We start from the raw sequence: 237,661 nt of genomic DNA, 5'->3' as shown, positions 1-237,661 counted from the left end.
TGCAGATAAAGAAGAGGAGAGGACACACAACAACCCTGGATAAGAGCTTTAAGAGATAAAGTGATGAATCTGCTTGTAGATGCGCTGCTCTGCGTGGATGGGGGTTGCAGCCGCAGATAAAGTGTTGGTGCCTTCAGAGATTCACTATATGCAACTTGTTGTCTTATCTAGGGAGCGATTGCAGAGATTTTACAGGCATTCTTTTCCCCCGTGGACACTTTTATGGCATTCCCTAAATCTAAACCCAGCTTTACCCCCCTGAGCACAGAATGTGTGTGTGTGTGGGACAGAGAAGCATTGTCGTGACCATTGTGCAGCTAATGGATCATCAGAGGGGTGTGTGTGTGTTAATTTGAATGAAAGTCCCTTTAATTAGGCCACTGTGCCTGCTTATTGTCACTTGTTGTGTTGGGAAAGATTAGGCTTGTCAAATAAAGGGGGCTTGTAAAGCCCTGTGTGCTTCTGTGTGTGTGTGTGTGTGTGTGTGTGTGTGTGTGTGTGTGTGTGTGTGTGTGTGTGTGTGTGTGTGTGTGTGTGTGTGTGTGTGTGTGTGTGTGTGTGTGTGTGTGTGTGTGTAAGAAGATGAGATATCCAACTGTTGTGTACCCGAAAATCAGTAGATTTGTGTTAATTGATTCTATTTGTTGTTGCTCTAGAGTAAATATCAGAAAAGTGGCATGTTCTAATTAGAGCGCCGGAGGCCATTTTTGTCTGGTTGATTATCTGTAAGCTTAATTTCAGTGTTTATTCTAACATTTAGATTATCTTCTGTAATGTAAATTGATTTTAGCACAGTCACTGGTGTCTGGAAGCTGCAGCCGCTCTTCCACAGCCTACTCAAGTTGATAATCGGTGCGCTCGACTTAATGCGGCGCTGTGCAGCGCTGACTTAAAGTGATGCATGCTGGTCCTAACACAATGCATGCTGGTTAGAATTTTTGTTCGACTTTATTCAGGGTTGCAAAACATCCCCAGGTCGCGAGGCCTTAAAACATCACGGGAGCGAGCCGGCTGCAGTCAGTGCTATACTAATAAAGTTATTATTATAAAATACCAGAGAAGAACAATGAGAGCAGCTCATCTGAGTGTGGACAGCACATACAGTGTGTAAAGCTAGATACACTGAATTGGGGAGCATTGTTCCTGCAATAAGCCATCAACAGAGGTCGTCACACACTGGAGGAGCATTATGTCTGCTTGTATTTAGTTCAGTGTAAACAAGTAAAGCCAGTATTACCGGGGATCTTCTTAATGACAACACAGCAGGGTCTCTGTTTGAAAAGGACCTCTGTGTCAAAAAACGATCACTATCAGAGGGTTACAGTCGCCCTCTCACACAATCACGTCTGACTTTATCTCGCTTCCTGTGCTTCTGTCAACGTCATTTAGCTTGGGCTCAACAAACCGCAGCAGTTTGACAACAGGTTATCATCCTGACAGTGACACATTCATTTTGCAGATGTAAAATGGAAAGTTTGTTCGTTATTGGGGACGAAAATTATACTTTTTAAAAAAGATTTGTAAATGCAAAAGTAGAACAAACTACAACAATATTGGCAATTAGTCAATCAGATTTCTTAAATAGTATTTGACAGACGGAATGTCAGTGAGGGAAAAGTGTGGTACACTTTGGATTGGATAGAGAGAGAGAGAGATGAAAGGGATGTCTGTGAATGTCTTGTAATTTCTGTGTGTGTGTGTGTGTGTGTGTGTGTGTGTGTGTGTGTGTGTGTGTGTGTGTGTGTGTGTGTGTGTGTGTGTGTGTGTGTGTGTGTGTGTGTGTGTGTGTGTGTGTGTGTGTGTGTTTGAGAGATACCACTGGGGGCACGAGTGATGTGACCTTTGAACCGACAGTCAGGAATCTGGTTGCCCGGAGTGAGGAATCCAGCAAAGACAGCAAAAGATGTCTGCCAAGCTGCCAACCTGACAAATACATCTGATCTCACTGACGTAGATACAGAGGAGAGAGTGAACAGAGGAAACACTTCAGCTCAACAGTCTCATCGAAACATGTTTGGGTAAATGTTTGTTTTCACATTTGCTGCAGTACCACAGTTGTCCACTAGAAAAAATATACATGAATTGTCAGATTCATTATTCATATACTCATTGCTATGCATCCTGCAAACAGCTGTGTGTGTTATGGTGTGGTTTAATATTCCAGCCAACTTTAAGCCCCCCCCCCCATACATTGAGTGACTTGGTATTGTCTAAGGTGGAATCATAGACTGTATATAAACAGGGTGGGATGTTCCATGTGCCCACAATAAGAGGGGGGGGATTTCTCCTATACCTGTATAAATGTATGTAATACTTAATGGTTATGTTAAATCAGTTCTTATATTGTTAGAAGATTGTCTTTACTGACAGATGGGTTCATATTTTATGAATCATTATTTTTACATGAATTTGTTGAGTATTTTTAAACCAATCAGCAATTTGTTTAAAGAAAAAGAAGATCTCGAACCACTTAAATGTGTTTAACTTGAGCTATTTTGATGACCAATCAAAAGCCTGTAAAGAGGATGTATGTAAGAACGCAGATCAGTCAGTTGCTCCCGACATTTTCTCGAACATTTCCATTCAGCCTCCTAGTAGAATGTCGCGAAAAGGTCGGAGTGAGCCCATATGACAAAACAGCAGGAGGCTAGAAAATTCACAGCGAGCGAGTGGGCGTGTTAATGGCGTTTCTAACATGAGGTGGACGCTAAACTGAAAAAAATCCAAAAGCATAAAAAGAGGTGATGAAGATGAGGGCCGACGCTGGTGTGGATGAGCTGTAAACAAAAACGCACTTCACATTTTACTGTTATTGTGAACTTGTCTGACTCAGGCAATCAGCTGCTGCATTCTACATATGCGGAAGGCAAACCCCAGAAAATGCCCGGACCCAATTTTCCTGAAAACACAGTATGTTTGTGGTTTCCAAGGGTTACACACACTTTCATGAGCCACCGGTAGTCTGCGTAGCAGCAGGTAGACACATTTCTGGGCTCTGCCATGTTTGTCTTGTACAGAAGGTTACCACTGCTGTTTCCTTATGTTTCTTTTGCCAATGTATTCTAATCACACAAAAGATACAGCTTGGTCCATTGTCCAAACTGTCTTTGTTCAGGTTTTCGGGTCGTGCTTTACTGGGGTGAAAGGTCCCTGAGTGTGTTGTGTAACCGGAGGAACATAATTAACTAGTCATGGCTGTAATTTGAAACCGTTCTTTGAGGTTGAGCTGATTGGGATCCTAGCATGTGAGCTACTGTTCTGTCGCAGTGTGTGAAAGTTCAGTGGCCTTTTGTTAACATCTAACCCTGAAGATGTCACAACTAAGCCTTCATGCAAGTTTTATTTATAACATCCTTTGTTACATAGATTTTTTTTTTTTTTTTAAATGCTTGCAAGGTGCTATATTAATACATTTTCAATGATTTCTAGCTTTCATTGCTCACATTTTTCATACTGTTATATGCATGAAAGTGTTTGCTCTAAGCTGAGCAGAGACAACACATTTGGCATAGATTTCTCATGTTTAATTCAAAGTTTCCTCCCAATCAATACTTTGTTTCACCATATAAGAATATTTTTGCATCAGCCATCTTCCAGATTAAAGGGGGCTCAGGGTTTTATGGTAATCCAGATAACTGAGTAAATCAGTTTATTGGAGCACGTCCCAGTTTTCCTCAAATGTAAATCACACCTTTAATGATCACAAATCTTGAGTGCCTGTGTTTTGTCATGTTGTGTAGAATCAACCTTTTGTTGAACTTATCAGTTGCCCGATAACTCAAATTTAAATTGATCCTAAATTTCCTTTGGCTTTAAATTGTAAGACGTTCTTTCAAAGTTGTGATTATAAGGTGGGTCGTCAAGCCCCACCCTTTGGCATTTTCGGGCAGGCCCAAACACGAGCCACCCGGCCATTGATTCAGTTAACATTTCAACCACTGACGTTAACCTTTCAGGTCCGTTACAGAGGATCATCCCATAACAAATACCATTGCCCCTTTCTCCCATACACACCCCCACCACCCACACGTCTGCATGTCTTAAGCTAGTCCAGCCCCCTCCCTGAGGCATCCCCAGCAACCACTGTAATTCAATATCAGGGTGTTAGCAGCGTGCTCTCAAGCGCATCAGCATATGGAAAGTAGGTCTTTACTTAAAGTAATCATGAGGCGTTAGTGCAGCCTTCTTGCGGGCGACGGCGTTTTCATCACGCTCCGATGGCCGTCAAATGTTTAGACTTGCGGTGACAGCTTCACCCTGAGACCAGGGTGACCTGTGACCTCTGAGGAATGGACGAGGCTGCAAACAAAAACAGAAGCCTTTTGTGCGGGTCAAAGGAAAAACATCTGCTGGGCTGAGGACACCGAGAGAAGAGGGGGATTAACTCTCGGGCATTCAACGTTTGGTCTTTTAGCCACCTCTGATGAGAGGTGGCTGATGGGAACACGCCGGAAGCCACTGTACATCACATGATTACGACGCAAATCCTCCTTATTTCACCCATTAATGCCCCAGCTGCCTCCTTGGCTCAGCGGCAGAAATTGATTAAAAAGAAAATGCAGATAAATGCAGTGTGAGGGGGAATTTCTCCGCTGCTGCGCCTCTTATCACATCACCACAGGAGCCACTGGTCACAGCCAGTCTTTCAATTTTAAATTAAATTTGCGCCTGAATAAATGATCTGAGACGATTGCACGTCACAGGGGCTGTTGAGAAAATTCATGTGAACAATTCTGGCTTTGATATCATCATGCATTGTCACGATAAATGAGTGTCTGATTATTTATTTTTTAAACCCCCTCTGAAGCAGTACAGTATCATTTAAATTCGGCTGATGGGATGCTGCCCACTCAGTAGCTGGAGCGAAGATAACAAAGAAAGCGTTCCCCCTCCTTTCTCCACTTAACACACGTGCAGTTATTTAGCACTGTGTTGTTTATTTGTGTCTGTCCAGTCTGGTGGTCAGCTCAGGTATTTACCACTTCCCCTCTGCCCCCCCTCTCACTAACAGAGAGCTCTTTCTTCTGGTCGGGCCTCTGATATCGTACACGGATGTGATATGAGTAACCAGATCTTTCAGAGCTATAAGCATCTCTGGAGTGTGTCGTTCAGGCTTCACCACGAAGAAGAAGAAGACGAATTGTCGTTTTTACATCTTATAGAAAAAATAAATGTGGTAATTGGGGAGAGCCAAATGTTGGATGAGAAGAGCAATGAGCTTATTTGTCACCAGATGCTTATGTGATGCTGTAGCCAGGCTTAGCATAAAAACAGGAAACAAAAAGGTAGTTATGACCAAATGAAGAAAAAAACAGTGGCACATAATTCACCATATATTTGAAATAAAAACAGTTTTTTGATTGGTTTGAAAAAATTACATATACCATGTTAATTTCTCAGCTTTACAGGAGGTAACATTTGCAGCGCTACTTGTCTGTCTGTTAGCAGAATTATGCAACAACTACTGAACCGATTTTCTTAAAACAGAAAAAAAAAAAAACGTTTGAAGCATGAAGTGGTGAAATTTAGTGCAGATCTGGACAACAATACTGATTTTACTTGATCAAAATAAGTATTTTCGTGAGAGTGATCTTTATTCAGTTAAGCCGTTGGGTCTGGACATTTTCAGAAGTTTGACTTTCACATATGAAGAATGCAGCAGGAGATTGTCTGGGGGACAATCTCAGGACACGATGTACAAAAGCTCTTGAATCATTTTCTTTCCAATTTGACATCGGTATCCATCAACATTTTACTAGGAGGCAGCAGGAAAATGTCCTGAGCAACTGACATTCGTGTTCTCACGTACAGCCCCTCCAGAAAATGTCTGGAGTTCAGTCCATGTCTGAAATCAGCTTTATATTAGGGTAACAAGTAATTATTTCAACTATATCAGAGAATGGATATTTTGCCTGTGTTTAATCTAAGATCTTTGAAGGATTTCTGTGTACAAATACGTATATAATTTCAGTACATGTATATGTACAATATAAAAAAAGTGGCCTGTGGTGTGGTTAATGTAATTTACTAAGTGTTACATTTTGAGAATATATTTTAATTTAAGCATTCTTCAACCTTAGCCTGCAACTTGAAATACTCCTACAATTAATATGAAAAAAACAAACAAATCCAATATCAGGTTATATGCTTTAGTGAGAAACATCTGCAGCGCTAAATGCATGTTTGAGACAGATGTCTATGTCAGATGTATTTACTTGTAGTACAGTTGTAAGTTTAACAATTCAGGAGCGTAGACTGTGTGAGAGAGGCTCAGTCCATCAAATATTAAAAACAAATATCAGATCAAAAAAGTAAAGGCCATGAATATGTAAAATACATCGTCCCCCGTCTTCCACCATATTTACATATTCTCTCTGTTTTACTTGGTTCATTTACTTCTGAAATTATGAAGATTATTTACATATCTTCATCAGTCAGTGTTCAGCTGCTGAAGCAACATTTGCCCACTAGGTGGCAGCATGTTCCATGACAATTACTGTTATTTGTGCGTGCGTGTTGAATATTGCATTAAGGCTGTTGTCTAACTATACCATCAGTACAAGTGAAAACAGGAAAAAAAAAGGTGTGTGTGTGTGTGTGTGTGTGTGTGTGTGTGTGTGTGTGTGTGTGTGTGTGTGTGTGTGTGTGTGTGTGTGTGTGTGTGTGTGTGTGTGTGTGTGTGTGTGTGTGTGTGTGTGTGTGTGTGTGTGTGTGTGTGTTGTACATTACCTAATGTGTTTGTCTCTCTCAACAGTGTCTTCCAATTCACAGAATTTGTAATAATGGAGTTCTGAGTAAACTTCTTATGAATTAAGAACAGAGTTGTTTATAGGAAGGCTGAGTTCAGTGTGCCACTATTGTTTCTTTGTGTTAATGAGTTTTAGAACAGAAGTTTTAGGCTTGCCATTTAAAGCAGTAGTATTTTACATTTTCAGCCAACACAGGCTGATCTCACTGGAACCTCAGTGTGTGTTGTGTGGGTGTTTGTTTTGTTCACATACCAGGAACATAGCCTGAGCAGAATGGAGTGTAATGTTCACTGACTTTGCAGTCAGGTGTTTTCTTCCAAGTTTCAATATAACAAAACTGAACGACCTGATTACATTTTATGGTCATGTAAATACACTTAAATTGTGATTATTTGTATTTTAGATTCTCCTTAAGCACTGTAATGTTCTCCAGCCGTACAATGAGACAGGCCTTAGTGAAATAGTAATATCAGGGACACAGTTCCTGCTCAAAACAGAGTGCCCAAGCCAGGGCAAGCAAATCGGACAGGAAACCATCCCTGTAAACACTCTTCAGTTTGTTTTGTGTCTACCAGAACATTTCAGATCTAAACACCACAGACACAATAGGGCTCTGTTCCAGCAATACTTGACCCATGAAGGGTGACGCCCAGAGCCCCCTCCAAAACCTCTTAAAAGGGTTAGGGTAAGGTTTTTAAAGAAGCAGCGGCCGGTGGTGTGTGGGAGTGGCTGGTTCACCTGTGAGATGCTCAAATGAGGCCATCTCAAAGCCACATGGACACTTTCTACAGTTTCTGAGTTGAGAAATAAACCGTATCCAGCTAAAATCCAGCTTCAAAAAACAGTTTCTATAATTATCAACCCTCTTATGTCCTAATGAACATAGTTGAAAATGGTATCTGTGATTATCCATATTGTTATGCCTCCGTGCCGGCGACAGCCAGAGGCAGACATGTTTTGGGGTTGTCCGTCAATCCCATCCCTATGAAGTGATTATGTTTCGGTAGTCAAAGGTAAAAGTATGTATGGTTGGGGGAGGCATACAACTGCAGTCCAGTAATTCTCGTAGTTAATTAGAGCATTGTCACTGGGAAGGCATTTCCCTGTTGAGTTTTCCACATGTCGTTTTTCAGTGGTTTGAGCAACACAAACACAATGAACCTTCATTTTAACTTGAAGAACTATCACTAAACCTCAGCGCACCTAGAAATCGAATATCAAGTCAGATAACTGATGGTAACTGGGATTAGCTCCAGCCCGACTGTGACCTTTACAGAATAAGAGGTAAAGATTGTGAATCGATAAATCGTCTGTTTCAGTATTTGTGTTTTCAGTAAAATCTATATCTCATATATATGTGTGTGTGTGTGTTTTCCAAATCTGTTTGAAGATTCTGTTGCGTGTTTTATATATATTAAATGCAACACTCAGGGAAACACGCTAAATTTCTTTGTACAGCAATAATATTTGTATTGCTTCAAAACATAAATTGATAAAATAAGAGCATTATAATTTTTCAACAAGCCTTCCTTACTGATTTCAGTTTGCTGTGTTTGCTATGTTGGCAACATCCCACGAGTAGATCCAAAATACAAATATAGCTAATGAACAAAAAATCTTCCCTTACCCTTTTTATAGATATGAAGATATAAACAACCCACTTCAATCTCAATTAAATCAACACGGTGGCTGTTTATGTCTCCTATTTGTCTCTGATATCCGGCGTTTGTTGGCGCCTTTTATCTGGAATCTCATCCTAAAAGTTGCTGCGTGTTTGGCCGTCAACAGTTCCTCTATGAATTACTGCTTCCTGTCAAGATGAGGGCTGGCACGTCAACGACGCCTGGCAGGAAAAAGTTGCGACTGTAACTGTCAAACTCTTGAATTTCACTTTATATTGTGTGTGTGTATGTGTGTGTCCTCTGAGACAGAGGGCAACTTACCCACGTCATCATGTTGGACTGAGACTTGCCGCATCAAAGGGCCACTGGATGAGAACGTCAGGAGAACAAAATGAGCCATTGTCCTCCTGGCCCGCTGTGCACCGGAAAACACTGTCCATGATCCCATAAAAAATGTTTTTGGCACGTTAATGGAGATGTTCCGCACAGCTCTTCTAGTTGGCTCTTCGTGGAACTGTGGGCACAAAGGAAAAGGAAGGTGTTCCAATATGCACCTGTGTTTTAAAGCTTGATAACAGTTTTTGAAATGAAAATGAAATTAGACTTTATGGTAGGGAAATAATAAAAATCTAAATGGCTGTTTTTTTTTTTGCTTTTACAAGGCGCATGACTTTTCTAATACCAACAGTGAAATGTCTTAATGTTTCAAGCACAAACCCGGCCTGAAATATTGTTCTGGGGACTGATTGGGACAAAGAGCAAGTCCCCATACATCTTAAGGTGAAGAACTGTTTAATGTTTGGGTTAGTGTGAGTTAAAGTATTGGTTATAGTTACAGTTTTTAATAAAAGTAATGTATGTTAATTTAATGTAATGGAAACCCAACTGAGCATGTGATGTGAGAGACAAAAAGGAGAGAGAAAACGTGTGTGTGTGTGTGTGGGGAGGGGGGGGACAGACGATGAAGGGAGGAGACTGAGGCTCGGTCAACTGGTGTGAGGCATGGAGAGTTTATAAATCCTCACCCATGTTTACACCTTGGTCACAATCTGATCGATTCTCATGCTGTCAACACTGCAGAGAGGAAAGGTGTAGCCCCCATCGTGTTGGGTTTTATGTAGAGGAAGGAGCACAAGCTTCTGTTCATTTGGAGTGCTGAGCAGGAACGTGTCCATCCTCTGATATAGTGATGGACCTCATTTAAACTTGCAGCTGCTCATTGTAATCCTCAAGCCTCGGACTGTACGAGACTATTTCTTCATCACCCTGCTTGGCCTTCAGCAACCATGTACAGCAGCGGCTACTCCCAGGTGTCCAAGCGCAGTCCAGGAGCCCAAAAGAGGATGCAGTACCGCTCGAAGGGCAAGAGCTGTGGCTACTACATGCGCATTGTCTTCTTCTTCTCTTCGCTCATTCAGTCCCTGATCATAGTCAGCCTGGTGCTCTTTCTGGTCTACGGTAAGACGCAGGACTCGGCGTCCACCGAGCGCATTCATGACCTGGAGGAGAGCTTCAGCCGACTCTCCATAGAGAACGTCGCCCTCAGGCAACAGAGGAAGAACCTGACCAACCTACTCAACACAACCCTGACTCTCAAGGCTCGTAACGACTGGGACCTGGAAAAGTTCCGCCACTACACCAACATCTCATCATTCATGATCGTAGACTTTGACAGGAAACTGGTGAGAAACTAAATCAAGCTTTTTTCTTTTCATTGTATATCTAATATGCAAGTTCCTGTCTTGTGTAATTTTATTCCCTTTATCATTATCCAACCACTATAGAAATTCAGATGTGATTATATCCGAGTCAGCCAGGTTTACTAATTGTTATTTGCTTTCAAATACATCTTTGATTATATTTGACATGAGTTAAAGAGCCACTCAAAACATATTTGTAAGACAAGACAGTGTTAAACTTTGAAAAAAGTTCAATGTTTGTTCACATTTCCCAACTTATCTAGAACAAATTACTCAAACACTAATGACTTTTCTTTTATTAATATGAACAGCAACAGTGCAAACACGAGTTGTTCATGTGCAGCGCCTCTCCCCGTTTTCCTTGTGACTGCTCAGCAAGAAGTAAGTGTGATATTCCAAACCCCAAAATATTAAAGCAACAAATAAATGATTTCACTTTGTCTCACTTGTTTTGTCTTTCCTGTAAAAAATTTGAATACACCTTTTTTTTTTTAAATCAGCTTCAGATAACTGTAACTGTGGCTTGCTGGCTGAGCGGCTGAAAGCTCGGCTTGAGCTAGTGGAGTCCAACTTCACCCAAGCGACAAAGAGGATGAGGATAGAAATGGACCAGACCGCCAAAGAGAGGGACTACATTAACCTGGAGGCCATCCGTCTGAGGAGGGAAAAATCCATACAGGAAAAAGAGTTGCTGTTCAACAAAGAAAGATGTAAAGATGACTTCTTCCAGTCCTTGAGTGGCGTCTCCAACGTCTCCAAGGCTTTCCTCATGAAGATTGAATCCCTCTTCCCCACACACCTTGCCTTCCAGCTCACCTGCTCGAAACAGAGGGAATACCTGGAGCAGATCCACACCAACTGCTCCAGCCTGTCCAGAGAAGTGGAGGACAAGTTCCAGCATTACTTGAACAGTGTGGGAGACCAGGTGTCGGACATCCATGCCGAGAACAGCCGCCTGAAGGCAGAGAACTGGCGCCTGTCCAGTGACTACCGCTCGTGCACCCAGAACCGCACGGGCCTGATCAAGGAGCACAGAGAGAAGTTAGACAGGCTTCAGCAGAAACACGATCAGGATAAGGAGAGACTCCTGATGGATAAGATGAGGTTAAATGGAGATATAGAAGTCCTGGTAAACAATGTCAAATTCAAAATTAAGGAAGTGGATCACCTCACACAGCAAATCAGACATCTCAACATGTCCTGCATGTCTAAGGTAAGAAAAAACCCAGCCATGACTAATGACATGAACATGTTTAAGCTCTTCAGGGAGTAAGGAGCATCATGACCTTTAGGGACCCTACAGCTGGGCTTTCTGAGCTCTTTAACATTCTTTAGTCATATCTTTAAGTAATATTCACATTTTCACTAACAACAAGCTTTAGGCTGCTGCAGCAGATATTGCATGCTGGTGGAAATTCTCTAATAACCCACCCTGTTATGTGTAATTATCTTCTTACATTTGGGTTGAAATATTGTCATTTTGTGTGCAATGTTTAGCTTGCAGGGTCAAAATGTGAATGTTTAACACCTATAGAAATACGTAAATACAAACAAAGCCCATATCAAACTTATGCTCTCAAGATCACACATAACAGATCAAAACAGCCTGACAGATTATTGGAAATGATCCAGATCCAAGTGCAGAGGAGGGGGCGGAGGAGGGAGCATGTCTGCCTGTAGAGAACAAGAGGAGAGCAGGGTCTGTTGTTATGTTTAGTGTCAGTTGCTGTGTTAAAGGAATTATTAAGAGTCTAGATTTGAAGCCCTATGATGTTTCTTTTAGGAATCGGGTTTACATGATAAAACTGACTCAATATACTAATTTATGTGTCAATTCAAAACATGTTGCCTAGTGAGATGTTATGTCCATGGATTTGTTTGTTTTTCCTATATTAACATTGCTCTCATTTAATTTCAGCCAGGGTTTGCCGCTGGGTCGAACTCTCGGCCAAGCACATCAAGTCAGTCTGTGTGGAGCACGTTGGGTGGTGGTGGATCCAGCTCTGCTAGTGGGGCTCAGCTTAGTAGGACAGGGTCAGGGGGGTTGGGTTCAAGCCATGGCTCTTTTGGATCATCGTTCAACAAGCCAGGATCAACTGGTACTGGCTCTTCAAGCTTATCACACTCATCATCTGGGTCAAGTTCAAGCCTTGGCTCCACCGGGTCAGGCCTCAGTAAGTATGGATCAGCTGGGAGGAGCTCTTCAAGCTCATCACTGTTTTCATCTGGGTCTAGTTCAAGCCTTGGCTCCTCTGGATCCTTGTTAAATAAGCCAGTATCAACTGGCACTGGCTCTTCAAGCTCGTCACACTCATTATTTGGGTCGAGTTCAAGCCTTGGCTCCTCTGGATCCTTGTTAAATAAGCCAGTATCAACTGGCACTGGCTCTTCAAGCTCATCACACTCATTATTTGGGTCGAGTTCAAGCCTTGGCTCCTCTGGATCCTTGTTAAATAAGCCAGTATCAACTGGCACTGGCTCTTCAAGCTCATCACACTCATTATTTGGGTCGAGTTCAAGCCTTGGCTCCTCTGGATCCTTGTTAAATAAGCTAGGATCAACTGGCACTGGCTCTTCAAGCTCATCACATTCATCATCTGGGTCTAGTTCAAGCCTTGGCTCCACAGGACTCAATAAGCCAGGATCAACTGGGGGAGCTTCATCAACCTTAGGATCATCAGGCTCAAGTTCAAGTCTTAGCTTAAGTGGGATCGGCTCAAATAAGCAAACTTCAAGTGTGAGGAGCTCCTCAGGCATTGGGTCGTCCTCTGGGTCAACTGGGTCAAGTTCAAGTCTTAGCTCAAGTGGGATCGGCTCAAATAAGCCAACATCAAGTGTGAAGAGCCCCTCAGGCGTTGGGTCATCCTCTGGGTCAACTGGATCAACAAGCAAAACTGCGCCAAATTCATTTTCCTGGTTTGGGTTTGGGAATAATAACGGAGGACAAAGTAAAACCGGAAGTGCAACAGGGAAAGGAACGACAAGTGGGAACAGTAATGGTGGAACTGGCTCCGCTCTTGGTGCAGGACGGTCAAGTGGACTGGGAGGTGGCTCAGGTAAGAATTAAAAAATGTAGTAGCTGGAGTGGGATTATCTATAGTTTTTAGTTTCAGTTAAGTCCCATTCAATCACATTCTTTTAATTATAGGTTTGGTTTACCCAGATTAAAAAACTAGTTGCTCACATACCTCAGGTGGAATCCAGTGAATCCATTTCAGTATTTTGGCTCACAAATAAAACATTCACGATAAATGTATTAGTTATTAATAATAATTTAATTAATCAAACTGTGAATCAATAGCTCTGATGTGTGATGTCTGTAGATCTACGGAAGTATGTATGAACTAATCCCTGTCCTTACTTACTTATTTTACAGTTAATGTCGCTCAGCACCTTCAAGATCTGCAGCGCCTCATCAACCCCTCTGGTCAAGAGTGAGTATGAAGTATTCTTAGCTCTTTTATTTCAGTCAGAGCATGCTCAGTGCTGATATTTTATATTTTGTTTGTCTAAAAACGCCCTCTTTATGGCTCTCATCCCACACAATGGACATATGGAGCGTCACACTAATTTGTATAATAAGTCATATCAAGCTTTGTCTGCACTGACAACACTTTTTTTCCTTGAAGAGTCTGGTCATTTCATGGGATTTGTTACAAACGACAAGAAACACATAGAGAATCACCAAATCCTTAGAGCTGACCCTAACCAAAGAGCTGTGATGCTTTCACGTTTTACAGCATTACAGGAAGAATAAAATGTAATAATTGTCCATTTTCTTTCTTTGTTTCTATCTTTTTTTCTGTCTCCAGGGAGAAACAGGATCTCTCCAGGATGTTGGGTTAAAACATCTTCTCTTGATGAGCCAAACAAAACCAAATCAAGAGGTGTATACTCCATTCTATTACACACAGCATATCATGTTCATACATTGGATATTAAGTAAATGTACCATATAATATACAGTTTATGACTGTTTATACTTCAATATTCATTTATTAAAGTAAAACGTTTTAAATAACTTTTCCACTTTTGAATGTAAAATGTGAACGTTGTGTCTTAATGATTTGTATCTACACAGTAAGCAACTTTATCAAGAATGATTAGTATTTTTACAATGTAAATATATGAAAATAAAATCTTTGTTTTGATGTAAGCACATCAGCTGAGCCTGTCTCTTCTTTGAAAAACAAAGCTATTCAAGATATTACCCTATTCAGATCCGGAAATGACTGTTTGTCCCTATGTGCGTCACCTATTGTGTGGCTAATTGTCCACAAATGACTTTACCGACCCCTCCTGTAATGTCTCCACCGAGATTTGCTGGCACCGCCATTTAATCCATCCACCATGTTTATGTTTACCTGCCAACCTGTCAACAGGCCGGCAGAGGCAGATGGGCGGAACCTTTGGAAATGCTCCTGTATACATGCTGCTAGAACAATGTTGCATCACTTAACCATGGAGAACACGGATATCCATTGCCTAAATTAAAACTTCATACATCTTAGGAAAAACACATGAAGGGGGGGGGGGGGGGGTGGGGGGGGGGTATGGATCTTGTATTGTATCTGATGACAGCTCTGACCTTGAATCAGACTAAATATAAACGGGGCTGTTTGTCTGTGTAGAAATAAATACCATTTGTGAGATATGAATTGAACATATTTTCCATATAATACTTGAATTGAGTTTTACAGTATGTATTTACATGTTGGATAATAGAATCCCTCAATGTGAATTTAAAGGTTCAGTGCAACATTTGGGTGAAAGGGATCTTTGGCAGGAATTGAATATAAAATAATCCTAGTGATGTTTTCACTAGTGTGTTTCATCTAAATTGTACGAATTGTTGTTTTCTTTACCCTAAAATGGGCCATTTATATTTAAATACTTTATATTTACAACGAGAGAAGGTCCTCTCTCTGGAGGCCACCATGTTTATGACAGCCGTCCAAACTGGACAAACTAAACACCTTTTGAGTTTTTATTACAACTGAGTTTCTGAGGTTCTCTTTCATATTTGGAAGGGGAGGGTGAGATGAGGGGTATTGAGCTGTTACATAAAATGTCACCTCTAGACGTCACTAAATTCTACACACTTAACCTTTAATGTGATTTAGAGCAGGACAATATTACTATGCAGCCACAATGGAGCAGGGAAACAAACCATCATGAGAGCAGACAAACATCCTGTTCATGGTCCTGAGAAAGGACAGGAACATGCGGTTAATTCATGACCCAAAAGTGACTTGTGTCGGTGCCAATCAATAAATACAGCACTTAAACCTGAGCGAGGGGAGAGGTCTTTCCCGCCTAAAGGATATCCTTTGTTTAACATCAAATGTTTTTCCACATTTGGGATTTGCAGCTACTGCAGGAGTAGTGGTGAGGATATTGAGGGTCAGTTGCCTGGGTATCTTTGGGAATCACTTTATCAGACTAACAGAGACACAGGATGTGTTGAATCACTGGAAAATCATCATGATGCTGTTCCTCTGTGCAAGTATGTTTCCTGTAATATCGCAACAAGTTTTCCTGTCAACTCATGTCATTTGTATTTTACCCGTACCGAAAGTGACACAGTTGACCAATGTTCCAACTGACACAGCGGAAAATAAGTATTATTAGTAGGTATTATTTGATTTGTACTTTTTACTGCTGTACACAGCAGATAGGAAAACATTAAAACATCTACAATAGAAGAATAAAAGCTACACAGAGGTCAAGCAAAAACAATGGAACCATAAGAACTGGACCGAGAGTTTTTAACAATCTCTTAATACTGTTGATGGACTCTGCATTTTTTATAACAAAGGGAAGACGGTTCCAGAGGGTGGGAGCCATGACAGAAAATGCCCGGTCACCTTTAGTTTTTAATCTAGAATTTGGGATGACTAGAAGGCTTTGGTCAGTAGACCATAAATATCTTACCGTGTGCAGGGGACACAATAATTCACAAATATAATGAGCCTGCGTATTGTGTTGTGGAAATCTGGAAATGAGGTTCTGAGACAAGTTGTCTTTGTAAGTTTTATTGCAAAGCTTTCTCGAGAAAGGATCGAAGCACAACCAGCCGCCACAGGCTTGAGAGGCATGTGATGAAGAAACAGTGATACACAGTGTGTTTTGTCATGGAGAACAGAGCCTACGCCCCTGTGTTGTCCAAAAGGTGTCAAACTGAAACTAACTGGGTTCCTCAAAATCAAGGACAGTTTAACTACTTCTGCAAAATATGTTTATGAATATATGTATAAAGTTCATATCAAGCTGCACACAAGATGGAACCTTCTGCTGTAGGCATAAGCAGAGTGGTTACTAGGTAAATTCCCATTACAAGTCAATTAAAATCAATTCTACATTGTATGGAAATGAGCATTCAGTGGTAAGTGATACATGTCGAATGGTTTTGAAGCAGTTGGTCGATGTGTATCAGCCGATCCTGCTGCTGCTGCCGCCCTCCTCCTTCTCCCAATGCAGGAAAGGGAACTGTAATTAATGATTACGACCTCCTTCCTCACCTGGGGTTTCAGGACTGTGACCTCTTTTGTCCGTTGCTGCTAATGTCCCCTTTTTACTGTGACTTCTGATTGCGTATCCGATCTGCTTGGCCTCCCTCGCGGTCCCATGGCTGCCCAGGCTGGTAAAGACATCATGGGGTAAAACCCCTTCCCTTTTGCAGACACCACAGTGTAGAAGCAGGGGACTGAGTAAATCCTGGAAACAGCTGGGAGGCCAAATATCCCCCAGCTCTGGGCGTCCTTTTGTTTTCAAAGTCCTTCAGCGCGACCCTGACCTTCACCTTGACCTCTTTGAGTTATGGAAAGGAAAACGATTGTTTTCAAGAGGATGGGTTTGACTTTGTAACCTTAAGCTACAGCATATCCTCAGATTTGTAGACAAATCTGTAGTCCTTACTGATAGTGATAATAACAAAGCTTTTCCTGTGGTTACTGTAATACCACAAACAGCTTGGCATCAATCAAAGTCAAGCTCTAATGTTTGCAAGCATTATGTTGCATGTGAAGAAAAGTTTTAACCAAACTCAACAGTTACAATTTCTTTACTGAATATAATAACCTTAAACAAATTACAATAAAAACCTTAATTGGAACAGTCAAATATGCATGTGACTCTAAAGCTGAGTTCACAGCAGCTTCGTCGCAGCTTTTAGCTAAATGCTAGCAACAGCTTGTCCTCAGCTGCACACTTGGGACTAATGCTGCGTTCCAGACAACTCGGATGTTGGAATTTTCCAACCTGCCACCTGAAATTGTGAAATGGTAAACTACTGAAAGTCGGAGTTTCGACTTGTGAGCTCGTGAAAAAACGATCTACCCCGACTTCACGGAGACGCAGTTGTCTGTGATCACACAACAATGGCGACACTCATAGAGACATAGATACTGTAGCGCTGAGGCCCGTCTACCCTCTGTTGGACTCTTTGTTTCCTTGTTTGTGAGATTGAGTGACAGTGCATGTGTGCGTGTTCTCTCGATCTTATGTATTGTAATGTGTTTCCAAGTGTATAAGTTCCGTAAAGTAAAATGTACAATGGCGTCTGTTCCCTAATGTGTCGTTTTCCCTCCTCTGCTTTGTTTAAGTATGAACGGAGGCTTCACTGCCAGATAAACATCAGCTTCTCACGGTCAGCCATGTTTGTTTACGTCTGACGGCATGCCATCATCGTGCATTGGAATGCTTGGAAGTCGGAATATCAAACATTCGAGTTGTCTGGGACACAGCATTAAACACACGACATATACACCAGATTCAACAGACTCTCTAGTTCTTCAATTTCTAAACCAGCATGTTTGGAAATAACATTAAATCAATGCTATGTTGTTATTTAGTTTGCACCCACAAGTCTACAGCCATCCTGTCGGCTCTAAGGCATCACATGCTGCACTTTATGAGCCACATATAGGCATAGCAATATTTCACACTACATGAAAACATCAGCTTGCTAACATGCTCACAGTATTATTTTGTGCCCAGACCAGCATTGTTTATCTATGTCATTGATTATCCATCGCACTCTGTCAACCTTAACTGGGGCTACACCACAGGCAATCGAGAGAAGATTCCTGGTCGTCTATTGTGCTAAGCAAGAGTAACTGAGCCAAAGCCACTGCAGTCATTGGGGTTTGAGCCCTTGAATCCACTGAGAGACATCAGTCATTGAACAAAGCTCTTGAAGAAGTGTGCTACATTTTGTCAACATTAAGGGAAGAGAAGTGACTCAGTAGGAGGACTCTGTCCTGCTCAGTAAGCATAAACACCATTTTGCGTAAGCGCCAAAGTTATTCTGTTTCCTGTTTCCGAACAAATTGCCTTAGGTTAACACTTCTCTTATGAGCTATTGAAGTGAGTGTTGTGGAACATTCTTATTTAAAAAATCAACCGGCTAGAAGTATTCAATCAATAACAGTCCATGTAGAGGGTCGTCTGACTTCTGCAGTTTAAAGGTTCAGTGTGTAGAATTTAGTGACATCTCGTGATGAAGTTGCATGTTGCAGCTGAATACTGTTAGGATTTTAATAATATAATTAGACACTATAGCCCCGAAAAGGATCGATTTTACGCGCACCATGTTTGTACCTTAACAGAAAGAATTAATGTGTGTGTGTCTGTGAAGATGGCAATGAAACTGAACTCTAAACAAATGCAGTGTGTTAGACAGGGGTGGGGGCAGGGGCAGTTTGGGCTGAATATGTGTGAAAATGTGCGGCCTTCACATAGTGACTGATAGTAGCCGTTGCTGGCTGGTTTTAATCTTGAAGTTGGTTGTTGTGTGTGTGTGCGTCACATCGCAGTTCAGTCTTGCACCTGTCTGATAAGGCCTGTTTTGAGAAGACTGTACATCTGTGGCATACAATACACTGTACTTGTTCTCATACCTAACTTGCTATATTACAGCCTAAACTCCATTAGCTTTATTCAAACATCACACATACATGAATGCACTGTTTTCTCAAAAAACTGTGACATACCCTTAGAAAGAATTCAAGCAGCTGCCACTAGGGTCTGAAGGACAGATAGGAAAGGCGTTGTTTTGTCTAGAAAATGCGCATGCCATACTGAAAACTCACAAGCTGTCAGCCGATTCAAGGCTTGTTTTAAAACACCCATAGCCCATAGCTATGTAGTAGCTTTTCATTGCTTCTAAATAAATACTTTTTTGAACCAAGACCGACTCTACTCTCTCTACCTAAGGATAAAAGAACACGACAATACCCCTCACCTCACCTTCCCCTTCCAAACATGAAAGAGAACTGTGGTAGCCTTCATTTGTCATAAAAAATCTAAAACTGTTTATTTTGTCCAGTTTGGACGACTGTAAAAAACATGGCAGCCTCCGTAGAGAGGACCCGCTACTAATGTAAATATAAAATATTTAAATATAAAGGGTCCAATCTAGGGTAAAGAAAACAACAATTTGTACAATTTGGATCAAACACACTTATTTTATATTCAATTTCTGCAAATAGATCCCTTTCACCTAAATCTTACGCACTGAACCTTTTAAGGTATAAATTATTAAAAAAAAATTTGACATGTAATGCAAAGGCGTAGAAGTTTCCCAGAAGGTTCCACAGATGGCCTGCCTTTGATTTCTCCATTTCCAATAATTTTTCAATAATACATATTGAGACTCTAATTGACTGGAAGCCTGGAGAGTCAGGAGTAAGCAAACCTTAGGATCCACTTCAGCCTTTGAAAAAATACAAAATAAAAATAAACCCTGCTAGTGTTTTAATTTAAGCGTCAGTGTTATAATTGAGTGATTTCAGGTACACTTTTCATTTATGTAGCAGCAGCCAGGATGTTCCCTGGTGGCTTCACGCCTTAAACTGTCGACTGCCTCCATCTAGTGGCCATAGCAGTGTATTGCTCTACTGGAATTGGAGGGAAATTGATGTGAAAACCTTATTTTGGTTCTGCTTCTTTTTTCAGGTGTGAAGGGTTCAGAGAGTTACAAGTTAATCACTCTATATATTGTATAAAGAAACTAGTCTGCGATATTTCTCAAAGCTGTTTCAAAGATGCGGTTATGGAAAATCTGACGAGTCAGGTTCATCGGGTTTGTTGGCTGAATTTGTTTTCATTATCGTTCAAGTGCCGACTGATGTATGCAAAATATCTATAACTCTTTGTTTTGAGTAAATCTGAAAGTGCATGTGAGCAATACTATCTAGGGCCTATGACAATAGCCCTAAAATACTCTTCAACCAGTCATCAACCAAGACAGGTTTACTTTTGAAATCATCTTTGTTGCAGCAAGTCAGTACAGACCACCTATGTCTGTATGTGACATTAAAAAGAAGGCAGGTTAGCTTGGCTTAGGGCTAAGAGCATAAATGTGGCTCAGTCAGAATGAAATGTGCCAACCAGCACTTCTAAATCTTAGGCAACTAATTGACATATCTTGTTTATTTAATCTAAACAAGTGTGAAAGCAGTTTGTGGTTTCATGAGGGGTTTGAGATGAACTATTTCATAGCTAGTTGGAGTGACCTGCAATTAACTACTTCTCTGGCATCCTCACTTGACATTTGCATGTAAGTGAGCTCAATGGGCGTTGGGAGACAGATAATGTTACTTTTAAACAAAGCCAGGCTAGCTGTTAGCCTTGGTGCTAAGCTAACTGGTTGCTGACTGTCTCATTTACCTTAGAGAGTGTTGTAATTTTCCCATTTTACTTTCATGTAAAAAGCACATTACCCAAAATGTCCAACTGATTCTGTTAACACTGTGGCCCTATTTTGAAGAGGGCCCCGTGTCTTGCTTCAACTCCTTAATTTGGTAAATTTATATTGTGCTAATATGGGCAGATTTATAAACTATAAGTTGCATTAATTGTAATTGTATTAAACTGACTTAGTACCTGGTAACTTGCTTATTCCAGCAAATACTGTCTAACCTTGTCTGTTCTGTTAACAGGAACTTGGAGGCAATCCATGAACACAAAGGGTGGAAGTGGGTGCTCAACAAATTTTTGCCCAGTAGCCAGATCCTATCTGGAGAATGCAGCCATCAAGTCTGACACATTCAATCACTTTACATGAAAGGCATTATGAACTTTATAATTATGCGAGACATCTATTTTGTGCATTTAAATTCAGGCTGTTCTAGCGTTGATTTCCTCCACAAGAACAAAACATATTTCAAAACAAATGTTTCTAGCAGAAAAAGGTAGTTCAATTCAATTCAGTTTTATTTGTTTTGTGCTAATTCACAAAATACATTATCTCAAGGCACTTAACAATATCATAGAGAAACCCAACCGTTGAAAAAACTCTCTTAAGCATGGGAAGAAACCTCTAGAAGCAGACTCCATTCGCCTCGACCGGTTGGGCGAGCATGAGTGAAGAAGGGGGAGAGAAGCGAGGGAGGTGAGTATCTCTCTAAATATCTGTTATGAGACATGATAGATGCTCCTTCAGCTCAGCATGTAAACAGATCTGCAGCCTGTAGCTCGGTGTTTCCCCCTAAACTCTGTCGTCACTACTCAGTCACGACTGGTGCGCGTAGCGTGAAGATGCCATGATCATGTTCCATCCCCTCCTCCTCCTCCTCCTCTTCCTCCGTCACACACGCTACAGGCTTTTCCCTCTCACATGCACTAAGTGTTGTTGTTTTTTCCGTAGCCCTTTCGCCAGCTGGAGTGTTTGCACAGCACCATGCAGGCTGCGGGCTCGGGAGCAGCTGATTCCGACGCTGCTGTGATCAGTAGCAGCAGCAGCAGCAGCAGCAGCAGCAGCAGCACAGACGTCGACGACAGACACGGGGCAGAGGAGAGGATGGAGAGGACGGTGCCAAGCGAGCAGCAGCAGCAGCAGCAGCACAGGACCAACAACACCCAGCAGCAGCAGATGTCCTTAAGCCCGTCCGGTGTGCTCGGTGTGTATCTCAGACAAAAACGGTGCAAACAGTCCGTGTCCTGCGTGTGGAATCCGAGTGTGTTTGTGTGAGCGTGTGTGTGTGTGTGTGTGCGTGTTCATGTGCACGCTGCCTGTGCTCCTGTGCAGAAGCAACATGGTGCATTCGCTGATAATTAACCCACTCCACTGGCCGGAGACAGGGAGGACCAGCGGGGCTCGGTGGTGTCGGTGCGTCTTTCCTTGACCCGCTTCTTATTGTGCGCAGTCGGGCTGAGGCAGGCCCGGGAACAGTCGGTCAGTCCGGTCGGTCTCTGTGGTCCACAGGTGCATGCAGCGGGTGTTTTTACGCAGCGGACGTGCGCGTCCCGACGGGCTGTGGCACACTGTAGTTTGAGGAGGGTCGAGACTGTGCTGCAGGCTCCGATGTCAGCTGTTGTCGAAGGTTGGTGGAGACTTGAGGGTTTTAGAGGAGACACGTCTGGTTGGTGAGTAAGCAAAATACATGTTGTGGTTAATTCTGGAATTACAATATGAGGGATATAAGGCATCACTTGGCATGTCATCCTCTTTATTGGCTTCATCATGCCATGGTCCTGGGCCTGTGTCCCTCTGGGCCAGGGGCGGATCCAGGTTTTTCTTAAGTCAGGGGCCATACTTTACACAGAGGGGCCATTTATATGACCAACATCCATGCACAACTCCTGATTCAGTACAGTGCACATTAGTATCATTCCTTATTTTTACTGTTAGCTCTCGAGCTTTGAGCAAAGCCCACACATCCTTGGATATATTTTGAAATTAATTTATTGTTCAAGGACAATGTGCTCTTCAAAAAAGCTTAGAAAATAAAAAATACCTATCATATTGTCATTAGTAAGTGACTTATCTACACTTCAGGGGCCAATCAGATTTCAGCTGGGGCCAGTGCCCCCCTGGTGCCCCCCCTGGAGACAGGGAGGCCCAATGGTTTTAGCGGTTTTCCCCGATTTTACTTTACCCGCTGTATAGTGTGCGATACAGGGATCCCAGAGTGTGGGTTGTTCTGGTTGAGAGAAGACACTCAGGTATTAGTGTGGCCTTCTGCATGTGACCATATAACCGTTATAGTCTTAAGCATGAACAGTGTCATGTGCTGTTGCTTTGTTTTGCATCTAAACTTCAAGTCAACGAAAACCTATTGAAAATGCATCTCAAAATCAACACAGTTGAGTTACAAAGCATAGAAATGAATTTATAGTAAAAGATTGAAATAACACATCTACATCTACATCTGTTGACGCAATAATAATGATTCTATTTGTCGTTCTTGCTGGAGAACGACAAATACAAATATAATTATTTGTTTCTATAGAATACAAATACAATCTTACTAGAACAACTAGAGCTGTTTAGCTGAGCTTTGACTTATGAATTGCAATTTTGCTGATGGCCACATCCGTTTGGTCTATGAGGGTAACAGATTTTAACTACGCGTATATTCTCAAGATGTAAGTGTGTGTGTGCGTGTGCGTGTGTGTGTGTGTGTGAGTGTGTGTGCGCGTGTGTGTGTACAAATGGATGAATTTACATCAAGAACATGGTGGGATATCAAGATATTGGAGCTGATTTGTCAAAGGCCAGAGGTCAAGGTCAACAAAATATGGTTTTCCTACATATCAAATAATAGCTGTGACAGAGAGACAATGTAAAGCTACATTGATCAGTCAATGATGTCATGTAGAAGTCACAAAAAAGTCAGGGTCTTTGTGCATAGTTCTTGTATATTTTGAGTTATCTCTCCATCCTACAGGACTATAGACAAAACATAAGGCTTATACTGTATATCAAAAATATATAATGATCATATGTTAAGAGTGACGTCATCCTGGTGTCCTCATGACATCACTAAGAAGTCAGAAAATGACATCATAAAGTGTTGATTAACCATTAACCTTTGCAACATATCATCCAGCAGATGATATGTTGCAAAACTATTCGTTGGTTCATTCGTTGAAAGTTATGATTTGAACAAAATCAGGTCTGCAAGAGATTCACAAGGTTTTAGAAATTCGATTCATTTATGTTTAGCAAACTCAACTGGGTGTTAGTGAAAATACATATAATGAAGAAAAAAACCTGTCTGAATATCTATATGTAAGCCTATGCCAATAATGTTATCGTTATGTTTATTTATGAGAAAAGTTTTTTTTTTTGCATGGCTTCCCTCTCAACTGTTAAAACAAAAGTAAAATAAAGAGAAGATACAGTGTATTTAGATATATACAGTTCTGAAACATCAACCGGCACCCAGGCATCAAATGTTCTCATCATACATGATAATGTGGCTCTAAGTAGATACAGAGCTGCAGCCTGGCAGAGAGATTTACATGTCAGATGGAGCTACATGTCCTGAAGATCCAGCCTCAATGAGCTATTATGTCAGTAACAGTCAGAGGGTCCATCAGTCTGAGGTCCATCAGTCTGAAGAGCCTGCAAGTCGAAGAAAAAAGGCCCCTCAGTGTCAGTAATTTGGCTTGAATTGCATCATTGTGTCATACACACATGCACACAGTTCAATCAGCAGAACCACTCAGTGATTTCCATTTCCAATAATATCTCTGGATAAACACACTCCTTCATCAGTAGTGCAGCTCTCCTCCATGATAACAAGATCACACCCTGTTTTCATCGGTTTCTTTCCTGTATTACAGTTCATCAAGTGTTCCTTACAGTCAATGTGTTGGTGTGCACGTGTTAAACGTATTTCTGTAGAACATGGAGATGACAGCAGCAGTGATGGCTCTCAGTTGGAGGGAGGAGAGGTGGTGGTGAAAGCAGTTGTTGTGATAATACAGTCACTGTACGCTGCAGAATAAGAACCAACGTGTGAAAGGAGAAGAAGAACAATGATGATTTCACATTTTAAACTGCTACTTCTTGAGTTTTTTCATCAATAAGGGGTTTTGGTGACAGACTTGAAAAGCTGGTTTGTCTGTGGCTATGAACACAAGTGCCAGTTTCGAGATCATCTATTTGTTTGCTGCTCGTAGCGTTTGTTTGCTCAGAGTCATATGACCCAGTGCTGCACAGTCAACCTTCACGCTGGTTGGACAATTGTTCTGGACATTTCTGTCTTCTTGTCTCCGCGACCGGAGCAGAAAACAAGGGCAGAAAATATGGTGATGAAGTAACAATGATGCAAACAATAACCTGTCATCTGATGAGATATTAACACCTTCTGCCTGTCCCCCTTTCTCTCTCACACACACTCAGTCGGGCCCTCCTCTTCATTTGTTCTCTGTAATCACTTTCAACATTATTAATCCCAGTTTTTTCCTCCTTTCAGACAAACTGTTTGGTAAGCGCCTCCTCCAGGCCAGGCACTACATAATGTCTCGGAGGTCCTGGCTGAAGATGGTGCCAACCGAAAACTGTGACATCCTGATGGCTTTCCCAGGTTCGGTCAGCTCCGCTCATCCTTCCTGTTCGCCCTGTTTGCCCTGTTCGCCCGGGGATGACTCAATCACCACCAAGAGGATGCTGCATCCTTATTAAATGTATTTAGAGGGCATCCATTTACAGTACTTGTGTCTATCTCTTAGGGATCTTGTAAGGAAGCTGCCATTGTGGGTATGGGATGTGAACAGGAAGCATTTAGCTGCAGTTTGGCTCCGACAAACTTCATTCACAGTTGGAATAGTCCTGGCCAGAAGGTCGGTGGTTTGATACCCCCTCCTCCAGTCTGCATGGCCGATAAAACTAGAAAAACACTATACAGTCAAATTAAAAATACTAAATGTATAGAATACATACTGGAAATGATGTTGCAACGCTAAAATGGGATTAATCAGATATGAAGTGAGTTATGTGACTGCTTATCGGTAAACCCTCGAACGCTATCCCACACAGTGTATGTCACATTTCTGCTCAACATGTGACTGCTGTCCCTGTTTGGAGACTCACATTCTCTCTTTATCACGCAGTATGTTATCAGGATTTTTGAGACATGTACTTTTTCCAAGGTAGTTTAATGCTGTTTTTTTTCGATGTCATGCACTGATTTTAATTGAAACTAATGAATGACAGATAATGGTGCGAACTTAGAGTAGTTCAAGTATCAGCACTTAATCGATTTGAACCACATTCAAATGCAAAATCACACCAAATCAAACCATGATACCAAATGGAGACGTGTTTAGATAGGTTTGTAGTGGACACAATGAGGACGTAATTCACCAAAGCTTGTTGGGTGTGGGTTTGGCACCTTGTGAGGTCACAGGACTCTCTTTGTGTCCTGTTGTCACTCGCTCCTTTTAAAGAGCTGTGGCAGAACCATGGTGAAGGCAGCAGTTAGAACACAGGTTGTGATGATGCCATTTTGTCTGTATTTGAGTGGATTGACCTTTTACTGTCCCCCCCCCCCCCCTGCTGCTGCTGCTTGGCCTTTTGGTGGTGAACAGTGGTTTGGTTCAGCCTCTTTATGCAGTAAACCCATCCGTTACTGCCTTTGACAAACATGGGAGGACAAAAAGCAAATGTTGGAGTGTGAGTTTGTCTTAGGTGTGCCATCAAACTTAGCATAAATTAAAAGAAAATCTCCCCCCAGATACGATCGATGACCACACTCTGCTGTGGCTCCTGAACCAGATCCGTGTTGGAATCCCTCAAATCAGCATTCAGATTCGACAACATAAACACACCCAGGCACACGCCTTCTTCATCACCACAACGTTTGAGAAGTAAGACTCTGAATGTGCGTGCGTGTTTGTCCGTCTGTTTGCATGCACACGTGGGCCCGTTTCTGTCTGAGCTGTTTTAAATGAGAACCTTTTTGCCTGATTCGTACTTTTCCAATCAGCTGATGAGTGCTTGGTTTAGTAACATTTCTCCATTATCTAACTGCATACACACAGGATCCTGCAACATGTTAAGGCAACACTAGTAGCAACAATTATCTTTCCTTCTCATATTCCTGTATGGTTTAAGTGAGTTTATAAAACCGTTTAAAATCCCATACTAAAAAAAGATTCTTAAAAACATTTTGTCTAATTTTAGCAGCAACTGGCGACTATAACCTTGTTGTCCAATTGTCTAAAGCACTAATTCTCCCCGCCCTTTGTTAGTTTGTTAGCAGGGTTACGAAAAAGACACAAACTTTGTGGAAGGATGAGGTATGCGTCAAGGAAGAACCTATGAATTTTCGGTTTGGATCCCAAATAGGGGTCAGATCCAGGAGTTATTGAGACAGGGCGTTTATCATCATTTTCCATGATTTCATAGATCTTGATTTGTGAAAAAAAACAGACATTTTTATGAATTGATATTCATGAGTTTGTGCAAATTGGTGCAGATCCAAATAAAAATCCAGATCTAGTGTATTCAAATGTGGCTTCATTAGGGGACTGAGGTTTTCTCTCTACTGAGTGACATTCGGTCAAGTTATCATCTGAGCACTTGTGTTGTCTTCATCACGTCTAGTCCGGATGTAACTGGATCTGCAGAGGTTTCCGAGTGAGACATTATCATAACTCACTGGGATGGTGAACTAAACTGTGAAACTATTAAGATTAAAACTGAACAGCAAAAATAGGCAACAGTGGGAGTGAGTACACTTAGTGTCTCTAATTTTGTGCATTTCGGATGAAGTACTTATTTGCCTTCTTGCTGAGAGAAATCACACAAAGTCCTTTCTGTTTCACTGTCGTACTTATTGCAGTATATTGTGTGTGTGTGTGTTGTATGTTGTACAACAGTATGTTGTTTATATGCCCTTAATGCTCTTAATTTATCCAACATGTGTGGCCCGGCCTCTGCACGGAGTTAGTGCTCCATCAGCTTTAATCCTGCTGTTCATTTACCCTCAGCTTACTGCGCGGCGCCGAGCAGATGGGCATGTACAAGGCGGTCAAACCTCAGTTTGGCGGCGGGATGCGGCGCTTCTCCTGTGAGGAGGACAACATCTACGAGAGCATCGAGAGCGAGCTGTGCTTCTTCACCTCACAGGTTAGAGGTCAAAACTCTGGCCCGTGTGAGTCAGTATAGCTGTGAATATTCATGATATTATATAACAGGGGTTACTCATTTTGATATAAAAAAAATATGAATAGTCTCTTTATCAATTTTAACACATCATTCATGATCTTTTTCCTCCCTCTATATGTAACTGTGCTCAGGAGCGTCAGAGCATCATTAAGTATTGGCTGGACAACCTGCGAGCCAAACAGGGGGAGGTCCTTCACAACATTCACTTCCTGGAGGGACAGCCAATCAGTATGCTCGTATTTATTATTAGGGACCTTTTTCTTGCTGTTCTATGTCTCTTTTTCTTCTTGCTCTAATTTCTAAAACCTTTCAACTTAAACGTGGCCTTTGAAATAGCATCATTACCATGTGCAGTGGATTCCTCTTGCAGTGTTTGAAACAGTGATTACAGTGTTTTTACCATAGACTGGAAATAAAGATGGGCAGTAGTGATCGGGGGATGGAGCCGTGGTGTCGAGGTCCCAACGATAAAATGCGCTCAATCAATCATGACTCATCCAATCACATTTCAGCCCATTTTTACATCATTAAATAAAATAATGCAAAAATGATTGGATGGATGTGTACTTTGACCTTTTGGGTCCACGTCTCATCCACTAACATGGAGGTTTATGACCTGTACTGCAGCCAGCCTCCAGGTGGTGATCTAAATGCTTTGGCTTCACTTTTTATATTTAGTCTAGGGTTTTGACCAAGAATCACTTTACCAAGACGTGGTGATGATCGGCCTTTGTTTAAAATATGGTCTTTTTAAGTAAACCCTTCATTTCCAGTTCCAGAGCTCGTGGCTCGGGGGGTGATCCATCAAATGTTTCCGCTCCACGAACAGAGGATCCTCAACCAGCTGATGACGTCTTGGGTCCAGGCCGTATGTGAAAGACAGCCGCTGGGTAGGAAGTATCAGTTTTGAAGATCAGAGTTATACGATCACATTAACTGACACTTATCTGTAATTATCCTATTCTCACCAGAGCCCCAGTATTATCTGATTACAATTTCCTCTGCTCTGTAGATGATATCTGTGACTACTTTGGAGTGAAGATCGGGATGTATTTTGCTTGGCTGGGTTTCTACACCAACTCCATGCTTTACCCTGCTGTCATCGGCTTCCTGCTCTGGATACTAGCAGAGGCCGACCAGGTACCTGAAAGCTCTAAAGCCTTTTTCAGACATGTCCTTCAGAGGATCTCTGGAGAATTGGGTCCGGACTTTTCTCCTCGCAGTTTGCCTTTCACACATGCACAATGCAGCGGGGTTTCTCTGCTCAGACAGATTCACAACAGCATCTTTGTCTGTGTCTTCTATGTGTGTGGCAATGCTTTTTAATCCTGAGATATTAGTTTTTTCATTTATGCGTCTTTCGTGTTTTAGAAGCGTCATCAGCCCTGCCTGTTTTCACATTTAATTTTGCATTTATAACTGAAAACCTTGACATGGAATTAATCGTTGATTCTCTCATGTTCCTGCACAGACCAGTCAGGATATCTGCTGCGTGGTATTTGCCCTCTTCAACGTTGTGTGGGCCACGTTGTTTCTGGAGCGCTGGAAGAGGCGGGAGGCCGAGCTGTCCTACAGGTGGGGCACTCTGGACACCCCCACCGAGTCCTTGGAGGAGCCCAGGCCACAGTTCAGGGTGAGGATTGTTGCCTGAGCGGAAAGTGCTGAGTTACCAGTGCTGTATAGTTGTGTGAAAACAGTGAAAACCTGAATCTCCATGAGTCAGTCACACTCACGTCATATCACGCTGTAGTTTTACGGCCGTTTCTGAGAACTTGCGCAACTCTGCAGCTACCATATAAGGGAACAATACCAGGAAATGTGATCACAGGAAGAGTGTGTCTTTCATGCTCCACGTGGCCTCGGAGGAGGGAGCGGGGGTGGGGCCTGTGGGGTGTGTGACGGCACCCCATGTTGAGTGGAATGAATGGAAAGGGGGGTGACGTAGTGAGGGGGGTGGACTCTGGGTGGGCCTGTCGTTTTAGAGAGGAATGCGGGGTGTAAGAAACAAGCCCGGCTAGCTCAGTCGGTAGAGCATGAGACTCTTAATCTCAGGGTCGTGGGTTCGAGCCCCACGTTGGGCTATCAATCTTTTTCCTGAGGGTGAAGGAACTCCCAGTATTGGCTGAACAGTTTCAGAGATAGTTCACCCAGAAATAAAAAATGCACTTATTATATACTCACCACTGTTCCAATGCAGGGGGGGGGTGTGAAAGTGTTTTAGTCCACAAAACACTTCACCCACCCCTGGAATTTCAGGGGTAAACAACTGTTGCAGCAGAATCCAATACAATTCAAGTGATTACTATTACTATTATTCAGATGTAGTAACAGAAAAAAACCTAACATGCCTCCATACTGCTCGTGTGGTGTCATCACAGTGTCCGCAAGCCCCGACATTCATATTCGACTCGAAACGAGGTCATTTCCACCAAGTTATAAGTCTAAAAGTGCACCAGAAGTGTCAAAGATAGTAGATGTTAGCATTTCCGACGGTCCCTGAATGCACCTCATTGGAAGCTATCAGTGGACATTTAGGCTTAAAACTTGGTGTAAATGACCTCGTTTCGAGTCGAATATGAATGTCGGGGCTTGCGGACACTGTGATGACACCACACGAGCAGTATGGAGGCATGTTATTTTTTTATTCTGTTGTTTCTTATGTCTGAATCTTTGTTCACCATCCACTTCAATTGTATTGGATTGTGCTGCAACGCTGTTTACCCCTGAAACTCCAAAAGTGTTTTTTGGACTCAAACAATTTACCCACGGCTTTATCGGCATAGTGGTGAGTAGATAATTAGTGAAATTTCATTTCTGGGTGAATTAGCCCTTTAAGAAGATTTAACACTATGTGGCATTTACCAGAGCCTGATCACAGATGTTTGAGAGTTGTAGAGCAACTTTGATCTAGTTATACTGTAAATTAGTGCTTTATTGTACTGTGTCTGTTTTATTTGTTTTCTACAATAAACTAGCTCTATAGTAGTAAATCAAAGAAATGCATTTATGATTTTTGTAAGGAATATAAGGTAATTATAATGCAAAAATATAATGTAAGCGGTAAACATCCATTAAACAACTAGAATGGCAGCGGGTAAAGTGTATACCTCCAGCAAGGCCCAACAGTCCCCCTATGAAACCACATTTAAAATTAACTAAATCCACATTTTTATTTGGATCTGCAACAAATTTCACACACTCATATATATCAGTCCCATAATCATGCCTCTTTTCTTTCATCAAGATCCATGCAGATATGTTGTAAAACGTTAAAAAGTTAAGGACATTGAAGGGGAAAAAAAGCCATAAAGCATCTTTCCACCAAGTTTTTGGGAAATCCGTTCAGTTGTTTTTGTGTAATCTTACAAACAAACCAACCAAAGCGATTATCAACCAAACAAAAAACATTCATTATGGCGCATTCTTATGCACAAACATTTCCAGTCCATGTTCTACTGAACATGATTGCAATGATCAAAACAAAGGTCTCTAACACTCTCTTTTTCTCTTTGTCCTCTTCTGCTGCCGTCTCTGCAGGGTGTAAAGCGCTGCAGTCCCATAACCGGCTGTGAGGAGTTCTACTACCCGCCCTGGAAGAGAGCCCTGTTCAGGTGGCTGGTCAGCCTGCCCATCTGCCTCCTCTGCCTCTGTTTCGTCTTCGTCGCCATGCTCCTCTGCCTGGAACTGCAGGTCGGAACAGATAACACAGGCAGAAATCACTCGATACAAATAAATGTAGTTGATGTATCCTATAGATGATAAATGAGGATAATACTGCATAATACTGTCTCAATTTTGTTATTAGGAGCATTCCATTAAAATGGTACATCATACCATAGTTTCATTTTAGTCTGAAGATTTGTGTGAATTGTGTCATTTTCCAACACATATATGAGATTGGAGAGTAGAAACAAATGAATGAGACTCTATTAAATACGTATTATGCTAATTGATCATGTTGATTTACCTTGCAGGAAGTGGTGATGGAGATTCAGGAGCTACCTGGTATTACAAGATTCCTTCCTAAGATACTTCTGGCCATCACTGTAACCATATGTGATGAGGTGTATAAGAAGATCGCCTACTGGCTCAATGACATGGGTGAGAAGCACAAAATTTACTCGGTGGGCATATTATTTTCTCTGTGATAGACAATGTAAGAGAGGAATTACTCTATAATAAATTTAATTAAAATGTAATGTAGACATGATTGTAATTTAAACAGAAAGGAAACAGCATTTCTATTAGAGCCTGGATGATTTACAAATACAAATTTGGCCGATATGAGCCTTTCACATGCATTTTGGTATCGGCATTTATATTTATCGATATGAAAACTTTTATTTTTCAGAATAAACAATGCACAAAATATGTGCTTTTATTTTGACATTTTATGTAAAAAGATACGTTTATTTAGTTATTCTCCTGGTTATTCTTCTTCAAGTTATGTAGGTTTGGTTGCATTTGATCTTTTATTTATAGAATTAATAATAAAGTTAATGGTTTAATTGTAAAATATCAAGCCTCAATTACATTTCTTTGTCATAACGGTTTTGATAACGGCTTCTTAGGAATCATTGCCATTTTTTATAAATATATATATCGGGCAGAATATTGGTATCAGAAATAATTTTTCTCCCCAATATCACTATCAGCGCCCCAAAATCTGTATCGGTCAGGCTCTACTTTCTGCTGTCATTCATTTGGACGTTGAGTGATGTGTCTCTTCTTTCTCCACCCAGAGAACTACAGACTTCAGAGTGCCTACGAGAGTAATCTCATCATCAAGATGGTTTTTGTGAGTCCTGCTTTAGTTTGACGCTGGAATAGAGATGAGTCATCCTGATTGGCCGATAAGCATTTGACTTCCCGGAATATTTTCTGTTTGTTTTACAGTTTGAATTCATCAATTCTTACCTTAGCCTTTTCTATATCGCATTCTACCTCAAGGACATGGAGCGACTGAAAGAGGTACCAACAATTGTACAAGGTTCAGTGTGTAAGATTTAGGTGAAAGGGATCTATTGGCAGGAATTTAATATAAAATAATCCTAGTGTGTGTTTCATCTAAATTGTACAAATTGTGGTTTTCTTTCCCCTAGAATGGGCCCTTTATATCTAAATACTTTATATTAACATCAGGAGCGGGACCTCTCTACGGAGGCCGCCATGTTTTTTACAGTCGTCCAAACTGGACAAACTAAACACCTTTTGAGTTTTTATGACAATTGAAGGATACCACAGGTTCTTCTTCATGTTTGGAGGGGGGGTAATTCAGCTGCAACCTGAAACTTCACCACTAGATGTCACTAAATTGTACACACTGAACCTTTAACACATTCTCAGGCAATAAGATATAACATGGAAAGGTCATATGTAGTTTTTTTTTTAAAGTGATAATGCTCAAATGATGATAATACATTTTTATTTACTGGCCATTATAAACAAAATTATTTAATGTCTGTTGTGTAGGATGTTGTCCATGAGTTGACAAGGGGGTGAACTTCATGTTGAATTGCTTTTGTAATACAGAGAGATAAGACATTCAAATATACATACAAAAAAGAACCAAAAATAAAGAAAACACGGAAGGATTTGGATCAACCACTTTCCTGAACATTGTCCATTTCTCCCATTTCTCTCATGTCCTCTGCTAAACACTTTCGAAAATGAGCATGTGTTTTACCTTTTGCATTTCTCACAGATGCTCGCCACCCTGCTGATCTTTCGCCAGTTCCTGCAGAACATCAAAGAGGTCCTCCAGCCATATCTCTATGAGCAGAACAAGCTGGGTGTCTTCACCCCGAAGGTGCTCTGGGAGCTGCTCAAAGCCATCATGCTCAAATACGGCCGACTGGCTCTGGGGAAGGCCCAAGCCTCAATGACAGCATACTCCTTCCTGGGTCCCAAAGGGCTGTCCGTCAGTCACAGCGCTAACGGTAACCCAGAGCCGAAGAGAAGAGGGGACCTGAAAGCCGGATTCAGGCTGACAGAAGAAGAGTGGGACCTGAACGACAGTGCTCTGAAGCAACGTAAAGTCAGTTTCACAGAGAAGGTTGACTACCAGGACGTCACAGCGGAGGTGCAGGTGGGGGACCGCAGCTCCCTTGAGGACAGTCCTACAATGGTAGAGGAAGGGATGGATCCATCGAGTATTTTTGACAGTTGTGACGAGGACAGTGATTGTGAGCTGCTGTCCCAGGTATGTTGTCTGCTTAGTGTTATTCTAATTTATCATCCCACACTTCAGCTTTATGCTCTTCAGTCTAAAATTGTTCAACAATCATTGCCTCCCTCATTATGTTTGAATAATCTCAACACAGATTAATGTGTTTCATGTAGTTTTATGTATTAAAGGAAGGGTGGGGAATTAGTTTCTGAAAAACCTTTTGTGTATTAAGTGTAGCCTGCTCTTGTTGGCTTTTCCAGGCTTGCTAACCCTCGCTTTAAGTGACATTCTCTGTGAAAACACACCTCAACTTCTCACCAATAGATGAGAGACTATCCACTGCAAAGCTGCGGAATATCTGGTGTCTCACTGTCTCACCAGAGAAAGTATTTTTTAGACTAATTTTAACATTTAAATGTTGGTTTACTTTTGCAGGATACGAAGGAGAACGCCACTGTGTCCTCTCCGAATGACACCCATTGCCATAGAAGAAAGAATGTAGCTGAGGGGAAAGAGGACAAGAAGTCGTGGATCGATCCGCCAGAGGAAACCAAAACTGTGACTCTGACCCAGGCTGAGATGGAGAGCTGTATGCAGACGTATGAGGTGGGACTATGATCCAGTCAGAGTAATGACCATTTGACTTTTTACCAGCAAATAATGCCAAGGTTCATCAAAATTCACGATGTTTGTACCCGGCAGGACACGCTTCAGGACTACCAGGAGATGTTCATTCAGTTTGGTTATGTGGTGCTCTTCTCCTCTGCGTTTCCCCTGGCAGCCATGTGCGCTCTCATCAATAACATCATCGAGATCCGCAGTGACGCCCTAAAACTCTGTACCGGCCTTCAGAGGCCGTTTGGCCAGAGAGTGGAGAACATTGGACAGTGGCAGGTCAGTGTGTCTTGTTTCGGAGGATGTGAGATAAACCGTCTGATGGCAGAGCCTGTGAATGTTTCTATGTCTCTTTCTCTCAACACCAGACTGCTATGGAGGCTATGGGCTTGATAGCCATCATAGTTAACTGTTACCTGATTGGTCAGTGTGGGCAGCTGCAGCGTCTGTTCCCCTGGTTGAGTCCTGAGATGACCATCATCTCCATTGTCTTACTGGAGGTACTGTATGCTCTGTAGTTTCCTAGTTTTAAGGAAAGGCAGTTTTATTCCCAATATGATGATTTCAAAAATACAAATGTGCATGGCCTGCTAATTTTTGTTGTTTTGATTTAATAAAAATATTTTTTTTTTCCAGTCAGATTCATTAATGAACAACAAACCTTGTAAGAGTTTGTGGTGTGTGTATGAGATTAGATGTTTTTTCTGTAGAGGAAAAATACAGAATGGGAAACGTGATTGTGTCTTTATGTAACCGTGTGTTGAGTCTGTCCCTCTGTGGTCTTGGTGGTTTACAGCACTTTGCAATCCTCCTAAAGTACGTCATCCATGTTGCCATCCCTGATATCCCTGGCTGGGTAGCAGAAGAGATGGCCAAGCTAGAGTACCGACGAAGGGAAGCTTTCAAGGTATAGTCGTGTCATAGCTTGAAAGACCTTCGGTCAACTTTACGCCTGCTGTATATATGTATTATATGTACCCCTTTGTGTCCTCTGGTCTGCTTGTGTGCATCGTCCAAAGATGTACACTAGAGCAATTCTTTTTTTGACTCTCCATGAGAAAAAAGTGAATGTGTTTGTCTGCATAGTGTTGTATCACATCAGTGGCCCTCTGGTCAATTTTAAAGTCCTCTTCTGAAGAAAATCATCTTTTTTTAAATGTGAGCATGTCCCCCTTGTAAATGAAAAAGGCAGAACCTAAGAAACCAATACTGTAGACATGTGGGTTGGGCTCAGTAGCTGGAAAAAGCTCCTCGGCTGCAGGTGGCGCTGTGAGGGTGGGGAGCAGGGGCGAGGCCATATTAGCATATTCATCGATCCCAGTCGGGAAATGTGTAGCGTTACATTTAAGTAATTTTAAGGCCAGTAGGGGAAGTTTTTTAATTTTTTTGAATGTGTAACTCAAAGAAGAGTTTTAGGTGGCGTAATAAGCTACTGGAGTGGGACTTTAAAAATCTAAGTGTGTTAAGCATGTGTTCAAATCTAACTTTGCTAAATTAATTAAAGGGGTTGTATTTATTTGCTTAGATATAGGGTTAGTAATTAGTTTCTGTAACACTTTTTATCTTATTTGCTGAAATCCTCTTTACGTCCCGATAGCCATAGCTTTGATGAGGGGCAAGTCCACCGGGGGATCCCCTGCTGTGTTCTCACATCCAATTCTCCAGGTGGAGAAAGTCTGAAGATAATCCAGAGGCTCCCACTCTGACATTTGTGTTCACACATGCACCTCCTCCGGAGTTAAGTGATGTCTGAAAGCAGCTTCACAGTCCCTTTAAGGTGCAGATTACTATAATAACACCAGGTATGAAACGAGAGACCTTTTCTGCAGAGAACAGAAGACGATCATATGTGTAACAGGCCGAGTGCATGTGGGTTGTGCACCAACCTTTGTAGGTACACTTTACTTTTTTGGAAATGTGCCCTGAATAAAAACCGTAACTCACTGCACCACTGACGTCAAAATGATGGTATAAAACGATGTAAGACTCTAGTGTTGCACTTGTTGACGTGTAAAAGACAGAGCCCTTTGTCTGCAGTTAACAGTTAGGACCAAATGTCAGCATATTTAGTGTGAACAACAACCAAACAGCTTTCTGGTGTGAACTCTGACTTCTGAAATGAGGGGGTGGATTTCTACTCTAGCTGTGTGCTCTGTTCACCACACGTGTTCATGCTTTTCTTTATCTCCCTCATCTTCCTCTATTTCAAGGTGTCTTTCTTACTATAACCCCTTTCTATCTCCTCTTCCGTATCTTCTGTTTAACATGCCCTCCCCCCTTTCAGAAACATGAGCTGCAGGCCCAGCAACACTTCCAACAGCAGCTCAGACGCCGGCGTGAGGAGGAGGAGCTTCAGCGTCAGGCCGAGCTGCAGGCAGAGGCCCGTCAGGAGAGCGAGTACCACAAGGCCGACAGCCAGCACCAGCATCACCACGACAAATCGTCGGGGGGCAAGTCGGGGGACAAGCCCAAGAGACCCAGCTCTCTGCTGGGAAACAACAACGTGATGAAGCTGAAACAGATCATCCCTCTGCAGGGGAAGTTCTCCTCTGGCACCTCACGCTCACCGGCCCAGTCCCCGACAGGAGGTGAGGCCAAGCTGCCTGGATTTTTGAAGTTCCTGAAGTCTCCCGACATGAAAAAAGAGCCAGCGGCGGCAGCAGGAGCACCAGGCTCAATAGTCACCTCTTCAGTTCTCCCTAGTGGCCAGGAGAGGTCACAGTCCCCCAACAGGACATTCAGTCCTGGGAAGCTGTTCAGTTTCAGCAAATCGGAGGGTACCATTGTGTGTGCCAACGGGACACAACCAGCGACCCAGGCTGCAGCCACCCAGCCCAACAAGTATGACTTAAACACGTCGCTGGAGGAATTAGCCTCTAGCGAGTCCGATAAAGGAGAATCAATCAGACAACTGACTGATTTAGAAAACTCTGGCTCGAAAAGCTAATTAACTTTTTTAGCCGTGCCAATGTAACATTACTAATGGAGAGCAATGTACAAATGTTCAGGCGACATTCACGGTACTGTAGGAGAACATGTCACTCACACGGACCACATGTAAAGTCGGCGAGTGTTAGATTTCCACTCTGGATGCAACTTACTCCGCACAAAGTATGACACTAACACTTGATTATCTAGCTTCCACATAAACTATGTACAGTAAGTGTTTGAATGGAGGATTGAGAAACCTCTTGACGTACAGTTTAAATACTGCATGACTGCCTGGTTTCCAACAGCACCAGAACAGATGATGTTGCTGTCGAGGATCTTTTTAAAAATCTAAATCCAAACATATAAAGAACTTTATCGTCGATGAGCCCGTTTTGTCAGAAGGACACGAACAGCAGCTTCCCATTCCACGTCCGTCTCCTTCCGATGCCTGTATTTGAATGCATGTTACGTCATGTGCATGCACTGCGTGTCCACCGTGTGTTTTTCAGTTGTGCACTTTCAAAGCCATTCTATTCCTCCGCAATAGGTCCGATTATATTCACTGTGACCATGAAAAAAATATTCTATTTTTCTTAACTTTGATTTTCTATGAATTATTTTACTACATAAATTAGTGAATGTACTTCTCAGATGCAAACAAATCTCACTTGAATAAACGTCCATCAAATGATGATGCATCAGCTGATTTTGTTAAAAGTTCATAAATACCACTGGATGATGGAGCGTGTTACTGGGTTGATTTGTTGCAGGGTTCTTGTATGTGAATTTCCCTGGAGAATTGTAACCTATGAAATCAAACTCCTCTTGTTTAAAACCAACTCCTATGGAGATAATTATGGCTCTGTGCCAGCGACATCCAGTGGCGAGAGGAATTATGTTTTTGGATTGTCTGACTGCCCCATTCTTGTGAACACAATTTTTTCACTTTGAAGGAATTTCTTCAAATTGGTTCAACTGTTCCCACTCGACTCACGGATGAACTGATTAGATATTTGAGCTCAAAGGTCAAGGTGACATTCTTGCAATTGTGACAATCTGGAACACCCAAAGGGAATTAATTACATTAGGTACAAACATTTACTTAGACTATAGCAGGAAATGTTGAGGTCAAAGGTCACTCTGACCTCACAAAACCCCTTTGCCTCATGAACATGTTTCACGCCTCAGATACTTTTGAGTTGGCACACATGTTCACTGAAGACACAGATGAACTAATGACATTTTGGTGGTCAAAGGTAACGTTGACCTCACATGTTTCAAGTCTGCCTGCATGGATTTTCTTCATATTTTGACCAATTGCCACATGGATTTACAGATTAGATTTTCGTGGTTTAAGGTCAAAGGACACGATGACCTCATAAAAGTCTAGAAAAAAATACGTGGACTGAAACTGCACAGGTTGGTGGAGGGTGTGCGACCAAAGTTCAGTAATTGTAGTTTCAAATTACATTTCATTCGATTTGATAAAACACCGACAATCATTTTATAGGAAGGATGAGATTTTCTTCGGTTCCCCTGAAAAAATGTGGATTTACTGAGTTTTAGACTTTACTGTATTTTACAGAGTACACATGCGAGAACAAGATCTGAAATCGACAACACATTTATACAATAAACTGAAAGCAAAGCGTTTAACAATTAACACATTCAGAACTTTATCAGGTGATGTGATACAAATCTCATCACAAAAGTAAAATAAACGCACTTTTCTATGAAGAGACGGGGGGGGGAAATAAATCACTGCATGTCTCTAGTTTTATGTCTTACTCGAGAAAATGAAAGAGTGTGCGTTCTACTTGGATTGACTTTCAGAAGCAGCGAAGTTAAACACATGCTATGTAAACCTTGGAACAGCCGAACAACTGTAACATGTAAAAATGTACATGAATAGATGGTAAGATGTGCCAGACATTGACAATGTGGTTAATACAACTAGCAACAGATTGCTTGTATACATTTGCGAAAAAGGTGCAAAGCTAATTAGGTCAAATGCTTCCGTTTGTTCTTTGGCTAAACAAAGTGAAAATACAACATGGCTGACCTGGGGAAGATAAGGAATTAAGTTGTCTTATTACCTGATAAAAGGGTCAGAACAATCACGATATTCACACATTGCAAATGTACAAAACGTGTGGAGCGTAATGCAACATCTTTACGAGCAGCTGGCCGACTGTTAACGTAGCCCTGCTATCCAACCTATTCCCTCAACAAATGACCCATTTCATTAAATATTGTGCCGATCGTGCTATTAAACAAATATTGAGCATCGAACTTAGAAAGTGGCTACAGAATATAAAGGAAAATTTGTTTACGTCATCTGGTATGACTGTGTTGGCTTTAATGTGTCCTCACTGATACTAATAATATCCACTGTGTTCGGCAGTGGTTAATTTCTTCCTGAAACAACGTTGACAAAAGGGACAATTACAAAAAACCAGTGAAAACACACTTATTTCCAATTAAGGCAACAAACGATTATTTATCCGAAAAAAATAGACGTATCTCTTTAAACACTTTTCTTCTTCAATAACAAAACCCTGAATAATCAATCTAAGCAAGGAACACAGTGCAGTTTTAATTTCACCGTGCTGACAGTGATCACATAAAGGATGAGCTAAAATAAGATTTTAAATTTAAAACTGAGAAAAATAAACTATTGGAGTAAGAGCTAAAAAAGATGGCATGCCACTAATCCCATATACACTTAACTTAAGATATGCATATCTCAGCCTTACATGGCAGCAGAGGAGCGATGACTTCCCTCCCTGCATATTTAGAAGAAAACTGTGAGCGCAAGTGACTGAAAACAAGAAGAGTTGAGGTATAAGGAGGTAGATGTATGTTATTTTCTAAACTACAAAGAGTAAAGTCTGAGGCATAGCTTCTTGGAAGTAAAGGAAGTAGCAAGGAAATCTGTCTGATTTTTAATTTGAACATTGGGGTGACTGTTGTCTGAAATGTATTGATCCTTCTGTGCATCAGTGTCCAGGCCTGGGTTGAGAAACACACATCCTGAATCTGTGCATTTCAGTGGGTCAGTCTCTGCTGGGTGTACACGGGCGGCACGTTGCTTTATGAATCCTCGCTCAGCTCTCGACTGTCAGTTCTGGCGATTTTTCTCGGCGGTGCCGTGTTGTCTCCCTCTGCGGGTTCCTGCTCTCGCTTTTTCGCTGCAATCTGATAACGCACGGGAAGAAAGAAGATAATTAACAAACGAGTAGCACTAATAAACATGATATCTACTGACACAGATAATTAGCATCTTTACCTTTTTGTCCCACTGTTGATGAAGATATCGCAACAAGATGTTTGTCTTCTCTGTGACGATGACTGGCGACAAACAACACAGAAACTTATTAGATTATGAAAGACACAGTTACAAGGTTCACAAGTGAGTCGAAATCAGCTGTTCTCACAGAGAGTAAGAAGCTTGAATAGACTGAGTGATTACTAAACGTCAACTGAGAAGTAAAGATGATTTCCTCGAATTGAAAACTGCAATTGATGACATAAATATTCTCCAAACACATTGTTGTGTGTTTGGAGAATCTTGCTTAACTCAGAAATAACTTCACATATAACCAATAATAGACATTTCATTTGATAGACATGTATAGTTCCTCCTGCTCAGGGAACATCCTCTCACTCAATGTACTTACTCTGCTCCGATGGATATTCTCGTGTTGGTAGATACACAGATGGTCGACGGTTCTGAAAGAGTATGAAGATCCAAGTTAGTGTGTAAATGGACTCGACACATACAAAAGGCTTAGTACCACAGGACCAGACATTGTTGAATTTGAGACCAAGGCCAAATTAAAGTTCTGTTATTCTAAAGATCTAGAATAGGTAATGCATTATTTTGCCACCTCTCAGCTAGACTGAGAGGTGGCAAAACTGGTATAAGTTTTGCCACAATATAAACTCCCTTTATATTGGGCTGCCTAACTCCTTCCTCTCCCAAATACATTTGGTTCAAAACGCAGCTGCTTGACTTTAAACAGGCAACATATCACTCCTACTCTGGCAGAACTACACTGGTTACCAGTTAAATATAGAATGTTATTTTGTTTACAAAGCCCTGAATGGTCTAACTGCTAGTGAGATCACCAATCTCTGGGTTCCATATTCTACCCCCGTGTTACCTTTGTCATCCTCACACCAACTCCTCTCTGTCCCCCTTTCCCATCTCAAAACTAAAGGAGAACTTTCTCTGTTGCTGCCCACAAGCTCTGGAACATTCTCCCATTTGATATCAGGTCTGCCCCACTATCAATAGTTATTACCTCTGCCAAGGGTTCTGTTTTCACCCCTGTCTGTTTGTGTAATGATTGGTTTGAAAGCCAAAAACTACATGACAGATTACAACAAAACTTAGTAGAAGGATGTGGTATGGGTCAGGGAAGAGCCCATTAAATGTGGTGCTGATCTGGATTCGGGGGCAGATCAGGGACTTCTTCATCACTTTCCTAAACATTGCTGGATAGTTTATTTCTTTATCTCAGGGAGTTATTCATAGATCTTGATGAAGAACATAAAATATATTTAAGGAACTTATATCTATGAGTATGTGCAATGTGGTGCAGCTTGTTTAAATTCTATTGGCAGAGGTATGCGCTCTACTTTTAAATCTAATTTAAAGTTTTTTACCTTTTTTATCTTGCTTTAAATTCAGCTCAAGTCCGGCTGATGAATCTCTGGACGTTTATCATTATTTGACTTTGTCTTTTCCACTATTTCCTAGATTGTACATCTCATCTGTTTATCGATGCTTGTGTTGCCTCCCTTTGCCATGATGGCAAATAACTTTGGGTCAAGACATCCTATATGTTATGGGCTATATAAACTAATCTGCCTCGACTAAGTTCCACCTTGAACTGACCTGACTTTAATCTTGATGTAATCATGGTGGACAACAGACGGGATCACTTACCGATGCTTTGCATACCGAGTCCGCATGGAACCTGCTGAAGTTGCTCTTGTTGTAGACCGGCAGTCCCTTCAGAAAATCTCCCTGTGGACACAACACAGCAGAGAAATATCAACACAAACACTTCATCAACTCGAGAGAAGTCCCTGTGTGAAGCGTGGTGCTGGCAGCTAGCACAGCCATTTAATACGAGCTCCCATAAAACAAGCCATACTCCTCACAGTTAGCAAGATAGCTTATTGGTAATGACTTACAGTACGTCCTGTCTGTCGCCCCATAAGCAACACGTCTTTTACACAACTATTAAAGCTGATACGATGTATCCACCCACCTTCTCCATTTCGTTTGTTAACCAGCTCAGTCACAGTGAAACCGACCAGATGCTAGTCTGTTAGCCGTTAGCTGCTAGCTGCTGGAGCGTGATGTTGTTGTCGCGGCCAGTTTGTTTAACCCGCTCGACAGCTTCTACCGACGGCGACAGGATATAAGCTACGTGTGAACTGGTTGCATCGTGTTGCTTCAGTAAGTCAGAAAGTTCCCGTCGTGTAAAGCTGATGATACAAAGGCTGAAACTGGACGTTCCTCGGTGGTTTAACGCAAGTAACTCACGACTCCATCTTTGTTGTTCGGATCTTCAGGGGCGGGTAAACTCCTGGCTTCGACATTTCTGATTGGATGGGCTATGGCGGATGTGTGCCGACAGAGGAGAGGGCGATCCGCTGATTGGCTGGAATTTGATTATGTAACAGACCAATCCTCGGGCACAGGGGGGTTGTGACGTCAGATTCAGTGAACACAACTCAAGTCCTTGGTGCTGCGTTCACGTGCTCCTTTGTTTCTTCGGTGTATTGATGTCGGTCTGAATCAGGGAAGAACAAGGAACCTAATAAACAAAATGTGTTATATTTATCTGTTTAAATCTTTCAAACAACATTTGACAACTCTTAAAATTATTTACATTATAGCAAAGAGCAAAGAAAAATGACCCAGGTGTGACAGAAGTCAAAATAATATTTATAAAAGCGTTTTTATCAGCCAAACAGTCTGACGTAAGTTACTTGTGAGAGATGGTAACACTCATCCAGTGTTCAAAAAAACAAAAAGTAACATTTGACATTTGTTTCCACTTAACTTGAATTTTGCCAGTCCAGAACTCGTTTTTCCGATTATTCCAACACCACCTGAATGCTCTGTTATGTCCGCCTCCATGTACTGTATTTACATTTATGATGAACAGGATGAAAATACTGAATTTATGAAAAAAGTTGAATAAGAGCAATTGAATCTCTACTCTGAAACTATATATGTCCCAACTCATGATTCCTAATAAAGTTGCCTATTATTTTTTTCAACCTGAATTAACCATGTGTACAAATGCTAAATTTAAAAACTGAAAAATAAAAGTTTTTATAGACAAATTAGAGCAAACCATGTCCATTCCAAACTAAACTAGCTACTGCTAAATGTATCTCTTAAATGTAGTTTAATTGTGTATTATTCATTTACTACCAGGCCCCTTTAGAGATACTGCAATATATTTCTGTTACTTCTATGGGCCATTTGCTGGCATGTATATAGTTTTAAGGAAATGCCAGTTTTCTCTTTGCGTCAAATTTTTAGTTGTCACAACTTCTCATTTCCTACTCTTTCTGAGTCTATAATTGAACCTCTACTGATGACATTCTGAATTAGAATACCTGATGTAACACAGGACCACAAGGACCTGGCTCACTGAAAGTAGTCCTCTCCTCCTGCTCCTCAAATACCTAGTTAAAACTCTACTATATAACACTATACTACTATACTTCCTTTAGCTGAATAAAACTATCTTTGCCACAAATATAGATGGCAGTCAAATTTGAAGGTCAAGACTATGACTGCAACACACTTGTTTAAGAGCACATACATGTACAATAAATTCTGCAGACTTGATTTTTATTTTAACCAGAATGTGGTGTTTACATGTAAAACTAACAACGACAGTGATTTTACAAGATCATTTTATTAAAGATGCTTTTTTGTCTTCCAAATCACATCACAAGCCAAATTGATAAATCTGCTTACATTAAAGATTATCACCATAACTTTACAGAGCTGTTGAGTAATATTTGATATGGGTGGAATCAGGTCCATCAACACAATTTGGGGGAAACTACCGGACTTCTTTCTTGTTTATCGAGGGCCAGTTTCAACTCTCCCACCTATTATCAATGTAGTGGGAAGGCCAAACCTAAACCCCACCTAGTATCACCAGGTCACCCATTACAGACGTTCTTCCCCATTTGCTGAGCAGCTCCAGCATTTCAGAACAAATGTCTTTTATTTCTTGAAAGTCTCATCAGGTTTTCCAACAGGAACCTTTAGTGCGAGAGTGATTTCCGTCCTTTCAGCATGCGCCGCAGAATCACTTCTATGCCCCCTCGAGAGCTGACCCTCTTGATCCATCCGTGGGTTCTCTTGCGCTTGATGTTCTTGGGTTGATACTCGGTGCCTCTTTTCTTTGTCCGAATCTGCTGGTACTGGCAGGGAAGCTGCTGGAACACTCCCGAACCCTCAGCTTGTGAAGAAAGTGGACCGCATCTAGAAATCAGAGGTGCTGTAGTTGCTCGGGCCGTAATCCAGCTGCTAAATAATCTGAGATGGGGGATGCCCGTTGTTGCAAGGCTCCCTGCAGGGATGCTGCTGAAAGAACACAGATTACAATGTTACTCTTTAATATCATGCCTCTGCTGCGATTACACTCGCATTGTAGTGAGTTAATGGTGCTACACATCAAATGTCATGCTTTTCACCATCAACATAATTAGATTCATTCATGTACAAACTGTGAGCATATTTAACTGTTACTTTGATTTACAACATGCTAACACGTAATACCTATAATCATAGTTGTGTTAAATCAGATTAAACACATTGTTGTCGTTTGGACCATCATGCATGTGAGAAAGACAGTAGAGCACGAACACGTAAGGTCAATATAAACACAACACATGTAGAGGTGCCAGAAAGGTTTGACTAGCCACGCTGCTAACGTACTGCTAAGGCTAGTTAGCCAGTGTTAGCTTTGCCGTTTGTTTCTCCCACACACACACACGTGGAAATCCTGTTACCTGCCGAGACGAGTTATTCCACTCAGTCTGGAGAAAGACGACAGTAAAGTGTTCATTTTGAGATTTTTAGACAGTTGCCACTGACATGAGATCAGTGAATGTCACAGGTCTGCCAGACACCCTGCGAATATGAAGCACAGCGATTGGCTTAGACGTTTTAGCCAATTGAAACGCTTCTTACTGCAGTAGTTTCTCCCTGAGTGTTGTCTTTCAGGCAGTGAACCGACCACCAGCACCTTCATTCACTGACAACACGTTTTTTTAAAGAAGCATCACTGGTTTAATTTCAGAGTCGTGGTTTGAGGTTAGTGTTTGATGGACAGAAGGTAGTAAAGGTCTGGAGCTGCACCAGTATAAAGCCTGAGAGGAAGCTCTGTCTGACAGATTTTACCCGAGGAATAAAATCGTAACAAATACAGTATATATGAATATATATTATATATATATATATATATATATATATATATATATATATATATATATATATATATATAACAACAATGTAACAAATAATATATACAACTGAGTCTCACTGGACTGTCTTTCTCTTTTCCTGTATTTTTTAGTCAGCCGGACGACCTGCGGGGAGTAGTCGTGGGACACATCTTTGCATGCAGTGTGGTAGGCCTGAAGGGTGATGGTCACTTAAACAGGGTGTTGTTGTTTGTCCTTGCAGTGAAAATTGCAGTGGTAGTGATCACCATGTGCTCACCGGGCTGTGTCTATTGGGGTTTGCGATACAATCTCCCCATGGTAAATATGCTAGCTACATAATTGTGTCCGCTATTTATGTTAAAGTGTGTTGTTTCTCTGTGGTCTCAGGCATTCAGTTATTTTAGCTTTTATAATTATCAGGAAATAAAAGTTATTGACTTTTACTTATAATCGTCTTATCTTTTTTCTTTCTTAGGTCCTCCATTCCAGTCCTCCAATTTTCAAATAAAGATTTACTTGTGAACGGAATGCACATCTCCCGCTCTTCTTGAACCCCCAAAATGTTATTGTGTCCATGCACACTGAGGTCTTTCGTGTCTTGAACGACCCATATAATGTTTTAAAGACAAATTTGTCCGACTAGACTCTGTATTGGTCACACTGATATTCTGTAGTATTGCGTGAGTCTGCTGAGGAGTATCCACCACTACCATTCTTGGGTTTCTACATATATGGAAAAGTATATTATAAAGTATTTAGAGTTAAAGAAACATATTTTCACATCAACATTGATTTAAACCAGAATCAAATAAAGCTTTAGTTGCTTTAAGGATTCCAGCAAATGTTCAAACACTGTATGTTAAAGAAGTATATATTAAAATACAGAGGTTGTAGGTTTGTATGAGAAAATGTGATGTTTTTGTCATATAAGGATGTGAAATCAAAGGGTCTATTTAGTTACAGTGCAGTACAAGATTCACATCCTGTATGAGTGTTTGTATGGAAGTTGTTTCTTGCTCTCTGATAATCAAGAATTTGCTGTTTTGTACAAACTAATTTGTTTTCATGGAGAATTTGAGAGCGGTATTTCCCACATAAGCCAAGCTATATGCTGTTATGGTAATTGGCCTAACTGGCTTTTGAGTCATTTACTTAAAACACCAGTGCGATAACCAGTAGCATAAAGACACTTGTTATTTACAGTGGCTGCAAGACAATAACAGTAAGTACACAACTGTTGGCTCACAGGCCCCCCCCCCCCCCATCACTGTCCTAGCTGTGCGGTGACAGGCACTGCCTTGATGTGAGCTCAAGGGTAACAGAGAAAAAACAGCACAGCTTCATCCAACAAAGGCCATTTCTGCTGACAGGGATGTTTCCAGGTGTCAGATCATGTTGTTGAAAGACATATTGCACATATTACACGATTCCTCTCCTTGTGCTTTTGGTATTTTTTATATTTAGGGCCCGAGCACCGACCGTGCGGAGGCCCTATTGAAATTGTAATGATTATTATTATTTTATTATTTTTTGCCTTTTTGAGGGCTTTAACATACTCGAAAACTCACCAAAGTTCGCAGAAAATTCAAAAGTGGTGAAAATATACGTATTCTGGAGTAATTTATAATAAGCATGGCAAAATGGCTCAACAGGCGACCAGGCCTATCGCCGGCCTCAGTCTGGCACGTCTACGTTACTCCACACTGAGCACAGCGACACGGCACGTCAGAAGAAATGAAGCGTAGCCGCTGGTCTCGAACAGTAAAGTTCTTAGGAGAAATGTGCACGGACACATTCTCTTCCTTGCATCCCTCCACGCTGCAGTGTTTCTTCAGTGTTGTTTGTTGTGGTTAGCCTGTGGTAGCTAACGAGCTGGTAGCTCAGCAACATGTCTGCTTGGTGTGGAGGGTTGATGGTGGAGGTGACGGGGAGCGGGTGAGGTGGGTATGGAGGCTGTACTGGTACCGGCTGGGTGGGGCTGAGAGATGAGTGCGATTCCGAATGACATCATACGGACAGGAAGTACGAAACGAGACGTTTCGCTAACATATTTCTTAGAATGGACTGAGTGAACAAGTCCGCGAAGTGACTGTTTTCATACTTTGAGGGTCCCTACTGACCCCCTTCAAGTCATCACGGATAGTAAAAGCCCAGAAAATGTATTTTACACAATATGGGCCCTTTAAATTAGATTGACATTAAAATGTCCCCGTGTGGTCTGCACTTGATTGTGTGGACCGTAATGCGAGATTAGTGGACGTGGTTCAGCGTTGCGTGACGGACACAGGAAGTGAAGCGTTTATCGTTCCCGCGGTGCACAGAACACACGCAACGCGGAGCTGTTTTACCCGGTCCCCGAGCGCTCTCTCCCAGGATCAGGTCCCGAGTTCGCAAGTGCTCAGGCCCACACAGTGCTGCTCGCAGCCCTAGATTGTATATTACATGTTAGTTTCCTATTTTCTTTCTTATATTTATACTTGCACAAATACACCACAACAATTTCGTTGTACGTGTAAACCTGCTTGGCAATAGAGCCCGATTCTGATTATGTATAAAAAACAAAATCTGAATTTGAAATGGGACCACACATTGATGTGTCAGCTCATTTAGACAAATAGCTGGAGCATCAGTTCATCTTCTCCATCACTCTCTCCCTGACTGCACGCACACGCACGCGCACCGTTTGCTATTCTGTCAGCCTTAGCAACAGGGAAACGAGCCCCTGCCATTGGCCTCCTCTCTGCACACGCTGCTCCTCTATTCGCCCTCCGCGCTGTCACTCCGAGAGAGACCGCTGTGTGTGCTGCGGATACAAGGGCAGCAGGGTAGGGCTCGGCCTGGATGCGCAGTGGATGCTTGGGGAGAACAACATAACAGTGTGTGTGTTGTTGTTGTTTTTTTCCTTGAAACGTAATGGGTGTCTCATTGAAATGCATGTGGCACATTTTTAAGGGAGCATGCGCCATTGCCAGCAATGCAAACCCCTGTGATCGCAGTGCGATGAGGCCAATAAGAAACGTTGACTGTTTTGCAGCAGCATCTCCAGCGTAGACAAATTGTTGCACCAACTGCAACGATTCTCTCATGTCACCGTCGTCGGTCCTGGACTTGATTCGTTTGCTGCAGATTTCTAATCACCTGAATCACCAATAATTCTGCAGGTAAGGGATGGATTTTAATTGCATTATGTTGTCTAAGTAGCCGATGTTTATTGTGCAACCAGCATCAATGCAACCGCTGCACCATCGCTTCATGCATTTGTCCTGTGACAGCGCACAGACAATCCATCGGTCAGCTATCTATCTATCAATAATATACATTTTGCAGGTATGGCATGCTGCAAAAGACTGCTATACTTTTAATCTTTAAAATATATCCTGCATAAACCTATATGAGAATTGCAAAACAATTTTTTGCTACGCATGAAACATGATACTTATGGATTTATGTCAAATATTTGACCCCTGCAGCCTATTATTGCAGTGTATGGCTTTCATGTTTTGGGGTCACAGGCTCATACAACCAGGCACACCATAGGACATCTGTGCATTAGGCCTTTTAGCAAAAAGTGGGCTATAATGGTCTTTTTTTTTTGCAAATTTTGAATGTGCACATATTATGTCACAGTTCGCTCTACTGTACTGTGCGTAAAGTCACGCTTTTGGAAATGGAGCAGCACACGGTGTTCCAAATGTTAGTGTAAAGACTTGACAGACACATCAACCCAGATATTCTGCAGTGCAGACCAACATTTGAACATGGCTGAGTAACCTTCAGCCTGTTTGATGTCAGGGTTTGTTGATCTCTGATGCCGAATTTAAATCGTTGTTGGAGGTAGAGTGTGGGAGAGTAGGTCAGGAGGAGAGTCCATGATTTAATAAACTAAACAGAGCTGCTTGATACAGCTCTAGTTTGTTTTCTATTAATGACCTGCAGCTTTATGTCAGGGACATTCTATCTAAGTGACGATGTCTCATCATGTACCACTTGTAGCTATACAGAGCAAAGGATACTGGAGGAATCCGCTGATATTCTTATGCTATAAAGATTGGTATAGGTTGATGGTGCATTTGTAGTGGAGATCATATTTTTGGGATTTGAGTTGAACTGTTCACCTGCAAAATACTATCATTCTTCTCGTGGACAGATAATGATGACATTTCTAAATACGCTAAAGCATGTTTATCCCCCTCATATAAAAAAATCATATCGGTGCATATATACAGATACTGATTTATGTGTGATAGGGAAAGGCCACTGTAACAACAGATATTGGTCGGGCTCTGCTTGCAGCTGAGCTGACATTTAAAAACCTTCACAAATAGTCAGATACCTTTAGGCTTGTAGCAGTTTCAATCAGACTGACAGCTGAAGCTGGCTGCAGCTCGTGTGTCTCTTGTGCCAGCGCTCCATGTTGATGTTTGTGGAAAAGGGACAGTCGGCTGACATTCACCCAGCTCCACCAGGATGTAACTGGAGAGCCCTTGATGCACTGACCTTCAGACAATCCTGCACAGAACACAGACACATGCACACATGAACCCTCCCCTGTGTGGTTAGTGGTTATAAATTGGATTTTTGTCACAACACAAACATGGAATCCTTGTATTTTTGATAAAGTGAATGAATCTCCTCTAGTTGCAGTTATGTGTGTGTTCAACCTGTTAATGTATTACATTTTGTCTTTCAACATGTCCATATGTAGTTGGAACACAGGCATGATCTACACAACATGTAACATGGAATATTTTGAGCATTGATGTGACTATCAGCCCTGCAGGCGGTGAGGTGCACACTGAGCTCAGCTCAAGAGGAAACAGTAAAGCGTTACTGTGTGACTCTTACCACTCTGTTTCCTGGAGATAACCAGCCTGTGTATGTAATAAAACTGAGGACTAACGGTGCTTCACTTACACAACATGACATGCTGTAGCTGTGACTGGAGCATTTCGGAGAGTTTTTTTAGTCTCCTCTCCACTGGAAATGGTGATATCCTGGAAAACTGCCATCACACTGCCAGGAGACATGTTGTATGCAGGCATGTTTACGGTCATGACTGGTTGTTTTCTATTTATATATATCCTGACTCTGACCATGTGAAAATGGACAGGCTATTAATAGAAAACATGGAGGCCGGCTTGACATAGGGAACAAGTGTTGCTTTCACGCTGTTCTGTTTGTCGATGTGGAATCCCTGAATGCTTAATGCTTCGTCTCGCAGGTGAGTGTGTCAGTGGAGCTTTAGCTGGACTTGCACTGACTGTGGTATTTTGCATTTGCATAGTGGTTCCCAGCCGGTTCAACTGAAAGCATCTCGGTGTGTTGCATTTCACTCATCACCGTGTGTGGTCTGATGAGAGGATAAAGGAGACTGTTTCATTGTAACTGTTGCTAGGAAACAGCTTGGGCCCAATCTTATAGGAATCCAGCTGGGACCCAATTTCATCCTGGTGAGCTGTTGACATTTTGCAAACACTGCAAACCTGGACTCTATATACTGTATAATGCTCATGCTTGAATCCTAGTGAAAAAAATTATGCTGGTAGGAGTAGAGAAAAAAGCTTCACAGAGCCACACATATGTTCATACATCTTGTACATTCCATATTCTGCTTTCGTGCTATGTTTCAAATCAAGCATCTGACTCATGATCTGCTTTGCTGTATCTGTGTTGTTGTTTCTGCAGGGGAGCGCCATGCTGACCAGCATCACTGAGGGGATCCTCTGCTGCCTGACTGGGAAGGCTGCCAGTCTGGTCTTGCCCCTGGAGTCGTCAGAACCCTCCGATGGGTTTGAGTTTGTGGAGGTGAAACCTGGAAGAGTCCTGCGAGTGCGGCACATCGTCCCTGAGCGTCAGCCCATAGTTACGGAAGACCAAGTTGCAGACAAAGAGAAAACGGACGGTAACCGCGATGATATTCGCTCTCCTCACTGTAATGAGAGCAACACTGGCAGCAGTGTCCACTGCAAGAGGAAGATCACTGTCTACCGCAACGGCCAGTTGGTGATTGAGAATCTCGGTGACGTTTTGCACTCTGAGATCCTGCAGTGTCAGGATGGGGATCTGGAGCCATGCAGCACTGTGGAGGTGGAGCTGGCAGACTACAAAGAAATAGCCTCCTCTCCAGACCCCAAACCTGTTCCTCCTCAAGTTCCTCCGCCTCCCGGGGAACAGAAGCCTGCTCCACCTCCTCGCCGCCGCCGTCGCAAGCCAAAGCGCACAGTGGTTATAGACTCAAATAGGGTGATCGCGAGCTGCAAAGGGACGCACTCAGACGTAGCGTTGTTCTTTGTGCATGGCGTGGGAGGCTCTCTGGACATTTGGGGCAGCCAGCTGGACTTCTTCTCTCGGCTGGGCTATGAGGTCATTGCGCCCGATCTGGCGGGGCACGGAGCCAGCACTGCCCCACAGATTGCAGCAGCTTATACTTTTTATGCCCTGGCTGAGGATCTACGTGCCATCTTTAAGAGATACGCTCGGAAACGCAACATTCTCATCGGCCACTCATATGGGTGAGTCTTTGCAAGATGCTTTATTTAAAATCTTTCACCACCAGTAACTTTTGTAGTCGTTTTTTTACAACATGCTGGTAACATGCTGTCTCCATCTTTTCCAGGGTGTCATTTTGCACCTTCCTGGCCCATGAATATCCCGATTTAGTCCATAAGGTGGTGATGATCAATGGAGGAGGTCCCACAGCTCTGGAGCCCAGCCTCTGCTCCATATTCCAGCTGCCATCCTGCGTCCTTCACTGTCTGTCACCCTGTCTGGCCTGGAGCTTCCTCAAGTAAGAGCTGCACTGGTGTGGTGCAGAAAATTGTCACCAACTTCTCTCATTGCAGGCTAAACATTATGTGTATTTAAATGTCATATCATTTGACACAAAAAAATTGATCTCTCTCTTACACCTTTTAGAGCGGGATTTGCTCGTCAGGGCACAAAAGAAAAGCAGCTGCTGAAGCAGGGCAATGCCTTCAACGTGTCACCGTTCGTCCTGAGAGCCATGATGAGCGGCCAGTACTGGCCAGAGGGGGATGAGGTCTACCATGCTGAACTCACTGTTCCCATCCTTCTGGTTCATGGCATGTGTGACAAGTTTGTGCCCATGGATGAGGATCAGCGCATGGCAGAGGTATAGCACAACTTCCTTATGCTGATGTATCATAATTTTTGATACAAAATGTCCTGTTTCTGCTGCAGTGTTGTCTAATGTAATGATCTGCATTCATTTTCTTAGATCCTCCTATTTGCCTTCTTAAAAATCATTGAGGAAGGCAGTCACATGGTCATGATGGAGTGTCCCGACACTGTCAACACTCTCCTCCATGAGTTCTTCCTGTGGGAACCCGACATGTCCAAGAAAGACAGCAGCAAGACAGACACGGAGAAGACAGTTGCTGCCAGTGACACTCTCCACACGCTGAAAATCAACAAGTCGATGGATAAATAACCAACATGGACGTCTAGTTTAATCAAGCAGAAGGCCTTTTTTGGCATGTTGGCGAGTGTTCTTAAGGCTGCTGCCAGGCTGAGAGCTGTTATATACAGGGCCACATCTTAAGGATGTGGGCGGCCACTGGTGCTTCAAGATAAAGCAGGACTTAGGGCGTGGTGCCAACAAGAGTACAATGGGACAAACATTAAGACGAGAGGAACAGATGCAAATACAAAGTCGGTGTCTGCTTTGCTTTTTGATACAAGTCTGTGCTCCATGACGTTACGTTTGCAAAATGACACAATATCTGGAAAACAAAAGGACTTTGTCCACTTGTGATGTGTGTTTGAAATGTTTCTTGTGAAGAACTGACTATGGCAAGATGCATAAGGCATACAATCCATGAAATGGTGTCTGAAGTTCCTCACCTTTATCTTAAATACTCTGTAAAGTACTGTAGAGCTTCTGTTCTGCCCTTGTTGAACGGATTTTATCTTATCATTGGGCCCATCTTACATCTGATTTGAGTGAGAACCTGGCAAATGTATTGAATTGAGGAATTACAGATGCCAGGATGATGGCTCACAATAAGATTAAACTGTTGACAATAGTAATTTATTATGAAATACTAACTGGAGGGTAAAAGAAAATAGATGATAACATTAATATGCTGATATACGTGCAAAATGCAATTAACAATTGCACCACATTCATACATAAATTACATTATTCCTGGAGGAGAAACAAAAACTCAATGTTCACCTGCAAACCTTTTAACCAGCCCCTTTCACTGTCTGCACCATCGTCAACATGAAGACTCACAACTACAGCAAGTGTAAGGGAAATTGACTCATCTGATCCAAACAACAGCACTTTACTTTCCATATATTGAATTTATATCAAAACTAAATCCAGAAAGGAATATGTGTGGCTAAGCACAATGTAATCAATTCATACATTCATAGTTGCATGGAAATTAAATAATATTCAACAGGAGATGTGGACAGATGTAAACAAACATGGATGCCTAATAATGGTTCTCCTCCTTAATTCTAGCAGCCATTTCTACAGAACTATATAATATCCTAAGGATACAAAGTACTGAGGCCCTGCATGATTTCAGAGTATGAAAAGGTACGAGGACGGACAGCTGCAGTATATTCTGATATTGGAAAAAAAAATCCCAGTGCACTCCTCTCTAATCAAATGAGTGTTATTCTAAGTGTGTAAGTATTATTTTTGCCTTTATTCTGAAATAACAGCAACTGCCATAACAAACTGTGGTTGTATTGACCGCTTTATGCTGTTGTGTCTCGAAGCTGATAAATGCAAACCAAGTGTGTGTTCTCCTATTACTCTGCAGTCCACCCTATTTATCTAATAGTGTCAGACTGAACGAATTATGCTCACTGAAAGACATTCATTCATGGGTGCTGCTTTGTCTCATAGTGGGACAGTAAGGTGCGAGTAAAAGCACAGTGTATTACGCTCCCCTGTTGCTCTTTATCTGCTGACTGGATAGTTTACACTGTTTGGAATTGCAGATGGTGCAAAGTGGTGGATTTGAAACTGGGTCATATGATGCTAAAAAATCTAATATGAATCATGCAAAGGAGAAAGTCCCCTTCTGAAGAGGGACATTTGCTCTGACCATGCTGGTTGTAATATATGCATTTTGACAGAATGCGGATGCAACATGATTGCTCCTATGCAAATGGCACAAGGGGAAATAGAATGGAAATAAACTGACCCGGCGCTGACACTTCTAAAACATTATATATTCTCTACAGAAACCAAATGCTGCTGATGCAAAGTACTGTACGTTTTCTTTGGTGTGATTGATCAGTAAAACTGTATGGACTACAGGGTGCACATCTACTTCCTCTTATGCTAAAAGTGTGCATATACAAATTGTCAGTGCTCATATGTGCTATATCTTTTTGTCGTTAAAGTGTGCTAATGTTGTTGTTGCATTTATTCATGGGGATCATATTATATGCACTACCTGCGTATAGATGCATATAACATTATATATCCTGTGAAAACAGAGTCAGTGTATGAATGTGCCATTCGAAATAAAACAGATGTTCACAGTCTACAGGTGGTTTTGCTTGCTTGTTTATTTGCACGAGTATGGTCTGTTTTTCTTCAGTGAGTAAAAGCATTACAATAATTTCGTTCCAAATAAAAAAATAATACACTTTTGCGTTTACATTAAACACACAAAAACACGTTTGCACTGCTATACTTGTTAGGATACAGCATTGGCTTCTATTCATTGTAGTCATGACCAATTCATGCCTAACCTTTACCTAACCATAATTCATATCTGACCTGTGTCCTTCACCAGGACCTCAGAAATTATGGTTTGCCTCATTGGGGCTGACCTTTAGTCCCCATGAGGTCCACTGGTCCTGACAAGATCAGTGTGTGTACTGGAATAAGTCCTAAAACATTAACAAAAGCAAGCACACACACACACAATACAGGCACCTTTGGAGATAAAAGTAGTTAGACAAGATTATTTGTTGTTATTATTACAGAGGGACCGCTGGGGAAAGCACAACATCCAGGGGCAGATCCAGGTTACATTAACATTAGTCTTATCACATTATCTTTCCTAATGGCTTTTAAAGCGTAAACACATTTCTTTGCCTATCATTATAGAATCTACTGTAACCTAACCAAATCTCAAATAAATCCATGTGAACATTGTTTGTACTTTAATCCAATATTTATTATTCAACAAAAATAAAACGGATAACCTAGTGCTGATTGAGAACAGTTACATAGTGATCTACAGTGTATGAAACAACAGAATATCTATTCTGGAATATATATATATATAAAGATGTGTCACACCCTCTGTTTAGTTCATTTGAAAAATGTTGTACTGACAGACACAGATACAGAGAATCCGTGGCAAAGAGAAGCATCTTTTCTCCATCTTCTGTCAGCCTCATATTGCTCTTGTTTGTATGTGATGTTACTACTCGAGCATTTTTACCTCAAATGGTCACAACTTCAGGCTCACTTTACTGTATTTATTGTATTTCTCTTTCTTTAAGGTTTTCTATTCTAAATGTTTATAGAAAAGAGTTGACTATTTATTATTTTGGTTAATTAATTCGACAATTTTCATTCATTACAAATAACTTTGATTTGAACTGTGGAGCCATGAGAGGCGCGCTGTGATTGGCTGAGCGTGTCCCATGCGTGTTGTGGTAAACAAGATCCGAGGAGCGTGTGGTTGCGTAGACGTGCTAATGGAGGATCCTCTCAGGGGGCTGAGTTAGCAAGCTGTCTTCTGTCCCCTCTGCTCACTTCTGCTCTTTCCACTGACCGCGAGGCGTCTGCGCCGCCAGGGACAACTTCGGAATCAACCCGAGAGCAGGTGGTGAGTATCCGCCTGTCGAGTTATGTCACGGCCGCCGCGCACTGTTAGCTTCTTAACTCACAATGCTAACCCAGTGGCTAAACTAGCCGGAACTGCTCTACAGCTAATGTCGGTGCAAGGGGTCGGGCGGAGTCTATTTCCTGGGACAGTCTCGCTTGACTTGGCGAATGGTGGTTTCACTGTTTGTATCTTCTGTCAAACCCAACAACTGTCGAACTGAGCGTTTACTAATACATCAGCGGACATTGTGTAACTGATAGTGTCTTGACGAGGACGTGGTTGCGGGTTCTGTCCAAGTTTGCGAACAGCTCACTGAGCGAATGAGTTGGATAGCAAGCTACGGTGGAATATGTAACGCAGGAAATAGTCCCATCCCGTCCTGATTCTAACCTGAACTAGCGAGCTAACGCTAGCCGTGGCTGCTGTTCTTCTTTGAGGCGACGTGAATACACGTTGACAGACACACGGTGGTAATTTACACGTTTATTTGAGATGTCATGTACGCGGCTACAACTAAATGGGATTTGGACACCGCTGCTATGCTAACAGGAGAGCTAACGATGGGCTATGTGTCAGTTGATATTCGCTACCCGAAGTAGCTCATGTTTCTGTAGCAGGTGAGCAGAGGAGCTAATGTTAGCTTCTGCGCTTCAGGCCGAATTAAAGAGCCGCAGGTTGAACCAATCAGGGCCGGTTGAAGCTGCTCCCTGCCCCGTGCAGGCCAGCCCGTCCCCCGCTAAACCGAGGGGACCCCCACGAACATGTTACTCACTACAGACGCACAGAATTAGTTTGTATTATTTAATCAAGCCACAGAGATGCAGGTCAAACTCTGAGGTAAAGTTATTTAAGTTGTTTGGCTTTGACGTTTACATTTCAATTCACTAGATGTGGGTTTTTATTTGAAGCAGCACCAAATTGCACACACTCGTAAAATATCAGTTCTACAAACATGGTTGATTTGTTTTAATCGATAATCAATTATTCTCTGATAAATCAAGGAAAATGTTGAAAATGCCATATCTTTGCAATGTCAAACAGTTAAAGTAAAGTGAAAAGAAAAAAAAAACCTGGATCCGCCCCCTAATCCGGATCTGCAATACAATTGGGTTCTTCCCTGACCCATGCCCCATCTATCCACTAAATTTGGTGCTAATGTGTCCAGTAGTTTTTGGTCAATCCTGCTAAAGAACAGACGAAAACATAGCCTCCCTGGCTGAGGTTATGATGGACGGGTTTATTCAAAACATAAATAAATCTGAATGGCATATCATGAAATCACAGTTTCTCCATTTACAATGTACAGGCTTGGCCACTGAAGTTTGGGATGGCGTCTGACGTGGTTTCCCAAAACCATGGTTCCAAGGGGATCATGACTTTCTACCCGACTGCTGAGCAATTCAAGAACTTCAGCCGCTACATTGCTTATATTGAGTCCCAGGGAGCACATAAAGCAGGCCTGGCTAAAGTGAGTACTGAAGTGCATGTGTATGGTCACATTCACAACCATCGCGGGGTTAATTATGTGTTTAGTACAATAAGTGGTGAGCAAATTTTAAACTAAAAACTTAGAATATGATAAATATCAGTATCATCTGTTTGACGTTTTGTTACATTATATTTCATGAACATGTCAACACTTGCTTGTCATATACCAGTACCTGTCGTAGAAATGTATTCCTCCAACGTATGCTGGTAGATGATCTTCAAATAGTGTTAAGAAAACAGAGTGATTCACTGTTAACTTTCCTCCCGAAAGATTGTCCCACCAAAGGAATGGAAACCTCGACAATCTTATGATAACATAGATGATCTGGTGATACCTGCACCCATCCAGCAGGTGGTGACAGGCCAGTCGGGCCTTTTCACTCAGTACAACATTCAGAAGAAGTCAATGACCGTCAGAGAGTTCCGCAAGATTGCCAACAGTGACAAGTAAGAAGTGCACATTTGTTATAATTTTAATGATAGTTTTTTAATATTAATATATATTTTTTAATTTTCAGTTACAGTAGCGTGAAATGTTTGCTGTAGAAGATTAAAATGATAAAAATATTCAAGAAATATATAGTTTTCACATTTATGCTTTTTGGAAATCAGGTCATCATTTACTCACTTAGCTGTCTGTTCCCAGTAAAATCAATTTTAGCCTGGAGTCATCAAATGTTTTTTTTATGCCACTGTACTAGATAATCTGTAGTTGAATACTCTCAACTGTTTAACATCTTCTGATACTGAAAGTGCATTTATGGTGTTGTGACTAATTAACTGTTGCTAATTCCTTGTCTAGGTTCTGTAGTCCACATTATGATGACTTTGAGGAGCTGGAAAGGAAGTACTGGAAGAATGTGACATTTAATCCTCCAATCTATGGAGCAGATGTTAATGGAAGCCTGTATGACCCTGTGAGTTGCCATCCTTTGAGAGTTCTTGATGTATTGAATATTTATCAGTAGTGATGGGTTCTCTGTGTTGACCTGATAAACCTAGGGCGCTGATTATGTTACCCATCAAATTTATCACTTTATCTGTATTTCTCATGTGTTGATCAGGTGTTATTGTTGTCTTTCTGTAGGACGTCAAAGACTGGAACATTTGCCATCTGGACACCATCTTGGATACCGTTGAACATGAAAGTGGCATCACTATCGAGGGAGTTAATACACCCTACTTGTATTTTGGCATGTGGAAGACCACCTTTGCATGGCACACTGAGGACATGGACCTCTACAGTATTAACTACTTGCACTTTGGACAGCCCAAATCATGGTAAAAATACAAACTTTTTACTTGATAAGATGCAGAATGAAAGATTTTTTATTTTTACACATGCTTATAGAATTCTCACATTCCTCAAAAATGTTATGCAGTTGTTTTCCTACCGCTGCTGGAAACCTGTGGCAGGTTGTCTGCTTTTAGCTCTAAACTAAACCTTCTCTTCCACATGGAAATCTGTTATTTACATAAGTAAAGACCCTTTCACAACCAGAAGACAGGCTTCCTGTTTCATATCAATGGCAGTACATCATTAAAGCAGCAGGGTGTCCTATCCCAGAATGCTTTGGTTTTAAAAATAAATTTAAAATTTGGCTCCTACTCCTTTTCTACTGGTTATTAGAACATCAATACACCACACTAACCAATCAAATCCAAACATTGAGTTGAACTGTTTGCTGATGTTAAGTTTGAAGTTATCTAAACCAAACGTGCAACTGCCCCAGCTACATTGAAAGAGCTCAAATCTTGCACACTTAAAGGAAACGTACTTAATTTAATGGCCTGACATAACATGTAATAAGTAGACAAAGCAGTTAGCCAATCAGCTACTATAGGGGCACCACCAACTTACCGCTGTCATGTAAACAGTGTTGTAGTGGATGATATCTTTGTTGTATTTTATCTATGATCTGTCAGTTTATTGTGAATGAGAACTCCATTTGACTGTCTTCAGGTACTGTGTGCCTCCAGAGCATGGGAAAAGATTGGAGCGTCTGGCTCAAGGTAGGAGAGCAATGAAATATTTTCTGTTTGTGTTTACAGTATAAATCTTTTAACTGTACGAACCCCCTGAACCTCAAAGTGAACTAATGTCAGTTTAACATCCATCTGCTCATTTTTCTTTAAGGCTTCTTTCCTGGTAGTGCCCAAAATTGTGAGGCCTTTCTGCGGCACAAGATGACTCTCCTCTCACCCTCTATCCTGAAGAAATATGGCATTCCGTTTGAAAAGGTAGGTGAAGACTAACTGTTTGTTTGCATTTCCAACTGGGATCTGACCCTATGACTAAAAGCCAAATGTTTAAACCATAGTAAGTGTTTTGTTACTTAATCCTCAGATGACTCAGGAGGCTGGCGAGTTCATGGTTACTTTCCCCTATGCCTATCATGCTGGTTTCAACCACGGCTTCAACTGTGCTGAGTCCACCAACTTTGCCACCGAGAGATGGATTGAATATGGCAAACAAGCAGTTTTGGTGAGAACTGCCAAATGGAAGCATAAGAGACTTACACTCGTTATCTTTCAAGTAAAAATGGAATATGTATTTTTAAGATTGAATTTACATCATTTGAATCTTTAGTGCTCCTGCCGTAAGGACATGGTGAAGATTTCCATGGATGTATTTGTGAAGAAGTTCCAGCCGGATCGTTATGAACAGTGGCGGGCAGGACGAAATGTACCCATCGACCACTCACGACCCACCCCGGAGGCTAAGGAGTTCCTGGGGGACTCTTTAAGTGACAGTTGCTCAGTGGAGAACTGTGGAGAGGACGGAGAGCGGAAAAGGTGAGTCACTTGCAGCTAAAAAAAGCGTATCCTTGTGTATAAATGTTTTCTTTTTGATGGGTTATACAGTGAGATTTAGTACTCCTAGTTGTTTTGCACTTCCTGTTGGGTATACTTGTGGGTGCGTCAGTCTTAAGCAACCCAAGCAGTTTTGATAATTCAATTATTTCGAAAAAAAATTCTTCTGTTTTTGACATAATCAAATTTTTTTATATTTTAGGACGCAACCTCAAATATTATGTGCGTGTGCAAGAGCTTTATCTGAGGCACACATAGCTGAAGTCCAGTTTCACTTTCCTTGGTTTCCAGCAGATGGCAGTAACAACTCTTCAAGTAGTCTTTAAGCCCTCACAACCTCACATGACACCAAGATCCTTTCTTTATGTTATGAATTTCCATTCTCAATTTTATTGTTTCAGTGAGGTGCATGTTCATCTTATTCTCTATTCTGTAAAGGGAATACATGTTGGTGTTTTAGTGTTGCATTTTTGTTTTAATTGTACTATGCCAGTGTTTGATTTTATATGCTGTTAAAAAATAAAGGCAAACATCTCAACAGACCAGGTGATAGTAAAAGATCATTTAACAATAACAATTCTATAAACAAGTTTTGGGGTTGGAACGTTTGGAGCTTAGGGTATCTCACCACATTCAGTGTCAGCAGTCCTTTGACAACTGTATGTATTGTGCTTTCATTGTTGATATACCCAGAGGTATTTTCTACTAATGAACAAAACATAATGGTTACATCCTGTATGTCCCCTACTGATTCATTTGTAAGTGAGCGTGTACTGTTTTTTGCTAATGAAAAGCTTTTCTGTTCTCTACCCCATGTCTGCATCTGGTCTGTCCTCAGCATGACACAGAGGATAGAGACCAAGAGACACAGGGTGTGCCTGGAGGTTCCTAAGGAGGTTGCTCCCAAGGATGAAGATGAGGAAGAAGAGGAGCAGTATGGGAAACGTCCAAGGCTAAGCCTCATACCTCCACGTACTACGCCACAAGATGGCAGGAGAAATAAAGGTATTATTATCTGTTCTTCATTTTACTAGTTTCCTATAGGGTATTAACATTATATTAAGGATTTGTCCAATATTCCCTCCTATTTAATAAACATAAATCTCTAGATTAAAGAGTGTCTACATTTTTCGTGTGTCTCATAACAAGTTTCAGACACCGCTTTGCTTTTGGGAGAAAGAAATGCGAGTTTATCTTTTATCCTGACTTCATGAACAGACTTCTCTCTTTAATTTACAGGTCCACCAAAATTGGTTGTCACGCCGACCAAGCTCACTTTAATGGATCCGTTTCACAGATGCTTGACCCAAAGTAACAGTGATGCAGGCCGTACGCCTCATTACACCAAGACTCGAGCACCTGCCATCTCCTCTCAGTCCCACACCAGAAACGGACATCTATCAGCAGCTCCTGCATGGAGAGAAGCTTCAGCACAGCCTTCTCGCAAAATGGGGGTCGCCAGCCTGCTCTTCCACAGGACTTTGAGTCCAAAAGACACTCTCCAGGTGCACAGCTACACTCTAGAAAAGCAGCGGCAAACTCACACACAGCTCCAGGTGCACAGCTATGCCAGAGAGCATCAGCCCCGTCATCTCCAGCACAAATCCTACACACAGGCTCAAACACAGGTACAGTCTTCATTACAGTCCCCGAGCTCTGAAGCAGCAGAGCAACAGCAGGAATCTAAATTCATTATTATCAAAATGGCACCAACTAAATCAGAGGCGCAGAGTCCTGAGAAGCAGGACCAGGAGGAGGACAAACCCGAAATATCAACGTCCGTTGAGGCTCAGCCTAAAGTGGAGGAGCCTGAAGTTGAGCCTGAGCCTGAAGTTGAGCCTGAGTCTGCTTCCCCTCAGATTCAACCACAACCACAAGAGTTGAGCAACATGGGGAAAGAATCTCCCAAAAACAAGAGAAAGGTCCGTGTTCATATATTTCTTACAAACACATCGAAGGTGTGACATAATCTATGTGCATGAGTGGCATATACATGTTTTAACACAGATCATGGTGTATAGTGCATTCACTGTCTGCGGTTCGCCCTCTTCTTGCTTTGTAATACAGATGTATATGTCTGCATTAAGGGGAAATACAGCTACACCTTTTGGAGGCTCTGTACTGATGCAATTTCCTTGCATGGTGTTTGCATACTAATCTCTTCCAGCTCAGTGTGACCACTAACAAAATAATTTTTGATGATTTCTCTGGTGGTGGCAGAAAACTGTTTATCAGGCATTATTCTGCAATATACCACAAAGTTTGGATGTTAATAATGCTGTTCAAACTACAGAGTAACCAATGCCCGCTGGCTGATTGTGGCATTACCATCCTGAGAGACACCATTCCTCTCCAGGAACCAGATTACAAAGAGACGAAGGTGGTCGCTCAGAATCATCAAGTAAGTAGCTGTCTGCTGTGATCGAGTTCTCAAAAGGGATGATTAGACCTAATGATTACCAGGAAATGTATGCATACAGTGCAGAGCTCTCAAAATGCCTCAAAATAGGGAAACTTCATAGCAGCGGATGTTTAAGTAGATTGTTTTTGATACTGTATAGTTCTTGTTTTTAATTTGGGTTTTGTTCTACAGTTGTTGCTCCAGCAAGTGTCAGAGGAGCAGTCGTACTGCAAGTCAGTGGCGAAGAAGCAGCAGCAGCAGCAGGAACAGCTCCGTAAGCTGCCTCGCCACCACCCTCTAATCAGAGAGGTGCACAGTGACGATGGTGAGCACAACATTGATCCTAGTTAGTTTATCGTCTATAGTTCATTAATAGTACTCTGAATTTACTGAAAAAATTATCTCATGATATCAGCCTGAGTCCGGCTTGGATACATTTTTTTAAACTTACACCCACAAAGCTCCGAACTGGACCTGACCCGTTATCTCCAAGTCAAATATGGACAGTCCCCGACCAGTTAACATATGACTTGCAACCCATCCGTCACCCATGATTAAAACACACATGTTACAGACACTCGCATCAACTGCGGTGGCTGAGTTGTGTTCTTGTGAAAGTATCTGTCTATTGTTGCAGCCCCTCTTATCCTACAGCCGTCTGTTTCCTCTGCGACAATGTGTCTAGCTTGTGGCTATCCAAAGCTAATACTTTGTGGCGCTTTTTACAAGCAACAAAGCCATTGAGAACATATTCACTACTGGCTGTTTCTGTCTTAAGGCGATCCATTATAATGCACTAGCTAGTTTGGTGTTAGTAGTGACAGTTATTTGAGCTGAAGTTAAGTGGTCAAAGGTGCTGTAATCGGCTTTCACAATAAAATAAACCCTTGTGGATGACTAGGTTCCACATTAGCTAATTTAGATGTTAAATACTGCACAATGTTTAAAATTTGCTATTCCTCCAGAAAATAGAGATTAAAGTTCTCCACCACTGCTTACCTTAAAAAAATTTGGGAATTTATTTAAATATTTTTTACCAGTCACAACCTTTTTTGAGGGTTACCTGTCTGTGACTGACCTGGTACAGGACTCTAATATCATGTCCTGACCCCATTCTGTACGATTTCTAATGTTGATATCGTTTTTTCCTCTTCTCTCATATGTAGAAATGTTTGTAGATGTGGAGTTCGAACAAGAGGAGAAAGAGGACTGGGCGAAGCCACTAACCCAGCTGTGGCAGTGTCGGCCTTATAACCATGAGGCAGAGAAGGAGTACAACAAGAGCATGGGGCAGCAGGCCCCCTACTGCTCCATTTGCCTAATCTTCCACACTCACCATCAAGTGAGAACTAAAACATTTCATGTGGTCATAAAACTACTTCTGTTGTTTAATCGTAATTGTTATTCACACCCTTTTCAATCTGTATTTATTCATAGTTTATAAATACTGGCATTTATATGTTAAAACACCAATAGAAAACAATGCAATGGCTGTTTGAAATCATGAATAAACAAGCATCTGGATGTTTTCTTTTTTTCCCCTCAAGTCTGAGTCCAGTAGTGGGAGTTCTAGCATCAAGTTAGTGAACCGCCCAGGTGGCCGCCAGAGGTCCAAACCGCTCATCCCTGAAATGTGTTTCAACACCCAAACCAGCAAGACCAATGAGAGTGAGGAGGGACAGCTGTCGAACCCTCACATGGGAGAGGACGGGACCAGCCTGCTAGTCAGTTGTGCTAAGTGCTACGTCCGTGTGCACACCAGTAAGCTCCGTTTTATCTATCTTTTTTGGGGGGGGGGGTTTAAGGAGCGGATATGTACACATTACAGTGGCAGCATTCATATAGAGGCAAAATTAGGAAATTTCCCTTTAAAGCAATGGACAAGGATTCAGGAACTTAAAATTAAAGTAGAACAAATGGTATACAAGAATGTAAATTAATAGTTTAAATTTTCTAAATGTAAAAGAAAGAGGGAAAGAAACAAAAAACATTAACTCCAACATACCTAGGCAACTACCAAAAACGGAGTGCCTTACCACACAAGCAAAATGTAACGGCGAGTACACTATTAATTTAAAGAGACCTGCTCCAAACTAAAATAACTCCGCTAGCAGTAAAACCCTCAGTGACATCACAGATAAGTTAAGTTCCAGGGACCATTTTTGTAATTTAAAACTTTCACAACTTTGAGCTTATCAATAAAGTTAAATTGACTTCCCACACATGCGAGTAGAGCAGAGCATAAACCATTCTAACTGGCTTAAAGCATGTAGGCACATTCCATTATTGGTGTGTGGAGTTGCGCTGGGAGGTGAGGAGCCGCTCTGCATCAGCTGGGTCTGTGAATGTACACGAGGTGCCATCCACCGTCATCCTGAAGCGAGATGGGTGGAGAAATCCCTAGCGGATTGTAGCTGCCTTACACTTCTCCCGTACATTGTTGAATTTCTTGCGTTGACGTTTTATGAAATATATTGTGCATAAAAAACATTCAGTTACTCTAAAAAGTACTGTTACAGTTGTATCAAAAACAGCACTAAAGGCCGTACATGCATTATGGATGAATACACAAACACAACTGTGGAACATTAAATTATTCAGCAATCAGTGCAAACAGCTCTTGCACACACAGCACAAATTTGTTGTTTTGCTGAATAAAGTGGTGTTGGTAGTTAAGTTAAAGTTGAGCTTTTATTTGCAATTCTTTCTTACTTTAATCGTGCCTCTTGAAAAATATTTAATTTTGATGTAGTCGTTTCTGTCTTTTTAGTCTAATCAGTTGTGTTTCATTCTTTTAAATCTGAAATTACTCCTCAAAAGCAGACAAACAAATAAATCTTGCTCTTTAAAATAATCAGCCCAACATGATAACAAGCTGTGAAATGAAGCACCAGAGGACTTAGTGTGTGACTTGTACTTTTCTCTTCCTGTTCAGGTTGCTATGGTGTGTCTGGTGATGAAGCTGAGCTGGACGATTGGCTGTGTGCTCGCTGTGAGGCTAATGCCATAACCGAGGTCAGTTCATTGGTCCCAAATGGCTACAGAAGACAATGCACTTTTTTTTTCACTGTTTGTCATATTGAGAAGAGACACATTCATATATACAACAGTAGAGTTGTTTTTTTCCCGTTCCACTGTCAGGAAATCCAGCATCACAGATCATGATCAGGCGTAAACGGAGGAAAATTACTTTGAAAAGCCAAGAGATGTTTCAGTTGAGAAGTTTCAGTCAAAATAAACCTTTTCCTGATGTTGAATATAATGTACTGGCCTTAGATGTGCAATATCTACAGTAGTGTGAAATTTTGAAATTATGTTTGGGTTCCAGTTAGTTTTGTTTATGTTGGCAGGGCTTCTTACCTGATTCTCTTACACTGTAATGAGGGAAAACATCGGGTTTGAGACAGGCTCAGTTAGTTTTCTCTCAGGCTCTAACAGAAAATTGCATCCTGTGACTCAAGTCTGCAGGTCTGTTTTCCTGATTACACAGTTAAACAAAGTTGGTCTAAAAAAGCTTAAAGGATAATTCACCCAAAAATGAAACTTCACTCATGTACTCACCACTATGCCGATGGAGGGGTGGGTGAAGTGTTCGAGTCCACAAAACACTTTTTAGGATTAAACGGCATTGCAGCAAAATCCAATATAATTAAAGAAAATGGCGACCACTTCTTCAAAGATAAAAAAACAACAGAAAAAAAATGGAAAATGCCTCCATACTGCTCCTGTGGTGTCATACAAGTGTCCAGAGGCCACCAAGTACATTTACACCATGTGTTTAGTCTAAATGTCCTCTGTGATCCACAAACAAACGCGGCTCTGGAGGAGGATAACAGCGGACATTTAGGCTAAAAACATGTTGTAAATGACACCGTTTTGAGTCCAATTTAAATGACTGTCTATTTTACGTTCGAAGAATTGGTCAGCATTCATTCAATTGTATTGTATTTTGCTGCAATGCTGTTTACCCCTGTAACTCCAAAAGTCTTTTGTGGATTCAACACTTCACCCACCCCTCCATCGGCATAGTGGTGAGTAGAGAATGTGTGAATTTTCATTCCTGGGTCAACTCTCTCTTTTTAAAATGAAGATCACATGTTGGCACATGATGTGACATTAAGGTATTCATGTTGAAGGAACACCTCAGATTTATGGGTCTCATGTTGGAAACCTGGCTCTCCACCTCCTTTATTCTGAGGCTGTTGTTGTTCCATTCCTTTTGTGTGTCATTGTTTGGGGGGGATTTGTTTTTCCCAACCTTGTTTGTAAAATGTGTCTTTTAAATGTCCTTTGCCTTTAGCATTCCTGTCTGCTCTGAACAATTGGAACACATTCTGGGAATGTGGCCAAGTAGTGACACAAACACTTGCCCACCAGTGGGCAGTGTTCCACTCTACACTTCATAGTCATGCCTCAAAGGACTCCTGCTGTTTTGGTTTTCATTTGTCTGGCTTTTCAGTTTTTTTGTCTATGAGCTGAAAGGTGATAAATATGTGTTTTAGGATGGTTGTTGTTTATTTTATAGATTATTGGAGCATCTAATATCACATTTTTTCTCAGAGGAGCTTCAGCAACATTTATGTTATAACTGTGGTTAAGAGCTACGTCAGTGTTCAGCATGTCTCTATCAAACCCCCTCTCTGAAACGGGCCACTCATTACTGAGTCGGCTGACTTTCTTTTGAGGGTTTTCCGGATTGACAAAACACCACAGGAAAATATGTAAAGTAAGTCAGTGTGTGGAGAAAGCCATGACAGACATGTACTGTGACAAGTTCAAATACTGTTGTCACTCAACAGCAGCACTTTACAAGTCAAGTGAACTGTTACTGATATATAGGCAAAGTGAATATTTTTTTATTCAGACTTTTTTCTGTTTACTTCACTCGCTCGTGTTGTTCTTACTGAACCTGCCATCTATTTACAAGTGTCACTCTGTGGTTCACTTATCTGATCCACCAGAATGTACTGAATTATCACCGTTTGAGCTATTAAACATACATTATTTAGATGTGATGAAGAGGTCATTGTTGTGTGTTTCTTCCTGTAGGACTGCTGTCTGTGTTCCCTCAGAGGTGGAGCTCTGCAGAGAGCCAACAATGACAAGTAAGTAATACAGCAGGTAATAGTGCTACCACCATAGAGAAGAATTAGCTCAGTTATTACTTTCAGGATTGCAACATGAGGGCACTCTAAAGATTTCTGTGGTGCTAAGCTGCTATCATATCTTGTTGATAATGGTTCATTTGGAAGAAGTAGAATATAGCAAAAGCTTGTGGGAACTCAAAATACATTTGCATTCGCTTTCAGTGTGTGTGTCTGTGTGAGTCTGGTACACTGCAGATTTCTACCAGTGGCCTCTGTTCATTTTAGTTTGACCACAGTAACTCTGCCTGTTTCTTCAGTCTGTTACTGCCGAGGTCCATCTGCTGGATCAAGCACCCCAAGCTAAATGCGCACACACAAACAACACACACATGCAAATTACTTGGAACCAACTCCAGACCTATAGACAGATGTGTATTTTTTAGTATCTCCTGTTGTACAAAAATACATCTAAGCTTGAGATCTCTGCGTAAAAGTCTATGATCGATTCCTGAGGCGCAGCTGAAAACTAGAGGTGAATGTGTTCTCAGTCAGAGCCCTGAAGCTATGGAACGAGCTGCCTGAGGAAATTAGGTCAGCACAATCTTATTTTGAATCTCTTCGTACAACTTATGTTTATTAGATTTTTTTTAAAATTGACTCCCTTTTTGCTTGTGACACTCATTGGTTTATTGTGTTTGCTGTATAGTTTTTATGATCAGCTCGTTTGAACTTTTCTTGTGTGAAACATTTTGTTTTATGAGTTTAGAGAAGACTGGTTTACTACAGTTTGGATTATAATAAAAATGTATTTCTACCTTCTTTTTTTTTTCATTTCTTGCACTTTATATTGGTAATGTAAAGTAATGTTTCCAATATATTTTTTACATCACATAGTTTTAAATCTCCAGAAATGACTAAAGGTTCACTTACAGGCTTTTACTCAAGCTTTCAAGAACACCTCAGTCTTTCACAGTGAGTGGAATTTTCTCTTAATATAGAGATACAACGGCTATCTAACCCACGTCTACAGTATCTATCATGCAGAAAACTGTCTCTGAGAAAACTGCTGAGGTAGACAGGGCTGAAAGTGGGAGTTGAATTTTTATTTTACTGTTCCAAAGGTCAAGAAGGTTCTTTCACACTCGGGTGTCACAGTCATGATTTGAGGGAATTTGTGTTTGAAGCTTCTTCATGATTTACTCAACACTTTTGCTGATTTTTAATTTAGAATAAAATTGGCATTGATTATATTATTTGTAAATATATATTTGTCACTTTGTACAAAGTCTAATACTCTATATAGTTCCAACGTGGTCCTGGTAGTAATAGATTCTTAGGGTTTATACAAACAAGGCCAAAAGTATTCAGACAGTTACAAAGATGTTTTCATCTCAGGCTTTATGTTGTACATTCAGTTGGAAATAAGTAAATTAGTGGATACTACATTGATGTCTCAGCTTTAATGTTGGTTTACATCAATGTAGAAAAAAGTGTGGGAGATCTTGCTCCTTTAACAGAACCATATGGGTTCAAAACTCATTGGACACTTGGCTACTAAATGTTCGTGGTGCAGCTGTGTGTGTACACAAACAGCTCAGGTCACATGTGTCTCTGAGTTGAACTCAGATCGATGGGACGTTTTCTGTAAATGTGAGGAGTGATGAAGAAGATTCTGAAGAGATGATAATAGTTCTGAACCTTGACTCCCAGCAGTACAGGAGGCTGTACGAAAAACACTTCTGCTTTAACATTTGCAGAAACACTTGGCCCTGGACGTTGAACTATTTGTCCTGAATTGACTTCATGTTTGTCTTACACAGGTGGGTTCATGTGCTGTGTGCCATCACTGTGCTGGAAGCATGCTTTGTCAACATCACTGAGCGGAGCCCCATCGACCTCTCTGCAATACCACTGCCACGGTTCAGACTGGTAAGACTCCTCACAGTTGGAGTTGTATGTTTGATATGACGTTAATAGGTTCCTGCATGGGATTAAACTGCGACCTTGCTTTTTAGCTCTGTTTCTCTCTAATTTTAAAAGTTCTTTGATACATATATTGACTGTCAGTAAATACCACATTGATTTAATGTGGTTGCAACCAAGCCTATTTACTTGTTTTTGTTGCATTCCACTCTTATCATTCATATAATTTTAGCTTTTTCTTTTGGCATGATTAGTCAGTTCTTTTTTACTACTGCCAAACACAGGAAAAAGAGATTCTTAGTAAACAAGGGTGTACTCTGGGCATCTGGTTGTGATTCTCACTGAAGACAAGCACTTCTCCAAAGTGAAACTTACAGTTCCACTTCTCGTCTTGGCGAGAAGTGGATCTCACAATAGTTGGCCCTGTTTCCATTGTTGTAGGTCTCGATCTCAGTGGGTCCACTTCTAAATAAGTACATAGGATGTGAGGAGCCAATCAAAAGGAAGTTGTGTAATTTCCCTCCAGCATGTCTGTCCTCCAGTTCACGTCTGTCTGCCTCTGTTATTTCCCTTGATTTGTTTTTTTTGGTCTCATCCTCCTCCCCACTGGGCTTGCTTCCTTTCTCCTCCTTTCCTTCCTGTGTACTTCAACCTGTTACCACCTCCTCTTGACCTCCATTCTCCCTTCTCGCCTGTGTCTTTGTCACCCTGGTAGAAGTGTGTGTACTGCAGGAAACGGATAAAGAGGGAAGTGATGGGCTGCTGTGTCCAGTGCTCCCACGGGCGCTGCTCCACGGCGTTTCACCCCACCTGCGCTCAGGCAGCCGGGGTCCTCATGCACCCAGATGACTGGCCCTTCGTAGTCTTCATCACCTGCCACAGACACAGAACTCCTGTCATACCTGAGGTAATATAGTAAAAAAAAAATATTTCAAGCCAATACTTATTTATTAGATGCAAAAACTCACTTAACATTTGCATTACTTCATGTAGTTCTGCCATTTGCTTACACACTGTTGCTCTGTGTCTGAACTCAGTGCACAGCTCAGAATAAGATGTTTAGCTGAAAGGGAAGCTGGCAAGTCAGTAATGTAATGACTCTTTAATCATATGCCCTTTCTCTGTTTCTAGAACTGACATGCATGTTGTAGGAAATGGCCAAGTTTATCCATGCTTATTCTGTGTTTACTTCTGAGAGTACAAATGGCAGCATTTCCACTTTAGGAAATTTCCCAGGGAACTAGGAACCTCTGCAGGAACAAGGACCGGCGTCTAAATGAAGTTCTGGGGAAATCTTTTTACCCACCAAAAGTCCCTGCTTGAGGGTAGTAGTTTGGAAGGAACCTTTAGAGCTCACACTGCTGAAGATGACTGATTGATCGAGTACTCCTTTTAGTCTTTTATTTAAGCCGATCCATCACAGCAATAGCTTATAAAAACCTGTGTCTTTAAGAGCGTTTTGGGCATTTTGAATGTTTTGTTATTAGTGCTCGTATCATCGTAATCATTAAATTTTCAAAGCAGTGAATCATGACAAACACCCACTCGACTTGACTATTTTACTGTTTTTGTAGATTTGCTTGATAAAGCGTCATTCTTGTTGTATAGTCTTCTGCATTACTGCCAGCTGGTGGACGGGAGCTTGTTGTAGCTGTCGCTTGTTGATGCATCATCAGGTTGCCTCATGTCCCCTTCCAAGATACCTTGAAAAAAGGTTCCTGTGACTAAAGGTTCTGGGTACTTTTGAACAAATAGTTACTTTGTATGTGTAAATGTCGCTTTGACTCATTCATGGAGGGAGACAGAGATCCGGTTGCTCTTATCAGATGCACTGTGTGTTTTGTTTGATGAAGCAGAGAGAGCCGCACATTTTCATTTACAAATGATTGACTAAATGTTGTTTTAGCCACTATAGTAATCTAATCTTTGTAGACCTTTGCTGTTTATTACTTTATAAACTCGGCCTTGTCTTTCCTGTGACATAAAGCAGTTTGTGATCATAAACATTTCATACCAACACTCTGTTTCTGTCCTTTAGCGCAACAAGGCATCAATGAGGGAGTTGGCAGTTGGACAGAAGGTGATCTGTAAATACAGAAACGGCCGTTACTACCACAGTGACGTGGTGGAACTGACCACAGCCTCCTTCTATGAGGTTGTGTTCGATGACGGGTCTTACAGCGATAACCTTTTCCCTGAGGACATCGAGGTTAATACAAATATCTATTTTTTTTGTAGCTGAGGGTAGTGGATCACAGATAAATTAAAGTGACAGATATAAGCCACAACAGCTAAAGTTTCCTCAGATCATTTTCCATATCTAATGTGCAGCCTGAGTTCACCGCTTGCTGTGATGTGTTTGCAGAACCGGGACTGCGTCCGTCTCGGTCCACCCACCGAAGGTGATGCTGTTCAAGTGCGATGGACAGATGGGCTGATATACGGAGCCAAATTTGTAGCATCACACTCCATCCCTATGTACCTGGTAAACTCTCCCCTCCCTCCGAGTCTCTGACATGCATATACTGTATCTAACAGGGTTACTCAGTTTGTCCAAACCACATCACAAGAAGCTGGGTTATGTTCCTCAATCTCAAACTGGGGGTGGCCTGTGTTTAAAAATGAACTGTTGGGACACAATTGGAAATATATGAATATGTGATGTCTTAAAGAAAAGTACTTGTATGTGTGTTAGTGTACTTTTACCACCCAGTTTATTTACCCATGTAAAGTGATGAACTGCAGCATGTGTATAAAGGGCTGAAGTTCATGTCAGATAGAATGACTCTTTTAAAGCAGCATTGATGCAAATACATGTGGTTGAATTTTAATGCACATAATTTGAATGTCAATGGATTAACTTGCACATGTTTGTACATTTGTGTACATTCAGGTAGAGTTTGAGGATGGGTCACAAATCTCTGTCAAGCGAGAGGACATCTACTCTTTGGATGAGGATCTGCCTAAACGAGTCAAGTCACGAATGGTAAATTAAAATCATTTTTTGCAAAGGAAAAGTTCAATGAGGTTGGAATCTTAACATTTATACACCTGATGCAACTTGTGCATGTATATAGTGTAACTTTTATGACTGGGTGCGATGGTTGCATGCTTCTCCCTCTAGAGCCGGATTAAACGTCTGTTTTCTATATGATGTCATAGTTTTCAAGACATGTGACTAATGAAGTGCATTGAGACTCACTGAAATGCTCTTGGGAAAGATGAAAGGCATTATAGGAAATAAAGTTTGTGAGAGCTCTTAGCCTGCCAAAAAAGTTGCATTTCAGACATTGGCTGAATATCTATGCGACAGGAGCGATATTGAAACAGATAGTAGCTGTTCTTCATTGACGAAAAGAACGATAACGATGAAGAAGATTCAGATGTTTGTAGGAGACATGTTTGAGGAGGAAGGAGAGAACGAGAGCTCAGCGATTTTGCCGGCTTAATTCATTTAGAAGAAAAAAATGTTCATGAACCTAAGGGAAACGACAATGATTTACAATGAAAGCCAAATGTTTTAAATTTCATGTCTATCTGCTTAGGAGACAGAGAAATTCAAGTTTTTCTGTTATCTCTCAAGTGGTACATTTTTATTTCATGCCTCAGGTCTTATTGGGTTAAATTAGGTCATTATATGATTGAGATCTGTAACAACAATAAGCGCTGATTTTCTCTACCTGTTGTGTTTGTTCCTCAGTCCGTGGCGTCAGACATGCGTTTTGAGCTCTTCTCACAGAGCGGCGTCAAGCAGAACTCCAAAAGGCAACGGGTCATCAACTCTCGATATAGCGGGGACTACATCGAGCCTGTCATTTACAGAACCGTCATGGAGTAATGGCATTTCTCTCACCTCCTGCTTTCCATCAGCACCACTTCTTCTCTTCCACCTCATCAACTCACCACAGAGAGCTAGAAGTCCTCTCTGCTTCTGGATATTGCTGATAGGAACGACCACCCCATCCTCACCCTCCTCTTCCACAGCCTGTCTGGCTACATAGTTATGAACTACGGCTGGGACTTTAGATGACTTTTGTTTGCATTGTATACATACCTGTAAGACCCCTGTTTTCCATCGAACTCCGTAGATTATCTTCTTCTTCCCTCTCATTTAGATTTATTGTTTTTCTCAGGAAGAAGCCATGCAGTGCTGATTTAAATATGGAAACTGTTGTGCTACCTACCTGAGGCAGGATGTTTACTTTTTCTCTACCACCGCATTAAGAAGTAAACACATGGTGGACAATGGACTGTTTTTCCTAGTACGGATATTTCTTCTGCTCTTGACTTACAGACTCATTTTATTTTCATAATTATTGTCATTTCCAGTGCTTGGTAATGTGGCTTTAAAGGAAGTGTGATAATGGGTCAGTTTTTAATTATTTTTCATCAAGGACAAAAGTCATAACTGTACAATTTTAGCCAATCAGCTGTTGACTACCAACTACAATAAAACAATATAACTGATCAATTTGATTCTGTTTTGACCCCAAAGAAATTAAATGATGCATTCAGGTCACGTGCTGAAGCATGTGTAGATTGTACCAGTCTCTTCATGCATCACATTGACATGGTTCACAAGCCTTTCTTCTCATAGGAACATCAGCGTGCATCTACTGTGAAGAGAACTAGATGTGTGTTAGTGGCCCGAGCCTTACATTTGAAAGGGTCAAGCGTACTTTGGTTTTTCTAAAGCTCAAGGTTTATTAAGACTATTGTAATTATTGTTATTATACTTTATTTATGCGAGTGCATTACATTTGAGAACAAAACTATTTTTGTCATGTCCTTTTCACGATCTGTAGAAAACCTGAGATGTATTTATATTTATTATATTGATGGGTTTCTGTTTAAATTTGTAGGCTCGCCTTTCCTTAACTGGAATTGAAGGTGTGAATAATCTGACTCAAGTCCCTCTTTAAGCAAAAGCACTTCTTGTAACCTGCTGCTGTGGGACGCGTTCTATTTTTTGACATTTGGACTCCTGAGTTTAGACTGTGTTTCTGATCAATTCTAGCTCTAGAGACAAATGTTACCAGGTTATAGTTTGATCCCAAATAAACAACCCCATTGTAACAGGAAGTTTTCTTTCATGTCCAGTCCCTTGTATCTTCTTTGAAATAGTCTTTAGTGTATTATGAAAAGATGCTGGCTGCAGGCGGACACCTGGCTGCTTATGTCCATGTCATGGTGACTGTTGTGTATTTGGTTTCATTTGGGCTTATGTCCAAGGCGGCGTTAAATCTGTGTACTCTTTGTAAACAGCAACTCTTTGAGTAAAGTTTGAGCTCAGAAAAGCCCCTTGTATAATTTATTTTCTCTGCAACTACCAAACACTTAAAAACAAGTAGACGAAAGCATCAACATTCAGGCAGCATTTCTATTGGAGCCATTCTATCAGCATCAGAGAACAGCACTTTGTAACTGGTGTTGATGTTGGATGTGTGCGCCAGAGGGCCTGCAGCTGTGCCAGGGCAGGATTAGTCTTGCGGGGGCCACTGCTGGAATTTGATAAGAAGGATGGTTCTTCCCATCTCTGCACAGTTTACAACCTCTGTGAACTGCACTGTGTCATAATAACCACTTCATGATTTATCAAAACTACCAGCCTTACAAATACACTTAAGCTTGAGTTGATTAAATATCACGTTTGTGCGAAGTCATCAGGAGAACTCTTATTCTGGAGATGAACTTTTCCTATAAAGCGCCCATAACTGGTGTTTAGTTAGTTATAATAAGAGAAAACATCTCTAATAATATGTAGTGATACACAAATCATTTCTTGCATTTGAATATAAAGCATTTCATACAAATCTTTGTAAAATTCCCAAGAGTTTCAAATGTTGTATAAAAATGTATAAAAGGCATACAATATTAAACACTGGTTGACAGCTAAGCATCACTTAGGAGGCCATTCATCTAAACCGTATATAAAGTAGTTTAGTAAACACAAAAAACTAAGTGTCACATTTGTGCAAAGTCATCACAAGGAGGGGAATTTAGTTGTGGGGAAAATTAAAAGAAGTGAAATTTCAGACTTCCCAGTCACATGAGATAACTGAGCTCATGTAATAATTATAACTCCCACATACAAAAACATAGCTCCAGTCCTATTTCCTGAGTTTACATCAGATCACATGGACGGGAAGCACTGAAGTCACAGGATAAAACCACTGGTATGTAATCTCTGCTGTGGATGACACTAGATAAATTGAACTGCCAAAAGATATGTGATATAACTGCATATACTGTGTGGAACATACAACACATTATAACACATTTGTAAACAGATACAGACGTTGTTTTCATGTTTTGGTCCACTTTTCCAATGAAACCATATCAGCCAGTTATCAGCCATAACTGGTAAATAATTATTTGATAAGATGAAATAACATAGCTGTAATAATATGTAATGATACACACAAACTATTTCTTACATCAGGTTATACAACGTTTAGTAACAGTTTTATACAATTGTTTTTCAAATTTACCTGAGTGCTAAAATAAAAGTTTATAAAAGTGTTCAAAACCTAATGAGGACACGTTGAGCTCAGTAGGATTTCCACGTTGAAAACAGCAAACACTATTTACAGATTTGTTGAGAGAACTTATTCAAATAAAATGACAATTTATAAAGATCATATTTTTCCCTAAATAGGAATATATGGTTACACCTGTGTTATATTGTTAATCATTCCGTTTCTATAACAGCAATTTCACAGGAGGAGTCATAAATTGCTGACATATAGTAATGATGATGATGATAAATAACCAAAGAAATGTCTTAAAGTTAAATAATACAAATTCTAAATAAGTTAAATTAGTTAAATTGACTTAATATGCCAAATTCCCATCTTCGTATTCGCAGAGTAACAACCAATTTTTGGTTTATAAACTTTCAGATTTGAGTGCAAACATTAAGGTTGAAAACATTTTCTCTAATTCTGTCCCTTTTACAGGTAAGCATGGAGGCATCACACAGGAACAGTGTGTATAAGGGTTGTGTGTTTGATTTCGTTTACCCTGAGGACGTAAACATTTCTCAGAAATTTTATTGAAAGGAATCAAGTTGTGACTGTTCCACTTCAGTGGAATGACTCAAGGGCACTGTTAGAATAAGGAAATGCCCCTAGTGCCATTTCAGTTCCCCTTAAATAACTTAACCTTGAAATTTGGCTTGATTTCAATAAAAATTTGAGTGTGGTCCTTAACATGTGGACTGGTTGTAAGAAATGACTTCAACATCCTGCCAGCTTTACGTTTGTGCTATATTGTTGCCCTCAATCTCACTTCCTCCTTATGACGAGAAAATGTCATCTTTTCATCATTTGAAAAATTATTTCCCGGTAGAGAAACTATTCAGTCAGTGAAAAAGACCCGTCACTTGACAGACAGGCGGCAGGAAAGCAGAAACCTCTGTGTGGTGAGAGAGAGAGCCGGGTGCGAAGCTCCCACTTTAACACATGAAATAACAAAGTGTCAGTAAGCCACCTGCAGCAGACGCCTGCTGGATGTGTGTCCTCTCCCTCCCCTGTTTCACATCCACACAGGATTACGACATCTGCCTGTAGCCAATCCTGCCTCTGGCTGCATCTGCTGAAAGATGTGGCAGCTGGAGCTGCTTTGTTACCCCCCTGAGCCCCTGCCAAGTGCTTAGAAGTCAGTGGTTACGTGTACAAAGTTGTAAAAGCTATAAAAAGAATATGCAGCCTCTCCATTTTCCTCACATTGGGGGTGGTCATTATAGTCAGGATGTTACATGCGAAATGAGGATTTGCTTTACTAGATAGAAAAGAGGTGCTCAGCACAGACATACTGTTTTCTTCATTTAGATAAAAGCATTTCTTTGTCATGGGTTTACTATTTGTGGTACAGTGCAGAAACACTCAAGGCTGAATGTTGGAATATTTGATCAGCTGCTGTATCTCGGTTTGCTGGTCTAATGTTTTCTGCAGCAGTGGGTGTGTTGAGCGAGTCTGTGAGAGTTAAAATGAAATAAAAGAGCCACTGTGTGGTTAAGCACTACTCAACTAATGTGATGCGCTGAAGTGGATCATCACAAAGAACCAAGGGATTTTTAAAAGGGGGATGAATCATGACCAAACACACCAGGATCCTGTGAATCCAACGGAGAATTGGGTCCTTTCCTCCATACAGCCTGTTCAGTTTGGCCTGTACAGAAGCTCACTTTAGATGTTATCATGCTCATAATTTAACGTGATAAAACAAGCCATATTGATATATCAATAAATCTTTTCTGCGCTATATTTGAGGTTGGAGAAATGCGCATTCATTTGATTACTAATTTTACTACGATGATAAGAATGGTGTAAATGGCTCAGTTAATAATGTTATCTCAGTTTCTCTCAGCTTGCCTCCATAACTAAACTCTCCCACTAGTTCTCACTCGTCGCCTGTGACCCGGCAGCTGTGGCTCCCTCAGGTCTCTCTGTTAGTCGAGTATTGTTGTCCGCCATCGCCTCAGAGGCCAGTCACATGATAGTCAAGTGACACAGCTCAGGTTACTTTGTGCTGTTGATGTCAGAGATTAGCGCTAACCAATCATTTACTGAGCTTGTTTCCATGTATACACGTATGGTTAAGGCAACACCCTGGTTTCATTAATAAGTAAGTGATTTATCGGAATTTCCGAGCTGAGCTTCCTTGAATGTTCTGAGGCAACGTTTTTCATCACATTTATTACTTGGTGCACGGCCATAATTCTTATCGTCTACCAAATAGTTTAAAGTTGCCTTTAAGAGCGTTTTGCACTATTAAGTTATGTGCATGTTCGGTCCTGTCCTTTCAACATGCTTGAATAGAATGAATAGAGCCAGTGATGATGAAGAACCAGTGAAGTCATACAGTTCCTCTGCTTACCTCAGTAGACCCTCATCTAGCTATGTAACTGAACTTTATTAGTATAGTATATTAAGTCTATGTGTTTGGTCAATATTGTTTTTTTAAATTGAAGTTGACCACAGTAAAATACATTAAGTGCTTACATCGTTAAAACACAATAAATGATTTCTATCTCACCATCTTAAGTTTACTTTACCTATTTTTAGGCTATGAGTTTGCATGTGTTTTTAAGTAAAGTCAACGTATTATTATTTACTTACTTATTATTTACTTACTTATTATATGTTATAGTGCAATTACAGCTGGTGGAGTCACCAGCGTGTCTCTATGATGTGAAACTTCTGCTTTTAACAAGCTTATAGTGTTTAAAGTGTTTATCACGATTCTCCTTCACTACATGATTTATATCACTTTATATATTACTATACATATATATTACTATTTACTACATCTGCTAAATGTTAGAACAAAAAATAAACTACATGTGCGACCATCAATAGCAACGAATTAGCTAATATATAAATTTAAAATAATAATTACCAGCCTTTATCAGGGAGAGCCTTTTGGTCTAAGCTTTTATTAGACCCATAAATAATACTGTCAGTGAAAACCAGCCTTTCCAGCGTACCACCTCCAGTTAGTTAGTACTTAACAGAGTCGTTAGGTCACCTCATCACTCAAAATTTGTTCACAGTTTTTATGCGCACAGTCAAATATTTTCTGCCCATTCACAAACTTAAGTCTCCTGCAGATTTATTTTGCAGATTTTCAAAGGTTGACCGTAAACATCCAATCATTTCCGATAAATGGGAAGCAAACACATTAGCTCACATTGTTTCTTCGAAATCAGTTCAAACCTTTTACCACATAAAGACTGCTTCAGACTACAAAGGTTTTGAGCCGATACTACAGCACTGTCAGGGGATGTTTTGCTGGCAAAACCATTTCACTTTTAATGAAACACGTCATCACTGTGGCACAGCAGGCACACCACAGAGGCTGGTGGTTTTGGTTGGTATCACTCACAATCTACTGTGTGACATAAGGTAGTTTCCTGCAACAGTTTCTGTCTGCTTTATCTGCTGAATCTGAATCTGAAGTCCATATGACCACTGATATTACTTTATCCCTCAGGGTTTGGATCTGGTGCCTGTGCTTGTCAAAACTGCTTGCACTCACATTAATCATTACCGTGTCAGAGACGGTGGACTTTTCTACCCAAAGCCCCTTATGAAGGTCGTACAAAAGCCACTTGTCCATTAACATTGGAATACAGTTGTTTGTATGCTTCAACATTTCAGGCTGCAGACTGCTGTGCTTGATTCAGAGCTACGAGATCACAGTCAGAGATTTCCGTCAACCTCAGTGAGTAAACGCAACTCTTATGTTTTGTGTGTCTGCATTTTGTCTGTCACAAATTCGATAAATCCTGCATTAACGGGTGATTCTAACAGAAAATCCACACGGCAAATGCCGTTCAAAGTAGACAGGGGTGGAAAATCTAATTTTATCTCTAATGTATTCCAGTCTTGCATAATTGAAGAGTTTCTAGAAAGCTGAGCTAATGCCGCCTCGCTAACGCAATCTCTAAATCTGCTTTAGGTGAAGCAGACGACCAAAATAATCTATTTGCTTGGCCCAATATCGCTCACAAGATCTTCAAATACATCTGCAGTACCATCAAGACTGTGTCGTATCACTATGACAACCCTAACCCACATGCTGAAATTAGAAGTTATGGCAGTATTGAGTTCATGTGTGAAGCTGAATGTCTGGTGGTGACAGAGCCATGAAAATGGCCTTTATATTTAAACACTATTTGAAAGTGTCTCTGCGGCGGCTCCACTTCCTCCTGTTTGCAAACCCTCTCACACACATACAAAAGCTTTGCAGCACTTCTTCAGCTGCTCTGCTGATCTCCTGCAGCACCCAGCCACGCTGCATAGAGACATTAGACGCCAAGTACGTGCATGACCACACACAGGTGTGAAGAACTGTTTATGAGACTGACAGAGACAGAAAGTCTAGATATGAAGGCGCGAAAGCAGAAGTTGGTTATAGATTTACACATTGAGAGATGAGTAGTCTTCTGTGTGACCCTGCCAAAAGAACTGTTTCTCACATTGACTCACAAGCTCCTGTCGACTTTGCTGTTCATGCTGCCATTTGTTTTCTACAACATATTTCAAAAAGTACAATATATTCCAAGTATGTTCTGCTGTGTTGCTTGTTCATCTTAGTCTTTTTTGCTTTATTGTATCACATATTTTTTGTCTTTGCCTACAAAAACCTTTGCTGTACCATACATTATATGTGTCTCTCTCTGCTATTGAGGTCACACACAGCTCTATCTCTGTGCGGCTCTAATGGGACCTCCCCTTGTTGCCACTTCATTAAGCAGCAGCCTGCAGCGATCTAAGCCTATAGGTTTCCCAGAGGCTCTACTTTGGCCCAGAGTTCTCACATGACGGATCAAGCCCATAATCGTCAAAGCAATCTTGTGTCTGCCAGCATGCAATCTTGTGCCCATTCTCGCCCCAGTGAAAGGACAAACTTTGAATTTCTGAAGAACTCGGTTGATGTTTCGAGGGATTTTCATTCACTGATTCTAAATTGACGTAGGAAACTCCTGTGGTTGAATGTGTGGTCTGCATAACCTTATGTTTGCTGCTGTGCTTTGTGGGTGATGGGGTCATAGCTGGAGACATAGACATTATGCAAATGTCATAAAAATCAGCACATGCTTTTGCTGCAAGAGTTAAACGCCTTGTAAAGGAATGTGTGGTATGACTAGTGAAAATGTCAGTGTATTGATTCGCTTTTGAAGAGCTTGACTTTAAAAAAATATATGTTTTCAAAAGATTTTCACATTCAGTCGCTCAGATTGAAGGCCGGTTTGAATAACATTTGCATGACTGTAAAACCAAAATATTGTGTGCAAATACCATTAAATATGTAAATACTGTATATACACAGGACTTGTATTGGGCATTTTACAGTTTTGAGGGTTGATTCCCTCAATATCATTTATAATATTGTGTTTTTCACAAAATCCTGCTGTTTAGATACATATGCTAGTAACTGCACAAAGGATCCAAATTCCTCAAAATATCTTAAGTCTTTGTATGTCCTTTTATCTCTTTGTTTTCCACCACAGTGAATCTGATTCACAGACCCCTTTATGAAATAACTGGACAGCCAGGTAGCCATTATACCATAACTTAATAAGTTAGAATAGCTTGTGGTGTTTTTCAAGTGTAACACATCCTGTAGATTAGCAACCCATCTTGTAACTGGTTAGCAAATGTTTGCAGACAACACTGTTAAAACTCTACTGTGCCTTTGGTTTTGCCCATGAAATACTGTGCATGAGTGTTAGAGCGTTTAGTCCTTCAGCCGTTCTGAAAACAAGGTAGTGTCTGTTTCTACCCAAAGGTCTTTAAGGCAAAATGTTCAATTTGTCAGCATTATTTTTGTATTTTATATCTTCAAGAAATTACTTAAACAAAATGTTACAGAACTTCCTCTTAATATATTTTTTAATATATTTAGGCATCAAACCGAAAGCCACAGAGCACAGTACATTGATAGAAAAGGGATGTAAACAGTTTTTTAAAAATTCTTAATGATGCATATTGTATCATTCAAAAATAATTTCAAGCATGGAGACATAATATTCGTTTCTCTATTCGGGTGGGAGTGTTCCTTCCCACCCTGTCTATCTGTAGAGATACAGTATCCACATACACACGGGCTGAAAACCAAAACAGGAATTATTTGTGGGCCAAGGATGAATCTATGACCTTAAGTGAGGCTTAAAATATGCTGCCCGGTGAAGTCCAGGAAGGTGATGCCTTTAATAATATGTCCATATGTAACCCACATTAGCACAGACTATTTAACCTTAAATTCAGTGGTTTAGATTAGTACAAAGTGCATATTATACCTATTGCAATTTTTTTTATTTTATAGTCTGATCACATCCACAAACTTTAACTTAATAATACTCAACATACAGACCATTTTGCACGTGTCTAGGAGATGAATGTGAGGATTTGTTTGTCACATGGAAAACTGAAGCTGATAACCTTGGCAGGTATTGTTAAAATTTGACACAGCTGAATCCCAGTTTGCAGTTCTTATGCAAGGCTAAAAGTAAACCATTTCCTGGAGGTAGCATCATGAGATCCCAGACATGACATTTCCCAGAATGATTAACCATTCCTTTCAAAAATGGTTGAACTTTCTAATGAAGGTTTAATTAATTTACCAACTAACCAGAAGCCTTGCGTTCTTGTGTTTACTGTAGCTGAAGACTTGAATGAACATGTAACCTATGTTTGATGAAACCATGTGGGAGTAGAGATGAGGTGGAAGTGTTGGAATGGGAGAGAACAGACAACTGTGAAACGGATAAACAGATTAGATGCGAACGAGATGACCTACGGGTTCTGTCTCTGTGTTGAAGGTGACCTTTGCTTTGGGCGTCACCTCAACACAAGCTCATCTCCTGAGATTTACATGTTGTTTTGGACGTGTTCTATGTGTTAATCATGTCAATCGTGGATCATGACACCTGTTAACATGTGATATTGTGTGTTACTGCATTGTGTATGCAACCCTGCAGCCAGGTGGGGGTTTCTTCTGCTTGGGGAACTGCTAAATAAGACAGTATTTTAAATAAAGTAAATGTGGAAGTGGAAGCGCTTTTAATTCAGATGGAGACACTCGTCTGCTTCTGAGCTATTAAATTCCCATTATCACTTGTTTATTTCCTGTTGCCGGCCCACTAGAGCGAAAGCTATGCCACTGAGCAGATACTTCATCTATGAATCACAGAATACAATAATCAATTATTCATCATGCCATGGAATTGGCTCGACTCATCTTGGAATTTCACTCAGAAAGATGAAGGGATCGAACTTGGACAAGTCTGTTTAGAGATGTTATTAGTATGTTTGTTAAGTATTGACAAAAAGATACACCGTTAATGGCATGGCTCACTCCATTTATTGGTCTTTTATGGGAATTTGTGTTTTAGGATTTATTGCAGATTTGAATAAATAAAAACCTAAATTAAGGTCAGCATAAGGAAAATAAGGGTTAAAGGTTAAAGTAAGCCCAGATTTTATCATGAGGTTGACAATCTCTGCTGAGCTTTTTTTTTAAAAGCCTCAATTGATACAAGCACAAGACTGTTTCCGTCACCCACTGACCTGTTGTACCTTTAGGTTCCTGGAGTAGGTCGCTTGTGCACAGTGGAAACGTTCTGACTAGACTCGAAGAAGATAGAATATTAATTCCAGCGGTTGAAGCGATGGTATCACTGCTAGCGGCACTGATCAGCAGTACGCACAGGCTGAAGGAGTTTGTTTTGAATGGAGTGTCTATTTTATTATCATGACAGATGTGTCACTCAAGACTGCTCTCATCTGTTACTTACTCCATGCCAGTTCCAAAATAATTAGCGCATTGGGGCACGACGAAGCAGAAGCAGGAAAACCACACTGTCACTTCTCCTGAAGATGGATGTGGCTTCATGTTGGCAGTTGGACTTAGGATGTAAAGTGAAGCAACCGCACAACAATATGTGGACGTTTAAAACAAACAGGGCTTTTCCCCTTCAGGAACATGGCTGCTCACTGGCAGACAAATAAATAATGGTGTGTTTCCCAGACATGTTTAGAGAATGGTACATTCCAGCTCTTTGCATTGTTTTCTCTGGCCATTGATCACTCCCTCTTGTAAGAGCGTTGTAAACCTGTGATCTGTGCACCAAAGACCAAAGTGCTGCCAACTCACCAACAGTCTCGGGGGGGGTGGGATTTCCTGCTTGATTCAATATTAATAGATCGCTATGCTACTCTGACACACTCTTTACACACACACACACACACACACACACACACACACACACACACACACACACACACACACACACACACACACACACACACACACACACACACACACACACACACACACACACACACACACACACACACACACACACAGCCACCCTCTCTTACCTTGGCTCTCAGCCCTACAACTGCTTAGAGAGGATGTGAGACTTTGTGAATGTCAGGGCACAAATAAGATGCATATTACGAGGGGAAAACTGAATCATCACGTAACACGAGCAGGTGTGAAGGACAGCACTATGGATCTGCTGCCATATAACAATCTCCTGTGAGCTGACACATGATAGGCTAAAAACCCAATTGTTATCGTGGATGACATACAAGGTCTGCAGGGAACATGTTTACTAAGCATCTTAGTAAAGAATCACAATTTAAATCCGTAAGTCTGCTCTTAGACGCTTGATAAACAAGGTGTCGGTGTGTGACTGTCTCACACGCTTTATGCTGCTCTTTGTTTTAGTGCTTTGAGTTTCACAATGAGAATGAAACATAGGATTAAAAGGGAGCAGCTTTAAAAAGGCGGACACAACCAGACCCGAGCTTGACTGTACAGTACATGTGTGCTCAGGAGCATGAGCTGGCAGCTGGTATTTAATGAGGACTGACAGAGTGTTGCCCTTAAAATAATATAAGTGATGTCATACTGCAGTTCCCTTTAAAGAAAAAGTGTTATTTATAAGAGAAACTTATAGACAGGGGGAGGGTCAAATCAAAGTGTCTGAAAATGGGAGCAGAGATCATGTGGTACGTTGCATGTGGTGTGTGTAAGTGTGTCTGTGTGGTCTAGGTATTACTCATGTTGTGGGGACTTAAATCTATTTACACAATCACAGGGACAAAAAGCAAGTTCCCATAACAAAAATCATGACATTTTAAGGGTTATGTTTAGGTTTGGGTTAAGGTTAGGATAAGGTTAGGTTAATGTTTGGGCTAGGTTAAGGCCTGGGTTAAGTTTAGGCTAAGGATAAGGTTAGGTTTAAGTTTAGGCTTTGTCTTGGAAGTTTTGACTTGGGTTAGGTTAAGGTTTGGGTTAAGTTTAGGCTAAGGTTAGCGTAGGGTAGGGGTTATGGTAGTAATTATGGTTAAGATTTGAGTAAATCTGCAGGAAATCAATGTAAGTCATGGAGACACTACTCTGTGTGTGTGTGTGTGTGTGTGTGTGTGTGTGTGTGTGTGTGTGTGTGTGTGTGTGTGTTTGTGTGTGTGTGTGTCTGTGTGTAGATAAATGGGTGAATGATGTGCCCCCCTGTAAGTGTAAGGTGCTTTCCAAGTATTTATCTTGGATAAATGACTTCATACATCACTGTTTTCAGGGCAAAATTTAAGGGCAAAATGTTCCGTGCTGTTTGTACTGAATGTGAGGAATATTCTAACCTATCCCACTTTGAACATTTGACTCATTCGATGGGTGTCACCCTGTGGTTTCCCATTATCGTAATTCAAAGTACCAGTTAAAGTCATATTCTTTTTTTGGACATTGCAGTGAGTGTACAGCCATGATTCCAGTTTATCACTTTAACCAAAAGTTTAAAGGTTTGCAGAGAGAAACATCATCGTCCTGCGATGTATCCTAAAGAAACGCAGATTAACGGGGTAATAATAATTTACTTGGGGATCACTAGAAACATGTCAGTAAGCTCTCCAAAGACTACACACAGCCAAACACTGTCAGCACTGTTCAAGGTCTGTATTGATTTGGACAAATATTGACCGTTTGATACTAGAGTCTATACACAGGACGGGAAGAGCTCAATGGATTAAAGACTTGCTGCCATATTTTTCTAAACTAAAAGTGCTTTGATCTGGAATATACTGTTTCAATTAAACTTAATGAGAGTAAAATACTAACCACTAAATCCAAGCCAGAAATCTTGGTGTAGTCATGGACTCAGACTCAGACTTTAACAGCCACACTAAAGGATTAAAGGACTTATATTTCAGGAGGATTTGGACAAACTTGACTGCTGTGTTTACAGGACTCTCTACAACAATCGATCAGTAAGCTGCAGCTTATTGTGATCGCTGCTGCTGGAGTCCTCACCAACGCCAAGAGAGTGGATCATGTCAGTCCAGGCCTCAGATCGAGACTTTGGCTCCCTGTCTGTCAAAGAACTAACTTTTAAATAGTGCTGTTGGTTCATAAAGCACTGAAAGGTTTAAGGCCAGAATACACGTGTGATCTACTGCTACATTATGAACCATCCAGACCCCTCAGGCCGTCAGACACAGGTCTGCTCTGTGACCCCGAAGTCGACCCTAAACATGGAGAAGCAGCGTTCACTTTTGTGCATTTTCCAATCAGCCTCAAAACTCTTTAACACGATAACAGTCCCACCCCCGAACAGATCCATATGTCAATATTGACTCATCATTACAGCGCCACCTGCTGGCAAGAAGTGACATGTTTTATACTTTGATGCACTGCTGCTGGCTGCTTTACAACATACAGCTCAAATGAGCTCAGACAAGTCATAGGACCATAGTCAGAATTGTGACCTATTTTCTCAAACCGTGTAAACGTTGAGGTGCAGCGAAGGTTGATCCTTCACCAAAGGAGATGAAGTTGTCATAACTCCACTGGGCTTTGTCAAATCGGCCCCAAAATGATGTCACATGATCAGTGTCCCGGCATGAACAGCTCTATGTGTCAATATTAAGTCAGGGTCATAGGGCCACCTACTGATTCCCTGTGAAACAGGACATTTTTTTTAACGCCCCTGTACATTGTCCAATCGACACCAAAATTTAAACCTATGATCACAGTCCCAACCTGAACAGCCCAATACACTGTATGTAGTGACAGTGATAGCGCCACCAACTGATCAGAGACAAAATTAAGTTGTTTTGAACTCCACTTTGCATTGTCCAACCGGCCCCAAAATTCTCCCCTATGATCAGGGCCCCGACCTGAACAGATCTATTAGTCTGTATGTAGTGACAGTGATAGTGCCACCTACTGATTAGTCATTAAAATGATTTTTTTTTTTTAAACTCCACTGTACATTGTCCAATCAGAAGTTTGGTGTTGGGGGAGAGGGCTGACGTGTCTGCTGGGTATAAATGCAAACCCGGATACGAAGGGATGTTAACAGCTGACGAGCAGAGAGGAGGGACACCACGTGAGGGTGAGCAGAGAAGGAAAAAAAAGAAAAAGATGCATTCATTTTAGCTGGAGCAGGAGGGGGTGATGTGGGGGGCATCGTAACTCACCGACATATCTCATGTGACTGCTGGTGATGATGGAGGTGTTGATGGAGGGCCTGCCGTCTCTTTCTGCCAGCCGTGTGTGTAGCTGCTGAGGCAGGGGGAGAGACTCGCAGGCAGTCGGGTCTGTGCTACTTCCACGGATCTTTCTTTTTTTTTTTTTCTGAATCAAGATGGCTTGGAGAGTGGGGAGCACACGGTCGTGTTATCGACGAGTCCGTGGTTTGAACTGAGGCTGCTGCTGCTGTCTCTGACCCGAGGACTCAGAGGAGAAGACGAGGTAACGTGTAGAATCACGCACATCGGCTGGTGGTTTGATCTCGTTCTTTTATTGTATTTAGTGGCGAGCCGGTGGTCCACCCGCCGCGGGGTTACCTCCGAATCAACACCTCGTCAGACTTCGCCCCCCCTCGCCGTTGTTGCACATCATCATTAACCGTACATGTGTGGACAGGTTCAGACATTTTACAGCTCTGACTGCGGCACATGAGCTCATGGATGAGGGGTAACGTTTCTCCACAAGCCCCCGTGTGGCTCCGGAGCTGGGGGCCTGCCGATGGTGATCAAGGCGAACTATCCGCTATGCCAACGTAGCGCTCTTTAGCCTAGCTCCTGCTAACACAAAGCTAACGGTTAGCGGTTTGATCTTTATCTGCCGTCAATGCTGCGATGCTAACTTCCAGTGTTAGTGAATGGCCCGGGGTTAGCCGTTAGCTCTGCTCGGTATGTGGCTGTAAAAACCTCAAACGCAGCGTTTTTCTAAGGTTAAAGTTACGAACCAGGGTGTTAACGGTGAGTAGCCATTGTGTGTCTGTGTGTACACTGGGATCCAGCGTTGAGTTGTGAGACCGCAAAGTTCCGTTATGTTTGTTTTGTTAAGAAGACAGTCAACTTTTTTTATTATTTCCAGTCAACGACCCACACGTTAGAAAACTCAGATGTAACACAAACACGACACTTTCTACACAACCACCGTGAGTACAACACGAGTAACGGTGTGTTTTGAGGTGACTGCTCCAACCACAACGATGTAGTGAGTTTAACGACATATCCATTTTTTATTACTGTCTGTCCTTTTAACTCAATTCTGAAATGTAATCTAATGTAAAATGTCACAAGTAACCTAATAATGTCACGTTCGCATTAACTGTTTGTGTGTTGACTGTAGCTTCAAGTTTGAATACTGTACATTTAAACGATAAACAGCAGCAACAGTTATTACTAAGTCCCAAATATATCAAGGATCCAATGATTTTAATGTTTCTAAATAGATAAAGAAGATTAACAAAATAAGGGATACATAATGCAAGGAACGATGCATACAAATACAAATATGGTGTAGTCATGGATTTAGTCCTTCACTTTAACAGTCATATTAACACAATTACAAAGGACGTATCGAGGATTACAGGACTTGTATTTCAGGAGGATTTGGAAAAACTTGCCCATGTCTTCTGTGGAGTTGAGTGCTGTGTTTACAGGACTCTCCAAAAATCGATCTGTAAGCTGCAGCTTTTTGTGATCACTGCTGCTGGAGTCCTCACTACCACCAAGAGAGTGGTTCACATCAGTCCAGGCCTCAGATCGTGACTTTGGCTCCCTGTCTGTCAAAGAACTAACTTTAAAATACTGCGATATAAATACCAGTGGATCAACAGTGAAAAAACAGTCAAGAGATAAAGAAGATTAAAAAAATAAGGGATGAATAATGCATCGAAATGCATGCTGAAATATATCTCTTATGCATTGTGTAAGCACAGTGAAGACGTATAACGCATAACAAGTCTACATCAGTTTTGTAAAGCGTTTTGCTGTTTAAAAAGTGCTCGTCATTTACTGTCCATAATGAAGAGTTTAAAACCACAACCATCCTCACAAAAATCAGCGTTTAACCTTAACATTTATAATAACGTGCCATTTATTGTGATATTATCGATATCAACATATATAAACAAAACCACAAACAATTTTATCCGGATCATTTTTGGCCATATCCCTCAGCCCTAACTAAATGTATATTGAATTTGTATCATGCCATATGGCAACACACATTTACTCGAGGCACATCATATGGTGGAGGCCTTACAATATTATAGAGAAACCCAACAGTTTCCCCCAAGTGACCAAACACTTGGCGACTGGAGAGAAAAAGCCTCCAGCAGAACCAGACTCGTTGGTCATCTGCCTCAACTGTAATGGGTCACTGGAGAGGGGAGAGGAAGAGAGACGTGCAATAGGGGGAGAATATTTCATTAGTCAAGTCTAGATTGATCAGTATAAATGCCTTACTGTTTAGCAGGTAACTTGTAGAGTATTAACAATTTACCGTCTTATTCGTTAACCTATTGAATTATTGGTTGATGTTTGATTTCATGTAGAGTAGAGTATCATCAACAATTTGCTGTTCATCTGAGAGGACCAATCCTCTGTAGCTTTTTAAATATGCATGGGTTTGCAGCGGTCTTATCTGAGCTCAACTCTGCTCAGACACCTCCCTTTGCCAAAGCTTTTACAGTCCTTCATTTGCACTTAGCAGTCCTCGGGATAAAAGAAAGATGGCCCAGATGGAATATGGTTCATATTTTTTCATCTGAGGAAATTCTGCAAAGCATGCTGTGTTTTAACTGGCCCTGTTGAAGCTGCAGATCATGTTTGGATGGAAAAAAGGCCGGGTGTTGCACATGCTATCATGTTGTCATGTCATGTTTTCTGAAGCAGTGAGGGCGTGGTTTCCTGTAAACTAGTAAGAACGTTACAGTTTTTGAGACGTGTGCAACAGACGCGACTTTCACTATTGATACATGTGCAGCACTTATCTCCACTCAGTGTACCGTCCACTGTTGGACCAAAACAACCACAGACATGGAGTCTTTATTTCTGCTTCTCCTGCTTTAGAAGTTTATCAAGATGTCGCACAAAAATGGGGGAAAATACTGCTCATATTTGTTTTCTTGTTGTACTTTGTAACCGTCTTTGGATTCTATTCTCCAAACACAACTTATTCCTCAAGGCGAGACGATCTAGCTAAAGGAAGACATGTCAAATTCAACCCTGATGGAGTCCGACCACAATTTCTAACACTGCCTTCCAGTCCTCGTGGTTTACACACATCATATTTTCCTCTTACTACATTAGTAATCCCTTTTATCCTCAAGCTGTTTTCAATTCTGGCTCCACCTTTTTCCCTCTTACCTGTTTCCTAATGTTTTTTCTCTCTATCATTGCACCAATGATTTGGTTAGATTTGTGCTGTTGACAGATGGATTTATCTTTGGGGATGTGCTAATACGACATCCTGCTCTCCTCGTTTCAGGTGATGACCTGGATGGTGCGATGTGAATGACTGAAGACCATGAAGCCCACACACAAGCTGCTGTTCGTCCTGTGCCCCATGCTGGTCCTGGGCTTTATTTACTACTCTTCTGGGAAGCTACATCTACACGTGTGGGGCCAGAAGCCTCGTAAGTGACATCACCAGTCTGATTCATTCATCACCTGATCATCCAGCTGTCATAGCCCCTCAGAAATGTAGACAGTTTTATCTGTTTGTATTGAGCATGTCTGTTTGTCTCCGTTTTGCCGTCTGCCTCTCTGTGCTGACTGCCAGTCACCCGTCCATCTATTTCAGTGTTTTTATTCATAGTATTTTGTAGTCTCTCTGCTAAACTGTTAGGATATCAGTCTGTGTTGATGCCGCAAAACCTGCTTGCGTCTGATATTTATTTTATGAGTTTTTCTTCCACTTCACCAGACCACCGGATGTTGTGTGGAGAGCCTAATCTGATTCCCTTGTGCACCCAACATTAGTTACTCCATCTCTGCCACTTTAAATGAGGGGATACACTCGTGTATGTTGTCCGACAGATAGGACAGAGAAATCTGACAGTCTCAACTTACCGTAACCAAACCAATGTGTTAACCATAGAATGGTGATAACCAAGTAGGTTAAAGCTTTTTCTTACTCAATCTTTAACCTCTTACTTACATTCTCTCATCTGCTTTTGTAGATGGGAGGAAATGGTATTTTGAAATTTCGACACCCACAAAATGAAACCCAATGCACTAAACTGCAAATGCAGTTTCACGATGACCTTTATAACACGAGCATGCACGTCCTGCACTTTCTAACTTAAAACATGGATTGTATGTTTGGGTGTAGGACATGACTAAATGTTCCAAGTAATGCTGAATATCCTGAGCTTTTTATTCCATATTTAGAAAGGTAGTTATATGGGACCTGGGTGTTTTATATATTTTTGCTATTTGGCTCAGTTGGAATTATTATATGAAACGGATGATCAGTCATTTTCTACAAACTGATGATGTGTGTGTGTGTGTGTGCTGGGGGGTTATGTCATACTTTGTGGGCACCCTGAAAAAAAATAGCTGTTAAAGTCCAGCAGAGGGGGCTGGAAGATTTGTGAAACTTTTTTTTTGTGTCTGCCTTCTTTATTTTCTATGAAAAATCTCAGGGGGCAGTATTTGGCACAGAAAACTCAAATGTTACTGTTTAGAACAAGACTGAGAGGAACAACGCTGTGTCTTAAGTGTGAAGCTTGGGGGAAATGTTTACCTTCTTCTTCTTTGTTGGGTTTATTGGCGGGTGGCAACCAACGTCAAGGGGCATTCTCCCCATCACAACATCTTTGTGTTGTGTCCTTGATATCCTCACACTGGCGTTGATGTAAAGAAAATAGCCAAGGAAACCTTTTTAATCATAGCCCACCTGTCCTGTTTGGAATAGTCTTGCTCTGAATGAGTAATGAACCTATTTCTGTCAAGTTCACCCTACTCCAAAACAGTCATGTTTATTACAAATGCTTTGGCGGGATTATTTTTCTGTTTTGGCAATGTATTGATTTTATATGGCTTGTTGATGTCAGGACGCTCGGGTGTAATTCCAGCACTTCACACTAAGCACCTCACATCAACAACTGACTCTGCTTCGACTGTTGTATCAGGAATATTTGTGGTAAACTCCATTCAGACGTCTACCTCACTCCCGTGTAAGTCATGGCGAAAAACAGTGTACAGCAAAATAACACATTTCATGACCAACCTGTGTAAAATTCTGTGACATTAGGACAGGGATGATCATCCAGAAAAGAAAAACCTTTACATGTATGTGATAAACCATGTCCAGTGTCAACTAATACTTATTTATTTCCAGCTTCTCCATGCACTACAACCTAATTCCTACACATCATCTCCATCATTTTAACCCACCCATGCCTGTTTGTGGTCTCTTGACATGTAGGCTCTAAGTCAGTGTACATAAATCTCTGTCAACTTAAGTGTTACAAACTGTCTATGTTGTACTTGACTTTGATTGGCCATGCACAGTGTGACATACTATTCATAATACTGTCCAATTTTAGTGGCTGTAACAAACTGCCCCAAAAAGAAACAGAGTACACAGTTTGTATACTGTATGTGACTGACTTAATTTTCTGGTGTCCCCTCCATTACTGGGAAATGGTTTTCTTTAAAATTTCATAAAAAAAAAAAAAAGAACTTCCCCTTTTTGGGTTTTTGTCACTGACAAAACCCCTGATCAACAAAAAGACCTTGGCAGTTTGTGACAAAAGTGTTTCTGTTGCAATACTTTCCTTTTTTTTTTTTTTTAAAGTCAGCAGTTGTGCTCATAATTCTAAAGAAGGGCAGTGAAATGCTTTCAACCTTGTACTGTCATCGGATTGAAATGCTTTGCTATCAGTTTATTTTAATAACCGCATGATACCCTTTGATGTGAAGAGAGCCAAAAGAATGTGCTGCATTTTCTCCCCAGCCCACGGTTCAGCGGCACAGAAAGGAGAGCAGCTTTGATTGCAGTGAGAAATATTGGCTTTCTGCAGTACAGTGGTGCCAGATGTTTGGCTTTAAGAGGGTCAAAGTGGAAAGATGAGCATGTGGACAGTCTCTCCTGCCCTCCTCGCCTGGTCAGCTAAACTACGCTCTTTCTGTGAGGGGATCAAATCTGGATAATCTCTTTTCCTCATTCTTGATTTATAGTGCTCGGGAATAAGTCACTGCTCAATGGATCATATAGAGGCTTATACCCTGCTCACCATATACATCATCATCATGAGTGCCCCTGTAGTTATGTTGGTGGAATTATCTTTGTACTTGTTGAATGATGAGCCATATTAGGACAGTCTTTAATCATGTGTTAATGGTACTGTCAACAAGCCCTTGTCATGATAAGCTGACCTGTGGGAAAATGTGTGTGTTGTGCTTGTAAACATGGGATGTGACAGGAGCTGGGTTTAACCAGCTGCTGTATCCACCAGATGGTCACCACAAAATAGGGGTTGTTCCCTGTCCTGTTCTTCTTCTTTAACCCCAGTGTTATCATTAATCCAGACTGGTTTAAAGTGGCTGTATTTACGTTTTTGCGATTACCTACGCCAATGTTGGCATTTCATTTTTTTACTCAACAAGATGAACATCAATGTTATCTGTTGTCTTGTTTCCGTTTCACATTTTCTTTTCTTCTTCGCAAGTTAGCATGCTAACTAGCCCCGGTGGGACAGCCTCGATAATTTTTTTCCCCCTCTTACCAGTTTAGATCAAACCCTGCCCCCCTTCTGCATTGGTCAGGGTTAGGGCTTCAGTGGTTTTGTGGAGTTATATTTTGTTTTCTCAACTGAGGTGTGTGAAGGCCTGGGCCTACCCTACCTCTGATTGGTTAAAATTTAGGCAAGAAGCCTTTACCCACCTCAGTGGGAAAAAAACTCAGTTGCGGTTTAACTTGGAAAAGCAATAGATGCAGTCAGTCTCGTCACTTTCTGATGGCAAGTCACTGTAGTCGGTGTAGATGGAAGAAGCCTCTTTCTGTGACAGAGAAAACCCCAATGGTGTAATGCCTGAAGTCTTGATCAGATCAGTGCTGAATTCGCTTCCCCAGCGTGTCTTTTAATTTAAATTTATTTTGACACTGCCTTGTCACCCTGAGTGTCAATTTCACAGCAGTTTCATGTGACAGTTGTCATTCCTTTGTTAGCTGGAGTGGATATTTGAACCTTGTAAGGCTCGAGTGATGAGGGGCTCACCTTACCAGTGTCCTTTCAACAGTCTTCTTTTTTCCACCTTTTATGTTTTTAAAGTTGTACTCATTAAGTCGCGGCTCCAGCAGAGTTCTCAGTCAAGGTGATTACCTGCCACTTCTCTCTGGTTGTATTATTGTTTTTCTTTCAGTCTCGTTCAATTCTAAAACCACAACTAAAGCCTGGTCAGCTCTGATGAAATAAATTCACACAATCTGCTCTGTCACTGTGTTAAAATGACAAACATCATCAGGTTGTTGATGAAGCGAACTTTATATCATCCCTGTTAATACTGGTTTTAGTTTCAATGTATTCAATTCCAATACAGCTATTGAGCTGTAGTCATGTTTTGTTTGTGTAAAAACTTTTGATCTGATTTCATTGACTATTCCCAGTGCAGCAGGGCAGGAATAATTGAAGCATTTATGGGATGCAATCAAATCAATAACTGTTTAATTGTCTGAACAGAAATCAGAAGTACACATTAGTAGAAATAACATGTCTGACGTTTGTAAGTGATTCAGAGTTAAGACAACAGGAATGGCTTCAAAGTTGCAATTTTTAAAAAGGTTCACTTACTAGTAGTGGTGCACCGATGTATCGGCCGTATATCGGTAGCCCCCCCCCCCCCCCTGTTAAACCTTTGTGCGGTTCACATGGGCTGCGAAGCGCCGTGCGAGCGAGTGTATCGCGCCAGGAAACAGACTGAAAAATGATTTTAAACGATATAAATGACATATTTGATATGATATAAATGATCAAATATGCATCCCATACTTTGTATTCCCCTTCTGTTGTCCTGGAGTTTTAATTTTCCCAATTTTCCCAATCACATAATTAAATGTCCCCCTCTGCCCATCCACTACAGCCACACAAGCAGTCATATAGATAAAAAGAGAGAGAGGGGGGGGCTAAAGGCTTGCTTGGAGAATACGTCATTTACCCCCGACACCCGACATTGAACGGGTTACATACAACAACAAGCGGAGAACCGCGGGCTGACCGACGCGGAGAAATGCGGGTCCGGTGTGAACAGCCAGGCGGCTGCGCGCTTGAGAATAACGCTGCGCGGCGCGGGGCGGCGCTTCAGCGCCCGGTGTAAACCCGGCGTTACACACCAAGAAGGCCACATGCAAGTAATAAACAAATATCGGTATCGGTATCGGCTATCGGCTAGATTGTTGTTTTAAATATCGGTATCGGTATCGGCCAAGAATTTCCATATCGGTGCATCCCTACTTACTAGACATTTTCTGGAACCTATAACCACATCTCATGGCCTTCATCAGCAAATGGATTTTACTTGTAGTTTGGGATATTGTAACTTACTGTCACTTGATAACAGGTGGTCATACATTAGCATAGCCCTTTTATAATTAACTGGTGCTCGTAACAGGAACACCACCATCCTCAGCGTGTTACATCACACTTGAAATTAACACCCACAGGTTGATTAAAAAAATGTGTGTCACAACCCAAGCTGCTTATAGCTTTTTTTTTTTTCTCATTGCAGTAGCCAACAATATATAACTTCACTTCTAACCCATTGTATTCCCCCTGACAACTACTTTTCTAAAATAATTGAAGTGGTTCATAATTTTTTTTTATTATGAGTAAATGATAAATCCAGTTGTTTACTAAGAAGAGATGTATCTACACGGACACCAATATTCTGATGTTAGCCTGATTGATCGAACAACAGTCTGAATAAGATCACACTCAGAATAAGTAATAATCAATTTGAGACATGTGGCGGTTCTGACCTTAGTCACATTATGTAGACATCTATACGAGTTTTCTCAACATTTTATGACATCGACGCACATCAGTTACCGACTGCTTGATGCTGCATGCGCTGGGTTCAATTGTAAACAAGAAGAAGTACACAATGCTGATGTGAGTCATAATCAGACTTTAACATGTAAACTGGAATAGGAATGAAATATTTTATTTGAAACTCATGATGTTTCATTCAGAACAAGGTCAATGAATATTAGTGTCCATGTAAACGTAGTCACCAATTCTGAGTATGTAATTTTTCCAAAATAGCTTCATGGGAATTGTTTTATACTTCTGATCAAAAAATCTATAAGGATGTATAATCCTTCCTCTTGTCATTTTCAGTTCCTCTTTCGCAGTAATGTCAGCAAGGGCTCAAGGAGTGTGTGTGCTACTGAGAATATCTTCTGCTTGGTTTAAGCATTGGCCATTGCCTTCTCTTGTCTCTGAACTGTAGCTATGCGTCTTCACAGAATTACCTGAGGCAGGTTTACTGTGACTGGGGAATTATGATCTGCCAGAAGCCCTCATGGAGAGACCGTGTTAGCATTTGTGGAATCTTTTTTTTTTTCTAAGAGAACTTTTCATCCTTGATCTGTTTTGAAGAGGGCTCAGTGGTTTTGTCGTACATATTTGTTGGTATTTGGGAAGTGACAGTGCAGCTGTCCTCTGATTTATTGTGATGGGAGCAATAGAAGCATATTTATTTTTCTATTAAAATCTGTGTGGGTTATTGTTTGAAGCAAAACACCTTAATCAAAGGTCCTTTGTCATATCTTTTTAAGAAAATAAATTATAATTGAAAAGGGAATGTACAGCAGTTTCTAATGTCTGAGCAACAAACACAACTCTAATCATATTCTGATATAATATATCGTTACTTTTGGCTTTTTTTGTTTGTGTGTGCGCCTGCTGTTTGTATGCATCTGTTTTTGTGCACAGCCACTGTCTGTGTTTTGCTGAAGCTGATGTTGAAAACGTTTATTTAATTTTTTACATTCTGAGTACTTGGTGTTGTTTAATAGTTGTATGGTTATCATTAATAGTGGCTTCCAATCTTCTACATTGATGACAAACTTACTTCAGTGTCTTAACCCCCTTTTGTTTACAGACAGTGATGCAGAAGAGACAACTGTAGTCCTGACTAAAGGGGCTGAAGTGAAAAGAATTACAGGTAGAGGCAATGAGACTGCCTTTATGTACTGGTTGACTTCTATGAAGTGGGTGATTTAATCTGGGCTGCTGAGATATTTTGTCCTATGGAATTACAATCCCTGCTAACTCAACAATGAACGCTTTCCCATTTTTCCACTTTCACCTCCCTATCACCATCTGTATCTTTGTTTAATTTTACAAAATGTTTGTGCTCAGTCACTCATTTAATCCTTATGGGTAACTCGGTGTACCACCATAATAATCGCAAAATCACAACGGGGGCTTTCTGCAGTTAATTTTCCACTTCATTGGGCTTTTCATCTTTGAATAAAGATTGGGTGGCAGCATTATAATTCAACCCACTCGGATTAAAGCTACTAACCTCTGCTCCTCCTCGTCCTCTTCTTACTCCGTAATGTCTCACATTCGCGGTTGGCTTAAATCTCAAGTCCACTGCCATAACAGACAGACCTCAAACGGTGCTAACTGGAGCTTTTGTGTTGCAGCGGTGGAACCAGACATCAGCGTGGGACGAATAGTAGGCTCAGGTACATCGGCAGCCCCACCAACCTAACTCTTTCTCATCTTTGTTGTCCCTCTGGGGTTCGAAAGAAAATTACAGTGTTTTAAAACCCTGCAATACTACCCAGCTGCCACATTTGGAATGGGGCGGCATTATCATGTTTTCCTAACATGGAAAGCTGAGTAAATTCATCAAATACTGAATATGACAAAAAGTGAGGGGTCGATCTTCTGCTCAGTCATCGTCCTCCTTTTGATCCAGTGTGTGATACACCACTGCCCTCTGTTGTCTCAGCTCAGTAACAAATCTTTGGCAAGTGAAGCAGTTTGCAGGAGTTTTGATGCAATAATTCTGTAAGGTTCCAAAGACCGAAATCTTTCTTACTGTAAGGACCGCAGCCCCTTTAATTTTTTCCTAAGCTGTTTTCCTTGATTCAGCCCCCCTCTGGCTGCCTTATGCTTCTCAACAGACACATAACGCACACACACACTCGCATGCACACACACACACAGTCACACACTCATCTTGGCTGCTATGGCAAAGTCCCCGTCATCCAGGGCAGTGCTTGGATCCCTCCCTAACCAGCCTTCATGCATTCCCATTGTCCTTTTTTCTTTATCTTTCTCCTCCAGCTTCTCTGTGAAGACAAGATCCGCAACCACAGGAGTAATACCGGGTCTATTCCTACTTTCAACTAATACTCATGTTAAACCTAGTCATACTAATGCTATTACAGCAGTTTATAGACGGAAATTAATATAATAGTACTTGTTAAGCGTTTTTTTAGACAATGTATGCATCATTGTAAAGACTGCTGCAGATGCTTAAATTATGTAATTGAACATTTAAATATTTATCTCCTAGTTTTCTGTGCTTCTCTGTCTTCTACCTCAGTGCTTCACCAGGCACCTATTGGCTGCCCCTTTGGTTGACCATAGGTGATCTCTTTAACTTCTTTTCTAACTTTATTTTAAACTCAACAGATTGTTTTGGCTGGCTTCTCCCTAACCTCTGCTTGTCTTGTTTGTCACAACTTCTAATGCTTTTACTTTTGACATTTGCCATTTGTTTTTTTTCTCTGTGAAAGATGCACAGATTTGTTAACTACAGCTAAATGAGCTGATAGTTGAAATTGCGTAGCCTGGATGACCCGTGCTCATGAACCAACTACATCAAGTGTTCCACCCCAAAGGTGCCATTTGTTTTTCGACGTACTTCCCTTTTAGACGTGTGTGGTAACTGTGTTTCTGTTTCTGCTTTCTTCTCCAGTGTATGATAAGCAGGGCTTTCTGCTGCAGCTGGACACAAAATTGTGAGTATATATATTTTTTTCTAGTAAACACATCTTCCATTTAATTTAAAACATTTTGCGATTCTCCATCCTGTACTGTGTGGGATACTTGTTATATATTGACCAGCTGAATCCCCAGTTAGACTTGAACTCCCATTAGTTAACATGTGTTTTACAGCTAAACACTTATTTTATACAATTTCAGGTTGATCAATGGGAAAACATGAAAAAATGTAAACCTTCAGCCATTTCATCTCACTAGAGTTTTTTAATAAACATGCAGCATCTCATTGGAGTCCTAACTATAGCCTGGCGACAAATGCTCAAATGCGATTGGTGGTCTGAGTAATACATTTCGAAATTAGTGTAGTTTCTCTCCAGAGCGGCTGTGGTTCGTCAGAGTAAGAACATGCTACCTTGAGTCATTATGTAGCTGTCATTGTGTCAGCGTGTCTCTTGATATGTGTATAATTCCCTGAATTGGTTTGACACTCTTAATAATCATACGCTGCCATCACCACCCCGGCTCTCAGAGGGCATGTCTGTCCACACTCTGCACACACACTGTAAGCACTATGTCACTACACACTTATGGTGGTTTTCACATGGGTTGAGTTTATCTAATACGGCTCCCTACATGTCTGCAGTGTCATTAATTACACCATTACTGCACATGCATACAATTCATCTTAAATCCAGTAATTAGTTTTGTGACTGACTGATATAAAAGTGCCCCATATATTTCTTTCTCACCAAACTGTTTACCACCTTGAAACCAGTAAAGCTGCAAGTGAAAAACATTGGCAGGATTGAAATGTGGCTGTGGGAGAGGAGGTAGAGAGGGTGGTTCACTCATCGAGAGGTCATGGTTCCATTCCCAGCTCCTCCAATTAGCATGGGAACAACAAACTGGCCCGTGTGTGTGTGTACTTGTATAGATATCTTTTGTGAGGACCATTTTGAGCCTAGAACCTACAGAGTGAGGAGATTTTGGGCGGTTCTCACTTTCTGACCCACTTTCAACTTGCTTTAAGTATTCGGGTTAGAATTAGGTTTAAGTGAGGGTGAGGGATTTAGTTGTGAGGGTTAAGGTTGGGGTAAGGGGCTAGGGATAGCAATATGCTAATGAGTGTCCTCACTAAGATAGAAGTACAACTGTGTGTGTGCGTTAAGCTGCTCTCAGTCAGTTGCTATGACATTCTCCTGTCAGCCCCCCCCCCCCCCCCCCCCAATGAAAAAACTTGGTAAATGTCCAATTAATTTCTAATTGAGCGCGTGTGAGAACACACCAGGAAATTCTTTGGAGGATTTTTTGGGAGCGAGGGGGCGTGTTGATTTATGTTTCTAACACGCAACGGATGAAAAAAAGACACAAAGAATACAAGCATCTCGGGATAAAACAGAAATGTCATAGAAATAGAAGATGCAGAAGAAATTGTCAACTGGGTAAGACGAGATTTAACAGCTTTTGGTGATACGGGCCAAAGACGGTTTTGATGTGCTGGAAACAAAAGCATGGGATCCCTGCAGCAGAATTTATATATTGCATCCTGCCTCCTGCATTCTGTGCCACCCCTCGCCTGTACACTCACGAGAATTTTCTGTTTTTTTAAACGCATCTGATGTCCTTCATATGTGGAAGGCAAACTGTAGAGAAAAATCTGGGCACATTTTCCAGGGTTCATGTCTGAAAACGGCCTTAGTGAAGTGCTGTATGACTGTGACCTGTAGTTTAAAGAGCTTTTATTGGTCGACAAGAGCAATATCCATGCAGTCCACGTACCACTTCAAACTGTGCATGAGTAGGCCCCAGTCAAGCTTGTTCATGTGCCATCTTTGGTTTTGGGCCTCACATAGTGCAAAGACAGGGCCTCTCTCCCTTCTCCCTGTTTATTTGAACTGGATCCATGGCATTCATCAGGTTATTAATGATCACACTAGTAATCGGGAGGTTCGAGTTTAAGCACTGCCAGTGTGATTATTTGAACAAGGCCTCTCTGCTTTGTCTCGCCACACACAGGTGATATTCTGAGCTGTTGCTGAGTTCTCCAACTTCCTCAGCAACCCGTTTCCCTATCTCCATAAGCGGATTGTTTGACAAGCTCAGCGTTTGAGGCTTTGAAATGTGTCAGTTTGATTGATAATCAGTTAATCATGATGCATCTGATTAATTTCTCTCTCTCTGTGTTCTGTGAATGTGCAGGCCACTGGAGTTGGCGTACAAGTATGGTAACCTCAGCGAAGGAGTGTGCAAGCCAGGATACGCAGCAGCCAAGATGACCACCATCTATCCTAAGTGAGGAGGATTGCCTGCTCTTTCACACTTCATTTCAGATAAACGGGGTGGAAATGCATTGATTGTCCTCGAGTGTACATTCTCTAAACCGAGACTCCTTTTTGAAATATAAGAAGTTCACATGCACAACCAGGAGCTGCACAAACAAATCATTTTATTTGCATGTCAGGACGAGAATAGCTCAAACTTTTACTCAAGCATACCAAGATGCATGATGTCATTTCTCAAGCCAACTGGGCCTTTAGGGGGTTTGAGTCAGAAACCGAGAAGCCCCCACATTCCTCCACAATCTCCCCCAGTTTCAGTCATGTTTCTATCATCTTCTCCTCCGCCACAAAAACTCAACTGTGTCCTTGTGATCTCCCCCCGTCTCACAAAAGAACCTTTGTCGCTTGAGTACAAGGTCTCTCATCTTTCCTCTGTCATATCCTAGAGCGCAAGAGGCGTCCTCTATGAACAGCAACGACCAACTTCCTGTCCTGACTCATCATGAGTTTCCTCGTACCCAGCCCACACAATTAACACAGTCCTCCACGGCCCTCTCTGATGTCATCGACTCTTTTGATTTTCCTCCATGCCTCCATTTGCTGCCCATCTCGGCTCCATCTATAGGACATTGTCCCATTAGCATTCTTGGAGCTAAGCTAATAGAGGGGCAATTTTCCACACTACTGAACAATAGCCACTTGCACTTCAATGCAGTTCCTGACCTAGTTACTTGGGAAATTTGAATTTCAAATGTTGAACCTGATTTATCTCTCGACTTAAGATGCAGTCCGAAGCATTTGATGAGAAAAAAGTTTCACAATAAATTTATAATATGCACCTCAACACCCATATGTGATGCACAGTATGGAAGGAATTGATTGCGCATGTTTTCCTACACACAGACATAAGCAGCACTTTTGGCTGTAAATTGCAGCACTGCATAACGAGACGGACAAAGCAGTTTTTCGTAGAACTGCCCTCTCCCTGTATCTGAGAGGCTACATGTTAACAATGTCCTCCCTCATAACAACTTCCTCTAATCAGCCGCACGTGTCGGATCAAAGTTCTGTACAACACTGAACCCCCACTGGGATCCTTGTGATTACTACCACCTTCAACTCAGTCACACACAGGTCAATGAGGACAATTAATGCCGCACACTGCTCCACGTTGTGCATATGTATGTATTTGTATGCACGAGTGTGTGGTAAAATGTACACAGCCATGCAGAATGTGTAATTGTGATTTGTTGTGTCCTATTTGCGAGGAGCCAAACAATTAACAACTTGTTTTTTATCATCTCAACCCACTTTTTACTTTTGCTAGACAAAAACAAATCTGTGGAAATGTTCCTGTTAGCATTTTATCTAAATAGGAGTGGTCTACAGTTTAGCTGTTAGAGAAAACCTACTTAACCTCTCGCAGTGAGGTCCTGAAGCTCCCCCCCTCTAATCATCTCCTGCTTCCTCCGTGTTCGCCTTCTCCGAAGGCCCCTGCCCCCGTAGAGTCCAATTTATTTTCCACACCTCCCCTCCCCTCCCCTCTGCTTTACCCAAAACTGTTTGCATTGGAGCCCTAAATCAAGTCTTGACAGTGAACTTGAAGCAGCACGGTTATAAAAATATTGCCAGTGAGAGATGGACCCGGCAAAGGAAGCGAGCACAATGCATCCCTGCCTGTTGGCTGTTTTGGGAGCCCTCACTTTTTATTTAACAACAAGCAGCCCCCTGTCTCTACTTTATCAGGATGTCAGTGACTGACTGTCGGTCAGGGTTCAGTGATCCTGTGTTATTTATAGCCCCTCACGGCCTCAGTCTTGGCTTTAATGAATCTCCATTTGTTTTGGCAGGATTGATGTGTGTGTGTGTGTGTGTGTGTGTGTGTGCGTGTGCATGGGTGTGTGTCAGGTGATATGAGGAGACCAGAGAGCCATACATACTTCTCCGCTTGAGTCTCTGCTCTGCTGCTGTAAAGCTGGGGGGATAATGAGGGGATCAAAGACTTATTAGGGTGCTTGGAAGAGGTTGTCCGGAAGGCCTCCCAATAATGTCATCCATGTTTGGTCACTGTGCCTCAAATCTCCACATCGTCCTTGTGAACCAACGGCAGCGTTACGTTGAGTCCAGAATTTAAAATGTCTCTTTCTCACGAGTACATGCTGTCGCAGACACAATTCAAGGTTGATGAGAATGAAAAACCATTCGTGTGTTTTGTGCAGCCAACCATCAGCCCTTCAGCAAGATGCACTAGTCTTGTTCTCATTTGGTTTCGTTCCAGTTAATGCAGCTGTACAACAATCCCTGTAACTGTCTTTTATCATCAACACAATAAGACACACCATTTCTATCGATCTCTGCCCATCATTGTTTTCTCTGTCCTGAAAGTTCATTTAGTTCTTTCATTAAAGTTGTACAAGTATATCAAAGATGATCCATGAATGTCTAAGTCAGAAAAGAGACAATGCTCTCCACTTGTGCCCCCTCCCAGGCCTGACAGCAGGTCATGAAAACACACATCCATCCTGCAGCCACACTCCAAAGGTGACACGTAGCCCAGCACTCGGGTCGCAGGCGTGACTAAGAGGAAATGGCTTCTTTTGATTTCAGTACAGCAATTAATCAAAGACGGACCCGCGCGCCCACACTCGTACAGACACACAGGATGAGGAAGAGGTGATGCTGGAAGCAGCAGTTCATGGGGCATTTCAAACATTGATCACAGGTGTATTTTTGAATATTGGGCTAAATTTGTTTTAATATTGCAGGATGACTGGCTTCTCGCTTGATTTAATTTGAAGCTGTGTTCTCCATCTTGGGCAAACGCAGACCTTTTCTATTTCAGGCTCAAGCCTCTGAGACGGTTCTCGTTGGAGAACAACTTCCTCCTCATTTAGTTTGTAGGAACAGTCTTGCCCAAGATCGTTTGAGGAGTAGCATTCTGGCAGGAGTATGTTGTCTCTGCAGATTTATCAAAACTGTGCGTCAGCTGTGATTTAGACTTGGGTGGAGAGGTTGTGTCGATGGGGTTATACACTGCAGCTGCCGGTTGTGTCTCTCCCTGCCTCTCAGCTTGTATTGCCTTCTTAGTTTTTATCTACCATGCCAATGTGCTTGTTTTGGGAAACTCTCCCAGGGCACAGGAGCTTGGAAAGCTATTAGAATAATGACAGCGGAACAAGTGAATTTAGTTTTTATCTCTTTGTGGCTTAAACCTTGCCCAGGACATTAACACTGTAGTCACAAGTGGAGAAGATTTTTACGGGAATCCAAAGAGTTTGTGTAGAGGAGAAAAGGTGTGGTGGGGCAAATCACAAAAAAATGAATAGTTCTCGATGACCAATCTATGATGGAAAGTTAATATTACAATATGATGTTCTTTCCCTGCTGATGAACCTTTTCTCTCTCTCACCTTCTTTCCTTCTGTTCCCTCCCCTGCAGGTTCATGAAACCAGCGCCCATGTTTCTTGATCGGAACTTCAAACGTCTCGCAAAAGTCGGCAGTTACTTACCCCCATTTGGCTTTAAAACGCAAGGTAAGAAATACTCATGTCACTTGCCCTTTGTCTTTAAAAACACAACAGCTTCTATTACCACTTTTTGATAGTATACATGCTTGCATTAAAGGAGTGTCCCAACAGTTAATATGGAGGATTCACAACAAGCCACAAAAAAGGTTTAATTCATCAGCCGGAACAGAGATACCCTAACTTTTAGTGCTAAATATAGTTGAAGCTCCAAGGCCACTGATTACTATATTTCCCTTAATACAATTTCCTTGTATCTTTCCTTAGACCTCCTGCCTCCAAAATACCTATTTTACTCGAACTCCACACCTTGGGCTCTATTTAAACGATCTAAGTGCATGGTCTAAAGTGCCTGGCACAAGTCCTTGTGTGGTGTGTCCAAATCTAATTTAGCTAGTTTAGTGGGAGGGGAAAAAAGGTTGCTACACCGGGCACATTAGATTAAGAGAGTAAGTACAACGTTTTAAAAGGTTGTACTTACTCTCTTAATCATGGGTGTGCCTTGGGTGCTATGTGTAATATAACAATTAGAGTGGCATCTTCCATTCTTTTTAAAAGCCAGGTGTGCTTGCATCTTGGCAGATTTCTATTATAATGGTGGATTTGCCAGGTGGCAAGACAGAACACTTCTCCGAAACCGTTTCATGTTATGCACGAGCAGATCAGCTGTGTGTAGTAACAAGCAGAGTAGATGACAGCTGGAAAATGACAACTGTGTTGGTAATAAACTCCATTCACCCATTATCTATACGGCTTATCCTTTAAGGTTAATGGGGGGGGGCTAGAGCAAATTCTAGGTGAGATCCACAGGGGGCACATGCAAATTCCACACAGAAAGATTTAATGCCATAACTATGTGAGACAATAGTGAACCACTGCACCACCATGCCGCCCCCTGGAATTTTGCATGGATTGTTCTCTGGAAATTCTGTGAAAATTTCAAAGCACCCTATATCACAATGTTAAAGAAATAGGGGGGAAAAAATCCAGGATCTTCCCCTGATCTGGATCTGCACCAAAATTAAATGGGTTCTTCCCTGAACTATGCCACATTATTCCAACAAGTTTGATTTATTGTTAGTTAATTTTCGAATAAACAAAGACGGATGAAAATACAACCTCCTTGGTGTGGTGGAGGCAATAACCTATTAAAAAGCTTCATCCAGAGACACAGAAGACGTTCTCCTGTTTTCTCATGTGGTGTAGTGTTTGTTGTGATTACTAAGCTTAGCTCTATGTGTAATATCTGTGGAGTGTCCCTTTTTTAACGCCAGTAACGATCCTGTGTTCTCAGTGCAATGATTGTTATGGGGTTTAGATGCTGTGTCGAGGCATGACAGTGGCTTCATGGTTGAGCACTTTTTTTGACGGCACCGCCTGGTAACTCAAAGTACTAAACCATCTGATTGCGCTGGTATCAAACCCAGTTTTTTTTTATGGTTTTGTTCCGCGTTGCTAACATTACACTAAATACAGGTGATGAAATTACAAGGAAGGGCTGCCAACTCTCTACCCACCAGGTATCATCTGGCTCTTCATATGTATCTACTTATCCAAGCTGTCGCTATCTCTTCGGATTTTGGCTTTGCAGCCTGATAGTCAGACTGAACAGTCTTATTTCGTTTTTTATATTTTCATTTGCAGAAACAATATCAAGAATCTGTTGTATTATCCCAGAGTATGAAACCAAGCTATTTTATCCAAATACCCTTTTTTGAGCTCTTTTCATCATGAAGGTTTCACTCTGATGGTTGAGATGTGGAAAATATTAAAGTTCTGCTTTTTGCACTTTCATCATTTGCAGAATATATTTTGCCAAATGGTTGTGACCGTGTTTGTGTCTGAGAGCTAATACATCACAGTGCCCATTTGTTCACCTTTAGTTTTTGACATTAGCTGTTTTTGAAAACTATAGCTAGTAGTTTATTCATGGACTGTGTAGCAATACATCTGGCAAAGTTCCCAAGCATCAGCTATTTTAATGCAAGCAATTAATAAATCTCATCTTACACTGTCCACGCTTGGTCATTTAGTTTTATTCATAGCTCATAATGCTCTTTGACCACAGATTCCTGAACATCAATAACACATTATCAATCCCTGAGGATAGTTCAGAAAGGAAGATTTGGAGGTGCATGTGTAATCGCAAATAATTCCTGCTCTCCAAAAATTGGCAATCCTCAAAGTTTACATTGTGGCAAAATGCAGTGAAAATAACCTGCTATATAGTTTATGGCAGAACTTGTTTCTTTAAATCCAAACTTTTTCCCAGCCAAGGAACCAACAAGACATTTGACATCTGTCGTCATCATTAGCTCCTGAAACTCTTTCATTAAATGCCTATAAGTCAGAATATTTTATATTACTATTTATTTATTTACAATCCATATATTGGCTTCTGAGTTTGTCACAACATGCTGTATGAGTTCTGTCTTGGGACCAGGAAACTCTCATGTCTGCACACATTCCAACTGTAAGGCTTCACACACTCTGCTTGTTCTCTGACCTTAACACACTTCAGATATCAAACCAGCACATAATAGCATGGGAAGTGAAGAGATAACATTAACCTGCCTTCGGTGACATGCTGTCACATATTTTCCAGTACTTGCAAGCTGACGGTCCACTGAGTTTTACCTTTGTGTCCTGGCAAGTTCTCCGCTGTCATACTAACACACATACATACACAGCGTGAGTCAGCTGCTATCAAAAGAACACTCCCTGTGTGAGTGTTACACCTGGTTTCTGTTTTCTCCACGGACTGCGACGGCTGTAGGGTTTCCCTTTTAGTGGTACCCATGTGGAGAGATGATACGTGTGTATCTTGAATAGAACGCCACAAAGGATTCCAAATTGGGAACACAGAGTGGTGGTGGTGGTGGGCGGGAGTTTTATTTTTACTTTTTTATTCTTCCAGGAGGTATCTACTGGAACACATGAACCGTGGCCTGAGAACAGTAAAGCTGTGTTGATTCGGTCTCAGAGAAAAGCCTCTTGTCAGGACGCCAGTCAGCTACTTAACGGTCAACATGTGTTTCTAGTTATATTTTGCATTAATTGTTAAATGCTGCACTGTAAATGAAATTCTCTCTTCTCTGCAGTCCAAAGTGAACTTACTGACGTCGTCCGCGTGTTGTGGTTTTCCTTTTGTCCCTAAAACTCACTCAGTCCTCTGGCACATTTTGAGATTTTATCTTTAGATAAAGACACTAAGAATAGACTTGATGATGCTAAAAGACATGAGTTATGTCTGCCTTTTTTAATACGTCTCCAAGTCTTCTGATTGCATGTAAAATGATTTACTTATACACAAAAGTTGAAAATAATTAAAATATAAAAATAATCCAATAAATTAAATAAAACCAATTTCTAATAAAATCAAGAGAATATAATATATTGTATTATGTGATTGATTCAGCTTTTAATTTAGCTGATTGCAGACTATGCTGGTGTTTTATTTACTTTGCATAGTAATATACTCTCATTCCCATATCCAGAGATCATGTGATCACACTTATAATGTGCATATAAATTAGAGAGGTCATTTCCTGCTTCATCTTCTTTTCAAGTAGACACAAGTCCAGATGCACGTTTATATTATAAATCCATTCTCCCCTTTTGCCTTTATTGACCCAAGTAAGGACAAATATTTGGTGGAATGAAACTTCTGTAGGTATAAGTTTAATAAGATAAGAAATTAAATCACCACTTGCTTCATTCTCAGCATGCTCAGTTAATGAGGGCACACAGACCGTTATGCAACTTCACACAGGCTGGAAGAAACACGATTCATCCAGAGAGACTTATTGAACTTGAACATTTGAACACAGATCAGACCAATAACCTCGAATACGTTTTCATATTACACTCAAGTTATTAGTTTTTCACCCTGGCAGACAATTTTAAATAAAAGCCTGTTTATTGCCGGCCCAACAAATACCTCTGTTATAACATGATCTTTTATGTTGTTTAGGCTACACTTTTCCCAACAATGTGTCTGTGTTTACATATTATGCGACGCTTCCGTCGTTCGTCTTTGTTGCCAGTAAGATTTTTGTCATTTCAAGGGTTCCAAGTCGGACAAACGTCTCAGCCTACAGCCATTTGTCTCCGGCTCTGCCACGAGACATAGTTTGCTGAAATGTTTACCCCGGGTACTTACGACAATTAGCTTCCATGTCATCCTCTGGAAGAGAGTCCTGCCCATTGTGATTTTTCACTTTTCACCCGCTTGGATCCAGGTGTGGTCCGCTCTCTTGTGTTTATGCTGCTCGGGGTGATGCTTGACGCCAGACATCGACACCACATCCAAACAATGGGCTGTTCCTCTGCTCGCCTCTCCTCAGCAGGTTAATCATTAGGGTCGTTAGTCTGCTGAATGAGGCTGTAATATGTCTTACAAACAGCTTTGAGGCCCCAGTCTAAACTCTCCTCTTCTCACTCTTCCCCTTACTCTCGCTTTTAGTTTGGTGTTGCTCTTGGCCCTCCTCTGTTGACTATGTGCTATATGGTGATTATATCAAGTTAAGAAGTGAAGGCAATGAAAACGCCACTCGTGTTGCAGGGCGACAGTTTAATATATTTTTTCATGTGGGATACAATTACCAGAAAGTTAGACTTGGTATCATAGTACTGTAATCCATGTTGTCCCTCTATGGTGCGCCTTCATTAATACAATTGTTGCTCTGATCATAGATAGTAGCAACTGAAATGGAATCTTGTTCATTTGGGATGTTATGACGGGTGAATTACAAGTATGAGAGGCCTAAAAATGGTCAAGAGGAGTGAGGCGACATATGTAATATCTAACAATGGAAGCATGACTCTACCAGAATGCCCCGTAGAACATGGCAGGAATGTGCGCTATGGCTAAACATCCACATTTCTCGCCCTGCGATCAGAGGGGTGCTGGCCACGCAGGGAGACGAGCTCAACATCGCCCACTTAACCAGGAGAATGTGCTTGTTTGAAAACAGCATTCCTCTCTGAGTGCTTTTATGGGAGAGTTTCTACATACACACACATACCATCCGGAACCCTGTATGTCTGTTTCTCCGAGATTCACTCCTCCGTTTCATCCCATCACCGCTGCTCCTGAGGGCTGATTGGTCACTCCTTATCTATGACTGAATAAACGGAGAGAGGTGTTCTCCCCTCCAACTGTCCATGAGACCACCTAGATTGCTGTATCTCTCATGGTATGTTGGAGCTTTCAGCAGTTTATATATCTTCTTAAGGAGCGGTTCCCTCAGTTCTCAAATCCTTTTCCCTATAAAAGAACATCTAATCTGTGATGTTAAACTTCTGTTCCATAAAGAGTGAGCGCTTTCCGGACATATGACCTCCTGCCAGATTATCGCATTATCTCATACGGTATTTTAAATGGAGAGAATTTGACACTCGTCTACTTTCAGTGTCAGGAAAACAATTATCCACCAAAGTATTACATAAACTGCTCAGGTAAATGAAAAAAAAAAACCTTCGCAAAAAGCTCACATATGTTTTAGAATATAGGACAAGATGGTACATTTGAAGTTCTTCTGCACAATTCAAGTTGCCAACTACCAGTAGATGTTAGCAGGTGTTAGTGGCCAGCATCGGATGTTGGCGTTTGTCTGTTAGTTGGGTTTTGGGTCAGGGATGAACGCAATACATTTTTATGCAGATCTGGACAAAGGGGATGATCCAAGATTTCTTTTTTCCACTTTAACATTGTGAGAACATGGTGCAGATCCAGATAAAAATCTAGTGAATTCAAATGTGCTTTTATAAGGGGCCTTGAGGGAGGTATGCACTCCTCAGTGCCATTCTAGTTTTTAATTGCAGTGTAAGTGACAACTTATTGTATGTTTTAAATGTCCTCCTCATGATGGTTCTTGGTTTTTTCCAATGCAGAGAGAATCATAGACAGCATTTTAACTACCACGAAAAACTTTGGACTTGGAGAGGAGCTGGACAGGTAATTACTGCTACTCACCTACATCAACATGAAGTCCTGTTTTGTAACATCTGTTCTTGAAATTAATTATTTAATATATTATATTTCTTAATATTACTAACCCATGACCCTCCTGCTTTCTAGTCTCAGCTGTAAAAGATGCATCATTGTGGGTAATGGGGGCATCCTGTCCAACAAGTCTTTGGGTTCCCGTATCGATGACTATGATGTCGTAGTGAGGTGAGATGACTCCTTTAAGACAAAAGACACCATGATTATGACTTGATGAACTTTTAAATTCATAGATGTTTAAGTGTAAATTGCATCATCTTGAATTCTATAATCTCTGCGCCATGAACCTGAAAGAATCTTCGAGGCATGAATTCCATTCACTAAGTCATTTCTTGTGTCGGCAGGTTGAATGAGGCACCAGTAAGTGGTCACGGCAAAGACGTCGGAACCAAAACCACCGTCAGGATTACCTATCCAGAGGGAGCCATCCAGAAACCTGAAAACTATGAAAAAGACTCACTTTTCGTTTTTTCTGCTTTCAAACCGCTGGACTTCAAGTGGCTCAGACAGATGGTCTTCAAGGAGAAACTGGTAAGGACATATTAAAATCATTTCCTTTAACATATTTAACACACATACACACTGATACACTGACAGATAACCGGATGGCAACTCACAGCAGAAAGAAAGGAAACACTGAGTGGGTGCTCAAAGACAAAAATTGTTTAGAATGAGAGACAAGTCTGGTGCACAACAAAAATAGACTTACAAGTAGAATTTTCACTTCAGAGTGTTGGAATGTGGCTGAATATCTGAGTTATGGGTTATTTTTAGTTTCAGTTTAACCTCTGATCACATTCTCTACATTCCTTTTCTGTGGAAATGTAAGCCATTCTAGTAAAATGGATTAGGAGGACAACATGAATCTCAAAAAAAAAAGAAGCTTCATGTGGAAAGGACAGTTGAGAAAAACCAAACACCATTAGACAAGTTATTTCCTCTCTTTCGGAAAGAGAGATTTCTCTTTAATGCTACGTTGCCATTTCCCCTGGAGGTAAGATGCTCTCCTGTTAACCTGTTCATTCACATTTGGATTTAGCCGCACTTATAATTATGAATTAATTTCCCACATAGCAAATCTTTTGGGTGTCCTTTGAAATGTTATGATTGGAACAGTTAAGTGACAGGATGTGACCTGGCCTCTTAATCACAGGGGTCAAACTGAATGACGGAACAGGTTCTCCCTTATCTGTTTTAGGTATTTCAGAAGGTATTCATTGTGAATGCCCCCTGTGCCTCCATATTAAAACCTTTGTCATAGAAATTGCTCTCATAAGCACTTTCATTCACTTCAGTCTCTTGTATCAGTGTGAGTTTTTTTTTTTTAGTCCCTTCAACTGCAGGACAATGAGACACTTAGTAAGAGATCATCACAGAGTCATGCGAAAGAACGGTAGTGTTATTCAAAGGACCATACCATTGTTAGAACATGTATAAGCCCATTTGATACAAATTCTTATTCTTTTATATCTTTGCTTAGCATTTTGCAAATAACTGCATATTAAAGATAAAATGGATGAGATAAGATAATCCTGTAATAGTCCCAGAACGGGGAAATTCACTGTTACAGCAGCAAAGAGGACAGTCAAAATAGAGACATCAGTAAAAGTATTACGTAAACATGCCAGATATAAACAAGGAAATATAAAGCGGAAATAAATACAGTAGGATATTTTACTTCATTTAATTTTATACATCACTTTGGAGATGCTATATCAGAATATGGTCATGCCAATGAAAGCCTTTGAATCTGAATTTAAAATGTGTTTCACACGCACTCAGGAATTCAGCTTTTGTGTTTTTAAACAGTACTCCAGTCCTTTGTAAAATAACATTGTATACTTAAAAATGTTGTTGGTTATATTAGAGATACTGTACATTGATTGTAGAAATGGACTAAACCTTGCATACACAGCTGCTGCACAGGCTGATAAGCTAAATTCCCTTGTGCAGGATGCCTCCCTCTTATCAGGTAACTCTGAGCTAAAAGCTTCTTTTCTTCCACAGATGTCTGACTTTCAGAGAGCAGTGGAGGTTTATCCTAAAAAAAATAAAAATAAAAAGGAGTGAGAAAACACGGATAAAAAAACTAAAGCGGAGAGGATGATACATTTATGGTAGGGGATGGAAAGGGCAAGCTGAATGAAGTAGTGGTGTGAAGTTGGATTATAGGATGATAGATTAGAGGGAAGATAGATGGGAAAGGATAAAGTTAAATAGGGTAAAGGGATAATAGCGGAGGAAAAGAAAATGAGCAGTGGAAGGTAAAGTCAAATGAGGAAAATAGTTTGCTTGGCTGGCTGACGGCCCCTTCAGCCTTTGATAGGGCCCAGGTTGTTCTGGTGTGTCAGAGGGAGAGGACAGTGGAAATGGCTGCCTGGGATAATTGATCTGGCCCCTGGCATCTGACTCAGCCCTCTTTGATCTGCTGAGGAAGGAAGAATGTTTCCCATGGGTTAAAAATCTGGGAACAAAAAAGAAAAAAAAAATCATTGTCTTTTAGTTCAAGCCTTGATGATAATATGGAAGAAGAGAACTGACAGATGTGCAGAGACCCATGTTTGACCTCTGGAAAGTCCTTGGTTTTTACTCTGGTTTTATACATTTTCAGAGGTTGATTTACTACCATATAAATACTGTATTTCACCCTATATAAATGTGTCCTTGCCAATTTATTCCAGTTTAATAGTTTATGGCACTGAAGTTGACTCGGTCTCAAGTAGCATGGACTTTGTTTCCAAAAGACCCAAAATCTATTTCAGCCTTACTTGTCCGGGCTTGTTGGCATCCACGGTTGTGCCGACTTTTGGTGGTGTTAGCCGTTATGACAGTAAATTGTGCGTTTTATCTAGAGCTGCTTAAGGCCTGTATGTGAGAACGCAAATGTCTTCAGTCAGTTGCTCAGTACATTTCCTGGAACGTTTCGTGCTAGCCGCCCTTGTAAAATGTTCGGATTATGTCCGAGTGAGCTCATGTGAGAATACAGAAGGAAAATTCACAGCAAGCGAGTAGGCGTGTTGAGGACGTTTCTAACATGCAGCGGACACAAAACTGGAAGAATATCTCAGGATGATAAAGAGGGGCCAAACACTCGCTGAAAAAGAAATCTGAGCGCTTTGGCTGATGATGCCAACGGCAGTGTTGATAAACGAAAACACATAGAATTCATACGTCATGTCTAGCCTTCTGCGTACTCTGAACAGGCGGCAGTCCTGTTGTTGTTGTGAACGAATACAACCCGGACAATCCCCTGCACCTGAAATATGGCAAACATCGTAAAATGTCCTTCCCAATGTTCCAGACATTTGCCAGAGTTGAATTCTGTAAACATTTTAGAGGATTTTGACCCACTCTACATCTCCTCAGTGTTATTTGGCAGTTTGAAGTCCCCTTGATAGATACAGAAGCATTTATCTGGTTGTGATTTTGCATGTGAGGCTCTTTATTTTGCCATCCCACTTACTGAAAACGATCACTTCAGGAGAACTCACAAACTTCCCAGATTAATTTTTCTCAGTGAAATAAGTGGCATGTCGATTTGAACATACCGTGAGCCGCCTCGTGTTACCAGAGAAACGATATGTGTTTACTAGAGGATCCTTAGTCTTGGCAACAACATGAAAGGAACTGAAGTCCTGTCAAAAGACTGTTATCGTAGCTTCATTGTATCTGACATCCACCCACATTGGACTATTGCAGTGGAAACATAAACATGAATAGGTGTTTATGTGTGTATGTACATGTGCCTTCTGTGAACTCGGGGACACAGTTCCGCAAAACATTGACTCATAAATGTTTTTTTGTTTTGTTTTTTTACAAATTTCTCCTTTTAGTAACCGAAAACTATTTTCTGTATCAATAAAATGCTGTTGACTGGTTCACAGAGTGAAGCTGCATACTGTCGGGATAGGAAGTAGCAGCAAGCTTCCCTCTCTTTGCTCCATCCATTCAGTCAGTCCCCGAGTGAGACATAATGTAACTATGGACGACTGTCCTGTGGGAGCTTTTGTATCTGTTGGTCGAGCAGCGGATTTCTTTGTGCAACCTGCACACTCACAGCTGCAAGGGATGCAAAACCCCTTTCACTATCCTTCTGCGGTTATGAAAGCGGGTGTCTTTCTTTGCATTCTTCTTGAAAAGGGTAGTGGGTGGTACGCAGTTGTAGTCCAGCCGCTGGTGACTCAGTGGTCTGCTTCAAAGTCCTGCGCTATTTTGGCTTTTCAGATGCCTCCAGCACAGTCTTGGATGGCTTAACCGAACACAAATTAGCGAGGCAATTTCCCAATCTGTTATTTAGTGTTTTGTACACTCTCACAAACACACACACAACCTCCCACTCACTCACACATGCAGAGTCCAGATTTTAAACTTTGACCTTGATCACGTCCTCAGCTTGCAGACACGTCTTTCTCTGAATGTGTTTCGCATTTTAGATCAGTGTAGCCCGCTGCTACATCTGCAATTAGAGTGCTGCAGCATCACAAGACTTCCAACTTCCCTAATCCCTCATTACCGCAGGTATATGTGATTACAACTTGGCTTAGACACTCTTTAAAGTCTGACCCCACGTATGCAGCAGCCTGGTTGATTGCCCAGTTACATGCTGTTTACAACTGTGCTCAAACATGATTTCCACAATTGTCGATATTTCCTTTTTTCCTATGACACCAGTTTCGATTTTTGCCGCGATGCACAGCGCACATTCGCGGTTCATGCACACACAGCCGCAGTTGTTTGTATATGCAGGGATATTTTCAAACAGAGCCAGTGAAGGATATACAGCCGGTGGTAAACACAGAGTTCGAAGGTGGAGTGTCGGTGTTCTATCTCCTTTGTTTGTTTACAGGAGCTTTCCCTACCTCTCTACAGGCCAGAGAGATAAATGATGGATGGAGAGAACTTGAGAAAAGAGTTTTTCCTTCTTTAATAGAAATACACCCAGGGGTTCTTATGTAGAGGTTTCAAAATATTGTTATAAAGCCAATCTTTTTGAAAACATCTTGCCAGAAAATCAAGTCTGCGAGGAACTCCTAATATAGCCTGTTGATTTATATCACTGACAGATTTTCAAATCAGCTTCTGGCTGGAATATTGTTAGGAAACACTTCTTTTGTTTAACTCTGTACACCCAGTTTAATCGCTTTTTATAGAAATGTCATTTTAGCCAGAAAGCTTTAGTGTAATCATCACAGATGTTCTATGGGACAGAAGTAACCGCTATATGGGTCCTTTTTAAAGTCCCAACATCTGTGCAGAAGCCCAAAGTAGCATGCATACATGCATTCATAAACATTTACATACCTGTAAACATAGATTCTGAACATGAACCAAGTGACTAACATAGTGTCCGGATGTCACTGATTACCATGAGTGTTGTGTTTCGAAAATGAGTCACCTACCTAGCCTGCAATGATTAACACTCAGACCTGCACGGGGATTCTCTGGTAGCGTGTTGTCATGTGATGGATGTTCGGTTACTCCGTATTTATTCAAGTTCAAGGAGGACTCTGACTTGTCAAAATAAGTCAAAAGAAAGACAAATTTGTTTCTTTTAAAGTCAGATACCAGCAGGTCCTGCCAGCAGCAATGGCTGTGTGATCTTCCAACATGTCACCTGTTGGTAGGTAGAGACAAGGCTGCACATTTAAGTCCTCAGGGTCACAGTGTCGTCAAGGGTTGGCACCGTTTTTACTTTTGTCGTCATGGGACTGTGGAGACGAGAGTTTCACACAGCGGATAACCTCAGGGTAAAACAGAAAGCGCTGACTGAGGGCAGAGGTCATGGTATGAGTCAGGAAAACCCAAAGCACAAGCAAACTGGTGAACGGTTCAGATTCCTATTTGAAAGTGAAAAAATTAACCAAAGCTGTGAAGAATATTACCTCTGTGGATATAAAAATAGTCGTAATCCCCTCTACTGTGCTCCGAGCCATTTACCACTACTCTGGAAAAACCTCTCTTCCCTTCAAACATTTTTTTCCCGAAACGGTTCCTCCTCAGTGGAGCACTTATGTGGTGAGACACTGCAACTTGTAAACTCAAAGGTCCGACATGTACACAGTGCTAACGACCTCCAGACAAACTTAATTGTGATTGTTAGCAGTTTGGGGGCTGCCGTTTTTGTTTTTAAATTGCTTAAAGTCTACCTTCCGGAATCCAGTCCACCTCGAGTCGTCCTCTCTATAAACATCAAACGCACAAACCACATCCTCACACAGCTACTTACGGGACTGAAGAGCCCAGATATAGTCAAATTTATATGGTCGCTGCTTATCAGAGAAGCAGGGATGCATCATTCCAGCCGTGAGATTGTTGTGGGCAACACTCGAGAGCAGGTCATTTAGATTTCAGATATGTTCTGTATCTTGCAACGAGATGGTTTGGAGTTCTTCTCCTCTTTCCCCCTCTCAGTGCACTCCTACACAGTGCTCCACATTTCACTCAGTCCCTCAGGAGCCATAAACTGACAGAAAACTATAAACGGAAGGCTTTAAACCACGCTGTTTCTTAATTGGGCTTTTTTGACTTTCGTGGAATGAAGTGCAACTTGGGTATATTTTCATCTTTTGTTGTGCCTGCGTGTTTTGAAAACAGTTGCGTAGGAACAGCGTTGGGTAGTCATTTTCACATATTTAAAAAATGTCGTGCTTTTTCCATTTTAGCACTGGTCATTGTTCTGAAGAATCTTAATCTCTCCCTTTTTTTTCCGTCCGTTTGATCCGTCACTTCTCTTGGCCTACAGTAGCTCCTGTCCTCACCTGCTGACATTGTCTTTCTAATCCCGTGTTTATCTACTTTGGTGTTGGTCTGTGTGTAGCTGGAATTCTCCTACAGGTGCAAAATTACAAGACAAATACACTGTAAAGCCGTAGGCATAGTTTACACACGTGACGTTAAGAGGCAGTGCTTTTATAGTAATTGTCTGATACATTTTAAGTGCCGTCTTAACCTCCTATCTATTGAAGAATCTGTGCTGAAGAGCTGTTCATACATTACATTCATGCACAAGCACAAATATACAACCCAGCATCCTGACCATTAGTTATGTGTGGGGATCAAATGTTTCAGTTACTGCTGTAGCTCAGGCATTAAGTGAAGTTGGGATTAATTGTACAAATTTGTCTTCCCGTCCATTTTCCACTGTCCACTTTGATTCCACTCAACCAGGATCTCTGAGTCTGGATTTGTTCTAAAGCTGTCAGATTTGTACGCTTCGATGATTCAGAGGTGTGGGACCTTTTCTTGGACAACAGTCACATCCAAATACACGTTTTCACAAGTTGCCACTGTGGCCTACCTGGTTCTGTGAAACATCATGTGGAGCAAGGGGGTTGTGACAGTTCTTTTCTGGTGCCGTGTCATTCATCAGAACTATTTTTCCTCCTCATTGGCTCATAATCTCAGAAGCACTGCCAAGATCTGTCAGTATCCTGACAACACCAGGCTTTTACTAAGGGTGCCTCTGCGATTATGGCAACAGACTCATCTCCAGACCAACTCTTAAACCCCACTTGGTACAGTATTGTGCAGTGTGAAGATTAATCGTCTGGGAGGTGTTAAAGTATGAATTCTCAGATGGGAACAAATTAAGGCTCAGAGATTCCCAATGATTCCAATAGACTGTTTAAAGTAGGCTACAATAGATTGTCATGATAATGCGTAATGTTTTTACTCTAGAAATATTTTGTGCCTCATACACATATAACTGTTTATTCATGGCTCCTGAATACTCGTGAATCAAGATGCCTACTACAAAGAAAACGTTGTTATCCACTCGTATTAACAAGTTTTTCATATTGTTTTTCTTCATTTGAAGTTTTGCCGGCGTTCTCAATGCATCATTTTATTGCGTCCTCTTCCTATGCAATTAATTATCCAATTTGTGCCACCATCTGTTTTTCTGTATTTGGATTAAAACTTGCATTAGTTACCATTTTCGTATTTATAATTTGTTATTATTATTACTGTTAAAAATCTGCTCTAAATTTGGATGCAAACGTTACTAATGTCGATACAAGGAGAATTGGTTTGCCCTACTTTACCTTCTGGCAATGTGAGGCCGACCCCTCTACCGTCCATCTCATTGCTTTGCAAACAATTAAGTCTCCAAGTTCAAGGTTGTTTTCACAGGTGCCTTATTGGAGCACACAGCCTTGTGCACACACTTAAATCTAATAATCCAGACCAATTTAACCATAAAGCTGGTGCAGGAGAAGGGAAACAGCCATTTCCTCTCTGACCACTGCCAACCAGTCAAGCTGCACACTTCTGTTCACCTTTGAGCATGTGTGTGTCAGGACCTGGTGAGTAAGAGGTATACCACTCTGCGAGCTTCCTGTTCAGTCCATGTTCAAATGCTTCCAACGCAGCGCTGTTTCTCTAAACTAGGGCAAACAAACTAGTCCACAGTGGAAGCAACATCCTGTTCCCTGGAGGTTATTTGCCAAAGCTTTGAGGAGTCTTGCCGCATGATCCACCACTGATAGTACAGTGATTTACTTGCTTTGAACTTTTACTGAACCAGAACTGGAAAATCAGTGTCTTTGCTGTTGTCGTGATCAACAATGTCACTTTCGTTGATGAGTCCCAGCCACTGCTGCTACAGAGCGCCTGTCGTCTGTTTTAATCAGAGTTTGTTAATATTGAATGTATCCAGTTTCCAAATTGCACCAAATTCAATAGGGCATTTCATTAGGTCTGCAACAATTATCAGGCCAAGTGTGAAGCTGATACGATGAACAATTCTCGAGATACGTAAATAGATTATGCTTCCAGGCATTATTTTTTCAGGTTCTCTGTACATAATCTGTTGGGAACAACTTTACACAAAACATGTTTTTGGCCATATCTCAAGAATTTGTACCCCAATTATGACACAATTCTGTCTCACAATGTCTCATAGGATGAAATTATGAAATGTTATATCCAGAACGTCAAAGGTCGACTCCACTGTGACATCATGATGTTCTGCCAAACACTTTTCAAGCGATTATTCAACACCCTAACTCGGGAACATGAAGGGGAGATTGTGACCATATAGTTCACAATAGGTCGGATTCTGAATTGGTGACACCAACCTTTGTGCCCACCTTGAAACTGGTTGTGTAGAACTTCTATACTGCCTGGTTGAAGACTGATAATTAGTTGCTTCCCTGCAGCAACATGCATATTTGAAGCATTGTCTGCTGTCACGGCTGCAACTGTACAACTCTATCAGAATCAGCTTTATTTGTCAAATGTGAACATATACAGGGAATTTGACTGTTTTATGCTTTTCTCTGTGTGATGACTTCAAAGTCTCCACTACATTTATTGTCGGAGTCTGGACAGACATAGTTGTAAACTGCACTTCAAGGTTTAAACCACAAAGCAGTAATTCTAGTTTACCCAGATGAGGCTTGACTTCTTATTAAAACTTGCCATGTTGCATATTTAAATATTCATACCCAGTAGCCACAAACAGTCTTCATTGCTGAGATCTAAATGTGCCGTCTAAGGAGGGTTGAGTTTTATCATTAACTCTCCCTGACCATTGCAACAACAAGTGGTCTGAGTTAGAGATGTTTGAATGTAAGCAACGTTTTACATTCCTAAACTCACAACAGCAGCCTCCACCCCCTCCCTCTCTGCAGACCTGAATCCTTACATACTAATTGCTCTCAACATTTGTCAAAGCCACCTGTACTTGTCTGAATATCTTGAAAGAGATCCCCACCCCGCCCCGTCACATGCGTGTCTATGTACATGTCGGGTCATAAGCTGTGTAAAGCGAGGGGTGTGTGTTGTGTGTCATTAGCTTCTCCCCTTCCTAGAAATAAAGAAAAAAATGCATTACTTTCTTTATTCAGCGTACACAGACGCGCACACATCCAAACAGCGCTGTTAAATAGATTCCTGGCAAACACAAGCTGTGTTGACAGGAGAGATGAGCTGCTGTTCCTGTTGCAGCTTGCCGAAGGCACAGAGCTGGGCCCGCGTTCAAAAAGAGCCGCCACTGTTGAAGCCACAAAGCCAGCAGACTTGTTGCTACTGCCTCTGCCAACACACACACACACACACACACACACACACACACACACACACACACACACACACACACACACACACACACACACACACACACACACACACACACACACACACACACACACACACACACACACACACACACACACACACACACACACACGGTCATGCATTGCTGTATTAAAGGCGACCGGGCGGGTGCTTCACTATTTGAACAGGTGATTCCTCTTCACATCTGCTGACCCTGTGGATTCATGCCTTTTAGGAACTCACGCTGTCAGTCAAGTCAATCACGCACTGCTAGTTTGTTACACTATAATGTTGTTTATCATTTGAAGTAATGCTGCAAATCTGCCTGACTTGATAGACGCGTCATTAGGACTAGATTTTGTTCAAAATTGTCTTTTTTTTAATTTTTATAAATATATATCATATATGACAGAATATGACTCGGGTCCTGTTCTGGTGTGACTGAGTTGAGTAAGTGTGTTTCATTAGAGTTACATAATTTTATTCAGGTGGAGACGTGGGTCTGTCTGACAGGTTGCCCTAGCGACTGATGATGATTGCCTTTTCGTAAAAAGACCTGAGGTCTCGCAGAACACCCTCGGGTCAAGGTGCGATTTGGACCATTTCCTGTCAAATGCCACATTTAACCTTGGATGTTGGCTGGCAAAACCGTTTTGGGGGTTTTTGATTTACCAACTGCATGTCTAACAACAAATCAGGGTTTACTTTAAAATCATGCAATCCACTGATATATCCTCCATCAAGCCTAATCATTAATGCCATGTGCAACTTTTGCACTCTGTAAAACTCAAAACGCAGCAAGTTCTGACAGAGAATATCAGGATATTTAGGAAATTTAAGAAATGCAAAAAATCCTGCTCGGGTGTGTCCTAATGAAATCATCATCATTGGTATTGATATTACTTAGTTTTCTGCCTGACTTACTAAATCAGTAGGACAAGAACTTATATAGTTATAACATAAACATTTTTATTATGTTGAAATATTAAGTTAAACAGAATGCAAGTGAGTTAAAAAAGTAATACACAAGATGCTTTTTTACCTCAGAAACCTCTTTCTCTGCACACATGTAATTTGGGGAAAAGAGGGACTGCAAAGCAGAATCTTGTGAGCACTCCAGGCCGGCTGCACCCCTCACCCACTGCTAGACTCCCCCCTCCGAGGGGTCGTAATTATCGATGTCCTGCGAGCCCCTCACTCTGACTTCATCCATTAAGAGACCCAAAAGCCATTTCCCTAATCAGTGCTAGAAGGGGTCTGGCTTCTGGTTGGCTCCTGTGTTTTATGTCAGTGTTACAGAGGATAATCTCACTTTGATGTTGGCTTGGTAAATTGTGGAGGTGTCATCATGTGAACGTGTGAATGTGTTTTATGTACATGACTTTGATCTTATAGAGGGAAAAAACAGTCCAGTGCTTTCGACTAATGTACATTTTTCTGTTTTTCCTTCCTTCTCTTTGTGTTTCCTCAGAGGGGCACAGAGGGTTTCTGGAAGTCGGTGGCTCACTATGTACCTCGGGAGCCGACCGAGATTAGAATCCTGAACCCCTACTTCATCCAGGAAGCTGCCTTCCAGTTCATTGGCCTGCCCTTCAACAATGGCATCATGGGCAAAGGGGTAAGACACCAGCCAAAATATTCTACACACATATCAGTACCGCAATGTTAGATGGCAACAGCACCGTGATTTGAACAGTAGCCTCTTTTCAATAATTAATGGCAGGAAAAATACAAAGGTTTTTCTGGAGTCATTTAAAGCTAGGGTTGATAAGTTGTTTCTGAAACACTTCATATCTTATTTGTTGAAATCCTCTTCACATCTCAATAGCCATCAATAAATACAGTCGGTGTCTGTGGCCCTGGCAGGACGATGATGAGCACCACCAAGCATTTCATCCACACCAAATCAAATGATTTGCTGGGGTATCTGTCACTGTTTGACCTGCATGGCTGCGTGCACCCTGCTCATGCTGTCACTGCGCATGACCAGGGAGACAAACACTGCTGAAGTAGAGACAAATGCCAGAAGTTAGCGAGTGAAGCAAAGTCAGGTTCTAGCAGTTGTCAGGCAGTGCATCTACAGGAGCTTGGATTATGTATCATACCATATTTAACCATATGTAGCAAAGATGTGGCCTCCAGTGTGCTTTTTGTAAAAATAGGTTTTCTGTATGTGTATATGATTAACTCTTCAGTTGTATTTTACTCTAATACATTTCCTTTTTCATCTTAGTTTTGAAGACTTTCTTTACATCAGAAAGAACCTCTACCATTTTCTAAGATGTTGGTTACACTGGTTCAGTCTAAACCCAACTTTACTGTTATTTTAATTCAGTGTTAGCATTTTGCTCACGAGTCGTGTTTGTATGGACCTGAGACACACAAGAACATTTGGATATAGAAGTATCAGTCTGTGGCCACCAACCAGGGCAGACAGCAGAAAAATACAAACTCAACGCCACAGAGTGCTGTAATCTGTTGGTAGGTAGGGAGGGAATATTATTAGAGAAATGAGTGTATCACTGCAGCTCTGCCCTCTGGGGCCACCAGAACACCCCTGCATGAACTCCCCCCTGCAACATGTGTTCAGCATGTGGGCATCTGGCGTGTGTGTGTGTGTATGTATGTATGTGTGTATGTATGTATGTGTGTGTGGTCATGTGTGTGTTTGTGACTGCGTGCAGCGCTGTCTCATACAATACAAGCTGCAGAGTTGTATGATTTGGTTCGTTCTTTCAATACAACACCCTCCTGTCTTTCTTACGACCATCAGAGGGTATGTTTATGTACATGAAAATGAATGAGGAGGTCTATTTATCATATAAGTGTTTATGTCAAGTGTGTGTGTGTGTGTGTGTGTGTGTGTGTGTGTGTGTGTGTGTGTGTGTGTGTGTGTGTGTGTGTGTGTGTTTTTAAATTAATCTGTATTAGAACACGCAGTAGGGGGTTGGCCAGCTGCTAGTTCAGCTCCACCTACCCTGAGGGCTGCAAATCAGGGTAATGGTTTTAAATGGGGCCTCCCTCCACTCTTTCTTCTGGACCCGCTTTTTTTTTTTTTCTTCCAACACACACTCATTTTTTCTCTCTCTCGTTCTCCAGCATCCACACACATAATTACACACACACACACATCCACTATACCCCCCAGATCTCTGGCAGCCCAGGGCAGTTAGGAAGCACAGTTCAACCCTGTAGATCACTGTCGTAGCAGGGGTCTGCAGGGGTCGTGTCTTAAAGGTAATAGTTAATCACCAAGTGCTCAAAGTCAGTTAGCAGCGATGCAGCAGAACAAAGACAGAGGCATAAATGAGGAAGGGAAGCAGATACACTAGCGGGAGTGGACATCTGTCTCAGAATTAACTGGATATGTTAATACTACATATATGTTTAGTCCATATTGATGCCTGTGTTAGATAAAATAAAACTTAGTTCTAATGCTCCGTGTGCGTCTGTATTTTAATGATCTGACGGACTGTGTCTCTGCTTCTACTATAGAACATTCCAACTCTAGGAACAGTGGCTATAACGATGGCACTGCATAACTGTGATGAGGTGGCCGTGGCAGGTTTCGGCTATGACATGAACACGCCCCATGCACCTCTCCACTACTATGAGACTGTCAAGATGTCTGCCATTAAAGAGGTGAGTGTCTGAACATCTGAGAACAGAACTTATTTCAGATATTCAGAGTGTTCTTAAATTGTCCGATTTTTCAATAAAATGTGGTTCGACATTCTAATGAGAACAGCGTGTGTGCTTAATGAAGAATATGTGAAGAAACAAACGACTGATCTTTGTTGAAGATGGACCACCAGTCCTGTGGAGGTTGAGGGGGAATTGAAAAGGCTTACAGCCAAAGTTCACTCACTTTCTATTTGGGCTGAGAGTGATATTGGTCCCAGAATGGTGGTGCATGATTTCAATTCATCTCTGCTTTTGCAAAGATATTTCAGTGTTTGCAACATAGCCTCTGTGCAGCCTGCTTAGTCACATTTCTTATGTTTGAGTGAAGCACATAATGATAAATTAAACATTTTTAAAGTTTGCTTTATTCTTTTGCTTTAAAGGCACTTAAAACATGGTGGGGACTGTACTCAAAAATATCTCATGTAATAAAAACTAAAACTGTTAAAGGTCCAGTGTGTAAGATTTAGGTGAAAGGGATCTATTGGCAGAAATTGATACAAAATAATCCTAGTGATGTTTTCACTAGTGTGTTTAAAATGGGCCATTTACATTATTAGTTAGTATTCAGCTGCAACATGCAACTTCACCACTAGATGTCACTAAATTCTACACACTGAACCTTTAACACAATAAACTAAATGGGATTATAAGAGGAAAACACATTTAGAAAAATTTAAACTGTAATATCCCTGGATTGAAGCATTACTACTCTTTTATTAGTCACTTTATGAAGACGCTTCACTGTTAGCGCACGGTTTAAATAAGCATTTTCTAAACGCTCTCATTACGGACCCCTCTCTGCTCCATCAGTCAAGTTCCTCTCTGTGTTTACACTAAAACCCAGTGGAATCAAAGATGTCACCCGTGTGCTGACGTGTGTAAACCATGAGCTCAGTATGATGATAACCTTTGTCTAAACTCCCCCTGAACCTTTGGTATTTATTATCATCTTCATCATCAACATTGTCATCATCAGCCACACATGGCTAATTAAGGGGAACACTTTAACCGCCGCCAGTGCCTGGGGTTGTTTAATTTTCTGGGACCATGCGGCCGCTGAGCAGTGAAATCCTCCACTTTTATTCCACTACTTTGAGAAAGAGCTTGTTTCCTATCTGGATGGAGAAAAGCCAAAGAGCCACAGAAATCCTGTAACACCTGCTGTGGTATATCTTGAGTTCTGTTATCTCACAGCTAAACAAGTTTTAAATTGATTTGATAAAGCAGTTATTATTATTATCGTTTATAATAATGGATCAAATGACTTAACAAAAAGTGACAATCACCTTACTCTAAATCTTGGTAATTCCCGTAGTTCTTGGCATCTTGAAACTTATTTAGTTGGTTTTACATTCTACAACTTCAAGCCCTAATGTAAATGCGAAATAGTGCCAGCTCTCAGTTTTCATCAACACTTATTAACATTTCACCTCTGTCCTTGACTTGGCCTGCTTGCGTAGAGAAGCTAAAGAAGCATTTTGCAGATAGATTTCCAAAGACATTTTTCCTGACCTCAAAAAATTAAGAAGGTATAAATTTGTAATTCAATGTGACTGAAAAAAGGTTGATTTTATGAAATCATGTTTCTGATGCTAATTTTGAATCACACTGGCTCATTGTTCCTTGTGTGACCCATCACACAGAGATGTGGTTGGAGGTTTGACTCTGAGCCTGTAGAAGAGTCTTAAACTGGGTCTGACTCTTGCAGGGCCCAGCCTAGCTTTCTGCAGTTTCTTATTTTTTTTCCCCATTTTTTTTCCTACTCCTATTCCCTCCTGTATATTTCTTCCTTTACCATTTACCTCCTTCATTTGCTCTCTGTTGTTCTTCAAACCTCAATCCCAAAGCACCACACAGGAACCAGGAGCTTAGGTTACATGTTGACCCACTGGACAGAGTCCTCCTAGCACAGCAGGGAGGAAAAACAGCTTTACACTTTCAAATGTACACCTACACATATAGATACTGGGAATATGAAAACCCCAAACTAACACACGCTTGTGGCTCAGTGCATATAACAATGCATTTGTTATGAGTGCTGCTTAGTGTGGTCTGTATAGTTGTCTTCCTACTTCTGCTGTGATGTTGTACGACTCATTTTTTTTTTTCTTTTCTCCTCTGGTTCTCCCACAGTCATGGACACACAACATATCCAAGGAGAAGGACTTCCTTCGCAAACTGGTTAAGGCCAACGTCATCACAGACCTGACCAATGGTATCTGAGTTTACAACCCACCTACAGTCTCCCTCGGCCTTTCCCAAAGGACTTTCAGATCAGGAAGCTGGGAAAAGGATCAACCCAGGGAGAGAAAAAACGACCCGTATTTGGGTGGCCTGCACACTGCCGGGGTTTTTATATCAAAGGAGAATATTAGAAAATCAAAAGATACAGGAGGGTTTCTGTGGAGAGTTGCACACATGTGCCTTCTGAACCAAAGACTCCTGCTGATTGAAGTGGGGGTGGCGAGGGGTCCCGGGGAGGACTGGATCTGCCTTGTTCCTGTCTCACCATAAGACAGCCGCAGAAAAGCTCCGCCGGCCCCCGCGCTCCAACGTTTACCACTTCACATCACTTAATTCACTAGTAAGAGCGGAGGTGACATGTTGACAAAGCAGATGTCAGAAGTTCAGCTTGACTTACTGGCTAACTTGACGAAGGGACAGAGGAGAAAGGAATGAAAAAGAGGACTGTCACGGAGATGGGTTGAGTATTAGCAGTGCCAAATGTACCTCGTACAGGGGAGAGGTCGCCCTACTCTCCTTTTTGCCGCCTGAATGTATTCACTTTCCTCAGTGTAAATATCAAAGATTTTTACTGTGCTTTTTAATGAGCTGCAGCAGCCCCCCGCCCCACATCTGCCATTTGTCCATTCAACCATTCATTCATCCACCTTCTTGCCAACAGCAGATAAATCAGTGAGAGGCACCTGCCACACAGACTGGTGTCACTTTGACTCATTGACATAGTGTTAAATTAAAGTACAGAGTTGAGTTCCTGAAGTGTTTTCTGTAGAGAGATTGTGTTAGTGACTCAATAACCAGGTGCTTGTTCAGTTGACTCTCCGCACAGAGCAGCTCTGTTCCCTGAGGTCTCATGTGGCTGCTTGGTTTAGATGTGAGGCCAAAAGTAAGAATAAATCACTTGAAAGTTTTCAATTAAAACAAAATTTGCTTTATCTTTATTTAGATTTTAGCTTTTTTTTAGTGTTTTTCACTACAGTGGATAGGAAGCACATTAGGACTAATGCATGTTAATTATTTTATTCAGAATTATTTAAAGTCAGCCAGCTCTGGCAGGTGAGCCATGAAGTCAATTTGGACACTATCTCTCTTCTCCTCCTCTTTGTCTGTTCATTAACGCCACGGTACTGTCTCCATCACTTCATCAGCTGCGAGCCCTCGGGCCTCAGCGGAGACGTGCAGCATTGTAACGTACGTTTTGTCCCGGTCGAGGACGATCCCTCTCCCAAACCTCCTGTTGCTGCAGACTTTTTTGGTTCTTCAGTAAATGGTGAAATCTTGGATTGTAGAATATAAAAAAAATATATATTTTTTGTTTTTAGGGTTAATTTTAATAATTTATTTTGTTACAAAGTCCCAATGTGTGTTGGTCACAGGCAGGCCTGCTTTCCATTGATTTTGTTCAGAAATGACGCAAAAGGTTTGAATTTGTGTTTTGATTTCACCACCATGTGCTTCCTCAGAGACTGCATCTTAAAGGTTTTATGGCAAAAGCAGTGTTGTGATTAAATCCACCGATTTTAATCAGTTTTTAATTGGTTCAGTGTTAAATGTCGACAGCTCTTTCTGTCTGTCTGACGTTCAGCTCACGTTCATATAATTCATTACATTTTCATGAATGAGGTTTTAATAGGCGGGCTTGAGCGCAAACTACATCGTTTGCTGATCAGTCTTTTCAGTATTTATTAACTTCCTTCAAAAAGTGTGAGAATCACACTTTATCATATGAATGAGAAAATCAGCTTTACACAGTGAGGTTGCATTTTTTCATTCTGGTCAAATGACCAGTCAAAGAGGGTTTTGCTCTGGTTTTTGTTCTGTTTCTACTTTGTCTTTGGAAGTGCATATTTACTGTACATCGTACTCACACAGGTTCGCTTCCAATACTGTCAATCAGAAAGCTGCTGTTGGTACATCTCTTACATTGCTCCATCACGTCTTCCTTTACTTGATTACGTTTCCACAAACACTGCTGGGACCGTGGAGCCGCCTGTCCGACCCAGTCCCTGCAGAACAGTTCCACGGGGTTTGAAGGAATGGATCATTATTTTTGGAAAACTAGACCCTGTTTGGGTTTTTTTCTTTTTGTGTGTGTGTTTTGGAGCGGTAGCGTAACAGAACAGCTGACCATTGCACTATCACGAGGCGCTCTCAGTGCCTTACACCTCATCACCTGGAAATTGTAGCGAGTCTTGACGCAAGAAAAGTAACCGCAGCTGATTGGGTATGTAGGATGAGCTCCAGGTCAGGACGGGTCACTTCTCATATCTCTCATGTGGGACCAGTCCAGTTCATATCTGTACTATATTAGGGTAGGAAGACTGAAAGCCCCATACTGGTGGTTCTGTGTGTTTTAGCCCATAATCGAAGTATTCTTAGTTTAAGCAAATGATGAAACCAGGAAGGCAACAACTTAGAAGGCAGATAATCAATCTAACATCTACATACTATCTCCTGGTTATTGGTTATTAATAATATAGAATATGTGAAATGTACGCTGAGGTGCTTAAAACACACCAAGCCACCTGTATGCTCTTTGAAGCTTTCAGACTAAGCAGATCCTTGGTTGAAGTGAACCCTTTTTTTTGGGGGGGATTATTCTTGCAGTAGGTTTTTTAATTTTTAATGAATGCTGGAGGAGTTCAAATAGATTGGACCCGAATCGCCTCTTCTAATAATCTGTTCGTAATAAAGCAGAATGTATTAGCTCATCGTATTTATATACTTTTGATTGTTCTTAATTTCATTTTACATTTCACCATCATCAGTGGGGAAAGTCAGTGATCAAAAGTATTACTGTTTGTTTTTATATATATAAATATGAATATATATATATATATATGGCTTTCTGCATCTCCAACTCAATAAATACGTTTGTAATGGATATTTGCCTGTGCATGTTTGCATCTTTCGATTCTGTCGAGCAACTTGGATATATTTGGATATATATGGACAGCTCAACTGAGATTTCTGTCTTGTTGTATAAACATTTTTCTGTACACTGTGAATTTTCAGTTTATATAGTAAATATTTTTTGATGTATTGAGACGACTTTCTGTTTTTATCTCATCTGACGGGCGATACTTTTCACCCTTGTCATAATGTGAGTCGCCTGAAGATCTTTGCTGAATGATGCGTGTCCCTCAGGGTCACGGGCCCTCGCGTTAATCCAGTGTGCATCAGATGTTCTCCAGTCACATTCAGAGGTGAAAAACTGCAGGAAGCGCACAGTAAAGATGAACGAGGGATGGAGCGGAGGAGTGTGGAGAAGGGGATTTCCTCTGGTGCTCTGTACTCTGTATCTCCTACCTGCAGAGCCAGATGAAATCATTTTTCAATCCTCCATCCACTGGACTTCCTCTCTAATGTAATCTCCTTCTCTCATGTGTGTTTATGTCTGTCTCACTCGGTGTCCCTCTCTGACTCTTGCTTTTCTCCCCTCGCCCACTCCTCTTCTTTCCTTCCCTCATTTCTCTCTATTTTGCCGTCTGTTCCCATCTCTGTACCACACATTTCTTTCTCTTCACCTGCTCAACTCTGAGCTGGATCTTGTTTCATTGTTGAAGCCCATAGGGACCCATTCAGAACCTGTTGTGCACGTGCGCACACACACAGACACACAAAACACAGACTACTCAGCTGCAGCCGTGAAACTCTCACTCACTTTGACAGACCGCAACATCACCATAAACCAGAGGAGTTCTGCTGAGAGCCATGGAGGGCTGGCCGTCCAGCTGCTGTAGGTCACTGCTGGTGTGAGGTGAGAGAGGACAAAATCCTGAGGGCCCTTCAAGCACCGCTGGACGGTCCCCTCCTGCTGTTGATGGGCTGCCAGAAACCTTTTCGGGGCCCCACTAGTCACGCCTCACTGGTGGCCAAAACCACCAAGCTCTGGCTACTCTGACTCGACAGATTTCCTGACCTCCGCAGGGTGGGATCGAATGCTCACTCCCCTCAGCAGGAGAATATTTGCCACTGGGGATCTCCCCCCGAGGCAGCTGGCCGGCTGGAGGCGGTCGTTCCTGTTTGTCCAGCGGACAGGGGTATGAGCATGCCTGCACCTCTTCAGCCGATGGGCCTTTTATTCTTGGCGACAGGTTCCCCGCCCCACCTCCTCTCAGTAGGGTTGGAACGGAGAGGCCACGACCTCCGGGCCTGAAATCTAAACTCCTCGTAAAAAGAGTTAGAACGGGGAGAGAAAACACCCATTCAGACAGCCATTTTTTTCTGTGTTTACTTAATGCCGGGTCAGCTGAGATCAGGGAAAACAACATTCCCTTCTCCGCACCGTGTCCCACATTCTGTCAATCTGCCTTTGTGTGTGTGGATGGGACACACCTACAGGCTGTCATGTACCTGTATCACTGCAGGGAACTGAGTGTTTCTGCTTGTCCTGTCACACTCTGAACTTGTAGTGTAGCAATGATCATTTCTGGCTCATTAGTGATTATCCACAAAGATGGTTTCAGAAACATTTCAAACATTTTCATTGTAATTTTAAAGGACAGCAAGTCCCTGTGTTCGGAAGTTTCTGGCTGTTACAAAAAAGCGCCCGGACACAAGAAGAAAATCGAAAACATCTGTGAGTTCAAACATCTGTACGTCAAAAAAAAAAAATGCACCACTCAGTCAACTTTGGGGTCTTGAGAATGAAGTACGAGGAGACGGTGCAAATGCATTTCAAACAACTTTGATATATGGTGCATGTTGCAACACCTTGCTCATAGTTGGAGTCCTGTCTGGATATGACAATATTTTGCTCATTAATGTCAATACTCCCTGAATTTTCCGCCACATAACAGAAGGATTCTAGCGTCTCCAACAGCTGTTTCATATTTTTCATTCATCTGTCCTTTATTTTGTTGATTAGCCAATAAATTTGATGAATGGTTTAGTCTACAAAATGTCAAAAAATAATAAGGAAGTGTCCATTGAAATCTCTCAGAGGACAAAGTCTAAAACCCCCGGAAAATTTGGTTGACAAAATAATATCGCCATAAGCTCCACTGTGCAGCTGTTCAGGAGTTTTCAGTCGTATCAAATCGTCTTTATGAGCAGATGGAGTTTCATTATTATGAAACCGTAGCTGTTCACTTTAACGATGACTTGTCGTGATGTTGAAGGTTGGGATTCAAATCACTTCTTCATCTGGGAGGTGGCCGTCTCTGGAGCTTTCAATCATGTCACATGATCTTCAACCGCGGATGAAGTTTGCTACTAAACTGACCCTGCGGTGAGATTGTTTGCAGCTACTGCTTTCCAAGCTCAAGAGTCGAGTTTAAAAATCTATTTAAAGCCAACGTGGATGAAAAATGGGAAGTTCTAGGCATCTCCATCTGCTGATGAAGATCATGCAGGATGATAAAAAGCTCCAGGCAGCTCCTAAATGGACACTTCGGGGATGTTGGAAACAATTTTGTTCTGTGATCAAGTGACTCAACAAAAAGAAAGCTTCTTTTTAAAAGTTACGTTGGTCCGTCTGACTTGGATTTAACATTTTATTTTGTACAGTCTTGTTTTACGAATTGTGAATAATGAATTTGTTGATCCACTGACAGTTTTGAGTCCGGATGAATTTCAACTGGAAGTGCAGAGTATGAGTTCGTATCTCCGCTAAGGCAAACGCCATAAAGTGGGAGAAAAGTCCTTTATCGAAACCACTCCAAAAGTTTAGTGGTTTTTCCTTGGCCCGTACCACACCCTGAGGTAATAAGTTTGGAAATGCCTTCACTTTTCTTGCGCCATCATCAGTTCACACCTTTATCTGGTCTAACCATAGGCTGCAAATAAAGATGGGCAACATGACCGCTCCCCAAAGCGTCTCACTCACCCGCTGGTGGCCTGCTGCAATAGAGATCATAAACCCTGCCTCCTCCATGTCAGTGGATAGGACGTTGACTAAAATAAAACGTCAAAATACACGTGTAATAAGAATTTTTTGATGTGTCTGTCATTATCACACTGAAATCTGGTCAAGTGCTCATTTTCAGTTATAATCTGAAATATCATGATTGACAGCTGAGAGTGACTCACCAGTGTTCAAGCGCATGTATCAACAGGACCTCACTACCGACTCCAATGGAAGTCCAATGACATTCCCATTAGCCTGAGCTGTACTTTAAGCGCTAGTTGGAAAACATAGGCATGCTAACGTTTTAAACTAAAATGAACATAGTTTACATTATACCTGCTGCTGTTTGGTGCCATGCTACCAGTAGCATTTAGCTTAAAGCAATGGCTTGGCTACAGCCTCACAGAGCTGTTACCTTGGTTGAAATCTCTTACTCTTGTTGCTTTAAAAAAAAAAGAAGGATGAATTGACTATCAGAATTGTCGCCATTTGATTTTTGATCATTTCAGACCAGAGGGCCCCTGTGAAGCTCCAGCCCTGCCGCCCTCTGCAGCTCCCAGGGTGTGTGCATTCTCTTCATCTATCCACAGAATCAGGCTTCTAATCATAAAACCATGTGCCGACACCATGCTGTTGGATTTGTTTGTATGCTCAGTGATAGAACAAACCTGGAGGACGCCTGCAGGAATGCAGTTTTGAAACGCAGCTTTGAAATGCTCTGATGAATTATAAATTACTGCAGATTTATTTGTGCTACATTCACTTGTTGAGCTAATGTGGAAACACACAGTTATGCAGTTCAGTGTTTTGCTCCTCCTGCTACAGTACGACTCTGTCCCACACATTTGGGTGGGGGTGGTGTGGTGTGGTGGGTGGGGGGGCTTTGGACAGTGTGCTGGATGAGGGGAGTTCCCACTTGAAAACGTAAAAACAAACTTCAAAACCTGGAGGAGGCCCAAGAAAAGAAAGTCACCTTTGGGGTAGAGCGAGAGCACAAAGAGACGGAGAGAAAGGTCAAGTGGGGATAGCGCTGACCTCTGCCCCGAGAAGAAACCAGAGAAACTGGGAATAAAAAATGTAAAAAAAAGTTTAACTGTCTTTAACATCTGGAACAGTCGCTCTCCTTTATTCCTCTCGGTTTCCCCTTCAGCATCACCACCCAAAATCCAAACCACCCACCCTCTTCCCCGTCCCTCTGGACTTGGACAGACTCAGGACAATAAGGGCCCAGACCAACGGCTTATATCCATGGCAACCACAACTCATCCCAAAGGTACACCAGTATGTTTTGGAGAATAGTTTATATTTTCATGTTTTAAAAAAAAAATCAGTTTTATATTCTTGCAAGGAAGTTAAAAATTCCAGCATCATGTTCCTGTGGCTCGCTAAAGACCTGTGCGCGCGCGTGCGTGTGTGTGTGTGTGTGTGTGCTGGTGATATGTTTGTTGTGCTTGTATGGGGTTTAACTGTGGGTTCACAAACAGTGTCATGGTGCAAATCCCTCTCACAAAGCTGAACAGGTTAATCACCTGCGCACACTGTGATGGATGACGAACACACACTTCTGAAACAGACACACACTTCTTGAATTTGTGGAGCCCTCTGCTGAAACGGTTGTTGACTCTAAGTTTACACAGTGGTTCGTTTTTATGGAGGATCTTATTTCCCTCTGGAGGTTTTTATCTCATCTTTTTATGAAGAACAGTGTCATGCCTTGGCAGCAGAGGCAGCGGGATGTGTGTGGTAATCTTTCAAGCGTGTCTCGAGGAGTAGGAAACTGCAGTTTTTATAATCCTGATCACAAATATTACATTTTTATGATCTTCCCTTCCCTCCGGTTGTTATTGAGCTCATCCTTATTATCTGATGGTACATTCCTGCATGTCATGCACCTCGGCTGTTTGCATTGTTGCCTTGTTGGTTGCGACTATAAATAGTGGCGTGGCAGAGACCAGGATCCTCCCTGCATTTGTCTCTGCCTCGGCACAGAGAGTGGGCCCGGAGAGGGAAGCTAAGGAGCTGTTTACCCAGCCTTTGTGCTCGTCAGGCCTCAGTGTTTGCCCTGCAGGGAGTGCCCCAGCTGGAGGGCCCTTCTGTGTGTCGGAGGGTGGGTGGGTGAGTGGAGTGGGGTGGCAGGACAGAACGGGACAATCCTGCGAGTTGGAGGGTGGAGAAGATCTGGGGGCTCCATAAGTTGAGAGTGTGTTTGGGGTGCAGCGAGCTGGAGCATTGGCGTGGCCATCGTTCAGGATGGTGACAGCAGGTGACACTGAAGAGGCCAGGGAACGACTGACTGAGCAAACACGTGAAGTAGAGAGGCAAACATGCCCCAAGTGTGTGTATGTGTGTGTGTACAGAGTGAAGGCCTACAGGTGTTCACAGTCAGCCATGCATGTGTGGACGGAAGAATTTCTTAACTGGCCCACTGGGCGCAGACCCAGAGGATCAGGGGTCAGGAGGCCAAGTCTGACAGGACTGTTGATATTTCTTGTTGGAAAGTCAACCAATCGAAAACAAAGAGATGGAAAAAGACCACAAAGAGAGTCAAAACAACTACGACGGCTCACAACACAACTACGAAAAGATGCATGACATCCAAAGTGAGATGCAAGATCTGGGTATCTTGCTCTCATAGGGAGGGTGCTCTTACATGTCTGTGCCCAGGGGCGCATTGCCTCACAATCCATGCATTTGAGTCTCTCCATGCTCTCTCTGTCTGCGTGTGTGCGAGTACAAGTGGAACATAGTGACACACTCTGTGTAAACACTGAAGGACACATGTCACATATCCTTCTTCCACTGGAGCCCTTTTCCAGAAACGCTCCATGACCGTCCTCTGTGACAATCACTCCCCCCTTTCCTCCCTCCCTCCCTCCCTCCCTCCCTGCTGCTCTCCCTCCCTCTCTCCTCCCAGCGCAGGAACAAAAAGACATCTGAGCTATGTGGATGGGGAAGAAAAATCACTTGTACAGCAGGCCACCGCGCTCCGGTTTCACAGAGTCTGTGACAGGCGGAGGAGCGGGGCGCGCTGTTTTTACGCACAGCCTCCAGTCCTGCGGGGCATTGTACACATTGTCTGGTCGCTGTGTAGTAGACTCCTGAGAAGACACCGGAGCGGCACAGCCTGTGATAGCCTGGATACCTGAGTCCAAACTAAGAGCGAGGTTTAAAAAAGAAAACAGGAGAAGCGCTCGCTTGAGGGACGCGCGGGCTGTCGCTGTGTAAATGGCGTGACGCATGGACTTGTAATATTTAAGAAAGATATTACAACCGAGACAGCGGAGTTTTTTTTTCACTTGAACTTCGCATTCAAACCAACTTTAGATCAATTGACGCGTAAAAGAAGAAGATGCCCGCGCAGAGACTCTCCACGGACGTCCTCTCGATCCTGTGTCGACCTTGACTTTTGAAAGAGGCGCAGAACATTTTGTGAGAGATTTCCCCCGGTGTTATTTACTCATTAACTATATGAGCTGTTTGGAGGCAAGACTGAACAGGTTGCTGGAGGTAAGGAGAGGAGAGCCATGCCTGAAAAACTGGCTTCATTTCATTAAGGTTCATGGTTGGACGTGAGTCAGCAGGGAGACAGCACGAGTATAGCAAATTGAGGACATTCAGTTTTTACACTTCTGCCTGTTTGACTGTCCTCCTATGTCTCTCTCCCTCTGTGCCTCTCTCACTCTCTCTCTCTCTCTGTCTCTCTCTTGCTTATACCATGAGTGTTTGTGTCGCCCCAAACAAACTCCTACATAATTATATTTTATATAGGCTTTGCACTGCGCGGAACCAGTCAGCTGTAAAGTTTATTTTTCCTTGAACTGGCTAGCTGTGCCGCCGGCAATATAAACAACTAAAAATACGTTTGGGATAATTTCACCTATCCCCCAGAGACGATTTTCATTTACTAGAAACAAGACATAAGCAGGAGGTGACTGGTGCGTAAAAAGAAAATGAGCCATCAGAGTGCAGCAGCTTTTCTAGAACATTTGCTTCAGAAAGATTGAGAAATGAAAGTGGGGGTATCTCACCCAAAGGTCAAATCTAACTTTCCATCGTTAAACCATCTGGAGATTTTAAGATGTTGTGACTCTGGCTCCCACGTTAACTGTCTCTCCTCACTATCCTCCTCCTCTTGTTCAGAGGTGCTGAGCCCGGACAGGACACCGGCCAGAGAGAAAGGGAGTTTTGGCCGCGTAAAAGAGAAAAAAGGGAGAAGGAGGCGCCTCTCGTGCTGAAGCGGACCCGCGCGTATAGATGGATCCTTCGTGTTCGCTTCTGCCTCAGAGGAGTCGGCCTGCCCGGAACACCCGCGACCTACTGTGACAGTGAGGTGTGAAACATGACGCACCGCAGCGGCGTATGGATTTCCACAAACATGGGTTGCCCGCAGCTCGGAAGAAGCGTCTCTCCTCCCCTCCCCGGTGCGCACTTGGAGCGGGGCGCTGCGCACAGGACAGCTGGTAAGGCGCAGTTTCGGATTCCCTCTGTAGTGGTTTTTAAAACAATGTCTCGCTCATGTAGAAGATTTACTGTGGACCCGCGCTCTTGTCTCCATGTTTGCCAACACTGTTTGATGTTCGATTTCTTTTTTTTTGCTCCAAACCTCCCTGCACGCACCTGCCAACTGCTGCAGGTCCCTCTGACTCCCAGGGTCACTGGGACCTGGATCCAGTATGGTGCTTTAATGTAGTGTTTATTGGGAGTGTCTGTGAAATGTAAGCCTGGAGGAGAATGGTGGAGCCGTTGGTTCACTGCGTTTTATGAAGTAGAAGTTTTATGATTTATGTTCTCGAGTGTTTACAAGGTGTGAGGAGGTGACGCTGAGCGGTGGAAAAATGTAAATCAAATGACTGTGTGTGTGGCTGAGGAGGAAACAGTGGCAGCCAGGAAGTCTTCCAGTGAGACCCTCACTGTGATGGGCTGCAAATCTAAATATCAAAGTACTGGTCTCACACACACAAACACACACACGCACACACACACACAGAGCTGTATCCATTTCCCTCCTCCAGTGCCTCTGAGCGGATCAGGGGCAGATGAAGTCTTTTAAGCTTCAGTGTTTTGACGTGCTGGAAGTCAAACATGTTCCTGTTCAGCTTCAGATCAAACTGTGTCGCTCACCTCTGTGACGCTGGTGGCCCAGATGCTGTTTCTTTTCTTCATCACACGCTCACAGTTTCAGCTTGTGGTTGATTTTGTCCCTCATTGTGCAAATGATCTAGATTTGTCCATTCAGAGATGCAGAAGAAACAACGTGATGCATCACTGACTCATGCATCAAGAGGTGAACTTTAATACTTACTCACTGACTCAGTGACCCACTGACTCACACAGTCAAGTCCATACAATGTCACCCATGCACATAGATGGGGCTCAGTTGGAGGACAGCAGGCCTCGGCTGCTCGGAGTTGGATCTTACTTTGGTGTTTCCTGTCTCCTCATTGCTTTTCTAAGCTGTTGTGCTCAAACGTTGGGATCACCCGACACATGTCGCACATCCCCCACGACATGCCTGTAAAATGTGCGAAAACATGTCGTGAAACAACCTTGTTTTCCTTCGCTCGTGTCTTTTAAAATCTCAGTTTGTTCTCAGGCCGAACATGAGAGCGTCGCTCTCCGCTTCAGGCATCTCACACTCCCCCGTCATGCTGCCATGCCTTTCACTTCCTCCAGTCAAAGGTCACGAGGTCAGCGGCTCCACATAGGGTCAGGTACTGTGGGCCGGCACGTTCCCTTTACCAGGAGCCTCCTGTTGTGTGGTCTGGTTTGTTTTAACTAGCATGCGGCTTTACGAGAGCTAGCGTGCAGTTTGTTGGTGTTATGGGTTTAACTCTTTCTTGCTCCTCCTCAAGCTCACTGAGACTCCACTTAAACACACAGCATTACAACAACAAAATAAGTTATAATATATAGTCATATAAAAATTATCATCACCACTGATTTATGGAAGCATCCTAATGAGTATATGAGTCACTGGGGCTGCAAACACACTCTGACACAGTTTGTCCTTCAAATCCAGAGCCTGATGTTTTATGTATTCAATTTAACAATCTGAGAAAAATTTGAGGAATGTAATTCTATGAAGTCTTTTTTTATCATCAGATTTACCGAGAAATATATAAGGACTGACTCACCTGGCAACCTCTGGGTTCAAAGAACAGTTTCATTCACTTCTGGAGCTCAATAAATATTATGAAAGCTTTGAAAAACAGCGTTTAGGACTAATTAATATAGCCTTTTTCTTTAGAACTCAAAAAGTGGAATTTGCAAACTGCTCTGAATGCCTAAAACTATAAAAAAAAACATCATCAAGCAGTGGCAGCTTCAACATTTTTTCTCTTTGCATTGAGGCAGGGAAATTAAAGCAGAGCACAGTCTTTTCAGATTAGTGGAAATCTGTCATAGAAAGATGGATGTGTGCTGTGTGCAGTGAGCGCTGTCTTCAGACGTGTCTCCGCCTCAGTGTGTAACGTTACTCTGCTTGTTTTGTCCCGCCGCTAATGGAGAGAGTGCAGCAACAGAGAGAGAGAGAGGGAGAGAGAGAGAGAGATTGATTATGCAACCTGGAGTGCCACAGGGCAACTTCAATCTGGAAGTGCTTAAAGTACGCAGCGACCCACAGTGATTCCTCCGGGGCAAATTGAAGGAGGCATGATCTGACAGAAAGAAGTTTCAATTTGTTGGATGGGTTCTTTCATCACACGTTCTCTTGTGTAAATGTGAGCGCGCTGGGGGAATGATTTCTGTCTGATGTTGAATTGTTTTGTTGTTGTTGTCGAGCACTTTGGCTTCTTCAAGTTCAAACAGCTTAGATTATTCAGAACAAAGCAGCAGTTAATACGTTCGGAGCCACTGATGAAACGTAAAGCTAACTCCTGTCCTTATCGCCAAATCTCCCTCCTTAAAACAACTTTCTCTTTTCAAAAATACAGAAGAATGTTAACTAGTGTTTGTGGGAGAGTTTTTTGATACAATAAGCTGTATTCTTCTGAAATTAGCAGGTCACATTCATTAATCATAGCGTCTGAGTGCCGCTTTGAACTATCAGGCCAGGTCATTAAACCCAGCCTGTCTGGGGCGCGAGAGTGGGCGACACGGAAACACTTTGGAGAGCGCTGGTTCACCCAGACACGGGACACACTATTAATGACCAGTGTGTGTGTTGAGGCGGTCCAGGTATTACTATTATGTTGTGGGAACCTAAATCTGTTTACAAAGTCGCATTATGGGAACTTGTCTTCGTTACTGGGACAAAAAGCAAGTCCCCGTAACAAAATTCGTAAAGTTAGGTCGAGGTTCGGTTTAGGTTAAGGTTCGGTTTAGGTTTAGGTTAAGACTGGCTTAGGTTTAGGTTAGGTTAAGGCAAGTAGTAACCATGGTTAAGGTTAGAGTAATGCTCCAGTAAATCAATGTAAGTCAGTGTGACTTTGTGTATGTGTGTATGTGAGTACTTGTACAGATGTCTTTGTGAGGACCATTTTGAGACTTGACCATACAGAGTGAGGACTTTTTGGCCCGTCCTCACTTTTTGACCCACTTTCAAAAGCTTGTTTGAGGATGTAGAATTGATGTTAGGGTTAGGGTTAGGCAATTAGTTGCGATGGTTAAGGTTAGGGTAACGGGCAAGAGAATGCATTATGCCAATGAGTGTCCTCACTAAGATACAAGCACAAGGTTGTGTGTGTGTGTGTGTGTGTGTGTGTGTGTGTGTGTGTGTGTGTGTGTGTGTGTGTGTGTGTGTGTGTGTGTGTGTGTGTGTGTGTGTGTGTGTGTGTGTGTGTGTGTGTGTGTGTGTGTGATGGCCACTTTTCACAATGTTACTCTCAGGCTCAGCGTGGGCTTAATTTGGAGAAATAACAACATGAGATGGGAGCAGGAAAAGGTCGTGGAGGTGGGGGCTAAGCTAGCGATAAAGGGGATTTTACAAGTGTGTGTGTGTGTGTGTGGCTTTCTATGAAAGGTGACCTGTCCCTGTGTGCATATAACTGAATGTGTGTGTGTGTTTTCAGTTCCTCAGTTCCTCTTCATCCTTCTCCATTCTTTTCTCCTTTGTAACTTCTCACGGCCCCTTTTTTACCGTCGTCCTCACAAACACCGGAAAGTGAAAGCTAGCCCCCTGATCATCGTTCCGACACTGCTGCTAAAATGTGTTCCCATTTAAGGTGAGGCTCACCCAACCGCTCTCTGTGTGGCTTCCTTTTAAAACCAACTTAATCAGGCAGGAATTTGGGTTACGAGGGTCAGGGACACTGGGAAGCTGCCTGACTGAGAAACAAAGTGAAGGAGAGCGAGAAGGTGAGGACACAGATGTGTCACATCAGGGAGGCTGTCTTTATCTCAGGGCTCATGGGAAAAATAGGCCCGGAGATGATGGTGTCCCAACTAATTTACAGATGGGGTAATAAGATGCATATAAGTCTGTTGCATTGTGGGAAATTAGTGCTAACAACTAAACTTTCCAGTGACCCTGCACACTTAATCTTGTAGAGGCTTTTGTATAACATGGAAGTTACAGCTGATGTGGAAAATCTTGCAGCAGGTTTTGTATTTCTTTACTTTAGTAAAAACTCTTCTCTCTCCCTACATTGCAGTAACTGAAGCTGATGATGATGATGGTGTGTTAACGGGTAATTATGCCTGATTACAACTTTGTCTTATTGGCCACCATTCCAGTTTCTAATAATAACCCTGTATTCATCAGTTTAATTGCTCTGACCTGGGAACAAGTTCAGCAAACACAAGCAGTCACCCAACAGTCATTAAAGCTGCACTTCTTGATTTGTTTGGGTCACCTGGGGGCAGCAGAACAAACTGTAAACAATGACCATTACAAACATGTTTTAAAAAACTCTGGCCTACACATTTGCCTTCATTCAATTGTGTTTTTTTAACATAGACTGTATACAAAGATGGATGACATGACAGCTCCCCAAAAGTGAAGCCAAAGTGTCTCAGTCACCACCTGGTGGCTGGCTGCAGTATAGGTCATAAATCCTGATGTATGTTGAGATTTAAATAAAACAGTAAAATTTTGATTCTCAAAAACAAAACAGTTCAATCAAATATGCTAAAATGTTCCAGCAAATGAGGAACATCAGAGTCCAGCGATAATTTTCTTGATTGTCACTTGAAAAAAACACTTTTAAATTTCAGAGAGTCGTCTAAACCGTTGTTATCATAAAATTATTAATTAGTAAAACTTTGAACCAATTCCCAAATCTTAAAGCTAAATTTAGCATTTTTAAAAGAGACAATTAAGGCAGTAAACAAGAAAAGTATTACCCAGACTATTCATCAATCAGAAGTTTAGAAGTTTTACAGTTTATGAATAAATTACTATCAACGTTTCAAGTATGCCCAGTTTTTGCCTTCACCTATGGAGATGGATTAAATAATCTGGGTGAATTGTTGAGTTGGTAAAACCTATGTGATCGTTTGTTTTTCAGTAATGTCCCTGTGTTTTCTGCATTTACCTCTGAGAGCGGAGTAATTGTTGTTTATACTGTAATACATTCAATTATCCATTTATTAGTTCACTTTTTAAATCTATAGAGTTGTGAGCAAATGATCCACTTACTGTTAGTGGATTATTTTATTCCATTATTGTATTTATCTCCCAACTGGCGTCAGAAAAACTTGCAAATCTAATTATCACATACTGAGGAATTATTTCAGGTTGTTAATGTTATTGACAGACAGATGAAAACAGTGACGTGATTAGAAGGAAGCCAGACATCCTGGCAGAACATTGACAGCTATTAAATATCAATTTGACCAAACACGCAGTCTGGCAAGTAGAACAAACAAACACGAAAGGAAACATTTGATTGGCATATGTGAAACCTGCAGCCTGGATGCCTCAAGGGAGAGTCTGAACATCTGAGCAGCTAAATCAACAGTTTCAGGACAGCGATGGCTCCAGTTATTCCTGTACACATGATACATGATGAGGTTAGAAACTCCGCTTCACAGTGGGAGTATGTTTCCTTTTGTGGAGTCAGGTGGCTCCGGTGTTTAAGATGATCACAGCAGCTCCTTCTTCTTCTCTGTCGTAATAATGCCATCAGGGCTGCAGCTCGGGGTTAATGTGCTGGTCATGGATGACACTTTTACATCCCGTGGAAATGTGCGTTTTGCCGTGCTTGTTGTGACCCGCTGATCCCAGCACTTTGATGACCCGCACTAACTCTCTTTGCAGCACCTCTGGCAATTTGAACCCGCACGTGTGACGCTGTTAATCCAGAACTGTTACTCTTCAAACACAGAGCTCCCTGCTGAATGTGCTTCCTTTATCCCACTAAAGCACCATTAGACACGTTCCTGTGCAGTTCTTCTCTTTGGTGTGGAGAGAAGGCTGCAGGGCCAGTGAGGTAAATCACTAATCACTCAGGTTTGTCATCAACAAACCAATAAGTTTTTCCTCTAATAGGTTCTTTTAATATGGAACAGGTTGTAATGTCTGACCCTACAGGCAAGGCTTTGAAGAGGTACTGTTGTCTGTAGGAGTTAACCCTGCACATGCTGATGATCTGCAACATATTCAGCATTATATTCAACATGAATCTTAAAGCTGCATCTATCACTTCTTTTTGCAGAATCATTGACACATCATCATGTTATTAAGTTGATTTTATGATAACATGTTAGCAGACAGTCGCCTGCTTACACAACAAACCTAGAGTTGTGTTTCTGTGCTCCTGATGAACACAAGTTTAATATTTCCTCTCCTTTCAGCTCTGTTTTTGGTCTGCACCTTTTTTGGAGGGAAGTATTTGGCTCCTTAGCTGCTAAGTAATCCAATATATTCAATAGACCCTTAACTTTACTGAGCAAGTTGTGTGCAGTGTGTTTAATAATAAAAAATGCTCCAATGCTCTGAGGACCTGAGAGGAACTGCAGAAACAGTTGATAATTCTTAAGCCTGGAAATATAATTTAAGCAGTTGTTTATAGAAAAAAGCAGCTTTAAATATTGGTATTAGTTGAATCTAGTATTACAAATTATTCAAAACTCCTGGCTTCATTATGAAAAAGTTATATTGTTCAATTATTGATTAATTCCTCAAACTAACAAATGTTAGAAACAAGTGAAAAACTACCTCTCATTCCTAAACTCCAGGGCCAGTTAGTTTAAACATACCAGCAATACAGAACTTAATATGGCTAAAAATGATATAGAGATTAAAATACCATACCAGTCAATTTCGATAATTAACAGGATTATTATTTATTTATAGTTTAAGGACAAATGTCTGCTCCTGAGTGAAGGTTGTGGTTTTAAACTTGTCTTTGAATGACAAACACTTGATGAAGAACTCTACCAATTTTAACGTATAACTAGCCAGAGTATTTATGATGGTTATAGCTATCTTACTATTGATGTGACATTATTACTATGCAGGATTTTGTATTTTGTACATGATTTTTCTATGGATATTTATGATCTACTATAACGTGTATATTCTCTCTTTCTTAGAAGCAATATATTGATCTTATATATCTGATTATCTAATTTGTTGACTGGTTTTCGGTGGTCGATCAATCAACTATTTGTCTCAGCAATAAACAGTCAGTGAGTATCACCTGTCTCCGCCGTCCTGGTGGGGCCCGGCCCTGCAGCTCATGTTATTCACAGTCAGTCACTCTGCTCCTGACTGACCCGTCCTCTCAGACCACCATGTTTTATTCTCTCTCTCATGCTTTGCAGTCTGATACTGGCCTGAAAGAATCTCAGACACCTACAGGCTCACGTGTTGTTGTCAGTCGCTTGATAAAACCTCCTGGTGGCTGAGGTCATACAGATTCACTCATCTCCTGACCATCCTCCTCCAGGCTCTGTGGAGTCTTCACTTCTGACTACCCCAGTGTGTGCACATGTGTGTGTGCGTATGCAAACATATGTGTGAATTTGACAAAGGCTTGATACCTCTGTGTCTTTGTGGCAGAAAAAAGGTATATGAGAGTTCAGAGCAGCAGAGAGAACGGCTGTGTGCTCCAGTGTGTGTGCACATATGTGTGTACTTTCTGGGGGTTTAAATTGAGGGGTTGGGGGGGGGGGGGCTACCTACCTATCTGAACTGAGGCATGGGACCTGCTATCTGTTTCTCATTTTCGGCGGCGCTCTGTGGTTTTCAAGCAGTGACAGGCCTCAGAGTGGAAACTGGCACTAACGAGCAATTACATCCTGCCTGCCTGCCAGGGATTATGGGATTACAGGCTGACCGGGCTTCAATCTGCTCTCTCTCTCTCTCTCTCTCTCTCTCTCTCTCTGCACTCTCCCTCTCTTCCCTGTGCTCTCCTGTCAGACCTTCCCCCCCCCCCCATTCAGTCGCTCAATTATCTTTTTCTCATTTGTCCCCGGACAATAACCCATTCTCAGGTTTTTTAATTCTCCGTAACTCTTATCATGTGATTCTTTCACATCTCATTCCCTCCACCGCTCCTCCTCCGGCTTTTCCTTCCTTTGACTTTGCGGCTGCCCCGCCTAGTTAAGACGTTAACTGCTGAAGAGTGAAATTGGTTCAGAGGAAAAGGGGAGAATAGCTGGTTTAGAGAAAAATACTTTAATTTTTATTAAACATGAAATTGACATGACATGAAATTCACAAATGTTACTTTAATTTGAAAGAAAATATATTTTATCTGTGTGTAGCCAATTGAATTAATTTTTGGAAGTTGCTCCAACTATTTTCCTTTCTCAGTTTATAGCTCTAGATCACATATTTATCCCTTTTCTTAGACTCTTGATTTAGATTGAAAACAGTCATCCAGTCAGAATGTGAGCACTCGGTGTTACACCCTGAAGCCCCTTCATTGACATCCTGAAAAAATATTAAACTCTGTCAACGCCACAAGCAAGATCAAAGCAAAGTTACAAAACCCGTTTTCACACCGCTCTGGATGAATATATGCAGAGCTCTGGGGCACATGCATGTACAGCAGATATCATCATCATGCCTCGGTTTTTTGTGGGACCTCCACCGATCTCTGAGTGTCTGGTAGTGATCAGACGGCTCTCCTGGTGTTCTGCCTCTCTCCCCTGCATCTCCCCTTACACCACAGGTGTCTTTTATTGAGCCAGCCGTGATTTACTGTACTCCAGGTTTCCTCCTCGCCGCTGCAATCAGGCACCGCCTTAGTGACAGGTTAAAGCTCCAGGTCAGAACATTTCACGCACGCGCTTACAGCAGAGAGCAGAGTGCGTCTCTAATAGGTGGTCATTATCAGAGAGGTTTGGCTTTTAGAGGGAGGTGAAACAACAGGGGACTTTCTTTTTTTTTTAACATGTTGAGAGGTTTATGGAGGCTCTGCGGGCACAGCTCAGGTCTGAGGCTGTAATAGTATACAGTAGGCACATAGATCACTAATCAGAAACACATTCATGTTGCCCTGGTTCCTTTCTGTGTATGCTTTAAGAAAATAACAATAATAACGTCTTTTAAAGTAGTACACAGAGAATTATTGTATTATTTATGTGGCCTTACAAAGCCAAGGTGGTGTAATGATGCTGACGTTAAGAGTTCGAGAGTAAAAATTGAAGGCTCATATGGATGTATGTATGGATGGATGGATGGATGGATGGGTGGATGGATGTATGTATGTATGTATGTATGTATGTATGTATGTATGGATGGATGGATGGATGTACAGTTATCTACAATGTTCTTGCTCTCGTCCGTTCAAACTAACTGAGCCCGTTTAACAAATAATCTTTTAATGAAAAGCAAATGTAGCTTAACCACATGAAGTCATGTAAATTCCACTAGAGTCAACAGGACTTTTTAGTTTACGATTAGATTCATGTGGATTCAAAAACTCAGTGACTGAGATGTTGTCTCTTCAGAATGTATTTTTGAGAACAGGAAATTTGAACAAATATGTATTTACTCTGTTCTGGCTTCATGGCAGTCTAATAATGAAGTGATATGTCATATTTTCATTGTAAAGTACAGACAATAATGAATAAAAACTCTCATATTGTCCCTGCTTTAGGGCACAAGCATGTTCAATGCACGTTATATTCAGTGACCTGGCTTCTGTAGTGGCAGCGTCTGTTTCTTTACCTCATAAAAGACATATTAGCAACAACTTATAGCAGCAGAATAAGCTGCAGGAAATAGTAGCTGACTCTGGGCTCTATGGGCTGAACCTGCTTCAGGAGGGTTTACTCACTTAGCTAAATGTGAACCACTGGAGCGCAGAGGACCAACAATGCAAATGGAAGGTGACAAGACCTCTGCTTCTCTCTGCTGCAGACGTGCAGACTGATGGACAAATCAAAGGCTTTAATCAGCCAAACAAGGAAGGATCTCATGCCTCGCCTTTCTAAACACGCATTGGAAATGCGCACATATGCAGCATTGGATCTGAAACTGTACGCGCGCACACACCATCAGTGAGCTTGAGTCGGTCTGGTGCTCCTCAGGACCAGTGTCCCCCTCCCTCTTGTAATCTTCTCTCCACACCTCAGCTCCCCAAAGCACCTCATCCCCTGAAAAGGCTGCAGGCATCGGGCTGTAAACGGCTCCAGAGTACCGAGGTGAAATGAACCAGCAGACGGGCCTATATGTAGACTCCCGGCTCGCTAATCTAAGTGGGGCTAAACACTCCCAGCTGTGGTATTAGTGACTCAGAATGGCACCTCTTCCGAGAGCCGGCGAGGATCTGTAACCCTGCGTCCCACCTCACACCAGGTCTTAAATCAGCTCAGAGTCAGAGGGAGCGAGAAGTCGACACAGTTTGGTTTTAGGTTGCAGGGGTGGCTTGCACTCCGTCTGTCTGTCTGAATTATGCTCAGTCTGTCTCTCCCTGTCCTCTTGTTCCCTCTCCCACCCCTCTGTGTCTGAACCCCCCCCCCCCCCCTCTCTGGATCACCACAGCTGGAACATGCAGTATTGCATAAATGAATCAACAGGTCTTATCACGACCTCTGATCCTGAACTTGTTGTCGGTCTTCCATCTCGCAGCGCAGACAGAGCTGCTTTGACTGTTAAATAAACATGCTACGCTACATATCAGTGAGATCTACGAACGGCACATGCTCAAAGACGCTGCTATGTGCGCTCAGCATCGCTGTAGTTCACTGCCGAGGTTATACAAAGCTTCTTAGAGATGGCAGATGTGGTTTCAAAGATGCTGGAGGTATCAGACGGTTGTTCCCCCCGACTAACCTTTGACTAAGCTGGGTGAAAAGTATTTTACAAGAGAGAGAAAAGTAAAGAGGGGAATTGAAAAGGTCAGAAAAAACCAGAACACAACCCACAAAGTTAAAGTTCCAAAAGAAACACAAGAGGAAAGTGGTATTTTCTGACTAATTTGGCTGATGTGAGACTTTGCAGGAGGCTGCTCCAAAGTAACAACAGTTTTTTACTTTAACTATTGAACCATCAGAAAGCTTTCAAGTCTGGGGTTTTGCTCCCCTCCTACTCTATTTTCAGTCTTTTGAAATGTAGCACACAATTTATATTAAATTTAGAATGATGTACAATGTAAATGTATGAATGTAACATACTCTATAGACAAGACGTCCTTAAATGGCTCAGAGAACCTTTTTGAGCACCTTTAAATCCATGTCGATGTGGCAACTGTCTCCGCTGCAGAGGATTCTGTGATATGATCAACATCTCCAGAACAGATGCTAATGAGCCGCGGCGCTGTTTCTTCAACTGCTGTTTCTTCAACTGCTGTTTCTTCAGCTGCTGTTTCTTCAACTGCTGTTTCCAAGATAAACAATTAGCTGTCATTGTCACTTTCATGAGCAGTTTTTGAAGATGAGCTACTGGGCCCTGAGAAATTGTAATGGTCATTTCTCGAGGACTGCAAGAGCTGGTCCAGAGAAAAAAGATCTGTTACACAAATATATGCTAATTTTACAAGAAATTCTTTGCTTTTTTCAGGTGAATCTCTTTGTTTTACCACGACAGACCTCTAAAGATAAACAAAGGAAAAATTATTAATTCTTTACGGCCAAAGTTTTATTTGGATCTGCACCAAAATAGACACACTAATTAATATCACTCCTCTGAACATCTCTGAATATTTTCATCAAGATTCATGAATAATTCTCTGTGAAATCAAAGAAAATGCAGAAAACAAATTGTGGATCCACCCTCTGATTCGGGTTCCACACCAAATTTGATGGGTTCTTTCCTGACCCATACCACATCCTTCCACCGAGGGTTGTCATAATACATCCAGTGGTTTTTATGTAATCAAAACCAATCAACCAATAAATGGACAGGGGTGAAACCTAACCACCTCGGAGGAAGTCATGGAGAGAATTAAGTGAGTACAGTTTAGATTATACGATAAATAGGGGTTAAGATCAATATAAGACAGGTTATAAATAGGATTTTTTTTTTTTTCCGAGATAGTCCAAATGATATGCCTATAAGTACGTTGTACATTAGAAGAGTGTAAGGTCACTGTAATCATTCCCCCTGTTCATAATGGCTGTGAAGAGAATCTTTCCAGATGTTTCTACAACGTAAGACATTGTTTTCGGTATCTTTGTGCATGTCCTTGTCGTTCTATTGGTTGGTTGTTCCACTACTTCAGTCGACACTGAAATATCTCAACCACTGGATTTATTTCATTTAATTGTTCTTAGTACCCGGAGGATGACTTGATGACTAATGACTTGATGCAGGTCATTTGAGGAACAGGACTTGAGGTTCCTATGTTTTTGATGCTCTACCCATTGCTCATTCTCACATTTACGAAGCCACAAAAGAACCAGATTACCTCATGGGCTCTCGGCAGCCGGAACAATCCTCCACCCTGCACGTACTATATATAAACATCTGCATCCATGACACTTCTTATCACCTGTCCTGCATCTCTGTGGTTTTTGTCTGGGACCTCCGCGAAGTGCTCCCGCTATGCCTGGTTCCCCCTGCTTGTACGTGTGCCACTGGAATAACCTTGAAGAATGCTTTTGACGAGTCTATCGCAGGCGCTGGCTTTTGTTGCTGGTCTGCGGCTGTTTGCATGGTCGTATGAGTCGACAAGCCACCACTGGCCACACTGGCTGGCAGAAAACACTGGTCTTTGACTGGAGCAGCAACAAACACCGTCCTCGGGCATAGAAGACGTGATTTATGTGACACGTCAGTGTGCTCAGGGGCCCGCGGCGCTGTTTTTTTGTTTTTTGTTTTACAGTATCTGGACAATTGTGAATGTATAGACTTCATATCGCCCGCATGTTGTGCCTTTTAGTTTATGTTAGTCCTTTCAAAGTTCTGGGAGGAAGAAGGTTGACACAGTGAAGGCTTGTTCTTGTTCTTACATTCCTCTCTCGCTTGTTCTCTCTCTCTCTCTCTCTCTCTCTCTCTCTCCAGGTGGGACCAGATGCAGGGCTCGGAGGAAAGATAGACAGGAGGTTACCTCTGTAATGTCAGCTAAGGCCAAGGTTTGTCAGGAACACACGTTGATGCCAAAAGAGATCCGTGAAACTCTCCTCTTTCTCCGCATTTTTCTTCCTCTTATCTTCTGTTGCCTCTTCTACTCTCTATTCATCTTTTTATCATTCCATCTCTGCAAATAACCGCCAGCCTGCTCACTTTTCTGAGACAGAGATATGTGTTTTTATGTGCTTTTAATAAGTGTTATCTCATTGTCTTTAACTATAAAGCTCTTTGTCAAATTTTGGATTTTATTGCCATGATTGCTACTATTTTAAATGCTTTGCACCTCTTTGCTAGTAATCGAGTAATTGAATACAGATTATCAACAAAAATCTAGGAATATTATTTTTGGAATTGTGTGTATTTGTATTCTTGCTGAGTGTTAGTTGAGAAGCTTGATACCATCGTCGTGTCTGTCTGCTAAATATGAAGCTGATATTAGCTTAGCATAAACACTGAAAACAGGGGGGAAAAAGTTAGCCTGGTTCTGCTAAAAGATGCACAGTGAACGAATAGTCTTAAATAATTTTGCTTTATGAAGTTGCACCAAACTCTGCAGCGTGATCTTTTTCTGCTCAACATGTAAATGGGCAACAGGTTCATCTTAACAACTTTATAAAACGATAGCTGACAATGTTGCTCCGCCCACAAACATTTGGCCAAAAATCTAGAAATCAATCGGTGCTGCTCTGCTTTCTATGTCCTAGTGGCATGACATTTTTCTTTCTTTTTTTAAGAATCCCTGGCTTATTCGCTCTTTTATTCATTTATTATGCCAACATTGACATAGAAGAAAGTCAGATAAATAAACGCTCTCATCTGTGTCCTGTAGGTGCTGCTCTGGGTGCTCCTCTCTCTGCTGCCTCTAGTGGAAGGAGCTCATATGAAAGCTGGTGCTGCCAGTGTGGCATCGGACTCGGGCCACGCTGTGGGCCTGCTGGGAGGGCAGGAGGAGCGAGAGCTTCCTGTGACGTTACCAGAGGTGGTGGAGGACGAGGAGCAGGAAGACGACAGTGACCCTTACTCTACTTGGCACGCTCTATATGGTACTGAAGCTCTTATGAAGGAGACATTTACAGCACGTCTGCTTCACCGTGCAGGATTAGCATGTGGCTGGAGATCTGCTCTATATCTCAGTCATCTAAATATGTATGTGAGTTAAAAGGTGACCAGCTATTTTAGCTTTAAAGGGATTAAAATGAACAATGAAAATTCACTCATTATCTCCTCACCACTATGCCGATGGAGGGTGGGTGAAGTGTTTGAGTCCACAAAACACTTTTGGAGTTTCAGGGCTAAACAGCGTTGCAGCCAAATCTAATACAATTGAAGTGAATGGTGACCGATTCTTCAAACAAACAAAAAATAACATATAAATGCCTCCATCCTGCTCCTGTTGTCTCATCCAAGTGTCCGGAAGCCCCGACAATCAAATTCGACCCAAAACTGTGTCTTTTACACCATGTCTTTATATATTACGAGTGAATTTTCATTTTTCAGCGAACTATCCCTTTAAGGTAAAGTGCAGGAGAATTTGAGTCTCATTGCTTGTAATGACTTTGAATAAATGCTTTCATGCCAGCTCTCTGTTTACCCCTTCTATTTCCTCTCTGTTCCAGACCCATTTGTAATGGATGAGGTGGATGACCATCCCAGTAGTCGTTGGGCGGGGCGTTCTCCACGCTCCTCTGACCCCACAGAGCCTCAACCCACAGGATCACAGAAGAAAAAGAAGAAGAGGAAGAGGAAAGACAAGGAGGAAGTGGAAGAGACGGGGAAAAGAGATAAAAAGGGCAGAGGTAAAAACAGGCGGCCAAAGCAGAGCAGCAGGGACTGCCGGGTGGAGAAGAGAGAGATGAAGGTTCGGGACCTGGGCCTCGGGTTTGACTCGGATGAGATTGTCCTCTTTAAGTTCTGTGTGGGCTCCTGTCAGTCCTCAAGAACAAATTACGACCTGGCACTGAAGGCACTGCTGGAAAACGGGTCGGTGCCCCGGCGCAAAGTCAGCAGCCACCCCTGCTGCCGGCCCGACCGGTACGAGTCGGTTTCCTTCATGGACGCCCAGACCACTTGGAGGACCATCCAGTCTTTATCTGCTGCCAGCTGCATGTGTGTGGGCTGAAGATACGAACGAGGGAGAGGCTGATGAGAGCCGGTGTCATCCATCCTGATGGGAGAGGTGTCGAGAAGCAAGACCTGGGTGTAGGAAGCAGCAAGAGGGGCGCACTGTCATATTCACAGAGCAGAGGAAATACTGATGGCTGCTCTATGGCTTCCTGTGGTGCATTTCCAGATGAGGATAAGGAGGAGTGGGTGCAGCTGCATGATAGAGGGCGAAGGTCAGAATCAGAGATTGAGGGGGAGGTCAGCAGAGAATCACAGGCTGGATTTACAGTCGTCTCATCAAAGAATAACTTGTTACTGGTTACGGCAGGATGCAGCAGACCAGTCATTACTCATAGAGGAGACGCTTTATGTGAACATGTTTTGATGTAACATGGGCGAGACAAAGCTCAAGGGACACAGAGAAAAGACGCAGTTAATGGACTGACACTGTGTTTATGAACTGAAAAGACTGATGTGATGTTCACAATTACTCACAGTGACGCCAGAAGTTCAATATCTTTTTTTCTTCCCACACAAAGACGGGGACATTACATTGGGCCGTTTCTATGTTCAGGTGAACTCAGCCAAATGGATGCCATGCATCTTCATGTATTACTGTATAAAAGTAAAATATATTTATTTCTGATAAATTATTTATTTATTATAGCTTCATATGTGAGCTGTTTTTATGAACTCTATATTGTAGATAAATATCTATTTATTGCCTCAGATTTTCATGTCGACAGTTACTTCTGCTCACAGACAGTACGTGCATATCTGTTAAAGATGCTGATTTTCACATTTGTTAAACACCGCTCGAGCCCGGGCTGAATGGCTGATTCTAGATTCTGATGATTGGATACACTTTACGTTTCGGGAAAAAGTATCCAAAAGTGCAGATGTTGTCTAATATGTGACATCAGAAACAAATTGACCTGCATTGAAACGATGTGGTAAACTCAAGAAATGACCATCTCACATACTTGAGAGCAGATCTCAGGTTTTGTGGTTACTTCTGGATAATAACATAGTTTTTTTCCACAGAGAAATAGAAAAGAAAATCAGCTTTACATCTAGAATGTATGTACAGCAAACAAGTAAAACATGTATACTACAGTACCTCAACGTTTCTCATTTTACAGTTGTCACATTATTATTATTATTATTATTATTATTATTATATGAAGTTTCCTTTATTTTTGTATGGCATTATCCTCCAAGGGAATAAAGTTTTTTATATATACATCTTGTTATCACTGCTACTTTACCCATTGCAGATTCAATGTGTTTTCTCCAAGTCTCCAACTGACCTCTACAATGACTTTTGTGGTATCAACAACTCTACTCTTCTTTTCCCCCGTTCAACTCACATGAGACATTTTGTGTTATAGCGCCACCTTTTGGCGTAAAATAATAAGTAAGATTTGCTCCTGTGGTCACTAGTTTGAAGTGAAGGGAGTGTGGCTCTCCTGCCACCTGTCTGTCAAACAGGTTAAAAACAGATCATTCATCTCCAACCAACAGAGCAGGTAATGTCTTTAGTGTCACTTTATTCTCTGCACAGACCCACCAACAAATCCAGCAAACACCTAAACACCACCGCTTAAACCAACAATAAATATATATATATGTGTATATACATATTTTTGTTATTCTTTAAAAACTGATAGGTTTACTTTGGCTGTTTACAAGTGCACATATCAAAACATCGTATGGAAATGTGCAATACAAATCAAAATTTGACATGGTTTCAGGAGGTCTACATTCAGTTGTCCCTGCATCATGCAACACTGTGGAATGGCATCGAGCAAATTAGGAGCATTCAAATAAAAAAGTATGAGATTCAGTGTAACGACCACACATCAGGAAAAAACACGTTTTCCAAATGGCACATATGAATTCATAGAGTGTATCAAACTCTTAGTAGAGTCACACATTTGTACCCACAGGGTATGATGATAATACTTAGCATACATTTCCAATGGTTGGAAATGGTCACCACAGGCTTCATCTAATGCTGACTGTGGACTTTCAGTAGAAGTTAGAAATCAGATCTTTCTACAAGTATCAGTGATACTGTGCAACTTTTGATATCTACTAAGTTAACTGTGAACATAATGATACAAGTTAAGTTGAGGTGGAATCCTGCGGTTTCCTGGGCCTCATGTGAACGAACACACGTTTCTGGTTGATGTGAAATAGATGTTGGAAATATAAAACTAGATGTGTCATCCTGCACAATCAGCTGTGTTAAATTTTCCTTTAAAACATTCAAACTAAATGCACAGACCTTTCTGCAGCATTAAATCATACAATAGATGTGTAGTTTACAGTTTATCACGGACAGCATTGATATTTCTCAGTTAAATGAATAAGAACCACTTTGCTGTGGAGACAGAGTAGCTGCCAGACCTTTAAATATTTCTAAACATGTGCTGACAAATGTCCATCAGAGACATTTCTGTGACTGACAGGAGCTCGGTGTGCTGAACGTGCACGTGACAATGTCCACTCTCTGCGCAGAGAGCGGCTGTGTCGAGCTGCGTCCTGGAGAAGACTTGGCCGCCACCTCCTGTTGAGGATCCGCCGATACTTCCTCATCACACCCGAGGATGGTGGTCGACTCCACGCTGAACGGGTGGAAGTTGACCCGGGCGGTGTCGTACTCCCACGCTTGTCTCATGGCGAAGTCTGTGAACGTTTGATTCCTGATGGACGCCTGGTGCTCCAAGTCGTTCCTGTAGCTGGCTGTGCGTAATGACGCGTAACTGGTGTCGTTGCTGTTTAAAGTCGGAGGGGAGTGTTGACCGTCTACCCAGCCCCTGTTGCCTCTGCGACCATCCCTGACGTGGGCCACCGTCCTCTTCAGCCCCTCGCAGCCCTTCAGCAGCAGGTTTTTCCGGCACAGAATGTAAACCCAGGGGTCTAATATGGGGTTGAATGAAGCGAAGCGGATGGCCAACAAGTCGCTTCGGTAGTCAGGCTTCCCCCCAGCAGACATATAGGCAGGGTCATACAGCTGGTTGACGAAGATTCGCACCTGTCAGGTAAAACACGAGGAAAGAGAAAGTCAAAGATTATGTTATAATATCAAGTGAAAGAATAACTAAACGTGTTTGGCACATACGTCGTGTGTAAAGACAGTTGGCTTATAGTTCTCACCACTAAAGGGATGGAGCAGACCAAGAAAACGATGGTCATGAAGATCAGCAGCCAGAACATTTGGATCTCCGCCGCAGAGGTGACCGACGGCAGCCGGGGGAAGAGGCGACGTGAACCTCCCTGATCACACGACTCCGTCCGGACTATCCCCGTCCTCTGGTTCATCCCCACCAGCGACCTGCACACCGCCAAGTTGCAAAACACTGTCACTGCGATCAGCACCAGCATCACGCCGCCATACAGGAAGGAGTAGCAGGCTCCCAGTGGATCGATCGCCCTCCAGTTCAGAAAGCACCAAGTCCCGGGAAAGTGTCTGACGTGCTGCCCGAAGCCAAAACTGGGCATAATGCACAAGACGATGTTAGCGAGGTAGGTAACCAGGAGCGCAAAACGCGCCATCGTCCGGTCTATGTGCTGGGAGTAGAAATACGCATGGTTTATGGCCAGGTACCGCTCCACGGCCATGGCGCACAGGATGGACATACCGGCTGAGCCGAAGAAGAGCATGGAGAAGGAGAAGAAGTGGCAGAGCAGCGCACCTCCAGGCCAGCGGTTGGCGATGTATGTGGCGATCACCACCGGGCTGGTGAAGCATGTGCCCAACAGGTCCGTGATGGCCATCCCGCAGACCAGGGTGTAGAAAGTGGTTTCCTTCTGTTCCTTTTTGGAGATGCACAGCACGGCTATGGCGATGAGGTTCCCCAGCACCCCCACTGAGAACATCGTGGCTGAAGTGACCAGAGACTTGGACTCGAGCCGGAGCGCACTGTGGTTGTGGCTGAGAGAGAGTGAAGGCTGCAGCGGCTCAGAAACATTCGCGTTCAGTTCTCCAAACGCTAGAGAGTCGTTGATCATTATTACAATCAACAACGCGCAGTGGGTGAAAGTGCAAGAACTTTACAAGGAAAGCGAACGCGTTGTAGAAATGCCCAGTGACACAAACTCAACCACCATGAAAACAATCCTAAAGTGCACCACACTGGAGTGAATCTTGTCCTTGTCCTGTTTCCAGAAGCGTCTCTGTGCCTCGATGCGCCCACATGAAGGTGTGTCTGCAGCCTGTGTTTACACCGCTCTGTGCTGCGGGGTTTTTAAGCGATGTGCTGGTGTCAGGGCAGTGACGTGCGGGCTGTGAGCGCGGTCACCGAGGTTTCCCAGGATCACGTTTGTGTAGCCTGTACGTGTCAATGTTCAACACTTCTCACTGCGCGCCACGTCTCAGCCTCAGGGGTCAAATACCAACAGCTCAATAAACCCAAAGAGCCAAACTCCAACATCTGGGATCATTCAGCACAAAACTCCCAAAAGCTAATGAGCCCAGAGTTGCTTTGGATTTGCCCAACATTACATTTTCATAATGAATAACCACAAAGTGTATTCTGGATTGCTAGAGTTATATGGAGAGTGCATATTAACAACTGAGAGGAGAGATGTCTTTTAATATATGAACTAAGGAAGGACACTCAGAGAGTACATACCTCCACCAAGGAGGTATGTAGGTATTTGGCCACTTTATCACAATATAGCCCTAAGTATCAGATCAGATACATATACCATTTACACTGTAATGATCTGTTAACTTCTTAGATTAAAAGCAGTGAAATAATCCTTCTCTGATAGAAATTAAATACATATTTGTTACCATACAGTTACTGAATAAAGATGAGCCCCCCAATATACTTGTTTGATTCACAAAAGCTGGATCATTATCCATATCTGTACAAATGTTAACACCAGAGAAAATCTGGAAAACACCCTCATAATGTAAAAGGAAGTTTAAAAAAAAATCCACACAAAAATTCAATGGCTTCTTCTCTGTCACATAACGCGCCCTTCCTCCAAGTTTCATGGCGATTTGTACTGAAGTTTTTGAAGTGCAGATGAAAACACAACTTCACTGGCAGAGGTGATTAAGATAAGGTAACTTATCCTAAGTGCATCATAACATGGAAATGTTGATCAGATAGAAATAAAATCAGTTTCTGGAACCTTATGTGGCACAACGTTAAAAGCAAAACCATGGGATTGGTGTCACAAATCGTGTCACAACTTCAGCACCAAGGTCAACGCCTTCACCACAATCAGCACCATGAACAGAGGCAGTGGACACCGCTGCTATAAACCCTGCATTTAACCGTCATCCATAACTGACTGTGGTAGTGGAGCATCGGGGCAAAACAGGAATTGATCAGTTAATGTCCAAGAAGTCGAATGAAAATAAATTAATAGAAAGATATTTAAACAAACTGGGAGTGTTATTTTTGTGCGATTTGAAGTCTAAGTTCAATGAAGTGTGAAATGAGCCTCATCATAACCATCTGCACCTCTACTGCTTCATTCATCTTTTCTCTCACCTCATATATATATATTTTTCATAAGCTCTACACCTCTGTAGGTCTCATGATGCCATTCCATTTCTTTTTTTCATTTCCACTAGAGTTCCTTCAATAAGTCACATTCATATGTCTTCCGGTCCATAAAGCTGATTATAATTTAATGAGTATTCTCATCAATAATTCAGGAATTGTTTGCAGAAATTTAACGGAGGCAGGATTTTGTTTTGAAGATTCTTTATACTCCACTTTAATCTCTGACAGATTCTGTGCTTCCTGAGTTAAGGTGGTGCTGATTACGCACAAACTGAGAGCGCAGATGAAATTTAAAAAATAACATCATACCTGTATCTGCTGCCTGCGCCTCAGGTGTCCTCACAGCATCGATTTGTTCTCAGTGTGTTGTGAAGATGAGTCACGGAATGAACAATAAAGTGTCCAGTGGAAGTTCTCCTGGGGGATTCATTTAGAGTATAACCTACATCATGTGTTACAGCTGTTAATGGTGGACGGTGGAAGAAGATCCTTTTAGCTACTCAATTAAAAGTAACAATACACTGTAAAAAATAAAAATTGTCCCCTGTGACAATTCACATATTTAATTAGATCATTATTACAAATGCATTCATGTTTAATCAACATTTTACTGTAATAATAAATATTATTGTTGATTAAATATGAATAAATACTCAAATAATGTTAAACTTTTTCACGTAGGCCTATTGTTGTGTAAGTCGTATAAATCTGAAACAAACTAAATAGCCTGTTAACTATAAATTAAGTAGAGTTAAAAACACGATACATCTCATGAAAGGTATGAAGTAGCATCAAATGGATATCTCAGAGATAAATGTTTTTATTATATCTTATGTAGCTTGATTACCTGTGTAGTTGTGAGCTGCGCTTCCCACAGTTGATGTTCCATGTGGTCTGTTGTAGTGTTGTTGTGATATGAATTTGAATATACACTAGCATTTTATACACATGGATTAATGCATAGCATGAAGTCATATGGCGCAGATACGCAATTTATTTAATATTCTATAATCAGTAGTACAATACAATATAGTGTAGCGTCTTCATATAGGCCACAGGTGTGCCACTATATATCTTAACTGTACAGTACACTACTATACTACACACACACACACACACAGCAGCAGAGTCTACTCAGTGGAAATTAAAGAATTCATCATAACCTTTGGGGGAAAGCTCTGTCTAATTGTATACTGTGTGTGGGAGGCTGGGGTTCTCCGTCTCTGTCTGTGTAGGTAGATTCTTCTCCTCCTCTCGTGGACTGATGCCTCCTGGGTACGTGTGTGTTTGCAGCTCAGTCTGCCCCCTGCACTGTAACACAATAAGCATTCAGACGTCAGTGGCTCTGATGCCCACACATAGAAATACATACTCTCTCTCTCTCTCTCTCTCTCTCTCTCTCTCTCTCTCTCTCCATACACACACACACACATACACACATAGTAGTGTCTTTATGACTTAAGAGGACATTACGTTGACTTACATTCATCTCCTGGAGACTTACTCTAACCTTTATATAACTACCACTTTACTCATCCTGACCTAGTCCTTAAGCTGAACCTAATCCTGAACCTAAACCTAAATTCAAAACTAAACCTAAATCTAAAACGTTGTTTTAAGATGAGGACTTGTATTTTTCTTAAAGAGGACAAGGCCCCATGATGTAAACAGATTAAGGTCCCCACAGCATTATTATTAGCTGCACTACACCCATCTTCCTCTCTCTCTCTCTCTTGGAAGGCCGCCCACATAGTAATACAGAAGGGGTTTAATATGGATTTCTCATATGTGTGTGTGTGACTGTAACTGTTCTTCTCACCTCTATAGAGCAATATGATCTTTAGGGATTCTCTTTTCATATAACAGGACTTTTCTTGGAGCCTTTAATCAAGTGTCCTTGTAGGAATGTGCTGTCAGGAGAAATGCTGATACACACACGTTTAGTGGGCTCCAAACAATCCTACACGCATCTGTCAAAATCTGCAGCAATTGTACAGAGTCACATTTCTTAACACCTTAGATATATTTTTACATTAAAATCCACACATTTTCCCTGAGAAATGAAGAAAAAGGTCAAATGGCTTGGTAATGCAATGTCAAAGAAAGTGGTGAGAAATCCGGGGATGTGACCTTTTAACTGGATCCAGAGTCAAATCTAATGGTCTGAGCCATAAGTCTCCTCCTGCTATTTAAGTTCCTCCTTAGCTGTGGTTGTAACAGGAGCTTTGCAAGATTCTCACTGCTTATTATGTACAAAACACCAATTATTGATTTTCTGTCTTGAGGGAAATGAATATAAGTTAGGTATTGATCAGCAGGTAATCAGGTCACACGTGTTATTATACCGGCCCGACTGTTGGCATGCAATTAAAACAATTCTTTTGTTTCATGTTAATTAGATATCAAGTGATCTGAATGAAAATGATCCCAGTGATGACCTTCACAGTTAAAATGAAAGAAACGTGTTTGCAAGGCTTATCCCAAACCCATACAGCACCATGTTTTCTGTCTAGTACAGGTGTTATGGTTATGGTTTTAACGTTTTGGGAAATACACTAATTGGCTTTTTAGCCAAGAGTTTGATTAGAATTATTACCAAACTTACCAGAAAATATGAGCCTTTGAACAAACATCAGCGTGGTTAGGAACTACCTCAAATGACAGAAACCATCTTTGAGAAAAATGTGAATTTTTAGTTTGTACCATCCATTAACATGGAGGAAGTGGGATGTTTGATGTGTACTGCTGCTAAGAGACGATCGAGATTCTTTGGCTTTACATAAGGGAAGCAGTCATGTCGTACACAGTCCATGGTTGGATGTGGTGACTGCCTGAAGACTGAAACCCACCTCTTGGACGCCCACGCTTTGCATCGCCGCTGTTTCAACAGACCTGCAGTTAGTCACAGCAGAGAACTCCCAGTAGAACATCTCGAGTTTTTAAAAAGCTTGGACTTCTCTCGGTCTGCAGATAAACTCCTGATTCTCCTCTGAAGTATGTGAGCGCCTGAAGGATTAAGAGCTTGTTAGGAAGCCCATGTATAGAATCCCAAGAACAGAGCAGCAGAACAAAAAGAGAGGAAGGTGCACCAGGAGAGTCTTTATTTAGTTTTTGGTGTTTTTATGTCTTAGTCTGAGAGCTGTGGCCAGAAGCATTATGTTTTGAAGTTGTCCATCCCTCAGTTCAAATTACGGCTACATTCCTACATTTCTTCTCCCATTGAAGACATCTTTCAAAGTCTTCATTTCATTGTGTCTGGACAGACATGGATGTACATTGCAGATGAAGGGGTGGGCGCCTTCAACCTCGGCACAGTATTTATAGCAGTCACACTCCCATCATTCAGTCACACACACACTCCTGAGGGGGTAACATATTGACGGTGAGTTTCCTTCCTGGGTAGAGTGACTGAATGAGGTGCGGCAATGACGTCTGCGTCGCCGCTGTAATTCGATGGTGATGGTGATGCTACTGTCTTTATGTCGTCACGCTGCTCAGTGTGTGTGTGTGTGTGTGTGGGGAGGGGGATGGACGACGACGTCTCTCCGATGTCGTCATCCAGCTCTAACTGATCTTTCTACTTCCACCACTGTTTCTTCCAATCACACCGCGGCTCCTGCTGCAGGCTGCCAAGCTCATTACACTGGGGAGGCTAAAGCTCATTTCGACCCTCTACCCTCGCCTTCAATTTGCCTTTCCTTTTTCCTCCTTGGACTTCTCTCTTTTGTCTCTTGTCCTTCCATTTAATGTATGACTTAATTTTCTCTCTTTTCTTTTTTAAAATTATGTTTAGTGGTATCAGCTTGTTTATAAGGCTGTTATTTATTTTTTCCAGCTGGTACATTACAAATGAATAACATCTGTTTTTGGAGGCCTGCTCTGGGGTCTATTAAACACTACTGGTGTGATATACCCCAGGAGCAATAGATATCTGTTCCTCCCACATACACAAACGCACACACACACATACACAAAGACACAATCACTTGACAGTTGTTTTCTCATGTACTTCTGAATGCTAACATCCCACACATGTCCTGCTACATGTCAGTGTAGGTCAGCCGTGTGTTTGTATATATGCAGTGCATGTGTGTGCATCCCACACATCTCCATCATTCACCTCGTCTCTGCTCCTCAGCCTGGAGCTCAGTGCAGTGTAAGTGGTATATTCATTGACCGCCACTTCGCAAAATGTGTTCAAAAGGTATTTGAGTTGTGTCGAACTGAATGAATTGGCAACAATATCGCTGATAGACAGTTCTGACATTAAGCTGCACATAGAATGAACGAAAATACATCAGACGTCAACTCAAAAACTGTCTGTGGAGGTGTATTGGGGATTTTAGAGATACTAGTGAGCAGTGGCGGCTGGTGATAAAATGTTTTGGGGGGTTGCAGTTTATTTATTTATTTATTTTTTGGTGGGGGGGGGGCAAACAAACTGAAGCCAGACTCAACAAAAACAACACACCACACAATGTGCCAATCCTGTAGCCTTCATCGAGCTGCTGAGCAATGCTAAGCCTTCTGCAAAAGTGCAGCCTCATTGTGTCGAAGTGACTGTGGCAGCTTTCATGCCGTTTGCATTTTTCAGAGAGATGTTTTAGGTCTTGCACCCCCATCGTCACACTTTGAAACAGCAAACAGGGGAAGCAATGAAAGGCATTACTTACACCACATCCAGTCAGCCACCTCTGTTACTCATAACAGGAGCGGGAGAAGCCAAAGTCGTCATATCTTTGCCGGTCATCTCGCAGCCGAAGTAACTCACTTTCATTTGCCTGGTGCCCCGCACAACAGCTTACGGTCTACCAGGAGCATTGTACGGGTCAAATATTATTATATAATTAAATTATGTTCAACATTTTTATGTGCTTTTTCGTATCAGGGTGTTGGAGAGGGTGTCCTTAAAGCTGTGCAATAGCTCATTGTCTGTTTCAAGGATAACTGTGAAGAAACTGAAACCATCCAACTGGTCCACTGCCCATCTGCAGTTGCCATAGCAACCAAGGTCATAAGATATGATGGACCAAGCCTCCGGTTGAGGGAGTAAACAATCATACAGGTAAACCTCAGGGTCACAAGGTAAACATTCCTTGGAGGATATAGGGGTATTAATAGACAATTTGACCTGGTCAGTTGAACTCACTGTTAAAGCTTTGGTGATCTTCACAGATGTGTTAATAGATGCTGTGGTCACAGTTAGACAGTATCTCTCATTCATTCATAATAAAATGAATGAATGGAGATGATAACTGGCTCACCATGCTCAGCCAGAGAGCCGCCATCAGTGCTAATGGTCCTCCATACTGGGCTTTCACGTCATGGGTCAGATGGCTCTAGGATATTGAACATTTTCATCATGAGCTACTACTAATACTACCACACACACACACACACACACACACACACACACACACACACACACACACACACAAACACTCACTGCCAACAGATCTGTACCAACTTTCTGAAAAACAGATGCAATGTTCAATATGTCGGTGCATACTAATTAGTCTAATTAGAGCTTTAATTTCTGGTTTGGGAATGTAACAAAATTGAATGTGCATGTGTGTGGAGAGAAAAAGTGCAAATCGGTGTTTAACAATCCCCACGTCTCTGTAATGTTTGGAACCTATTTCACTTTGTGTATTAATGTAAAGACATTTTGACTGATTCATGCCTCTCTAACAAGGATGAGTAATCATGTGTATCAGTGGTGGGTTGTAAGTTTTCATTTCAGACAAAGACCTGCAGGCACCTGACTTACAGATACCTGGTATCACAGAGAAGGGAGTGAGGTCATCAGCTGCAGCGTTTGCACGACTCCTGACTCACGCTGAAAAGATGAAAAGATGAAACGCATTTTTTAAAAGATTTTTGTGTTGTGGATAAGAGATTTACCCATGAACTATATCAGGTTGCTCACCCTGTCTGTCTGAACTGTTCTCACAACACAAACCAAAGCAAACATGACTTAGTCTCAGGAGGAATCAACAAAGGGGCAGGACCTGAGCTGGACTGTGATCGTGAAAATGATGTGACAATATTCAGGCAACGAAATAGCTGTTTATATTCCCATGAGTGTATGTCATTTCAAAGACAATACATTTATTTATAACTGATCTATTAAAATGTTTTGCACATCTGGCATGAACTATTCTACTTTTTTATAATTTTTCAGGTTTTTAGTTTTACCTTGAAAAAAAGCCTGACAATACATGTCTGAGAATATGCAATTAAAAGCTTTAAAATCTGACAGTGGTGTCAGTGTTTTAATGGGCTCGTACCTGTAGCATCACCTCCACACACAATGCAGACCACCCACTGCCCACTCTTCTATTATTAATGTGACAGTCACTTGTGTTATTAGCAGTCTTCTCCCCTCATCTCTCCTCCAAACACTACCTCCACAGTATAATCTCCAGTGATGAGACACTAGATGTTAATCCCATCACAGCACCCTTGAGTATCCGTTTCACACAATCCCACATGTCTGAATACTGAAGAAGAGACCGTGAGAGGATGAAATCACATTATCCACAGAATTTCTAGAGAGTGCAGAGAAACCAGGAGGCTTAATGAAGCCTGCCCCAAGACGGATGGGTGTCAGGTTTCATATCTCTGTAATAAAGCAAATTTATCATCGTCTTTCATTGTGTGAAATGAAAACAATAATATGTTTTTTGTATTATCACTACAATGAAACAATGAAATTTACACGTTTTCTCTTTTACTCTCACTGACATAATTTGTCTCCTAACCATCATAACTAAATAACTAACCACAACTGTTACCCTTAAGCGAAATAGTCAGAAAGTACAGACCAGCCAAAATGTGTGTGTGTGTGTGTGTGTGTGTGTGTGTGTGTGTGTGTGTGTGTGTGTGTGTGTGTGTGTGTGTGTGTGTGTGTGTGTGTGTGTGTGTGTGTGTATGTGTGTTTGTGTGTGTGTGTGACCTTTTCCAGTATAAACACTGACCTTGTCAGTAGACCTCATGGGGACCAAAGCTCAATACTAATCTCATCGAACTAAGTCATTGAAAAAGAAAGAAAAAAAGCTGGTGTCTGTGGCACTCAGTCATTCATTCGGACTGAATGAAATGATTGGCTGGCTAAGGATCGTGTGTGTGTGTTTGTGAGACAGAGAGAGAGAAATCTCTCCAGACTCCACCAGATTGTTCATATTGGTCGAGTCACAGCCAAACTCTAATCTGTAATTCCTTCAGTCATTTAGTGTATTCCTAACCCTGAGTTTCAGGTGTCCAGGCCAGTTTTCCTCTGTATTCTGTCACATCAATCTCCATATGCGTTTCCTGTTTGGATTTTCTCTTCCTCGTCTCATCACCTGCACTTGCTCAACCGTCACCTCACTGCCTCCTCTGACTCTCCACAATGCTTCGACAACACACTGGTGAAATGAATCCATCCCTCAAACCAAAGGACACTGTCAATAAATAATTTATTAAACTGTTTCAGCTCGCGAGTCTGTGATTTTTGGTCTTACAAACGAGTCGTTTAACAACACATTTCTTTATCTGAACAGCCTCCACCTCAACATCTGTTAACTATATTTGCTTTACCCGTCTCCCATCATTTCCTGTCTTCTATATTTTATTATTTTTTATTGTGATGTTTGCATCCTCTCTAAACATCTTTTACGCCGAAAAAACAGAAGACAACATTTAGAGACCGACATATTTGGCCAAACTACAATATCTATACCTCTGCTGAAAAGATCAAAGGAGGACTCGTCTCCTTCCTGCACCAAAAAAACAGCATGCACATTGCAAAGGTAATAAATGGACTACCTAATTAAAAAGAATGAATATGAGGCAAATCATTTTCACGGGCATTTAAAAGCAGTTTGATACATCTGTTAAACAGAGCATGGAGTCACAGGCAAAGTAATTAATTGATAGAAAAATGAGTCATTTATCAGTTGTCATCATCTCTGCCACCAGAGGAGCCACTAACCTCAACTAAATGAAACACGTTGACATCCGAGACACAAACCACTGAGAGGTGACGCTGAAGGTGTCTTCTCTCTTCTATGGGAGGGTGTTTACTGTTTGTTTTCCTCAAACAGAATATTAATTACCTCCACGGAAGTTATATTTTTAACTCTGTCGATCGGTTTGTTGGTCTGTTTGTTAGTTGGATGGATTTTTAACAGGATTACACGAAAACTACAAAACGGATTTCCATTTTGACATGTGCCAATAAAGAACCCGTTAAACTTGGGGGTGGATCCGGACTAATGGGCAGATACAGGATTTTTTTTTCACCTTTGACATTGTGAGATAGGGCAGATTTTTTTCACTGATTTCCTCAGGGAATCATTTATGGAACTTGATGAAAAACAACCAGGCACATTCAAGGGAATGCTATTTATGAGTGTGTGCAGTTTGGTGCAGATCCAAATACAAAACTACATCCAATGGATTTAAAGCTGGTTTCATGTGGAGGTAGAGTCATTTCAGGTGCTGTACGGTAACATATAGCTGAGTTACTGTTGATATAGGGAAATAGGATATCACTCAGTAGAGCACCACCTCCACCAAGGCCAAACAGCCCCATTACATTCAATCAAGCTGCATTCAAATACAACACGACAAACAAAACATAACCTCAGGCAATCAACAGTTTATTATTATGTTTCATTTAAACATTTGTCCGCAAGAGGGAACAGGGACAGAGAGGGCCTCCTCCACTGACCAGGAGGGGTCAGATGGAGCAAGCTCGAGACTGGGAGATGTTGGTGGACGTGGGCCAGCGGCTTGCAGTCCCATCACATATAGTCCCTACCAGCCTAAGACCTGGTACTCTGGTCCAGCACCCTGCATGTCGTCTACTTTGTAGAATTGACATTACCCAGGATGCTTTTGACGAAGCGAATGAGAGGAAAATGAGAGTATTCAGATATGGCATTTGAGGCGACGTGGCTGGAAAGCAACAGTTTACCCTGTGGTGCATGGCTGCAGGGGTTTCATTGCAACATCCACCATCAAGTTGATCAAAGATCTGTGGATCCACGGACAAGCCTTGCACCAGACCATTAAAGAAACATATCACACTGCAGAACGCTGCAGCAAATGGAGTTAAGATCCCAACTGGGCTCCAAGCGGCTAGGGACATACACCCAGGTCTGATCAACCAACAATATTAGTCAGTGGATGTCTGATCTACTGAGTGGGGCCACATGGCTTTCATAGAACTGCCATACATGCCAGTAGCCAATCAGATTTAGCTTTAGCCTCAGAGTACCCTCACGTTCAGCCTGTATCCATGATTACAAGGCCAAAACACTTAATGGCGCTAAGGCTCACAACTGAGGTTATGTCCCTAACATCTGCTGGTGGCCGCTAACACCTGCTAACATCTACTGGTAGTTGGTTAATTGTGCAGAAGTCCTTCAAACATACATGGGACATTCAACATCTTGTCCTAGATTCTAAAACAATTGTAGTTTCAGGACTATATCAAACAAACATGCTGACTTTGATGCTGAACCTAAGGGCTCTGTTAGGCCTTGGCGGAGTTCTGCCATCTGCAGGGGGCCATTTTGCCTATAATTGTTTTAAAGGTGTCACAGTTGTTCTCCAGCCTCTTTCTGCCTGCACAAACGAGACAACTCAGCAGCCTCATTACTGTAGACAGAGTGACAGTTCTTTGCCAGCACCTCTGACTTATTACTGTCTGCTGAACATGAGAAGTCACTGCCTCACCTGTCATCAGGACGGCATGAGGAGGAAAGGAAATAATATATTAGATAAACTGATGTGATAAAGACACGGTTTCAAAATGATCAGTTCACAGGTTTTCATTATCTTATGTCACTGCAGATTTTTTTAAGCTCTACAAATGCCAAATGAAAGGAGGAAGCTATTATCGCCCTGGATGTGTTTCCATGGCGATGGCACCATGGCTTGCTCGAAATCGGTTTTGAGAAACAGAACATCTTGATAATTGTATAGGATTACACAAGGTTGCAATTAAATGAAGAAAACAGAAGAGTCAAACACAATCTTGATGAAATCAGGGGTCAATGAATTTTAATAAACCACAAAGGAATATATATTCAAAATTAAATTCTTCACTGATAATTATTATTATTTTCTACTGAGTCACTTTTATTTATCCTGATACTTACCAAAGTCACAGTCTCTTTCAAAAGGGATTGAATTCCAATGTATACGTATTGTGCATTTTAATGTATTTAATCTTATTGATCACATCTTCATATGTGTTGTCTGTGATGAGAGTCTCTACATGTTCAGATAAGCTTGAATTTAATCACCATTACAGCTTTTTCTTCAAAAGAAAAAATGGGTTGATGAAACGTTACGATCGAAAAATAAAAACATAAAGAAGAAATTTGCTCTTTATTACAAACTCACTTGCTTGATGTTGGTTTCAGTCTGGTTTGGACTGCATTTTGGTTGATGTAGCAAATGTCAGATAAATATATCTCACTTGGAGTCTGCTGCTCGTCCTGTATTTTTTGTACTTAATGATGAAGGATCCTCTCATGCATCCTATTGTATGTCCTCCGTCTCTTTCAAGGCATTTTCCTTTTCATCAAAGGGACCAATTTCCAGAGCCAGCCCGATATCTTAGTAAAGGATTGGATTATTGCTGTACTGGACTCACTGTCACAGACTACGTTTGCGTTCTTAGAAACACCAGGTTGAGTCATAGGCCATATTACTCCACTCCAGAAATAATGAGTCTTTAGGGTGCTACTTGTCTCGAAGCAGCGGGCCGGATTTGAACGGGTGCAGAAAAAGATTCTGCTCTATGTGTAGAAATATCAACATCTTACACGCAAATGCAATGCGGACATTCAGGGCGAGGTATATTTAATGTGCAAAACCTGATTCAGATTTTCAGTTTGGTTTGGATCACTTTGTCTGCTAATTTAAAAATGCAAATGCACTCACTTCTAGTCCATTTCACACATGCTAGGTTTATGTAGCACAGTTTGTATGTTTGTCTGTTTGTATAGTGCAATGCAAATTATAAACCTGTGGGGTTTACGTTTTAATCACAACATTGACCTGCAAAGTCAAGATGAAAAACACATGTATTATTTGATTTTACTTTTGTACAAGGAACTTAGTTTTCTCACTAAACCTCCACTTCCATAACACAAATATCTTGTGGATATATATCATGCTCAGGTATAGTTCATGGCTCAAGTTCAGGTGGAAATCCATTAATGGAAACTTAAGTTTAAGTAAATATACCAACATGTAAAAGTACTCCTGTGAAAAACTATTACTATCAAAATATGTCAAGTTATTCCATAATGTCACCTATTACAGAAGTGAAAGTATTCATAATTTATTGAAATCATTACTAGGAGATTAAAAGGTAAATGTTATGATGTGTAAAGCTAACTATTTCATAAAGGATGTCTTTATATTTAAATATTTGTATTATTCTTTCCTTCCTTTCCTTGCGCACACAAAACAGAGCAAAGCAAAAAATAAAAAATAAAATAAAATCATACAATCCCTGGTGAAATAGGGTTAGGGTTAGCTATTCATAAGATACTTCCCATCAAATATAAGTTTTGTGAGGTTCAGTTTACTCAACAAATCCCTTCTTCTCTTAAACCCCTATTACAGCATGAAGGGTTTGAAGGAATCAACCACATGCAAACTACATAAGGCAAAGGTGTGAAAATAGAAGCCGTGCAAAGCTGTAGCTGCTCTTTACCACCTTTGACTTCATATTCAAAAGGTAAACATAATTGGCTGTTGAGCTGGGAAGAGGATCTGCACCTTCATGTTGCTCTGGAGTAACAATATTAGTTAGCAGACGTGTGTGTGTGTGTGTGTGTGTGTGTGTGTGTGTGTGTGTGTGTGTGTGTGTGTGTGTGTGTGTGTGTGTGTGTGTGTGTGTGTATGTGTGGATGGATATGGGGATGGTAATGGATGTGCCCTTTACTTTGGAAGGATACAATGAGGTATCTGCCTCCGTCTGCAGATCTGTTACTGTACAGACAGACATCATGGTAAAGGCTGGGAGCAGAGCAGAGAAAACCGAGAAAGAAATTATGCAAATATCCCCAAGGATATTTAGGGATAATTGCCTAACCCCGAAACCTCATATAAAAACAAACCAGCACCTTTGCTCTGTGTTATTGTGTCCAGACCTTAATTAGCTTATTACAGATGGACCAGCACAATGACAGAACCAGCTCTTTTACTGCCGCAGTGTAAGAAAAACTCACATTTATTAAGTTATCCCCTTTATAATTTGATAATGTCCCATAATGTCACTGGAGGACTGTGGGAGTTGAGAGGCTCCAGTATTCACCATTTGTCTATTTAATGATGAGACTGTGGTCCGACTGTAAGTTGCAAAGAGCGTCCTTCTCTGCCATTTCAATATAGGCTATAAGATAAGAGCCATCACATGCTAATGAAAATGTGCTCTAATGCATCTTACTGCTGATGATAATTTGCTCTGTGTGCTCAAAATGCCTCTAAAAGAATGCTGTGCACACATTACTTAAGGCTTTTAAATATTTCCCCATTAGATGTATCTTTCCATTTTCACATAATGTCGGGAAATCACTGTTGCTCTTCTGTTTAGCTGGAACACAGCGAATTAAAAGTTGTTGTGGTTTGGACCGGTTTGGGCAGAGTGATGTTGCTGTGCTCATCCTTATAACACAAGGGCCGGAATATGTGCAGTCACATCAGAGGCCAGTGTTTACTATAAATGTACCACGGCTGCAGCTCATACGAGCACAGTCACCTTAAACCCTGCAGGCTTGAATCCACAACAAGCCACTGTTACGGCAACCAACCGACTTAATCCACCTGACGCAGAGACTGTTGTTTTTCATAACAGGAACGATTCATTCCTCATGATTAATCCCCAAAATGGAAAACTTTTTTGTGTTTAAAAAAATGTCCCCTCATTCTGCTGGACGCATTTTAATCCACTGGAATTTTTACTATGGAGGTTGAAGGTCGGCCTTCAAAGAGCACTGATTAACGTTTTGCCTGCAGTGAGGTCATTTCAATGGAAATTATCTATCCCCTCTCCGGACTATCCCCAGTATTCAAACTCACAAAAACGTATTAAAGTTAGGGCCGATTATTTTACATTTTTATGTGAAAATGGAAGTACTCAGACTCTACACGTATCTGATAAGGAGGCTCGGCCAATGCTATTCATTATTATTCTATAAAGAAACATAGGCAAAAGAACAGAAGCTATAGAATATTGAGTATCCCATTGTGATGGTCCTTGTCCTAATTGTCGGCTGCTGTCTCTGAGGTGAAGCTGGATGCGGCGGCTGGTTGGAGGACCTGACTGCAGCATCCAAACAGACCAGCAGAACCTGGGCCTCTATAGGATGCGCTGGGGTGCGTCATCCCCATTGTCCTGGGGTCATCAGGGGTCTTGATCAGGGGTCACATTGTGATTTAACAGTATCATGGTGATGGCATCTTGTCCTGTCTTTGGACGAGCAGTGAAGTGCTGGCGCTTATACAAGTGTGTCATGCAAAGATTGAAAGGACCATTTACTGTTTAAGAATCTTTATAATTAAAGACCTTCGGAAATCAATATATAAATACATATATACATACAGTATGTGTGTGTGTGTGTGTGTGTGTGTGTGTGTGTGTGTGTGTGTGTGTGTGTGTGTGTGTGTGGTTACATTCACAATACATATGTTTCATATAAAAATGAATTTCAAATTTACTATTTGAAATATTAAGTATTGCTTTATTTAAATGTGGATCCTATTTCTATTTTGCACTTGATTTTTTATAGGGCAAAGTAGTAAAACGTGTGAAGGTGGGAATGATATTTCAGAAAGAGCAGCAGTAAAGATGAAAACATTTTTCAACTAGTCAACCCGTGTGACAGACTCAGGATGTGGAGACTAATGAGGAAATTACTCTACAAGACCCAAACTGTTAAGGGCATCTTGACTTGTGATTAGTACTACAGTATAAGACACAATTTTCTTTACAAGATGTTCCACTTAAACTCAAGAATAATAAGGTAATGATAATATTTTAAATATTTGGGGTTGATCATGATATTTGCTTTATTTTCTTATTTTCTTCTCATTGACATTTTACTTGAGACTTTTACTCGATCCAGGCTGATGATCAAAGTGTAAGTGAGACTGATTTCTACAGACACTGATCAAAAACCCTCACCCTGCCTGTCACATATTGTACTTTTTAATCAATCACATCTATTTGCAAGGTTATTAACTAGAACTAAGGGATTTGATCACATCACACCTCTTCTCATGTTTTACCATTGGCTCCCAGTCTGGTTTAGGACTGATTTTAAAATGCTGTTGATTACTTGTAAGGCTCTTCATGGCCTGGCACCAGGCTATATCTCTGATCTTTTGATTCCCTGTTGACCTCTGTGCAGCTTGCGATCTTCAGGCAAGGTTCTGCTGTCTATTTCTGAATATGGGCTGAAAACAAGGGGCTACAGAACATTTGCCATCAGGGACCTAAGCACTGGAATTAATTGCCTTGCCAAAGCATATCCCTGGATTAACTAGGGGTGCCAGGCTATTAATGGTCTTTTATCTCTATAATTATTGCAATTATTATCATTATTAAATATGCACTTCCTTCTTCTTGTTTCCTTTGTGTAACACTTTGTACTTTGAGTTGAAAAGTGCTCTATGAATAAATATATAATAATAGCTTTCCATATAGTAGTAGTATTACATCTCTAGTCACAAGTGACTCTACAGATTCAGATAAATGACGCAAAATATAATCATGAAATAATCTCCACCATTGGCATCTGCAAAATTTAAGTTATATACATTCATAAATAAATAATGATAATTCACATTATAATAAATTCAGCCTCTATCTAAGGTTGGAGTAGCACTGTTGCCGTTTCCATTTCCGGATAGCCATGTGTTTCCCCTCCCAGATATGTCATCAGTCAAAACCTATTCTATTGGTCAGGAGGATGAGGGGGCGTCCCTGCTTATCGCTCATTGGGCGCTTTGTTAAATCTCCTCCCTCTGATTGGCCGGGAGCGTCGCGCTGCCATTGGCTGATCTCACGCACCGACAATTTGAAAATCGGTGGCTGCTCCTGCAGAGCAGCTGCACGGAGACAAGAGGAAGGAGCGAGACGGAGGTCCGGGCTGAGTTTACACAAACAAAACACAAAGGTAAGAGGTGGGAGTTGATCTGGAGGAGGGTTCAGAACCCGGAGTAAAGTTAAAATGTTGTTTCTGACTACATGTGTGATGTTTGTGTTGTTGTAACGGGGCGCAGCTGTTGTAGCGTTACATGGATTCAGTTCAGTCTGAGGAAACAAAACACCGATTCCTGTTTCGGACAAACATGTAGACCACACCATCAGAATAACGTGCGTTTGTGATTATTCCCTGTCGGATCGTCAGAGAGCCGCAGCCATGTTGGCCGGAGAGGACGGAGCCCAGCTGCAGTGCTGTGTGACCGTGGAGCAGCTCAACTCCTCCGGGCAGGCCTCCCGCAGGCAGCTCCTCCGCAGAGCCTCCGTCACCCTGGGCCGCAACGAGTTCCAGGAGATCATCCTGCGGCTGCACGACGGCAAAGTCCCGCAGAGCTTCCACCTGAAGGACTTCAGGCTCTTCACCAAGTTCGCCAGAGAGGGCAAGTGCACCGTGAAGCTGCTGCAGGAGAACATCCAGCTGCTCATCTCCAACTGCCCCCCCGACCGGCTCTGCCTCTTCCTCAAGACCCTGAGCATCAAGCACCAGGCCTGGCAGAGCAGCAGGCCCCTGAGCCACAGGGAGAAGCTGCAGGCGGCTCGGCCCCGCAGCTTCGAGGCCATCAGCCCCCTGCAGCAGAAAGACATCCAGAAGGTCAATGAGCTGAGGAGCAAAGAGGCTCCCACAGGCCTCACGGAGCGCACCAACAAGGGGCCTGCAGCTGGACGCCAGGTCAAGAGGTCGAGGGCTGACAGCAACTTCAGTCCTGTGAGTTCTGCACGCTCACTGAATCTGATCCCTTTCAAATCTGGATAATTTAACTGGTTTTAATGTGTTATTGAACCCTATACATATATAGGTTTTATATGTTTGGCAATAACTATCATTATTAGCAATAACACTGCTTCCTTCAATTCTGTCTGACTCTTTTTTTTATTAATACACCTCTCCATTTATCAGTGTTGTAAATGCTTTTATTTTGTTGACATGATCTGTTACACGCAACATATTGGCAGAGTAATCCTTCACATCAGGCTCTCTCTGAGGTTTCATATTTTTTGAATTAATGTTTTTTGTGCAAGTGCTTGACATAAACATTTTAAGTGAATTCAATGTTGTTTTTTTTATGCAAAAGCCTTGAATGTCAACTTTTAATGCAGCACTTTTCATGACTTGTCCTTGAAGATGATGCGCCACTAACTTAAAGTTGACTCTTTCAGTCGAAGACAAATCCGAGTAAGAAGCCCATCCTGTCTCTGCCCTCACGTAAGCTGAATAAAGAGCAGGCAGCTGTTCTCAGTGCAGTGCTGAGCGGAAAGAACGTCTTCTTTACTGGAAGTGCTGGTAATGTGACATTTTCATCGCATGAACTGTACATCAACCAAATCGTTCCCTGGTGTCACGTGGTAACAATGTTTTCTTTCATTCATGTTAACATCTCTGTGAGCAAACCTGGTGTAAATCTGCTTCCATGGCACATTTATGGTGTTTTACCACCAGGAGTAAGTGCATATGTCCTTTTGAGTAATTGTCAGTTCTGAGCTAGTTTGACTTTTTGTGTTTTTCAGGCACAGGAAAGTCGTTCTTGTTAAAGAGGATCATGGGATCTCTTCCTCCAAAGAGCACCTTCGCCACAGCCAGTACAGGAGTGGCTGCATGTCACATTGGAGGAACAACGCTGCACAGCTTTGCAGGTCTGTTATTGTAGACTAAATAGAAATTAAATACAAGTGTGTCTGCTTATGTTTTTTTTTTTTATTTGTGCAGAGAATTTATTTTTGCCCCCCAGATGTAATAACGCTTGTCGTCATGATTGTTCAATTAGCTGGTTTCCACAAGGGCATGTCACAAAAACTCAATTAGGATGAGCAATCATCTGTTTTCATTTTTTTTTTTTGCTGTCCTAAAAAAGAAAAGTATGAGTCAGCATCTTCATCAATAGAGCTGCAGCTTACGATTCCTTTACTTATAATTCAATCTTATTTTCAGAGTCAGAGTCAATCTTTTAACCTTCGGGTTTTGTTTTGTTTTATTTGTCCAAAACCCAAATACATTTACTTTTCAATGATACAAAACAGAGAAAACAGTAAGTAACTTTATGTTGATGAGCTAAGACCTTCACACATATTTACCTTCAATATAAGCCATTTCTTCTTTTGTTCTTTCATTTAGGCCGATCGACAGACTGTTTTTCATTGTCATAGTTTTTTATTTCGATTTCCGTGTTAAAACAAAATAAAGAAAACAAAACTCCAAACAGATCATATCAAATCCCAGTGAAAGAAATTCTAATAAGGAAATCCATACTTCCCTTAAACAATAAGCTTTGTGGTTAATGTGAGAGACCTACCTCTGTCGCATCATACAAGAATCACACGTTGATCCAATCAGAATAAATGTATACCTACGTTTAACTAATCCATCCCACACCCATTCAATATTTGGTTTTTAAAGTCTTTTTTTCATTTCTTGTATTTGACTCATGAGCCTCATGTAACAATGTGTGTTGGTGTATTTTAGATTAAGAATCTTTAATATTATTGATGGGGTGCTATTGACTGTCTCTCCACGTTAACAGATGTTTTGGATTCAATCTAAATATACAGTTGTGTGAACAGGTGTGAATTATGTATTTGAATGGTTAGGGGTTACTAACCCACTCTGACCATCTGTCCAGGTATGGGCTCGGGCTCGGCCCCTCTGGAGCAGTGTATCGAGCTGGCCCAGCGGCCCGGGGTGCTGCAGCACTGGACCACCTGTCGACACCTCATCATCGACGAGGTCTCCATGGTGGAGGCTCAGTTCTTTGACAAGCTCGAGTCAGTCGCCAGGTGAGATGAGATTCAAAGCTGAACGTTGATACTACATCTGGCTGCAGTGTAAATGAACACGTTTCAATGTTACTATATTATACGTTTGCATAAACTTTAATACAATATAACTCCTGCTTGTGTGTTTGAGCTTTTCCTCTGTGTCTTTTCTTGTATTGTGGCTACAGGCCGGAAGATTTGTTACTGAAGTGGCTGCAGCTGTTTAATTAAATTATGATACTTGCACAAGAAGAGAACTAATAGCCCTAAGTCTTACAAAATCAAAAAAGATCTTGATCAATTCATAATGACGATAAAATTCCAGTTTTTTATGTAAAGCTTTCCTGAGATTATTTCATCATGTACAGGAAACTGTGTCAATGCTCTCAATTGACCCTCTCCACAGAACTTGATAACTAATAACTCTTGACACGATACTCAACGTTTCTTTGTCTTGTGTGATAGTACATTTAACACTTTCGGGATATAAATCCTTATATTCATCTTTCGTGATTTACAACTTTTCACTGTTCTCCTTTAGGTCAGTGAAGAGGTCGACTGAGCCGTTCGGAGGAATCCAGCTGATCATATGTGGTGACTTCCTTCAGCTTCCTCCTGTATCTAAAGGAAAGGAGAAAGACACCTTCTGCTTCCAGGTCAGATCGTCATGGAACTTGACGCTTTCTATGTTTTTGTCATATTTTTACGAACATGCTGCATAACGAATAAATATATACGATGATGGGTGATTAAGGCGATTCAGCCATTTGCAGTCCAATATTAGAAAATTATAACTACTCTATTTGAACGAGTGCCCTGAAATTATCTAGTTTTTTTTTCTTGAAGGTTGTGAGTAGAGTTTAGTGACATCTAGTGATGAAGTTGCATATTGCAGCTGAATGCCTCTCACCTCACATGCAAGATAACTTTTGGTAGCCTTGGGTTGTCATAGAAACGTAAAAGGACTCGCCCCAGATGTACATATACGGTATTTAAATGTAACTGGTCCGTTCTAGGGTAAAGAAACCAACAATTCGTACAATTTAGAAGAAACACAGTAGTGAAAGTATCACTAGGAGTCAGTGAGTCATTCAGACTTTAAGTGATTGTCTTTGCAGTTGTCTTGAGTTAGGACCTATTCTACAGACTGGTTATTGCTTAAAAGAGCGTTAATGGCTATTTTTTGAAAAAGACCGTCTCACCTGTGAACCCTCAGGCCAGGAGCTGGCGTAAGGTCATCCAGGTCAACATGGAGCTAACGGAAGTGCGGAGGCAAACGGACCAGACCTTCATCTCCCTGCTGCAGGCAGTGAGAGTGGGCAGGTAACATAATAATAATAATACAATAATCACTGTCCGTTTCCCAGCTAATGTGACCACCAGGCACCAATTATTTTTAATAGATTAATGACAAATGTGCAGAATGATGTGTTGTACATTTTTATATAGAAATGGTCGATGCATTTAGAGCTGTTAAAGGAACATTCTTTTTTTTTTATTTTATTTTTTTTTATTTATCCCGACATAACTTTTGTGTTGTGTCTTAATCTAACATCATACAGGGTGACGGAGGAAGTCACTGCAAAGCTGTTAAAAAGCGCCTATCATAACATCGAGAGGGACGGAATTCTAGCCACCAGGCTGTGCACACACAAGGATGACGTGGAGCTGACAAATGAGAACAAACTCCAGCAGCTTCCAGGTCTGAATTGTTCCATCCAATCATATATATATTTATTTATTTATTTATTTCATCTTGAAATTGCTGTTACTTCATGTGGCTTGGTACCAGGTGAAAATGGGATAAACTTGTATCCAGGGTTTGAACCATGTGTGGCAACTGTTTCCTGTTCTTCAGTCTCTGCTGAATGCTATTTATTTTCTGACTCCAGTTATTTCCTGTTCTGGTTAACTCCGCAGTGGAGGTTTTTTTTTCTGTGTGTGTTTTAAAGATTAAGCAGAACGGTCTACATTTACTATATTGTCACCACCCGCCTGTTTAATGAATTTCTATCCATCCCTCAGGTTCAGTGCGTGTGTTTGAGGCCCTCGACAGTGATCCAGGCCTGGTGAAGACTATAGACGTTCACAGCCCAGTCAACAGACTCATCCAACTCAAAGTGGGAGCTCAGGTTTGACCATAATCCATAAAATAATCTCTGTACCCACTAGTTGCCATATACAACACTGCACTTGTTGGATGTATCAAACATTTTGTTCTGTTTGAGTGATGTGATGCTTTAAAAATGTTTTGCTTTTTAGGTCATGCTGGCAAAGAACCTGGATGTCACTCGAGGTCTGGTGAACGGAGCAAGAGGGGTGGTTGTGGCTTTTGAGTCCGGAAAACATGGTCAGTAATTATTTGATAAACGTATTTAACTCTGCGAGAAATCATGTCTAGATTGGCAAGAGGATTACTTATAGGATTGATTTGACATTCTGTGGTTCATATTGGTACCTTCTAGATTCTGAACTTAAACATTATATCATTTGTTTAATCCATATGCTCAATCACAATAAATAATACTGACAGGGTTACTGGCGTTGAAAAACATGTGCTAGGACCAGGCTAGCTGTTTCCCTGTGTTTTCAGTCTTCGTGCTAAGCTAACTGTCTCCTGGCTCAAGCTTCATATGTAATGTACAAACACAGGAGTGGACTCGGTCCTCAAACTGAACCCTCTGCAAGAATATTTCCCCCAAAATGTCAAAGTGTATTTTTCTAAACCATGGAGCTGCCTGGTGACATTAGTGGAAATAATATAATTGCATATCTCTTAGCCACAAGTTTTATCTATCTATCTATCTATCTATCCACCATTTTTTTTCCCTCACACCAGAGTTGTTGTGTGAACAGTCTTATCTGTTAATCATGATCGTGTCCACTCCACGGCCGTGCCTAAGCCCCCACCAGAAAATGTAACCATCTGTCTTAATGCTAATTTTAACACCAACATTTTAGAGCTGCCTCGTCACTGTCTCCTTCCATTCACACGAAAAACGTCACTGGAAGATTATTAATTGCGTCATAGTTCAATGTCTTTTATGTGGATTGTCAGTTCAGGATGAACAGAATAGAAAAAAATATTTTTACTGCTTTTAGTGTCGTCGACTGACTCACTCCTTTTTTTTTTACCAGGACTCCCACGTGTGCGTTTCCTGTGCGGCGTTACAGAGGTGCTTAAACAAGAGCGCTGGGTGTTTAAGTCCGGCGGTGGGATCCACTTGAGTCGACAGCAGCTGCCACTCAAACTGGCCTGGGCCATCTCCATCCACAAGAGCCAGGTGAGTACAGGTTCAGTACCAGTCATACAGAGAAGAAACTGCTCATCACTATGACGACCTTACTGTGCTTTTGAGGAGTACCTTGCCGTGGAGCACCCGGGTTGTGTGGTGTCTTTCTATTGAAAGAATGACTCACTTGATTCATTTCTTTTTTAAATGAATTGGCCTGAAACAAATTTATGATTCTTTTGTACAGTGTTTGTAATCACGACCAGGCAGCTAAACATGGCAGACGGTTTGATTGCTGTGTCTGAGCACGATCAGTCTTGTTCAGATTTTGATTGTCGTGCAGGGTTGATATCAACAGTGAAGGGGAAATGAGAGGTCAGAAATGTAGACTGTGATCAGATAAAGATAATCTGATCTTCTCCTGACAAATGTCGTTATAGTCTGTTTTCAATAACTCATTTCTAATGGCAGCACAGTAGTAGGAACAGGAAACCTACAAGCATTAGCTCACTGCGTCTTTAGACACTTTGGCGCAGACGTTCATGTTGCCCACAAGGTGAGTTGTAATATCTTTCATCAGTCTGTAACATGATTACACAAACTCCGGCAAGATGAGTCTAGAGCTGTTTTTGGACATGAACTCTGGGGCCGAAGTGTTCACAACAGGAAAATGTCCAAAACATTCAGACACGCGGTGCCGTCTGGGTAGAGCATGCACATCGAGAGCCCTTAATCACCGAAAGCTCTGAATCAGTCTTTAAGTCAACTTCTCCGTCTGTGTCTTACCCATCGTGTACATATCACCAGGGGCTGGCAAGAAAAGCTCTGGAAGATGTCCAAAGCAACTGACTTGGGCGTTTTCGTTCTCACATACAACACCTCCCGAAAATGTCAGGAAAATGTCCTGACTTCAGTGCATTTCTGAAAGCAGTTTAGGAGTAACAATGCTATGTGTTGAGGGACAGAGGCCCTGATCACTAACCCAGTACTACTGTTCCCCCCTACATGAGCTGCAACTGCGTCATCACCAGTCACACCAGTACCTCCCACTCTGATATCACAGCAGACTCCGAGATCCTGGCATCACACTCTGAAATTGGTTATAGGGGAGAGTATAGGGGGCCCTGTGGGTACCTGAGTTCATTGATCACAGCCAATGTGTCTCAAGGGTTTGATCTGCAGCAGAGGAGCTGATGCACAGGGACACTACACAGAAATCCCCCACTCCTACTCCTTTCAGAGTAAATGAGTGCACATGAAGAATACAGGAAAATACCAGGGGTAGAGATATTGTCCACGTGGCTTAAAATCTTGAAACTGGGTTGTTGGTAAATTTTCTCAAATCTCAGACCCTGAGCAATGATTTGCTTCTTATCTCTTGGTAAAAATAAATAGATCTGCAAAAAGCTCTGTCTTTGGTTGATGTAGATGAAGGTGAGAGGTTTTAACTAAAAACTCATACATGTGCTATGTATTTATATATACGAATGAGATATGAAAAAATCCTGGAGTCGGGGGTTCCTGGTTAAACGCTGAATTATCCATCCAGGCTGCAACATGGACGACAAAATGCCAATGAATTCTTTGTTTTGAAATAATTTTCCGTGTTTGTTTATTGTTTTGGTTTGTGAACAAGTCTCCTGTCTTTTCAGGGAATGACACTGGACTGTGTGGAAATCTCTCTGGCACGCGTGTTTGAGAGCGGCCAGGCGTACGTGGCATTGTCCCGCGCCCGGAGCCTGGAGGGCCTGAGGGTCATGGACTTTGACCCCCGTGTGGTGCGTGCGGATCCAGATGTTCTCGTCTTCTACAAGAAACTGAGGAAGGAGAGGCTGCTCATGCAGGTTGGTACAGTTGCTCAAATTTCTACCTAAACTCTACATGGATAGATGATTTATATTTTTAAAAGGCAATAACTTTAAAGTGTCAAATTTAAAACAAAGCATTTGGGACAACCTTATTTTGAAATTGTAGCAGAACATTACATGGGAGGACTATAACTTATTGTTCTATATCTTATAAAATGACTGTCTTCTCTGTCTACAGGCCTCCATGGATGATTTTGTTGGCAACAACAAAGAAAACTCTTGGTGAAAAGGAGAACCCCTCATCGTCTCTAATATTGTGCACTGTGTGCATGAGCTTTGTCCTTCTGATGATATCATGGTTTTGTTAATCGTCCTTCATTCATCATGTACCTCACTGTTTGTTTTAACTTGAAGTCACACTGCCACCATGTGTTCAGTACTGACACTTTTGTTTTTAAAGAACTTATTTTTATAATGCCTTGATTTTTAATTTATGATTTTTGGAAACGAATAAAAATGTTATCAACTGTATTTTTTTTGTGTATCATTGCCTCTGGGGTTTAGATATTTGATGAGAACAAAATATGAATATTATTCTTGTCTTTGCAGGTGTTGGAAAGTAAAATGTATTCCTTCCATAAATGGTCATTAAGTAAAGGGAACATCCGATCAGTGTGTGAGGACCTTTTTGGTGCCGCACCTGATGTGATTACGATGCATATACACTGTTTGGTGGCCTTTATATCTCATGTAGATGTTAGTTGGGTCAAATGAAAGGCTTTCTCTGAAGTGGGCCATACATTTGATACAGATCTCTTAAGTGTTGGGGAAAAATGTGAATAGTTTTTCCCCTCCTCACATTATTTCAAGGTAATTCTCATTTAAAAGTACTATAGTTATTTATTTGTTCAATAAACCTGACAGTAAATTCATGAGATTGGAGTATTGTTTTAAAACCATAACATGTATCACTGATTATTCTGATAATTGTATTTATCACCTTAGCGATTTTGTAAAATGAAGCCTTAATTTCTTTAGTAGCTCTGTAAACTGAAATTACAGTCAATCACCTCTTCACCACAGGTGTGTGGAAAATGATGAAGAGCAACTCTGACAAACTGGAAACCAACAAACACCTTTTTATTTTCTAGTCAGAATGATGAATTATGACCAAACCTGAGGTAAACTCCATTACTGGAGCAGCAAATTTACTTTTGCATATGAAGCTACTACATTATGGGTGATGATTCAACACCATTTAAAACGTATGCGTCCATCATCCATACAAGCAGCGATTCATTAATTAGTAACAGTTTTTGACACTGTCTGGAAATCTGCAAGATCTAAAGAAAATGTGACATGTGTTTATTCCAGGGACCCAAGAAAACTCGTTTACATTAATAAACAGAACAATAGTCTTCAGAGCTGTCTGGATTATTTTACAATTTGATCGCATAAATAGTTTCTGGAAGTGGGCAGGCCGGTCATTTCACAATGTGGAACAGCTTGTGTGCTACCTGTAGTGAGAAAGCAGAACAGTTCACATCAGTGCGGCACAGATTGAGCTCTTCACAAAACAAGTTATCTGTACTCTGGTCTTTTTATAATCTAAATAAAGAGTGGCTCTTCGTGTCCACCCTCACTTACACAATGGTCCCGTGCATGCAGGAAGTCAAAGAGCTCTTCTGTGCATTCCTCCGTTGTGCTGGACTTGGAGCCGACCCGCGCTTCGCAGACCTCCAAACGCTCCTTGAGGTGCACACAGTGTTCAGTCTGCTCGCACTTGGCTCGTATCGTTTCTAGAGGGTCCTGAGACGGACAAGAGAGAAATGTGCTGGATGTTATATATCGGGGGAAATTAGGCTACGACTTCAACACAGCTCTTAGTCTGAGCTGCTGATTGCGAAGGTGATTCAGGAATCTTACAAGTACAATTCTATTTAGTCCCATGGTAGTATGCAGATATAAATATAACTTGAGTGAACTAGTGCCAAACCGCAATGTGTTAAAAATACAATTTTTTTTATACATAAAAAGTTATACATAAAGCAGTGCATCTGTGTATGTGTCTCCTCAAGTTCATAGTTTCTCCTTAGGGAGCTTTGTGTGTATGATGATAGATGAGTTCATTTTCATACCCAATGAAGGTTAATGAAATACATGGAAAACAAACTTACCACCAGGTCTTCCTCTTCCTCCTCTTCCTCCTCTTCTTCTTCCTCTTCCTCTGCAGGTGCATCTTCCTCCTGTTCAGTGGCAACAGATAAAAAGATGTTTCGTTAGTTTGATGTGAAATTTAAAATGTAATGATGCAGCTAAAATTACAGTCATAATACAACACGTGTGTTGAACTGTTGTTGTTGACTAGATATTTAAAACCAACATAGTAAGAGGAACTATTCGCTGACGTGATATATATGTAACAGACTGGGGGCGCTCTAGAGCAGTCATCATTAAAACGAGCCCACTACATCTGGTGACTGAAACTAGTAGAAGTTGATTTGACTTTTTCCCCCGATCGTCAACATGTGACTCTTCACATTTAACTGAGCTTCTTCCATAGAGCTGACACTGAACTGACAGAACTGACCCAGAGTCGGGCTGACGCTACTGCGGTTGTGTAACTTGGCTTAATACACTGAGTAAAATGGTGATTTAAGGGACATGAAGCGGTGTTTTCATTACCTCTTCGTCGGGGTCGTCGTACGTGATCATCTTCCTCTCGAACACCATGATTGCTGCTGTGGAATCGCCGCAGAGGACGGGAGCTGGAGCCGGGAGGGTTCGCTGCTGCTGCTGCTCGGTGAGGTCGGAGCGTCGGTCACACAGAGGAAACGGCGAGAGGGAATAACGGAAGTATCCTCACATTGGTGGACAAAGGTTACTGACGTGACTCTAGTCCAATCATCAACTTGCTTTTTGTCTAAGGCCCACCCCCTCGGGATAGTTCATGCGTGGGGGAACTTTAGTTTTGGGCTGTCGGAGCGGGGTCGGACCCAATTAACTGTCGCACAGCGTAATGGCGCTGCTCATGGACACCAGACTGCTGCTGAGGAAAGTGAAAGATTTGAGGAGTTTAACGCCCAGAAGACACCGAGTGAAAGAGAAATGGGTACGTTGGTAACACAGTGGATGAAACAGCGATAACACCATATTTTTATCTGTTAGTTATCATTAGCCACATAGCTACATGAAGTAAATCTCTACCAAAGGTCCTTTTGACAGTGATGTGTGCACCATGGCCAGCGAGAGCTCGACTAAAATGTCCGCCCCTGAAACGTAAATAGTTATTATCTCTGTTAAAACAAATGACAGTGAGTCCTGCAGCTAAATATAATATATGACACAATATATTCATGAAATAGTCAAGTACAAGACATAAAGTAACTTTGCTGTGCTTCTACTGTTACTCTGATTCATCAAGATATAATTTACATACTGTTTTATTCTTATTGAAGAATATAAATCGAATCGTGCTCTTCATTGTACATTTTTTACAAAAGAGAATATCAAAACACGACTGGGCAATATAATCATAGTGTTTGTAATTCTCTGCTCTTAAAGAAGAATTTTAAAACTACAACTTTAGGAGCAAAATCAGTCTTTAAACTTTAAATTAATAAAACTGTGGCATTTATTGTGATAATTATCGATATTGATTGATAAGAGAATTTTTAAATTTTGGGCCATGTCATCCAGCTCTAAAGCAAAACCATTTAAAGTCAATGTTTTGGCCTCCTTAATGTTTTAACAGGCTGCTACACGTGCCAAGTGCCCAGCTTCCTCCCTGGCCCTGCAGCACTTTGATACCAGCTACAGTGCCCATCTGGGAGAGCTGTGGCCGTCGGTCCGAGTGGCCTTACTGTCCGAGAGGAAATACGGAGCCCTGCTCAACAATTTCTCCCATGAGGACGTCCTGGCAGACCTTCAAGCAAAGGGATGTAGAGACTTCATCAACGACACAGATACAGAGGGTAGGCGTGTGTTGCCAGAGTTCACAGTAAACCTGACATTAGTTTAAGAGAGTTTTAAGAAGTGTTGTGATTTCAGATTTAGTTACTGAGAGCTTAGAAATCTTTCAGATCGAGATCAGCAATCATTTAAGTTGAATTCGTCAAAAGTAATTTTACGTCATAATTCACTACATGAATTTTACTGTTGTGTTTTTTAATCATACATAATTACACATTAAATACTCATTCTCTTTAAGCGAAGATTTTTAATCCTGATCTAATGCATGTGTCTTTTTATCTCTTGCTCTGGGATAAATCCTGGAGTCTAAAATTGTTAAATCTCTTTTGTCCGAGACTAGGATGATATGTTATTTTACACTATAGTTTCCTCCAGATTTATGATCCAAACCTTATTATCTCAATGTGAATCGTCTATGAAACTAAAGTCATATTATTATATTATATAAATGTAACTTCTATATTCTTAATCATTTGCAGCTCAGCCATACTCGGAGGAGAAATCTGAGACTTGTGTGGAGGAGGAATCAAATAATGTTCCTGTGGAGAAATCTGATGTTGAGGATCAGCTGCTGTCTCCCCTGAAGCTTAGTCCTAACATCAAGTGTGTAGTGTTTCCACGAGGAGATCTCACCAGATTCAAACCTGCCAGGTGAGCTTATTCAACTTATTGGCCAAACATTTTGATTGAAGTTTTGATATGACTACTGAAATGGAAAAGGGTTCCTTTTTCCTGTTTAATACATTTTCAAACTTTTCTAAAATTCAGTTTTTGCTTTGTCATTAGAGGGAATTTAGAAAAGATTGACAGGAAAAACATAAGACTTTAAAAACCCTGGTTTGTGTAACAAAAACAAAGGAATTGGCCTGGCTATTTAAATTGTTTTAGGAGACTGTTGCTGTCAGTAATCAGAAAACATTGTTGACATTGGCCCTGCGGTTTTAATTGGGTTTTAATCGGGTAGTTTGTAACTAGTTTGTAAAGTGTTTTTTTTTTCATATATATATATATATACATTTAAAAGGACCCACTAATTGAACATTTGAGAACCGTGTATTCTTCCACGATTGACGCTCAGTTCTTTCTTGTTCTCTTAAGGCCAGACATAGAGAGGTTGCTGGGTTACTACCTGATGGACGCAGCGTCAGTGCTGCCTTGTCTTGCACTGGATGTTCAAGAAGGTCACAATGTCCTTGACCTCTGTGCTGCTCCAGGAGGCAAGACCCTCGCTTTACTTCAGACGCAGGCTATCAGTAAGTGGAGTGATCTCCCCCGCCTGTTCTCTTTCTGTCAGTCGTAGTTCTGTTGCTCTGTCAGTGAATTGCTGCTAACCTTTCCCTGTTTGTGTTTATTGAAAAGGGTTTTTGTGTGTAAATGACTCCTCTGCGCCTCGGACATTACGACTGAGAAAGATCCTACACAGCTACATTCCTAAGCACTTCTTTACAGAAAAGAACCTACGCATCACCTCCTTTGATGGAACCAAGTGGGGGGAAATCGAGAGGAACACTTTTGACCGAGTAAGACACATAATCATGTTTATCCTTTTTCAGAAAAAGTACAGATAGGCAGTACCCGAATAATCACATGTATTTCCAAATACTTCAACTTTGTCCACATCCTCCTTTCCTCTATGTGTCCAGGTCCTTGTGGACGTTCCCTGCACCACAGACAGACATTCACTAATGGAAGACGACAATAATATATTCAATAAGATCAGGACTGGAGAGAGACGGAGGCTGCCACAGCTACAGCTGGAGCTGCTGCTGTAAGTATCTGTGTGACTGCAGTTCATAAGATTACATTTTGTCTCAATATACAGTTAACGATTCTACCTTAAAGCTAAAAGTGAACATGATTATTTTATAAAAAATGAATAACCCTGCTATCTCTCCTGAAGGGCGGGAATCCAAGCAGCATGTCCAGGTGGGGAGATCATGTACTCCACCTGTACGCTCTCTCAAATCCAGAACCTGAGTGTGGTGGAACAAGCCGTTCACTTGGCTCGAGAGAATCACGGCATCAGCGTTGAGGTCAGTCAGACAAACTGTCGGTATCAAAAACTGTAAACTAGAGATGCATCTCCCACATTGAGTAGTCATAGATTGTTAATAGGAAAGTGACTCCTCATAAACACTCACACGTATATATGTGTAGTTTTTCAATATTCTCTGTACATATTAGTACTTCGCCATTCTCTCTCACCTTTTGCACTTTCTCTCTTGTATGTGCTTTGTTCTTGCTGTGACTGTAGGAATTCCCTGATAATGAAAACAGAACCCCAAATCACACAGACTGTTTTGACCTTTTTGTTTTCTCTTCTCCCCCCCCCCCCCCCCATTTCCCAATCATGTTCACTTACAGGTCGTCGATCTGCGCCCCCTCACGCGCATGTTTAGGAAAACCTTTCACTTCGCCCCTGACCTCCACTTGGGTGAGATGGTCATCCCACATTTAGCGGCTAACTTTGGGCCTATCTACATGTGCAAGCTAAGGAGGCTGACGTAAGCTGAGGAACCGATTTGACCCAAAGCCTGTGGACTTCTCGAGTACTGAGCGACACAAACGCCCCATTATTCTTTTCAACACTTGCAAACTGCAGCACATTTGGCTGCTGACTTATTCCAACATCGGAGTGAATGAAGTCTCCAGTTGATGGACATGACTGTGGACACACTGGACAGCTCTGAACTATTTGTTTTGGACACCTTTGGAGACTCATACACCAAGAGGAATGCCAACTTTCACTTTTGGAGTCCTTGAATACAAAAAGGTTTTCAACCCAATAGAAAAAAGATGAGGTATGGAACCAGCTCTGTGGTGTGTATTTTACTTGCAGTTTTATTTTTACCCCATAGGTGGCAACAGTAACTAAAGAGTAAAGGCATCCTCTATACTGTTTGCCCACTAGAGGGCACTAAGCACATGTGTCTATAGAGGTTCCAGGAACTCCACTTCTCACAGTATGTGTGTATGTATCAGTTTGTGGAATCACATTAGTGAAACTCACATTCCTGTCAGAATTACCTTCTCTCTTTAAGTCTCCAGTGAAAATGACTATCATGGTAATTCATCAGGTTTGATGGCTTTGCCTGATAATGTAATATTGGGCTGTGTGGAAGGAGGGCGTAATGAACAGGTAATGACCTATTTGACCATTTGGCTTCTCACATCTGAATCTGTGCAAGTTTCATTATTACTGCTGGATTGACTCCGTTTTGCATCGGCATCACCCAGAGGTGAAACGTTTCCTCTTATCAACCTAATGTGAGCGTGGAGGTGCCTCTTTCTCCATCACACTGCCGATGACCCTTTATGTTGTCCTGCCCAGGCAATGTTGCGTGAAAAAAGGTGTGTGTGTGTGTGCGTGTGCGTGTGTCTAATGAGTCCACCAACCACATCCCACCGTCATTAAGCTGCTCCAAGTGCAGGAGCCGACTCCCATCCCCGTGCAGGGATGGACGGCAGCCATGCGGCTCCCAGATGAACATTAAAGAGGCAGCAAAGAGCTAAAATAGGACGTCTCGCCCTGTTTTGCCCCTCCGCTTTTTTATTCCACAGATGAGTGCAGATAATTTTCTGTGCGATTGTGAGTGATTACTGTATTACTGCGGTAACAGGGGGATGTATCGGGGAATGCAGAGGGAATTAATGACACATAAAAACTATTTTTGTATTGACTGCTTTCGTCTCCAGGGTCTTGAATGCCTCTTCGCACATCTTGTGATTACCTAAACGTATTGTAAATATGTGTTTCCTATGGGCTCTTACATAAATTTACATGTTTTAACACTCAGGAGACGGCAGACTATTGAGATGACTTACTCTCTTTTCTGCCTGTCTATAGACTCGACTGGCTGCCTGCTTTATTATTGAATTAGCCAATGAAGCGCTGTGCATTTGCGTCCCCGTGTGTAAGCCTATGTTAGGAAGATGTATGCTGTGTATTAGAAAGATGAATATTATGGATTTAACTGCACAACCATGCCTCTGTTGTGTTTTCAAATACAAATGTTGCCTTTTTTTTGGTCAATAAAGATGCAACACACGGTCACAGTCTAATATTTTCACTTCATACAACACTCGCTCCGATGCTGAATGAATGATCTTGTACTATTTAGTAATGAGCTCTGTATATTGAAACAGGGACAGCAGGTTATTAAATGACAGCAGAAAGCAAATGGAACATCTTAAAAGAAATATGTCTTCAGTGGGTTACATTACATGTTTCAATGGGTTTTTACCTGCGACTGTTGACATTTCAGTTTTGTGTCTTCAGTGGTTCATGTGTATTTATGTTTTATTGGTACACACCTGGAGGGAAATGGTGTCTTAGTTATAGTCTGTGTATTAAAACCAGATGCTGCTGTTTTCATCAAACCCAGGATCATGTCCCAGTCTGTGGTGGGAGAGAGGATTTCACTAGTGGGGGTCTTTGTCAGAAAAAGCTCTGTGTAGACTGAGCACAGCAGGATGTGCTCTCTGGTTGCTCGCTTGTCTCAGCCACAGGTCAGACAGAAAATGATAAATGGTGTTTTGATTTTTTTCCAGATTACAGAGGTTCCTATTTTCAAAAACTAATTTATATTTTAGTTTACAGGGAAAGATATATTGCAGACTGAGGAGGTTTAGAGTAATCAAGAGCAGGAGACATGAGTAAGTTAACATCCTCTCTTCCCCTTTATTCTCTCCGGGGGTTATTTTCCATACTATGTGATGACTTTTTTTTTCTGTTTAACACAGATTTACCACTTCAACAGTAAATCTCACATGTAGAGTTTCATGCTCTCGATCGCATACTCTTCTCTAAAACCAAATTTACAATCTGTCATGATTGCATTTGTGTTTTTCATGATACTTTGTTCATGCTGTGTTTGGGCAGACTATGTATCTATATATAAGTAAATATCTCTTATCTCTTTAAATCATTTTGGTGCAAAGTTTCAACTCAACCAGCAAGTTCTCTCTTTGGGAGTACTGGATTTGTATGATTTTTTTATAAACCAGTAAAGATGTATGACGATATCTTATGTTAAATCTAAGTAAAAATAAGCAATTACAAATTACAAATAAATGTCTTGCAATCTTAACTGTTATAAGCAAGTTATGTTTAAAGTATCAAAAGTAAAAGCACTCATTGTGCAGAAAGGTGGCTTCTGACATATAATAACATGTTTGTGTGCAAGAAGTATTGTAATGTTGTGATTTCTTCATATACAAATGTAGTCACATGGTTCCCGACTTAGGGGCTGGTCCCCTTAAAATGGTTACAAGATAAATCTGAAGGGTGATGAGATTATTACATATTTGTGGTTATTTCAAAGGGGAAATCAATGCTGTCATCTCACAGATATTTGAAACATGTTTAATAAACCGATTGGTTTCAATCATTAACAATATATTGTATTTTATAAACTCAACAATGGTTTTAATGCAAAATCTTAATCACAAAGGGAAGGGTAACAACTTTCAGATGAATGAAGACAAGAGGAGTATAAACTGTACGTGTGAAATGTAGTGGCGAAGCATTAAGTGGCATAAAAGTGTGTGTGTGTGTGTGGGGGGGGAGTATCTCAAAATTGTTCTTTTGTACCTGAATAACTGTAGTTAGTTACTTTCCACTACTGGCATTTACATAATGAAGCTTTTTAATTCGTCTGATGTTTGATTGATGAACCCTTCTGCTTAATATTTCCCTACAGTTTTAATTGCAGTTCCAAGCACAGAGTCCTATTTTGTGTTTTTCATGTGGCTGCGGCTGCCCTGGGTTTTTTGTAGCTACAAATTGCTTGAGGCATTTCCCCTTGTAACTGAAGACTTCCCTTTTAAATTTCTTCCAAAAAGCTTGCTACAGCAGACATGTTACTCCATGAACTGGCTGAGAGCAGTGCCGTTCAGTTTAGTGGGGCCCGCATTGGAAATGCAACCGTAGGTTTAGGCTGCAGACAGATTAAGAAGACAGAGAATGGGGGTTTTCTTCTCTCTAAGAAGATTACCCGGGGAGGGGCGAGATGGCAGTCAGAGTGTTTAAGAAAAAAAGGACAAGAAGAAAATGGAAGATGAAGTGGAACTAAAGGAGGCTGGCCCAGGATATGCAGTTTAGACACCTGTTGTTTGCCTCTTGATATCACTCTCTTTGTTTTTCCTGCAGTTATCTCATCTCTCTATCTTCCGCTGTGAAGTAGTTAACATATCAAAAATAAAAGTCAGTTTAAAAAAACGCCTCCAGGAAAAGAACAAGGATTGTTGCCATGCCAATTTTTTAGAGAAGTTTGGACATCTTCAAGCATAATGTACGAGTTAAATTTCAGCGTGAATGATGGTGTCCAGCTAAGTTTCAGCTTTGTTGCGTGTGCATGTGCAGCTGTGAGCCTGATTATACTTGCTTCCCTCTGCCTTAAGTTCCTGCTGGTGGTTTCCAGGAGGGCTTTGATGTGTATCTGGGCAATGCACTATTAGAGGGATTTCCCTGGGCCTGACAGCTCCGAGAATATGCAGTGAAATGGCAATGCCAGTAGGCTAAAAGAATGCTGGAAACAGGATTAGGATCATATTCTGGCAGACCCTGTCACCTCCTCAATGGGCCAAGGTTTCTAACGCTGGCACTTTTCATTCTCGCCATGGTTAAAACCTTTAAGAGAACCATGGAGAGGAGGGAGGAAAAAGCTCTGATTGAATGGTACACTGTGATTTTTGTGTGGTGGGGCTTGCTCCTGGGGGCTCAGTGTGTGCGTGTCTGTATGTGTGTGTGTCTGTGCATGTGTGTGTGTTGTCTGAGAACGTGTAAAACGTGTCATTTCTATAACAGTCTTATTTACAACATAAAATTGCAATATTTACATGTTTACAAGTTACTTTTATAAAATGTGTTTTTTGAGAAGTTAAGACAACCAGAGTTTTAAAGTATCGGCTCCATAGCTGGGAGTTGTTGGCTACTCTTTCTTAGGCAGCGGTTTTCACAGAATTCACATGCTCTCTCTCTCTCTCTCTCTCTCTCTCTCTCACACACACTCATGTTTGTACTTCTATCTTAGTGAGGAAACTTGTTGACATAATACTTTCCCTAGCCCCTTACCCTAACCTTAACCATCCAAACTAAATGCCTAACCCTGACCCTAAACCTAATTCTAACCCTAAAAACAAGTCTTAACCCTCATACAGCCCTTTTAAAAAAGTGAGGGTCAGTCAAAATGTCCTCACTCTGTAGGGTCTATGTTTAAAATGGTCCTCACAAAGATATAAGTACACACACACGTACACACACAGACACACACACACACACGCACACATACACATGTCATCACTTACTTAAAGGAAAGTAGATGGAGATGAGTGTCGGTCTATAAATAGGTGGTTATGGCATCAGTGGTGAATATACAGCCCTGAGTGTTAGAAATGGAAGCACCTGATCCAGCACCGAGGGCTCAACACACTTGACCCTGCAGCAGTACAATATAGCAATCCTTGTTCAACCCCCGGGGTGTGTGTGTGTGTGTGTGTTTGGGGGATGGGTGGTGAGAAAAGAGAGAACACTTGGAACAAGAATATTGTGTTATGTTCTCTGCTCCTCGGCCCCATGGGAGGAAATCCTGCTGTGTAGCTGCACAGATTCCTCCCCTGGATAACAAGGACATTCACTCCGGCTGCATATCAACACCACAATCTTATCAGTCACACGATCGGGATGCCCTTGGCCGAGGACACACACACACACACATGTATGTGGTGTAATAAAACACAACAAGGTTAGGGTGAGGTGTTACACCCACATTAACGCTGCTAATCTGGTGAGATCATTATCCCCTTCTATCCGATTTTTGGAAAGCGCTCATTCATAACGGTCGGATTGTGCCTCAGTGCAGCGGCCGGCACCGGCTGCATTTGTTATTTACACACACCGAGGGGCAAATGTATGTAAGAGGCCATTTCAATTAGCAGCAGAGCAAAGTCACACAGACAGAATGTAAAGTTTTACTGCGGGAAGAGCAAGGGCATGTTTTGGAGGATATGGAAGAGATGTCCAAGTGTTTGTGTGTGTGTGAGTGTGAGTGTGAGTGTGCGTGTCTGTGTCTGTGTGTGTGTGTGTGTGTGTGTGTGTGTGTGTGTGTGTGTGTGTGTGTGTGTGTGTGTGTGTGTGTGTGTGTGTGTGTGTGTGTGTGTAGGAGCACAGTTGGGTGGGGGTCTGTGCGTTTTGACAAACCATGCTGTTAAAGATATAATAGCAGCATAATCACCGCCCCGGGCCGTCATTCTTCAGGATAATGGCCTGCTTATTCATTGGGGATGGCTTATGTCTCTGCGCAGCTTTTTATTTTTCAGATTACGTTGGTCTTTTTCTGTCCCTCTTATGCTCCTAATAACTCACGTTTAATTTTTTCCTGTAATTTTAATTTTACCTTCTTCCCACCTTTTAGTTGTTCTTGATTCTCTTCTTCATCTCACTGTTTCTTTTTCCTCACACTGTCACCCTTTCTTCTGTTATTTCATTTTTGAGGCAGAAGAAAAGCTGGACTGATATCACTGTAAATATATAGCTTTGTATTATATTTCACTTTCTTTTACGTCTACTTTGTTTTATGTAAAAAATGAGTTTAAACAAAATTATTCATGTACACTCAATCAATAGCTTTTCTTTGCTTAATACTCGATTTTTAACAATGCATATAGGAGTGGGCAATAAAACAATAATTAATAATTATAATAATTAGCAATATAACAAAAGAACAATCTGTATTGATATAATGCTTATATGCTTAGATTTGTAAAATGTTTTGCTGTTTAGTTATTGTTTGTCACTATCTGCCCATAAAGAAGAGTTTAAATCACAACCTTCACTCAGGAACAAAAATCTGTCTTAAAACCTAAAAGAACTAATAATTATTGTAATAATAATAATCAATATCGACTGATATGAGAGTTTTTATCGTGATATAATTTTAGCCCATATCGTCACCCATGTCAGTTTGGTCCCGATCCACCAAATATCCAGCACAGACAGAGAACTCTTCCATATAAACATCTCCAAGCAATGTTTTTATTTAATGATAATTTTACAACAACACTAGGTCAAGTCTACATTGTTAGGGAGGAGAAAAAGGAAACAACACTGCTGATGGTCCCATCACTTTCTCCTCCATCATAAATCTATCTACCACTGGACCGAGTAGTTTGACAGAAGACAGTCGGGGGGGGGGGGGGGGACAGCATTAGAATAAGGGCAACAAGGGAACTCAAATAGAGTCAAGACAGCAGGACACAGAGGACTCGGGTCAATTATTCACTGAAATCTCTTCACCTTCTTTGACTTCAGGCTTTTTTTCTCTCTGGATTGATTGCAAACTGCAGAGGGTGGCGGTTTTCCAACGACCCAGATTTGTTCCACTGCTTCTTTTAAGTCAATTCCAGAGGGAAAAAAAAACAACTGAACACCTATAAAATATTAATTCAACCCAGGATCTGTACACAGACAACCAAGAGAGGAGGGATGAACAGGGGCCGCTGCTGCCGGTGAGCTCAGCAATTACAATCGTACAATCTGACAGCTAAATGAGTTTTATCTGAGTCCATTATCAACTATACAACATAATAGGAACTTTACAATTATACCCTACCAGTAAACATTAATAGATAAACTTTTTTGTACTTTACATATTAAAATAATGTGCTTTTTTTTTCATATGAAGACTTAAACTTGCCAGAACACATGAACAGAAAACATCAGAGACGCGTGGGGTTCTCCTCATCAAGTGCTAACAGTCAAGCTGCATGTTTCCTCAAGAGAATATTAAGGCAAGAATAGCTGCTGAGAAAATACGAGTCCGGTCAGCATTTATCTAATCGTCCAAATATGTTGAGCATATCCTTGTGAATTCAATGGAAATTGATTTCCAATTGATGTCAATCACGTTGCTACTGTAACTGTTTAACGTGGAGACCTTTTGAATTTATAAAGGCTGCTTTAAATGCTATGCATGTTCATAATTGCATTCGCCCCAGCTCCCTCAGCCCAGGGCAATATGTAATTAAAAGCTTTGAGAATTTATTCACTGAAATCATTTTCTCATCATCAAGCCAGCCTCTGTGCAAAGTGGCATATTACTGGCCATTAAACTGGTAAATTAGTCACGTTTAATTATGCTGTTGAGGACAACATGGCTCGGGTTTATTTTTATGTATGTGCTGTTATGTAGTACATGCTATGTACATAACCACGTTTCTTAATTGAAAAGTCAATGGTCTTTTGACAGAAATGGTCTCTTTGCTGCGTGAGTGATACCTTTTTTTCTTTTCCTCCTGGCCAACAAACATTATTCCTCCAAAAGTGCCTCATTCATTCACATTATTCTTGTAAACATTGTTTGCATTGTCTTTTAAGTTGAGTGCATCCGTCGTCAGCTGTTCACATTATCTTTTTTTATATTATTTCAGGCGTTGTGAGGGTCCAACTAAGCATGTCTGTTGGAAGCGTCATCATGAGTCAAGAACACGGCTTGTCCTGTGAATTTGGGACATTCACTTGATCCGCTGCATCTTATTCATGCAATGTTCAGTATCTTCTGGGTTTTTCTTTTCCAAAGGATGTGGGATACTTTTGGATCTTGAGCTGCAGTAGAAGCTGAGAGGTGTCAATAAGGTCATGGAAGTGTGGTTTGTCTTTGAAAGCTGTTTCAGTTCTGTAGGTCCAGTGCATGTTGGTTTAATTGTGGAACATCTCTGCATGTCCTGTGTCCATCTGCTCTAGTAGGGGTCAGTTCGGCTCCTAAAGGCCGATCACAGTCACAGAGACACGCAGTGGGATGTGATGATGTGTAGGCCGATGCTGAGGTCGAGTTTACATTGTCCTCCGTACAGTCTGATTCTCAGTTAGTCATTGTGTCCAGTCCCAGCGAGGCGGCGTGCTGTTTGGCCCTCAGACGCAGGTTTTCAATGCTTGTGGTCTTGCTGTTGTGGCTGGTGAGTCCGCTGGCTGCAGACGCCTGAAGCAGCGGGCTGTTCCACACCTGCTGGGCATGATGGGACAGGGACTGGTAGTAGGACTGACAGGGCAGGGAGCCCATCGGTGCAGGGGGCATGTTAACATTCATTCCCAGGTAGGGCAGCGAGGATGGGGCGGCGAGGTCGAAAGCGGGGTAGTGCACCATGTTGTTGGTGGCGGCCATGTGCTGGCGGAACTGCTCCTGTAGACGAAACAGGCTGAGAGGGGAGGAAGAGTAAGCGTGGCTCTGAGAGAGAGGACCGCTGTTGGCCAGGCCGCTGCTGGAAGAGGAGGGGGTCACGGATGGAGAGACCAGGGGGGAATCTGGACAGAGAGTTAGAAGAGGGGATAAAGTTAGTCATTGTATTATTAGTCAGTGGATGTATGGAGTGTTGCAGATGTGGGATGTTATCTGATTCACAAGTTTGTGAAGGATAAAGAAAGGAATTATCTCTCCTTGTCAAAATAAAGTATAAGTGTTTACCTTGTTTAGGGCTGAGCCTTTTGCAGGGGGACACGTCTCCAGGTGTCACTGCTCTCTCACATTTTATCTCCTCCCTTTGAGATTTACTCTCGTCCTCTTTATCTGTGGCATTATCCTCTGTCGCCGACTCGCTGCCTGAGTGTTCCGCAGACGTGACGTTCAGCTCCATGTCCAGCGGCACAGGGCGGACCACGGGACCGTCTGTCTCCAGAGAAGACGAAGAGGAGGAGGAGGATGGAGGAGGCAGCTGAGTGTCGGGAAGGATGGTGGTGGAGGGAGGTGCGTCCTCCTTTTCACTCCCTCCTTCCCCTGATGCCTCCTTCTGCTTTTGGAGCTGCTCCTTCTGGAGGCTGCGCTGCTTCTTGCGGAACTTGGCTCTGCGGTTCTTGAACCAAACCTGATGAAAGAGAAAAGAAGGGGGTGAGTTTGAGGCAGAACAAGAAGAAACAGCAACAGTGAATTAAAAAAAAAAACTGTAGAGGAGACTTCAACAGATAATAAATATCTGAGTTCAGTGGGTCTCAAATGGTTAAGTGACATGTGAAAAGCACACAAAGTCAGTAAATGCCAGGATAACATGGAGTTTTGATTATCACAGAACTTTAGAAGCAAATGGTCATAATCGAGATTTGAGAATTAGAACAGAAATTAAATTGACACTATATTTTAGAATTAACTGTATATTCAGATGAATAACCTGCCTTTTCTTTTGTGCAGGCACAATTGTAAAAGTTTAATGAATGTAAGCAAGGAATAAGTACTTAAAAAACATACAATATTTAGATTTTTTTAGGTTAGTTTTAATTTAAATTGTATATAACTGTGGTTTATATTGATGCAAAAGAAAGTTAACTTTTTTCTTTTTCTACTATTTTGATTAATTCTGTTACTTATTTAAATCCACAAAAATAATCCGTAGTCCACGAAGTAAAGAAGTAATACACTGATATGAATACACGTGTAAAATCTGTGCGTAAAGCCAAATTTACGCACAGCCAAGCTCCTCTGAACTCAGTGATAGTTGTGTCTCCCGGACAGTGATTTTCCTTCCGAACAGGCCTACCTGCACTCGGGCCTCGGGCAGGTTGGTGCACATGGCCAGCCGCTCCCGCATCACCACATCCGGGTAGTGGGTCTTCTGGAAAGTCTTCTCCAGCGCCTCGAGCTGCTGAGCGGTGAAGGCCGTGCGGCTCCGGCGCTGTTTGCGGTGCTGAGAGCCATAGCGAGCCTCCAGGATGATGTCTTGAAATGCGCAGCCGTTGGAAGAGAAAACACACGGCAGGTTTTATTTTACTGGGCACATGGGGAGGTAAAAACTTTGATACTTTATTTCCATCATAAATGTTTGCTGCACTGTTTCCAAATATTAAACAAGCACATGATTTAGTTTGGTTATAACACAGATGCATCATCGCCATTGCGTTGGTGGCTAGTGTGCGTGTGCGTGTGTGTGCACTCAATTACCAGCGAGTCTCTCGGCCAGTGTAAGCGCGTGCACGGACGGCCGGTAGTCGGGCGCGTGCTGCGCCTGTTGCGCGGCCTGCTGGTGCAGGTTGTACATGGCGCTGAGGGAGTTCATGGCGTGCAGAGAGTAGCCGTTCACCCCGTAGTGCTGCATGGTGAGAGGTCGCTACCTGCGGAGGAGAAGAGGAGAAGAGGAGGTGATTTTCAGAGCTGAAGAAACTGTGATTCATATTTTTTAAGAGACATTTTGACTTTTAAGGGATGGACGCATGGATGCTGAGGGAGACGCTGTGACCAGTGTGATCCCCAACCCACTCCCTTTCCCTCCACTTGTGTTAAGACATAAGAAACACAAAAAGAAAACAAAACACTCATGTAAAGTCTATGTGATGCAGTGATATGAATCACACACCAGCTCTTTTTCTTTTTGTTTTTTGACAGCAGGTCCATGCGCTCAAGGGCCAACAGATTTAATGTGCACACTCAGACAAAAGTGTTATCCATTAACATCCAATTATCACTGTGTTCATGCCATTAATTATACAAAAGACTTTAAATTGGGGTAATTATCAGTGGCTCCCATAATGAACCGAGACGGATGCGTTATTCATGAATTTGTTCACGTGTCGCCGTGATCCCGCATGAAGCCAAATCCCCGCAGAAAACGATGCTTTGACAGATCAACGCTTTGATGAAATGTGTTGGAAAATGATACAAGGAGATTTGTTCCGGGTCTCGGTGGCAAAACCTGTAACCAGATACCGGGATTATGTTTTAATGTGCTGCTGTTCAATTATAATGACTCTATTTTGATCTTTTGATTTTAATTTCTAAGCAAAATTGAGCGCATTGCTTGAGCCTGTCGTTTATTTTGGCCTTTGTATAAACCGAACCGAGGCCTGAACATTTAATATTCTTCCACCGACACAGATTAATTTCTTTGAGGGAACATATCCATGTCCGAGTCTTTTTTTAAAGGCAGCAATTTCCAAAACTCTCATGTTGTAGCCTAGTTCTCCTTCACGGCCGAGACTTTCATAGATGAACCGCTGGAGGACACGATTAGATATGTATTAGCAGAGAGGAGGGGGACAGGAGGGGGACAGGAGATCTCTGCGGCCCAAACACTTATTATAACTATTACAGAGAGACCACAGGGAGGAGGAGATATAAATCTCTGTGCTGTGTGACAGGCTGCTCCTCAGCCAGGGATCTGCAAGTTATGGACATAAACAGACAAACTTGTAAAAAAATATTTGCATCACAAGTTTAAGGTTGTAATTATACCTTTTTTTTTAACCATCATTTATTTTTTTTCTAATTTGGTCCGTTTTTATAAAAGTCATTGAGTCTAGAGTCAAACTGTGAAAGATTAAAAACAACTATCAACAACAAATCAACATTGGTTGAAAAGGTCACACAATTATATATTTGAAATGGTTGAAATATTATAAATATTAGATATTGGTCATAGGCTAATTTGAAATTAGTTTAATGTTTTTTAATGTTTTACCAACGACAATTTTATTAATATAACAATATAATATACAGCCTATCACAGGTTGGCATATTTTGATCATCATGACTTGATAATAAAAGCGAGAGGTCAATTGAAAGCATTTGTTCCTGCATGATATCATTATTATTATTATTATTATTATTATTATTATTATTATTATTATTATAGGCCATTTAAACCAATTTAAACCGGCTAAAACAGAGAAGAAGACTGGGTGGTCTTTCTTGCAAAAGGCAGTTTTAGTGCAGTGCATGAACCGTGCGCCTCTGTGTGTGTGTGTGTGCCTGTGTGTGCGTGTGTGTCTGTGCGCGCGTGTGTGTGCCCGCAGTGCCCATTCCCAGCCTATTAAGTGGCTGCGGCGGCTGATGAATGTGATCAGAGGGCAGTGGGGAATAGTTTAATTCGCCGGGACAGAAGGTGCTTCGCTAAACATTTACTTTACTCCCCCAAGTATTTGAGTTGAATGGAGCCCCCCCCCCCCCCCCCCCCCCCACCCGGCCGCCCCGTCCCCCCCGCTGCCCCCCCCCTCTCTCTGGCGGCCTCTTATCCCATCGCCCCGGGGCAACGTTTTGGCGGAGATGTATGGCTCCTCCGCGGGTAAAAATATGCATGTTGATCCCCATTTGGCTCCCCGTCTAATGGAAGTGCAAATAGGTTTCGACTGCGAGGCCCTCCATTCATCATCACCGCTGACACGGACGGACGTACAGCGCACGGGCCCGGTGCGGAGTTACCTTGTGTGCACGTGTGCGTGCGCTGGAGGGTGGGCACGTGTGCGCGCGCGTGTCCTAGTAGTGGAACTGTTTATTTTAATGCGTTGTTTTTTATTGTTTCTGCACATTAAATCTGATTAACCCGTTAAAGAACATTGATAAGGGGAATAAATATGAACAGCACGTGTTGGTATCGTTTCTCTAAAGCTGCAGAATTGAGTCAGGATCACTGATGAAAGTTTGAGGGACTAAAGCAACTGCCGATTATTTTAACCTCACATTTTCTATCGTGCAAAACACAGCAACGAAATGCATGTTTTTGCCCTCTTGTATTTTTGTACAAAGAACTTTGTCGCTCTCAGGATCTTCACCATCTCTGCTCATGTCCTGCACACATCCTCATCCTCTCCATATCCAATCCAGCACAATGGCTCCCGGGCCCGTCGGTGCTCTGTGTTATTGTCATTCATAAGCCTCCATGTGCTCCGGGCACCGCAGGGCCCTCCTGGCAGCTCCTGCTCAATGCTTCGATTATCAAACCGTCATTATGTAAATTGGCATGTACAGTGCAACTCTGTGATCCGACTAAATGAGGAGAAATGTTATTTGCTAACAGCCCCTCGGGGGACAGAGACCGACCTGTCAATCTGCCCTTTGCTGTGTCACCAGTGTCAACTGGCAGAGTTCCAGGAGCATGTTTGATTTATATTATTTTCAAGGATATTTAATACGCAGGAGCCAGGCGGAGGTTTAAAGGGATTGAAGCGCCTGATATGTTACTTGAAGCTTTCATCAAATATATTTGAGGATGACACAGTCCCTGCGAGGATATGACTTTATCATGTTTACAACATATTGTATTTTAATAAAAATGAAATTATCTTGTGTTTTCCTCTGTAAATGTGGTTCAGAGTCACTTCACAGGGATTCTGAGATTTTTTAAATCTAAACTCCAGAGTGTTAAATTTGAGCAGAGATCTCGATCATGACGGGAGTGAACACCGGGAGCTCAATTATTTTATTATGTGTGATTGTTGGCCTCCTGCACAAAGTGCATGAGGTTATCTATTAAACCTTCTCTTCAAATTTGCCCCTTATTTATAATGTAGCCATAATTCATTTCACTTATTGGTGCAGAAAAGAAATTTACAAAAAAATGCCAACATTTAATAAAAATCACATATCCGGTTATTGCTTTTTTACTTCAGCAAATAGCGTGTTTTAAACTAATTCAATTTAGTTACAGCTCATAATACAACTTATAACACGTGCACATCTTTTACCTGCACTTAATAATAATCCAGATTCACTGAACAGATTCTAGGCTACATGAACAGTGAAGGATATATAAACACACACACACACACACACACATTTAAAAAAAACTATTGCAAATCACGAATTCATAATAAACTGAAGTTTAAGAAGTTGGTTCTCTTACCTCCGGTGGACACACTCGTCTTTTCTGTCGCGTCCTTCTCAGAATCGCAGAGAATCCAAGCTCCTCGACTTCTTCAGGTTCCTCTCAGCTACTTCACTTGTTGTTGTTGTTGTTGATTTGGTTAGTGGTCCACTCTTCCTCGTGTTTAGTTAATATTCAGCTCGGTGGAAAACTCCTCTTGTCTTGTTGCTCTCGCTTCAGATCCCCTCTCTCTCTCGCTCGCTCTCTCTCTCTCTCTCTCTCTCTCTCTCTGCTCGTGCTGCTGTCTCGCGGTCTCGCGCTGCAGTGGGAAGCCGCCATCTGCTGGTGCGTTTTAAGGGGGAGCCTCGCGGGGGCCACGGCGGCTTCCCATTGGCTGCCCGGCGCCGTCACTCACGTAAATAAGATAGTTGATGTTCCAGCTGCAGGCTTTGGTCCCTGTGACGTCTGGACCTCTTTCCGAATATGATCGATTTAAGCACATTCTGTTCGCCCAATCCCCCCGCGTCTGACTGCACACGGTGTTTTTCTTGCACTCAACTTCATAAACAAAACTAAAGGGTGAGGAATTAAGCTTTGTTTTCAAAAACAAAAGTCTAGGAATTAATTCCTTCATAAGGGAGATTTTATTATTATTCTTTTAAAAATGTGATTTGTAATTTGGCCCATATAGGATAGGACCTCAGGTTTGCAGCTTTGCCCAACACCTTTAAATGAATGTAGGCAATATATAAGTGAGAATGAAAACAAAATGATTGAATTATAGGCTGTACGCTGACTTTTTATTTTTAATTTATTTAACAGTTAAGTTTATCAACCCACTCTGATCATATACAATTCTGGGAAATAGCCGAAAAGCTTGTGCGTAAAAGCCGTTTTGTTTAATTTTCTCCTCACATTTCTCATACGCACTTGCTGCATGGAACCAGTGCCTCTCCTCCGGTTCGGTGAAGAAAAGCCAGCACCCTTTAGTTTGTTTGCTTTTCGGCTTGTTCTGCACTGGAGCAGAGGGGGACTTTGGAGAGAGATGGCTAATAGATGCCAGGGCGCTGCCTTTACACTCTCCCCGGCCAGGAAGGATTTGGGATGGGATAGGGAAGAGAAGACGCCATCTCAGCCTCCAAAAACCCCTGTCTTAAAATGACTGCGGGTAAGAGGATTAGGGCAATAATGCCCTTCTCTTCTTGAAGGGTTTATAGAGAAGATTTCTTCTCCCGGAGCAAAACCGTTTAGGTAGGGAATTAAGGGCAGCGCAAAGTAGCCTTTTAATGTAAAGCTCGCATATTTTGTTGGGAGATTTTCTTTTCTTTTGGGAAAGTGCTCGGCCTTTAACGCAGTTTTATCTCTGACTGTGTGTTTCTCACTCTGACAAGTTGGAACAGGAGACAAAAGATTTCATGCAGTGGAGAATATTCATGTTCAGGCTGCATTTAAACATAACTGCACTTTTTTGATCGACAATCAGTGGTTTGTGGACATTTATCATCAATCTTACATCGGTCAATGTGTGCGCGTGTGTGTGCGTGAGAGAGGTAGTGAAGGGGAAGGGGGGGGGGGGGGGTTATAAGTCATTTATTTACTTGTACATGTAAATTAAATAATAACTTAAAATTATGAAAATTATTTTAAATTATTACATTGATGAAATAGCTACCTAGAATTCAATTCAGATAAATAGATGAAAGCAGGTAACTCATTTATATATATCACAAATTGTATCAAATAACCTAATATATACAGTCTCCTGGTAACGTGATCTGAAATAAATATTCGTCAGTTTTATTTGCTTAAACGATTAATTAAGGACAAACATATGTCTATTTTTTTTAACATAATATAACTTACTGCACTTATTGATAGATTTAATTATTTAAATTTAATGTGGCAATAAATAACATTATTATTATTATTATTATTATTATTATTATTATTATTATTATTATCTGTTTCATTGATGACTCTGTTTCCTATAACTTTTCCTCCTGCGAGTCTTCCCTCTCGCCTGCATGGTCTATTAAAAAAAAAGAAAGGAAAAGAAACCTCGTGTGCCTCCCTGGTTTCTGTCGCCTTGGTAGGCTCCTATCACTCGGTTTCTCCGCGAGGTCTGAGAAAGAAAGAGGATTAACTTGTGAACCAATGGAAATAAGAACTTAAACGGGAGGTAAATCTGGCCACTGTCTCTTTGTGAGGACCGTCTCTAAAGCAATTAAAGCGAGAAAGAGTTTCTTCTCAGCGCCTCTCCACCTAAAGCTCCTTAGAGCGACTAGAGCTGTCCAGCGCATCTGAGGGGCTTAAACTCCCCCAAAAAAAGAAAAACAGCTCCCTTCACCCCTGTGCCCTGCCATGCTCTGCTGAATACAAGGTGAGCAATGACCTCCAATGAGGAAATACCCAAAATATAAATACATATAAATGAATTTGGAAAAAGGATGTGGGCTGTCAGTGATTTCTTCTTGTAGATTTTAACACCCCCCCCCCCCCCCCCCCCCCCCCCCCCCCACCCAACAGTGAGTGAAGTCACAACTGACATAGTCAAATTGGACTTGTATTGATTTCCTGCAGGTTCGAGTTTCTCTTTTAGCAGAAAATGTGGATTTCATGTATTTCTATTTGCCTGATTCATTCCACTTGTATTGATTTCCCGTTGGTTAATCACACCCCGAGCTTCTCGCGTAGCAGAAAATGGGGATTTTATTTATTTATTATTTGCCAGATTCATCCTCTTGTTTGTTTTTTTCCATATGAATAACAAAAAGCATCCTTACATCCAGTCAAGTTCCGCTCTCTAATAGCTAATTAATACTCTTAATGATGTTTCTGCAACTTCATGAATACATTAGGTCTGCACTCCAGCCTCCCCGGCACCATTCAAGGGTATTTCAGCATCTGTTCATCCCACGGCAATTAATCATTTTGATGTGTAGTTTAAAATCGACTTCTTGCAGGAGACCTTTTTGACAAGAATAACAAAGCAATTTGCCAGGAGCCACCTCTTAGACACGTTATTAGCCGCACTTCCACAGTAAGACTCGCTCCCCCTATTTATTTATTTCTTTTCCAGCACATTAGATAAATGAATTTAAAGAGACAGCCACCATTTTTTGGTGCTGGTTTATTGTCAGCACCACGCCTCTGAATCCTCCTGAAATCCCCTTTATTGGTGACAAGATCTCAGGATCTCCTCTGCAAATCCCTCCTCTAAAAGTTTTCAACCTGTCAGTTTCCTCTAAAAGCTGTATAATTCCCCCTCATTTCTCTCCATCCATCCCCTTCTCTCTTTCTTCTTGCGTTTTTTCTCCCTCGTCTCAATCCCTCTGTCTCATTTCTTTTCCTTGCATGCCTTCTCTCTCTCTCTCTCTCTCTCTCTCTCTCTCTCTCTCTCTCTCTCTCTCTCCTGTCTCTCTCTGGCCCGGATCCCTCTGCACAAGGGGCCCCATTGTATAGTCCTAATCCAGAGGCAACACAGCTTTAGGGACATGCAGGGATAAAAGGCCCATCAAGCCCACAACTTTATGGGGGCAAATCTCTCCTTAATCCTTCGCTTTATCTAAACAAAAGCCCCTTTGCCTTAATCCACCTATGTGTTGGAAAAAAAAAAAGAGAGGAGGAAAAACTGGAGAGAGTGGCAGAGAATGGGAGAGAAGAGGAGAATGAGAAAGAAAAGAAGAGAGAGCGAACAACAGGGGAAAGAAATCTCACACACTCTGGGATTGAACGAGAGGAGATCATACAGGCGGGGTCAAAGTTTCCGAGAAGAGCTGAGTGACCCACGATTTCACCTGCAACTTCATGTGTGTTAAACAGGAACTGATGCACAACGTGGAACGCACCACGAGTCTCTGTCTTATTAAGCCCAAAGTCATATTTATTATCTCATATTTGTATGCATGCCTAATATGAATGTATTGAAGAAAAAAGGAGTGGTGTAGCAAAATGGACAAACCAACAGGAACTAATGAAGACAGCAGCTTCATGAAATATATTAAACTTTCTCTCACATGCATAAATATGTTCAAATGCAAACTGATGCAAAAAAAGCCCAAATCACATGTTATTGATCGGACAGGAATTCAATTATTGGTCTGTTCCGACTTGACAAGATGACGGATGAACAAACAAATGGTCACAAACATTTATAACTGTTGTCGTTGACCAGGATGACTCAGGGAAACAATGGGCTCAGCTCTGTTAAACCATCTCTAAACAGCACGTTCTGATGTTTGGGTATTTGGAGCGAAACCTGTTTTATGATGTGACTTTTTCCTATTTTGATAGAATTCATTAGCATTTTTCATGATGTAAGAGGATGAAATATTCAAATTACAAAAACTGCATATATTAAATTACTCCGTTGTGTCTGAGCTAAAACAAAACAGAATCTGCCCTTATTTTTAGCTAAATTTGGTTAAATTATTATATTTTACAGCAGAATTAAAGCACCTTATTATTGTTACAGAGGACAAAAACAAGCAGCTCCCATATAAACACCATATACACTTAGTGTCTCTGTTGAGCCTTTACACATTCATTATTCGATTAATCTACTTGTTTTTAATTAGCATATTGTCCTGTTTTACTCTGTCAATTAGCCTTTTCTCCCTGATGAGAGTCCAAACAATGCCCCAACTCTCCACCTGTGATAGTATCTGCTGAATAAAGACAGTCGGAGGGTATTTATATGCCAAATGTTGTTTGACTCGGGTGTGGTCTCTCCTCTAAGACCCTCTGCTAATATTGACTCTGGATTTGTCCTTGCTTCGCCCAGATTCCAGTGTAAGAAACGGGTGCACGCGGGCCAAATCTTGAACGGCGATGACAAAGTTAAAGCTCCTCTGTGGAGCCAGAATCCCTCCGCTTCCTCGGAAACATCTGTCTTTACTACCGAAAATCCCACTTTATCTGCTGCACTTTGGACAATCAGAGCCTAATCTTGAGCTGGGTTTAGCAGACAGAGCTCACAGGGTTTAAGTCAGAGCTCTGAGGGATAGGTGCTGAGACTATAGTGATACCTGCTGCATTAGTGGTAAATATTGACTCTATTTGAAGTAATTCCAACTGTACGGTGTGTTGAACATGATATTATTCCCTTTGATTGATGCTTTTTTGTAAATCCCACTTATTTTCCTTTTAACGTGTCATTTCCTCGCCCCGACAATCGGTCACAGCAGAGGCATCACAGTTCTTCTTTTACTCTCAGCCGCTTTCAGAGTGGCACTCATCACGAGGCCTCCATTAACACCCTCAATTACCATCTCCTCCTCCCTAATAGAGTTAACAAACAGCTAATGAAGCAAATAGTTGGGACAATTTAGTCATTAGAGACAATTAAGACAATCCAATGCAATCCAACTCCAGACCAGGAGACGAGCAGAGAGGAATCCACCAAGCAGCCACCCAAACCAAACAGCGCAGTGCGGAGTCAGCACAGAAAGCTTTAGATTGGATTGAAGGAGTTTTTCCCTCTGGTGGTATCACTGGTAATACTTGAAACCATTATGAGGCTGATCAGCAGTTGGCTGGAGGCATCTCTGCTTCCTCCATGCAGGGATTACACCTGGCCTCAGGAGGAGGAAAAACTGATTCCCAAAGAGGCAGGCAGATGCAGAGGGAGACGCAAGGCAGCCTCTATGCATTCCAGCACAATAAAGTATAAATCCTCTTCTTCACAGCGTATTACAGGAATGAACATAAGGGATTGTGTCATTGTTTGCCTATAATCTGGTTTTATGCTCCTTGTTTTACAAATGGTCCTCTTTAAAAAGCACTTTCTTTTTGTGGGGGTCTTTTTTGTCTCGTTTCTTCATCCTGTATTAACCTGCTGTTTCCTCATCAGCACTAAATTTATTTTATTCATATTTATTTATTTTTTTGTTGCTGTTGTCATGCACGTCAAGTCTTACAACCGTATATATTGTAGATTTCCTTAATTTTGATGTGTAAAAATATGAGACACGAGTACAGTGGACCTGCTCTTCTTCTGAAGGTCTTGTGTTAAATGCCTTGTATTTCCTATTAGCCAGTAGTAATGGTGTGTTCCCATCATGGTGTCACAAAATAGATCATGCACACAGCAACATACACTATATGCTAAGATATTATAATTTTCCAAATGCCTTTCCACGTGTCCTTGCCCTCAAAAGCTAAGGGTAATATGCTGTCCTGCTTTGAAAGGGGAGATGGTGGCACTTTTTTCTGTTCGTTGAACAGGCAGCGTGCATGAAATAACTCCTGATAGAAATACTGGAGCTGTCATCCTCTCCCATGTCTCCATCTCCTCTGTCTGTGCTGAACCAACTCAGCAGACGTTAAGCATTTGAGGCCTGAGAAACTCTAGTAATCATCACATTTAATGATTGGAAACTTTACAAGTCTTTGGATAAGTGAAGCAGCATTCACTTTTCATACAAACTTTAAGCCAATATCTATAGGTTGTAAGTAATCGCTTGAATAAGTATTATTAAATAATCATTTATTAATATGCTTTAAATGAGTTATAAGTTTATGGCTGTGTCCAAAATCCCTCACTAATCCCATAGTCCACTTTATAGTGAATTGGCCATTTTGTAGAGCTGTTGTGAAATGTTATATTAAAATGTTAAATTACTATTTGAAATTTACTGTTGGATTTTCCACCAGCCGACGTTGATGCTCTTCATAATCCTGCGACCCTGACGTAATTAGCCTCGCAGCGCAGAGAAGTAGTGTGTGTGTGGAGAGTAGTGTGAAAGCTTTTCTTCTTCACTATACAGGGAAGTAGGGGTCAGTGAATGAGTGGGTGATTTTGGACCCAGCCATAGTAAGCTCAAATTTGGGGTTGCTAGGTTGTGAACATTTCCCGTAGATGGTGTTTGTCCTGTGATGGCATTGCACATAGTCATATTTAAATTGTGAATTAATAAATATTTTTAATAAACTGCCCATGTGTTATTAGTAAAACTATTAGTCAAAACTTTAAAATGACTTTCTGAAGAGTTTGTGTTGTTTAGCGATGCTAGCAGCAATGATCTCTGGAAAGCCGATTGCTTGTTCACCACTTTGATTTAGACAAAAATATCGCAACAAACACTGGATAGATTGCAAAAAGTTTTTGTATAGACATTTATGGTCCCCTGATGATATATCCCAATGACTTTCCTGACTTCTCATCCAGAGCCATCATCAGGTAAATATTTAGGTTTGTCCAATATCCCGGCAAATATGACGATATGATCGACCTCATGGCAAAACAACTGCCTCATACTGATATGAGAATTTTTGTTGCGTTCAGCGCAAGGATTCTCCACTAAACAGGTCTTTCTCTTTGCTTTAACTATTAAGTAGCAATCAACTTATTGTGACTGGAGCTCAAACCAGAGAATCTCTTTATCAGTTTCTTATTAAGATGAATTAGTTGTGGTGATTGAGTTTGGAGAGAGATTCCGATAGATTAGAGAAACAAGCAACTGTGACTGATGAGAGACGAGTCTCAGAGAGTGGACTGAAATGACTTATGGAATATCAATGTCTTGAGTTTTCCAACTTTAAGCATCTTTCTTAAACAAGAAAATAGACAATTAAAGTTTGTTAAACGGCTTCATCACTGTGGAAAGGCTCTTGAATACAGGTCTATTCAGGGCACGATTGGTGCTCCCTCTCTCTTTGCAGACACACACACACACACACACACACACACACACACACACACACACACACACACACACACACACACACACACACACACACACACACACACACACATACTCACACACACACTCACAGATTGGGGTGAGGCCAGGCAGCAGGTCTAGTCCCAGCCTGCTTTCTTCTGGCAGCCTCTGCACTCGTTCCCTCCCCCTTGTTTTCCCCGTCCTGCTCCCTGTTTGAATCTGAGAGGCTCCCTCCTCCTCCTCCTCTTCTCCTCCTCCTCTGCTCCCTTCATCGCCTCTGAAAGGAACCTTGCTGGGCCCAACTGTCTGTGTAACGAGCTGGGCAGGACAGTCACAGCGGGGTACGCAATTGTGTGTCGCTCTGTTTACACTTGTGTATATGTGTTTGCAGTAAGTACTTTGTGTGTTTTAGGGAGCCTCCCCATGAAAACGTACTTTAGATGGTGTTTGCTGTCACCCCTGCTTCTTCTTAACACACGCATACACACACATGCATACCCATACACACACATGCGGCCTCACCTCTCACTGATCCTCCGCAGCAGGGAGCAAAGGGAGGAGGTGGAGCAGGAGGCTGATGGATATGTTTGTTTACCTATTTGTCCTTGACATGATCAATTGATCAGCAGGCTAATTCACTGCCACCACGGGCTCATTACATTTCCATTTAAATTGCAAATGGATTTCTTCAAGGCTTCATCTTCCTTTCCCATTTCCACTGCGCGTATATGTGCCGTGGATGTACAGTAGACGTGTGTGTCTGTGGAGCACAGCACCATGCCCTCGATTGCATACATTTAAATGTGAGCATGGCACAAAAGTTGTGCATCAGAAAGGAAAATCTTTGTCTTCATTTCCCGTTTCAATCAGAGCACAACAGTGATAATTACGTGTATCATGAAGTGTCTGTCAGTCATTATATGGTTGTCTTCAAGTCAGACACACATGCGCCGTCCCCCAGGGAGGAATGTGAGCTAATTCCTGGGTGTTAAAAGCCAGTGATCATGTGTTGCTGGGAAGATTACAGTGAACGATTACTGATGTGGAATTTAAACAGTGGGGAATGAGCAGCCAAATTGAGCAGCAGCAGGAGATCGCTAAGCTAAGCGCTAATTGACACTATCGCAGATGAACGTGTGGTAAAGCGGTTTGGGCTGCAGAGCTGAATTTAAATACATTTAAGATGCACTTGTAGACATTTGAAACACTGTTAGGTGACAATTATCTGCGTCATATCACGTGACAATTCATGTTTGTGCTGGTGCAAACAGGAAGCAGATTATCTTATTAAGATCCTTTCAGACATGTGCTACACCGTAGATCCTCCGGATTTTCTCTGGAGGAGGTGCATGTGTGAACACAAATGTCCGAGCGATGCTCTGCAGTTTAATGGCCGTAAAAATCCAGGAGAAGTTGATGTGTGAACACAGCAGGGGATCCCCCGCTGGATTCACCGTGACCGAGTGTTGGGGTTGATGGCCCTTCAAACACGCGTCAGACGCAAAAATTTAATAATAACAAAAAGAAAACAAATATCTCCCGGTGAAAAAGCGGTGACACACACATAGAAGACACCAACTAAGAGGGAAACAGCAAAAGAGGGAAACAACAAAGACAACATCTAAAATGCATTTCATAGAAAGACTGCTCCCTCCCATGCTGATTCAGCTCTTGGTCTGGTCCTTGAGGACTGACTCAGCAAACGCAGTAATTCCAAATCTTAACTGATGAAACTGACAATGACAGAAAAGTGCAAACAAAATGTGTGTGCCTCGTTAATAAATGTTGGTAGTGTCACTTCTAAAAGCAAATAAAGTAGCAAATAAAGTAGCTTTAAAAATATAACTAGCAAAAACGTTGATAATGTTGTGAGAGAGTGTGTCAAACCATGAATCTATGTTTTGAATTTGTTTGTTTATGTGGGTGAGGATACGGCCACCACAAGTAGTCACACACAACATTTCGTTTGACTCGTTTTTTTGTTGTTTAGCCAAATACTATATGCTATATGTAAAGAAGCCTGTAAAGAAACGCACAAATCAGTTACAGTAAACCATTTTCATCATCCTGTTCCTGCTCTGATCTCTGACGTTGTTAAAGTTAAAAATCGACACACGGTCAGACACGTGGACGAAAGGATAGAGGGACGGACACGTGAATGACGGGAGCTTTACTTCTCATGGGATTCATTTGCTTCATTGGCTTGTTTGGCCATAATGGGCTTTATATGATGACTCCTCACCCCTGTCGGATTCCACCATGATCCAAACAAACACACACAGTCATCAACACTAACTCACACACACACTCACACACACTCACACACACACAGCACCGATCAATGGTCATAAATTTGATCCTTGACAAGCCTGACACTTGCACCCACGAGGCCTTTGGTCACTCTGTTTCTCTTTGACCACTGCTTATGCAACACACACTCATATACTCGCACACGCACACACAATCACTTTCTTCCCCTCTCTCTCACTCCTTCCTTCCCCTGACACACTTGTCAAGGACCTCGTTGACCCCTGACCCCGCCTCACTTGGCACCGTTATTGATTTTTCCTCCGACCCTCTCAATCTGGGATGAAGAGGGGTGAGAACGGGGGAATTAGTCGCCATAGTCAGGTATCACGGAGGGGATGCAGGGGATGAAGGGGAGCGATCAATGCACGCTGATGGCTGAGCTTGCAGCAGCAGAAACAACAGTCAGCCATGAAGAAAATCAAACGAGCTCGGGGCAAGATGGGTGAGCGGCACTGATGGGGGTGAGAGAGAGAGGCAGACAGGAGACGCTGGGGGGGGGGGGGGGGGGGGGGGGGTCTTGCTCATTGTGTCATCTTTCAGATTAAATATTTATTGATGTTTTACTAAATGTTCAACATAAAAGAATTGAGAAAAATATGATATGGGAGAATTAATAACATAGTATTTACAACTAACTGGAGGCTATGATATTGTTTTTCCTTTGAGGGCATATAGTAGAAGAACCATATGACTTAAATTGGAAATATGTATACACAACTAATAGCAAAACTTCTTATACAAATATTTTTCTCAAAAAGACGGATCTGAATCCGTAAAACTCTATTTATATATTCATCTTATGATTTCTGTTATGAGATTTTTCGCAAAAGTCTGAGTCAGTTGCTGTCGACATTTCCCTGAACTTTTCCTTCCAGCCCCCCAGTAAAATGTCTGGAAAGTGTCAGAATGAGCCCATGTGAGAATACAGCTGGAACATGTCTTTGGATGAAAACTAGGTGTCGTACACGTAGAACATGCTGAAGAAGGTATCAACTTTAAAATATAACAAGATTCGAGAGCTTTTGGTGATATGGGCTGACACTGGTGGTGATGTAAACAAAATCACCTCCATGCTCTACAGCCAGTCCTTCCTCCAATATTCCAAAAACGTTCCTTTTTTTTGTGAAACCAACTGACCCAGAAAACCTCCTGCTACGTTCCTCATATGGGAAACGCCAACTTTCATTTTCTTCCTCTCTTTTACTGCTTTTCTTAAAATTCCTTTCCTCCACATCGTCCTTTTCTCCTTTTCTGTTTTTCCCTCTATTTCTTTCAATGGTGGACAAAGTACAGAGCTTCATTACTTGAATCAAAGTTAGAAAGATACTTCTGGTCAAATATGACTATTTTACCAATACAAGTGACAGCTGCAAAATATTGCTTGAGTTAAAATACTGGAGTATTTGCTTTTAAAAATACTTTAGTATATAAACAAATTTTTACAAAAATCTGAATACATTGTTGTATTTTCACAATGTATGATTGCAGTCAAGAATACATAGAAAACATAATTTAAATTTTTAAACTCACATGCTAAAGATAAGGAAAAAGTCAGCTAGGCTTTACACAGTGAGAAAACATTCTAACAGAAAGTTAACTTGATCACTCGGCCAGCAGGCAAATCCACAAGTAATTTGATCAACCAACCATGGAATAAAAACGGCAACTAAGTTACTACAAGCACAGACAACTTCCTTTCCAATGTTCATCTGGTATAAAACAAATGTTTAGCTACATACCTCTACATGCTTTCTCAGGTTGGACGGCGAATATTGGTAGGCCGTGATAAAGTTTGTGCGCGATACAAATCTGTCTTCATCTCAAAAACCTCAAACATGGGCTTAAGATATAGCCATGGGTGCTCAGGCGAATAATTGTCATTCTTATCTGCCGTAGCCATCATTCCCACCACTAAATGAACTGCCTGATGTTTGAACATTCATAGAAATGTAGTGGAGTCCAAAGTACGATATCTGTCTTTCAAATGTAGTGGAGTAAAAGTAATACGTTTCCCCTTATACTCAAGTAAAGTACAGATACTCAAGTAAAACTTCTTCATTACTGTCCACCCCTGATGGTCTTTGTCTCACAATGACGTCAAAGTGAAACCCAAACCTTTGAGGTAGTGGTAGTGATCCAGTCTTGGTTTACATGGAGGACACAGCCTGTTTTATCTTCCTCCATCTTTATTCAGCTTCACCCTCTCGTGCACAAATGTCCCCTTGTGTCACCTCAACATTTGAGCATCAAACTTACTTTCTCAGTTACAATTAACTGCAGTTCTCCGCTCTCTCTATTTATGGCTGTGAATATTTCCCCGTGTGGTTCTTTCATTCATTTCAAAGACATCCTGTGTGCTGTGTATCTTTGTGTTGAGCAGATAAAGTCTGATTCCCAACGAGATGACACAATCTCTACCTTTGTCTGTGCTTGTTTTGTCACACTCGCAGATGCGTCATGTAGATGTTTGTTTGATATGTGTGTGTGTGTGTGTGTGTGTGCGCTCTCTTTCTCTCAGCAGTATGCAAAAGCTTTTCGAGAAAACCGTGGGTCCTTCTCTAACGCGGCTTGCAATAATCCAGTCTCGCTCCTCCACTCCACCACCGCCACCTCCTCGTGGATCAGGTTAGAGATTTCACAGCAGTGTTTGAGGTGACACACTTAGACATAATCTTTTTTTTTCTTATTTAATTTCCCACCATCCTCTCAGCTGATTCTCCCCCTGTCATTTTAGAGGCACTTTAGACGCAGCTGAGAGACTGATTTGGCTTCCATAATCTGTTCTCGCATCCCCCCCCCGCCCTCCTCCCACATCCTCTACTTGGAGAAACCTCGGAATATCATAAGGAGATTATTTCATTCGTAATTGATTGAGTGGCTCCTCACCACAGACCAAGATACTTCAAAGTGTCTGAATTAAGACTTGGGGTGGGGTGACTGAGGCAGGGGGGGGGGGGGGTTGCGAGGAGGCAACGTGGCTCCATGAGGCTACTGCCGGGGTCGAGCAGCTGAGCCTCTTTGGCTGGCAAATAAGAGCTGAGTCTGATCCTGTGATGGCAGCAAATTGGCTAAAGGAAAAGACATATCGGTCAGGGGAACATTTAGATGAGGCCTCCGAGACGACGGGTTCTCAGCCGAGCAGCTCGTCCACTCAGGCAGATACTTATGAGGAAGAAGTTTGTAAACTTCAGAAACCTTCTGCTATTTTCCGACGCACTACTTTGGAGGCAGTTTTCAGTCTTTAATATGTTGCAGAGGAATAGTTCAACATTTTGGGAGTTAGTCGTGTTAGATGAAAAGATTGGCGGCACCCTGGCATGTCTGGGAAATTTCTGCTTTTAGACATGAACTGAGCTCTATGTGAGAACCCAAATGTCCAAGACTCCGGACTTTTTCTCAAACTTTTCCTGCCAGCCCCCTAGATGTCCAAGTGAGCCCATGTGAGGATGAAAGATGAAAAAGAGGAGCCATACACATACAAGATGCTGATGAAGATGTCGTCTAGATTCAAAAGCTATTCTGATAAGAGCCGATGCCAGTGTCGATATGCTGTAAACAAAAACACAAGGTTTTCCCAGCACAGTTTATACGCTATGTCCTGCCTCCTGCATGCTCTACCCAGGTGCCACCCCTCGCCTGAATGTCCCTGTTTTCGTAAACACATCTGACTCATTTTTCAGAGTTCATGTCTGAGCACAGCTTTAGAAACAGGAGATGCTAGACCAGCTAAACTGAAGCCGCTTTAAGACGGGATCTGCAGAGGAACTCCAGAGATTTGGGTCCAGACTTTCTCCAAAAGTTTCCTTTCTCAAATGCACTACACAGCAGGAGATTCTCCGCCCAGACGCGTTCACAACAGCAACACTGCAGCCCGAGAAAGGAAGTAACGTGTTAATGTAGCAGAGATCACATGATTTAGTTTACAGCACATCAACAATCACCAAAAATGTTCTTGACATCTTTGTCGGTGTCTTCCTTGTGTATGGCAGCACTCTTTCATCGGGATACATTTGTTTTGTTTTTGTTTTGTGTTGTTTCTATTTATTTTTTTCATTTTTGCATCTGTCACATGTGAAAAATGTCATCAACCCCCAATCAGGGAGGCCCAGATGAGCTCCACTCTGCGGACTATAGGGTGCCGAAAGACCAGAAACTCTGGAGGCTCTCACTTGGTCATTTGCGTTCATGCATAAACCTCCGGAGGATCTCCAGAGTTCAATGCATGTCTGAAAACCCCACATCCCTCTCGTATCCACTTTAAAAAGCTCGACCCTGCAGATTTCTAGTTTCCTGAACACTCAGCATTTAAACGTCAGCCTGCTCACACTGTCTTGCAGCCTTTAAACTCTGAATGAGATGCTGTGGACCCCCCCTGTTGTCGGTGAGGACAATCCAAAAGTATCAGGTTAAGCATTTTCCTGCCGCTGCCTATCAGGAGGACGCACAGATCCCATAAGATCCCTGACGAGTCTGAAGCAAAGTCTTTGGGCCGTGGAAGACAGAGGATGAGAGGGACAGTTCCTCCAGGCTCCATTTCATATCCTTTCTCACCGAATCACCTATCGCTGCCTAATAATATCTCCCCCTTTTCTCTCCATACCTCTCTTCCTGTCTTCTCCTTCTGCACCTTTCCCTCTTCTCTTGTACTCATCCCTTTGTCCCTCCATCCCCCTATTTCTCACTATCAGTCCTGACCCAATGCTGATCTTAATCCTCTTACCTCATGGCTCTATTACCTCCTTCAGCCAATTTTGCATATACACCCAAGAAAGAGGGGCTCCTCTCCTCTTTCCCAAACTCCCGAAGCTCAGTCCCCCAATCCCCCCCAAATATAGATCCCCCTCCCCAAACCTTTGCTCCATATACCATCTCTTATTGTACATAATTTCCCTTTCAATCAAATGTGGATGTTTCTAAATCGAAGGGGACCGTTTTATGGGGGGCAATGAGGCTTTTAGATGGACGGGGTAAATTATTCGTACCCCCTTTCTTCTCCCCAGCTCTCATCCAAATTGAAAATGGCGTGAATCAGTTCCCAGGCGGGTGTGGCCGAGCTGTGGGATTATCTCCTGTTTTGTGTTGTTTTTTAATCCCTAAATGCCACTTCTGGTCCGAGCACTGCTGCTGGGGGGAAACACACATGCAAGGCTACACTGCTCATTTGCTGTATAGTCATTTACCACATCATTGTTGATCACATAAATGAACAAGAAGTCATCCGTCAGGCGCTTTATTTGTCTGGAACATGCTTTTGCACGCTCTGTAATTCATCACCCTCTCAAACACAGACGTTTATGATCTCTTCTTTTTCTCCCCTTTCTTTTCTTTTCTAATTTACTACTTCTCTCTCTCAAGGGAGAGATTAACCCCTAATCCCCTGATGTCCCATGGTTAATTGATATGATTTAACCATTACAAGGCCCTGGGTGGTTCCACACTGCCTCCTCATGAGAGCGCCTTCCCTCCGCAGAGGACTGTGACCCTCCCCACGCCTCCCCCATCAAGCTTCCTCTCCTCCCTCGTCTCTGCTGCCTTTCCCCCCATCTATCTCTTTCATCTTCCATCTTGTTGAGCCTCCTCTTTCCCTCCTCGTCTGTTCTCCCCAGACACCCCTCTCTCCTGCTCCCCAGGGTCACAGTTCAGCAGCAGGTAGCGGAGCACACTGGGAGTTTGTCTGCACCATAAGACCAAAAGTTCAGCTGAAAGACTCCTGAGAGCCCAAATTGCCCTGGGACGGTTTGTGTGTAGTTCATGATTGGAATTTTGTTTGAGCAAGAAAAATATACTTTTCCCTTCAATCCCATTCCCACATTCACATCAGCTTCATCTGAATAATCCTGTGTATAATGTTAGACAATAATAGTTTGATTTATGAAAGTGATTCTGTAATTTTCTCTGACGTTATTCAAAAATGTAACTAACATCTTTAACTCCTGAGCTTTCAGGCTGTGTTCTATTCACATCCGCTGTCTAGAACCTCGGATGGTTTATGGTCATGTGGGTAAAAAGTGAAGCTGCTGTGTATCTCTGAGTGGATTTAAAACTAAATCGCTAAATCCACAGGATTTCTGAGCATTTCCTGTAACAAATCCGGTGATTAGTCTGCATCTGTGTTGCTCATAATCTTGTTTGTGCAGTAGGAAGGATGCCATGGAAATCCCATAAGAGACAGTAGAAGGGTCTATATGTGCATTTAGTTTTACATCTCTCTTTTTATTGTTTTAATCAAATCAAGGGATCAGCCTCCCTCACACTGCCTGTGAACATTTAATGATCATAATGTGTAACACTAGTGCCCCACATTCCCTCTGTAGTCCTCTGGGGTTAGGTAGTTACTGGAAAACATGTTATAACTTAAAGGAATTGTACCTTTTGTAAAATAAGCTTATTAATTCTTTCTGGGAGTTGGGGGGCTTTCACACCCGCCTTGTTTGGTCTGGACCTTCTGACTTTTCAGTTTAGTCTGAACCAAAATAACAGGTGTGAACGGTGCCTCAGGCCACGTGAAATTTAGTCCGAACAAAAGAGTTTGTCTCAGTCTGGATCAATTGAGCCATGGTTTGGTTTGTTCGCAGTGCAAAAACGTTCTTTTCTTTTGGGATAGTTCGGACTTTCTGAACAACTGCAGGACATTGAGACAACAGTAAACAACACACGCCGAAAAAGAAGCAGAGGCAGCTCACAGGGTTGCTTGTAGTCTCCAGTCATGAAATATTCTAATGATAAGGGCGTTCAGTTTAGTGGTAGATACTTTAATGGTATAACTAAAATGGTAAAACTTTTTTTACATCCTTTTTCAAAAAAAGTTGGTGAATACAGAAGCTGAATTGACAACACGCCAACGTCAGACACACGCCCGTCTACAAACCAGTGAATGTCAAGTAAAGGTAAACGCAGACCACAATACGCGATGATATGTGTCATATAAAAGTCTTTAGTCCGCTTCTTAAACTACAATGTGAGGCCAAAACTAACCTTATCAAGTATAAACAGAGGTCCATGGTCCAGACTCTCCGGTGTTAAAATGCTTGAAAACGATTGATCCTCTCATATCTGTACAATAAATATGAGGATACAGTTTTTCTGTGTATGAAATTTTAAATGTTAAATACGTTTTTACCTTTGGACCAAGCAGGTTCACTGTTTCCCCTTTTTTCCACTGTCAAATGTTCTTCCTCTGTAGTTGAAATGTTTCTATTTATTAGTGAATCACAGTGAACCCTGAATCCAGCAATTAGCCAGTGTGTTGCTGACTCTGTTTTTTTCATTTTCTGAATTGTATATTTGAGTAAATCCGTGTGTGTATTCGTCTGTGGCATAGCAGGGCTTTTATTTGACACTCTTACATTCCTCATATACATCTTTGTGCCCCTAAACCTGTGCAGAGTGTGTTGACTCTATTATCAGTCCAGTGATGAAATGTTACACCCCCACTACAAATACGTAACATGGACTTCCTCTCACCACCTCTCTCTTTTCCTCCTTTTTTTCTTCTCTCTCTCCTCTCTTCTTCCCAACCGTCCTGCTCTCCCTCTTCTTTCTCTCTCACCATATATACCTAATCCTTGATTCATGCATGTCCACCACACACACACACACACACACACACACACACACACACACACACACACACACACACACACACACACACACACACACACACACACACACACCTCTACCTGTACCTGCACTGAAACCTGAGAGTGTCGGTGAAATCACTCTCATATTTCTCAGGCTGATGGAACATTCTGCCCAGGCCTGAAAACATAATAAATAGAGGGCCGCACTGTCTGCTCTCGGCTTTAGCATGTACTCGTAATGTGATCATTCTCCAACCCACAACCTCCTTGTGTGCTTTCATCATCGGCTCGGATCAAACGCTCCTCTCCACAGTTAGAAACAAAGTGATGCAAACAGTATATGTGCAGGAAAACCCTAATCGCTCCTATATAATGTTTTTTTTTTTATAACGCCCTCAGACCTGTCTACTTTTCGTACTTATAAAAATAGATAATGCAGACTTCTGTTTGAGCATGTAAAACATTATAATGAAGAAGTTCTTGTGTTTTTTAGTGTGTTGTGTTAGCTGAGGATTTGGCTGTTTTTCCTCGGTGAGCTCTGTGTAGGTGTTGAGGGAACGTGTCATCAGAGGAGTTGAGGTGTTTGTGGTTTGGAGTGTTAATGGGAGAGAGCTAAGAGGGTATTTGTGCGTGTGTGTGTGTGTGTGTGTGTGTGTGTGTGTGTGTGTGTGTGTGTGTGTGTGTGTGTGTGTGTGTGTGTGTGTGTGTGTGTGTGTGTGTGTGTGTGTGTGTGTGTGTCTGCGTTCAGGGGTCTGTGTGTGCCGTGCCCTGCCGTTTACCTTTCGGCTCACCTAAACGTCTGCGTCCACTCGTCTTTCTTCTCCTCCCACTCATCCTCCTGCCCTGCTCCCTGTAAGTCACTGAGGTATTTCCACAGCAGTGTGTCAGTGTTAATATTTACTCTGATCTCATGGTTGGACGGAGGAGCTCCTCCTCGTCGCCCAGCGTACACCTCCTCATAACTCCCTGGCCGTGTTGACAACACTCAGTGCCAAAAAGTATGAAATTAAAAATAGAACTGGCTAAAATAAAATGCCTGTAGATGGTTGTTATTTTATTTCGATTTTAGCTAAATTTGATTGAAATAAAGTTTTAAATCTTTAAGAATGAAAATGTATGATAATTTTACATTAAATAGTGCAGCTTTGGAAGAAGTACTCACTTAAATTATAATTGCAATACCACAGGGTAGAAATATTCTTGTCAGAAAGGTTTTTTCTCTTTGTTGTTTTTTCTTGCTATGTACTTTTGCTAAGTACATAAATGTTAACATCAAACATCCCAAAGTACCAAAAGTAGAAGCCAAAGTTGGGTCCACATGTCTAAGACTATTTGATCCATTGTGTAAGTTTTAAGGGAACTGGATATTGTATATATCTCACACTCTAATAAAATGCTGGACAGTAAATGTGTAAGACTATGGAACAGATTTCCGACACAGTCTTTGGTTTTGATTTATCAAAACAAAGGGAAACTAATATCTTAATAACTGTTCAATTCACTTTGTCTGTTCCAGTGCAAGAGCTTGTGAATGGGAGCTTTTGTCTGGTCACAGCAGGAAGAGATTTAACAAAGGCTCAGTTTGGCACATATGTCAGGAGTTGGCTTGTATAATACCAGGGCCTGGAAGTGGCGCACTTAAATACTGTTACGATTTTCCTGCTATACATGTCAAACTACTCTGTGCTCAGGCTAGGCCAATTCCACAGTTGTTGTTTTTTTAAACCTAAAGCAATTTTATGTTTCTATATCTAAAAAAATCTGGACATAAAAAACACTTGCAAACAAGGTGATCGCAGATTGTTCTTGTTTCCCTGATGGAGGAACGACTTACAAAACGAAAGAAACTGACTAGTCTGCTTCTTCTTTAGTTCTTTCTTTAGTCTTTAGTAATCCTACATATGTTTAATTGCATCAGGTTATTTGTGTGACGATGTTTCTGTGAAGATGCAAATTAACATCTCAGTTTACCTGCAATGCAAAGGGAGTAATGAGTAAGCACACATTGCATTTGCTCATAGAGGGGTTGAAATGAATTGTACTGACCTGCGCATCAAGCTGAATGGTTGATTTTAACCACTGTTGTAAACTCTCCAACCACTTTGACTTCCGTGCAGACCAGAGAAGAGTTTTAGAAAGGTGACCTTTTCTTCCTAGAGTCTGACATTTATATTGACTTTTTAATCAAATTAAAAAAAAATTAAAAAGTCCAATGATGTACAGTAGAAGTACTCTACAACAAACACATCAGCTCAGAAAACCACGCTGTCCTGTTTTGTGCTTCAGGGTTAAATATCACTCTAATCTCGCCATTTCTTCCTGTGCCCCTGTGCAGGAGTGCGTGTGATGTTAAAGTGTTTATCTTTTCAAAGCGGCGTCTCCATGGAGCTGAGCTGTCTCTCTCAAACCTCTGGGTCGCGGGGTCGTGAACCCTGAGTAAACTTCAATCTGCCGCCTCCCAGCAGGAGAGAGGGGCCGAGTCAATCTGTGCAGCAGCTCAGCCGCAGATCAGTGGCGGTGCCGCTCCGAAAATAACAGAAACATAGTGGAAGTAAAAACTGTCGAGGACGAGTCTCACCAAGAGAGAAAATTATTACATCCCTGCAAAAAAAACTAAAACAACCAGTTTGACTGTGGCAGGTAAAATTGATTGTAAAAGGGTGACTCTGAATCAAACTGAAGGATATATCATCACAAAAGACACAACACTCGTCAGTATGATATTCTTTATTGTTTTAGTCTTTGATTGCAGCCTAACTCTTGATAGAAAGAATTCAAAAGGACTTTAGATGCTGACTTTTGTCCTGATTCATTGTTTTCTCTGCTGTTATAAAAAACTACTTTTAATTGGCCCCCGGCCACAATTTGACAGTCGATAGAGCAACAACCCTCATTAAACACCTATTTCACTTCCATTTGGTATCAAGAAAGAAAAAGAAAAACAATCAGCAGAGTCTGACTGTTGATTGAAAACAATGATGAGTTAGTTAAACTGAAAATCCAATGCCTCTCTCCTTCAGCCCTGTGATCAGCACAGAAAAACACCTTATCCAGTCGATCCTACAGAAAAAAAAAACGAAAGAAAAGCTGGTTTCTTTTCTTTATCCCCAAAGCAGGATAACAGCCCACGTTAGGGGAATATCCACGCCTGCCAATTGCAGTAATGGCCCCTAATTCCAAATTAATTCAGTCTAAATGAACTGTCAGAGGGAGATTGATTTGTTGGAGCTGCTGTCTTGATGAGTGCTGTCGTGGGAGGGGGTGATTAGGCGCTGAGGCCTGCGTCGCTCTCCCACCGCCTCGGGCTGCGGGGCTAGATTTTTTTTTTTTTAGCACACCCGGACCTGGTGTCAAAAGCAGCTGTTTCTGGGATGACAGGTAAGGGGACATGTGGCCACTTGGGGATGACGTCCACTTGATAAGTGGAAGTGGGGAGCAAGTGATTTGGGGCCAAATTTTCTCGCAAGGTTCCTGAATAGTGAGTGTAAAGAGAGAGTTTCCCCCAGAAAGCTGTGAAATACCCGAAAAAAGACCCCCCCATTTTCAATTACAACCGCAGCCTTGTGTATTTCTTTGTGTTTCATCTATAAATTGAATTCCAGCCTCCTCCACACCCAAAAGTTTCCTCTGCACACAGTTCCAGGCTGTTTCTATGAAGACAACCTTATTAATAGGCTCTCTTCAAAGTTAATTAGCTGTGGAAACGAGGCCAGGGGCACTGGCGTTTCTACCCCAGAGGACTTTGCTATCCCCGCTGATTCCTGGGCTAGGCTAATTATTTCCCAATAACCTTACTTACTGGCCATGCACCCTCCTCTGGGCCTGAGCCTAACAAGCGTCACCCTGCGAGTCGAGCGGCTGTTCTGCTTGGGTTCTGCTCGGAAGTTTTTTAGCCGCCCGCCTTTTCCCCCTGCACGCCCGCCACCCCGGAGATGATTTCCTCCTCTTCCTCTCCTCCTGAGCGGGAGCTAGTTCTGAAGCTCTCCGAGCCCCAAACATGCGGAGGCGAGAGCGAGGTGGCTTTCCAAAGGCGCTACTGTTTGATGTCGAAAATTAAATTCCTTCAAATTCGCCATTAACGCTATTACTTAAAGTATTGGACACACTCCCAAGTATCCCAATGGCATTATGTCTGCTGTCATTAATTTCACCCCCTCCTGTAGCTCTCCCTGCAAATATCAATATCAAAAAACCTAAATAGTTAACCTTATTACTCCTGCTATTTATTTATACTGTTTATTTACTCTCTTATTTATTTATTTCCTCTCCCACGGCCAAAGCAGAATCGTCTGCTCTCATATCGCACATATGAATAAATATGGAACACATACATATTCCGAGGGCTGAAAAGCTGTTTATCATGCAAAGAGGGAACATCAGAGGCTAAGAGGGGAGGTGGCTAAAATAGGCTGAGCCATTAGAATAGATAGAATATATTAGAATATTGGAAATCAAATGTGAACTTATGATCCTTTGACATACTTGAAGATGAAAGGGCAGAGAAATGAACTCTTTAAAGACCGACATTTAAGATAACACTTTATAACCATATGAAATAGCCTTTCCCAGATAATTATTGAAATGTTGCATCGCACCATTTAGCATAGACATGAATAAAGTAACGCCTGTAATCTATGAAATATTTTTCTGACCCCTTGCCGGGTTAATTACTGCCTGTGTTTGTTTCTACAGGAGTGTTTTTCTCACTCGACCATACTGCATTAATCCCTTTAAAGCTGTCCCGTTTCAATCCTCACTAAGCACATAGCCCAAGGCCGCTGCTCACAAGCACCACTGTACATACACTAACAGGCTGCGCACGCTAATGGTCAGAGAAACATGTTTTTCTTCTTCATTGACACCGATCATAACAGATTAAGTGAGAGGTTTCTTCCTCATAAACAAAGAATGCATGACACGTATCTTTGGTAAGTTGGTTGTTTGTTGCAGACTTGTCATGCATCCAGCTTTAAGTGTCGTTAATTCCTCAACAACACCATGGAAAAGATGTTTGTTGTCTCTCCGACGTGAAATGTTACTTTACTGGTCTTGTAATCTTTTGCCACCACAAATATGTTTTTAATCAGATCAACGTCTAGGTCTGGAACACACACCAGACAAAAACACATTTATATCACGTACACCTACATCAGTATTAGCGAATATAATCGAATGAAGATCTGAAAGGATCGGACTGTGTGTGATGTCCTTTATTGGTGCTGTGTAGGTGTGCCTTGATTCAACACATTTCATTTTAGAAAACTAAACAGCTGCATAAAACATACATATCTGCACTTTATATAATCTGTGTTTTCAAATAATTTTATATTGTCTTGTTGGACATCCCATATTTTTGCAAACCCTCTAGTTGAAATAAAAAAAATTCTTATTTGAAATAACCAATTTTTTTGTATAATGGTTTAAAACCTACCAGTATGGCCTTATGATTGAAGGCTGAATGGTTTTATATTTTATGGTTCTATTTCGATTTTTTTTTTTTGTTTATTCAGCAGTTGGTTCATTCAGATGTGTCTAAATGAATGTGATTTGACCTTAATCTTTACTTGCAAGAACCGCTTTGACCTTAGCAAGAAAAAATGGATCAGAAATATCTAAAACATTGACATTACTACTTAAATTTATTTTATGAACATCTCCAGGAGTTGGGAATAAAACACCTCTAAGTGACTTCTGTGGACCTGAAACCACAGAGAAACTGTATAATTTGTAAGTTTATTTGTAAAATAAGGATGAAATAGAGGCAGATCTGGGATTTGTCTTCAGGGGACACCTCTTGAAATCTGCTTCATATCTTATCTGCTCCATATACAGGCCTGACTCTCTCATCAGTTGACATCAGAGACTATATGAAAAGCCTTTGTGAGAATTTACAGGAATCCCATACGTTGTTATCTGTATTTATTTGCTTAGAAATAAATATTCAAGCACCGTTCATGCATCAAATGCTAAAGGTTGACTCTGCATGATGCTGAGAAGGCACCAGACTGCTTATTGACAAATATACTCATGATTCATGTCGGTTCTGGAGTCATAGAAAGACAGAAGAGTTATTTACAAAAAAACTCTCTGCAAAAGACATGGACAGTTGATTTTCACAAATTAAAAATTAAAAAAAGGCATATCAGAATGAAATAAATACAACACATGAATTTCTTGCTCTGCCTTTTTATTGTCTATAATCTATTTCCAACAAAAGTTTCCCTTTGTCCTCCCATAGTGCACCTGGGGCCATAATAGAACCCGGGCGTCTCATTTCCCTGATGGACCTCCTCTCCGCCTGACACCGCTGCCCACACTCTCGTTAACAACTTTACCCCTCATGTTGCCCCTGGCCATGCACCGGATGGATAGACGGCCCCCGACGTCTCCTTGTCTAACTCTCACTCCGTCTCTCTCCACATCATCCCTTCTCCCTCCACCTGCCGCACTCCCACAGCCGCCCTCTCTTCCGCCACCTATTCTGAAATATCACTTCGCCCCGCCATTCCTCTGTTCGCTTGTTTTCTGCTCATTTGTTCGAGAACTGGGAGCCATTCCGCTCTAAGCCCGTTCTTTGATCAATACAGAGTGGGGCTTTCTGACTGCATACATCCTACATGGTGGCAGCTTAGCCTATCAATACTATTTAAATTCTCCTTATGGCCCCAAACAAGCTGCTGCATTATTTAGCATGTGTACAGTCAATTGCACATTATCTACACAACATTAACAGGTAAATGGGGTTCATGTGGAATCAGTCTAACAGTCGTCGTTGAGCGATGTGGCGACGAGATTCTCTGTCACCCCGAACCGTCAATGTAGAAGGTTTAGTCTCTGAATCCAACATGTAGATCCCATTATCTGTTTCTAACTTATGACTCTATCTGAATTCAGGATGATACAGAAGAATGCTGGTGGTTTCTAGTAGAATGAGAGAGAAAATGTCAGTGCAGCTATTAGGGTGAAACAAAAAGTTAAAAACTGCAGGTGCGACACGTTTATTTATTCAGTTTCTTCTGCTTCCCTCCACAAAATGGAATTTCCTTCAATGCAACGCGGCAACACAACCATAAGTGTAATGTGCGTCTAGATGCGGGAAAGAATGGGCGACAATAAAAAGCCTGGTCTCATTTAGTGTGGAAATGTTTTCCCATCTCCCGAGTTGAAAGGGGAAATATTCATTAAGGAATAAATCAAATGAGCCGTGACTGCAACAAGGTTAGGTTGCGGTGGAAATTCAATTTGTATTCATAAACAGCCACAAGCAAAGAGGTGATAATTCAGAGGAGTTGGGTTACTGAAGCTGTTTGCTGTTTGTTATTTAAGACACCCACGTTGTGATTGTGTATGCGTGTGTATATATACACTACATCCATTCGTGTGGTTGTGTTTGCCCGTATGCACGTTCAAGCAGCCGAGCCCCTTCACACAATAATGAAGTCTGTTAGATCTATTAGTGACAATCATTTTTTGTTTTGCATTGTTTAAAGTCTAAACTCAATCACGCTAAACAAGCACCAGAGCTAATGTTCTTTCATTAACGTGATGCAAGTCGTCTTTCTCTGAAATGATTCTTCATTAATGATATAAACTGCACCGAGGTGGAGACTTCATGATTAAAATGGTTCTAAAACTGCTTTGAATTAAAGTCTTTCACACATGAAGTAAATAAGCTAAAAGAAATAACTACTTTCAGGAAACACTGTTTAAACCAGTCAACTTTTACTCCGGAGGAAAAGCTGAAGATGAAGTGTTTGTCGCTCAAGTGGCAGAACAATGTCGGCAGTTCAAAAAGGCACAAAACGGCAAAAGAAGACGCATAAAACTATGACAGATACATTCAAAACAGCAACAAAGACACACAAACAACCATCAGGAGACAGAGGACAACTACAGAGGCTACTTATGTAAAATACAAAATGAACAACAAACTGCAGACCATTCTGAGATGGGCCCACACCAGCTATAACCCCCATCAACATGTTGACCCATGAGTACAGACTCCTCAAAACACAAGGGTGTGACTACACCCATCTTTGACCTCTGTCTTCATTTGATCTTAACTCCACACCTGTAAACTTTACTGGCCAGAGGTGTAGAAGTACCACAGTGCACCTACGACATTAACCTGTGGTTCATTATGAAAGGTTTGGGATCACATAGGCTGGTCATGTGCAGATTGTCGATTCGGCTTGATAATAGAAAATACTGTGAACGAGAGCAGGATGTATAGATTCTGACCGAGTCGCTTTCCCTCCCCGCAACATGTTTGAGTTTTTCAGCTGTCCTCACTGTCAGCTTCTTCAACATGCATGGTACCACTTATTCCTCCTGAGATATATAAGTTTTTTTTTTTGATTTCCATAAATCTTCTGGAATTCTCAGGCTGTATTCTCACATGAGCTAATTAGAACATTTTACCAGGGGGCTGGCAGGAAAAGTTCTGGAAAAATGTCTGCAACAGAAGACTCGGACATTTGGGTCTTCACATCCAGCCCCTCCGGAAAAAAATTTGGGGAAAATGTCCGGACTTTCAGTGCACGTCTGAAAGCCACTCTGGTGTATTGCTTCCATAAAGGAAAGGTGAAGGGCCGTGAACATGCCTGTGGCCCGTCGTCTCATGATCCGTCCATGTCTGCAGGTCACAATAACCTAAGACTTCCAACATGAGGCTTGCATGAACCAGAACTGTCTCACACCAAACTCCCGTTATTGTCAATTGATGCATTTCTGCATCCTCCAATCAGCCCTGGTTGTGAAAAACAGTGAGAACTTTAGATGTTTACTTTACCAGAGAGTCACAGACTGGAGCTCACACACACTTCTGATACACACCGATCACTGCGTCCTCTAATCCATACCAGCTCTGTCTTTTCCATCAGATGACTCTCGTCGAATAAGAAACTCCAGTTGAAGTAATTCTGTGTTAAAAGGACGCTGAACATAAATAAACAAAAGGCACATTAAACTTTAATTTGAGTTTTTGCCCTGTGGCTTTAATTATAGTTCTTTTCTTTTCTTATTGGCTGAGTAAGACAGCTGTGTCGGAGAGAAACCATGTGAGTGTCTGTGTGCGTGTGTATTTGTGCACACAACTACTACACAACACCTAAGCCACTTTACATATAGTTAGAAAGCACATTAAACCAAAGGCCAGGGTCTGGTTGGTCCACGGCTCATTTGTTACCTTTTAACCGCTCTTCTTCCTTCATCCTCGATAAACAGCTTTTTCTTTTCTCAGAAAGTGTCAGCCTTGAAAAAAAAAAAGAACAACAAACATATTTAGAGAGGAGAGAAAGGAGAGGAGATGAGAGATGGAAAGAGGATGAAGTTCTCCACTGAGCTAGAGAGGCCGCCAAAATCCATTACCTAAGTGTTCTTTATCTTTTCCATATGCTTTTGTTGTCTAATCTATCTCCGCAAATCCTGGATTCAGAAAACAAACAAATGGATCAGTCCCGTCGCTCGCTGCAACCAAACGCACCGCTGCAAACACCAGGGAGGCAGCGCTGCCCTGAGGACGGGGGCTGAAATGCAGGGATGGATGGATGGATGAATGGATGTAGGGACGGATGGATAAAAAACATATAGACATCCAGAGGAATTCGGGACAGGAGACAAAGTTGCTAACTCTACTCCCTGCTCTGTCGGGATCCTTCACTTTGGCCCTCGCATCGTTGATCCTCTCAGCTTTTACTCCCCCCTCCACACCTCACCCGTTCCCCCGCCGTTCCCTGCTCTCTTCTTTTAAGGAGGATTGGAGTTTATTCCAGACAATCCACCCCAGTTCAGGAAGTGGAACGAGAGGGACTCAGGGAAATGCGGGATCATGGACGGACTTCCGAGGAGGAAAATCGTATCACAATAGCGCTGGGAGTCTTATCAGATTTAAGTGAAGGGGTTTGGGGTTTATAAAGCCAAGAGCTTGGGCTCAGTGGTAAACTTTTGATTGGGTATGGGGTGGGGTTGTGTGCGGTGGAGGAGGGGGGGGGGGGATGCACTGATTATTGAAATGGGCTTGAGCCTTAAGGAAGAGAGCATTTTAGGCTTCTAAGTGTCTCAACTGGACGGGAAACACAGAGGCACATCATGCGTCACAGATTAGCTCGTAACCAACAGTCAGACAAGACGCAGACTGTGCTGTTAGATGCACTCTCAATATAAACCACTGGAGAGGACACGTTGCTATGGGTTCCACACGACTCTTAACCTCTACTAAAATAAGGCCTGACCCGACCTTAGACTTTACAGGAATAGAAACTGTGCTCATTTTCTTCTTGGTCAAAAGTTAGATGAGAAGAGTGGTACCACAACTACAGGGCTGTTAGCTTAGCATAAAGAGAAACAGGTGGAAACAGCTACACTTAAGATTAGTTTAGTTTCTGTTAGGCCAACTGTTTCCACCTGCGTTCAGCCCGAATGCTAAGCTAAGCTAATGACATTCAATTATTTCTTAAAAAACGTTTTGGGAGAAGTGCTCACCCAGGGTGAGATGAGAAGTTGCTTGCTGATAAGGAGACCAGCGCCAGCAGCTGGCTAGATTCGCTTAGCATAATAATTGGAAACAGAAGAAAACAGTTAGCCTGTTTCAGTGTAAAGGAAAACAAAACATCTGAAGATATCAAAACTTCTATAGATGACTAATGAACTAATTTGATATTGTTGGTTGGTTTAAAAATGGATAACAACAACCAAAATTGAAGCCAAAGTAACTTGATCCCCCCCTGGTGGCTTGAAGTATAGGTCATAGATCCTGACTCCTCAATGTTAGCAGGTAGGACATGAACCAAACTTAAAAGTCAATGTACAAATACATTTTTCTTATCACACTGATGTTTGTTTAAGTGTTAATATTTCTTGTAAATTTGGCTTTAATTAGCTATGTGGAAAGAAAAAAGGGCTGAGATGTCATGACTGTCATGACTGTGTGTGTTTTGCTGCTGCCTCAACACAGCAACTCCATCTCCTGCTCGGACTCCGGCTCCACATTTCAGCACACTGTGACATCAGAAAACCCCTAAAGATGACGATCTTCCTGTGTTTAACATCAGTTAACTGCAGACAAATGACTTGCTGATACACAGCCTTACACTTCCTTCATTCCTCAGCCCTCCTCCAGCCCCCATGACGCTGTGGGCTAAACTAGCTGGCAATCAGTCCCAGTCATTAAGCCCAGTAGCAGCAGCATGCTGTGTGAACAAACATCCCTAATCACAGCCTCTTAAAGGCTCCTAATGAGTCTCTGCTAATTAGGCCTCTCTCGCCGAGTCAATCTTTTCTCTCTCTGCCCCACTCTGTTAGCCCGGCCTCATTTGTCTGCTATAGATTAGTGGACGCCAGGCTCCATGTGTGTGTGTGTGAGAGAGAGAGAGAGAGAGGTTGGGCCAAATCAGACTATTGAAAATCATCAGTAGTTAAAGTGAGGGTTTAGGATGGAAAGTCATTAATGATTAAAAGCTTGGTCTTTTTTAAAAGTTCCTTATCCTCAGAGGGAATGCTCCCCTTCATAACGCATCAAATATCTCTCTGGTAACTTCTGCTGGCATCACTCACAATCGTTCAAACTAAGCCGTAATTCCTAAGAGGAAGAAATAATGTGCTTTTGTAACATTAATTAAACAAGTTTCATTGTACAGTGTTTACAGTCACATAAAACACAACTTTACATTAATTTTAGTAATGTAAAAACTAAAGCAGGTTCCAGACTTGCACTCCGGATGTTCTCCGACCGACCAAAGTTCATTTCTGAATACAACTTAAGAAAAACTTCTCACTGGGCACAATTTACCAGTATAATAATTTTGTTCACAAATATTGAAATCAAATGTTTTGGTTCCTCCTGAGGATAATATACCATCATGTGTTACCAACAGCTACAATACACAAAGTTACAAATCTTTTAAATTCTTTTAAATTAATTTTGAAATAGTTGCAGGACAAATTAGACTGTGTCAGGCCACCACAGTCTCAGTAATGTAAGGGAAACACTGCAGTCATTGTTTAATGGCATTATTACAATATAAAAAAGTTAGCATTGCCTGATCACGGGTTTGGTGATGTGGTGACTGCATTTATCACCAGGCAAAGTTTCCAGATAATTATTCTAATGACTTTTATTTTTTGTGACAGCCGACACTTTTACCATACAGATTTATAACCAACTCTTGTTGTCAGGCCCTCTTGTACGTTTCAGCTCTTAATGAGTTCAAACTCTGGACAGAGAGGCGATACCTGATCTTTGGTAGTGTTCAAATTCTAAACATTTATTCTGTACAGCTAACATTTCCCAAATCAATCTTAAGATAATACTTAATAAAGTGTTTTCCTATTTAAAAATGTTCTGATATTTTAGGGATCTTTAAGGTGCATCAATCAGTTTGCTGCGAAGGTTTCTGCTTGCATGAGTATCCGTTATGAAGCTATGTACGTATGTCCTTTTGTGATTCATCCGGACATTTTCTTAACTAGGTCATCAGCTCCGCTCCCTCCAAAGTGAAAACTTAATGGCAGCAGCAGCGTCCAGACTCCAAAAACCCCCGGATTCACATCGAGACCGAACAATACAAATCCTTGCCAGGAGTCACTGGAACAGAGACCTCATCATCTGCCAACCTGTGAACCGCGTGTGTGAGGGAACAGATCTCAGAGGATAAGTTTAGAGATGAAGATGATTTGCCTTTGGCTGTCACTGACCACACATGTCTATTTTTTACTTCTTTGTTTCGAATGTGTCTTTAACTCTGCACCAACATGAATGGGGCCGAAAATGGCTGTGAGGTGTCCAGACCATGAAGTTGGTCATAGAGTACCTGTCCTCATTTACCAAAAATAATGTTTTGTGAATGAAAAACACCTCATCGGAGCTTTGAAACCGTAGTTCCTGCAGGTGTAGCAGATGTTGTGCAGCTCTGTGACAGTGGTTGATGATCAGTATACCACCAGACTTGATAAGTTAAATATCCTGGGCCCGATGGAAACTCCTGCACAAGCTGAGTTGCAGTCTCTTGGCAGCAAGTGTCCATGTGCACTGTGGTGAAGTCGGGGCAGCGAGCCATGACAGATCACAGATCAGGTAGAGCCACAGTAGAATTTGTCACCTTTTGCAGCAGCAGATCAATGATAATTACCCGGCTGACACGAGTACAGTTATAACTTTACAGGATCAAGAACAGGGGGAGAGGGAGATGAAGAAGGAAGGGATGAAGGGCTCTGGGCCACACTTAGCTCTGAGCTGATCAATACTGTGTGAGATATGGCTGTGACCAGCCCCGAGGTCCGGCCTCTCAGCAGCTCAACAAGCCATTACTGCCTTCCTTCACAGGGCAGCGGGGGTTTGTGTGTGTCTGCGTGGGTGTGTATCTGTGTGTGTGTTTGTGTGTCATTACATTACATTACATTGAAATCATTACATTTCATTGTAAAGATATGTTTTAAGCTTCGTTTAGGTTTAGGTTTAGGTTAACTTTAGGTTAAGGTTCAGTTCACATTAAGGTTATAAGGTTATGGATTAGGTTAGGTTAACTTTAGGTTAAATTAAGGTTTAGGTTAAGGTTATGTTATGGTAAGGTTTTGGTTAAGGTAAAGGGGTTAGGGTTAAGTAATTAACTATGGTTACGAGTAAGTCTCAATCAAATTGAATCTAAATCAATTTGAAGTCTCTGAAACACTGCGTGTGCAGACTTTATTGTAACTAATGTCACAAATTAAAAATGTTCATAAAGTTCTAGAATATTGATTCTCTACTTTAATCTCTGGACTTCACTCTTCTCTCATTCTCCTCCCTGAACACAGTCTGTTCACCTGTGGCTGGAAGATCTCTTCACTAGTCTGCGTTGAGCTTCTTTTTTGTTAAGTCTTGTGTCCGGTTTTTGATCAGTTCTGTGATGTACAGCAACAAATCCTCCATGGACCATAGAGAAGGCAGCAGAGGCGTCTACAAGCCCATCACGGTCTTGTTTGAGACGTCCATTTATGAGTGGGCTCAGCCTCTGATCAGATCTGCTGGCACATCCGCACATACAAGTCTCAAATTGCTTTCATGGCTGAATTCTTGAGACTTCAGACAAACCAGCTCCCATCTGCACTCGCTGCCGAGGAGATGACTCAGCTCATTGTGGATCAGGAGGAACCCTCAGTGAGAGTACAGCTCTGGGAGTTTGAACTGGGTTTTACAGTAATAATTGTTAACCAAGAAATAATTTCTCCACTCTTATGGAAGAACTGTATCACAAGTACAAGTGACTGTTAACTATCCAGACTAAGATAAGTCTTTTTTCTTTAGGCTCTAGAACCTTTATCAGCACCACGGACAGCACTGATTGCTCCTCGTCTTTTTCCGATGCTCATGAGTTATAGTGACCTGGTAGAAGCTCAGTATGTGATTGACTCTGAGTGGGGAACATATATTCAGTTATACAAAGTGATTAAGAAAACACTGACAAACAAATGCGTCTGAAATCTTTCAAGTTCAACATGTGGAAAAACACACAGAAAAACAACAGGTTTTTTTTCCAAGAAGAAAAAAGTGGAATAAAACCAACAGGCTCAGTTTCTGCAGTCGAGTCATAAAGCTTCAGTCTCACACACGCTAACGTGGTAATTTTCACGTTTCTGTTTCTGTACAGATTTATTAAATTAGATACATGTTAATTAATTACCTTAAGCATGAGCATATTGCTCCACCAAGGCCCAACGGTCCCTGAGATTCAATCAAGCTGCACCAAATTGCGCACACTCAAAGATCTCAGTTCCCTTAATCAGCTTTTTCACCAAGATCCGTAAATCATCCCTAGGAAAAATGTGGGGGGAAAAAACACCCTATCTCAAAACGTTAAATAAAGTTTACAAAAAACCTGGATCTGCCCCCTAATATGCATCAAAGTTTACTGAAGTCTTTCCTGATCCACACCAGACGCATCCAGTTGTTTTTGTGTAATGCTGCTAAATAACAGACAAACAAATGAGGATGAAAACATAATCATGGAGAGTTTTATCTCTCTCCTACCTTTCTGAAGAAAAGGTCTTTCGATTAACAACTTTGACAAATTGAGAAAATCCTTACTCAAATTTGATCTAATTGAACTGTGACTGATTTCTGCCTGTGACGACGCTGTGAAATGAAAGAGCCACATGGGCGTCATAGAAACATCCTGTCGTTTGCAACCCACTTACCTGCTGGTGACCACTCGCAGACGAGTTCATCATCATAGAGAGGAGTCTGGATCGTGTCACATCATAACAAATTAGGCGGACAGGGCAACAGGGCAGCAGATTGGTACATTCATCACGGGAGAAATAGATCATGTCACTGTTGTCTGTTGTGTGGAGGCCTGTGTGCTGCTCCTGTGGGCCTACAGACAGGGCGGCCGAGGTGCTACATCAAACACAACTGTAGGAAATGAGGCCTTCATGACAACTAATAGGTTTTATTGAGTGGATGATGAGCGTGTATCAGGACAATCGTTGTGTGTCTCTCTGAACACCGGAAGTTCTGCTTTTTGCTCTGGACGGCTGATGAATGAGTGATTACCGAGGTGAGCAGAGAGATTTATTAGTGTTTATCCACTCTGTCCACCTGCAGCACTGAGGAAGAAAAAGTCAGACTGTGTCTTTGTGTGCGAACCTTTCTTATTTGAATCTGTCCCTCCTGGCTTTCTCACTGTGTTCTTTCACTTTGTGTGAGCACTTACGCAAAGCAAGAGCAGCCATCAGCATCTCAAATCAGTCCATTATGAGGGGAGTGTGATTGCGCGTCTCAATGTCCTTATATCCTTTTGTAAAACACGACTGATGAATTCCCTTTTTGTAACCTCTGCGGGGTTCAGTGGCCACGTTCAGTGACTGCGAGAGAGGAAGAGACAGGGAGAGGAAGAGCGACAGGCAATCATTTCTGTGTGCGAGCGGCAGAGCGGGTAGGCGAGCAGATGAAAGCCCATTTTCCTCTGATTAAGTCCTCTGAAAATATTCCATTTGTCAGTGCCACTGCGGCTGAGACAGGCCCCGGCCCTCACAGCCAGCCGACTGTATCTGTTGACTACGTCGCCGCCGCGATTTACATCACTCACTGACAACATCATCATTTTCTCCTCTAATGTCCTCCCTCACTCCTGTCCACACACCTCCCTCCCATCCCTCTATCCCTCGCCTCTATCCTTCCACCTTCGTCGCTGCTCTTTTTCTCTTTTTTCATTCCCTCCCTCTCTCTCTCATCCCATCCACCGTGCTCAGAGCCCGCCGCCCCCCTAACAGCCTATTTTTGTTTGATCTGCCCTCATTGCAAGGTTGACTGCTACCAAAGAGGGGAGAGCAAAGAGGGACCTGCCTCTGTCTCTGTCATTTTCAATGTCATAAATTTCAATTTCCAATCTTTTTTTTCTCCTCTTGTTTTTCAACCCCCCTCCCCCCCCCCCCCCCCTCCTCCTCTCATACCCATCATGGGAATTCTTCAATTCAGTTTCTCTCTGTCTTTCACCCTCATCTTCTCGTTCTCTCCGTCTCTCCAAACACCTATTGGCTATTATCCTGTCTCACGTCTTCCCCCAGACTTCTGCCGCACAGAATGCAATTTTCCCCCGGCCGCATCTGTGATGAGATCCAAATGAAAGATCGTTAATATTTGGTTCAAAAAGAAATGGAGTTGTGTCTGCTATTTTAAATATTGCCATTTACCCTTTGCGTGCTCGCACCCGCCATCGAGATTCTCCCTCTCACCTCCCAGCACATCAGGGGGATGTAGATGATCACTTTGTTTCTGTTACTGCCCCCCCCCCCCCCTCTCTCTCTCTCTCTCCTCAGCTCTGATGAATGCATGTGTATGTGTTGGTTTGTAAAGCTGTGTAAAAACCTGTCAGGCCTTCAGCAAGATATTTGCTCCGTGTCTCTTCAGAAGGTCTTTAACTTGGAGACAGTGACAGGAGCACATGAAGCTGCTGTGGTGGCTGTTGTGTCAGAGGAGGTGGAGCGGCTCCATTAACCGAACCGTACGACTGACTGAAGAGAAAACAAGTCAATGAAAGTCACGTTTATCTATAGATGATAATGATGAACAGGAGGCTGCCATCAGTTATATCAAATAAATAAATGAGAAAATAAAATACACTTGGTTTTGTCCTGTAAGAGATGATTGAACATTTCAGAATCATGTTGCGAGATAGATATGATTAAAATACTGCAGCAAAACACAATCCAAATTTTCATTTAATTTTCTGACATGGATATATTTCATGCATACATTTGCTTTTGTTTTTAGTTCATGAATTTGCAGGGTTGCAGTTTGCAACAATGGTTTATCTCTTCATTGCCCATGAATG

At 41.7% G+C, this 237,661-nt stretch overlaps 13 protein-coding genes and 1 non-coding gene across 34 annotated transcripts; 9 read left to right on the top strand and 5 right to left on the bottom strand.

Moving 5' to 3' along the window:
• Nucleotides 1-9,409: 9,409 nt before the first annotated feature.
• On the top strand, nt 9,410-14,232 carry plvapa (plasmalemma vesicle associated protein a). Of its 5 annotated transcripts, none has more exons than XM_034613594.1 (7): nt 9,410-10,053; nt 10,383-10,452; nt 10,572-11,284; nt 11,990-12,120; nt 12,400-13,127; nt 13,448-13,505; nt 13,884-14,232. In XM_034613594.1, exons 1-7 carry the CDS (start codon nt 9,658-9,660, stop codon nt 13,915-13,917), a joined length of 2,130 nt encoding a protein of 709 aa, XP_034469485.1. In that variant the 5' UTR covers nt 9,410-9,657; the 3' UTR covers nt 13,918-14,232. The 5 variants fall into 5 exon arrangements, with proteins under 5 accessions (XP_034469485.1, XP_034469486.1, XP_034469484.1 ...); XM_034613595.1 differs by having other exon boundaries at nt 11,990-12,239; nt 12,699-13,127; XM_034613593.1 differs by having other exon boundaries at nt 11,990-12,306.
• A 7,177-nt stretch (nt 14,233-21,409) lies between these two features.
• Nucleotides 21,410-38,382, top strand: LOC117778210 (anoctamin-8-like). Of its 5 annotated transcripts, XM_034613586.1 has the most exons (19): nt 21,410-21,466; nt 21,722-21,974; nt 25,281-25,391; nt 26,541-26,673; nt 27,799-27,937; nt 28,108-28,204; nt 28,750-28,866; nt 28,989-29,116; nt 29,448-29,609; nt 31,514-31,666; nt 31,951-32,077; nt 32,719-32,774; nt 32,873-32,947; nt 33,681-34,178; nt 34,581-34,751; nt 34,848-35,039; nt 35,129-35,260; nt 35,557-35,667; nt 37,045-38,382. In XM_034613586.1, the coding sequence occupies exons 2-19, from the start codon at nt 21,755-21,757 to the stop codon at nt 37,705-37,707; spliced, it is 3,285 nt and encodes a 1,094-aa protein (XP_034469477.1). In that variant the 5' UTR covers nt 21,410-21,466; nt 21,722-21,754; the 3' UTR covers nt 37,708-38,382. The 5 variants fall into 5 exon arrangements, with proteins under 5 accessions (XP_034469477.1, XP_034469478.1, XP_034469479.1 ...); XM_034613587.1 differs by lacking the exon at nt 21,410-21,466 and having other exon boundaries at nt 21,539-21,974; nt 34,860-35,039; XM_034613585.1 differs by lacking the exon at nt 21,410-21,466 and having other exon boundaries at nt 21,542-21,974.
• trnak-cuu lies at nt 29,985-30,057 on the top strand. Its single transcript has one exon. It is a non-coding gene; the product is annotated as a tRNA-Lys (tRNA).
• An 858-nt stretch (nt 38,383-39,240) lies between the features above and the next one.
• Nucleotides 39,241-43,300, bottom strand: LOC117778642 (DET1- and DDB1-associated protein 1-like). Its single transcript, XM_034614359.1, has 5 exons — nt 42,974-43,300; nt 42,646-42,726; nt 41,372-41,423; nt 40,981-41,042; nt 39,241-40,889 (listed from the first exon to the last, which is right to left on the bottom strand). The coding sequence occupies exons 1-5, from the start codon at nt 42,980-42,982 to the stop codon at nt 40,785-40,787; spliced, it is 309 nt and encodes a 102-aa protein (XP_034470250.1). The 5' UTR covers nt 42,983-43,300; the 3' UTR covers nt 39,241-40,784.
• A 962-nt stretch (nt 43,301-44,262) lies between these two features.
• mrpl34 (mitochondrial ribosomal protein L34) lies at nt 44,263-45,911 on the bottom strand. The gene is made up of 2 exons (XM_034614438.1): nt 45,762-45,911; nt 44,263-45,327 (listed from the first exon to the last, which is right to left on the bottom strand). The coding sequence occupies exons 1-2, from the start codon at nt 45,806-45,808 to the stop codon at nt 45,003-45,005; spliced, it is 372 nt and encodes a 123-aa protein (XP_034470329.1). The 5' UTR covers nt 45,809-45,911; the 3' UTR covers nt 44,263-45,002.
• A 3,058-nt stretch (nt 45,912-48,969) lies between these two features.
• On the top strand, nt 48,970-55,720 carry abhd8a (abhydrolase domain containing 8a). 2 transcript variants are annotated; one of them, XM_034614355.1, is made up of 5 exons: nt 48,970-49,348; nt 51,873-52,699; nt 52,804-52,974; nt 53,103-53,319; nt 53,425-55,720. In XM_034614355.1, the coding sequence occupies exons 2-5, from the start codon at nt 51,882-51,884 to the stop codon at nt 53,635-53,637; spliced, it is 1,419 nt and encodes a 472-aa protein (XP_034470246.1). In that variant the 5' UTR covers nt 48,970-49,348; nt 51,873-51,881; the 3' UTR covers nt 53,638-55,720. The 2 variants fall into 2 exon arrangements, with proteins under 2 accessions (XP_034470246.1, XP_034470247.1); XM_034614356.1 differs by lacking the exon at nt 48,970-49,348 and adding an exon at nt 51,300-51,408.
• Nucleotides 55,721-56,804: 1,084 nt separating this feature from the next.
• LOC117777871 (lysine-specific demethylase 4A-like) lies at nt 56,805-76,030 on the top strand. 4 transcript variants are annotated; one of them, XM_034612913.1, is made up of 23 exons: nt 56,805-57,019; nt 58,326-58,487; nt 58,779-58,954; nt 59,310-59,424; nt 59,595-59,788; nt 60,471-60,520; nt 60,645-60,748; nt 60,855-60,992; nt 61,098-61,303; nt 62,160-62,326; nt 62,561-63,243; nt 63,615-63,722; nt 63,915-64,047; nt 64,889-65,064; nt 65,270-65,483; nt 66,658-66,737; nt 68,772-68,827; nt 70,630-70,738; nt 71,448-71,639; nt 72,771-72,941; nt 73,098-73,217; nt 73,626-73,718; nt 74,433-75,814. In XM_034612913.1, exons 2-23 carry the CDS (start codon nt 58,347-58,349, stop codon nt 74,568-74,570), a joined length of 3,564 nt encoding a protein of 1,187 aa, XP_034468804.1. In that variant the 5' UTR covers nt 56,805-57,019; nt 58,326-58,346; the 3' UTR covers nt 74,571-75,814. The 4 variants fall into 4 exon arrangements, with proteins under 4 accessions (XP_034468804.1, XP_034468806.1, XP_034468805.1 ...); XM_034612914.1 differs by having other exon boundaries at nt 56,820-57,019; nt 63,918-64,047; nt 74,433-76,030; XM_034612915.1 differs by lacking the exon at nt 63,615-63,722 and having other exon boundaries at nt 56,808-57,019; nt 74,433-76,023.
• A 4,557-nt stretch (nt 76,031-80,587) lies between these two features.
• Nucleotides 80,588-131,198, top strand: LOC117777872 (CMP-N-acetylneuraminate-beta-1,4-galactoside alpha-2,3-sialyltransferase-like). Of its 6 annotated transcripts, none has more exons than XM_034612920.1 (14): nt 80,588-80,605; nt 80,896-80,959; nt 92,033-92,180; nt 98,656-98,718; nt 99,206-99,247; nt 100,492-100,534; nt 102,717-102,809; nt 106,235-106,329; nt 112,216-112,279; nt 112,403-112,498; nt 112,675-112,861; nt 123,858-124,004; nt 125,882-126,028; nt 128,207-131,198. In XM_034612920.1, the coding sequence occupies exons 3-14, from the start codon at nt 92,072-92,074 to the stop codon at nt 128,294-128,296; spliced, it is 1,176 nt and encodes a 391-aa protein (XP_034468811.1). In that variant the 5' UTR covers nt 80,588-80,605; nt 80,896-80,959; nt 92,033-92,071; the 3' UTR covers nt 128,297-131,198. The 6 variants fall into 6 exon arrangements, with proteins under 6 accessions (XP_034468811.1, XP_034468810.1, XP_034468809.1 ...); XM_034612918.1 differs by lacking the exon at nt 80,588-80,605 and adding an exon at nt 88,893-88,999 and having other exon boundaries at nt 80,631-80,959; XM_034612919.1 differs by lacking the exon at nt 80,588-80,605 and having other exon boundaries at nt 80,630-80,959.
• Nucleotides 131,199-137,150: 5,952 nt separating this feature from the next.
• Nucleotides 137,151-154,850, top strand: LOC117778766. Its single transcript, XM_034614546.1, has 5 exons — nt 137,151-137,672; nt 138,306-138,625; nt 151,504-151,574; nt 152,402-152,615; nt 153,189-154,850. Exons 2-5 carry the CDS (start codon nt 138,505-138,507, stop codon nt 153,689-153,691), a joined length of 909 nt encoding a protein of 302 aa, XP_034470437.1. The 5' UTR covers nt 137,151-137,672; nt 138,306-138,504; the 3' UTR covers nt 153,692-154,850.
• A 367-nt stretch (nt 154,851-155,217) lies between these two features.
• On the bottom strand, nt 155,218-157,846 carry ptger4c (prostaglandin E receptor 4 (subtype EP4) c). The gene is made up of 2 exons (XM_034613455.1): nt 156,838-157,846; nt 155,218-156,715 (listed from the first exon to the last, which is right to left on the bottom strand). Exons 1-2 carry the CDS (start codon nt 157,690-157,692, stop codon nt 156,125-156,127), a joined length of 1,446 nt encoding a protein of 481 aa, XP_034469346.1. The 5' UTR covers nt 157,693-157,846; the 3' UTR covers nt 155,218-156,124.
• A 16,441-nt stretch (nt 157,847-174,287) lies between these two features.
• pif1 (PIF1 5'-to-3' DNA helicase homolog (S. cerevisiae)) lies at nt 174,288-183,024 on the top strand. Its single transcript, XM_034614415.1, has 13 exons — nt 174,288-174,394; nt 174,617-175,188; nt 175,641-175,762; nt 175,987-176,112; nt 177,096-177,249; nt 177,770-177,884; nt 178,445-178,551; nt 178,791-178,930; nt 179,254-179,360; nt 179,491-179,578; nt 180,367-180,512; nt 182,114-182,305; nt 182,508-183,024. Exons 2-13 carry the CDS (start codon nt 174,641-174,643, stop codon nt 182,553-182,555), a joined length of 1,893 nt encoding a protein of 630 aa, XP_034470306.1. The 5' UTR covers nt 174,288-174,394; nt 174,617-174,640; the 3' UTR covers nt 182,556-183,024.
• A 366-nt stretch (nt 183,025-183,390) lies between these two features.
• Nucleotides 183,391-185,117, bottom strand: LOC117778671 (cytochrome b-c1 complex subunit 6, mitochondrial-like). Its single transcript, XM_034614416.1, has 4 exons — nt 184,955-185,117; nt 184,447-184,515; nt 183,917-184,078; nt 183,391-183,786 (listed from the first exon to the last, which is right to left on the bottom strand). Exons 1-4 carry the CDS (start codon nt 185,000-185,002, stop codon nt 183,754-183,756), a joined length of 312 nt encoding a protein of 103 aa, XP_034470307.1. The 5' UTR covers nt 185,003-185,117; the 3' UTR covers nt 183,391-183,753.
• Nucleotides 185,118-185,235: 118 nt separating this feature from the next.
• Nucleotides 185,236-190,291, top strand: nsun4 (NOP2/Sun RNA methyltransferase 4). 3 transcript variants are annotated; one of them, XM_034614441.1, is made up of 9 exons: nt 185,236-185,381; nt 186,024-186,243; nt 186,721-186,892; nt 187,340-187,494; nt 187,601-187,761; nt 187,885-188,009; nt 188,142-188,274; nt 188,606-188,787; nt 188,821-190,291. In XM_034614441.1, exons 1-8 carry the CDS (start codon nt 185,289-185,291, stop codon nt 188,747-188,749), a joined length of 1,203 nt encoding a protein of 400 aa, XP_034470332.1. In that variant the 5' UTR covers nt 185,236-185,288; the 3' UTR covers nt 188,750-188,787; nt 188,821-190,291. The 3 variants fall into 3 exon arrangements, with proteins under 3 accessions (XP_034470332.1, XP_034470333.1, XP_034470331.1); XM_034614442.1 differs by having other exon boundaries at nt 186,024-186,234; nt 188,606-190,291; XM_034614440.1 differs by having other exon boundaries at nt 188,606-190,291.
• A 4,970-nt stretch (nt 190,292-195,261) lies between these two features.
• Nucleotides 195,262-203,156, bottom strand: dmbx1a (diencephalon/mesencephalon homeobox 1a). 2 transcript variants are annotated; one of them, XM_034614443.1, is made up of 5 exons: nt 202,838-203,156; nt 199,166-199,334; nt 198,764-198,958; nt 197,701-198,097; nt 195,262-197,540 (listed from the first exon to the last, which is right to left on the bottom strand). In XM_034614443.1, exons 2-5 carry the CDS (start codon nt 199,316-199,318, stop codon nt 197,101-197,103), a joined length of 1,185 nt encoding a protein of 394 aa, XP_034470334.1. In that variant the 5' UTR covers nt 199,319-199,334; nt 202,838-203,156; the 3' UTR covers nt 195,262-197,100. The 2 variants fall into 2 exon arrangements, with proteins under 2 accessions (XP_034470334.1, XP_034470335.1); XM_034614444.1 differs by having other exon boundaries at nt 198,764-198,942; nt 199,165-199,334; nt 202,838-203,155.
• Between the last annotated feature and the right edge of the window lie 34,505 nt (nt 203,157-237,661).

Source organism: Hippoglossus hippoglossus, chromosome 17 (assembly GCF_009819705.1).
Source record: "Hippoglossus hippoglossus isolate fHipHip1 chromosome 17, fHipHip1.pri, whole genome shotgun sequence".
NCBI lineage: Eukaryota > Metazoa > Chordata > Actinopteri > Pleuronectiformes > Pleuronectidae > Hippoglossus > Hippoglossus hippoglossus.
Note: the sequence above shows the minus strand (reverse complement) of the source record. Positions and strands in the feature narration are given on the sequence as shown.

What these genes read in the sequence shown, in the direction of transcription:
- LOC117778766 (XM_034614546.1), top strand. Translation starts at nt 138,505, where the DNA reads ATGACGCACCGCAGCGGCGTATGGATTTCCACAAACATGGGTTGCCCG. An exon ending in CGCTGCGCACAGGACAGCTG is followed by an intron (nt 138,626 to 151,503) that starts GTAAGGCGCAGT and finishes CTCTCTCTCCAG; the next exon opens with GTGGGACCAGATGCAGGGCT. An exon ending in TACTTGGCACGCTCTATATG is followed by an intron (nt 152,616 to 153,188) that starts GTACTGAAGCTC and finishes TCTCTGTTCCAG; the next exon opens with ACCCATTTGTAATGGATGAG.
- ptger4c (XM_034613455.1), bottom strand. Translation starts at nt 157,692, where the DNA reads ATGATCAACGACTCTCTAGCGTTTGGAGAACTGAACGCGAATGTTTCT. An exon ending in TCTGCTCCATCCCTTTAGTG is followed by an intron (nt 156,716 to 156,837) that starts GTGAGAACTATA and finishes TTTACCTGACAG; the next exon opens with GTGCGAATCTTCGTCAACCA.
- LOC117777871 (XM_034612913.1), top strand. Translation starts at nt 58,347, where the DNA reads ATGGCGTCTGACGTGGTTTCCCAAAACCATGGTTCCAAGGGGATCATG. An exon ending in ATAAAGCAGGCCTGGCTAAA is followed by an intron (nt 58,488 to 58,778) that starts GTGAGTACTGAA and finishes TCCTCCCGAAAG; the next exon opens with ATTGTCCCACCAAAGGAATG. An exon ending in CTACGTCCGTGTGCACACCA is followed by an intron (nt 65,484 to 66,657) that starts GTAAGCTCCGTT and finishes CTTCCTGTTCAG; the next exon opens with GTTGCTATGGTGTGTCTGGT.
- mrpl34 (XM_034614438.1), bottom strand. Translation starts at nt 45,808, where the DNA reads ATGAACACTTTACTGTCGTCTTTCTCCAGACTGAGTGGAATAACTCG. An exon ending in AGACTGAGTGGAATAACTCG is followed by an intron (nt 45,328 to 45,761) that starts TCTCGGCAGGTA and finishes TCTGTGTTCTTT; the next exon opens with CAGCAGCATCCCTGCAGGGA.
- LOC117778210 (XM_034613586.1), top strand. Translation starts at nt 21,755, where the DNA reads ATGCAGGCTGCGGGCTCGGGAGCAGCTGATTCCGACGCTGCTGTGATC. An exon ending in ATTGTGAGCTGCTGTCCCAG is followed by an intron (nt 34,179 to 34,580) that starts GTATGTTGTCTG and finishes TTACTTTTGCAG; the next exon opens with GATACGAAGGAGAACGCCAC. An exon ending in AGAACATTGGACAGTGGCAG is followed by an intron (nt 35,040 to 35,128) that starts GTCAGTGTGTCT and finishes TCTCAACACCAG; the next exon opens with ACTGCTATGGAGGCTATGGG.
- abhd8a (XM_034614355.1), top strand. Translation starts at nt 51,882, where the DNA reads ATGCTGACCAGCATCACTGAGGGGATCCTCTGCTGCCTGACTGGGAAG. An exon ending in CTCATCGGCCACTCATATGG is followed by an intron (nt 52,700 to 52,803) that starts GTGAGTCTTTGC and finishes CATCTTTTCCAG; the next exon opens with GGTGTCATTTTGCACCTTCC. An exon ending in CTGGCCTGGAGCTTCCTCAA is followed by an intron (nt 52,975 to 53,102) that starts GTAAGAGCTGCA and finishes TACACCTTTTAG; the next exon opens with AGCGGGATTTGCTCGTCAGG.
- LOC117778671 (XM_034614416.1), bottom strand. Translation starts at nt 185,002, where the DNA reads ATGGTGTTCGAGAGGAAGATGATCACGTACGACGACCCCGACGAAGAG. An exon ending in ACGACGACCCCGACGAAGAG is followed by an intron (nt 184,516 to 184,954) that starts GTAATGAAAACA and finishes GCCACTGAACAG; the next exon opens with GAGGAAGATGCACCTGCAGA. An exon ending in TGCATGCACGGGACCATTGT is followed by an intron (nt 183,787 to 183,916) that starts GTAAGTGAGGGT and finishes TTCTCACTACAG; the next exon opens with GTAGCACACAAGCTGTTCCA.
- LOC117778642 (XM_034614359.1), bottom strand. An exon ending in ACTCGGTATGCAAAGCATCG is followed by an intron (nt 41,424 to 42,645) that starts GTAAGTGATCCC and finishes ATACTCTTTCAG; the next exon opens with AACCGTCGACCATCTGTGTA. An exon ending in ATCAACAGTGGGACAAAAAG is followed by an intron (nt 40,890 to 40,980) that starts GTAAAGATGCTA and finishes GTGCGTTATCAG; the next exon opens with ATTGCAGCGAAAAAGCGAGA.
- plvapa (XM_034613590.1), top strand. Translation starts at nt 9,658, where the DNA reads ATGTACAGCAGCGGCTACTCCCAGGTGTCCAAGCGCAGTCCAGGAGCC. An exon ending in TAGACTTTGACAGGAAACTG is followed by an intron (nt 10,054 to 10,382) that starts GTGAGAAACTAA and finishes TAATATGAACAG; the next exon opens with CAACAGTGCAAACACGAGTT. An exon ending in TTGTGACTGCTCAGCAAGAA is followed by an intron (nt 10,453 to 10,571) that starts GTAAGTGTGATA and finishes TTTTTAAATCAG; the next exon opens with CTTCAGATAACTGTAACTGT.
- dmbx1a (XM_034614443.1), bottom strand. Translation starts at nt 199,318, where the DNA reads ATGCAGCACTACGGGGTGAACGGCTACTCTCTGCACGCCATGAACTCC. An exon ending in CACTGGCCGAGAGACTCGCT is followed by an intron (nt 198,959 to 199,165) that starts GGTAATTGAGTG and finishes TTCTCTTCCAAC; the next exon opens with GGCTGCGCATTTCAAGACAT. An exon ending in AAGGCTCAGCCCTAAACAAG is followed by an intron (nt 197,541 to 197,700) that starts GTAAACACTTAT and finishes CTCTCTGTCCAG; the next exon opens with ATTCCCCCCTGGTCTCTCCA.
- nsun4 (XM_034614441.1), top strand. Translation starts at nt 185,289, where the DNA reads ATGGCGCTGCTCATGGACACCAGACTGCTGCTGAGGAAAGTGAAAGAT. An exon ending in CAACGACACAGATACAGAGG is followed by an intron (nt 186,244 to 186,720) that starts GTAGGCGTGTGT and finishes AATCATTTGCAG; the next exon opens with CTCAGCCATACTCGGAGGAG. An exon ending in ACTTCAGACGCAGGCTATCA is followed by an intron (nt 187,495 to 187,600) that starts GTAAGTGGAGTG and finishes TTTATTGAAAAG; the next exon opens with GGTTTTTGTGTGTAAATGAC.
- pif1 (XM_034614415.1), top strand. Translation starts at nt 174,641, where the DNA reads ATGTTGGCCGGAGAGGACGGAGCCCAGCTGCAGTGCTGTGTGACCGTG. An exon ending in GACAGCAACTTCAGTCCTGT is followed by an intron (nt 175,189 to 175,640) that starts GAGTTCTGCACG and finishes ACTCTTTCAGTC; the next exon opens with GAAGACAAATCCGAGTAAGA. An exon ending in AGGAGAGGCTGCTCATGCAG is followed by an intron (nt 182,306 to 182,507) that starts GTTGGTACAGTT and finishes CTCTGTCTACAG; the next exon opens with GCCTCCATGGATGATTTTGT.
- LOC117777872 (XM_034612920.1), top strand. Translation starts at nt 92,072, where the DNA reads ATGAAGCCCACACACAAGCTGCTGTTCGTCCTGTGCCCCATGCTGGTC. An exon ending in TGAAGTGAAAAGAATTACAG is followed by an intron (nt 98,719 to 99,205) that starts GTAGAGGCAATG and finishes TTTGTGTTGCAG; the next exon opens with CGGTGGAACCAGACATCAGC. An exon ending in TGGTCTTCAAGGAGAAACTG is followed by an intron (nt 112,862 to 123,857) that starts GTAAGGACATAT and finishes GTGTTTCCTCAG; the next exon opens with AGGGGCACAGAGGGTTTCTG.